The sequence below is a fragment of the Colias eurytheme genome, chromosome 12 (genome assembly GCF_061535395.1).
Source record: "Colias eurytheme isolate Ceu_HAF_F1 chromosome 12, ilColEury1 Martin Lab GWU primary, whole genome shotgun sequence".
NCBI lineage: Eukaryota > Metazoa > Arthropoda > Insecta > Lepidoptera > Pieridae > Colias > Colias eurytheme.
In genome coordinates this window covers 1,769,151-2,057,508 of record NC_142991.1, presented here as the reverse complement: position 1 = coordinate 2,057,508, position 288,358 = coordinate 1,769,151, and the positions used below count along the sequence as shown (strand labels likewise).

The 288,358-nt window shown below is 33.0% G+C and overlaps 15 protein-coding genes across 15 annotated transcripts in view; 10 read left to right on the top strand and 5 right to left on the bottom strand.

Moving 5' to 3' along the window:
• LOC149903823 (transcription elongation factor, mitochondrial) overlaps positions 1–3,402 on the top strand; it is a 4,330-nt gene extending 928 nt beyond the window's left edge. The window contains exons 4-7 of the mRNA XM_090107973.1: positions 700–852; positions 1,491–1,672; positions 2,013–2,099; positions 3,127–3,402. Of these exons, the coding sequence (XP_089964099.1) occupies positions 700–852; positions 1,491–1,672; positions 2,013–2,099; positions 3,127–3,388 (684 nt within the window). The 3' untranslated portion in view covers positions 3,389–3,402. The remainder of the gene's footprint in view (positions 1–699; positions 853–1,490; positions 1,673–2,012; positions 2,100–3,126) is intronic.
• Positions 3,403–15,098: 11,696 nt separating this feature from the next.
• Positions 15,099–56,977, bottom strand: LOC149903822 (uncharacterized). Its single transcript, XM_090108061.1, has 3 exons — positions 56,893–56,977; positions 16,325–17,257; positions 15,099–16,006 (listed from the first exon to the last, which is right to left on the bottom strand). Exons 1-3 carry the CDS (start codon positions 56,975–56,977, stop codon positions 15,099–15,101), a joined length of 1,926 nt encoding a protein of 641 aa, XP_089964187.1.
• Positions 56,978–129,906: 72,929 nt separating this feature from the next.
• Positions 129,907–133,621, top strand: ND-24 (NADH dehydrogenase ubiquinone). The gene is made up of 7 exons (XM_090107791.1): positions 129,907–130,059; positions 130,156–130,281; positions 130,471–130,661; positions 130,991–131,138; positions 132,011–132,070; positions 132,724–132,800; positions 133,477–133,621. The coding sequence occupies exons 1-7, from the start codon at positions 130,024–130,026 to the stop codon at positions 133,574–133,576; spliced, it is 738 nt and encodes a 245-aa protein (XP_089963917.1). The 5' UTR covers positions 129,907–130,023; the 3' UTR covers positions 133,577–133,621.
• Positions 133,622–136,489: 2,868 nt separating this feature from the next.
• On the top strand, positions 136,490–175,311 carry SPoCk (secretory pathway calcium atpase). The gene is made up of 19 exons (XM_090108261.1): positions 136,490–136,741; positions 141,644–141,754; positions 145,322–145,487; positions 160,613–160,769; positions 161,101–161,359; positions 161,728–161,965; positions 163,402–163,533; positions 163,967–164,133; positions 164,730–164,875; positions 165,789–165,991; positions 166,970–167,149; positions 167,697–167,794; positions 168,059–168,146; positions 170,260–170,389; positions 170,745–170,914; positions 171,870–172,033; positions 172,380–172,513; positions 172,947–173,050; positions 173,415–175,311. The coding sequence occupies exons 1-19, from the start codon at positions 136,643–136,645 to the stop codon at positions 173,549–173,551; spliced, it is 2,883 nt and encodes a 960-aa protein (XP_089964387.1). The 5' UTR covers positions 136,490–136,642; the 3' UTR covers positions 173,552–175,311.
• Positions 175,312–180,442: 5,131 nt separating this feature from the next.
• Positions 180,443–186,797, top strand: LOC149903819 (beta-1,3-glucan-binding protein-like). The gene is made up of 9 exons (XM_090108260.1): positions 180,443–180,566; positions 181,802–182,083; positions 182,632–182,792; positions 183,166–183,317; positions 183,523–183,677; positions 184,268–184,386; positions 185,526–185,649; positions 185,869–186,017; positions 186,519–186,797. Exons 1-9 carry the CDS (start codon positions 180,443–180,445, stop codon positions 186,717–186,719), a joined length of 1,467 nt encoding a protein of 488 aa, XP_089964386.1. The 3' UTR covers positions 186,720–186,797.
• A 3,908-nt stretch (positions 186,798–190,705) lies between these two features.
• On the bottom strand, positions 190,706–192,121 carry LOC149903818 (uncharacterized). Its single transcript, XM_090107669.1, has 3 exons — positions 191,945–192,121; positions 191,090–191,188; positions 190,706–191,002 (listed from the first exon to the last, which is right to left on the bottom strand). Exons 1-3 carry the CDS (start codon positions 192,119–192,121, stop codon positions 190,706–190,708), a joined length of 573 nt encoding a protein of 190 aa, XP_089963795.1.
• A 1,321-nt stretch (positions 192,122–193,442) lies between these two features.
• LOC149903817 (beta-1,3-glucan-binding protein-like) lies at positions 193,443–199,564 on the top strand. The gene is made up of 10 exons (XM_090107687.1): positions 193,443–193,578; positions 194,450–194,677; positions 194,813–194,839; positions 195,229–195,368; positions 195,763–195,914; positions 196,250–196,413; positions 196,805–196,929; positions 197,963–198,080; positions 198,539–198,684; positions 199,272–199,564. Exons 1-10 carry the CDS (start codon positions 193,449–193,451, stop codon positions 199,467–199,469), a joined length of 1,428 nt encoding a protein of 475 aa, XP_089963813.1. The 5' UTR covers positions 193,443–193,448; the 3' UTR covers positions 199,470–199,564.
• Positions 199,565–213,706: 14,142 nt separating this feature from the next.
• Positions 213,707–220,828, top strand: LOC149903816 (beta-1,3-glucan-binding protein-like). Its single transcript, XM_090107685.1, has 9 exons — positions 213,707–213,842; positions 215,047–215,274; positions 216,642–216,805; positions 217,396–217,547; positions 217,887–218,050; positions 218,450–218,574; positions 219,488–219,605; positions 220,032–220,177; positions 220,551–220,828. Exons 1-9 carry the CDS (start codon positions 213,713–213,715, stop codon positions 220,746–220,748), a joined length of 1,425 nt encoding a protein of 474 aa, XP_089963811.1. The 5' UTR covers positions 213,707–213,712; the 3' UTR covers positions 220,749–220,828.
• Positions 220,829–220,935: 107 nt separating this feature from the next.
• On the bottom strand, positions 220,936–222,277 carry LOC149903815 (uncharacterized). The gene is made up of 3 exons (XM_090107662.1): positions 221,797–222,277; positions 221,390–221,485; positions 220,936–221,288 (listed from the first exon to the last, which is right to left on the bottom strand). The coding sequence occupies exons 1-3, from the start codon at positions 221,974–221,976 to the stop codon at positions 220,998–221,000; spliced, it is 567 nt and encodes a 188-aa protein (XP_089963788.1). The 5' UTR covers positions 221,977–222,277; the 3' UTR covers positions 220,936–220,997.
• Positions 222,278–224,050: 1,773 nt separating this feature from the next.
• On the top strand, positions 224,051–226,483 carry LOC149903814 (uncharacterized). Its single transcript, XM_090107686.1, has 3 exons — positions 224,051–224,396; positions 225,154–225,252; positions 225,749–226,483. Exons 1-3 carry the CDS (start codon positions 224,220–224,222, stop codon positions 226,043–226,045), a joined length of 573 nt encoding a protein of 190 aa, XP_089963812.1. The 5' UTR covers positions 224,051–224,219; the 3' UTR covers positions 226,046–226,483.
• Positions 226,484–226,604: 121 nt separating this feature from the next.
• LOC149903813 (uncharacterized) lies at positions 226,605–228,222 on the top strand. Its single transcript, XM_090107658.1, has 3 exons — positions 226,605–226,778; positions 227,518–227,616; positions 227,749–228,222. The coding sequence occupies exons 1-3, from the start codon at positions 226,614–226,616 to the stop codon at positions 228,049–228,051; spliced, it is 567 nt and encodes a 188-aa protein (XP_089963784.1). The 5' UTR covers positions 226,605–226,613; the 3' UTR covers positions 228,052–228,222.
• A 460-nt stretch (positions 228,223–228,682) lies between these two features.
• LOC149903812 (uncharacterized) lies at positions 228,683–229,762 on the top strand. The gene is made up of 3 exons (XM_090107732.1): positions 228,683–228,847; positions 229,241–229,339; positions 229,443–229,762. The coding sequence occupies exons 1-3, from the start codon at positions 228,683–228,685 to the stop codon at positions 229,743–229,745; spliced, it is 567 nt and encodes a 188-aa protein (XP_089963858.1). The 3' UTR covers positions 229,746–229,762.
• Positions 229,763–232,320: 2,558 nt separating this feature from the next.
• On the top strand, positions 232,321–236,962 carry LOC149903811 (beta-1,3-glucan-binding protein-like). The gene is made up of 9 exons (XM_090107684.1): positions 232,321–232,441; positions 233,032–233,310; positions 233,769–233,932; positions 234,138–234,292; positions 234,632–234,780; positions 235,070–235,188; positions 235,445–235,571; positions 236,173–236,321; positions 236,667–236,962. The coding sequence occupies exons 1-9, from the start codon at positions 232,321–232,323 to the stop codon at positions 236,865–236,867; spliced, it is 1,464 nt and encodes a 487-aa protein (XP_089963810.1). The 3' UTR covers positions 236,868–236,962.
• Positions 236,963–239,115: 2,153 nt separating this feature from the next.
• LOC149903810 (beta-1,3-glucan-binding protein 1-like) lies at positions 239,116–248,649 on the bottom strand. The gene is made up of 9 exons (XM_090108298.1): positions 248,463–248,649; positions 244,455–244,679; positions 243,242–243,627; positions 242,848–242,981; positions 241,742–241,908; positions 241,172–241,316; positions 240,062–240,141; positions 239,717–239,859; positions 239,116–239,346 (listed from the first exon to the last, which is right to left on the bottom strand). Exons 1-9 carry the CDS (start codon positions 248,575–248,577, stop codon positions 239,158–239,160), a joined length of 1,584 nt encoding a protein of 527 aa, XP_089964424.1. The 5' UTR covers positions 248,578–248,649; the 3' UTR covers positions 239,116–239,157.
• A 1,673-nt stretch (positions 248,650–250,322) lies between these two features.
• LOC149903809 (beta-1,3-glucan-binding protein-like) lies at positions 250,323–264,375 on the bottom strand. Its single transcript, XM_090107691.1, has 8 exons — positions 264,212–264,375; positions 258,519–258,743; positions 257,913–258,175; positions 257,291–257,421; positions 256,789–256,955; positions 256,284–256,508; positions 255,811–255,953; positions 250,323–250,507 (listed from the first exon to the last, which is right to left on the bottom strand). The coding sequence occupies exons 1-8, from the start codon at positions 264,333–264,335 to the stop codon at positions 250,325–250,327; spliced, it is 1,461 nt and encodes a 486-aa protein (XP_089963817.1). The 5' UTR covers positions 264,336–264,375; the 3' UTR covers positions 250,323–250,324.
• Between the last annotated feature and the right edge of the window lie 23,983 nt (positions 264,376–288,358).

Here is a 288,358-nt window from a genome sequence, read left to right as displayed (position 1 = left end):
TTGCTGAATCCCTATTTTACGTCATCATGCATGATTGAACAGTGTAAAACCTGTGCAAAAAAAATTTCCACTTACCATTATACTCTACTTGAATATATTGTTTTAATTCCAAAATATACAATGAAGCATGATTTGTATCTACTTCTGAAACAGAACTACATCATCTTTCTAATCATTAGATCCGTTATTTGTCGAATTACAAGGTACTGTAGGGTGAAAACATTCGGACTATAGGGGAATCTCTAGGTAGCACTCTATAATCCGATATATTCAATACTTCAACAAGGCCCTGCAAAACGATTGTCGTTTAGCATATTATAACTTTTAAAATTTTTACATTATGAAAACTTTACTCAACATTGTAATGAATTATTTAAAAGTACTAAAATAACACTTCTTATAAAATAACACTTGACGACGCGGTTGGCGCAGTGGTAAAGTAACTGCCTACTGAGCCGACGGTCCCGGGTTCGATCCCCGGTCAGGGCAAATATTTGTGTGATGAACTCAATTATTTGTTCTTGGGTCTGGGTGTTATTATCTATATATGTATTTATAATATTATATTTATCGTCGCCTAGTACCCACAACACAAGCCTTAATTGAGCTTACTGTGGGACTAGGTCGATTTGTGTAATAATGTCCTATAATATTTATTTATTTATTATTATTATTTATTATTTATCCATGTTTTTTCAGGCGGCAAAGTCAGTATTAACAGTGTATGTAACAATAAACTCAGTGTCTTGGACGCTAATAGATCGCAGCAACTATGAAGTATTGGATTGGCAGTACCAAGGTATACACTACCCTGAGAACAAGAGATTTCAACTCAGTGATATTTTGGAAATTGTAAGTTTCGTTTTAAACAATACTTTTAGTACTTTTGTTTGCTTATAAACTTTAAACCAATTTAGTCATAATAATATGTCAGGAGCATTCGTTTTTTTTTCTCAAAAGTTTTGCATCATATTTACTATATTTAAATAATTTACTCCAGAAAATTTGCTTCAAATTATAATAATATATAAATAGTGAAATTTACTATGATAGAAAAATGCATAGATTTTGATTTTTTTTAAATTCTGTTATTACTTGTTATAATTTAACTAAAACAAAAGTTTATAATTACAAATATAGATTGATATATTAATCTATCCCTATGTATTAAATTCAAATTATTCATCTATTATATACAAATCTTAATACATATATATAAATCTCATGTCACAATGTTTGTCCTCAATGGACTCCTAAACTACTTAACCGATTATAATAAAATTCGCACACCATGTGCAGTTCAATCCAACTTGAGAGATAGGATAGTTTAAAGCACAAAGCGGGTGAAGCTGCGGTCTGAAAGCTAGTTATAATATAAGTATACATTGATATATTAATCTATCCCTATCTATTATATTCAAATTATTCATCTATTATATACAAATTATAACATATGCAATAAATAATTTTTATTCTATCTATTAACTTAGTCCTGGGAAATAGTAACGAAACTGCCAACAGCAGATCTCTACGTAATGAAGGCGGAAGCAACAAGCCTCCGAGCCTCTGGCAGTGACCCCAATAACCCAAAAGTGCTTGGCATTAACTTGCAGAAGTCACAAATGGTGGCCATGATGGTCGCTTTTATATCCGCTAGAGGGAATACTATCAGGTATGAATATACTAGCTGTTTGCTCTGGCTGTGCGTACTGTACTATTTTCAAAAATTAAAAATATTATTTTATAAAAATGGAGAAAAATCCGACTTGAGTTATAAGTGGTGAAATATGAAATGTAAGAATCATTTACATAAAAGCCCACACTTTTGTCTTTGAATGCATTAAAACTGAGTGAGAGAGTGTGTGTGTGAGCGAAATATTAATTAAGAAATGTTGTGCATTAATAATCCTATTGGGACCATTATGTACTCTGTTTTTTTAAATAAAAATGAAAATATTTGGAATGATACAATAAAATATTACTTATTATATTTTTTTATCACTATTTTTCAGTGTGGACATCGATGAGGACTCCAATAGTGAAATGGTAAACAAATTCAAGCAGAATGTGTTTTTCCTGCGCTCCTCATTACCTTTTAGGTGCGTATTAGCCTAATAGTTTTATTATAACGCTCATTCATTCATTTATTCGCAACATGTGACACAGAACACAGATCACGTGACACGGAACACGTGACACAGAGCACGTGACACGGAACACGTGACCTGCTTTTTACGCTGTACCGTGGTCCGTGACCGCTCACACATGATCCCAACTCAGCCAGCGAATTTCTTGTAGACTTATAATTTTTATGTGTTCAAGGCTTGACGTATATGGTCATCTTTATGAACCTATATTAGAATTTTTTACCGATAAAGGATTTTCGCCAAAATAATAGAATTCTATACTCATATTATACTCATATTATAAAGCTGAAGAGTTTCGTTGTTTGTTTGAACACGCTAATCTCAGGAACTACTGGTCCGATTTGAAAAATTCTTTCGGTGTTAGATAACCCATTTATCAAGGAAGGCCGAAGGTTATATATCATCACGCTAAGACCAACAGGAGAGGAGCAATGAGGGTGAAATCGCGGGGCAAAGCTAGTAAAAAATAAAAGTATTCGTTGTTGCCAACAACGACATCTGTTAATATAAATTAAAACTAGATTGTTTTAGTTTCGACATTTATAACTAGGTGGCTCTCAAACAACTGTCATTAAATAGTGTTTTTTTCTACAAGATTGTTTACTGTTTTGATTTTTTTTGTCGTCTATTTATTTTCATTTGTTTGCATTTTTGTGTTTGCATTTTTAAAATTGTGTCTGAAAACTTTAGTGGTCTATTAAATTTCTATAATTGCGTAATAGAGACAAATAATTTTGATTAAATTTTAATTCTTCACAAGCTGTGCCCCGTGATTTTATCCGCATTTGCTCCACACTCCTATAGGTCTTAGCGTGATGATATAATGTAGCCTTTAAATGGACGTAATCTTTAAATGGACCATCCAACAGGGAAATAATTTTTCAAATCGTATCCGTGGTTCCTGAGATAGTGCTATCAAGCAATCAAACAAACATACAAACTCTTCAGCTTTATTATATTTTAATATTTCTTTGTACAGGTTATACGGCACCCTCATAGGCAACGAAAGAGTGACGTCAGACCAAACGGTGGACATGCTTCTAAAGGAAAATAATCAAATTTCACCAAACCAAAATCACGTGTTTGTTCCAGAAAGATTACAAAATAAGTTTAGAGACCAAAATGACCTGGAAAGGGACATGATGGCCCAGTGCATGCTGTTTGCACTTACATTTATGGATCTATGTATATATAGGAATAAAGATAAAATTGATAGGTTGTTGTCGAAGAAGGGTGAATAAATTGTTATTGTATATGTTTTGTTTTATTTTTATTGTTTTGTAGATCTTGGCCCTACTTTGCTTAGTGACCCGGGGCATAGATATTATATAGCCTATATTATGTTATTCGGTAAAGATGTGGCTTTTCAATAGCCAAATATTTTTTGAAATCGGTACAGTAGTGAAAAAAATCGATTTTATATGTAAGCAAGTACTTGATAGTGTCGTTTTAAACTTGTAGTGGCAACTGGCATTACTACTTGACACCGATAAAAAAGCATACGATGTTCGTATTATTTGTCTTAAAAGTAAATTTAAGCAGTTTTTCCTTCAAAAATAAATTGTATTAGAAAATTTATTTTATCCGTTTATATTTTATAGACTTCTGAAGGTATATTTGAATTGAGTTGAATTAATAAAGGTTCAATTTACTAGATGGCGCTTAAATCAGAAGTGTACTTACATTTTTTTAATGCTGGCACATAATCCTTTCAATATTTCGATGCTCTCTGCATATGAATTATGCAATATATTTTTTATTGATTTTAGGTATTCTTGCATTTTTACCAAGTTTGGAATTATTCTTCACTGACGTTCGTAAATCAAAGAGGTGAGAGACACCAAAGATATTCCTTGATTTTCGTACAGTCAAGGATTCGAACCTGCGATCTTTTCAGCAGTAGATAATGAAATGTTTATAATGTAAATTAAAACTAATTTGATTATTCTACAAAAATAATTCATTAAAATAAAGTATTTAAAAGCAAGTGTTATGATGTGATTTTAAACTTATGTTTTTGAGCGCGCTATAAAAATCAAACCAAAAAGGATTAAACACACATTTAAATGAATATCCAAAAAAAAACTTAAAATGTCTAAGTTTAAAGTCGGCTAAAAATACATTATGAAGCGGGGTTCGAACCTGCACTCTTCGCTTTACCACGGCATCGTCATTCGGCACGCCATTTGACTTTGACCGCTTAGCTCTCCTTCATCTCAAACTTAATATGTAGTCATTAAAACATTATTAATTTTAACTAGATTATTAATTTAATGACAATAAAATATGTATATGTATAATATATAATATACTATACAAGATGGCTACAAAGGAGAATGGGCAAATTGGGCCTGAAACTTGGGCTAAGACCAATACACACGAAATATTGTTTTTGTGATAGATCATTACACATACCTTATGAAAAAAATAAAATAAAAAAATAAATCAACCGGGTTCTTGTACAGTCAAGGCAAAAAGTTTTATTTATTTGACTATTATTTTGCGCACAATAACGGTGTTTTTAATTCGAGTGAAGTAAATATAAATCTAAATGTCAGTGGAGTGACTGAGTTTAACCACAAAAAACGTCTAACTACGTTGAATTATAATAAACACGGTATAGCGTACCTGTTACAAAACATAATATTAGTGTATTTCGGTTATTAGAAGGCTTAAGATTAGTACGTATTTGTAAGTGAAAGTGAATTGGAGTAACATAAAGATATTATCATTGTCTTATAACAGTTATTTACTGCAAAAAATATTATACACAAAGAAATAAAACTTGATGTGACTGTACAAAAACCCGGTTGATTATTTTTTTATATATATTTTTCCCGTTATCTATGTGTTTTGATCTATTATAAAAACAATATCTCATGTGTATTGGTCCAACTCAAGGGTTCAGGCCCAGCTTCCATAGTAAAATGCCCATTCTCCTTTGAAATAGGTGTTACTTTTCATTGGTAATTGTGATTGACAGTCAAATTAAAGTGCTACTTCGCGTAGTAACAATCGGGGATTTCCCCGTTACGATTTTTAACAGTTATGTGAATACATCTTGCTTCAATATTATATTAGTTTTAAAACAGGTAAATGGTAAAAGGGGCATTAAAAGAAAAATAAATAAAACTGCGCTATATTGCTTCAGTTGGACTAAAAAGTGTTTATTTGATAAAATACAACGAGCTTACTTTTTACAACATTTTACTTCTATTAAATGACAAAAACAAACAAAACCCTTAATAGAATAATAATATACATAAATACGATGGTATCAACTTTAAACGCATAATATGTAACTAATATAAATGCAAATCTAGGCAAGAACGTTACAATTCAATTAAAATACAATAAATCTAAAATAATAAAAATTAATATAATTAAAAATAACTATACGAAAAAAGTTACATCCTGAAGAATCTAATACAAATTTTCTATAAGATCACACTTATACTTTTGACCTAACCGAATCGAATTTTGTATTTAATACTGATATCATTTTGGAAGAACTATAAAATATATTTACAAATTCGCTTTTTATATTAATTGCCAACGTTAAAATTTTTCGCCCGGATCTTTGTGACCGTATCGCAACCAACTGTTTCGAAAAAGAAAAACAAATAAAAGTCTATGGTGACAAGGAAATAAAACCTGTTTAATCTGTACTGTGTAAAAAGTTCGATCTTGTATTCTGGGATTGTATAAAATCAATCTCATATAGTCTATTTCGGTGTATTTGTATGTAAGAAAATATACTCTATTGTAACACTGTGAGCGGGGCTGTAGAGAGATGATCTGTAGGCCTATCAGAGATTGGTAACAACTACGCTATCTATGCAACTAGAAAATATTATACACAAATCATACACATAAAAATATGAAATAATATGTAGTTAATATGTAGGGGTCATTATTATCGGCAAAATTAATAAAATAACTAGAGATCTATGTTTATATCTATCGTTGTCAGTTTTCTGTAAGCATATTTTATTGTATATGCATTGGTTACATTTTGAGTGGGTTTCTGGTCATTTATTGCAAAACAAACATTGGTTTAACAATAAAATCTGGAAGACAGTGGGAACGACGCGAAGTCCACAACAAAGCGTCTAACATTTAAGAAAGTTTGAATCAATTCTCTGCAGCCCCGGAATAATTCTGTAGAAACCTAACAACATTGTAAAATTACCAGTCTATTGTTGTATATTATAATAAATATGTACAATTAATAATATAACAGCACCCATTTCACTGAAAACCAATATTATCTAACGAATAGCTACGCCGCCCACTATGCTTTAAAAAAATCTTTGTAATATGTATATCACGCCGTTATTGTATAAAAAATCTATTGTATATCTTGTAAAATCTGTATATCTATTGTACTATCCGGTATATGTAACTTTATTGTATTTAAATAAGTATTGTAGCAAAAATAAGCGGAATGGGCGCCGTAACTTCAACTGTCGCGTCTAATAAAATCTGTAAAAAAAAACTCAATCCAGACTACAAGATCATATATCTAATATGTTTTATCTTTTATAAAAAATTCAACAACTCTTATTTTATTGTGGAACTGTTTCAACAAGTCTCTATTGTGATAGAAATTAATTATTATTCATTTTAATAATATAAGTGACAGCGGTTGGCGAGTGTGGCAGTGTACACGATGGAGTTAACAACAAATGAAACGTAATGTAGGCCACCTATGTTGGCTACCAATTATTCGCTTATCTATACTATCCGTTACATTAATCTTACAGTAAAATAAGCACATTAAATTATAATACAAATTATTTATAACGCCAAAAAAAACGTGTATTGCACTAAATCCGCAATTATTGCTCGCATGTAGAGATAATTTTTGTGTTCTATACAATGAAATAATAATTCAATTCAAAAGATACAGGTTAAATACGAAGTACATGTAAATATATAATTATAAACTACAGCGTAAATGGAAGACGTAAAAATAATAATTCGTAGCCAACGGTTCAAAGAAAATACAAAATCCCGAAATTCTAATTTCCTTACTAGGCTGTCTAAAACAATGTGGAATCTAATATTTAATTTTGGAGTAATATAATGACAAATTCACACTCTTATTCTTATTTTAAAATTGTGCTGGCTAAAGATATTTTACAGATAAAAAATAGAACGTGTATATAAGACCGCGTGTACAGAAGAAATAATTCTATTGTAACACAATACTTAAAATATAATAAAATGGATCCAAGCAACAAGCATACGGATCAATATATTCATAGTAATATTAAAATATTTGAGGTTAAAAAAATATAAAAATTTAAATCAATAAATATAATTTGAATCTGTGTAGAGATATCGCGTACTAAATAGAATTTTAATTTGTTTGTAAAAAGCTTTGAAATAGATAAAGCGTGAAATACTACGATTTTTCAAATACATATTATTACTATGGTCTTAGAAGCCATTGTAAAAAATCTAGGCATAAAGTACTTTACATAGATATAAGACTAATTTGCCAAAACTTATAAATATGTAGATAATCTCATGACTAAGAGATCAGAAATAAATGCAACGAAAAGTGAATGATTGATAAGACCTAATGTTTACGCACTGTCTTTTATATATATGTAATTGTACTTTTAAATATTTTACCGGAGACTAAGTATTATAATATTTATTCAAAACGTTCCCATAATTTCAAAGAATCATTTATCGTAAACTCATTATGGGCATTAAGGAATTTATTAAATTAATTTTTAATCTAATCTGTGTGGATACATAATTGACAGTATGTCGTAATTTGGCGCCAAATTATTAATCCCTTTTTTTATAAAGAGGCAAGAAAATGCAAAATAATAGGTAATAGCGGAACTAGATAGGTCGAACCTCGTTCGAAATTGTTCTGTTGGAATAATGCGTTATTTTGACTCTACAATAAGGAAATAGCTCTATTATTGGAAAATATGGATTGGTTGGGTTGGATCGTAAAAACATCCATGAAAAATGATATATCTTGTGAAAGTCAAATATCACGCCACCATTGTATCATTCTTAAGATTCAAGCTATCGAGTTCCAGGGAATTCAACTTGACTAGTCGCCACAGATTAAATTTGTCTCTATAGTCTATTATTTTTGTTAACTTCTATAAGATATTTGACATTTCGGCAAGTTCGCGGCGTGTTTATTCCTTACTAATGCAAACCAAAGGGATTTTAACCTAAAACGTTTTCACCAAGCCTAGCAATGGATTTACTTAACTTATTGTATTTAATACAATTGACGCTCACGATAATATATGCAAAGTATACATTTACAATGCAATCTTATTCTCTCCTTTTGTTAAACTTAAAATAAGTATTACATTCGTTAAATGGATAGCGATCGATTAGAAGAAGATTACTTAAATGTTAAAATATAATAGCGTTAGTAAATCACATTAAAATAAATGCGAAATGTTAGTATATACGGTACATAAGTAGAGTTATATGAATGGAATTTTATTCCATATCCGAATATACATCGACAGACAAGGCAATAAAAAACTAATACAAAATTATGCTTCAACGGATTCGTTTGTCCTTCAATATTGACGGTTGCAGATATAAATAAACGTTACCAAAGCTAGGAACATAGTAAGAACCTAACTAAATGTCAGTGGAGTCTACAAAAAATCAGAGTACACAAATGTCTGGCTTGTAGAGAAATATACAAAGTTTTGGATGCTCAAATTAATTGGACGGCACAGATAATTTATAAAAAACAAAATTACAGTCTTAAAAAATGACACGTCCATTTTATATGCAAATCATAAGTACTCGCACTGACAAAACACGCACTTAAGTAATAAAAGAAAAGCGGACCGTGCTCTCTAGTACATTATACAATAATACAAGGACGCATAAAACTAACACAAGTAATATTATGTAAGGTATACACGAAAAATTGAGCAAAACGTAACGAACAATGAGCAATTAAAACAAAACAGCCCAAAATGCACCAAACTTTTAAAAACATGTCGGGCGTAAGAATTACGCGGGAAACCAGCTGTCAAATGAAATTAAAATAACTCGTTAAAATTATCTGTGATATGTATTAGGCTGATAATAATTTGTGAACGCTGTAAAATTATTTAAAACGTGCCCTTTCAGACATGAGGATATTGCGAAAAATTGACACACGATTATCCAATTTCCCATCACTCGCTTCACGCGTAACTTACAAAAAACCTGATTTCCTGACACTTAGGTACTTAGCACGTGGTATACTAAAAATGTTAAGTCTATTTCACATTTACGTTTAATAATATTGTATGTAATAAATGTATAAAATATCATCTTTAATCTCTGTATACTTAATCACCTTTGTTTATATTTAAAAATTAAATCCATTTGTATCGGTATAAAAATCTAATTATAAATCTGAGGTTAGTAGTCGGCTATGGCACTGCATGTGTTTGTATTCAAACTTGCGGCGCCGCGCTCTGCTCCCGGCGCCATAAACGGATATATTGTAAAATGTATAAAAATACTTATAACTATTATTGTATAAGGCTGCTGTATTGTGGTGGGTAAATATTTGGGTTCAAATTTCATTAAGTGACCGGTTGCGGCATAAAAATCCAACAAGTTTATAAAAGTCGTACGTGGACATAATGAATATGTGGTCAGGTAATAAAATTTGAGCACCGACAACTGATCTGTAAACTATTGCTTGTGCTGCGCCGGGAGCGGAGTGCCTCGCCTCTCAGGAGGATCACACTTTCAGGATAAATATAGTCACGGAAGAATATTATAAATCTTCGATAATGGTGTTTTTTTGCTTGTAAACCTCCAAAAGTTTGATAGGAAAAACAATCAGAAACATAAAGACAACGGATTCGCTTGCAATTCTGATATCGATCTGTTTTTATAGCTCTTTATTAAGCGCAAACGGTACCTACAGCTTCTTTTATCTAAATAACAGGTGTTTTTTCTAACAAAAACTTTTTAAACAGACTTTTAAAACTCAAAATTTGGTATTTATGATAACTCTCTGCAATTTACTGAAGAAGAAATAAATATGTTTCTAATCAAACATAACTTTCAACAAAATTAAAATTTGTAGAGCAGAAACTTAAATAAGTTACAAACAATGATAACAAAAGAAAGTCGATCGATCGTCAGAACTGCAAAGCTATAAATTTTCATAATAGTCCAATGGTTGATAATTTTTCATAAAACGAACAACACACATAAACAAGTAATCTCGGCCACCTGGTCGGCGACAAATAATAACTATGGTATCCAAGTTATGTGACAAGTACCTCCACAAATACATACTATTATCTACTATTAGTTAATACGTAACATCCCTTATGCGGTAGGAAAACGAAATCATCACAATAATATCGTAAAATAAGCTATATAAGTCGTCTATAGATACAAACAGATGACAAAACGTTAAAAACTCGCCCCAGTATCCCGAAGCGCGAAGTTTATAGTCACGGAGACTCGCGTGAGCGCTCTGACAACTACAACAAAGTCGATATATTTCATATATCATCCCTCTGTTCAAACCTATGCATATCTGTAATGTAATATGTAATTCTGGAGTTCTAAGTATATGTACCTGTAACTAGTGTGGACGCGATTACGGAGGCTCGGGCGACGACGGGATACTACTGCGCTTCTGAGACATATATATCTTTATTTTCCTAATACTAATTTATTTCGCGATGAATGATCGAATTGCTTGGTAATTCGAAATTCGATAGTCTAAGCTAAAATTAAGTAAAACATATCTCTGGCATAACCCTCTCTCCGTTCCTACACCGAAAAGCACTTTGCGACATCACACACGTTATCTAATTGGCAAAAATTCGCTATAGTTAGGGAGCCAGCAGCAGATTTTATGACCAAGTTCCTCTCAAGCGGTAATTTGTAAAATGCATCAAAGTATAGTATTATGAAGCCTCGTGAACGTCAGCTGGAGCTCGGTTGGGGGGATGAGCGGCTGTAGCCTCCCACGCACGTAGGAAAAAAAAATATATTCAGTCATTTCCTCTCAGCTAAAAATTTGTCAAATTGTAGCTAACCCAATATCTCAACGAAAAAAAATAATCAGCTGGTTACAACGTGGTGTATTGTACGTCAGCTGGTGTCTCGAACATGAAAAAAGAACAATTATTTTCCGTGATTTCCTCTCAAACAAAAATTTACCTGATGATAGCTTATATGTAACTGTGGATAAATATATAAGTCAGCTGGCTGTATCTTGGTGGAAAAACCGTCAGCTGATACTTTGAAAGTTATTACATAGGAGTTAGACAGAAGCATCTATTGCCAATTTATATGCATCAGCTGACTAGGTTTTCCTCAACTTATTGCTAGCTGATTTTTTTTATTTATCGCATCAGTATATTAACAATCAGCTCACAAATTTTCATCTGAGAGGAAATGACGTATCTTTAATTATTCGACATTGCGCTTCAATATAAGAGTTAAGTTGAAATAAACATTCAGTATCAATATTTTTGAAACGAATAAGTATGAAATCAAATAATTTTATATATTTAAATAATTAAATAATCAATTAGCAATAAATGAACTAGTTACTCGATAAATAATATTTATTATATAAACTTGATAAAACATGATAATGAGAACAATATGATTTATTCGTTTTCGCTCTGGCTTGAGTCACTTTCCTCTCTTTCCGATTAATTATCAGAGTCATTATATACCAACGATGTAAGTTTTGCAGGACGTCAACATAAAGTCAGATTGAAATAATTTCTCGTAAATGTTAATAAATGTTAAATGAAGAGTTTGTTTGCCATATGTACGGATTTAATCGTCTAAAAAAGATCAATGATTAACGTAGTTATTTTTATTTAATACTTTTTAGTGTATTTTTCAACACGAATCCAACGAGCCCAAACTCGATACCTAAAGTTGAGTCAATATATTACCGAGTTCCTATGGCCACCTTCCGATTCCATCATCAAATCAGCTCTATATCATGATAATGTTTCATCGCTATCCAATTTACATACGTATACAAAATTTCAGCTCAATCGGTTACCAGGAAGTGAATCAACTTTACTTGCTTCATTTCAATTAAGTCATCGAGATTAGACAAAAATGTTCATAAAATAAAAACTACTGGGCCTATCCGAATAAATCCGAATCCGAATTTTTATGGGACCAATTCGACACCATTCCGCATGAAACAAAAAAAAAAGAATCACGTCAATCGTTTCAGAAACCTCGGAGTAATCGGTGAACGGTTTGGACGAGAAACTACAGTGGGGAGCCCATGTCAACACCGCTGCAGGTAAGCTCAGTTCTGCTGCATATGCAGTCCGAAAAATAAGGCATCTCACCGATGAAGATACGGCTAGATTGGTTTATTTCAGCTACTTTCATAGCATTATGTCCTATGGAATTCTACTGTGGGGCAGGGCTGCAGATATAGAAACTATTTTTATCTTACAGAAAAGAGCCATTCGCTCTATATATAATTTACGTGCTCGGGACTCACTAAGAGATCATTTTAAGAATACTGGTATCCTTACTGTACCATCACAGTATATATTTAATAATATCTTGCATGTACACAAAAGCTCTGACTTACACACAAGAGTAGGAGATAGACACGATTATGGCACAAGGAACAGGAATAGAATTGAAATGCCATTTTTCCGATTAGCTAAAGTTAAAAATTCATTTATGGGTCAAGGTATACGCTTATACAATAGAATTCCTCACAATATTAAAGTTCTAAATATAAAACTTACATAAAAAATGTACTAGTTCAGAGAGCGTACTACAGTATTCAGGAATATATGGACGATAAAGACCCATGGAGGGTTGTCGCGTAAAAACCACAGGACAGTTCTTTGGCATATTATGTAGTAAGGTAGATATAAGTTACATATTATGTAAATTTATTGACATTATTTAAAAGAGCAACTATGGAGTTTCTTGCCGATTCTTCTCCATAGATACTGCTTTCCGAATCGGTGGTAAATGTTAAAAATACTATGTAATGACGATTCGAAAGTGCTACTAAATAGTAGTCTAATTGAATAAATGAATGTTTGAGTTTGAGTTTGTTTGTTTGAACATACATAAAAAAAACATACCGGCCGAATTGATAACCTCCTCCTTTTTTTTGAAGTCGGTTAAAAAATCAGCTAGCAATAAGTTGAGGAAAACCTAGTCAGCTGATGCATATAAATTGGCAATAGATGCTTCTGTCTAACTCCTATGTAATAACTTTCAAAGTATCAGCTGACGGTTTTTCCACCAAGATACAGCCAGCTGACTTATATATTTATCCACAGTTACATATAAGCTATCATCAGGTAAATTTTTGTTTGAGAGGAAATCACGGAAAATAATTGTTCTTTTTTCATGTTCGAGACACCAGCTGACGTACAATACACCACGTTGTATCCAGCTGATTATTTTTTTTCGTTGAGATATTGGGTTAGCTACAATTTGACAAATTTTTAGCTGAGAGGAAATGAATGAATGTATTTTTTTTTCCTACGTGCGTGGGAGGCTACAACCGCTCACCCCCCCAACCGAGCGCCAGCTGACGTTCACGAGGCTTTATAATACTATACTCTGATGCTTCTGACGAATTATCTCTTGAGAGGAAATAATGAACCCAATTTGCACCTGGCTCCCTAACCACTAATCTCACTCGTGACGGCTACATTTTTTAAATCAGTCGAGAAAAGGCAAGGGCTGGCGCCCGCGCGGCCTGTCAGCCTTAAACAAACACAATTTAGATTTAGGAACATAATCTTTAAATTAAAAAAAAAGTCACGAGTATATTTTTTTTAACAATCACACGACAATGCTCTCATCTTTTCGTACAATACACGAAATTTTAACGCTAAATGAGCGAAATAGACGCCTAACCTATCTATCACAGTCCTTTCTCAGTCTGACCTTTCCCACGTAAATGCATCCAAATTGTCGTATCGTTGAAAAAACTGGTAACAACCTAAACTAGGCCTATAAAAAAATAAACTGGCAGTTGCCAATGTCCATTTTCTCAGTATTTTATTGGCTCGTGTGAATCTTATTCCATTGTGTTTATAAAGTGATTAATATTGAGATTACGAAATGGACATTGACAGGAAATTACTACATTATTTGGCACCTACATAGTTAATGAGATAAATCTCGTCTAGATTAAATGCAATTCGTAAGTACTAACAAATAAATGTTTTGATGGCAAAAGGTAACCTACGTTTTTGGTTTGCTTACTTGCATGCTGTTCTTAAGAATTTCATACCAATAATTTTATAGCGTAATACGCGGAAAATTTTAAGTATCTTTAAATGTTGAGCATTATTTTTTCTTTCACCTTACCCTGCGTTTGCCAGATATTATAACCTTAACACTCGTAAATAAATTTAACATAATATATTTAAAAAATATTCATTTCTTGGGCACATTTTCATGCCGGAAGCATTCATCGCGAAATACCGTTACGTGGTAAAAGAGAATTTCTTACTTTTTAGATTTCAACGAAGAGTTTTAAATTCTAATCTCTGGTTCGATCCGCACGGATTCTGACGCAAGTTTCGACTGAAGAATCACAGAGAAACCTATCTCTTACGTGGTAACTTAATATTACGGGGCAAAAAACGCTATCTATACTCGCATTTTGACGGTAACACTATTCATGTGAACTCTCGAAAACTGTACATTCGCGACAGACGCCGGATAGAACGGTTATTTACAGATCGAAGCGTGTTTACAGCGATCCGATATCTCGATAAAAGCTCGCAAAAGCGAGTCGTATACTGGGTGACGCGACGCTCCTCTCGGTGTCGTCGTCGCAGGCCGGGAGCGGAGGGCTCAGTAGAGGCGGTCGACGTAGAGGTCGTGGTGAGAGGGCGCGTGCGGAGGCGCGTGGTGTGGCGCGGGAGGCCCGGGCGGCCACCGCGGGGGCGTGGGTCACTGCGCCGGCAGGCACGCCACCGCCGCGCCCGGCCCCACGGCCGGCTTGAACTCCGCGCCGGACGAGAACTGCTGGAACGGCGGCGCGTAGCACTGTGGGAAGTACAGCTCCGGCTTCACGACCGCCGATGCCGGCGGCAGCGGACGCGGCGTCTTGGCGTCAGCGCGTCGCGCTTTAGCCGCGTGCGGGTTCATGTGGTTATCTATATGCTTTTTGACCTCAGGCTCGGTAGCGAACCGCCGACGGCAGTTCGGCATGGGGCAGCAGAATGGCCTGTCGCCCTGATGGGTCCTTGTATGTTGGTCGAGAATAGCTTTTTGCCTGAAGTCTTTACCGCACTGTGTGCACTTGTAGGGTTTTTCCCCGGTGTGAATGCGCAGATGCTGGTTCAGAATAGTCCGCTGCCGGAAAAACCGGGGACAGTACACGCAACCGTACGGCTTTTCGTTGGTGTGAATGCGCAAGTGCTGAGTTAAGTGAGATTGTTGGCGGAAACGCTTACCGCACTCCGGGCACGGATATGGTCGAGATTCTATATGAATGCATCCATGTTGGAGCAAAGTTGACTTCTGTTTGAACTCTTTTTGGCAAATGGGACAGCGGACGTATAGCGGCATCGCGCGTCCGCCAAGCACGTCTGGGAGCTTACCACCCTTTAGATATTGAAGGGATAGTCCTGACCCGAATACTGTGTGATTGAGGCCCTTTGTATCTTTAAAGTAAGCGGGATACTGCGCCGTGTCTCCAGGAGAGAAACAGGACCCACGCTGCTCGCCGTTTTGTCCATCTGCGTCTCCAAAGGTGGATTGTATTTCTTCTTTGTTCTCATCGGGAGGGAAGGGCACATCTTGAGGCCACAGCGTCGGAGTGGTGCCATTCTTGAAGATCAGGTGCGGCGAAACGTCTGTAAAAATGGAATAATCGGTCATTTACATGTCTCGCTCAGCTCTAATGTACTGATCGATCGGGTTAATCGAACTGAGGACGGTTACGGGAGCGTCCGGCGATCGGTTCCGCGTCTCGCGAGCGCCCTCCGCAATGCGGGCGAAGATGGGAGCGAGAATTTGTTTGATAGGAAGGCCAATGGATGCGAGACCGAATCGAACGGGGGGAGGGCGGCGGGGATCGCAGGCGGCGCCGGCAGTGACGCGAGCTGCTCGGGTCATTGCGGGCGGCGCGCGCGGGGAGCGGACCGGGGCATATATGTGTGAATAGCGCTCGCCTTGGTGTGTTCGGACGTGCTGGTTGAGGATGGCCTTCTGGCGGAAATGTTTGCCGCATTCGCCGCACGTATAGGGCTTCTCACCGGAATGGATGCGCAGGTGTTGATTCAGGATGGCGCGCTGCCGGAACGAACGCGGGCAATACACGCAAGCGTATGGTTTCTCGTTCGCGTGGATGCGCAGATGCTGCGTGAGGTGAGACTGCTGGCGGAACCGCTTGCCGCACTCCGGGCACCCATACGGCCGCGAGTCTGTGTGGATTCTCTCGTGCTGCAACAGCGTCGACTTCTGCTTGAAGTCTTTGCCGCATGTGAGGCATTTGAATAAGCGCAACTCAGAGTTTGGATTGTGTTTCCGGGGCTTAGGTGGTTCAGGCTGCACGATGTCTGGTAGATGCCGCAAGTCTGGCGTTGTATACTGATCTAAAGGTCCCTCTAATGATAGGACGCCTCCATTTTGTTTCAGATAGTGTAATGGAAAGCCACCAGTTCCGAGCATGTGGCTAGTGGGTCTGGCTTCTTTGAAATACGGCGTCGCGTACTGCTGTTGTAAATCTGGTTGAGGGACGAAGCAAGGCGTGCGGTCTAGATGATCTTGTGACGGCTGTTGAGTCTGACTCTGCAGTTGCTGTTCTACTTGCATGTGTTCTGGAGAAGTTTGTTGTTGGGCTTGCTGTTGAGCCTGTTGTTGCGCTTGTTGCTGAGCAAGTTGCTGTGCGGCTTCGTCCGCTGACGGGTCTGGAGGCGGTGGTGCCGGCGGGTACGGTGAAGGCGCTGGAGAGGCCAGCTGCGGCTCTGGTTGGGGCGAAGGGCCGCCCGGGCTCTGGTGCTGCATGGTTTGGTAGCCTCCATCGAGCACGGCACCGCCCCACTGCGTGCCGGGGGGTGCTCGCTCGACGCCATCTTTGTAGAGTACGTAAGGTGCTGTCGTATCTGGAAAGAGATAAAAGAACATTTAATAAAAACTATATTTAACACTACTGATTTAACACAAAGTTTACATTCATTTCTGTATAGCGTTTTTGATAGAAGAACCTTTACTTTCTTATAAGACTTGTTTCTAAGCACTAATTATTCTATTTTGAACTGTTCATAATCACAGTTATTAATAGGACGTGCATAGAACCAATAATTAGAAATGTGACATGCAATTGATGAGGTGCAGACTGCAAGTCTCGCTATCGCGTGCCGGCGACGATTCGCTTGCCAAATATGAATTTAATAAAATGTCATATGCCGCCAAGGGTGAGACATTTTTGAAAGTTACATGGTTTTGTGATATACCATACCCGTGAATAACCAAAGCTTGTGTCACGAAACGGATTTGTATTTGTTTTATTTAAAGATTTTTATTTTCTCTCATTACTTGTCAATTTGTTAGCCTAATAAACATCTAAAGTTTACTTATTACAGTTTACGTTATTCAGCTGCCAATGAAATAAAATAAATCTCTACCTTTTAGCTCTAGAATTCAATAAATATTTGCATAACAAAATGCGTTTGAATTATGTAATTAAAGACTTACATAAAATTCACAAATGAAAACATTATACATTACATAGATACTATATATTCATGTAGTAAGTGAATGCAAGTTAATCGTTTATCGTATGATAGTATTGTTTTCTTAAGCGATTTTTAACCGTTTTCTTCCTATCCCCAGTAAATTATTATGAAATGCAGTTTCTAATGATTCACTTTCACGTTGGAATCCGTTATAAATAAAAAAGGCGGGAAATGCGTCCATTTTCTTTTCCCGCCTGAAGCGAAATGCAAATGGCGGATGCAGTACAACCATTATCGTTTTGACGCTGCCGCGTTACTCGATTAAATCTGAAAATATTATGTAAATTCGTGTATCTAAAGGAAATGAGCATAAGCTAACGTCTGTTTTCTTTTCACTGTTGTTTCTAAAGTGAACTTTTATTGAATTAAAGTTGAGCAAGTCGACATAACATTTTCGTGTTAGTTTTGATAAATAGATATGTACTAACAATTTCATCAACAACAATTTAAGAAATGAGATTACTGTCACATTTCAATAGAAAAAACATAATAACATTTCTTTTATATTAATAAAAATGTCACAATAATTAACGAAACCTTGGATAATCTAACTCTTTCATCAATCTCTCAATAAGACCGTTACAGTTTAAAAATGAACCAAAAAGTGGTTCCCTCATCATTCTTCAAGTTAAAAACTCCAGAAGATCGGCTGGGAGTTGATAAAATCGGGGCATTATAAAGATATTATTCATATCGTAGTCAGAATCGGTTTGTCGATATCTCTCAAATCGTGACCAAGCCTTTGCCACTATAGATACCCAATTAGTTGAAGATCTCTTTGATACTGGACAATGCATCGTGAAGGTTGAGTTTCTGATAATTTATTAACTATGAAAAATATATGGGAAGTGAAGTATTGTGGCAGTAATAGAGATTAAAACGATGATTATCTATGTCGCGTTTTTGAGAGAGATTTTTGATGATTTAAAATAATTTAATTAGAAACACATTATGTAGCCTTACATCATGGCTGTGAAATTATAAAATATATAGGCACCTCCGTTTAACAAGTAAACTACTTAGCAAGAATGTATTTTAATATTACTTTTATTTTTGTTTTAACAATATGGCTCTCCAAAAGCATTTTTCACAAACGGATAAGTTTCTTCATGCGGTGCTTCCAAATTGTAATAATTTCTATATTTGTAGTTTTAAATGTATGGCCGTTTTTCATTATAGGTAACGCAGTCGTTCGATAACATTATATTTTGAAAAATTTATTTTTAAATGAAATATTTAACAAGAAAACAGTAAAAGAACTGTATCCTATCGTATCCTTCGCATTTACGTAGCCATAAACAACGCAAACGCGATATTAAAGTACATCACTTGGTGTGTCAGACGCAAAGATTTATTACTGAATAACATCTGTTTATAATCTTCGTATAAATAAAGGAAATACGATTACTTCGTGCGGGGTGTAATGACGTTTTCAATTTTGTCCGGTTCACATGTGGGCGGGTTTTTTATACCCGCGCGTAGTAATGTATGGGAATGATGCACCCCTTTCTATGTGATTTTTTGTAATCAAAACGTTAATGACGCAATGACATATGCTTGAGAAGATGTGAAATGACAAAGTTGAATGTGGCTTTCGTTATATTTAATGCTCTGCATCAATGCTTGATATTTATGAAGGGAAGAAGTCGACTGTAATTTAAGACTCGTTATTAATATTGTACGCTACGGGCATGTGTATTTATTTTATATAAGAAACTTTATGTCGTGTACCGGAATACGAGGTATCATGTTTTAATCGAAGACATAAAGATCTTGTATGAATTTTTCATACTTTTACTAACCGATGTTACTTAATTGACTAATTAATCTTCACGCACAAAATACATACTAAATAAAAATAACGAAGTTGATTTTCGTCAACAATTAAGAATAAGAAACAAGTTTTGAAGTCATTTAACTTCAGAGTCTAATATTTACAGCCGAATAATAGATTTTGTATAAATATTGTGATCAATTCAATTTTAAATATAGCTAAATCCTCCCAAATTAAAGTTACACATAATACTCTATCATAATCTCTATATTATTCAAAAAACCCTAAAAACAAATTTCATTCTTACATCCTGCTTATTAAAAAAGCGAGTGATATAAATGGCACAAAAACTACAATACTCGTAGAATGTGAGGCAGTAGGCTGTAAGCCTGATCTCAAACTGGTCCCGCCGCCCCTGCGTACGCGCATACCGACAGCAAAATAACAAATACATATATATACTTTATTGTTTTTGTGATAAAGGATTGAGATGTTTGCTGGTGTAGTAGTTTGAATGGAACAAAAAATCTTGCTAGTTTTTACTATTATTACGTTTTATTGCATTCGTAATTTCAGTGAAACATAGAATCTATTTTCACTATTTCTAGTGAACGTCTATTTGTTATTCAAATTAAAACAGATTATTCATTGTAAAATTATTACGTTTATCATGTTTTACAAACTTTATCTGAGTCCATTAGTTATCCATAAAAAATTGTGTATTAAAGATGTTTAATTTTATAAATAGAACAAGATGGATCGAAAATTGAGTTCAATCTAAATTATTTATTAAATAAACTATGTCAAGCGTCATTAAAACGAACTTTGTTTTTCTTTGTTTTCTTTTGATCAAGTCAAGTAATATTTCTGACTTAAAAATAACCTATATTAAATTTTCTGTATATAACCTTAAAGCTTGAATACCTAATTATTATATACTAGCTGCGCTCTGCGGTTTCACCCGCGTGGCTCCGCTTCTGTTGTTCTTAGCGTGATGATACATAGCCTATAGCCTTCCTCGATAAATGGGCTTTTCAAATTGCGAAAGCGAAAGAATTTTTCAAATTGAAATTAGCGCGTTCAAACAAACAAAGAAACAAACTCTTCAACTATATAATATTAGTATAGATATTCCTATGATTGTTTTGCAGACCCTACAAGTTCACGGATGGTCGGGTCAGGCGACCACTGGTTTAAGCCAGCAGATCGCGCATAAATTATAACCATTATTATCTGTATCATAAAGCTTGCATTATCTGTGGTCAGGTAAAGGCGGGAATAGCATAATCTATACGCTCTTGCGGTCGCGCAGGTTCAATAATGTTTTTGATTACAAAAATTGTATGCTTGATGTGATGACAGGTATGACAGGCCTTGCCTTGAAGGATTTAATATGATCCTTTTTTAATTTCTATAATAACTACGTGTAATTTTGAGTATTAGGTACTTATTTTTAATTATAGTTATGTGTTGAAATGCTAAATGCTATTGAAATTAGTGTTCTAATTTGTGTTATGTTAAACTTAATAGACCGGGAGATACTGACACAAAATTTCGAGTCATTTGTAACAGGATGGCGGTTCTACAGGGGTCTTAGTACGCAATGACAAAAAGAAAAATGATGGTGTGAACGCTGGTACCGGTGGGTTAGTCGCGTGGGCGTTAGTCGAACTCGTCGGAAAAATAGCGAAAGTCAAACGATTTGTAACACAAAAATTTTAGAATTTACCGATAGCCCATAAAAAAGAAGTAGGCGGTAGTGTCATGCCATACTTTTCCGGTATGACTTACAGCCCGCCATACCGACGCGAATGTGTTGATTAAAAAAAAAACAATTATTCAACCATTTGTACCAAGCTAACTTTTGCACAGGTAACCATCGTCGTGCAGCCATTTACGAAAATCGCCATGCCATACTTTTCGGACGATTCCAAATGGTCGCCATACCGCCGAAAATCTGCAATTTTTTTTATTTCGCCTATCTTTTTGTACCAGTATTGCATTTGGCTTTTTGGAGAGTATTTGATAAAATGTGACCATTATTATATTTGCCATACTTCTAGTAGGGGGAATAAGTGCTGTCATACTTGAAAAATAAATTTATTATTAATTTATATAAGTGAAGATTTCCAACACCTAGATCTTTGAAATTTTGTATTTATATTCGTTGATCCTCAAACTTTCAGGAAAAATAAGTGCCATACTGTTACAAATCGTTTGACTTTCGCTATTTTCCGACGAGTTCGACTAACGCCCACGCGACTAAGCCGCCAGTACCAGCGTTCACACCATCATTTTTCTTTTTGTCATTGCGTACTAAGAACCCTGTAGAACCGCCATCCTGTTACAAATGACTCGAAATTTTGTGTCAGTATCTCCCGGTCTATAAGTGTCAATCGTGATATAAATTTTCTTACATCAACCAAGACTTTGATTATTATCTTTCCCCTGAATAATATTATTTACTCACTTATTTTATCCACGAATTATATTATATAAATTTAAAAGTAATATCCTTTATTTGAACAAAAAGCACAGACTAAATAATAGTCCATTAAAAGGAAAAGTGACAAACAAGAACACAGAATGTTTTGACTGGCTTTGGAACTGGTTATTTTGGTCTAGTGATTCACAAAATTCGATCGACATTACAGGATGGCAAGAATGGATTACTCATACCTTTGTGCTGTGTATTATTTGTTAGTTCATTAACATTTTGTGTCTTAATGTAAAATTATTTATTTGGCACAGTTAGGGATCTTTATAAGAGCAAGAGAAAGGTAGTGGAAATGATTTTCATTTGGGGAAATATACCTATCTATATTACGTATTTTTATAAATTCTATACTACAAATATTAATGTGTTACATGTGTTTTTTTTAATTATTCATATTATAGATGTTATTATTGAATAAAGGTTTCTGTAATGAATCTTCACATCTTCTATATTTTTAAATAATAGAACGACTGTACAAGTAGAATATAAATTATTATAATGAAAGGGACGTAATATTTTAAAATATTGTAAAAAGCTGTAGAGAACGTAATTACAAAATGATAAAACATGTTACATAGGATAATTATAAATTCACTACGGTCTATTATTTCTATCCACTGATAATTTTCCATTAAGAGACATATTTTTTACTAAAAAGTTAAAAACACTGCAAGATAAAAGGGGAAATATAACTTATATTAATCATAACATATAATAAATTGATTTAGAAAAAGCAATAGGTATATTAAATCATTAAAACAGAAACTCTATCTCAAAATTGGTAAGTGAAGTTTGGCTTACACTATATTCTCTATTCAATCAATTTTGAATTCGAGAACATAAAATTTATTTTTCAAGAAAATAATATCTAGTCCAAATTGTATATTTTTTAAATTGACTCTACACGTACACATCATATCCAAAGAATATATCAACTTTAATTATAAATCCACAATCTTTAGTGGACATTGTCCATCTATCTCGTATGTTCTGAAAGATCTCGAGTCTCCTCGGCCTAATTTTTCAAGATGCATTGCAAACGAAGAGCTCAGCACTTTTCCTTCATAGAGGCATTGTGACGTTCATTAGCACAGAGTATGTAAGATAATTTTTATACCTTCATAGTGGGAAAGATAAAACTTGTATGTACAGCTTTAGTTTTATATAGATAAGGATGTAGGATACAAACAAAGGGAAGGGGTTAAAAAATGAATTGGAAAACAAAAGAAAATTTTGTTTGAAGTATACTTACTGCAATTTTAGTTTTTCCTTATATTTATATTAAAAAAATACTGCAATGTTAATAAAACGCAGCCTTACATATATTTACGTAGTAACCATTTTGTAATCTGTGTTCATTCCAATATTTATTTCTGTGCAAATCATTCTGTAAAAAAAAATTTAAACTTTTTGCTTAGTTAAAGAATCTGACGCACTTATTGTAGACTGTGGTATCGAGAGTTTATTTAAAATTCTGATACTTATGTTTCCTTAAAATGCTTCCGAAAAATAAATAGACATGTTTATTTTTAAGAAGGGAACTCGCTTGTCAGTCTGTTCATGTCAGTCAGTTACCGCCAGCAGTTTTGAAATTGGGCATAGCGATGATTTCTTTCACACATATTATAGTATCTTTTTTTTCATATCATATGTTTGGTGTTATTCTAATGGGTGTAATAGACAGAGTTTTATAGTAAACGATAAAAATGATTAAAAGTAAACCACAGATCACTAAATATTGTTACTACGTAAGTTTAACTTTTTAGGATAAAAGTAGTTTATGTTTTATTGAAGGAACTATATTTTGTGGAAATAACTAAACAACATTGTTTATAATAGTTTATTATTAGTCAATAAGCTTCCTATTAAATAAAATAAGTCAATATTTAAAATCTTCAACACAATTTTTTATTAAGTACTAAAAATAATCATCTCACAAGCCGCCAAATTAATATTAATTAAAGCAATAAATTAACCAAATCATTCAAATCGGAATTATCGTTTTAATATGCGTTTTAGTGTTTCATACTCTGTGATGATCTCGGCAAAGTGCATTGCCCTGTACCGAAAATAAATTGTCGCAAGTCGTACGGTCGGTGTCACTGACTATACGTTTTTATATGTCCGTATGTCTACCGTAATCTTTGGACTGTTATGGAGTTTTGAAAATTAGGTTAGGAATAGGATGAATTATTACTAATAATTTTTTATTTGTTTAGGAGAACTGTTGAACTGAACTTTACTAATGTTTTTTATTTGTTTAGGAGAAAATGACTTAGGAATCGATCTTAAATTATTTTTTAATTTGTATTGATTTGGGGCACATGAAAGTTGGTCAAATGAGGTTTTTTCCTCATAATTTGTAACATTTTCCATTGGTCGTAGCTTCATATTTTAAACCCTCTAGTCTTTCTCTAAAAAATGTGTTATTTTTTTATATGATCCAGTATCAGTTGTTCTTGAAAAAAACAAACAGCAGATTTATACTATTCGTATATATTCACTTTAACGATCACGTGCAGACTGAATTGATAAATTACTGTGATTCAAAACGGTTAAGAGTGTCTCGAACCATTTGTTTGCGAATTTTGCATGTTTGTTTTGTCATTTTGTGGTACCTAATCATATACATATACAAAGTGATTGATTAATAAGGGACAAGCTACTGAGAGGAGAGATATATAAAGTTCGATTCTTCATGAAAAAAGCTTAAATATTTATTACTTTTAACAAAGTTTTTATTCCATTTTGTATGATATGATTTCCATTTTGTATTTAGTAAAATATATGCAAACGTATTACTATAAAATAATATTTATTATGCTTAGTTATTATTAAAGTTGTAGAAGCAATGTTTCTTATAAGTTTTATGAGTATTAATTGAATGCTACGCTAAAGAAAGCTACGCACAAAGAAAATTTTCATAAACACAGAACCCTAAAAACATGTCCGCCGGGCGTTCCCGCCAAATGATCTGTCACTTTCCATCGTTACGCATTAAGAACATAAGTTGCCGTCTTATTGCTGCACTTGTTGCGGTTAATGCATTCTGAACTGGCTCTTATGCAGCAATGAAAACGATCATGTTTATATTCTCGTGTAATTCGCTTGATGCGTTTATACGCATTGCATTTTTTACAGCGGCTACTTGGCTTTTTGCTAACTCCATTGAGTGATACAATTTACATTCACGCGAGATGTCTTTTGATCTTCTTTTGTTTTAATATCTATGTTTATGAAGATTTTGTAGGTAAGTATATTATTGAGAAGTTATTTTTTAGGCGCAATTTATGAAGACATATTGAATTATAAATTGCGTGAAATTTCGCGAGAAATTCTAGGCACAATGAACACAAAAAATCTGTTGGACAATTGACGCTCATGCTCTTTTGAAATAAACATAATAAATCTCGTAAATATGCTTGCTGTAATTAATGGTATGTCCACACAGGCCATAAAGAATGGCGTTGGATGCAATAAAAGTTTCAGCTGAATTTACATGGAAGTACTTTGTTATTCAGAATACAAATGAGTTTTATACTTAATTCCTATATAATATACATTCAACATGTAGATTGATGCTCCAATTATTTGCCATAACAAAAAATATATTATCACTAAACATCAATCAGTTTTTCGTTATAATTCGGTTCGTTTAAGATGCAAGCTACCACTACTTAACAACCACATATAACTGCTATAACCCTGTATAGAACAACAACACAAAAGTAAACCTGGCCATTGTCAAAAAAATTGACAAGCGATCTGTCAAGTTTCCCGCCAAATGTGACATTTCAAGATGGCGCCCGTAATTAAAGAGAGGCTCGCGATGAGTGGACACGAACGAGCGCTGGTGACGCGCCCGTGCTATTTCCGTGCGACGCCCCTCGACAAATGCTAATGTCCTCTGGGGTACTGCTGGTGATCGTGATTGCACATCGATCTCTGAATATTGTACATTTTATTAAGTGTTAACTGAAATAGTTGCTTGGTATAAAGGTTATGCCTTGAATCTTTCAGGTGGTGTGAGGAGGACTTTATCTTAGATTCTAGTTTCATTCGGTAATAAAGAGCTTATATTTCAGGCCTTCTACAATCTATGGTCTATACTCTATACCATGTTTTGGCCAGAGCCGTAGCAACTATCATTATTATTTAATCGAGATTTAAGTAAAGTAAGGTAAGTATCAAATTTTCATAAATTAAGTACGTAACATGATCTGATAGCATCGATTAGTGTAGAAACAAAATAATATTATGATTATGGTATCCAGTATGGACGGATGTTAACAAAAATTTATATTATGTATTGATAAGTATGTATAAATGTGGTGATTCTTGTAATTCCATGCCATTATACTGTCCTACACGTTTAGCATTGAGTTTTTTTTGCCGATTCCCCTCGGTAGAAGCGACATTCCGGTAGAGTAGTTTAAAAAAAATATTATTCGTTAAAGCTAATACATAACATACACGATTCAAAAGTTTTAAGTTTGTTGTAATATTAAATATAATATTTTCGAAATAAGAATAAGTAAAAGATATTATTCCAGACGAAACATACGTTTATAAAACTGTTAGAAATGTGTGTTCAACAATCAAAATTATAACCAAAACACCTTTCAATTCCACATTTACGGTGATGTAAGCTCCCTAAATATGTTATCAAAAGCTTTGTCAGTATTGATCTATTTGTCATAATCTAGTTAATAATTCACTGAATGGTCTAAAACAATAACTCAGAAACAAACAGAGTCATTAGTTGAATAATGGTTCATATTTATTGAAATCTATGAAAGTGATCAAAGCGTATGAGTCACGTCAGGGTCATGAACGAGTTTCGCAGAAGGACCCGTACTAATGGGTGCTGACAGCCCGATTTATATTTAGTTTTTGCAATATAATTTTGAGCATTAAATTCTTTTGATGCGATTAATAAGCGATTTTGGAATTAATTGGTGTTGAAATTTGAAGTAGATGCTTTTTTTGGTAGTTCTCCAAAGCTTAATGTATTTCGTACCTATCGGTTTAACTATTGTAGTAAGGATAATAGAAAAATAAGTATGTAAATAAAGCTTTTATTAATTTTAAACAGAATGTACTCGGTGGTGTGATTCTATAAATAGAAGATGATAGATAGATAGAAAATGCAATGCAAAATTATTAAAATTGAATAAACACTTGATTTACATTGTTTTAATTGGACAAACGACACTTCACATAAATAATTAGGAAACTCAGATACCAAGACGCACTAACTTCTTCACTCCTAGATTTATTATCTATAAAACGTATTAATATAATTGATACCCAGTTCCTGTTCAAAATCTAATTGGAGCTGACGTGCGAGCGGATAGGCGCGATGCAAATGTCGCAGGGTGGAGAGAGACGGGACTATTTTGGGCTAATTATGAGAGGAACGCACCATGGCGGACGTTCATGACACTACGTATTTATCACTAGCACTTCGAATCTTAGCTCGATAAAATAAATCTTGGTTGGACACATTGGTCCTTGTTGTAGGAAGGAATAAGATTTCCGAAGCAAACCGAGGCAATATCTTTTTGTTCCCAAACTTAAACAAGCTTTTAAAACAATATAATAATAAGTCACAAACGTCTAAACATTGAATAAATTTCGATAGACCCAAGTATAAAGTTTTTATTAATGTACTAGCGGTCCGCCCCGGCTTCGCCCGTGGTACATATTTACGTTTTCTCTACATAAAAACCATCTTCGTACTTCAAGGAATATATTAAAAAAAGAAGTATCGAAATCGGTTCAGCCGTTCTCGAGTTATGCGCTTACCAACACATTTTGCGATTCATTTTTATATATAAGATTATGGCATTAAAAAAATATATAGCTGTTTGATCTTTACAATATGGTACCTACAGTACCTATTCTTATACAGTTTCTACTGAGAAGAACTGTCAAGAAACTTTAATAGTTGCGGGTAGTCAAAAGCAAACCTCCTTTCTGTAAAGTTCGTCAGATTGCCGTTGAATAGTTCTGTTAATCATTACATTGTAAACGGCTAAAACTTATATCTAGCAGTGCTACTATGGTATGGTTAGGATGCAGTTATAAGTTTGGCAATTCCAAAACAGTTTTTTAACTTGAATAAATTGTTTATTGATAATCATGCTTTTGAATGAATACTAAGCATGTTATGTCAAATGTATTTATCTCCTATTTCACCCCCGTAAAACTTAGTTTTTAAGCCTAAAAGTATTTTTTATCCTTTTTTAAGGTAATCTATCTATGTACCAAATATCATATCATAGCCAAGTCTCAAAATCATAGCATACATATAGAGATCCTTTATTTTTTCAATAGTTCCACATATATGAAGTGTAGCAAATCCTATATCTTCCTTCATCTAGTACACATCGCTGGTACATAAAGCCTAGTCTACACCACAAGATTCACATCTAATTAGTCCAACTAAGTAGGTTGCAAAAAAGAGTACGAACACGCCTCGTCAGCGGCATGCATAATCTGTTAAAAATAGAGCCTCTTGTACTTGAGGGCCGTTGTCTGTGCCGCAAGCTTTTTATTTTCGTCTCAATGACCCTTTATTATGCTCGAACACGAGTGTGTGCATTGTATTGCTTTAATTAGATATTATTTTTGTGGTTTTTGCTTGGTTTTAGAGCGTTCGGCTGAATAAGTTGCTGTGTTGTAGTGTAACGATTGCAAATATTTTGGAAGTTAGTATATTTTTCCTACTAATACTTTTCGAGTAATATAAAAATAAAACTTTGTATGAAAGTGAATGTTCAAAAACTCTACAAATAATAACATTGACTTTTGGCTTAATATAGAGCTTTCTGTTTTAGATACATTTTTTATTTTTAGTTACTTTTTTCCAAAACAACTTGAGCAAACCGTAGGTTATTTAGAAATACTGTAATGTCTTTATTTATATAGCGTGCCTGCATAAATATTTGACCTTATGATGATAATAATTCAAATATGAATATCATAATATAGACTTTTCCCTTGACTTTTTTCTTTCCATTTTTTCTTCATACAGTGTTGCGCCTTAGCTTGACATTTAGAAAATGGTATTTCAAATAAATAGTATTAACTTAAAATTTTATTTAAACTATACATAAATATTTAAAAAGAGTGCTTGCAAAGCATAATATCATGCGATTTATATTCATAATATTAGCATTTTGTCTGTTTTTGATGTCGCAAATTGTTGCAGATTTGATAATTATATTCTTATAATTAGTTATAATGACACTTTCAGGACTGTGGAATCATTATTTGTGATGCGTTAGAAAATTATTTAGTGTACTTGTACTATTTGTATTTTAATTTGCAATAGAACTATTAAGTGGCGGGGAGCCACTGGAGTCACGCCACTGGTGATATGTCGTTATGGAAATCTTGGGGGAGGCCTGTGTCCTGCAGTGGACGTCCTGAAAGGCTGGAACGAAGAAGAAAAACGAAGAATAACTATTTTATCACCCAAAATTATGCAGTATTGCTAAGCAGTTACATAGAACGGTAACTTAGCCACCATATAGTCAGTAAATAGACACTCCATCACGCAACACCAAAATTTAAAAGCGCATTGCAGCGCAAACTTAGTCAAAGTACGACGTTGCATGTCCCGAAGCCGATAAATTAAGAGAAAAACTCATAAATATAGTGGGATCAACGATCCTTTTTGGCTGCACGCGATACATTTGGTACATAACTATATATCTATAGAAACTAGCCGTGTACTTCACAGTAAGTTCTGCAGTTTTCCCCTATTTAACTTTAACAGGAGTTAATTTTGGATTTGTTTGAAATGTTTGAATTTGGATCTTCGACTGTCTATATTTTCATTAAAATGGTTTAGCAACAATTTCACTTTTTTGAAGGCACGTTAAAGATAATAATTTTCTATGCCCCATTTAATTTCCCATGAAAAAATGAAAAGCTATGCGCATTTTCCAAAATATGTTCCTCTTATTAACTATCTAAGTAAATAGCAAAAAACGGAAGGATCTTTAGCTATCTTCATGCAATTTTCCATCAAAATCTGTGCAGTCAGTTCTAGTTTCACATAATTTTTTCCTCATTTTACTGGCGGAAAAGAAGATAGTGATAACTGTTAACTACTGTATGTTTCCTTGTATCATGAAAATCTATTGAGCAATTTCCTCGTGAAAGCAGACTTATTTAAAACATTAGTATTTATACTGAAAGGTCGAATTCGGAGAATATCATTTTTCTTATAAAGAATTTTAATTGTGATCTAAAAATATAAAATTAACTTTGAATAGAATTTTGTTAGATGTTTCCACGAATTAGGATTTATATTTTAGTCGTTTTTTTTTTGTTTGTCGCTAAGATTGTTGCGAAATTTCAATGGAAATAAAATAGGCTCGAATTGATATACAGATAGATTATGACCTGATATAATATTGGTTATTTTTATGTATGTTTCAAGGACTAAGCTTAGGGGTTTTTAAGTTAAATAATTATTAAAGTTTGAAAAAACTCATTAATGATAAGTTGTGATAAGTAAATTTACCTTTCATATTAATATAATTCAAATTTCAATTTTATAATTAAATACCTTTTCCACACACAATGATAAAGGATTTAAAAAAAAAACATCTTCAAATCTTTGACATAACTCTACGAATATGTCAGAACAATGCAGTAAAAGCAGACCTTATGCAATTATTCCTTGTAAATCTTAAATTTCAATTTGAAACAAAGACTTCATTTGTTCTAAGCGAGAATTTCCAAGTCTTATAAATTCTGGCTTTTAAAAGAAATCCGTCAAAAGAGCGATTTTGCTAAAACTTGGAAAATGAACTTTATATACGAAAGTATAAGATTGGCACACGGCGATTTGCATGTGCGGTAATGGATAATGTGCTTTATGTGTTTGGTAATAAGGATTATTGTGGTTGCACAGGGTTTTGTAAGAAGGTTGTCTGGGGTGAACGAACTCTGAAAGCGCGGGTTTGAAAAGTTTGAGACACGCCACCACTTCCTGCGGGTTGAGTGCTACAATTTTTGTTTTTACCTAAATCTAAACACTGTTTTTGGCTATGGAAAACTCTTTTGGGAATCATAAATGTTACAACTTTCAACTATACTTTAAAGAAATAATGTTTCTCTTGTCAAATTAAATTTTGTACCATTTTGTAGTATATTGTAACGGGTAATAATTTTTGTTTTAGATTTTAACTGTTCATAATAAATTGTTATTTTTAATAAAAAATTATATTACTCGAGATTCAATGTTCTCAAAACATTTTTAATTTGAATAGTAAATTGTTATCTACAGTCTACAATATTAGAAACAAAATAAATTACCTTTTTAAATTTTTAATTAAAATTTCTAACAAATAATATATACATTGTAAGATTGTAACAACTCTACATTATGAAATTTAAATCAAGGATGTCCCAAAAACTTTACCAAGTTAAGTTAAAACTGTAAAGTGGCAGCCCTGGGAACTAAGCCGACAACTTTCGTTTTCAGGATGCAAACTACTAGCAATGACAGTGTTACAATGTCAAACTGCGTGGAAACGGGACCAGCCTAGTATCCTAGTGATCGTTTGTGTGTTTGTTTGTTGGTAGCTCGCGAACAGTGGAGCGGTTTTGGATGGTTATTGTAAGAAGGACGCGGGATGCTTTGGAAAATCGCGATTAGTGATTTAAAGTTTTATACATAATATGATGAAACATGGATAAGGGGAAGATTGGATAATTTCATTCTAATATTCGTGCAAACATAAATTAAATTAGCTATACCTAGTTAGTAGTTCATAAGAGAAAAACACTCTTTACCGCATACGATGATTTTTGTAGAGTTTTCAGGATTGTCATTTTTCATATAGCTACGTCATCACGTAATACAAGTCTATAATAAAATAAAATACTGGTACTAGGTATAATTCAATTGTTTACTATAATCTTAAAAATAATTAAATACTAGTATGTATATTCATAAAATTTGCATGTAAAGAGCAAAAGTAAAACTTATAGGTTTCAGGCTATAAGTTTTACTTTTGTACGAACGACAGCTTAAACGAAACAGCCTATTCATCACCAAAACCCATTCAGTATCAATAAATCACAGTCATATTAAAAATTTCAGAAGTAAATTATCCTTAAACGAGCGAGAGAATTTATAGACGCGGCCCATCCATATTCATACGCGAAAAGCAAATTATTTGCTTTGTCCAACCGACATTAACTCACTCGCCATTTTTCAATTATGCCAAATGTATATGGCTATATAAATCATGTAGGCTCTGTACATAGTGCACACGTAGGGAGAGGGAGGCTGAATACACACAGCCTGTTTAATTTGTAAACGAATCGAAATATATAGGATTCAGCTTATCCAATATCAGTCTGGACAGGGGTGCATGGCAGTCGACATGAACAACAAAAAAAAAAAAAAATCGAAAAGATTTCATGCGTTCGAAAATTTTTATGAGTGTTGTTTTATGAAGATGGAAATTCGTTCGATCGGAAATTTTATGTCCAATGATGCGTTTTGATGTTAAATTGTAGACACACTACATTGTGTTAAACCTGTTCGGATGGAATAAACGGGTGGTTTATTTATATTTGCGATACCTACGTTTAATTTTATATGCTATAAGATTTCACTATGTTTGTACCTTGTATTTTATCCCTGCCAAATGCCTGCTTACTTGAATAAGAATGTAATAACAAACCTATTACTTAAGAATGATTTAATATAATAGTTTCAATTAATTAGGTACGTAAAACAAATTTATTTTATGCTTAAAACTGCACACATGGCGAGTACATGCGACGTTCTTAGCCGTATTCAGAGGCAGTCAGACTCACGTCTAAACAACGTCCGAGAAGAGAAAAAACTAGGAATTGTAGGGAATTCAAATCGGCTAGGTGGGCAGTAGCGCGCGTTAATACCATCGATCATTACCGACGTTGCAATCCGCCAATCGGGGAAAATAAAAACACTGGCAACCCCACCTGCATACCCCACCTCGTGGGGAGATAGAATTTTTCGAGCGTCAACCCCGATCGGTCTGCCTATTATTATAATGACAGCTTGTATAACGAGATACTTTATTTTATTTTATAGGCCGCCATTACGGAGATGCAAGCCAATGCGCGTAGTTCGTAATTAAAATTATTACGTTGTTAAAATAATTGGATCAATTTTTGTTGTAATTCATGTTGTGTCATGGCGGTGTTAACGGAATGAGTATTAAAGGCTGGCTTGAAGCTGCGTCTTTGCAATTTTATATTAATAACACAGATTATAAAGCAATTTTCCCGAACACTCTCATACGTATGATTTGCTCAATTAATCCTTAAAATTTTATACAGGCAATACTAATGATGGGATTTATATCATTATGACTATACGTACCTAATTCTAAAGCCATTCCAATAAGAATCATTAAAAGATTCTTATAAGAAAACAAGCTTTTACAGCTAATAGATATTCTATTCTTATTTACAAAAAAGTACATAAAATCTCTGTATAATGATGTGATGTTAATCCGTTCGTCTCCACACATTTGTGTCCGTGTCCGTACACGGGTTGTCAATGTGTGCGTGCCTGCAGAGTTGAGCTCGATTTAAGGCCACTGCGTGCAAAGCTCCATGCAAAAATGTGCATTATACACAAACAACCACCACGAGTGACCCACCCCGCCTACGTAAATATATAGGTAATACGGATTTTCGGTTTTTTAACAGAGCTCAAGTTACACTGGACGGGTGTTGCCAGGGGAACATTGAGCCCAGTTTGTCATATATCAGATAGGTAATCTGTTTTGCCGCTCCGCTATTGAATTATAATAAAATTAAGTATGCTTTGTTATCAGGTATAATGAGATGAAATTAAAATTACTGTGAACTTTTTCATTAAATGTATTAAAAGAAATGAATATCATTTTTTAAATGAAAATTATTTAGTTTTTTTAAGGAAATCGTTGTGAATTTAAAAGATTAGATATTAAAAATGAACTTAAATTAGCCGAGACGATTAAAAAAATTCCTTTTTAACTTATGAAAAGATTTATTCAAATGAAGATGTTTATTTTATTTCTCAAAATTATGTTTTAAGCGATTTAATTAGCGATGTACCTATAGAATTAGAATCAAAAGGTATTTACTTTTACATTCAAACATTTGATTTTAATAAAAAAAGTTAAAAGCCAAGTGTCCAATTAAGAAAATTAAGTATTAAAGAAGACGTCATATAAATATTTTTAATTCCCATTCAAGATCATATTGCGCTGAAAGTCAATTAAGAAACGTATTTTTAAACTCCGTTTTCAATTTTTAAACCATCTTTTCAAGACTCCTTTTACTCAGCAAAGTATAGAGTTTAACGAAGCCTTAATTATAATGCTCAAAAGAACTGCTTTTTTTAAAGAAATTTAATGAAACGCTTTCCTTGAGAATGAATAGAAACGTATACTTAAAACCCCAAGTAATTAATTGACAAAAAGTTTCTGAATAATCTGTGGCGTGTGTCTATAGTTTATGTTTTGAGAGCGTTCGAAGCACAGTTCGAAGTTTCGACTGTGGCCAGTCAGTGTAACACACGGCTAGAGAGAGGGGGATAAAAACGTAAAAAAGGAGAGAAAGACGCAAGAGAAACTGTGTTATGAGGTAAGAAGCAGTGAGGCCAGGGGCACGGTTGCAATAAAACGATACTGCGTAAGTAAGGTCGGCGACTGAACTTTTTGTTGAAACTTTTTTCTATATACTAAGTCGGCGGGAAAAGTGCCAGGAAATTTGCTCGGATAAATGGGCCCATTGATGTGGGGAAAGCTGGCCTGTGAACTGTTAACGCTTTATTATATTATCTGGAGAGTGTATACATGATAAATATGTTTTTTTGCTTTTGATGGAACTTTTGCTTCAATAGAGTTGAGACAGTTTGTAGATTGGTTAATTTAACATGGATATACAATATGCACCTAGTTATTTTTCAGTGATTTATAACTAACAAAATAATTATACATTAGGAAGATGTGTGATGTAGGTATGTGTACGTGCGTCAATTAAACACAAGAAACAAACCTTTAAATATGTTTTATTCAATCATTTTTCACACATTTTGTACGTATTAATATTCCGATAGAGACTAGAGTCAGCTATTAATAACATAAAATTTCATTTTCACACACAGATAAAGCAACTTAATATTATATCATAAAAAACACTTTAAAACATAATAATTTGCAATCTTAAAGGTCAATAGAAATAAATAATTTGGAAAATCCAAAAGTGCACGCCTCATAATTTTTTTTTAATAAATATTTATTAATTATTATTTTTGTTTATTTAATAACAATTAAACCACATCGAATCAGACCCTGAAAAATGAAAGGGTTCTATTCCTGAGCATACTCAAGCGTAAGAGAAAAAAAAAGACTCGATTAGTAAAGTATTTCGGTCGCTATCGTGTTAACAAGAAAAAGGATCCGCACATACAGACACACGGACGTCCAAGACAGAACTTTTTTAAACTGTTTTTTAACTAGTTTAAATAACAAAAATGACATCAAAAATATCATGAACGTTAAAAATAGTGTTTTTTCTTAATATGTGTGTGTATGTATTATCTTATAAGTGCAATGTATGATACATAAAGACATTTTAAGTTTGAAAAATCAGGTGTTTTGCGCGAATTGACAGTAGTACCCACCTCAACGCTTCGCTTATGAGGCGTGCAAAAGGACGCAAGATGTTTCTAGAAATAAGACAAGAAAAGTAAGACGCTTTGTCCCTAACCTATCCCAACACAAGATGTCTGTCGCGTTCACCAACCAGTTTTATTTATAATCATTAGTCGCTATAACATTTATTATTCAGAAATCGAAAGTCGTTGTAAAAAAATAATGGATGTTATCTATTTTAAAATAAATTCAGTGTGTTTACTCGCGTTTTTGTTTTTAATACTGGTGATAATATTTATGATTCATTTAATTCAAAAATTGAATGACAGAATTTTCATTTTCATGTAGGATATTGTGTTCGAATAATAATTGATGTTAGTTAAACTAAATCGAGTTGCCGCGTTTTGTTTTTAATTGTCAATATTTTTTTAATCTGTATTTGATTTGAAAATAGAATGTCAAAATAGCGTTGTTATTGTGTTGTACAATGACTGTAATTAGTTCTTTAGATTGATAGTGATTTATATATTAGACGTAAATTAAATAGACCAATTATTATGGTGAAAGCGAGGGAAAGGCTACTTTGTAAAATAACTTGTTGTTTTGGCAAGTGTCATTCGCTAGTAGGTACCTACTTTCATTTGAATAAGAGCTGGCTATGATTTATAAAGAGGCGAGTGTTTGCCATTTTCCGAAATTGTTCTTGTGTTGTGTTCTTGACTTTTACTGCTTGCGTTGGTATAGGTCTTATGGTTAGCGGTGTGAAAATGCTTATAAATCATAGAGTGTAATAAATAAATATTATTTAATTACTTTATCGTTTATTTCTATTACAATTTTAATTGGATTAATACAAAATCGAAGGAAGTACCCTTCAATTACTATACAAAATTATAAACATCCTCCCTTTTATTGTATTTAGCAATAGTTTTAAAATTTTAAAATAGCAATTGTCTTTATATTTGTGTTCCTTAAATGATACGAATAATGTACGTTTGTACCTTTTTCTACAAATAAGTATTTTATATAGACAAATGATCATTTAACCTTTCAAGTCCACAAAACTCATGAATATACTAGAACCATATCGTATCGGAACACCAGCAAAAATGATCACTGCATATAAATTTCATTGTATTGACCTATGATCGGCCGGCGCCCTAAACAACGATTATTGACGCACACCACTGCAGGCGGGCTATGGGGGCCACCCCGCCCGTTTCGGCGTTTTTATATTTTTGCACATTCAAAAAAAGCGCGCGTCAGACAAAGATGGACTGATGACGGGATCCGCGCCCGTGTATACCTCAACAATGGGGTGGAAACGGGACGGAAGCATTCCTGTCATGGACGATGCAAAATAAAAATGTGCAAAGCGTTCCTTTTATTTTTTTCAATGTGATGCTTTTTTACGTTAGTCTGCGTTCACAATTAGTGATGGGCGGCTGCCGTATTGAATATTTGAAATGTATGCAAATATATTTATTGTCTCTTAATTCGTTTATACGTATGGTTTTTGCGATAAAGGATTGCGGAAGTTCTTTCAATGTCCAAGGTCGTGTTGGTCCTTTGGCTGAGCGCTTAAACCCAAGTATATATACGTCATTCAGAGCGTTCAGTTCCTCATTTTACTGAGATCTTTAGAGAACCAGTTATGCGATCCTTTTCAAATTTTTTGAATAATATAATACCGAGTCAAAAATGCATTCATCGCGAACAAGTATATATTTTTTATATTTGCATTAATGTCGCTTTTAAATTGACGTAATTAAACAGAAATGGACTTTATTTTTGGCACAAACTTGATATTAAATTATTGTTTTGTTGCTCCGATTTTATTACGGTTTGAAAGAGAATGTATATTTAATTTATTACCAGTAATGCATTCAAATTAAATTAAATTCAATGCTCATAATGAAGATCTTATTGGAAAAAATGCATGGCAGAACAGAATATAAAAATCATTTAATGCTCATTTAGTTATAAATGGAAGTAATGAATAACGAATCTTAAGAATAAAAAAATCAAACCGCCTAACTTATAGACTCTTTTATACGACTGACTAAACAAAATCAAACTGTCTAATTTGAAGACTCTTTTATATGACTGACTATCCCGATAGAAATAGATATACACATAGGTTTATATAAGAGCTCGTTAAAATGTATAAATCTTTCTGTATTAAGGCAGGAAGGCGAAGGAGAAGTACGTGAATGTTTTTCTTTTGTTTTTTTCATCTCAGTCCGCCTGTTGCTTCTCACATGTGTCTTGGAATGGCCTTTTTATATTTTTTTTAGAAATGAAATTCTAAAGAAAACGTGGTAATGACGAAGATATATTTTTACGTTTTCCACGGTTGAATTTTCATATTTTAAAAGCATTTTATTGTGGGTGGCTGGTTTTTAATGAGCTAAGAAAAAATAGAAGTTGTTTATCGTTCAGTATTGAGTTTTTCATGGAGTATTCAAGAATACATATTTGGATGGATTAAAATCAGCATTTCCATTACGATAATATGTTTTAGGGTATAACTTTTAGAGTATAATTTATATTTTATATCACTACACAAAACTCTTACAACTATAGTTTCAACTACGTTCGTGCACATCACTAGTGGCTATACAGAATACGTAATATAGAGACAGTCACTTTTTTAGTTTGTAGTTTTTTCATTGGAATGTTACCTATAAAAGCAATCTTATGTTTGGGAATATAAAAAAAATATATATATTTAAAAGAGATTTCTGATGGATATTTGAAGTACATAGAAGAACATGCATTTCAAAGAACCTTGTTGAGTGACAAGTCTCAAGGAGAAACAAAAGTATGTAAAACGAAAAAGCCTTGCATCTGTAAAACCGTCATATCCTAATCAAAGGCACGATGGAGCGGCACGTAAAAAAATAAAGAGCTGGCAGCCCTAGCTATGTGTTTCACACACACATCTACACGCCGTGTCGGTGCATGCTTTACGCGCGGAAAAAACGGCTGCGTTATTGATTTTTCTACAGCGCTGGGAGGAGGGGGGGTCACCCGCGGCCTGAAAAAGAGTCTGTTGAAAAAATCGAGACGAAAACGCACCCCTCCCTTTTTAATTGGTAACGTAGTGTCAATAGGGCTAATCCTGGGCGACGTAATAGCAGGCTTTTGTCTCCCGAATGCATTTTTCAGTGTTGCCAGGCGACGGCTCTGAATGGGATGCCTTTTAGGCTTTTTAGAGATACTCGAAATTACTTTCGCATTGTCTTACTTTTGTTTACCTGCACTGATAAATTTTAATTATTTTAATTGCGACGTGTGTTTTTGTAAGTTTGTAATTACGCTGCCGCTTCTATTCAATATGTTTTTCTTTTAATTGTTCCACATGCGGTTTCAAAGGAGTTTTATTATAAGAGAAATGTATTTATATTTTAAATTGCAAGTACCGCTCACCGGTATAAATTTTAATTATTTTATATTATCTATGTTCCTACTCATGTTATTTTGTTTTGAAAAATATATGCAATTCCTTGAGGTTTTCAAGCACCTAAGTATCTGCATTCATCAACCTTTCTTTTGGTAAGGATCGGTACTGCGTCGAAGCCACGACGACAAGAGTTTAAAAATCTTTTCAACCGCATATTATAACTCATAGCAAACAATGAATTACAGTTAGATTCTTTTAACATTATTTTTTTAATTATGACTCTATCTTGAAACGTTTTACAGTTGCGAATCAATGAAAATGCGAAATATTTTTCAAATGCGAATATACATTTAAAAGAGTCTCCTTTTCTAAGAAAATCCAGCACCGCCAAGTTATATAAGATTTTTTAAAACTAGTCATGGTGTTTTTAATTAAATGATTAGCGAATTGAGAACTTCATTATTTTTAGAAGTCGGTTAACCGTCTTAATCTCTTAATTAAAATCTTATGTATGGTCTACAATTACCTTATTGCATCTTATTTATATAAGATTTTTTTAATCATACATCTATTATCATAAGATTTTATTATTTACAGTAGGTACGTAGTTAATGTCTATTTCAGTTGTTATAAAATAACTAGAGAAATATGGATCAACTGAAACACTGTACCAATTTGGATGCAACTGTTCCCCAGTAACTGATCAGCTGTTGATAATATGAAAATAATTTAGTCAATCAGGAGTATTTGTGAAACTCTTATACATTATAAAATGTGACTATGAATTTTAAGGAAAATTGCAACTATATTTGCAAATTACTAACAAATTGCAGAACAGTAGTTGCATATATTAGTTTTCTTACGTAAATTATTACACATATCTAATATAATATGTATGAATATCAAGATTTGCGACACTAGGTATCGTTCGTTACATACATATTTCATTAGTCAAATCTAATGTTCGCCGACTGTCTCGGCATCTGTCGGCGATATTTTTTTTTCCGGAAAAAATATTAATTATAGGCTAGGTAGTTAGATTTATTCCGAAAAATTTATTTTTAATATTGTTAATAGTTTTGTCCCAAAAATCTTTCCTCTTTATAGCATTAGTTAAGCATTTATTTATAGCATTATTTAATCCCTTTCGATAAAAATACAAAATTACATTATAAGCTGCATCAATTTTCTCTGACTGAAACAGATGTGAAATATCTGTTAACGACCCTTCAATATCAAGTTGAAATAATAATTTGTAGTACAGAAACAAATCTATATATCTAAATACAACTTTAGTAAAAAAATAATGTAGTTCAAAAAAAAGTTAAAGAGTCGGAGTATGAAGTCAGTATTTCATGGTTAATAGATAGTATGTCTGTTTAATAATAACTATATTAATAAGCACAAATGCTTAAGTTTTCTGTTATTAAAGCTTTAATAGGTATATTACAGAAACTATTTCCTCTCTGTAGTCAGCCATTTTGAATCTGACTAGACCAGATAAAATAATTAAAAAAGCTTACTATTTTCATTAGTTTTAAACACCCATATCCCACAAACAGTTATATTTAAAGATGATTAATTCGCAACCATGCGCGGGCGCAATTAGGGGAGGAAGTGCGATGACGTCACGTCCGCCAATTGAACCACTTGTGGACATTACGGAGGTCAGGGTTTGTCTGCGAGTGTGGAACGGGATTTATGGCTGGCTCATGGCTGTAGATTTTAAAAAGTTAATGTTGCCGCGCTTTTTAATGTCAGATTCATAGACTGTTCTAATTACAGATTCAATTAGAACATTCAATTGATCTGTATCACAGATGATATAAAACTATATGTAATTATTTGTCTATTTCTTAAATGCTTGTTGTGTTTCTTAAAACCTGTTTATGTTATTTACTTTTATAGAGGGCATAGGTACAATTTAATTCATTATGAATTTATTAGAATAAGGTTAGTTAGGCTATTCTTTTGTCTGACATGCAATAACTAGTGGATCATGGCATGGCTTATTTTGTTTCTAATAATCAGAGCGAGAGCTCAAAATATATCCCTTAATGATAAATGTTGTTTTATTTTCTTAGTTTTATTTTTTTTTAGTTTTATTTTTTCATAACTAAGAAAACATGAAAATAAACTTGTCACCGTTTCCGTTCCGTTCCCAGGGGCGTAGAGTTAACATTTTAATATTTCCTAATGCACCCTTCCTGTCATATTTAGTATTTATGTTTCACTAAAAAAATATGTACCAGCTTTTGCAAGTTTCTGCTTGTTAGATGAAGCTTACATTCAAAATCTAAAGGCTGATGTAGGTATACGTACGAAAAAACTGAAGAGTTTGTTTGTTTGTCTATTTGATCGTGCTAATCGCAGGAATTACTGGATCGATAAAAAATTCTGTCTCCCTTGGTGCGTTGCTACGTACGTGATATTTGAGTGCTAAAGGCTAAATATGTACCATGTGCATTTCCTGCGAGGACCACTATAAGATAAAGCATCAAACCAAACATGGTTTGCTGTTATAAAATCATTTCACGGCGATACAATTCCAAAATAATAATTTTCCTTACAAAGAATTAAACTAAACTAAACACTATCTTAATGTATGGATGTATGGATGTATGGATGTTTGTTACTCTTTCACGTAAAAACTACTGAACCGATTACAATGAAATTTAGCACACATACAGAGGGTAACTTGGATTAACACATAGGATAAGTTTTATCCCGGAAATACCACGGGAACGGGAACTATGCGGGTTTTCCTTTGAAAATGCGGGCGAAGCCGCGGGCGGAAATCTAGTATAGACATACAGTTTACTTTGCATATGACAATGAAATTGGCCTTTGTTTACATATGCTAAACAATTAGATGGCATCGACCGAGGTTATGTAATTGGCCGACGTTGGTCGAGACAAGTTCAATGTATGTCACATGATACGCATCTAACTGTATGCAGTATGTCTATTTATAAGGTAAGTTTATAAGCTTTTATTATATTGTTGTAATTTTGAAAGGTTAGTGTTTAGTGGTTATATATTAAGTTCAATAATTAAGTATATAGAAGGGGTTAAAATATAAGTAAGTTTGGCAATTAGTTGTAGTGGCATTCGGATTCTATAAGTTATCTTATTAATATCAATAGTTAATTATATCAGTCCAATGTTAAGAAGTTTTCAAAGCCGGTAAGTTCTGAAGCTCTTTCTCTCTTTTCTGTTTGGTCCTAAATTTATTAAATAGAAGTTACGAAGGGCACTAGCATATATTTGCATGCAGGTTACTGGACAAAGATTGTTTTCCTGTTCAGTCATCAATGTATTATCACTTATGGTATATCTAGTAATTTCATAGGTTTGAAGGAACTATAAAAACATAGATGCATATAAATATTTACGTCATTAGATAAAGAACGACTGTATTGCATTTATGAATAGGTATAAAAAGAATAAAGCTATTTGTGTAAATAATTTTCATGTTCATCCCTAAATACTTTCGCATTTAAAGTACATACTTTCCACTAAAATGCGCCGGCACCAAGCAGACTATATGCTGTTTACAAATTTCGTCTACATTGTATTTATGTGAGCACGTGATGTCGCGTGAACGAGGAAACCCGCGGTAAACACGCTAGTTACCAGCAAGTGAGAGGTTTTAGCGGAAAGCGTGTTATAGACAAAAGTTAAATTTAAAACCTTTTGTCTTTGATTAAAGGAAGGATTTGATGCGTTAATGTATCTATAAATTCAAAAATTACTCTACCGATTTTGATGATTATTTCTAACGTAGTCAACTACATTAATTGTCAATTAATTACGATAGTTTTTGTTTTAAACTTAGGTAATACTACGCAGACCCTGGGTGAGCGGCTAGTGTTAAACATAGCTGTTAGTTTTTCGTTTAAAAAAGTTCAATTCAATTCGAATTCTTTATAAAAATAGAGCTAAAATAGAAATTCACTAACTCGTATTCTATTGAAATGAAAATAAAATAAATTCGACAATCTAAATTCTCACAGCGATTTTGTTATTGAACACTCACTGATTGATAGTTTTAGTTTATGTGTTTTGAATACTATATAGAGGGACGATAATTAATTGAATATAAATGAAATATTTTAGTAATTGGACAGATTTTAATGTCAGAATAACTAAACAAACAAACTCTTCAGCTTTGTAATATTAGTATAGATAATAATGCAGACGTGTTCTCATTATTTTTATAATGGTAATGTTATTGAAATTTACGTACTTATATTTAAAAATAAAAAGAACATATTATACAATGCACTTTAGTTGCAATGTCTACGTAAAGTTTCATTCTTATTAGAAGGAGCCGCAAGCAATAAAGAAACGAGTAAAAATTGAAATTATTATGACACTTAAGATTAGTATTTTATTAGAAAAAATCATTAAAACCCGCTTACGCTTTTCACTTGCACCATAGTCGCAAGTTCTCGTGATAAAGCGCTTAAATTTGTGATACGACATCGACAGCTTTACGAGCGCAGACGCTTGATTTATAAATGTTAACACTTAATAAATTGATAACGATCTTTATGACGGGGCATTAGGATTGCTATTTGAATGGCTTGTTGATGTGTTAAAAACAATTAAAGTAGATGTTATGACAACTAATCTATTAGTTTAATATAAGGCCTGTGCAATTGTGCATATGCTATGCAGTGTTTTTGCTCAATTTCAGACACTTTTATGTCTCTATATGCTAAGAAACAAAGCCCTCCGCGTCTATATGTCTGTCTGCACGAGTGCACGCTTTAAATATCAAAAGCTCCTGCACTGATTTCAATTCTGTTTTCACCAATGGATAGAGTCATTCTCGAGTAAGGCTTAAGCATAATTTGTTTAGTTTCCACAAGCAGGTGGATAGATAGTTTACCATATTATTAGGATTACTTTTTAGCATTTTTTAAATTTAACTATAGCTTGAAAGTCAAACGGTTTATCATCACGACACATCACAGTAACAAAGGAACTAATACGAACCACCAATACTTAGTGACATTGATTCAAGAGGGAGGGTGGGGTTGATCAATCTGTATTGTCTATGGTCAGGAGGGTTGGTTAAGGCTGGTGCGAGACGGGAGTTTAAAACGCGACTGGAAGCTGCATGGTTATAATGTAGGAGGTCCTTATATTTTATTATACATATTTGCTTTGTAAAATAAAAATTTTAGCGTTACCTTTGATGTTTTCATTCTTTGCTGTGCCTCCTTGCATGTTTATTTGCTATTATAATATATTACACTAACTCTATGATTCAAGTAGCATTAATAAATCATTATGATATTAACTATCCACACGTGAAACACCCGTTAAAACATATTCACTTTTTTGGATATCACAACAGAAAATGAGTAATTAGATTTTATAATTTTTTTTTATAATATGTACCCTATACTTTCTCATAAATTATAACAAAAACCATATCTTTCTTAATACTATTATAAAGGCGAAAGTTTGTTTGGATGTATGGATGTATGGATGTATGGATGTATGGATGTTTGTTACTCTTTCACGTTAAAACTACTGAACCGATTACAATGAAATTTAGCACACATATAGAGGGTAACTTGGATTAACACATAGGATAGGTTTTATCCCGGAAATCCCACGGGAACGGGAACTATGCGGGTTTTCCTTTGAAAACGCGGGCGAAGCCGCGGGCGGAAATCTAGTCTATCAATAAACCCAACATTCAAAAAGATATTTATTTAACCTAACGTTTCGACGAAGCCTAACCATTTCATAGAACTATAAGTTTTATAACGATACGTGTGGAAGTGGCCTTATTACTATTTGTCTAGGCCCGTCTGTTGGTCAGCAAACATGCGGTTTAGACATATGTTATAGGGTTGTCCATTCTATGCCTAGTTGAGTCAGTAATTGATATAATTGTCTATGACTTTATAAACGGTTGTCAGCCCTATTGTTGGGATGAATAAGGTTACAATTATAGTATTAACATGGATAAAAGATGTGTTACGGTTACTAAAAAATTAAAGGTTTGTTTGCCTATTGTTCACGTTGAAACGGAGCGATTTTATGGTATTGATTTTTATTGATTGATTGTTTAGAGATAGTTCGGAGGCTAGAGAGTGTTAACTATATGGAACTTTTTAAAATTCTCTCTCTTTAACTTTGTATTTAGATTCAATCGTGATTTCAATTTTAACATTTTTTTTAAGTTCGACTACTATTTAAGGTAGGTATACTAAACTTATAATTATATATGAAAATACGAATTGACATTGAATTGAAAATATGAATTAGACAATTCGTATTTTCATATAAGTACTTAATATACAGTTGCATGAAAATTATATTTTGCATATTACTCATGCATATGCATCGAAATATTTTAAGTTTGAATCAAATGAATTAAATAGACCGTTAGTATACCTAGGCATATCTATAGTCTTCATCTAACAGTAACATCAAGACAAAACAAAATCAAACTTCCTCAAGGATGCCAGCGAACGCACCCCACCTGTAAGCACGCATAGGGTTGCCACCCCCGGCCTTGAACTTGGCTGACCTTGGCAGCCCTATCCGGGTCAATACGCACAAGAATGCTCATTGCTCAACCCTTGTTCAGTTTGATTCAATGATTTTTGTATTGTATTGTATTTGGTGAGAAATTTTTTGTGATGATTTTGGCAGTAACGAAATAAAAGAAAAACAATTACTAAAAATATTTTAGTTAGTAATAGCCTATAATTAACTATAGGGTCAACCGGGGCAAATGCAACTAAAAAATAACAAGTTTCAAGTTTGATCGGTTGCAGTTATCTCCTTTTATATTTGGTCATTTATTTGACCCATTTAGTGATTTTTGTATTTATTCAAGATTATTTTCAACCAATCAAGCAATACAGTAGTCTTATAAATAACTGGTAGTGACAATATTTCCTAAAATTGGTAGAAAAAGTTACATTAACCCCTAGTCGGGGGTAAATGCAACTAACTGCCATAGCTCTTCTTCTATTTCATATAAAACAACGAATATAGAATATATTTATGAGATTTCATGTTATTCATAGGATTTTGAACTGGATTACCGTGTAGCAAGGACGAGTTTTCAGGAAAAATCTTATTTTTCTGATTGTGGGGCAAATGCAACTATTTGTTAGAGAATTAGTGTGGGGAATGCAAAAAACTTATTCATCGATATATTTTTATTATTCTATATATATATACAATAACGTTATCTATACAATAACGTTGCGATCGTAGATGGCGCCGCATTATTTAGAGGAAAAACTCATGCACCTACTTTGATTTACCACTTTAAATCGCAACAAAAAAAAAAATAACAGTGTACTACCTACTAAGTCAATTTTAGTTTTTGGTCAGAACAAATAATATTCTTTGTGTTAAATATTGTTAAAAACGTAAACCAAACAAAATACGTTTATTAGTTAATCAACCGTTTACTAAAAATTACTTGAACAATCACAGAACTATCCTACCTATCGTTTTTAGTTACTTATATTCTTTAACCACGCTTTATCTAATTTGAATTTTACTTATGAACCCGTCTCTGGGTATAATATCGAAGAAATAATCGATGGTTCTTCTTTAATTAATCATAAAGAAAGTATATTTTGACTACCAAGAAGGATACATAATAAAAATATCGACACTGTCACATCACTAGTGTTTTTAGTTTCATACAAAAATATAAGGGGCTATTGTAACTAACCTCACAGTTGCAATAACCCCACAGTGAAATTTTCATGAGGCAATTGTAACTGCATCAATAACACAAAATAGAGTCAACTAACGCACTAAAAATATAAATGAAATAAGCTTAACGGCTTGTGATAATCGTGTCCAATCAAAAACACCTGCAAAAAATCACTCCTAAACAATTTTTTTGTCTGCAAAACTCGACACCTGTTTTTACGCACACCAACTTCAAAATAGCGGTTTGACACAATGGCCTATCAATCAAATAGTTTTCATCGTAGGGGCACCATCTAGTACTTGTAAGATTTATTAGTCGTTGAGTTATTGAATCATAGGTGGCGATTTATTACAACAACTCTAATAAATTAGTTATGATAACTAGTTGCCATAGCCCCATAGTTGCATTTGCCCCGGTTGACCCTATGTCTGTTTCTATTTTAGAATCAAAACATGAAACAAAAATCTAAGAAGCTTTCTATGAATTTAAACACTCATTTTAATATCTTTATTTCTTATCAAATAATAGTAGAATGGCATTTTCTAGGAAAATATAGACTCCAGGCCGCAATGTATCTACATTCTTAATTTCAGCCAAATTGATAGTTGCTTCACTAAGACACTAAACATCCTCAAATCTAAAATAGATTATCCCGTTTCTCATATGAAAACTAATCTTAATTCAATATTTAAAAGAAACACATCAACATACAGATATACCTAATCCCATACTAAAGAGGGCATTATATACTAATATTAGTAAATAAAACTTTATTTTACAAACGTGGCAACCAACGTGATGAAGTTTATAGTTCGATAAATTGTTTGTCCAATCACGTGCTCTGAAGAACACTTGGATATTTACAGACTATGATCCCTATGTCCCTATGTATGCTTAAATCTTTAAAACTACGCAACGGATTTTGATGCGTTTTTTTTAATAGATAGAGTGATTCAAGAGGAAGGTTTTAGTATATAATTTATTATGTTTTAGACCAAGCGGGCGAAGCCGCGGGCGGGAAGCTAGTTAATAATAAATGTTTAAATTACTCCCGCTATATAGTTTGGGACATATTCTTTGGTTAAAAGTATTTAAAGAACGTATGAACTGACGTCAAATTAGAAAACCTGTATTTCTAAATTTTTTTTATTAAGTATACCTACTTATATAATAAATGCCAAAGTTTTTGAGGAAGGAGGAGGATGTATGTGTATGTGTAGGTGTGTATATTTGTTACTCTTTCACGAAAAAACTACTGAACTACCGATGACGCACACCTATATAGGGTAATTACTAATTTGGATTAACACATAGGATAGGCTTTATCCCGGAACTTATCCCGGAACGGGAACTATGCGGGTTTTTCTTTGTAAACACGGGCGAAGCCGCGGGCGGAAAGCTAGGTGATAATAAATAGCCATTAGAAACTTATTGAAGGTGTTAAATTTTGCCACAGAGGTGAAAAACCGCGTAAAGTTCTTTGAAAATTTAGTAGGGCTTAAAACTTTGAGCCTATATTTGCTGCGACAATATTTTATTACAAGCGAGCCGATCCGGGATGAAAACTAATAAAAAATACAGCCTATGTCACTCAGGAATAATAAAGCTTTTGCAGGTGAAAGAATTTTCAAATTTCGATGCATAGTGCCAGTGGACTTTTTTTAACCGACTTCAAAAAAAGGAGGAGGTTATTACAAACTCAAAAACTGACAAACTCTATCTCAAATTTTTATTTTCACAAAGTGACTATCTCTTCCTTGAACTATACTTAAACAATATAAATATTTATCTGTGTTACGGTATTATAGATAACATAAAAAAAAACTTAATTATAGTAATAAAAAGCCATACATTTTCTTACCTTCCTAGTTTTTAATTTGTAATGGAATTAATGCAATATTTCGGCACCTACTTTTCTTGGCGCAATAGCTTTTCATACAAATCTTAGTTATCGCAGAAGTCATTACCAACATTGAAATCACGTGCCAGTACACATTATCAAAGTTTACAAACGTCCGGTCATGTGCTTCAGTTAATCAGTTATTACCTTATAGTTTACAAATAGTACCTTCAAGATACAAATCGTTTCATTTCATTCCAAGATATTTTATCTTTTGCTTGTTAATGGCCCGTGTTACTGTATCATGTGCGAATTATTATTATCTAGATAAAAATATGTCTATTTTTAAAACTGGTCACTGTCTATAGGCGTATTAATTTACAGGCGTAGTGTAGTCTTTGGGTGAACGTACAACAAATATTTAATAAAACTTTTGAAGACATATTTTTAGGCTTCGATGTACAACACATATTCACTTTAAAGTTAGTGTCCGACCGAACTTTCGGTTTCGGTTTCGGTTTCGGCCGAGTTTCGGCCAAAAATCAAGTTTCGGCCGCAGTTTCGGTTTCGGCCAAAATCGGCCGAAACTTTTGCCGAAACCGAAACTTATTTCGCAAGTTCAGTGATGTTCTAAGATCCGAATATAAGTTGAAATGCAACGGCGTGATAACAGAATGAGACCAATTTTATAATAAATTTAGTGTATTAAAAAATGTATTAAAAATGGGTTGACTGGGAAAATCCTGGACAGGATATTTTTTGTAATAAAACAGCGCTGACATAATTTTTTTTTCATCATCCTATCAAGTGAAAGTAACTGGTACTGACATACGTTTGTCCCGGTAAATATTAGAAAACGACTAGGTATGCCTGCACATTCTGTAGATTTCATACATAAGTCTATTATAATTTTTTTTTATTATGTTGATACTGCAATTATTTAAAAATAATGTTTTTTTTTTAAATTCATTAAAAATGTCCTGTCCAGGATTTTCCCAGTCAACCCATTTGTAATACATTTTTTAATACACTAAATTTATTATAAAATTGGTCTCATTCTATTATCACGCCGTTGCATTTCGACTTATATTCGGATCTTAGACCATGAACTTAGTTCACACACGTTCACGCTCGCCTAACTTCGTTTTCCTCGGCAACGCTTTGACGGACGCTGGTTGGTTGTCCCACGCTGGTGGAAACAATTTTTGATTATCTATGTTGATATTGGAACTGAGTGTAATAGTAATTAATAATTATTATTTTTATATAAGAGGTACCTAAAAGAGACTGATTATTCTTCTAAGTACAAATACCAATCCAAAGTATTAAAGTACTTATTTAAAGTAACAGTGACAATTACTGATTTGATTTAGATTACTGATTTTACTAAGAACTTAATTTAAAAAAAATAATAAAAATAAAAATTGTTATTATTAATATTTTAAAAATATTATTAAAGTGAAACTTTTATTACATCGTCTCAAACTTTTTGGTCTGTGTAGCGCATGTCGCGTGTATCGCGGCTGCCGAGTAGGTATACCTACTCGGCAGTCGACCGTCACGCGACATGCGCTACACAAAGCAGTGTTCGGAACCGTTCGAACAGTTTCACTTTTACCGTGGTTTCATAAAACCACACAACATTTTTTTTTATTTTATATTAAATAAATGATTACAACAAATTTAATTTACAACAAATTTAATTTAATTTAATTTACTGTGTTTTCATTTCATGCCCTAATTAAGGCAAAATAATAGGTAAAATGCACCAAAGTTCAGTATTTTTAGAAATTTCATACTTGACCACGTGAGTTTCGGTTTCGGTTTCGGTTTCGGCCGAAACTGAAGCCACGGCCGAACATTCGGTTTCGGTTTCGGTTTCGGCCTGGAAACCAGTTTCGGTCGGACACTATTTAAAGTAATTAAAAAGTAAAATTATAAATATATTCTCTCAAAGTCAAACAGAACTGCTCTATCATGAAGATTTTTATTTTACTCCATATAAATAACTTCAGGAAAATGACATTTATTACCTGATCGTCCTACTATAATAAAAGTTATTTCATCATTAAAATAGAGAAAATCAGTTCAATTGTTGTTTAAAAATATTTAACCCCTTTCTTGTAAGGTCAGTGTCATTTTGGCACCGAAAGCGGCTCAGTTACTAATTCGATACTCTAGTGGACTGGGTCATCAATACCTCTGTATTTAAGCTCTGAATATAATCGGACATCTTTTTATTTGGAACTAGAATAACCGAAGTAAATGTAGGTTTATTATAAGATACAATATTTATATTTTAAGATTTTACTAATGTTTTAAAAACGTCAAATCCATACTTAATATAATATTATAAATGCGAAAGTAACTCTGTCTGTCTGTCTGTTACTCAATCACGCCTTAACTACTGAACCAATTTGCATGAAATTTGGTATAGAGATATTTTGATACCCGAGAAAGGACATAGGATAGGTTTTATCCCGGAAATCCTACGGGAACGGGTTTTTCTTTAAAAACGCGGGCGAAGCCGCGGGCGGAAAGCTAGTATTGTATAAGTATTCTTTAACGATGATAAACCTAAATTATTACATTAGGAGTATGTAAAAAATTTATTTATTATTTATTTTACTCTTTAATACAACTAAGCAGTCTTAGAAACTAAAATATACCAAAATAAAAGCAATAAAATATACCAAAATAAAAGCAAGATAAATAATTCAAAGAAAGCGCTTAAATTAGCACTTTGAAAGTCTCACATACCCTTGGAAACAGTATTACTAGCATAGCATTATCTCTACTATCTGTGTTACTTTGTAACTTTTCGAATAGAGTTATAAAGCGTCTGAATCATAATTGCCACTATTTATAGCGACTAGCAAGCTAATAGATACAGTCGCACGCAAAAGTGCACTATCCCGACCTTGACCTTTAAGAGATGCACCGCATTTGCATATAAACGCGCCCCGATGCGATTACCCGACTGGTTTCAACGCGACGCTACACAACTGGTTTCTAAGTACAGTCGTGTATACAATTATGTTACGATATTCAATTTGTAACGTGTGTCGAGGTTTTGAGTTTTGTAAGGAATGATGGAGGCGTTGGTAAATTCTAATTGTAGTCTTAAGACCTAGGTTATTCAGAGAATTTGATGATCTCAGAGAAATCCAAACATAGAAGAAAAACATAGTGGACTACTTTATAATGCAGTATAACATTTATTTAAATCGAACTTTCGAATTCCGGCTTTTGTTTCTTTATGTTTTTGTACTTTTTAATATTTAATAATGTATTGATTTTTTGTATAGTACTATACTGGCAATGTCCTGTGTGGAAGGCGTCGGTCGCCTCTAGCACAGGTTTATACCTAGTTGAGGCGATCGTCGAGTTTAAATTTAGGTCAATGTATATCTACTAAATAAACGATTTTTATTTATTTTATAACTATACTTCACGCATTAGGCTAATTTTACATTCAAATATTTTAGCTTTAACGGCACAGTTTCAAAACTATATACTTAGTACATAATATTATCTCAGTGGTGAAACAGCTGTAATGATTATTAATACTGATGCAAGGACTTTTTATATCTTAATTAGTTTGATTGCAAACTTATTAATTTATTCATGTGTGTAAGAGAGTGCATAATGAATAAAGCACGTTGATGAATGCATTATTTCTGTATAATTAACACTCGTGAAATAAGCTTAAAATTAAATTAACGTTTTCTTAAAGATTTAACAAATTCGAGAGTTATAGAAAGTTTTGACGAATACATTGAACTGATAAAAAAAAAATTGATTATAGGTAAAACCACAGGTAAAACACTTTGTATGAGGCGATAGAGTTGTGTCCAAAAGTATAACTTATTTCTGTCCTTTATAAATATCTTAATTATTACGGAGGCTAAGCAAGTTTTTTAAATACAAAATAAACATATTTATAAATGTTGATTTTTCACATAATGGTAAATTAAAATTTGCATAAAAAAATTCAAGTAAAAAAAAATTGTATTTTTAAAAAGGATTGTCAGCGCGATTGTACCGGTTTCGACCAAAGGGCGTAATAAGAACAATTTATTGATTAAAGTGTTATTGATTTTAAGTGGTGATCAATTAATAATTTTGTCAACGAGTTTTTTCGACTTTTTTTATCAAGTTCAAGTTTAAGTGGCCATATTTAATCGTTGGTTTTGTAACTATTTACGTATGACCGGTTTTTATGTTTTTGAAAATTAAAATGATATTTTGAGCCTTAAAAATAAGTATTTTACGTCAATGAGCACTTGTTTATTTTAGTTATTGACGTTTTCATAGCGGAAAACAATGGACTGTTAACTTGATTTGGCAATTTCAATACTGAAGTCTAAGAGTAAAAATGACAAAGGAGAAGAAAAGAGAGCAAAAAATATAACTTTGATTCATAAGGAAAAGTTAAGATTATTTTATTTCACCATGTCTCAACTCTCAACTAAGCTTTTAATTCGGATATGTCTGATTTCAAAACTCTATTAATAAGATCCGCTATCAAGAAGGAATTAGTGTATTTAAATCCCTTCGTATATTCTACATAATATGGTGCAAATACTTGAAATTATTAAATAACGATTGTTCCAAGAAAAACAAAAACTTAAAGGTTACAATGGGTATTTCCACACTTTTACGCCTTACTGTCAACTGGTTATTAAAAGTAAATCAGTTTATTTTTTAATCTCTGTTTTATTATACAGAGTAATTAAATTATAATTAGTTTTAACGATAAATATAAAATTTGTTAAATATGACTGAACAGATTACTTAAAAAAACGTAGAAGATATTGTGTGACAGACTAGGACGGCCGGACTGAACGATCTTATAAGGGTTCCTTGTCGGACTATGGAACCCTAATTACCTACTGATTTTGTAATAATCATAGAAAAGTATTTGGGAGTGTGGATTCGGTTTAAAGAACTTTATTTATCTCATAAACAAGAACAATACAATTATAAATCATTTGATTCTAAGATGATGAAATATGAAAGTTTTGAGCTTTATCAAATGACTACTGCAGATGTTTAGTAGGAAATACCAGATTTATTTATGAATCTTTAGGACATGAAAAATTTAACATTATTTCCTTGTTCTTATTAGTTTCAGACTAGAACACGATCTTAAGGGAATTGTTTTTGTTCGACTAAGCGATCGCTGTCTTAGGATTAAGGACTAAGGAAAAAGAGCAGCAGTGTCAATTAGTATTTTATAGTCGATTGAAGTACACTATTGTAATGTAATTGTAGGTTTTAAATCGTAATTGCACGGATAATATTCTAGTAGTATTTGTATTGAACATGCAAGATATTTAGGTATGATAGTGTGTGTGAGCTTTCAAGCAAATATAAATAATAAGCCGTTTGTAAGGTTTAATTTGTTTGAAAGAAAGAATTAGAGCAAGATTATTGATGTTCTTTTTACTTGTATAATGTACTAGCTGTGCTCCGCGGTTTTACCCGTATTGCTCCGTTCCTATTAGTCTTAGCATAATGATATATAGCTTAATATAACCCTTCCACAATAAATGGGCTATCTAACACCGAAAGAATTTTTTAAATCGGACCAGTAGTTTCTGAGAATAGCGCGTTCAAACAAACAAACTCTTCAGTTTTATAATATAAAAAATTTACATATGTATATTATACGTATACTAATAGTTTGAAGGGTAATTTATCTTTTTCCAAAAACTACAGAAGGTTCTCATTGCGTTTTTTTTATTTTAATGTAATAACGCTTACTTATGTACTTATTTGTTTGTTTCAGATCGTAAAAGGTTTAAATATAAGCAGTCAACACAGTACCCGAAGTTAGAAGAAAACAGTCTAATTCTGATCCAGGTTCCTCATTCTGAAAGCTCACAGATTTGTTGAGGGCAGTTGTTTGATAGCATGCATTTAATAAATTGTTTAAAGTTAAAAGGAATTTTAGTTTTATTTAAGCCTCTATCATATCAACTTTAAAGAACTGGGAGCTTTTTGTATACTACTTATGAATAACACAACTCAGCTCTTCATTAGATGATAGAGTCGCGGTTAACTATATAATTCACAAAATATATTTCCAATCAAAAGCTTGTAGAGAATTTAAACTTATTAATTGTATTTTAAATTAAATTGTGTCTTAATTAGTTTAACACACATAATTTTAGATCATTTATTACATATTCGATATGATGAATATATAGCGCCAATAGCACAAATTTATACTACAAATTATATGTTAAATAATTCAGGAAACGCTCTTATTAGAAATTTTTATATGGGACTACTGACAAAGGTTTTTAAACATAAAATCCTTGATTAACAATTATTTACGTAACTAGATTTCCGCCCGCGGCTTCGCCCGCGTTTGCAAAGGAAAACCCGCATAGTTCCCGTTCCCGTGGGTTTTTCGGGATAAAAACTATCCTATGTGTTAATCCAAGTTACCCTCTATATGTGTGCTAAATTTCATTGTAATCGGTTCAGTAGTTTTTACGCGAAAGAGTAACAAACATCCATACATCCATACATCCTTACAAACTTTCGCCTTTATAATATATATTAGATATTAGATATGTTAGATTCATGTGGTTATTATAATTTTAGGAACAAAATAGTTCTAATACGAAGTATATAGGTACATTGATAGTATTAGCAAACATAATATTATAATATACCAGGTATAAGTACCGTAAGAAACAACACATTATAATCTAGTTAGTACTTAGATAGCACCTATCCAATACAAATCCTATCGCAAACAAGTCTAGACTTATAGCGTGCAAAATTTCCCTTAATATAATACAGTTTATTGTGAACATCGTCGCTATAAAAGTTCCGTGTTAACGCGCAAAAAAGTTGTAAAAAGACAATAAAAATTATATGACTATCATTATTGAATGGGTATTGAATTTAAAATGCTTTCGACCTTTTGATTTTTAAATTAATGTCAATCCGAGAATCATGTAGGTATGTATAGAAATAGAATTAGAAAAGGTAATGTTCTAGGTATATTCTTCTTTATTTCTTGGGTATAAAATTGTAAAACCCGGGACCACAGAATAAATTTATTAAGAATGAAAGTGTGGCAGTATATAAAAGTATAACTTGTAAAAATAATATAGTAGTTGAAAATGGATAATTCTTCGTTACATACAAACGGAGGACTATATATTTTTAATTTGTGGTATTTGAATGTCAATTTAGTTTATTATATAGTTGCAGGAGTCTGAAAGTGTATAATGTAGATAATAGAGCGAATTTAATAACTTTATTGTTTTATAAATAAATTATCATACATTATATGTCAAAGACTTGTTGTACAAACGACCCGTTTTATGACGTGAAAATGTAAATCATAATAATTTCATAGAATATAAAATATATAGAGCCCCCAAAAATTATTAATACGCCAATTTCTACTTTATTTATCATTAATCTTTGTAGACATATTATTATTATTAAAACATCCAAACAAAATTATTATCCCTTGAAGAAAAGTCTTTGTAAATGGTCGAAGAGCCGGTACTAATGCCAATTTGAGCGGCAAAGATTCAATATTTTTAAATAATGATTAAATATATTATAAGAAAATTTAATGACCATATAGTTATGGTAAGAGAAGTATCTCTATATTTTTTCTATAATAAACATGTTTTTAAATATTTATAGATGCAAGATATAATGTATATGAGATAAAATTAAATTTTAATCATTATTCATTATTAATAAAATCGAATAATTATTGAATTAAATTATGTAAATTAAAGTTAGCTTAATTATTAATTTAAGTTTTTATAGTTTTCAGTTTTTAGAGCTTTCAAAAAGTTCTCCTTTATTTAATAATTTATCATACTAATATACCTACTTTGACTCTATAGGTATGCATTAATAATAATTAGAAGATGAAATAATTAATTATGTACCTCTATTAGAAATAAGCTGTAGTAGAAGTTATGTATAGAGCTATTAAATATAGCTCTACCCGCGATTTTTTATGAACTTGAATTAAATTACTCTTAAATTCATATTAAATTTTCTTAATTCTTATTAACTGTATTTTATAAAATTAATTAACTTAAACACTAAAAAATCTTACCTGTGTGACAGTAATCTTCTAAGTAATGCCTCGCCGCTCGTTGTACTATCGAGTAGTATAAGCTCACGGAAGAAGCAAGCGCCATTTTCTCTTATCTTCTTTTTCTCTCTTTTCTCTATCCTTCTATCCGTTACAGTTTCTTCGAGTTACAGATTCATTGGAAACTAAAAAAACTAAACGATAATCGAACTTAAACTGTTGCCGTAAGAACTGAGTGTAATAATCAATAAAAGAAATTAAAAAAAAAATAATCTAGTTTGAACTGCGTTTAGTTGCGGTTAATAATTTTGCCGGGAAATTGTTTATTGTTTTTCTATCCGAATGTTCATTTTGTTCCATTTTAGGGTCCAAAAACACAATTTTGTTGCACAAATCGCGCCGCTATACTACCGCGGTCCAAAAGTCTACGCGAAACGAAATACGTAATGTAAAAATAAAAGGTTATCGTTTGGATGCGGCCGGCGCGCGCCGCACTTGCAGCGAGACTGGTCGACTGATGCGTTTTTTTGTTCCCCCTACAACCGGGAGGATCTCAATCGCCACGAACCTTTTCATAATTATGCATTACTTGATCAACTTTTCAATACAAATCGCAAACAGACGCACAACTGTACGTACACGAAAATATACTTTCATAAACGTTCTGTTATTATTTCGACTTTATTTCTATGCTAATTTATGCACAGCTACAGATGTGATCCGACGTTTTATCGCCGATAAATTGTTATGTGCGTCAAATAATTTATTCTAATTAGATTCGAGTAAGCAAATAATGGGAAATGGCGGCGCGAGAAAACGCGGGAAAATAAGTTTCCCGCCACTTACTCGAGACATGCGTACAAATACGCTGCGTCTGTTTATGTCGAGCAGACGTCTTATTCTTAATTCTAATTTATTCGAGATTGATAAGATATGGAGATTAACACTTATTGCCATGAATATTAAGTGTAATTTTAATGGCTACATAAGGTCCAGAGCAATCGAATGAGAATTTTATTTTTTATTTCAAGACATTCTTAAAAGGAAGTTGTCATACAGCCGCAGACAACTCATTTACGCAATGAGCTTTTACGATTAAGATGTGCGCTCTTATCGGGCATAACATAATCGGACGCTTTGCAATTATGACGAAACCCTTTAAAAACGATTCGCGTAAAAATAATGCAAAAAATGAGAAAAATGTTCATCAACGCGACACGACACCCCCCACCCCCCAATCGGCCCCCGCTCCGGGCGGTGGTGGTGCGAGCGAGATGGATATACTCATCTCATGTACTTATGGTCGTTGCATCTCGCGCCTCAACTTCTATATGAAAACTACCCGCGCTGCGCAGCCTCCAACCACTTACGAAAGGACTTAACTGCATGTGTTTGTAAAGAAAACAGAGCTTTAAAGTGAGGCTCAAAAGCTCTTAACTGGTTTGCAACTCGGATGCATGTCGGTGCCGTAGCTTGCTACTGAAGTTTTGGACTCTTGCAACTGTGAGCCACACACACGCGCGCGCTAAGTTTAGCCCTCGTAACGACGAGCTGCACTTACCAACACATCCACAACTTCCTTGTGGACTTTCGAAGTGTGCGTACGTTGCGGTAGTGTGCGTACAAAAGTTCGTATTGAAGTTTTTGGTAGACTTTCTTTGTGTCAGTGATTTTTTTCGCGGTATTTGCGCGTGTGTGCGCAGGTCAGTCGGATTTTTTTCAAGTTTTTCTGTACTCACACAGACGCGTTTGTTTGTATGGTGTTCGCTAGTGTGGGAGTGGACGCCCGTTCTTTGTGCCTGGGGATTGTAAAAAATGTCGTATTGGATTCTAGCTGTGCTAATGAATGATAGATACGAATGGTATTGGTCCTACACGCTGCCTCGAAAATCTGATGCGGAATATTCTAGTAATTTTTTGCTCATATTCTATTCCCGCATTTGTTTTAGGAATATAGATTTTAAAATGCGAAATTGGATTCATATTTCGCTGTTTTAATTGAATCGGGCTTTCGATATTCTATAGCTCTACGTTTCTTGAAAATAAAGAGATAAATAAAATCGCTCTTACATAGGATTCGGCATAATTATGAAATTCAATGATTCTGATATTGTTGTTATAACAACTTCGTTTTGCTTGTATTCATTGTATTCAGGTTTTTAATTTTAATAACCTTCTATTTTGGCAAATAAATATATAAATATAATAACGTAATAGGTACCTAGGATAGCTATTAGGTATCATTTTAGGAGTTATATTATATCGCTCTATCTTTAACAAGACTATAATGCTTATAATATAAACAGTAATTATTATTTTCACGCTAATTTCTTTAAATTACTTTCATCGGAAAAGCTAAAAATAAGAACACATTTATTTGTAGTACCCCGAACAAGTTTCTAACAACATAATTATTATGACCTACGAAATTTATTATTTAAAAAGATTTAAACTAGCCACCAAAGCTTTTCTTACATTCAAAGGGATAAAAAGCTTCGGAATCATTAGATGCTGAATGCTTATATTATATATTTAAATTAAATAATATAATAAATGGATATGTTTCTTTTATAATCCTTTAAGTTGCTTTTGAGTTACATTAAGCCAAATCTCTACAATATCATTATAGTTAAATTTAAATCCACATCCTATGCTGATTAACATTAGAGAAACCAACAATGGTAGCCAACCATACTAATTAGTAATTTTTTTTTATTTTATTTAAATGAAAATCTTGGGACAAATATTTATTTGTCGTCACTGATCTAGGAAATTACATTTTTACTTCATAATGGTAATTTATATAATCTAAGTCAATAATTCTAATAAATAAATATATAAAAAATGAGACAATTCATACGATTGTACCTCGTCAAATAAATCGTTAGGCAGGTCATAACTAAATCACGGAACACAAATACATTAGAATGAAAAAGCTTTTTAAAATTGCCGCTTTTTCGAGTTATTGACCCCAATCTTCAGGTTCTGCCTTAAGGTAGTATTTGTAAGATTAATACGCTACCTAATGCATATGATTATATGGAGTGCTTCCTCGTAAATGGTACATTTTAATCCATTGACCAGTTTAGAGTGACCCCTAGGTTTAAACATTAGCATTTGTTTATTATTTGATTGACTCTACTTTTAAAGTTGCGTATATTACTGTTTTAATGAATTATTTTTTGGTTTAATTTGATATTAAATAAGTTATTTGAAATATGTGTTATGTAACTATCCAAAATTGGCTTTAGTATAAGAACTCTGAAGATACAGATACCCTTTACATTATACCTTTACGGACCATCCCGTAATCCAGATTTATCAACAGTATTATTATTAATTACTAATGTTTTTATAATCGTAGGCGAAGAAGGAAAATAATTATGTGTTATATTGCGAGCTTTACCTTGATTAGAAGTTATTTATAACATTTGAGAAGGTTTAAGTTTGTGAAATAAACATTCATCTTTATTTGAAGAAGACGGATGCAAAATCTATATTATCTATATATAGCTCTTATAAATATAGCCAAATGATAATATACTAATATTATAAAGAGAAAAGGTTTGTAATTATGTATGTATGTATGGTTTTCACGCATAAACTACTGGACCGATTTCAATGAAATTTAGCACACATATTGAGGGTAAATTGGCTAACATAGGCTAGGTTTTATCCCGGAAATCCCACGGGAACGGGAGATACGCAGGTTTTTCTTTGAAAAGGCGGGCGAAGCCGTGGGCGGAAAGCTAGTTATTCTTATAAAGCTCGTCTGATACATGATACATGATAATATAATACTTAATAAAACCAATTTGCTCCGTCATTCATAATAAAGTAATCAATTAATTGACACAAGAAAATGCATTACGAAAGCAGTGCTTATGTCACTGTTAGACGAGGTTTCCATTTTAATTAAACAGTTCATGTTATGCGTACGTTTTATTAGCTTTTGTTATGACTGGCCTGTAATAATAAGAAAAAAAAATGTGACAGATAGTTCATCATGTTTCCCATAAAGTAGTCCAGCCCATAGGTAGTTTGGTTAGTCGGAACCTGTCTCCTTTGGTACATAGCAAATAGCATTTCACATTATTTTCAATGATTGATTTTTTTAGATGATAAACAATTAGTGTTAGAAGTAGATGATCATTATCACGGAGGATGAAAGATAACCACAAGGAGACGAACATTTCACAATTTATATTATGACTATTGTTGCTCGTTAGATTGAAAATGGAGCTTTAATTTAAGATTGATTTTTATAATTTAACAATCAATTGACTCGTGATGTAGGACTTATTGTAAAAGATTCATCAAATTAAAAGTTACTGTAAACTAAAAGCTTTACTTCTAAATTCAAAGATCATACAATTCTATTGTTATCTTCTTTATCTATAACAATTATGTTTTATATTTTTAACATAATATAAACACTAAATACATTTGTTTTGACATGACTATTAGACGAAGCGGATTTAGTGTTAGATAGGGGTCAACGTAAACTGGTTATCAAAGTGAAATGTAAATAATGTGGTCAAATGTAGAGCCATTCGTGATTCGTTTCCATTGTGGTAATAGCTATGGTTTATATAATGTCTTCGTTACATTTTGGTGAACGGTGAATTGAGGAAATCGTTCAGTTTTACCGCGAATCTAAACTTTATATCGTATTATGTATCTTGATGTAGTTGTATTAATATCTCATTCAAAATAAAGGAAAGTAAGCAGCTATTGCAAACTAATATTTAGCAATGAACAATTATAGATATCTATGAAAATATTACAGTAGGCCAGAGACAACTCATCGAAATTTAACATTTTGCAAAATGCTTTCTTCATGACGTTTATCGTTGTTGCTCCAAGCAAGAATTTTTGAAACTTTACGACGACGACGATAATTATTTTTATATTAAAACTAGCAGTCCGCCCCGGCTTCGCCCGTGGTACATATTTACGTTTTCTCTACGTAAGAACCATCCTCGTACTTCAAGGAATATAATAAAAAAAGAATTATCAAAATCGGTTCAGCCGTTCTCGAGTTATGCGCTTACCAACACATTTTGCGATTCATTTTTATATATAAGAGAAGAAGATGGAAGCTTGTATGCAACTTAGCCTGTTTTGATGTTAAATCGAACAAATTATAAAATGTTTGCCACTTAGCGAATAGGGTAATAATCTGCTGTAGTATAAACGTAAATTAAATAATTTTATGAATCAAAACAAAACTTCAACTAAATACTGTGCTTGTAGATGAATGTATTCATTGCTGATCTTTATAGTAACAAGATACATTATTTAATAAGAAGAAAAATAGTATTTATACAGTTGTATATTTGACACAGTTGTGTATATAAATACCCAGTGTTTTATCCAACGGTCTTATCAAAAACCAACATTAGAAAGCACAAAACAAGTGAAAATCGCGTTAATAGACACATAAGTATATTTATATCTACTATTACCTTGCAAGGCAATTTTAATTCTCGGGACTACTTTACATACGGAAGTGAGTTTCTATCAAACAATCAAGATAAAACCGTTGTCTTAGCGTGGATGTTCCATGGAATAAAAAGTTAATAAGAAAGTTTGTGATTTCTTTTACTTTAAGAACTTAAACGTTTTGTATCAATCGTGCTGTTCCTTTATTTTGATAGATTTTTAAGTATAACAGTTAATATTGATGTGTGACTACTGACTATGTTATGGTGATATAATAGATTATCAATTAAAATTATTATTTTTATTGATAATCTATTAAAAGAAGCGAAAGAAATATATAAAATTCTTTTCTAGATTTTCGCTTTATTGTCAATACTCAATAGTGAAAACATGCAAAAGTAAAATTGTTAAATGATTTTTATTTAGTTGTTCGCCAATTCTTCTCAGTGGAAGGTGAGTAGAAGAAGCATTCGGCCGGATTAAAAAAAAATATCTTTAACTTTTACTTATAACTTACACGCTTATCTTTACGTGAGCAGTAAAGTTTAGAGTTTGACTTTTAATTCCTAGTCTTATCCCTATATTCCTAGCACATGTAATTACACCTTCAGCGCCAAAAGCACAATTATTCTCGCCACAATTAGCCACGCGCTCTATTAGACGGTTCCTCATTTTAGCACTTGTCAATCATCTCTTCATTTCAACTATTTGATTTATGTTTGAATAGATTATAATAAACTGAATGCACATTAGCTTTTGTTATTTTTATATGTTTTTATTTCTGTTCTGTAAATTTTGTTTGTTTCAATGTGTCCTTGAAGTAAACGCTTATATCTAAACATGCTCTAATTTAAATAGATATTTTCAAAATGACGGAGGTGCTTAATTTCTTTATATGCTATTGGTTTCTTGATATTTTTAGGTAACCTATTTTATTAATAGGTACCTGAAATAGTTTGGTGTATCTTTGGTGTTTTATAACAGTCAAATTGGTGAATCGATACATTTTTTATTTATATGTTGTCTGTCAGGAAAAGGCTATAGTCTCAGCCTACGACAAAAGCTAACTAAGCCCATAAACTTTTGCGCTAATGTCTGAATTGTATTTTGAAATTTTATGGCATTGGAAACCGGTCTGTCCTGGTCCTGGACACTAAAGAATAAGCTAAAGATCTCCTTTTTAAGAAGCGGGAACTATGCTCCTTGTAGTGTTTAGGAAAGAGTCGGTATTAGGAACTAGGAAACTTAGCAATATTTTTAAAGTCCCTTTATGAGTAAACATCTATCCATGTTAGCCATCCATTAAGTTTTTTTTTGTAAAATTTCAAATCAAAATCCTGCTATTTCCACAATAAAATAAGCCCAATTAACATATTATATAATTATTATTTATACGACATTATTGGTGCAGCCGTTTAGTAACTTAGAACAATAAAAGAAATAATAATTACTCTATTTAATATCATGCATTTACAATATCGTATACTCAACTCACATATTATTATGCTAATATGCCTCAACTATAACTCAACACGCTAGCCTTTTATTCTTACAAATACTGAAAGTACTACGGGTAATTTACTTGTATGTATCCATTAATATCAGGTCGTACCGATAGTGTGGTCGTGAAACCGAGAGTGGACCCCGCAAGGACGACCGGTTTGTTGTTTGTGGTCCAAGGGTAAGTTATAAGCGATTTGGTACAGATAAAAAAGATGAGAAGATGAAAGGAATAAGAAGATTTTGTTAATTTACTTATCATCTTCTTATTTTATAGGTAAAAAGTGAAGAATGGAGGGGAATGAATAAGTTGGACTGGCGCATATTTACATATAATGTTTATGTCAATGAATTATCGTAAGATCATTAGCAAATCAAGATAATTACTAATCTGTAAAATACGAAATATATGAAGCATGCAAATGTGGCTACGTTAAAACTTTCTACGTCTACATGCAGGAGATGTATCAGAACTGTAAACATAATGACATCTTAAGGTGTCATAATATATCATGCATTTGTTAAATTAGGGCGTATTCAGAAAGAAAGCTTGAAACTTATAAGCGCTTATCGGCGCTTGTCATGTTCATATATTTTCCTGCGCGGGTTACCAGCACTGACAGGAAAATATATGAACATGACAAGCGCCGATAAGCGCTTATAAGTTTCAAGCTTTCTTTCTGAATACGCCCTTAAATTCTAAAGATTCTTTAAATGAAAACTTACAAAAAAGGGTGTCACAACACCTGTTGAAAAAAGAAATTCACATCAAAGTCGTCTTTCAGCTGAAAACAGAACTATTGATATAAATGGCTTTTAAAGCACTCAGGTTAATAATACTCAATATGAACACGGTAAGGCATTGACGGCGTGGTGTGAAATTTCGCAACGATTCGCGAAAAAACCTCATAACGAGGTGTTAAGTGGCCTCTGAGGGTTCCTACCACACGGTTAGTTTGTGCTTGTATTGCTTAGAGCACCACTTCTCGTGAATCGATGGAAAAACTGCGCTTTTTACATATTATATTTGCCTTTTTTGTAGTACTGCGAAAAGTGCTGGTAAAGGCCCTTCTTGCAAATGGGGATGATGGTTTTCTGAGATTTATTTGTCAATGTATTCCACTTGATCTTTTTGTCATATAAGACAATTTTACACACAAGAAATAAGCATTAATGCTATAGGATCATTTGTCATTGTTTCGTTATAACTTATTATGCACTTTAATAGGACACTAATAAAATGCCCAAATTGTAAGAGTGTGAATTTCTTCAGCCTTTGTAGAGCCTATTTATAACAATATTTATTAATGATACAATGAATATTTAAGTAGGCATATAAAATTTACTTTCTTAATACTTGGACCATATTGTATTTTGTAGAATGCTTTTTATCCCTTTGGAATGAGCTTCGGATATGTGTTAAATTATTGAGTTAAATTAACATTTAGTCGCTAATTATTTAATATAGGTTTTTGATTTCAGACATCACTTGGGTCGTTCTCAGTTAGGAATATGACAACAGTTTTTAATGAGATTAAGTTAAGATTGAGAAGTAAGTTGTTAGACAAACAGACACACATTAAATATCTTGTTATTTGACATAATGTTTACAGCTTTTTGGTTATATCTATTAAATTTTGATGTCTATGACTGTATTAACTCAAAATAGAATGGTATACTAGTAGCTAATTTGGAATAATGAAAAACAAATGAAGTAAAGGTGAGACGGCTACCGTCATGATGCTTTCCACTACCATAAATTATGTTGGATGTGTAAAGAACGTATGGTTTGGGCTTTCTTACTATTTTAATGTTTATTGGTGATGTGGTGACTTCCAATTGATTTGGCACAGCTTGGAAGGATAGGTTGCAAGAAAGTTTTTTGTGATAATGATACTAATAAATAGAACTGGAATGCTTGGTCATTTTTAAGGTGTATTTAAACAGTAAGTAAGGATAATATGTGAGTGACCCGAAGAGTGTTGAACTACAGAACGTTGGATCGTCGGGTCTTCAACCACTGATCCATATGTCTACCAACACATAATAATATGTTAACTTGCAAAGCAATTTCAGATTTAATGATTCAAAACTAAATCTGAGGTAATTAAGGATCTTTTATCCATTCTCATGGCTTGCATTCAACTGCTTAGGAGCGCCATCCATCTTCGTCAAAAGTCAGACTTCCAGACGTTTGACGGCGAACCTGCGAACATACATCTATCTCCTTTTTACGTATGCGAAAAAAGCATCTCTTAGTTCTTGCCTTGTCTATCACTGAAATGATTCAGCGTGGTAGTGCAGTTTCAGGCTGTTTTTTGTTTTGGAACGTATCCAATCGTGTTAGGGTTCCTATTTGTTTGAATGTTGAGTAATGAATTGAATTTTAGAAGCGAGTGTTAATGCAACAATCCTTTCTTGGTATTTTTGCGATGTTTAGTTTGACGGTAATATATTATTATCGTTGGGTGCTATTTTTAAAGGATAATTAAATGATCAATATGGGCATTGTATTCGTATAAATAATTAATTGTTCTGGCAACAGTTTTTGATTTGTATTATTTTTATATATAGCACAGAGAACTTAAATAGAAACTTTATACATTTTGCTTGTATGAATAGAATTAAATAAATCTATATAAACAAGAACAATGCTTATATTAATCACATATAAACTTACAAAAATATATATATTTCACTGGTATTGAAGAAAAAATTGTGTTAAACATATTTTTCTATTCATTAAAGGGTGCAATAGATGCAAAACAAAAGACGGAGCTATTCAATTATATTGTAATATAGTTATAGGAGCAACAATCGCTCAAGTCTGTCCATCCATCAAGATCTAGAAGGGTGAGAACTGGTGTGGTAAATGTCATAAGCGGTAGCGATTTATTGAAGCTACACTTGCTATTGCTAAGGTGTAGTCTGTACTCCGACAACTCAGGCATTTTATTAACTGCTGTTCTTCATACTTATAGCCATCCTTTGTTAAAGTTGCTTTGAATTTGGTTTTCTAGGCAATTTTTAGATACCTCTGTAGAGGTCATAGGTATACATATTATTATACTAACACATACATCCGGACAAGGTTAAAAGCACGCCTGTTCTTTCACAGAAGCAGGTAAGATTCGTTAGACTGAGCGTCGAATTTCGACTAGATGATCTTTCTGTAAGTATATAAACTTGTGGATATTATCATTTTAAATCTCTTTATCTTACGTCTTAAGCTATGACGATGAGATATAATCTAGGGTTGTTGAGGATTCCTCTTCCGCTTCCTCATAATGCGGAAGTTCCGCAATATTTTGGGTTCCTCTACCGTTAGTTACCGCATCCTCAAAAATGAAAATAAAAAAATCCTCTTCCGCTATCGCTTCCTCAAAATTTAGAGGAAATTTATGAGGATGCTGATCCGATCAGGCGGCGAATTTACAAAGCCTATTTAAACCAATATATATATGTATTATGTATGTATTTGAGTTACGAGTCGGACTCTACTAACGAACAAGAGTAGAGTCTTACCGCCATATTTATATCTGCGCCTAACACTTATCTGTAAACATAATTATATAACATTTTCTCTCATACTCAAAAGAAATGTATTTTACCAAAGATATCAAAATGATGAATCGAAGGTCAAAAGTCTTTTTAAATTAAAAAACAAACAAGTTGTTTAAGCTTAATTAATATCTACCAGTTAGTTTTTTTTTTGTGGAAATCGCCTAATGTCGCTTCTGGCACTGAGATAGATTAGGTTTTTTCGACTAAGGGCCGATTTTTCAATCCCGAGATAAACAGTCTAATAACTACCCCTCGAATTCAATTATTTATCTAACTCATAACGGCTCGCCTATTTTTCAATCGTGATTTATTTGATGAATAACTATCTGACCAAATATTTCCATATTGGCAGCTCTGCTCTCGGAGTGGCGAAACAAACATATTAAATTAGTCAGGTTAGAGCGGGATAGAGTCAACTCTTGCAATTTGTCAACAACCGTCATTATGACTCACGTCAGGAGTGCATTTTAAGTTTGTCTTGTATTGCTCTTGTCTTCTATGATTTTTGATTGTTGTTTTGATTCGAGTAAAGATTTTGGTTAAATTTGTGTTTCAATTTATATATTTTACGATGGAAACGACATACTTAAAGGCAGCGTTCGGCTAAGTGGCGCTATCTGGCCGTTGGAGCGGCAAATAGATTTATTCCTCAAATAACGTAGTTATTCGATAGATAAGTCCTATTCGTCTATTGAAAAATTGAATATTTTGTTAAATGAAGAATAAAGTATATCTAGCTGTTTATCTGGGCATTGAAAAATCGGCCCTAATATGCATAAACAAAAGCTCATCTGAGTCCGGCTCGTGACTCAAATAGTATAGTACTTAGAGGCTTTGTAAATTCGCGATCGGGCGAGCTAACCTCCCCATAACCTTAAAACATCAATAGTTATGTACAGACAGAAGAATGGCTTTTGTTTTAATTATTAATTTTAAAACTTTTTGTTTTTTAATTTTGATAATAATTTCCTATCATCCTCATCCTCATCCGCTTCCTCTTCCACTTCCTCATCCGCATCCTCTTCCTCAAAAAAATATCCTCTTCCTCATCCGCATCCCCTAAATTCGTGTGTGAAAATTCCTCTTCCTCCTCCTCTTCCTCATAATCACTTCCTCAACAACCCAAATATAATCCTACGTATGCCATTGCCCGGTATGTATGTATGATCGTGGGTTACTACTTTGTGTTTTAAACTTGATTATTGGTTTTATAATAAATAAATAAATATGTATAAATAAATATTATAGGACATTATTACACAAATCGACCTAGTCCCACAGTAAGCTCAATTAAGGCTTGTGTTGTGGGTACTAGGCCACGATAAATATAATATTTAATAAATACATATATAGATAATAACACCCAGACCCAAGAACAAATAATTGAGTTCATCACACAAATATTTGCCCTGACCGGGGATCGAACACGGGACCGTCGGCTCAGTAGGCAGTTACTTTACCACTGCGCCAACCGCGTCGTCAATAGCTAATCTTATATATAAAATTCTCGTGTCACAATGTTAGTCTGCATACTCCTCCGAAACGGGTGGACCGATTCTCATGAAATTTTCTGTGCATATCGGGTAAGTCTGAGAATCGGCCAACATCTATTTTTCATATGTACCACGGGCGAAGCCGGGGCGGACCGCTAGTATTATTATAAATAGGTTTGCATAATTTAAGTCCAGCATAATTTCAATATTATTGGTTATTGAAATTATGCTGGAATACATACAAATATAGGTACCTACTATCAAAAGTCTTAGCATGCACACAGAAGTATTATCTAGTGATCTCCAACAACAACGAAAAGGGTTCAAAACTAAATACGAATATAACCTTAATATTTATTTTACACCTATCAATGAATGATTAAATGTTAATCTACCTGACTTAGAAATTTTGAAAACATGTGATATCAACTTAGCGGACGTATAGGTTATGACCTAAACCCAAAAAGGAGGTCACTCTTCAGTCTAAAGACTAAAGAAAAGAAACAATCTATTAATCATGATATTTTGCTTAAATAGCATATATGTTTTGATAATAATTCAGATATATTTATTTATATATATTCTAACACACTGTCTTGTAAGTTGTAATGCTATTATAGAAAACCATTATTTAAAGAATATTGTTTATATTCTTTGTTAGAAATAAATAAATAAAAGTTTGTTTGCATGTCTTTTATAGAAACGCAAAACTAATTTTATTTTGTGATGATCTTCAGCAAAGTATTTTCTATGAGCCTACGAAGGGTTTCCTGGTACAAGCAATCTTCGACAATGTACCACAAGCGAAACCGGGATGCACAGATAGCTCTTAATAAATAAACGTAATGATTAAGAACTTATTACCATTGTAAATACCACTTATAACATACGAAATTTATCGTAAAAGCTAGTAAAAATATTGTCTGTAAAACTGAAACCAGTTTTGAATCAGGTATCCTAAGACTAGACATTACATTTCACCTTAGTGTGTCACATTTGTTATTGCGACCTTCCACTGTCCTTCCCAGCTTGATCTTTGTCGGTTCTGATTAATATGTATTTGGCATTAACAACTGATACTGTGGAGTTCATCGCTTTTTTTGTTTATTTTTGGGAGTGTATTGTTTATGAAATTTAGTAAGACCTTTTTTTCGTAAGTTAATTGTTATACGTTTGTAGAGCAAGAATCGTAGCGGACATGTAACTATAATTATTATAGACTTTGCTTTCATATCTGAAATGTAAAATTAAATAATTTTAAACAGACGCAAAGTTATAGTAACAAGTTACAAGTAATTAAATTATTTTTTAAATTAAGTATCTACTATCTCATTGTATTGTACAATACTAGTTCTGCCTCTAGAGTTCAAAGCCAAATCCTTCGTCTTAATTAATATCATCAATCAATATATTATATTGTACTTATTCATTCGATATATAAAGATATTAAAGAACCCTAAAGAAAAAATATTTTAAATAAAGAGATGCATATAAGTAAAACAAAACATGTGAACACGTGTGTAGATTATTTTCATTCGCACAAAATCGTCTCAAGTCTGAAGTCTAAGCGGTCGTCGTGGGTGTGATGACCTCACCCAAGTGTAATTGCATCATATTAGCAAAATGTCCCTTCTATTCGCGATGACAAAAAAGAATTAATTGATTTTCGTTTTTATAAACTGCGCTAAATTGGACGCAGATATAAATTATGTGCTAATTTTGTATAGTATAAATTATTTGTGGTGCTAATTTTGTACATTTCCAGTTAAGGGTTTTCCTTTAACCTTTCAACTTAGAACATCATATTATAGACTAAGGGCCGATTTTTCAAGGCTTGGTTAAAACTTATCCGTCCAATAAATTACACGATAATATTAAAATGTCACGTAAACTGTCAAATACGGGCAATTAGAATACGTTTTTAAAATGGTAGTTTTGTACATTATTCGACGAATAAGTTTTATCCAAGCATTGAAAAATCGGCCCTTAGTATAAAGTCAGTTAAACTTAGTCGTCTAATAATTTGATAGTTACTTTTTCAAACGCATCAATCCAAAATAATCCAATTCATGTTCTGTTTGAAGTTTAAACATTTTTGTAAGTTGAACGCACGTAAAGATTGGCCTCTACGAAATATACGGTAGTCTGTATTTTCGTACTATATTATATTTTTGATTTGTGTCCATATTGAAAAGACATCTACGATTAATTATGTAGCTTATGAACGTGTGTCACTTACCTGAGATGACATGACATATTATTTTCCGTCCATCATGAAAAATATTTTCAGTACTTAATTACCTTATTAATAACTAACAAAAATTATGTGATTTTCAAGAGCATGTTTTTTTTTTTAAATAAAAGCTATGTATTTGTATGAGATGTAGATAAAGTCTAGAAAACTATTTAACCAATTGTAAAGCTTCCTATTGAAAGCTATCTTATCAAGTGACGGAGGCTGTATTTGTTCAAAGTTTTAGACATATGCGGGCAGAACAGATCGGCGCAACTAGTTTAAAAATAAAACAATAAGAGAAGCAGAGAAAAAATAGTTGTTTTTTCTTATTTTGTTCAAAATATTTATGCCATTGATTTATCTTGTAGTTGACTAGACAATAGATTAAAAATATAATTTTATTTTTATTTCAAAAGAAGTAACCCTATTGTATAGTTCTTAAATAAGGAATTATAGTTTGTATAGTTTGATTTCAGACAAATTCACATCAAGCTTTCCTGTGTTCCACTGAGTGTCCCAAGAAATACTACATTATGTATATCATTTAGCATAGAGTCGTTTTGGTTTAGGCACTCTACAATACACATTTTACGACGAGTACGAATCAACTAAATTTGTATCTTCGATCTTGAACTTAATAATAATAGTTAAAAAAAAACTAAAAACACGAACTAAAAAATAGAAAATTTTTATCAAATTAGTGTATTGTCATCGGTACTCAATAAATCTACAAAGTTTGAACGAAATCTGGCCGTTTAAAGTGGGTCAAAATCGCGCCCAAAGAAGTCGGTTACAAACATACAGGTGAAGCTAATATAAAGCGTGTAATAAAAAATATAGTTTTATATCATTAAAATTGTTATAAATTCCAAAATAAAGTTAGAAACCCGCGTAGTGAAAGAATTTATTCTCTTCTTAAATCTATTCAAAATAAGGCATTTTCATTTTTTTAACTCTTTAATTAAAAAATAAATGATAATGATTAGTAACCATTTTGCTTGCATGAATATTTTCGATGACATCCAATATGTCGTGAGCACGTGGTTTTAAGCGCCAATTAATTTTAAGTATACGTTCATTTTTCAGAAATTGCGTGCACATACTTTTATTATGGCGATTTTTAATATTATGCAGAACCGATTTATTTAAAAGTCCTTAATTTTATGAATTTTAACACTGTGGCAATTTTATTCCATATACAATTCATTGTCAAAATATAATGCACAAATTATACTCTCAAACAAAATTTTTTGTTTTGTAAGCATAATCTTGAAACTCTATTTTTATTGCATACTAATTCTAACTCTACATTGATCTTAAATAATTTAATCGTATTAAAAGATATTATTAATATAATTAGATATGTTTGTATGTTTGTTCACTTGTAAAAATAACTGTAAAACTCAATCAAGTGCACAGATAGACGGACAATTGCATATATACATAGGTACATGTGGAATGGCGGAATCGATCCGCTCGTGTTGATTTTACAGATTAAACGTGGATTATTTGTTTGAGGATTCCGTATTTTATTATTTTTATATAACTTCTATCTTTCATACTCCAAGCTCTATTAGTATGATACTTTTAAAATAATATTTCACATCTATTAGTTTAAACTCTATTAGCTAAGAATTTTTGTAACCATTATTAAGACACAATAAATTGTTAGTTCTAATTTCATTATTTTTAGTCAATTAATTTCATATTTTATTTTAAACATTCCCATTTCAAGAGTAAACGTAAACTTAAAATTACTGTTTTTTTTTATTTTATACAAATAAACCTTAGATTATAAAGCATATTGCTGCTAAGCTTTCTAATAATATAACCTTTCCGATTTCTTCAAGTAGTTTTTTACTTAAATTGTATTGTAAATTTGATAACTATAAAATTCAGTACACCACGGATCCCTATTACAATATCTGCCATCTGCTTTACAATTTTTGTTCGGCAATTGATTGGCTCGCGCAATAAAGCAAATCAAGCGCAATTTAATTTGTGATGAGCTTTCAGCAATCTATCGTTTGCAATCAGATTTTGGGACAAAGGTTTAAAAGTTTATTGACTGCGTATGCACTTAATAGTAATTAGGGAATGTAAAACAATTTACTAAATTGTAGCTTTATAGTGTTAATTGTAAGGTTTGTGAGTATGTCTGTTTGTAAGTACTTTGTGTAATTGTGAATGTTTGTGAGAATGGTTGTTTGTTTGTACTTCTCTTGATAATTGCAGCTGATGACATTGGCAGAGATAGGGTGGATAAGCTCTTTACATAGTTACATGGGTTCTTCGCGTGAAGCTAATTCATAAGTCATACTCTTGTTTAAATTTTTTTTCGCTGAACGGCTGAAGCAGCATATATTGTATTGAATGAATTAAAATTAAATGAATGACATGAAATGATTTGATTTTCTGGTGTTTTTATATTTGTTAAATATTTATGCAAAAGTTATATGTATGAAATGCACTAAAATATACCTACCTATAAAATGTGCAACCAATTTCAAATCAATAGTTTTAGCTGTATTTTTAAAAATACTTGAGGGTAGACGCAGTTTTTTGAACTTCCGCAACTTACGTCATTCGTCTTACTACGAGGCATGGAAAGTTAGTAGGTACTTTGATCGTTACACTGCAGGCCATGTTAGTATGGAACATTTGAAGGCGCAACTAATATACAAGGTCGCTTTGACGACCAATGTGTTTCTAGACAAAGAATTAAGTAATTTTAAAGAGCAACAGTTTATTTATTATTATTTATTTCGACAACATTAAATCTGTGTTAGCATATTTATATTTAGATTGTAGAACATATATAATAAAAAATATAATGGTGTTATTAAATGTCAATTGAAAAATGCAAACTTCTAAATCAGTCTAAATTTTCTTTTTTTTTTCATCGAATGTGAGGCGGGATTTGAACCCACGTTTCGTCGCGTCTTTCGCCTTACCGCAGCAACGCCTTGATGTTTGTTATTTATAAAAACTTTTTACAGATTGTTTCTACATATTTGCCACGACGTACACACGTTTGGGGCCACGTCACGCAACCGACAGCTTCTAATTTATGGAAATTCCCGTCTGCCGCAACTTTACTAGTTCCTGCTTAGCTTTTGACTCTTTTACAAACCTATGCGATCTTTTGGGAGATCCTTGAGGTATCTTCATCATGTGGTCGAATAAAGATGATGACGATGATCATTGATAAGACTTTTAAACTTTATTTAATACTAGGTTTCCACCCGCGGCTTCGCCCGCGCAGTCAAAGAAAAACCCGCATAGTTCCCGTTCCCGTGGGATTTCCGGGATTGCGTCATTTTCCCGGGATAAAAAGTAGCCTATGTCCTTTCTCGGGTATCAAAATATCTCCATACCAAATTTCATGCAAATTGGTTCAGTAGTTTAGGCGTGATTGAGTAACAGACAGACAGACAGAGTTACTTTCGCATTTATAATATTAGTATGGATAAGTATGGATTAATGATGTCTGATCTTTCTTATATGTTCTGTCTAAAATAAAGTCAGTTTGAATGACAGATAATCAATGAAAATTTACGTAAAAAAAATCAAATAGGCTATATGGGCTATGTAGATAATAATCAGCAGGTGATATAATTAAATTAGATACCTACCTTAATTGGACGTTTAAGACTTACGTAATAATAATAATAACGTATACTTCTAAATATAAAAATAAATAACGAATACTTCTTTATTCTTATTTCAGATTCTGTTCCTCTTCTGAGTATTCGTTTTCAGTGTTTTAGTAACGATCGATGTTTAATAGTTTTTCCCCATCAATATATAAAATCGATTATTAATATGAAAAAAAGTCTTTAGTTACCGTGTAGTTTAATAAAAAATACTACCTTTATTCATTTTACCTCTACAGTTTCGTTTGCAAAGCAATAAGGCTCTATTTATACATAATGGCAATACCAGTTTCATTAAATGAAATGCATCAACATTTTTGGCAACACTCAAGCGTTAACAGCTGATCGGCTGACGTTTTAATTAAAATCTGCAATCAGCGCTACGAATAAATCAAATTTTGACCACTTGACGAGTCTTTGCCGGAATTACTGCTAAAAATAACTACTTTTTATAACTAAAGTGGACTGTAATGGGGTAGGCTATGGTATAATTGGAAGGCAGACAAGGAGGGTATTACTATATTTTAGTTTGATGATGTGTTTTGATATTAATGCTTTAACAGATAGAAAAACAAAATGAAAATGAAATAATCTAAAAAATATAGATTTTTGGGATCAATCTATTCAAGGCATCACTGCGATTATGCAGAGGAGGTTCTCATTCCGTGTCCAACCTTTATTCGTTTTTCTTTGGATTTTATTAATTTCTTACTTTAATCTGTGACCCAAATACCTGAAAAAATGTCTTCAGTAGTCTGATTTATTCCATGAAATAAATAAATAATAAATATATAAAGCTTAAAACGATCTACTACGCAGGATATTTCTGAACAAAAGGCACTTTGAAAAGAAAAGTACTGTAGTCGCGACTTTCACTGGCTGATGCAGAATAGTAGTGCAGAATAGTGATCACTTTGTCTTAATATTTTTAGTAAATTACATACTTACATATGAAATGCACCTGGTTAGTGGTTATGGAATCTGTGACTTCTGTAAATAATTATTAATGACAAAAGTATCATATTATATTAAGTAGTTAACTACAACTTCTTTTAATAATACAGAACATGTTGTATAGTACAGATATGTTTATTTGTTATTTATACACATAATTATGGGTAAGACAAAAACAATAATCTAAATCACTTAAAATCCATGAACTTTCAAGTCAACATTTTGGCCATTATCAAAAGTAAACACAGGAAAATGAAAATAATAATTCAAAAAGTCAGTTGATACATAACTCGTCTTAAGTGTTAAACTGCAGTAAGGGAATATGCACTCAATTTTTATTGCATCAAAGTTTAATTTTATGCTACAAATGTGATCTCAATGTCCCACCAAGGTCGGTGTATGAACTCTAGAAATCCCACAAAGTGATATTTACATGAATTATTTATTTCTTATGTAATGGAAAAGGAAAGTTGGATTTTTTGAAGAATACTCAAGGGGCCATCCATTAATCACGTGATGTTTTTTTTGGCATTTTTACCCCCCTCCTCCCCCTTGGTGATACGTGGTGAGGTTTAAGACTACCCCTCCCCCCTCTCCCCTATATCACGTGTATTTTTTCGTACCTGCAAAGAATCTATTTTTTATTTATAAAAAATTCTGGTATAAGTATCATCTAATTTTATTATAGAAAATTAAAGACTATAATAAACGATCAGAGGTAGACAGAAAGGTTGCAGTTTGTTTTTGACTGACATAAAAATAATGAAAGAAATGCGAAAAAGTTTGTTTGTACTAGTACATGAACATTATTTAATGTACAATATTTTCGGACCACGGATTAGCAAGACTTTCTTCAACGCGAGTAACTGGATAAGCATCTTATTAACTAAAGATAAATACCTACATGTAACGCCGCTTTTCGATTGAGTATCGCGCGCTTGCCGAAAAAATAAGTACACGTGATACTTGGCTTTACCCCCCCTCCCCCTGATGATATTTCGTGATTTTTTACGGACCCCTCCCCCCCCTTTCGAGCCTCACGTGATTAATGGACAGCCCCCAACCTATTATCATTGATCTAGTATATTTGCTTCATGGTTTTTCTATAATTTGTACATTTACAAGGCTTTGTATATTTATATGATTTGATAAATATTTTTAGGCCTTTCGACCATTTTTTCCTTGTAGCAGCAATGCTTTTGAGTTGCGATCCAGAGGTTCGATCTTATCTGTAATTAAAAAAAATAATGTTAAAAACGGCCATTCTTACTACCTATCCCAAAAGAAGAATATTTTGAGATTAAGTAATAAATGTACAACTGGAAAAATTGTCTACTCAGACGTATTTTCTATCCCAAACCCAATGTGATCCTACAAGTTTTATAAAAACTTATAAAATGGATGAGGTGGAACGGAGTACATTAAAACACAAAAAAGTTACCTTATTTTATGTTATTTTTGAAACAAATTTAAATGATAGGAACAACGTTTTTCTCGTTTTACTAGTGTCTTTTTCCCCAACTATGTATAAGGTAGAGTTCGACATAGCTTTTGAGGATATGTTGTAATAAATTACGTACCTACGTATTACATTTAATTTTAACATACGTAATCTTCTTATATATAAAAACCGGCCAAGTGCGAGTCGGGCTCGCGCACAAAGGGTTCCGTAGCAGCAAATATAATAAATTACAGTTAAATCAACCTATCTCAAAAACTATAAGAGATACTTTGATCAAACCAAAAATCGTTGAAAGAGTTAATTAGCATGCATCACCTCTATTTTTTTTAGAATTTTATACCCCGTAGTTATAAAAATAGAGGGGGGGGGACATACTTTTTACGACTTTGAGAGCTGATATCTCAAAAACCGTTCACTTTAAGAAAAATGTTTTTTAGAAAACTTTATATCATTTTAAAAGACCTTTCCATTGATACCCCACACGGGTATGTACATCGAAAAAAAAAATTTCATCCCTCAGTTACATGTATGGGGGGCCCCACCCCCAATTCTTTTTTTTACTATTTAGTGTCATATTTTTGTAGCGGTTCATACAACACATATTCCCATCAAATTTCATCACTGTAGTACTTATAGTTTCCGAGTAAATCGGCTGTGACAGACGGACAGACGGACAGACGGACAGACGGACATGACGAAACTATAAGGGTTCCGTTTTTGCCATTTTGGCTACGGAACCCTAAAAATGAATCGCAAAATGTGTTGGTAAGCGCATAACTCGAGAACGGCTGAACCGATTTCGATAATTCTTTTTTTAATATATTCCTTGAAGTACGAGGATGGTTTTTATGTAGAGAAAACGTAAATATGTACCACGGGCGAAGCCGGGGCGGACCGCTAGTATACGATATTATCTATGCAGTATCATGGTAGTATGTTTAATTTTGTTTAAATAGACGGAAGACATTCTTCTTATGAATAACAAACAACCAAAAGGATTTTAACTTATTAACCAAAACAACAAGATATTTCTCATTATACAATTAGTTAAAGCTGTCGTTGCTTCTATTAGAAAACGAATGCGTATGCAAATAGCGCCCGCGCAAGCTAGTATACTGTATACGTCACGTTGAGGCAGGTCGCGGACAAGGTTACGTTATGTGTGACAAGATGTTACGGTCAATGTATACAGTTTTTTTTCTTTTTACAAGCTTTTAGTAACTGGCAATATGTATGCTACTTTAATATGGAGTAGTAATGCCTTCGACATGCGACATATAAAATACGATTTTTTCAATTTATCTGTCGTGTCCATAGTCATCACTGATTGAAAGCATTGTCGTAATTTCAACTACATGTAAGCATAAAATACTTAATACGCAAAGGTAAAGTACGGTTACTGTATGTAACCGTACTTTACCTATAATATTGTAAATCGAGTGTTAACCTTTTCAATTTATCTCCACATTATCAATGGTGAAAACACACGAAGATATCTGGAGGTATCTGGCATGTTCCAAACCAAAAATTCGTCGACATGTCTCACACTTGGCCAGCATGGTGGATTATGGCCTCAACAATCAACCCTCATAGGAAAACTGTATCCTACAAAATATGCGACTTGATGATAGAAAAAATAATCACTTTTTTTCAATTTTCCATCATCATTTTATTTGATTTTGTTGTCTCTATCTCTTATGTCCCAATAATAAATTCTAAAACACAAACATGTTTCTAATTCTAGACATGAGTCATTTTAAATGTAAATTATGTATAAACATACTATTATTAAAACATTAACACTGATTTATTTGCCAAGATAACAAGATTTTTATTTCCAATATGAATTTAAATTACTAGACTTTATATTATTATTTTTTTAAAACTTAAGTAATGTTTATTAATATTAGTATAGAAGTATAGATTTAGATTTCCTACTAATACCATACCTACTTACACCATACTCAACACAACAAAGACATGTAACATATTATCAAATCCACCAACCGTTGCCTAGTGGCTCCGTAGCAATAACTCATGACTCACGTGATCCCAGGTCAAGCCAGCTCAGTTCATTACCAAGGGTATTCCACTGAAGAACCTGTTCTGCAAACATACAATAACTATATGACTACATGATTGTATTTTGCGTAAAAAATTTTATTCGAATGTGTGTAGCCTATGGGAAGGTTTCTTTGAAAAGATGTGGTAAAGGCTTTGGTGGCGTTAGATTAGTAGTAAATTGTGTGAAAAATATACTATCCGTTTTGTTTATAAAAATAAGGACAGTTTGTTTTAACGCGCTTATCTGAGAAACTACTGGACCCATTTTAAAAAGCTCTCTCACCACTAGATATGTACGTGATCCCTGACTGCTATGGAAGAAGGCGCGATGGATAAATATAAATTAATTAAAACATAAAATTCCTGTGGGCGTTAGTAAATAACTTACTGATAACTTCTTCTTCTGATAGGTTCATGATCATGAGACTCCTAAAATCCTTCTGTTTAAACAATAATCTGTAAATGATTAACGCTTGCGTGTAGGTAACAACTTTTAGGAATTATAAAACTACTTAACAAACTTTAGTACATTCTGGTGCATAGAAATGATTGAGATATTGAACGAAACTTGTCCGTTTTTAGTTAAATTTGTTGTTATTGTAATTAGAAAGATATTATTAAAAGAGATCATTTAAGTGTTTATTGAAGAAGTCTAGTGATAAAAAAATAAATGTTTGAGATCTATAGGGTATCATGATAACGTAAACAAAGCTATGAGCGTAAACTAGTTTAGGATGAAAGTGATAGTGAATACTAGACTACTTATAGATAAAAATACACTATAGAGTATTTTAAATGCGATTTATTACGCATTAAACCTTCTGTGGATTCTTACACTAAGAGAATTCTTTATGTAGGTTTTTAAGTCTTAACACGTTATTAATACATATTAACTAGGTACTCATTTACTAGTAAAGTAAAGTAGTATGCATTTTTTAGTTCATTTATTAAAAAGATAGAAGGTATTGTTGACAAAAAAAAAACAATATTAATTAGATGCCCTATGCCTTCGCATTAAGAACTTTGCTATAAAAGCTACTTTTAAAGATATATTTTCGCCCTCGCTAAATAATCTAAATGGTGAATAGAGAATAGAGATAAACAAAATAATATAATTATGTAATTTAAAAATGTATTTTTTATTAAGTTTTATACATATTGCACAGGTCTTAATAAGACAAAATTCCAAATAGCAACGTGTGCAATGCTGCAAAGGATATTGAGCCAGTGGCCTTGACTTTCAAATAATTAAAATAACATATACCTTTGCAAAAAATTAATAATATAAAACTCTTAAATACAGCTTTAATAACAGCTGCATCAATTGAAATTTACTTCCAAATATTAATTTACGAATGTGGATGATGGGAAAGATTGGAAAATTTTACTCGGGAAAAGGTAAAAACTTTATCTTGCGTTAGACAAAACATCTGTAGGGTCAGTACATTTAACTTTCGTAAATCAATTCGTAAAGAAAGTCATTAAATCGGTATCAGGAAGACACAAATTTTAAACAGACTCGTTGAAAAAATTATGAATATATTATTAGGGCATTTGATTCCTTATATCGAATCACTTGGAATCGTTCACAGCGTACTAACCGGTCCAACTGCTTTTTGTTGGATTCCACCCTCATCCGTTAAAGCCTCTCAACGATACGAACAAAAAACAACCTTACCTACATAATTTAAAACACATTTTACATCACCTGTACCGCTATGTCATAGTCACGACCCGCGGGCAGGATAATGTTAGGAGATCGAATTTTATTGCAATTCGATTTTTATTTTATTCAAAATACAGTCAGTTTTCGATTGGAACACGCGTGATGAATAAATCCTTTGATTTTTATCGTACACTTGACCCGTCATGTCGAATGTCCTGGGAATTTTCGGAAGGCCATTAAATAGTTGAGTTAAAATAAAAGAATGTTGATTTATGATTGCTAATATCAGGTGGTTACCATGGCAACAGTTTAAATTGACCCCAGCATTGATGATTCAAAAAAAAAAGTGGAAAACGGTTGCATTAAATTGTTTGTATCTAGAGAGGATCAAAAATTCTTCCACCGCTTAATATATTCTTTATTCTTGAGTGTTCTAAGCCACATAATAATATTATGCCCACAGGCGAAACCAGGATGGTAGTATCAATACAAACATATTTAAAATGCTACAATCAGATGAAAATTCCTCTTAAAACCCGTCCACCAATGAAACTTCCCAATATTCATCCAAATCCCGCATCCTATAAAACACTTATATAAATTTCATTAAATATAGTAGCAAATTACGCTGCAGAGCATCAGCCCGGCTGCATAAGATTGATGCGAGCGGGAGGGGCCGTGATGGATGATCCACATAAATGTATCGGGGTTTTAAAACTATTGTCTAGTTCGTAGTGTGGTCAAGCGGTGGAATGTTTCGTGTTTCTATGAAATATCTACATATCTTCATGCCTAAGTTTGTATGGATTTATGCCTAATAATATTTGGAAGTAAGTATTTACATACTGATAGGATGTGGTTGCTATTTTACGTGAATCTTTCTTGTTTTATTTATATTTTCAGCGCAAAAGAGGTATTGTGAAAGTATAGTATTAAATATAAAAGGTGGATAGGTAATTTGATTTATTTAATTCCCAGAATTTCTCTAAATATGAACGATGAACATTTGCAGAGGCGTAAGGCGTTTATACTTTATTTACATTTTCTTATAAAAATAATACATCAATAATTGTTGTATGTTTAGGTAATCTCAATTAATAAGTAACTATCTTTTATAACGTTCAGAATTGAGTTATTTAAGGGAATTAGGAAAGAAATGAATACCTGTTTTGTTTAAATATTGATTAAAACCATTAGATATTACATAAACCACTTTCAACTTGCTTTTTGATATTAAAGAGGATCAACAATTAGTGCATGAATTTCATTAATCTACAAATCTCGTCTCCGTTTCTGCAGGTACCGGAGTATTTTCAGAAAAGCATTGCGATTTAGCAACTTATAAATAAAGAGTTATTTCTATAATTTGTGTGGAAAATAAACATCACAGAAACTAATTTAAATCTTAATCATTACTTTATACTATCCCTTTTCTGATTAACAGAAGTAAATATATCTCGTTAATCAAGCATAATGAAGCTTTCTATTTACGAAAGAATTTTTAGAATCAATTCAATAGTTGAAGAGATTTCTCTGAAACAAATAAACAAATTTCATCTCATTTTAGTTTCTCTATAGACGAATCTTTATATTTTTCCGAACTCGTATTTTTCATGTTCAAAATAAGACCACATTAAAGTTCGCTTTGAATGCATTTTCCTCATAATTTGATGTATTATGAATGGATAGTTGAGCAAATTAGCATTTCAAATAATTAGAAATAAAACCCTTTTCATTGAGACTCCATTTAAAGCACCCGAAATTAAACTGAAACATATAAAAAGAAAAGTCAGGTGAACCTAAGAGGCTTTGCAGTTTGAATTAAATATTAAAATTACTAATTCCGTAGCTTAATCAAGTACTTTTCAAGCGCTCTCGTTTCAGTCCTTCAATTAATTTTGCTTTTTGTTTGTAAACCGCTTTCTCAATTGAGTAACAAAAATCTGTAAACAAAGTTAAAACGCACTAACAACCCTCAATAACTACAAGCTCGTAAAGAGATATAAAAAGCCTAAACATACTGGGAACGTACTAATTAGCATTGGAAAATTATATCTCAATTTTTAAACCGTCATTATGCATCATGAAAATAAACGTAAAAGAGCAATGTGGACTCTATTGCTTCGCTGAAAGGGTTTAAATTCATTTGCACAGTTGAATGGAACAAAATCGTATACGTCATCAGAAATGGTATTGTAAGCAAATGTTGATAGAGTTCAAATTATAATATGTAACACCGCATAGTTATGGCAATAGTCAACTAAAAGTGAACTCTATTGATAGAATGGTAGAATTTATTTAATAATGAAGATTTATTAGGTTGCTAGGGACGGATATTGTCAACGGAGATTGTTTTAGATGGCTCTCGTACTTACCTGGGATACACTTTACTTTTCCTAGATTAGTTAGCATTTTAGGGTTCCTTTTTAGACCTTAGTATTCAATCAACTAATATAAGATTTGTTTATAATTATTTCTTACGTTTCTCTACAAAAATAGGCAAAATAGTGTTTTTGTAGGTATTTGAAATTATGAAAAAATATAGGTAAGTCATTAACATCAATTGTTTATTTTTCCACGAACATGTTATTGTTTCGAACTCAAATAAACAATAATACCTAATATCCAAGGATAGCCGCATTAATACAACAATTCCTTTAACTTCCTTGTTTTAAAGTATTACGTAAATATAGTAAACTTCAATCCCAAATAAAGTTCGTTTTCCGCGTTGTATTAACGAAAAATACTTATAAATTGTCCTTTGACGTCATTCAATGTGGCAACCCTAGGATTTTAGATTTATGCTAAAGCGCAGAAGTATTATATTTTTTTTTAATTTGTAATGAAAGAACCTTAAAACTACAGGCGAAGAAATAAAATTAGGTCTATAATAAATAATAATAATTGTTACTCCTTAACTTTTTACTACATTTACCCATATCCTAACACTACATTTAGAAGTAACGTATACGCCAAAATAATATAAGGATTTAAAGAATATTCATAACGCAGAAAATTTCGATATTATATAACCAGTTACTAGGTACATATTCCATAGACCGTGTACATACTAAATTTGTAACCAACAAAAACGTTGCCAACCCTATTTAACGTACACAGCGTACGAGAGTACAAAAATTAAAAAAAAAACTTTAGCCTGTCAAAAAATAGTAACAGGAATAATTATCGTGAACATTGCATTAATCAAATTCCGCGCACGGTGCTATCGGGGGTGGGGGAGGGGGTGAAAAAATGGATGGGGTACATACGAGGGTATGGTCACAAGATATGGGGATTTAAAATGCTTTCTGTATTTAAGTTATATTTATGAGAGAAATGAACAAATAACATATTTAATGAGTAGGTAATTATTACTGATATTAAAACTTATGATTAAAAAATATACAACCAAGCAGAGAGCTTTTTCATCATGCAGAATATTACTAGGAATTTTTAGGAAGATACCAAGAAATTGTACTAAAAGTTAAATCTAATCTTTTATCCATCTTTTACCATGCAAGAACAGAAAGTTTATTTAGGTTTTGATTGATTTCAATAAAATGTAAAAAAACTTACTTTAAATAACATACGTTGTATACGTCTTATGTAGCTTTATAATAATTATTCTTCCGTGCACGCTTACGTAAACGAATTATTAAAAATAATAAAAGTATTAATTACCTTATACTTTTCAATAATAATTAAAATAACTGAAAATAGGGCTCTGATGTAATACAACTAATACGAGTCCTCTATATTTTTAAGAATTATTCAATTTGCATTTAGAACATTTAGTTAGATTAGACATAGTAGATCTACATGTTGTAGTAAAAAAAATATGCAATTTATTCTTACTGTAGTATACGCATAATTTTTAGAAAATTCATTAGATTAGGGATATTAAGCTCTTCGTATATTGTAAGGTTTTTAGAATAACTATAGCAGTTAACTACGAGCGTAGCCTTAAAACTTCGTAGATACATTGACAGATACGTTTTCCACGACATTTAAACATATACATAATATGTTGTTCTATATTCAAATTAATTTTCATAGAGAATATCCTCGAAGACGTAAGAAAAAATATCTTGAGATATATCTCAGGTTATGTTGTAAGCTCATCCCATGTGTACCGGACGTGCTACGATCTCCATGCCAGTAAAAATGCGAGCGTCAGTGGCGTAGCGCATTCATTAATTGCTAATTTACGGATCGGATGTATGTATGTGACCCCCGACGTGTGTTACATTACATTTTTATTATACATTTATATTACTGGAATATTTTTTTATCTGTATGAAATTATGGTTATAAGTTATAACCATGTTCTAACCAACATTTTAGATGGCGTAGGCCGTAGCCTCTATTTTCTATAAGTATTTGAAATAATAGTATAAGAAATTCATTTGTGGTTAGGAAGTATAGATAGCCAAGCGACGATGAATTAAAAAACATAGTCAAATATATTAAAAGTTAGCAGAATTTTACTACTAATAATATAAAGAAAGTTTGATCTACGTGACGATATCTACGAAGAAGTTTATCTTTCACGCGAAAATTACTAAGCCGATTCCACTGAAATTCAATATACACTTATATTATCATCTCTAATTACCATTACACTTATCCTAGTACCAAGCGAGTCGCGAACCAGCGGTTCACAACTAGTGTTTCATCCCAGCTAACAAACGCAAATCAAGTACAAACATGAACCAAAACAACATTAGGTTTTTGAAGGTTTCCTCATTTCCCCGTCACTTGACACACTTATGAAGTACCTGCATAAGTGCTCTAAAATAAGCAGCCCTGCAGTTTTGACCTATTTCCGTGAATAGCACCTATGATATGGTATCTTTACAAAATCCTATACGATTTGAGACGGTTACTTTTAAAAGCGTTGGTTTTTGGGTGCATTTTCGTTATGAGGAATACGTATAGTAAATGTGAGATCGCATTTTGATAAGATACAGTAAAATATAGATTGGAATCTCTACTTTGATGAAGAATATAGAACCTGTTTAAAATATGTCTTCGCAAGAATAATTCCTAGAAAAGTTCTTTGATTAGCCTTGTTAATTTAGGTACTATTTATAATAAATAAGAGAAAATGTGTATTGAATTATTACGTTTTAACATCCAAAATCACCAATTCAATATCGTGCCCAAATAAAAATGAAAATTCATATTCCGTTCAACCAATCAGCTCTTCGGAAATTCGAAAATTTGAAGTGGAATGAGGAATTATCGTCATATATGCAACTGATGGACGGATCTATCGACCCGTCTGATCGGGTGCATGTGTGGCAAATAAACGAAACACAGGCCCGCCCGGGAAAAAATCGACACGTCAAAATGGACCCGGAGTATAGTCGGAGCGCTGTGGAGTGGCCAGTGCCAGGTATTTTTAAATGATTGTTTTGAGTAGGAACTATTTAGTTATATGTGCTTGTATGTAGTGCGTATTTATTAGAAGTAGACTGAGAGGTATGAATGGTGTGATATAGCTTTAAAATTACAAGGTTGAAAAAAGTGGGCTGTTATATAATAACCGAAATATTGCATCTTAACACAAATTGCTAAAATATGTGAGAGTGATTTTTATTTTTCGGCTAAATTGTTTCCTATTTTAATTATTTCATCAATGTGTAATTTGATTTTCCGGATTAAATTGCTGCTTCAATCTACACAAGGTAGAAGGAACTATTAGAGTGTTTTTCTTGCGTTGCTTAAATAATGACTAGATTAAGTTTGGCCGTAAATACGAAATGTCCTGTATTGTATATTAGAAGAAGAAGAATAATTTCAAGATATAGACCAACGTTTAGTTTACCTGAAGTTTGAAACTTACGCAGATAATGTCTATAACTACTATTATAAAGACCCTCTCTTAAACATAGCGAAGATAAACGTATACAATATATTAAATTCATATAAAAAGCCATTTCACATGAAGCGTACTAGGCATTGCAAGCGTCACCGCAGCGTGTGGGGGTGGCGGGCTGAAAAAATAGGGGTGAGACATCAACTCTGACGGCATTTCGGCTCAGTTTGCCCCTAATTGATGTGTGCGCTTTAGAATTAGTCCTGTGTGAGATAAAATGCGGATTTTGCAGTAATACTGATAAGCAAAGCATTACTGCAAAATCCAAGCAAAAGTCTATGTAGTGACGAAAGTTGCTTAAATATTTATTTATTATTTATTTTATCATTACATCAAATTACCATTACAGGCTTGCGGTATTGACTTACACTAAAAACTTTACACAGAAAAACTAAAACTAATAATAAAACAACTTAAACTTATATGGACTAGTTCGTGTAAAAATTCGGTTAGATTCTGGTTTTAGAATGTTATTCTGTTTCAGAGTTTGATCCGTATTTTAAATTGTGTAATTGATTTTAGTAAGTACATTTTAACTTTTGTGATATGTAATGGTGGATTTTATCTTTGCTATTATCCACCAGCCTGTTGTATATTATATTGATTATAATCTTCTGAAACAAATATTAAAAATCGATATTCTTCTTTCTATGGAAATATAATGAGCTTATCAATATTTTGAATATATAATATATAATAGCCTTTGGTAAATGAGGTAGAAAGAGCATAATGGTTGGCCATATTATCGGTTGAATAATAATGATTGAGATTATGTTAATATATTTTATAATGACAAGACTATACAGTGGTTTATAAAAAGTGTTTAAAGAATTGTAAGAGTAATAGACATAATTTGTGAGCAAAGGAAAAACAATAAAACTCAATTTTGCAGGATTAGTCTTTTCAGGTTCTTATTACAGAGTCTCATAATATCACGATTGTCCATCAATTTTCCTGATCTTAATAAAGTAATACTCACAACGATCAATTATTTTTTAAATTTTCATTATTAATCCTTATCGAATCTTCCACTTTGGAATAGTATGTAGTCGAACCACTAAGCCACTACATACGCACTATAATAAAGAACTAAAATAGGACAATCGGCGATGAAAGAAGTGACAAAAGGACGACATCGCTAACACACAAAACATACTGTACCGTGCGAGTTGTTGGGGAGACTGTACATGTTGTTATACCGACTGCACAACGGAGTGTAATGTTTTCATGTGTTATTTCAATGAGGATTTCCACAGCTATAGGTTTAGGTGTTGTATTATCTTAGTTGTAAAAATGATGTCTTTTACAAAATTACTGCTGTTTATGTGTGTAAACGTAAGCAGATAACTTTCATACGTCACTATGTCTTCAGGTTTTCAGTCGATCATTCATAATATTTAGTATGAAAGTAGTAAAAGTAAAAAGAATCACGTTTGGTTTAAACAGAAGAGGAACGACGAACATTGACTTTGATTAAAATGTAAAAAAGCCTAAAGAAAAATCACGAACCGTCCATTTATGGTCAACCTTTTACAACCCATATTATTAAATGTTATTATAATTATTAATTACCACATGTGCATGCTCCCTAACCGAATCAACCGGTCAGACCTAAGACGCTAAGTGTGGCGAGCTGGCGTGACGCCAGCGTGCGACGGATTTATGTGGCCACGCTATGACTTAGTGCTACTGCTATTAGTGGACTTTATTGCAATTATTAATATTGTCTTTTTTGATACTTTATTGACTGTTCAGAGAAGCGTAGGTATATTTACCGTGTCGTGGGTGTTTGGATAGTGTTTTTTGTGTTTAGTGATTGTTTTATGATTAGTTATATGAATAGAATGGGATTTAACTTAGCCCTTTCGAATTTTACATTATAGATAATGTAGACATTAACATTTTAGTATTGAGTTTTTTCTGTGTAAGATAGTGGTACGATTTATTTCGTTAAAAAAAACCTTTAGATATTAATTTTCATTTACTACGACTAGATAAATTAATAAACAAAAAAGATTAAATTTATATTTTTGGTTTTATGGCATTCAAATGCTTTATAAATATAAATTTATAAAGAATAGAAAAAATTCGATCACGAGGCGGGACTCGAACCCGCATCCTTCGCGCCATTCCGGGGCGGATGCCTCACCAACTCAGCCACTCGTGACCCGCCCGAGTGATCGAATTTATTCTATTCTTTCAGTTTTATGTGTCTGAAGGGACACACCGCACGCCATCTATTGAGATGATTAACAACCATTTCAACCAATATGAAGCACTTTTCAGTGAATACAATATTGTAACGATGGAACACGACCTTTTTTGTTGAATTTATATTTTTGGTTTTATGGCATTCAAATGCTTTATAAATATAAATTTATAAAGAATAGAAAGGGTCACGAGTGGCTGAGTTGGTGAGGCATCCGCCCCGGAATGGCGCGAAGGATGCGGGTTCGAGTCCCGCCTCGTGATCGAATTTTTTCTATTCTTTATAAATTTATATTTATAAAGCATTTGAATGCCATAAAACCAAAAATATAAATTCAACAAAAAAGGTCGTGTTCCATCGTTACAATATTGTATTCACTGAAAAGTGCTTCATATTGGTTGAAATGGTTGTTAATCATCTCAATAGATGGCGTGCGGTGTGTCCCTTCAGACACATAAAACTGAAAGAATAGAATAAATTCGATCACTCGGGCGGGTCACGAGTGGCTGAGTTGGTGAGGCATCCGCCCCGGAATGGCGCGAAGGATGCGGGTTCGAGTCCCGCCTCGTGATCGAATTTTTTCTATTCTTTATAAATTTATAAAAAAGATTAAAAACAAAAATATATACAGGGTGGAAGGTTAAGATGGGGCATGAAGGGCAGGTACCTTAACCGTTGTAGCTACATGAAAACGTTCTTAGGAGACTATCCTTAAATTCTTGAGAAATTTTAATCTACATTCACAGATTTTTGAAAAAATGTACGGTCAGCAAGGAAATCGGCAGTTTTCAAAAAATTTTTTTTTGATGCCAATCGATTCAGTTTCTCATGGGGATCAAAACACTCTAAAAGACCAACTGAGGTATGAGTACTAGAAAAGTCAGAAATCGCGAAAAACTATTTTCATTCATGAACAAGTAAAAAGACAAAGGCACAGCAACTTAACATGCCAGCGACGCGGGGCGTAAGCGGGCGGTGGCTGGCAGCTCGTGCACGAGATGAAAAATTATGTAAATTTGAATATCGAACGAACACGTCACATTTTTATGGCTTATGTAAACAATAACACATAGAAAACAAAAGTTACCAGAAGTCACTCTGTCTTCACTAAAAATGTCCTTAAATAATTTAGAACGTTTAGATCTGTTAGAGGCTTACTTTTTAAATAATAAAAACCCAACAGTTGCATTGGAATGGTACAGGAATAAATACCCAATGCGACATGTACCGACGCGAAAGGTAGGTAATTGCGAATCTTGTAAAAAATCTAGCAGAAAGTGGCTCATTTAAGAAAAGCTTGACACGTCCGCGTCGTTCACGCGTATTGAATGAGAATACGGTGATAGCAATTTTAGCACTAATTGTGGAAGCATATATCCCGAAATTTCTTCAAAACAAGTTGCCGTCGAAGTTGGTTGTTCGCACTGGATAGTTTTAAAAACATGGAAGAAATACGGCTACAAATGCTACCGCCATGGGCGATTAGTCCAAGCATTCCAATCTGGGGACTATGCACGCAGAGTTGCATTTTGCAGATGGTTACGGGGCAAATTTAGTAGAGATAATGATTTTATGAGTTTTCTATTAGCGCATCTTTTGTTGAATCACTTATTTTCTTAGTGAATGTGTGGAAATAGTTTTTCGCGATTTCTGACTTTTCTAGTACTCATACCTCAGTTGGTCTTTTAGAGTGTTTTGATCCCCATGAGAAACTGGATCGATTGGCATCAAAAAAATTTTTTTTGAAAACTGCCGATTTCCTTGCTGACCGTACATTTTTTCAAAAATCTGTGAATGCAGATTAAAATTTCTCAAGAATTTAAGGATAGTCTCCTAAGAACGTTTTCATATAGCTACAACGGTTAAGGTACCTGCCCTTCATGCCCCATCTTAACCTTCCACCCTGTATATAATACTTACAATAATTCCTGGAACACGTCAAATAAATGCAATAACACCAATGTCATCCAAAGAAACTAAGAACACTTGCAAGCTAACAAGGAGTCAAAGAACACTTAAAAATAAATCCAACAGCCATCCTTTTATTGTAATAGAAACACGAAAGCCAAAATATATTTAGTACATGAATCGTAAGAGGTACGCACATAAATTCGTCACGCACTTGGCTTCGTGCCAAAACCGGGATGGAACGTGCCAATAAAGAAATTAAGCAAAACTGAATCAAGTTGAAACTTCTTGGATTGTGGTGGATGATGGTGATGAAGATGATGACGATGATGATGGCGATGATGTGGTTTTGGTTAACTCGTAGTTACTTATGAAAATGAAGTGGCTTTTATTAAAAATCATTTAATGAGGATCTTCTGTTCTTCTCCAACTAAATTAAAGGCTATTTCTTTAAAAAAATCCTCTCCGAATTGATTTAATTGAAGTAAAATTTAGGATAAGAATACAATATAAATTATTGATTTTAATGTTTTATCTAGAGTAGGCATCTGGTTAGTTAAATCCGAGTTAAAAATTAAACAGTACCTATCCACACAGCATAAAAATAGTCCCATAAAAAAACCTTAAAGATGACTGAATCTTCCCGATAAGAAAAGCGATAAATTACATAAAATAAAACATATAAAATGCGATAAAATAAAAAAACAATACCTGTCACACTTGAACGACTACACTATACAATCAATAAAATTATACAAAAAAAACACACAACTTCATAATTAAAATTCATAGCTTATTGACAATGTCAAATTAAGTTGTTAAAAAATAAAAAGCAACGTGTCACAACAGTAAAACAAGAACACATAAAAGGAAAGCGATGGTACATTTTTTATCAAAATAGAAGTGTAGCTGAACGAATTTGTGAATAGAAAACATCTAAAAAGTGGTAACTAAGTAACGGTGGTCTCTCAACACTAAGTTTGAGGTTATTTTTTGTAACATTTTTATTTGTGCTCCGATAATTTGTTTGATAGATGAAAGTTACAATTCATTATCGATAAAATACTTTTTCGTTACACCCAAAACATGAGACGGAACCGTTTGGCGCCAATTTTCGATCAGCACAGATTCAAAAGAAAGAGTAGATACGGTCTTTGTTTATAAACTGTGCCATGAAAAGGTTCGTTTATTTACATTTGATATGTCAACGGTCAAAAATTTGACATTTACCTTGCACCGAATGAAATACCTATTTTTAATTTACAAGTTCTTCAAAATATGTAAATATTATGTTGTAATAAAAATGCCCTTTATCGTTTATCTATACATATAATAAAATCGTAGGAAAGTCAAAACTGTACATTGAATATTTTTTTAAAAGAATACATAATCCATGATCTATAATCGATATAGAAGCCAAAAATATAGTTTTTAGAATTTTTGTCTGTTTGTCTGTTTGTCTGTTTGTCTGTATGTTTGACCGAGCTAATCTCGAAAAGTACTGCATAGATTTACTTCAAATTTTGCATGAATATTCCTAAGAGGTCGGGTGAGGATAGTTTAAACATATTATCATGATATCACCTTCGGGAGAGGAGCTGTGAACCTTTATTTTTCTTACATATTCCGTGTACTACGACAGCGTACAATCTAAAGACTCATGTTTAAATGTTGGTTTCGAGTAAGCCATGCTATTATCTAGCTTTACAAAATAAAAACTATGTCATTTACGTAATTTGGGCAGAGAAACAGTTTAATGAATTTAGTAGTATAAAGACAAATCTGAAACAGCCATCTATGAGATTTCGTAAAAATCAAATCAATTTACATGTTAACACTACTGAAAATACTGTTGAAAATTAATAATTTAAATATAATCATGTTATTTATTTAACTCTTTAACCCATATCTTCCCTTCCCTATAAGGTGCGCTTATATTTCGTGTGAATATACTACATTTTTAAAAGTGAGGGTAGATGTTTATTATTTTATAAGTCAAACTAGACACCATTACAATCTCAGAGCAATATTACAATTAATCTAATATTGATTGTGTTCATTGGTTACATTTTTAAAATCTTCGTGTTTTATAAATTTATAAAGAATAGAAAAAATTCGATCACGAGGCGGGACTCGAACCCACATAATTTCGTGATCGAATGTTTCTATTCTTTATAAATTTATATTTATAAAGCATTTGAATGTCATAAAATCAAAAATATCAAATTCAATCTTTGTGTTTTGTGAATTTTCACCATGCGTTCCCACAAAAGGTAAGTTGTTACTTTTATAGGTATTTATTATTTATAATGATAGCAATTCATGTTTTTTAAAGTGAAACTTTTATTACATCGTCTCAAACTTTTTGGTCTGTGTAGCGCATGTCGCGTGACGGTCGAACCGTACGATCATAGAGAGTAGTATATTCTTTGCGTACGATAATTATCGTACAAATACGATAATTTTGTGCCTAAGTTTCACTTTTACCGTGGTTTCATAAAACCACACAACATTTTTATTGGTTTTATAAAGGTTTTATATTACACTTTTAGAATGAAATAATAAAATGATGAATTCTTTTTGACTTTTACAAGATTTTGAGGTGCGTACACCGAACAACCGAACAGTAGTTTGTTGATAAAATTTTATTTGTAAGTAGCTTTTTTTATAGATTTACAGTTAACTTTTGATTTTTTATTTACAGATTCAATGTTCATAAAATTATATCGCCTTTGGAAGACGATTTCTGCTGAGAATTTTACAACACCACTTGAAAATTGATGATTTGATGATGAAGATAGTGGCAGCGAGGATTAAGTGGAAATTAGTAATCATCCGCTTCGTCAATTTTTGACTGAAGTTAATGTCCAACGTATGGTTCAATCATTGGAAGTATCTCGGGTAATTTTGGAGGATATTTTTAGGAAGGAGAGAAGGGGCAGCCAACCACATATCAAAGTACTACGTTTTAGTACTTACCGAAAAAAATGTTATTGCCAAATGAAACATAAATTTTGCACTCACAACTGTACAAGTTATGATTTTTATTCTGACTTTGCTGTTATCTGATTATAATATTTATCGTTATGGCTATCGACCGTACTGGGATGAGAGTACATGATATACTCATCATCAAGGATTGCATAGAGCATTTTCACACTGAAAAAGATGTTTTCTTTGAATCGTAGTTGCTTCATTTATTTATTTTTAATCATTTTACATAATATGTTTTATATTTGCCCATTTTCATTATATTTTATAAATAAAATGGAACCAACATAACTTTGTTGTGTATCATTTCTCTATTAATAACCCGTAGGCATATTTTCCAAGCGCCCCATTTAAGGTGCGGTCCTGAAATTTTAATGTATCCTTTTGCCTAATATAAGCTCAAGCTCATTTTTAGATGAAAATAACAAAGAGAACTTATTTATTAAAATTTAGTAGATAAAAGAAATTATGTTACGATTTTATAAGAAAACACAGTATATTTATTAGGCGGCGGTGATTTTCCAGGCAAAAGATATTCATCAGCTCAATAAAATTGAATAGTATGTTGTTAGTTATTCTTTAAATTCACAGATTGTAATGAGCATTTCCGCATGCAAGTTGTATCGTAGTTTAGATATATCATAGTTTTGACACATTAAAGTTCCAACAAAACCCTCAAATTTTTGAGCAGAGTTGAGCAAGATAATTTAAAAAATGTGCTGTGTTAAGTATTATAGAAAAGGTTAGTTCGTTGATAATTATTATTTCTTCATCATTTACATGTTGTTAAATGTTAGTAAAAATAAACTTTGACTGTTAATACTTTTGTTCAGTATTTACCTGTATGATTATTGCTTGGTAATTAATATGTATATTTTCATGTCGTATAGCTAATTATAAACATAAGTGTGATGTGAAACTAGCTGGATTTATTTTTACACACTCACAGCCATATATTTTATATTAAAATAGTGTTAATAGTGTAAATCATAATATTTTTTCACAATTCAAAATATTTCCTTTTTTCTGATGGTATTGGCATCGAATTAAACCGCGCTGTCGTTTCGTTCACTAAAAGTGATGTTATGAGGACCGAATATGTAGCCGCCTCAACTTACGGAAACGAGAGTATAACCTGCATTGTCTGTTAGTTATTGTATAGTCGAATTTAACGTTACATGGAAATTGGAATCTAAATATGTATATTATGTATACTTATATTAAATCTGTACATGAAATATATTTCCTAAATAACTATCACGGGGTGATTAGGGATCGACACTGATGCCAACGAAGCAAACAGTAAAATTTTTGTCCGTCTGTCTGTCCGTATAACCGTTATAGAAACAAAAACTACTCGACGGATTTAAACGAAACTTGGTACAATTATTTTACATATTCCTGAGCAGAGGAGTAAAAGTAGAGTTAAAGCTACACAGAAATCATATTGTATGAAAGAAATGTTCTCCTTATTATATAAAAAATATCTCCCGACATCATAAATGTATATATCTTTTATGGTTGACTCACAATAACACGTGTAACTTCCGATAGCTTAGGAGTTCGAAGCTTTCTGATTGTATTTGTCTATAACACTCTCAGTCCGTTTCAACTCAATTTTTATTTTCATGCATCAGTGCCACCTAAAAAATCTTTATCTCGAAAATCGAGCAAAGCTGAGAAAATGAGAAATAAGAGTTCTCAAGAATCGTTAGAGGTAAGAGGCTTACTATAGGCCGAAAACAACATGTGTTATGCCGAGAACCTGAAACCGCTTCACAACGAGAATTGCGGCTCACAGCTGACCGCGAACGGCATGTACTATCCCGTGAGACCGAAACCTTCACTGAGAGGGTATAATGTCTCACAGCTGATCACGGCCGTCATATTTTATCTCGAGAATCTGAAACTTTTACTCAATATGAAGACCGTTTGACAAATGATAGGGTGCACCATAATATTATTCGATCTCTTGAAGATGAACATGAGCATAAGCAATGACTAGAGTAAGGACGCGAATATTACAATTAATTGAGACAAAAACGATTAATAAGTTTGTTTAATGAAAGATTAAGAATTGAAACTATTCGGTCTCTGGAAACGGACGAATAGCGAGAGGCCCCTCTTACTGCAGACAGATTTCGACATAGTCTTAATGACTTAGATTAGAGGTAAACATAGAAGATCAATCTACGAATTCGGTGGTGGGGTCCGACAAATATAAAAGTGGGTTTGCTTATAACCTCACAATTGATTACAGATCATCTTCTGTATAGGCGATATTAACGTAGTATGTTATTTTTGTAATGCTTTAAAGTGGAGTAAGGACAATTTTAGAACATGTTTCATCAGATTAATTCGTATGTATGCAGTTTTAAATCGACATTAGAAGCTTTTCCTCAAGATGGTGAATGGTGATATTAATATAAAATTGTTATAAATGCCGATAGACGGACGTCTATCGGCACTCAGGAACTTCCTGGGCGTGTTATAACGCCCAGGCCACAGTATTACAATTTTTTCTACAGCAGGGCGACGAATGTATTTTCGCATAGCAACGGAGGGGAACTCGCGGGGGTCAAGTGACGCGGGCCACGTACCATTAACATGCTTAGTTTGTGGTACCGAGCGCGAAAGAAAGTCATCGTGTTTTTGTTTTGTTACTATGTAAACTAACGTAATTTAATACTTAGGTACAATATATTCTATAACGGTGCGCTCAAACTGTTAATCTACATTTAATTTAGATTATTATTTGAAATACTAAGTAATGTAGAATTTAAATCACATTCATTCATGTTTTCCTCAGATTTTCGATTTCCTCCGATTTTAAGATTTTCTTATCAGTGGTCAATTTTAATTTAGTTAAATTTTATAAGAGACAATTAAGAACATTCAAAAATAAAGTGTCACGTATTTTTTTAAACGACGAATGACGAAAAACGACGTAATCGCGGACGAAGTCGCGGGCAACAGCTAGTAAATGATAAACATGTTTATTAATACAAATTAAGAATTTAATGAACATATTATATATAACTATAATTAAAAAGAAGTAAAGTACTGGCATGATCAAAATGTCACAAGCCTAACAACAACATTATTATTTACTTTTATTTTTAATAATTAATTACCATAGAGCCATTTTACTTTTCGAAAAATTAAATGAAAACAGAGAAATAAGTTTGTACTACTTATTTGTTTAAACAATAAAATTTGGTAGCACACGTAGCTTATAACAACCCTGATAAATAAAAAAAAATAGTTCACGCCTAATATTTAATCGTATCATTGTGTAAAATTCTTGACATAATAAAATTGGTATTATACACTATTTTCTTTTACTCAGCAAAAATAATTGTTTATTTTATAAAATGTCTGAAGGACACAAATATTCGAGAGGAACAACAGGTTATTAACAAGGAAATAATATTATGTTGGCAATCTTTTGCGTATGTAACAATCAATTACCATATAAAAATGAACCTGTTTCTTGTAAATATAGTTATTTTTATTTATTTGTTATTTTATTATGTTATTAATCAATTATTGATAATAAAATTTAGATATTAAATATTCTCCTCATAAAAAAAGCAAAATTTTATTTACGGAGATGTCTGAGAAATAGGAATATAAAATTGTATAATACACAGGTGGTGTAAGCAACATTAAAAAATGTTAAAAATTAATTATCCCTGTAAATAAAATTAACAGTAAGATTTACTCAATTATTTAAATAGCAGAAAATTCAAATAAAGACAACGCCATTAATTACAAAGGCCTTTGAATAAAACATTCAACCATAATACGCAATAAAGCCATCAGCTGCATCTGATAAGATAAATAATTGGGATATTTACAAACCCATGTAAAAACCTGTAATTACATAGAAAACATTTATCTTAACAGAAATAGAAATGAATTAATAACCAATCAAAGAACAGCGTTGAATCTATTGACCAATAGGAAAGCACTTTGATTGATTCTGACCAATAAGACATTTGCGCGGCAAAGCTGAATTTTACCGTGACAAGTAATTTTGAAGCTTACTCGGTGTAATTGGTAATAGTGGCGTAGTATTAATTTGTTGCATTGATTAACGTTTAAAATCCAGTAATTGCCGGGAAGGAAAATAAGTTATTAATCTAAATCATTCACTCTTCAACTTTATTTCTTGTTACACTTCTTCGCAATTACAATATAATTATGTATGTCACAAATCACAATTCTTAAGAAAAAACTAGGCGTTGCTTTGCGAAGAAATTTTTTAAAACAGAATAATTTTTGTTTTCTCTGGACAGATAAAAAATACCACTATTTGTTACATTGGTCAACTATAAATTAAAAAATCATTACCATTCGAAAATAATGCATTATAAATATCATGTATTATAATAGCCACAATAAGTCATCAGTCTAGAAATCTAAGACCCCATTCGAGTCTAGATAAGCGAAATAATTTTGACAGTTAAGTTTTTAGCCTGCGCAGGCGCGTGAAACATATTCATATGTAACCGTACTTTAATGCTTTCTGTAGTATTCGACTAAGGGTATGTATATAATGGTTGTTTGTTTGTGTTATTAATCGACTAATTAGATCTTGGTAAAGTCTATGTGCTAATCCAGGCTATAAACTCCCTCTACAAAGTTTCATGCAGCTCATCCGTTTTTACCAAACATATTTTTAAAACTTTCGTGTTTATAATATTAGCAGGATAGAAGGAATAGTTTCAAGCTTCAACTTCACTCGCGAGGTAAGTACGTTGATCAAAGTAGCGAATTAGAGTTTTTGAATTAACTAATGTAGCGTAGCGGTAATGTAGAGCCTATCAAAATACTAATTAATTGAATTAACTTAACTTTTACTAATTAATCATCATCATCATCATCAGCAGGAGCCCATATACGTTCCCACTGCTGGGACACGAGCCTCCTATGAGGGTACTTACTTATACCACTAGATTTATTACTTATTCACTATGTATACACCCCACACGAGTCTCGCTTCTGCACATAATCGCAAATTAATGACTGTACATCTAAGAGAAAAAATATTTACAAATACTTAGAGACGGCAGCCTTGGGGTATTCCGTCGAGATGTCACGTGGTAAGAACTCGAGCTTGACGGGATAACTGCATGTGTATTAAATTCTTTAAGTATTACAGCTTTTATTATCCCACAGTAATATTTTTAAAGTAGGGTAAGTCCCATTATAGCAATCTAAATAACAAGACACGTAAGGCCTTACGTGATATATCGGTCGTAATATTTGTGAATCTACATTTAGATCAAAAACTACAATACTATGCTTACAGAGATCAAAAAAGATCAAAAACTACCAACGCGTCATACGCTTTAAGTTTTTACCCAGGTTCAACATAGGCGTAGCAGAAGCGAGTGGAGATTCTTCATATAATTACATTCGATACAATACACAAGAAAATATTTGCTACACAATACAGAAGACTACAGATAAGAGACATTACTACAAAAAAATTACAGCAACTAAACAGCAGGATTTTCATTTTGAACCGATGTTTTCCATTGAAATATAACTTACGTGAGAGTTAACTAAATTTAAGATTGATCACACAGTCCACAGAAAAATACATTTCTCACAAATGGAAGGAAAGAAGAACATGCATATTTTCTTGTACACTACTACATCTAAAGTAGATTACACACATTAATATAATAGGTATAATTTAGTCCACCTATCACCACGTATTATATTATATAGTAGCCAAGTTTGAGTGCTACAATGTATTCCTCCCTATCGGAGCATCTATAACTGTATAGCGGTAATTATTGTATTCTGTTTGATGGAATAGATTCGCCAAATATAGATGGCCACTTATGTTCGGTAGCGACAGCAGATTAAGTGGTTCACAGTTTTAAAGTGAAACTTTTATTACATCGTCTCAAACTTTTTGGTCTGTGTAGCGCATGTCGCGTGACGGTCGAACCGTACGATAATTATCGTATAAATACGATAATTTTGTTGTGGTTCACTTTTACTGTGGTTTCATAAAACCACACAACATTTTTTTGTTACTAATAATTATTGGCATTGAAAATTAAGAAGATTTCCAGTGTAATTTTTCGGTATCAAAAAATGTTAAATGAATCTATCTAGATTTTTGGTTGAATATTTTTTATTAGGTACTTCTAATCATATCTTATAATATGCGTATCTTACAGATAAAGTAGTTTAATAATAAAATATTATTCTTAACGATGAAGCGAATAATGATGGATGAATTGTATAATCTATAAAGGTTGAGGTAAAGGAAAATAAAACAAAAAATTCTCCATGTAAATAATCATTATATTAGATTTTGTTGCTGACCGTAGCTGCATGCACACGTAAGATGGGCATGACATGCACATCTCGCCGGACCTGACATTTCTTCATTAAAATTCTATTAACGGAAGCATTCTCCACTTTAACAGGCTGAAACTGACCGCATACAATCAACACCTAAAACCAACTCTATCATCACATCCTAAAAGTCAAATTTGATTGACGTCACCTCGGATACATTTATTTCAAATTCGTAGTACCTTATATGTAATGTGATCGGTGGTAATGGAATCGCGACTTAAACGTAAGGAAATAAAGTTGAATTTCGAATGGTATTTTGTAAATTTGACAATAAGATCGGGCTTTCCTCGTTGAATCGGAAGTCAATTATTTTAGCAAAGAAAAAATGTAAGCGGGAAAAGGTTTCGTTAGAGAATGTAAACACATTTAAAGTGCATATTTCTGGTATATTACTTTAAAATCTCTTAAAGTAAAAGTCAAATAATATATATTGTGCTTTTGTTTTTTGGTGTGGTTGTACCTAAGAACGCCTTCAATGATATAATGAAGACGAAAGTTTTGATTTATTGTTTGTTTGTTGTTTTGGATAAAATCCAAAACTACTTAAAGTTAATATATTCTGCAGCGGCTTTCGTTGCGTACCTGAACCTAAGATAAAATAAAAATTTGACCAAAACAGTTCAGTTGTTTCTACGAAAACAACATGAAATCTACCATCACTACCTTACCGAGTTATCCGAGTTCCACAGAAATTAAATGCCATTAAAAACAACACATAAACAGTGCATAAATCAGCAAAATATTCAGTATTGTTGAGTGGCCGGCACCAAACCGGCGACCGGCGGGAACAAGACTTGGCATCGCACTTGGCACCGCCTGAAGATTTACGAGCACTACACTGAGATTTGTGAAATATTTAAACTTTTACACGAGATCTCAATTGATACTACGCAATATATTTGAATAAGGACTTGCAAGTAGGTATGCAGTGTAAGCCAAGTGGAAATTTTAGGGTATATAAGTTTTTTATAAAACTCTAAATGTTTTGAGGTCCGTGAAATGTCACTAAAATTCATCATCATAGGTCGAGCTATCCTATACAGTAAACATACGTTATTTTTCCTTTTTGCGTTTCACAACAATCTTCACAATGTAACGTTTCTAATGCTTTAGATGATATTATACAATGAATTGTCATGTGTATAAACATGATGATTTTGATAGGAAGTTTGATTCCGAATTCATTTCGTTGTAACCTTTTTTTTTTTTTTTAAGTGGGGAAATCTTGCATAGATACCCACGGCCTCCGGGGAAAGGGCCGTGGGTTATGTCGGATTCCTACCGACCAAAACCCCACTGTGTTCCGTCAAGCCGCATCAACGACGGGGCCACGGGTATAGGTAGAATTCTTCCGTGACCCCATCAGCAGCTGCCCGTCTCCAGGCCAACACAAACTATTTCGTTGTAACCTGCTAAATTGTACAGAAGAGACAAGTTATATTTTTATACAGCAACAGCGTATGCACTTGTCTCTAAAGAGTTTATACTTATATTCATGCAACAATGTTTCAGAAGGGGGTTAATAACTAAATTCGACTTCTTACAACCTGTATAGCCCTGGAGAAAGTTGGTACAGCTCGTTTCCACATTTTGGCCGCACTGAAGTTACATTTTTCGCCTTCTTTATCGCCTTTTGACATGTAAAATTGCATCTTTACTACTAAGTAACCAATTTCAGAGTGGTGAAGGTATTTTAAAGAGCTGTTCTTCCTAAGTGCAACTGTATTCATCTCGTTTTTAGCCAGGCCAAGTGCCCAAGCAAAATCTGTTACATAAAACCCTATGTACTTATCCCAACGAAGGTTGTTTTCAAAATATTTCATAATAGCTTGTATAAAAGACACACTTGTCCATATTTTTGTAACACCTGACCCACATTCATAGGGCATATCGTGACCAAAAATCGATTTTAAGCATCGAGATGTCAGGAATCGATTAGATGGACGAGTGCAAGTAGCTATTCATTTGACGGTAAGTGGCGTCATAATTTTCGTGTAAGGTCAGTCGTGTAGCGATAGAAATATAATATTTACTAGATTTTAAGGCTATAGTCGAGACTAATATTTCTTTTGATAATGATGTAAAATAATGATTAGGCTTATTCGCTTTTAGATTTTTTAATTTGGACACTACCTATTACATTTTTACGGTACTGGACGGTTTTAAAAATATGGCTGTATATGTGCTAGGGACGAAGCCGCTCGTTATTTATAGTGTGACTAGCTTTCCGCTCGCGGCTTCGCCCGCGTTTTCAAAGAAAATCCGCATAGTTCCCGTTCCCGTGGGATTTCCTGGATAAAACCTACCTACGACTCTATATCTGTGCTAAATTTAATTTTAATCGGTTCGGTAGTATTTGCGTGAAAAGTAACAAACATCCATCCTCACAAACTTTCGCATTTATAATATTAGTAGGATCGTTACAATTTCTATATACCTCGAACACTTTGGTGCATAGAAAATTATCTAGTTTATATTGTATATCTTGCACTACCACACTAGCTTTGGTACAGTCACGACTTTTTGGACAGAAGCTAGAGGGAATCATTAAGTGCCTTCCATCAATTTCTTCGTGAAAACATTCACGTCAAATTGTATGTAATGTGTTTATATAATTATAATTTATTATTCTGAGAATACGCTCGTTTGTTAACAGCTCTTTTAGTTTTTGGTTCTGTAAAAATGTAGTTTTTTTAAGCTAAAAAGTTATCTAAATTGATCTATCTATAAGTAAGAGGTGATTACTAGAACAAAAACATAAATTATAATTTAATAGTGACAAAAAATTAACACTGCTAGACAAGCACATTACACACATATAATTTATCTACATGTATTTTATAGTAAAATATTAATAACATTTTAAGCTCTTTAAACTTACGGAATCTTCTTTTTACTTTGCTTTATATCCGATATCTAGAGATAAAGGGTTATTCATTTCTTCTCGAAACATGGCAATAGTGCTATTTTCTGTGACCCATTATAACTTCTCAAGCAAGGTACCTAATTGTTCGATTTACGGTAAAAACTCTCAAATACTTTAAGGCGTCATTTACTTGGAACTTCGATATAATTGACCACAATCATTACTTAGAAATCATTTAATTTACTGCTTGGTCATAAGTCCAAAATTTTTTATACTTTTAAGAGATAGTTTGAAATTTTCACATTTGAGATGCTTTGCTAAAACATTTGTAGATAATTTTACTACTATATTAATTAAAAGGAGTATCTAGTTCGTTTATATTTGCAAGAGAATACCCAATGCTTCGCAAAAGCTGCTTTTAGTAATATTCTTAGATTGTTATTTTTGGGAATGCACCTTCTCATTACAGCAGCAGTTATAATTAATGCGTGTCAATCGAATTGCACTAGAAAATCGATTGTAACGTTGCATCTTATTTGTAGAAAACGTAGTAAATTATAAACGCAGAAGCACCAAAAATCGATTTCGCATCGAGTACCACGCGATCGAGTTATCGTGTCACGCTTCCGATGCGACGATCATTCGATCCGATATCGATTTTTTTGGCGTGGTATCGATTTTTTGTTGCGCCGATCTCGTTTTTTTTACGGCGCCCGTTTTTTGGTAAGTTTTTGATCGTTTTTGCTCCATTGTTGGAAACTGGCTCGGATTTATATGAACTGTTGATTCTGTCCGTTATCAAGCATGAAAACTTCGTAGAATTAACGGTGTTTATGTGTTATCTTCCACGCCTTTATCAAACAATGTTAAAAAATACCAATAGTAAAATGAAATAATATCTATAGAAATCAAAGATACCTTACGTATTATCTACGTTTAATTTTAACATCTATGGTCTTTATAATGGTCTTTATACTACCTACGTCATTAGCTCCCAGCTTAGTTTCTAAATATTTTCCTATGTTATACATTACAGTGTTTGTATAAAACATAATATAACTCTTATTTTCTCCAATTTCACAGTTCAATAAGTAAAAAATAAAGTACAAACTGAGAATCTCCATCGTTTTCATGATCATCGTTTTAAAATACTACGTGACACTTTAAGTACCTACGTCAGACACTACGTGACTCTTTAAATTAATTCAAGATTAATTTACTTTATATTAAAACTAGAGATCCGCCCCGGCTTCGCCCGTGGTACATATTTCGCAATAAAAGGTAGCCTATGTCCTTTCTCGGGTATCAAAATATCTCCATACCAAATTTCATGCAAATTGGTTCAGTTGTTTAGGCGTGATTGAGTAATAGACAGACAGACAGAGTTACTTTCGCATTTATAATATTAGTATGGATTTTAAACTACATCAGGTAAATATAAAAATGTTATTGCTAATGTTGATTAACAAACTCTTCATCATCTCATAATGCTACGAAATATAGAGCAATATAGAGCACCCGAATTTCGCTACCAAAATCTGAACCTTACTGATACCTTGATACATTGGCACAAATTGCTAAGGAGACACTGAAACTCAAAAATTTATAAAAAATAATTTATTCAAAGAAATAAATAACATACCTATGCAAAATATTTGTAAATTTCGAATAAAGCTAAATACAGCCATTAATTAAAGAAGACTATTAGAGCAACATTACATATAATATAGTCTCATATTATAGCATTAGTTTTACAATACATGGATACCAAACAACTTATAAATACACTAGTGGTCCGCCCCGGCCTCGCCCGTGGTACATATTTCGCAATAAAAGGTAGCCTATGTCCTTTCTCGGGTATCAAAATATCTCCATACCAAATTTCATGCCAATTGGTTCAGTAGTTTAGGCGTGATTGAGTAACAGACAGACAGACAGAGTTACTTTCGCATTTATAATATTAGTATGGATGTCAATCAATCGTCAAATTTAATCAGCACAAAGTCAGCATCGCAAAAACTGAATTCAATGATTCCCCTGCAATTTGTTACTTTTTTTGACAGAATCTCAAATTCTCTTTGTAAAAACCGGTGCACGGAATTTGGCCATATTAACTTTTTGTCATCACTGTAACGGTGTACTATTGTCGCGTCCTAAGTCCTTTTAAAAAATGAATTTGAAAGTGTCTGGGAAGTGGTATCAATTAAAAAAGACGTGTGGCACTCGGGGACTGCCGCGGTAAAGCTATTACATAGCATGCCTTAAAGCCACACCTCCGTGCAGGTCGGAGTGGGGAGCGTGAGGTTTTTCGTTACGGAATTTCTGGATTCGGTCCCCGCGCTCAAGGCCCGCGATAGAAGCTATGCAATAGCTTAAAACTATTGTTATGTTTCTGGCCATCTTAAGCATTATGATCATACTATAAAAAATTTCAGTATCACTTTCCAAAATTTCTAGGTGATAAAACAAATCAATCCATGATATGGTGTGACGTTGTGTTATCTATATTGGAATTGAAAAATACTCTGCTTCGAGTGGACTACAAATACAATTACATATTTATGTGCCTACTTCATGTGAACTGAAGATTTTTTTCTTTTCAATCAATAGTGAAATTCTCTAAAAGCTTTTAATACCAGCTTAAAACGTACATTAAGACATACATTATTGAATCAATAAAACAATATCTACCTAATTGTAACAAAAGCTTATTGGATCTAAGTATACGTTCTTGCGTTCTTGTTGCAGAAGATGTATCAATTTGACTTGATGTTTCTCCATTTAATTTATTTCTATATCTAACACTATCAAAAAATCAACCTAACTAATCATATATAAATCACACAGCCTATCGGTTATCTTATTTCTATTTTAAACTAGCTGTGTACAGCGGCTTCGCTTGTCAACTCAGGAAGCTTCATGGGCTTATGCTAATACTTCTCTGATCATCACATAATGAAAAGCATGGTTTACGATAAAGGACATTCAGGAAAACTTCATTTTTTATATGTAAAGATTTATATGAAGCTGCTCTCAATTTACCGATGATCAGCAATCAATCTTCTCCTAGGTACCTACTGTACCGTATCTTCAATCAAGTACTTGAATATTTTTTAAGGCTACTTGCAAACCGTTACAGTAACCAAAGTTGGGCGATTAGTGGCAAAGCGTGACGTCACGGGCGAGTGGCGCGGGCGCATTCGTCGCGCACCATAGACAAATCGATCGAGATTTTATTGTTTATTAACAGGTTGATCAGATTCATATTTTTTTTTGTGTTTTGGAAAGGAAGATAATTGGAGTTATGTTTAACTAGATTTCCACCCGCGGCTTCGCCCGCGTTTGCAAAGGAAAACCCGCATAGTTCCCGTTCCCGTGGGATTTCCGGGATAAAAACTATCCTATGTGTTAATCCAAGTTACCCTCTATATGTGTGCTAAATTTCATTGTAATCGGTTCAGTAGTTTTTACGTGAAAGAGTAACAAACATCCATACATCCATACATCCATACATCCTTACAAACTTTCGCCTTTAAAATATATATTAGAAATATTAGAAATTAGAATATTAGATATTAGATGTGTATAATTTAAGTGCTTTTAATGGTAAAAGATATAAATTTTAAGTTTAAATGAAGTTTTGCTACGGCTAATGTGTAAAGTAGCTCTACATTTGAAACCTTTTTTATTTTTTATTTATTGCAACCCCGGCAATGGAGCAGGCGTCCCACACGCACACCCACAAAAGAAAACTCATCTAGATATGAAAAGATATATTTTTAATAACTTTATGCATAATTAAAATTTAAATTTAAATAGGCATTACACATATTGAACTCTAAAACTATTTAACCGATTTTAAAAATCTTTTCGCCATTAGAAGCTAGAAAGCTACATTACCTACTAATAACTAGGCTACATATACATTTTTAGCTTTTAGAGAAGACCTTACCTACGAAGAATATACCTAAGTATTTAATCGTAGCTGATGAACTAATAAAACTACAATACGCTTAGCTATATTAGGCATAAATTAGGACTCATAAAACTTCATACAAATCCATCCTGACATTTTTCAGTAGAAATTAAACAAACACACTCCAAATAGCATACACTAGCGGTCCGCCCCGGCTTCGCCCGTGGTACATATTTCGCAATAAAAGGTAGCCTATGTTCTTTCTCAGGGTCTAAAGATTATCTGTGCCAAATTTCATCAAAATCGGTCCAGTAGTTTATGCGTGAAAACCATACATACATACATACAAACCTTTCCTCTTTATAATATTAGTATAGATTAATATTACACAATATTCCCATATTACGTTGTAATAACTGAAATATTTAAAACGTCACTGCGAAGGAAAAATGGAAAAAAAATATAGATACATTTGATGGAGTGTAGTTTATCTTACAACTGGGAAAACACGTTGAAAAAATATCGTGTGCCAAGGAAAATATTCGTAAATGAAAAAACAGCACCGTCCTATCCACTTAGGGTTGGCACCGCGGGATAAATTGTTTTATATGTTGAATGTTATTTTTGTGTTAACAGGGATAATTTTGATAAATGCATTAGCTTTGGAGAGGAAAACATCTTTGTAATGTTTGGATTACGACATGTATTGATTTGAAATGGAATTAAGGTCTATTTGGGAGTAAAGAATGTTATTGTTTAAAAGTTCTTAATTACCTACATGTTCTTAATGATTTAAATACTGAATAAATATTGATATATTATAATAAACCTGAGGCAAAGAAATCCTGGATATAAAACACCTAACTAGACAAGAACTGGTGTAACTAAACCAAACTAAAATCCTCTTCAAATTTTCTAATGAGGTATAGATAAAAATGTTTATTGACATGCTCAATCTTCATACTCAGAGCATATTTTATCAAATCGATTACGAACCTTATATTGTCACCATAAATCATAATATTGTACCAATGAAAAACTAATAATTGAGTTATTTTTTTGATTTGTATATATGTATTCATTTTTATCATAAGAAATTCCGATAACATATTCTTCACATTATACTACACGTGTACACATGTACGGCTTCTTAAAATATCAAAGAGGCAACCCTAGTATATTATTTCATTTCTCGGCATAGCAACCAGAGGCTTCGTCCTGAATGAGCGTAAGCATATTTTAAATTAATTATATTCCTAAATTTTAAGACTTATCATGTGATCGTGCCTCGTGGATATTCTGTTTAGGCGTCAAATCTTTCTGGAGAATCATAATATACATAAAACTAAATTTCCGCGCGTCTTTGTCCGCTTTTATGTAATTAACTCTTTTTTCGCAACACGCTATGTAGTGGTGAAAACAGAATGAAAATTGGTGATGCAGTTGTGAGTTTATCACGAATAGACAAACAGATTGCGGAGTTTGTTTCATAAGTAATAATATGTGAAGTAATAATATGTAATGAAGTAACTTTTAACATAAATAATAATTTACTATGTGAGTTTTGATTAATAAAAAAATGTACATACGTACTTTAGTATATATCTATTAAGTATTCTTCTTCCTTTATCGATGTCGAAAATTGATTTTCAGTATCAAAATAGTTTATTGGCTTCCAGTAGCTTTGTACAAAGGGATTTGTATTGCCTTAAAAATTTCATTTCATACAACGTCGCTAGTGTTGATGATAATTAATTGATATAAACAATTAGTTCTAACCTGCTTCACCTATTATTGAAAAAAACTGTTCACGTAAACGCAAAAACATATATTATTTTTCGCTTTCATCCAACATTTTTCTAGTCCTAAAAAAATATAAGGTTGACGCTTATTCCTGGGACCTATTATCTTTGTTTTCCTAACGTAAAAGGGAAAGTAATTATTAGGAAAGTATGACACAAGTTATTTGTAGACTAAAATAGGAATCGAATTGGGAATTGAAGGATTTTCAATACTTTTTCGTTCACAAAAGCTTCAATGTTTCACCAAAATAAGCTTTTGCAGCACGGATAGTGTAAATTCTTAGGTAGGTAACTTGAAAGTTCAAATTATTTATCACATACAGGGTGTCCCAAGAAGTATGGATGAACTGAAGCCAGGAGGTAGAGGACCTAGAGGGCTATCCGAATCACCCCCATGTGTGTTATGCGATTTTTCGTAGTTTCAGAGTTATGACTCTTTTTTCAATTTTTCACCTATCGCCGAGCACGATGATATTTTCACTCATGGTGACGTCAACTATTGCGCTAGATGCTTGATTTTTTTTGTGTGCTAAGCTGAAAGATAGGCCAATTCAGTATGGTAACACTTACTATCGTTAGATCTTCGAATGGAATAAAAAAAAGAATTAAATGCCAAGAAAGATAAAATTACCCAGTATGTTCACAACTTCAAGGGCCCATAAAAAAATAAAATCACATAAAAAATGTTTTCCGTTTGGCTTTTAAAAACTTGCTCTATCTATCAGGTAGCTACCCTGAAAATTTCATTTTATTATTCAGAAGGCTTCAATCGAAAAATTGAAATCTAAATGTGGTAAGTGTAAAAATTTTATTAACATGATGATCATTAAAAACAATACAAAGGTGTTTAGTTACCAGAATTTTTTTTAAAATAACCCCGCTGTTGCTCAATGCAAGTGCGACATCACCGTAAAAAGTTGTCTATTAAATGTCTTTATGCCCTTTTATAATTTTAAATGGTTTCTTCTGCTTCTATGAATTTCCGGGCTATTTCGTCCAAATTGTGGCATTCTCTCAAGTAGCCGAGGTCTATTTAGTATCCCCATTGAAACAAATCAATTGGGTTTAGGTCGAGGGACCGTGGAGGCCAGGTTTTAAGGCAAGCGTCACCGGCGCATGCGCAGGCTGCAACGACCAATCCATCTTTCAGGGTATCTTTACCCTTTAGCCTGGCCTGAACGGTCTCCGGACATAAACCATATTGATTTTTTTCCGGGGGATACTACAAAGACGAGAGACTGCTACAATTTGGACGAAATAACCCGGAAATTCATAGTAGCAGAAGAAACCATTAAAAATGATAAAAGGGCATTCAGACATTTAAAAGACAACTTTTTACGGTGATGTCGCACTTGCACTGAGCAACAGCGGGGTCATTTTAAAAAATTCTGGTAATTAAACACCTATTTATTGGTTTTAATGATCATCATGTTAATAAAATTTTTACACTTACCACATTTAGATTTCAATTTTTCGATTGAAGCCTTCTGAATAATAAAATGAAATTTTCAGGGTAGCTACCTGATAGATAGAGCAAGTTTTTAAAAGCCAAACGGAAAACATTTTTTATGTGATTTTATTTTTTTAAGGGCCCTTGAAGTGGTGAACATACCGGGAAATTTTACCTTTCTTGGCATTTCATCCTTTTTTTTATTCCATTCAAAGATCTAACGATAGTAAATATTACCATACTGAATTGGCCTATCTTTCAGCGTAGCACACAAAAAAACATCAAGCATCTTCCGCAATAATTGATGTCACCATGAGTGAAAATATCATCGTACTCGGCGATAGGCGAAAAATTGAAAAAAGAGTCATAACTCCGAAAATACGAAAAATCGCATAACACACATGGGGGTGATTCGGATAGCCCTCTTGGTCCTCTACCTCCCAGCTTCCGTTTATCACTACTTTTTGGGACACCCTGTATATTAAAAAGACTTATTTTAAAACATTCCATACCGTATATTTATTAAAATCATCAAAATATTGTACGCATTTAAAAAAAATCTTCATTTCTCAATTAAATAATATCTATTAAACTGTACCACTACGGTACATAACATGCCAAGAAAGTAAACGTACATACATACAAACTAAAAATATAACCCTTCCTCTAGCGAACTACATTATTTTATCGTGACACAAAGTGGGGTAACAAACATGTGCAAGTGAATCCATGGGATAAAGACTGTATTATGCTCTGAGCACTGATACAAAAACCTAACATTCTTTATTACGGTTGGTCCAGGTGATTTATATGTTATAGAATGAATTAACCGTCTTGATATTTGGTTCATTTAATAAGATTTTTCAATGAAGCTTTTCAAAGCTTAGCAAATAATTGGATAATGTAAAATACGTCATCAGTGCCTTTAATAGTAATCATTAAAACAAAAGATATTTCCATTGCTACTTGAAGAGTTTAAAAGTGCGTATGTAGTGTATTGGTAGCTTAAAAAATATATTACGCATGAATTAAACACGTAAAATTTAATTAAATATACCTTACGGCTTACATGATTTAAAACACGTATTAACAACTACCCGCGAAAAATTAAACACCAAGAAGATTACGTCGGCAATATTGATAGCACTATTGTATCTTTTCATTTCTATTGTTATATATTTATTGTTCTCTTACATAATTTAAGTATTTACTGTGTCAAACAAATATTTAACATCTATATTTTATTCGATTAGACTTCTTTTAGAAGCACTTTTGAAACGTCATTAACTACATATTTTAACATTTACCATTGTCGTTCTTTGGTGCCAAATAATAGTATGTAATGTTGCAAAATGCTTGATAAGGTACAAGTACATGCCTATAAATTGCTTAAACACAAAATTTATACTCCTCTACACACAACAGAAGAAAAGACCCTCTATCAAAAAACGATCAAATCTCTTATAAAGTACCAAGACGCATAGTTCCACGCACAGCAGCGTCCGGTAAGATGGATAGAACACCTGTTAGCGCCCTCTCCATACTTGCTACGTAATTATATGCATTGAGACATTGGGTTGAGAACGAAATGCAACTTTGTTGAACATATAATATTTAGGATATATAAAACTGGACCAGTATTAAATGTATCTACCTATACGGTATACCCCATAATTAAAATTATATTATGTAACTGATGACTTCCTCTTTTATTTTACACGCAATAATCTGATGAACTGTGTTTGTTAATTATTTGTTTATTGTTATTGTTCAAAAGTTTATTTAAAGTTCCTGTAGTTCTTAAAGAGCTTCAAGTATAATCTGGGCGACTGGGCTTTACAACTGTTGTCTATAGCAATAGGTCCAGTTTTCGTGATTACCGGAGCATGAAGCGTCTTGAATACAACCAATATGCGGTCACCCATCAATAGATTGACTGCGCTTTCGTGTACTTAACCCACAGATCATTTTGCGGGTGTAGTTGTGATCTTTCAAGCGTGATCGATTTTGTTTATATGTAATTTACTTTAATATATTTATTTATTTGTTAACATTCTTAATTTAACTTTATCTCTATATCTATCCCTAGTCCCTACATTGAGTATAAAAAACTCGCTAAAATTATAAAATAGACCTAAAATATACTAGCATGGAATAAGTATCTTAAATATGACTAAAATATCAATAGCTATACGAAAAACGATACGCGGCAAAACTTAAGAACACTCATATTATAGTAAGATCAAAGATGTGCACAAAAAAGAAATTTCTACAAAGTACAAACCACAAAGTCGTTACTGTCACCATGGCAACAGAGATCAATTAAAAGTGAAAATCTAACTCTATTCTTCTGTCCGTTTAATAAAATATCTGCATTTCGATATAAATGACTCCGCCATGGAATTCCTGACCGCGATGCAACCCCAAAATATATGTCACGTGTGTATATGGGGTGTTTCGTTTTATCTGCATTAAAAAAAAGCTTAAAAAGGTTGAATGATTATAATTTTTATATAATATGTGTGTGTGTGTGTGTTTATGTGATGTTTTTTTACAGGTTTTTATTGTGATGATCATAAGTATATACTTATTTAATTAAAATATTAATATTAATATTTAGGTCTCCTAATCAAAATCGTCTAACTGTGTTAAAAATCATTTAATCAAAAAACATACGCCACCGCATAATGGTCTCCAAATCGAGACGAATGATCTTTAAATGGGAAAAATTACACCGTTTTATGTATCGGAATGTTGCTTGTGATCGAAAGTTGCAATTTATTTTAAGAGAACGAGTACAACATTGTTGTTAACTATAGCTGTTATACGAAACTTTGTTTTTCTGTCCGTAAAATTGTGTATTGCTCCTTGCTAATAACAGGAAAAATAGTGTGCTATGCTGGTGTTAAACATTATTGTTGGGAAACAATTTAAACTAGTGTTATTTTTTCTAGTCTATAATATAAAAATGAATCCCAAAATGTGTTGGTAAGCGCATAACTTGAGAACGGCTGAACCGATTTCGATAATTCTTTTTTTATTATATTCCTTGAAGTACGAGGATGGTTCTTATGTAGAGAAAACGTAAATATGTACCACGGGCGAAGCCGGGGCGGACCGCTAGTTATAAATCAATGTTTTACATGTTTTAACTATAACAATCTAACGGCGAAGCGAGAGAATACCGAAAAATATAAACCTACTACAAATTAAATTATTTAATACATTAAAAATAATTCAATATGTATAAATAAATATTATTAATCTAATATATATAATCAAAGTATAACTACGTGATTTATAGGTATGTTCAAGTTAAATAATCTAAATTTAAACTAAATCTTATAACAACACGCTGTATACACCGAACCCTTTCTTCGAAGTTCCTTTTTTACCTTTTTTATTCAATCCTTTTTCCTTTTCTTGGCCATTAGATTTTTTTATCGGCTATCTTCGTTTTTTGTGGGGATCCCAAATTAATATAATGTTTTTGTTGGATATGAAACAGGTTGGGGACTTGGTGGGAAAGATTTAATGAAAGTGTTTTTATAGATTGATCTTACTCTCGATTTTGTTTCAACGTTATTTATATAGACTTAGATACTAGTATGTGCATGGGGCTTCGCTCGCGTGATGATCTGATAAACTTTATCTTGCCTTCTTACTGTTGTATAAATTAATCGGTTTTTAATTAATTTCTTATTTATAAATCATAGAGTTATTAGGTTTTAATTCCGTATTTGTATTTTCTAATATAATTCAAATACTTATTAGAATTTTATTATTAGGTAATTGCGATAAATGTGGTCTTCTCTATCTCAAACTTACAAGTTGTATATATTTCACTACAAACATGATAGGTACTAAGATAATATAAATTTGGAACTTTGTAAAACACGATATACGAAATATTTCTTTTAATCTGCTGCTCCCGCCATTTTGCAATATCACAGCTAATAATTTAGTCTATGGTTAGCACAGATAATACATTAAAAACAATGTACGAAGCTGTATTTTAGATATACGGAAAGATGATACTCGCCCATTGTGTATCCCAAATCGGAGATCTCCAGTTTTTAATCCTTTACAAATCTTTATCCACGTATTTCGCCAAAACACCAGACACAACGCATAAATCCTTATTTAAATATACCAACCCTCGCCAGTTCTATTAGGTCATAGGTTATTTTGATTACGCAAACAAAATCACACTGTAACATATGTTAATAGCGTTCAAATTATGTTGTTGTCGTTTTAAATTGTGTGTCAATTATAAGGACTTAAGTGGATAATTTGGCGATCGATTTAGGATTTTACGAAATAGACGTTAGTGTTCAAAATCAAATGGCGGTTGGTAAAGGGTTTTTATAGCAATAAATAAAGGAATATCAAACTTGGCTGTGTCAACAACGCGTTGCATTCTTGTGCAGTGTACGCACACATGCAAACTGTGCGTGTGTGTGTATGCAAATATTTATTGGTAAATGTTGACTTGGGTACAGAGTGCCTTCTTCAGTGATACGTTAATTATTCTAGATGTGGAAGTCTTACAGGAATCTGTGAAGATCTATAATTTAATTTCGTTGAAAAATATTTAATTTTTTTACCTCCATGACTATTTTCAAAAGTCTTTGAAAAATTCAAGAGGAAAATGTTTTTAAAAGTTTTATCCAATAATAGGTTTAATGTGAGTTAAAGTTGATTGTTTTTTATTAATAAAATTACATAAGTAAATATTAAATAATTAACTTGTTTTATTTTGAAGTTTCATTTCATCTGATAATAATAGGCTTTCAAAAATCAGGACTTGTTAAGATTTACTTTTAGGGTTAGACATAAGTATAATAATTTCAATTTTGGTGTGCGTGCTTTCCTTCTTGGGGTTGTAGAATCGACGGTCGTTTCTAGTACAAGCGGAGTACCTACAAGTTGAATAATCTCATACTCTCCCTACCTCAACATATAAAAGTGTGTTACATAGATGATTACATGGCGTGCATCATGAAATATGCAAATATCTTGCAAATTGTATATAAAATCTTCTTACCTATGTGTGTATACCTATATATACAATATACATGTATGTTACAGCAAACTACAATACAAGCTTTGTTGAAATTGATATTTTTGGTTTTATGGCATTCAAATGCTTTATAAATATACAATACAAGCTGCTTACCTACTAAACTTTTGCTAAACCTCTTAGTTTTTGTGTGGAATGATAAATATTTTATAGAAAGAGTTGAGCGTTATAGAACTGCTTCACGTAGTATCCAAATACAGGAAGCTTTTTCTAGACCATAATGCCAATATCTATCTACGTACTGAATTTCATGAAGATCCGTTCAGTCGTTCTGGGCTGCAACACGATTGAGTAGCAAGGAGTCTTTCTAGACATTCGCATAATATATAAAGACCGTAAGATACATTGATATTTCTATTCATGATTTTAATAATTGTTCAGTAATTTTTTTGGTACATGTTTTTAAGATATATCTATTATACATTTAAGAATATCGTAACATTATTTAGCACCTTATTTTTTTTTATAAATTCATCAATATTTAGATCAATAAACAAGTACCCACTTATTTATTGATCTCATAATAATTTTACTCACAAACAAAGCCATATCAACAAATCTACGAAATAAGATACTTTTGGGTTTCATCTATCAACAGAAAAGGTTTTTTTTCGGTCTATGAAATATTGTAATCCTTTACACCCTAATAAACAGGCTCATGATAGATTGACTCTTTCCAAAAGAAAACGCAAGCGAAGTCGCAAAATAAGTTTTCAACTCCGACTTAACCCCATAAAGTTTACCAATACTTTTTCTTTCACTTTGCAAAACCTGTATTCAAAAACAAATAAACAGCCTACAGTTGTAAGCCACTACGAAAGTAAAAACAAACTTACAACTCTATTAGAAACGTTTTTTCCACTAGAAATAGTACGTCAATATAAATCAACATAATAAAGAAAATCATCTGTAGCTGCACGCAGCATCGTGGACCAAGCGAGCCCTTTAAAATTAACCGGTTTTTGTTAACCATCTCTTTTACACCTATAGCTGAATAATATCTCCGTCCCGTTTCGCCCTTCGGACATTTTTTCATCCCACTCTCGCTTAAGCTCTGACTACCACTTTCCCTTTTCAAAGGATGAAGACACTAAAGCGTCTATCCTTTTTCCGCCCGTGGTATCTTGTATGTTCGTCTCTATTGTTCAAGTCAGGATTTGGCCTTGAGACTGAGATGCAGACGAAGTTATTTTTACTTTTTACTGAGAACGATGACTAAATGCGTTAAGCCAGTGGCGATGTTATATCTATGCTATGTTGTGTGTATCGATGACCAAGTAATTTCATCGTCCTTTGTAAAAACTAGTTTTAAGACAATACATTTTTTATGAGTAATTGGTATTTAAAAATAATAAGAGCATCACATATTCTTATTAGTATAGAGGATATAAGGTATCAAAACAACAGTTTCCAATTAAAATGGAGACGAAAATTATTTTTTTTAATGGCAGGAAAATATACTTAATCTGGGGAAAATAAAAAAAAAGTTCTTTCCATTTTTAAATGTTTCGAATTCATTTTTTTTTATTCTTGTAGTCAGAAGACTAAATTGTAATTTTAATTAAATACAATATATTAAAGTTAATGGCTTTTTTAATAGGTTATTGCTATTATAGGTGTCAATATAATAATTAAAGCTGTTTTATTACAAACGGAAACTATTTTTATTTATGTAGGTACAGACAAAGTCATAGACTGATATTTAAATAAGTAATTACTTAAATGAACAGCTACCTATACAATTATCATATCCTGATGAATAATAAATGTTCGTCGCTTTTATTTGTTTATATTTTAAGCTTTTGACCTCTACATAGGTTGTCATTTTGTATTGTAATAGTAGTCATTTTATTACATTGTTTCAAGTGTATATATTGAACTAGCTGTGCCCCGCGGTCTCACCCGCATTGCTGCGCTCCTGTTGGTCTTAGCGTGATGAAACTGATGATATATAAGCCTTATAGCCTTCCTCGATAAATGGGCTATCTAACACTGAAAGAATTTTTCTAATCGGACCAGTAGTTCCTGATTAGCGCGTTCAAACAAACTCTTCAGCTTTATAATAGTACTAGTGGTCCGCCCCGGCTTCGCCCGTGGTACCTACATGTTTAAACTATCCTATCTCTCAAGTTGGATCGAACTGCACATGGTGTGCGAATTTTATTATAATCGGTTAAGTGGTTTAGGAGTCCATTGAGGACAAACATTGTGACACGAGATTTATATATATATATTAAGATAGAATTATAGATTATAATTAAATACGAAGTAAATAAGTAACTAGGTAGTTTACTAATAAGTAAAACAATACATGCAAGATGAAAGTTGTTGATAAAATATATTTTTGCGATATTTATTTACGATACAGATAGACATTTACTTGCACAGGAAAACATTGAAGTATAAAATAGTCAAAACTGAAACTATAATAAATAGCTAAACTGATTTAAAAAGCATTAAAAACAAAGCACCTTTACTTGTTGACTAAGTATTTTACTTGAGACATAACTATTCATAGAATATAATAGTTATATACTGCAGTTACAAAAGGGCCGAAGGGTTCTGCATAATACTATTAAAATAATTACCAATATTTATAAAATAATGTAGAGCCTCTAAAAAATATGCAAAACAGCATGGCATATAGTAACAAGGAAATCATTCAAATTTTTATCATACTGGACATCCATACCATTATTGACTACTAGCGGTCCGCCCCGGCTTCGCCCGTGGTACATATTTCGCAATAAAACGTAGCCTATGTTTTTTCTCAGGGTCTAAAGATTATCTGTGCCAAATTTCATCAAAATCGGTCCAGTAGTTTATGCGTGAAAACCATACATACATACATACATACAAACCTTTCCTCTTTATAATGTTAGTATAGATATAGATAAGCTATTTTCAGTCGTATTTTTTTCAGTAATTATACCCACTAGCCCCAGTAGACGAGAATCCAGCTAACGAAGAAATCATTAAATCCGTTCAGCCGATATTGAGCAAAATGTGGTGTAACTAGCACGACTTTGTTTTATACACATAGTACAGGGGCCTTAGACAAAGTAACAATTACAAAACGATAACGAAGTTAGAAATCGCAAAAATGTATGGGATTGACATTAGATAGACCACGTGATCTAACGCGGCGTATGTCAATCCCATACATTTTTGCGATTTCTAACTTCGTTATCGTTTTGTAATTGTTACTTTGTCTACTGGGCCAGGAATATATACCTAAATATACGTGTTTTACAGTTAATAGTACATTCATAAAAAAGTATTATATCCCTTATAAGTAATAGCCCAATCGAAAGGAAAACTACCACCACCCACAAGGAAAGAGAAAGATCACACGCAGGACCGATAGCTTAACGTGACCAGTAGATCTTCCACAACCCACTTCATCCTCATCTTTATGAAACAGTAACATAACATAAGTAGTAAAAAACATAAATCTACTAGCGGTCCGCCCATGCTTCGCCCGTGGACCGTGGTACCTACATGTTTAAACTATCCTATCTCTCAAGTTGGATCGAACTGCACATGGTGTGCGAATTTTATTATAATCGGTTTAGTGGTTTAGGAGTCCATTGAGGACAAACATTGTGACACGTCACACGAGATTATGTTACAGTCTAACCACTTTTACTGTAAAAATCAGTCATATTTTCGACTAACGGAGTCGGTGAAAAATATTTGCAGTCAAAAGCGGTTTTGACCAGCAATGAGTTGATGTAATTAAGGACCTACATTTGATAATTCGACAATTTATTAATTATTAATCCGGTTTCGTATGCCTACTTCTGTGATGTCCATAATGCTGGCCATACACCATACTTCCTATCGTCCATTCGCCATGACGCTACCGATTGGATCAGTTAGAACTGACCATGTGTGGGAGTGGATTGGCATTATTTGGCATGATAGTTATACTTGACGGAACAATCGAATTTCGATTCTTTTGGCTTGATCATGGCGATTGGATCATGTCGATTGGACCGTGTATGGCGGTATGCGATCGTCACTTCAGTCTGGTCAATTTTCTGGTCATTTTTCGTCCAAGCTGAAGCATAGGCGCTTCGCTCGCTTGGTCGATAAATATGAAAGTATATGGATGTGTAGATGTCAACGGTTACGGATTTGAATAAGATTTGTTTGGGAGATATATGAAGTACCAGATTACTTAACACATTGGGTACTTCTCATTAAATAGGTACATATATATAACAACAATCTTCCCGGCATATAATCCTTTTTTTGTTTCATTTTTACGAATAAAACGCCCAAAACGGCTAAAACATCGTCGTCTGTCACCGGTGACGCCATGGCTTCAACTGAACGTTGCTGCCGATTGGACAATTCAAACGTTGTGTGTGTGGTCTCTATGGACAAACTGCAGATTGGATCAAGCTACAGCGTCATGCCGATTGGACGATAGAATGTATGGTGTATGGCCAGCATAAGATTGAACGTCATTAAATCAAATACATATTCTCAAACTAAAAAAAAACCTTTTAAATGTGTACCTAAATCATGTGCGGTGTGACGGACTGATGCTTCAGAATACCCGTGTTTTTCATCCATCATTCTGGCATCAGTCTAATGCTGGCCATACACCATACATTCTATCGTCCAATCGGCATGACGCTGTAGCTTGATCCAATCTGCAGTTGTAGAGAGTAGACACCTTTAACGCTTGTGTATTTACTTTCCTATTTTATCTGCTTTGATGAATTATTTTACCAAATTCAAATTACTGATTACCTAGTTTTCCGGAAAACATTTAGTTTATAAAAAGTTCGAAAACAGGAGTATTAATAATTATAGATATTATTTTATTTATAAAGAAAAACACATTAATGGCTTATATTAAATGGAAAATATATCTTCCTGGCTACGGCTACTTGTACGTAATAAGGAAAAGGATTTTTTTGTTGGTAAAAGTTATTGTAACTCGCTATAAGTTATTACAATTTTTGCAAATAAACAATGCGGTGTATTTTATTTATTTTTGTTCCCCGTATTATTTACAACATAAGATTTTTTAAAAAGATTAGTTACCTAGATTACAAAGTAATAGGAAAATGAAAGACGAAGACATACGCTTTTCCGACTACAAAATTATAATATTTTATATTCCTTCGTAACAATTTGCTCTACTTTTCAAAATGTTATTGTTTAATTTGAATTTTCATGCATTTAACAAAATAGTCAACGTGAAATATGTATAAATTTTTAATATATGAAATAAAACTTCTTGAAAAATGGAAAAACTTCATGGAATTAGCATGTCGGTGAGGCGAAGCCAAATGATTTTCCCGTACCATAAATAAATGCTTAAAATACGAATAAAGAAGTTTTTAATTCATTAAAGTAGTATTCTGGGGAAATATTCTACCAAACAGCTCCCTACACTGGAGTAATGGTAGCAAAAAACTGCACAAAAAAGCATGTTTAAAATTAGTTCAGTAATCTAAGCAATGACTCAGTGTGGTTAACAATGCTGACTGTTAATTGCTGGCCAAGTTTTTGCCGCCATTTCGAGGTCAATGGCACGTATATTATATTCGCATTAGGTTGAAAACAGCAGGCTTTGTATTTCTAAAGAATTTTTGTATATGCCAAATGAGGCGACTTGTTTTGAAGCTTGAAGCCTGCGCATATTGGTAGTTTTGTTGAGTTTTTAATGAAAAATAAGGTTTTTAATTTGTTGTTGTTTGTGAAATAAACGTACATGTAGGAGATGTAAACAAATTTTTTGTTGGCGCAAATGAAATATTTTTTCAAAATGCCTTTTCAGATTATTAAAAATGTTATTGCTATTATAAATAAACAAAGCAAAATGAAGTAAAAATTATATGAAGAATAGTATATAGTAATATATAAAGAAACATATATTGTTATTATACGATAAGCTTTTTTAGTATTAAGAGTTTATAAATTATGTTTTCTTTGTTGGAAATTCTTAATAAAAATAAAATAAAATAAAATAAAAACCTAAATCATATTTCGTTTTCTATAATCTGGTGGTAAGAATAATAGAACCAATATCAAAAGCTGTAAAAGAACCATTGAAAAAGAACATACGTTTTCACTTTACTGAAAACCAAACTCGCCAACCTGCATGTTAGATTTTTAATCTCTCATTCGCAAATTGCAATCGTACATTTCCGATCCGAACAAGAAACAATCATGAATAGTTCGCTTATCCGAAGAAAGCTCTCGATACCGGTTCAATCTTACAATAATTACACCTGACGTGGGATCCTCTACAAAACATCGACCTTGCCGCGAAAAACCAAAAAGTCCACTCCTGACCTACATTCGACGCACGCTACAAAAATAATAAGAATTAACAAAATAAAAAAGCGAGTACACAAGACGGAAAATAAAAATAATAATCACAAGATTACGGTTACGCGGGTCGCAGCGCTGCGTTTTCATTCACGCTTCGCCGGCGTACTCCTCTTTTTAATACTACCCGGTACGTGCCGTGGCGCGTCTTGCTCGTTTTCTTTCTGTATCTTTCTTTTTTAATCATTTCTCGAATATGGAGCGTCTTTTTATCGTTTTCCCGGTGGATTCGGTTCGTCCCATTCATGGAGTCGTATGAGTTTTTGTTTCCGACAATTACGTTGTCTTGTTTGAATGTGATGTTTATGCTTTTTTAACAAGTTATGAGGTAAGGAATGGTGTAGCCGATTACGTCGAGACTTCTCGTTTTGTGTAGCGCCTGTGTTTGTTATTCGTGGTTTGGATATGCTTACTTTTTAATCGAATTTCAATGGCGGTTTTTATCGTATGCCCGTTTATATAATATTTTAATACTTTGTTTTATGGCTTCGATAATTCCTTGTTGTTTATTTATAAGCCTGTGTATTGAATCGATATACCTAAGAAATTGATGTTTGTGGTCAGGAGTAACCTTTTGCAACTGAGCTGATGTAATTTTCCAAATTCAATCAATGTGAATTTGACGCCGTGTAGTTCCAAAACATTATAATCAATTTTAATTGAATTGCCTGTCTCTGTAACTCTTTTATTTTGTCCCGTGTCATGTGTGACACCTGTGAGAATAATTCTGCGTACTCTTAATGAAAATAAATAATAATAATATTTAAGCAGACTTACGAAAGCTGTTCTAATTAGTAATTTGGTGTTCTGGTTCGATTTTCTCCTTTTGTCCCCATGTAATTAAAATCTGGATAGAAGATAATATGTCCTGCCTTAGCAGGAGAAGAGATTAGAGCTTTCCATCACATGAAAATTCCTAATAAGTAGATAGGTACGTATAAAAAATGACTCAAGTTCAAAAGACTTATTGATGTCCTGCTCTTTGAATGAGTGTCTTCTTTACACACATACAAGGATACTACTCTTTTTCGGACTTCGACTGTCCAAAAAGCAGGAGACTACCGACTTGGTCGCGGAAGAATTCCAACCAATACCCGCGGCCCCATCATTAAAGCGGCTCGACGGAACACAGTGGGGTTTTAGTCGGTAAGAATCCGACATAACCCATGGCTCCTTCCCCGGGGGCCGTGGGTATATTTGGAAGGTTTCCCCACTTAAAAAAAGGAGACTACCGACTTAACTATAAAGTATACTGTCCATCTGGCCGTTTTAAGTGGTATGATTAATGGGTATTGTTTATAATTCATCCTTCATTCTTCTGGTACCTCGGTTAATACCATTCAAATGGGTAATATCTTATATAAGTTTCCGCTACCTGAATATTCGCGCATCATTAGCAAAGAATTAAACTGTAAACCCTAATAAGCCTAGTTACAACCGCGGACCGCAATAGAAAGTGTTAGACCTCAGAGCGACGCCATTACGCCGGGGTTTTTTGCTTTTTTTACCCGTCTCATTTCATCTAACACTTGTTCCGCGACCAAATTGCATTGCACTAGTTATTTGGTCATTGACTCTGATATCTGTATGATGATTATTGAGATCAATTAGCTAAAATACTGCAGACGTATCCATTTACAGACGCATGGTTAACAAGTATTGGGTTCATCATCATCATCATCATCATTCCAGCCTTTCACGACGTCCACTGCAGGACATAGGCCTCCCCCAAAGATTTCCACAGCGACCGATCACCAGCGGCCTGACTCCAGCGGCAGTATTGGGTTACGATAAAATAATTATCGGATTGTAATTGCCATGGAAGATAAGGTCCTGGGCAGTAAGAACTTATAAAGAAGTAACTAGAAGTTACAAAGAAGTAGCACAAAATAATAGAGAAGCATAAATAATAAAGAAACCAGAAGAAAAATCAAATTAAACGTTATGAAAATTGACTATTGAAAGAGATGTGAAATGCATCTAGGTACTTATCCTTACCTCGCATATGCGAGGATATGTTCATATGAACATCACATAATTATCATCATCACATCAGGCTAGTCCCGTCCACTGCTGGACTTAGGCCTCTCCCAGACCTCGCCACCTTCAAGCTTACCTCGCAAAGGAACAGGATATTTTAATTCACAGAACACTGATGTCTGATATTAAGAATATAACATACTATGTATTTAACGTGGTTAGGTAAGGTAATCATGTCTCTATTCTCGTTTTTTGATAATAAGAATTTGGTCTTATGTATTCTACATTAAAAACCTCTTTTCATGGAATGCAATCTTTCATCAATTCTGAAAAATTCTGTTATTCATACTATACACCTACATTATTATCTGTGCTTATAGCATTCTTCAAATTTGCTTATCATTTTTCCACCTTGAGCTTTCCTGTGAGTTTTAGAATGTTTACGATTCTATCTAATGAAGTGAAAACTCTTTCTCTTCTAGACTAGAAAATAAATGGTTCGATAATATAACCGATTTAGAATTTTGAGTAGATCACTGCTGTAAACGTATTTATTTTTGTTTGTTTTAATTTGTATCAAATTATAAATGCAACGTGATATTTATATATCTATTAATCTTCAATTTTAGTTTATACGACCTGTTCGTAGTGATTAAGACTGCTAAAACCGCTACTTGTATTTTTTCTTTAAAATTTCTCAACTTGTAAAGTCATATTAATTTAATAAATTATTCCTACATTTTTTTTATCGGTACAGAGCAGAAAATTATTACGATTACAATAATAATTATTTAATGTAGAGAATAATCTAATAGTTATTATAGGATTGTGTTGAATTATTTACTTATTTATTATAATAGAAATGTTTTTAATATTAGTCTATATTTAAAACTTTTGGAACGTTTTATATTATTTATCTGTGTTTTTGGGATGCGACTAACGCCATCTATGGCTCATACATCGAACTAAAAATAAGTTAAGTATCTTAAATTTTAATACAAGTACCTACATGTTACCAATAAAATCTTTATTTAATTGTTCAAAGATAAGGTTTCTATTCTTTGCGTTTTATATGTATATGTTATAATGTTTGAGCCTTTTACTATCTCCATTAGATAGTAAAAGGCTTGTAGAGCCAAAAAGCTTTGAAATCATGATTGTTTTACTACTACTGATAAAAATTTTCTTTTATTTTATAATGATATTAATTGAAACAACTTTTTTTAGAGATGAAATCAATTACTAGCGGAAGTTAGTAGTAATTTTATAGTTATAATAATATTTGACTCTACAAATGTGCAGATTGCGTGTAAGAATTAAAATGATCGAGTAAATAATATGTTATTATTGAATAAGTAGCCGATGTCCGCAACGACGATGCCTAAACTAATGTAAATTATTATCTACGTTATTATTATTATTTATAATACTAAGAGAAGAGATTTGTTTGAGTTTGATTGTTTATTAAAGTCTAACCCAAAATTCAAAAAAAAGTTTGACCTTGTTATGTGTTAACTGTTAACAGCTCGGTGATAATAAAATGTAATTTATCAAATCAACCAACTTCTACGAAGTATAGGAGCATTATAGGTTTCTAAAAAGGTGATTTTTTTGCGTAAATTACCCTTCTAATATTAAAGAAATGAAAGTTTAAATCTGTGTTTTTTATGTTAACTCATAACTGCTCACCACAAGCGACAATTAAATTTAAATAAAGGATGATCACAATCAATCATTTCAGATTTATTTCCTTACGTTTATTAAATTATTAGTGCTTCTTAGTAAGTTTTCATAGAAATTGTAATTTATTTTAATTACTAGAGGTCCGCCCCGGCTTCGCCCGTGGTACATATTTCGCAATAAAAGGTAGGTAGCCTATGTCCTTTCTCGGGTATCAAAATATCTCCATACCAAATTTCATGCAAATTGGTTCAGTAGTTCAGGCGTGATTGAGTAACAGACAGACAGACAGAGTTACTTTCGCATTTATAATATTAGTATGGATTACAAGGAAGGTGCTTTTTATATCGATGAGTTGCTCGTAGTGATGTAGGTGTAGGATAGAGATGTAGTCATTTCAAAATATAAGTATGTAGTTAAATCTAAAATATAATAAAACCGGCCAAGTGCGAGTCGGGCTCGCGCACAAAGGGTTCCGTAGCAGCAAATATAATAAATTACAGTTAAATCAACCTATCTCAAAAACTATAAGAGATACTTTGATCAAACCAAAAATCGTTGAAAGAGTTAATTAGCATGCATCACCTCTATTTTTTTTAGAATTTTATACCCCGTAGTTATAAAAATAGAGGGGGGGGGACATACTTTTTACGACTTTGAGAGCTGATATCTCAAAAACCGTTCACTTTAAGAAAAATGTTTTTTAGAAAACTTTATATCATTTTAAAAGACCTTTCCATTGATACCCCACACGGGTATGTACATCGAAAAAAAAAATTTCATCCCTCAGTTACATGTATGGGGGGCCCCACCCCCAATTCTTTTTTTTACTATTTAGTGTCATATTTTTGTAGCGGTTCATACAACACATATTCCCATCAAATTTCATCACTGTAGTACTTATAGTTTCCGAGTAAATCGGCTGTGACAGACGGACAGACGGACAGACGGACAGACGGACATGACGAAACTATAAGGGTTCCGTTTTTGCCATTTTGGCTACGGAACCCTAAAAATCAGCGTACAGGTAAGAACAATTTAACATGTCCTTCTTACAAAATTTTATGCAAACTTGAATCTAGACCCTTTGTTATAATCTAGACGAGATTGCCTTGAATTTGAAAATCATTATCTTAATGTCCGACAGAAAGCCATTCGAAATATTTATAAAATATAAATCAGAATTTATGTAGCGCTTAACAAAAATAACTATCCGTTTCTTGGAACGTCTGTAGGTCGAATGTTTAGCATAATCTTAAAGCCCAGAGAGGTCAAAACGACCGGCGACCCTATGATTGCGTCAGATGTTAGCGAATGACATAATGAAATATTGTCTTGGTAACATATACGCAGAAAAAAAGAATGTCTATGGTTTGGTATTACATTCTTCTTTTGAAAATGCGCGGGTTTCAGATTACTGATTATAATAATTATACATATAGCGGCTCTGCGATAGAGATACTTACTAAAATAATTGTTTTTTAGAAATTCTCCAATAATTATTCTTATTTCTTATATTAAATGTTGCATTTGTTGTATGAATATACTATATAGTTTTATAACATAATAATTTCCATAGGGACAAATAATTCATTCAAATTTCAAAATTATGAATACCAAAATACAAACCAGGGAGTAACAAAAAAATCGTAAAACCATAACATCCATACCAATGGCTTCCCATAAAGCTCGTGCTTCTGGAATCGAAGCACCAGCGAATTCTTTTTAAAAAAATAACATATTGTCGTGAGGTCTTAATGGCGGTGCACATAGACGCTAACTCCGTGCTCATAAAAGGTATTTTCGCGTACACAGTACGGCGGTTCCGCGAAAAAGTTAAAAAAAGCGAATGGGGGATCGGCAAAACAACGATGTTGTTATGGAAACGGCCGCATACGACTGCAGTTTTAGAAATGGCGGCCGAACTTAGTATTTATCGAGTTGAAATAATTGGCACTGAAAGGATTCGTGTATGGTTGAGGGCTAACGAGCGAGTTCACCGGTTCTATAGGTGCCTTGCTGAATTTTAAGACTCATAACTATAGATAGAAGTGAAGACCTATTCAATAGGGCATTCAGTATTGTATGACGAAACTGGCCTGCTGAGTTAAATAAAACAAAATTTTGATTTTTCACCCCCGTTTGGTCACCATTCATGTGTCTTTATTGCTCTGAATTCAATTCGAAAATATTTTAATATTTCACCTATTGTGGAAATTATATATTAAACTCAACCAAGAAAATAAATTGTGAGGGCGAGTGCCTATTATAGGAAAAACAATAGAAAAATTTAATTAGTACCAGTATATCTAATACCTAACCTAACCTAATTAATAGGTACCAAATACCTGTTCAGTCCGCTCATTCCCGAAATACAAAAAATCATGGAATAATTTGCAAAAATAAAAGTCACTCTATTGCTCACCATTTATTCACCATACTCCAAATTTGTTTATAATTATTATAGCTACATCAAAAACGGTAGCACGTGTGCCGCAAAGCTACATGTTGTGGGTTATGCTCTAGTTACTTCTGGCCGACAAATTATGTTTCTATTTAAGATGATTGAGGACATTCTGATAAAGAAGAACAATAAAAAAAAATGGCGGGGAAAACGGTTAGTTTTATTAAATATTTCGTCATAGATTTGATTATCACGTCCAAAATATAAGAACTTGATCTATTGGGATATGGATTTTGAGTTTTTTTTTAGTTTTCAGTAGATCACATTGTATTGAACTATGATTAATAATATATATATTGAGGGTGTGCCCTGTACATCCGGATTAAATATTATACAATACTAGCTTTCCGCCCACGGCTTCGCCCACGTTTTCAAAAAAAAACCTGCGTATCTCCCGTTCCCGTGGGATTTCTGGGATAAAACCTAGCCTATGTGTTAATCCAAGTTACCCTCTATATGTGTGCTTAATTTCATTGAAATCGGTCCAGTAGTTTAGCGTGAAAACCATACATACATACAAACATTATTACAAACCTAGGAAACCTTTTTAACCCATTGACCACCGAGCGGCCCGATCGGGCCGAGACACAATAGATTTTCTATTGTGTCTGTGATCCGAGGACTGACGGAATAATATTAGTATAGAAGTATAGATTAGTATAGATGATTCTTATAAGAATTAAACCAAGGCTTTTATATACAGCTAGTCGCTATTATAGTAATTAAAATATTATGGTACCGTCAGCAACATAAGTCAGTAAACGTTCCTTAATTATTAATAATCTTTAGATAAACGATAAAAATTCTTATTACTCTACTTTTACTAGTTTTGAAATTCAATTCAATAAAAAAAGACAACTAAAACAAGGAGTTTGTTTTTTGTTTGATATTAATTTTTACTACTCCACTAACCTGCAATAAATACGGACCTTCTAATAAGACACTATTAAGACTTTCAATACGCTTTCAATGCTTTCAATCTCTTAAAGTACCTACATTTCCTATTGTGAATCAATTGCCTTTCCTTTTCCGTTGCTGTCTGTACAAATCACCAATCGCCAAAAAAATCGGTTACGCAGATCCGATCAACGAAATTAAATAACGGAACCTAGGTGCCTTTGATAAGAAAATAATCAGAATAGGCGTTGCGACAACGTATTGTAATAATTAAAAATAAAGATACCTAGGTACCTACATTTATTTCCAAAACACACTAAATAAAAATAAGAACAATACTTAAGTTTAAACTTAAGTTTACCGTAGGTATATTAGGTATATTTATTATCTCTGCTGATGTGAAAAAAATGGCGAATAATTTTTTTTATTGTACAGTGTAATTTAGGCTTTGGAATACGAAGGATGCTTGATAACGAGATGTTTGTAAAACTAGATTTTTCGGCACGTGCTCGCATGCGTGTTGTTGTGCTAATACAGTAACTGTGTACATAATACGTTGATACCGTGGGAATGGATTATTGATACACAAACTGGCTATAAACCGTTGTAATTACAATTCATTTCTACCTACTTTGTAAGACCTAAAATATACGACTGCTGCCTAATTAATGTGCTTTGTTTACGGCTAAAATTATATATTAGTTCATGCAAAATATTGTATGATTTAATTCTTACCAGTGAGCTATACTGCTTTGGAATTGTCTTGTTATGATTAAGTTAACTATAGACATTAAATTTCGTATATTTTGATTATCAACTTTAAAATTAAATTAACGACTTTAGAAACATTTTCATTATACTACACACTTTATTAATTCGATACCTACTATAAACAGCTATTAGAATGTCCCCGTGGTGAAGTTTGCTCTTACATGGTTACAGGCACACAATAAGATATTTAGAAATTACAAATGAAGAAGAAAGCAATGTTAACAAGATTATGTTACTTATCTTATAATTTTTATTTATCTATACATAAAAATTGAATAAGTTGAGAAATAGATAATCTGTTTTGTTTAAATATAACGTTCCTACGTTTATCTGTAACCTTAATTTCTGAACGAACACCATTACGTCAAATGTCAACATTGTACATCTTGTTTTCGATTTTTGAACGAACCAAAATCGAGTAGGTTTGTTCGCGGACAGGGTTTCGCAATAATAAATTAAATTATACTATAATCATGTTGTCCAGCCTAAGGTCTGGAGTTAGCAACTTGGTACGTGTAGAAAAATTACCATAAAGTTCATCCAACTAAGTGTATTACATAATAATAGTGTGACAGTTCATATCTTCAATACTTGTTTTGTTGTAGTGGAGAGTGTCCTCCAGAGCTCTGCAGACATCATCTACCCTTCAACATGATAGCTTGTTCGTGCACAGAGATACCCCCGAGGACAACCCTAATATTCCATTCGAATTCACATCGGAAAACAAACAGGTGATTTTGACATTTGTAGTTTGTATTTAGAATGTTCACAGAATTCTTATTTCCTTCCAATTTTAAAATAGAAAACAGTAGGTAATTGCTTTTTAATTTAATACCATAGATAAATAAAAATAATTTTGCCGCAACAAAATAAAAAAAAAACTTTGTTGTTATAATTATTTTGTTGGTTATATTTTTCAGCGAATTGATGCTCTCTTAGCAATTTACCCTGAAGGCCACAAGCGTGGTGCGATGATTCCTCTATTGGATTTGGCTCAACGTCAAAATGGTGGTTGGCTACCTATATCTGCTATGCACAAGGTTGCTGAAATACTGAACCTACCTCGCATGAGAGTGTATGAAGTCGCTACCTTCTATACAATGTTTATCAGGTAAAGTAAAACCCATATTCTCTTTATTTACACTAAAATATAACTTCGTTTATTAGAAATGCTTATGAGTGCTAGAAGAACTGCTTAATCTGAACATAATATAACCTGTGTTTTTAATATGGCCAATAAATACAGGCTCGTTGCTGTTTCTATTCCTACAAAATTTAACATAGAACTATGTACACTTATATGAAACAATATTTAATAATCATTTTGGAATTTTTGCATTTTATAATTGAAACTTCAATATGAGTTTGTGTAAATATAAGTTTAAAACTCAAGAACAAAAAAGACACGTAATTTATGCACATTTTTTCGATAATTTCAAGGAGGCCAATCGGCAAGTACCATGTGCAAGTCTGTACTACCACTCCCTGCTGGTTGAGGGGTTCTGATGCTGTTTTAAATGCAATTAAAGAAGCTACAGGCTGCGAGGTTGGTGGAAACAGCCCTTGCGGAAAGTTCTCACTGTCTGAGGTTTGTACACTATATCTATATTCTATACTAATATTATAAAGCTGAAGAGTTTGTTTGTGGTGTTAGATAGCCCATTTATCGAGGAAGGTTATAGGCTATATATCATAATGCTAAGACCAACAGGAGCGGAGACAGGCGGGTGAAACCGTGGGGCGCAGCTAGTGTAGGATAGAGAAGAAATAGGTTGATGGTAAACTACAAAGTTAGATTATTTTTTACTAGCTTACTGCCCGCGGCTTCGCCTACTTTGTCTAAAATATAATAAATTATATACTAAAACCTTCCTCTTGAATCACTCTTATAAAACTTATAAAACTTATATATAAAAATTATAAAAATTATACCTACATATATAAAACTTATAAAAAAAACACAACTTATAAAAAAAAGTTTTATTGAAAAATATAAACATCTCTAATTTCAGAACATTTTCGCTTATAACTTTTTTGTTTATTGTTCTACGACAAAAAGTAACTTAACCTAAGTTGTAGAGAATTTAATTTGCAACAAATAATGTTAACATTGTTTTATTATCAGATAAATAGTATAAGAAATATATCGTAAAAACCATTTCAACCGCTATTTTCAAGACATGGCGGCCGTGGGACAAGGGTGGCGACCCCACAAACTTGGTGATAGCTTCACACTGACCCCCAATACACATCAAAAAAATAAAATTGCGTCCTCTAAAAAACGCAACCCCAAATGCAACTTTTCAATGGACTAGTTGATAATTTTAATGTTGGTGGTAAAAAAATGAAAATCGCTCTATTTATGACTGTTGTACATGTTGATTTTAATATAAATAAATAAATCTCATTTTAAATGCATTACAATATGGCTAAATAGAAAACACTCAACTCTTATTTCAGGTGGAGTGCTTAGGAGCATGTGTGAATGCTCCAATGGTACAAATCAATGATGATTACTATGTAAGTATATTTATTTATTATTGTCAATTAAACTTGCTAAGTATATACTTCAACTTAATAGTTATGAAAATTTAACAACAAAACTATAATGATATTGTAGACATTTGTAAATCCTATTAATATTATAAATGGGAAAGTTTGTATGGATGTATGGATGTTTGTTACTCTTTCACGTAAAAACTACTGAACCGATTACAATGAAAAGCACACATATAGAGGGTAACTTGGATTAACACATAGGATAGGTTTTATCCCGGAAATCCCACGGGAACGGGAACTATGCGGGTTTTCCTTTGAAAACGCGGGCGAAGCCGCGGGCGGAAATCTAGTGTGCTATAAAAATTATATTATCAAATTAAAATTAAAATAAAATTATCAAATTCAAATAATCCATACTAATATTATAAATGCGAAAGGAACTCTGTCTGTCTGTCTGTTACTCAATCACGCCTTAACTACTGAACCAATTTGCATAAAATTTGGTATAGAGATATTTTGATACCCGAGAAAGGACATAGGCTACTTTTTACCCCGGGCAATAGGATAGGTTTTATCCCAGAAATCCCACGGGAACGGGAACTATGCGGGTTTTTCTAAGACTTCGCGGGCGAAGCTGCAGGTGGAAAGCTAGTAACACAATGTTCTATTTACAGGAGGATCTCTCAATCGACGATACTAAAGAAATTATCGAAAAACTGAAAAAGGATGAAAAACCAAAACCTGGACCGAGGTAATCATCAGGTTTTTCACTGTTTAGTATAAGATTTTTACTTTGTATTAAAAATCTTATCAAGGACTTAACGTCGCTTTGGTCTTCGCTAGCCTTTTTTTACTTTAAAACCTATGTATACGGTCATTGCAATGTAGGAATTGAGCCTATTATAATTTACATATTTCACACATTTCCAGGCGACTCTAGAAATTATATTTCAATGTAAGATTATAAGTACCGTTAGCTTATAAATTATTTTATATAACTCGCGAGATTATAAACTGTCGGAAAATTGTGAACTGTAAACTGTTTAACATATTGTTTTTCGTTTGTTATTACTTAATAATTTGTCTGATTATGATTAGCTGTAATATTGTGAAATGTCCCTGATTGGTCGGTTCAGCAATACCACATAACATTTGGCCAATCAGCGCGCTAGATGCGTTCCGCCGCTTGAATATTTAAATCAAGAAGCTTATATTTGGTTTGTTTGTCTTTACATTCACATAATTGTGAATGTCTTTACATTCACAATTAAACGGATTGTTTAGGACAGATTATAACTAATCAAAAATAAAACGTTAAAATTTTATAATCTCATAAATAATACATTGCCTAGGCGGATTTCATATATTATAACGTTGATATATTATGCACACTAAAATTAAAATTAATGATTCATTTATTCATACAGGAGCGGTAGATTCGCATCAGAACCTCTTGGAGGACTCACATCCTTAACTGAAGAACCGACTGGGCCTGGCTTCGGAGTACAGGACGCGTTGAAGGCGTAAACTATTGTAAAATGAAGATATTTAAATAAATCATGTTAGATTATATTTTGGTTTGTTTTATTTTCTACATAATATTACTACGATCTATTTTAAAGTGTACTTACATATTATTGAAGCAAATAATTTGAACCTTTTTACGAAAATAGCGCGGACGGAGTACCTAGCCTGAAATATCGCACTTTATTGCAGGCTCCTAATATATTTATATGAAGAAAACCCTAGTATTGCCAACTCGTTTATAATTATGCATTTTTCTTAATAACCTAGCGATTCGAAAAATATATTTCAATTGACTTTAATTTAAAGAAATAACCTATAGTTACCTAGCTTCAAGCTTATGTATTCTATATATAGATAATCTACACTATTATAAAGCTGATTGCTGAAGAGTTTGTTTGTTTGAACGCGCTAATCTCAGAAGCGGAGCCACGCGGGTGAAACCGCGGAGCGCAGTTAGTAATTTAATAATTACAACAATAGCAATTAAAAAGTTAATAACGTGTTTAAGTATTATTATTTATGTAACTGCCGCGGCCGGTTCGAACATTTTCAAAATGAGCAATCTCGAGTTGGGAAAAATGAGGAAACAAGTGAATAGATACCTACTAACATGGACGTATAAAAAAAGACGGACGGTATATCGCCTAAGGCGCGGGACATATACAAGCGGCGCGGCGCGCCGCGGGCGCGCTGCCGGCGTCCATCGGGTGCGCTATTGGCATTTTGTATGAAATAATTTTGGAAAGGCGCAACCTTGGCACAACCGTGGCGTGCCGTCTCGACGCCTGTCCAAAATTCTTTCATACAAAATTTATTCAAGAGGTGCGCTTATGGCACGCCCGCGCCCGCGCCGCTTGTGTTTGACCCGCGCCTAAACATTGAGTGAAGCCTAGTAATGGCGGCGAAACATCCATGTGTGTGTGCCATGTTGCCATGGCAACAGCTGTCCTGTTGACAATGGCGGCTGTATTTTTTTCTATAAATTTTGCCGTAATAATTTTGGCATTAAAACATAAAAGAAATAACTTGCTTCCCTGTGGAATGTAATCCCTCGTGTTTTGTTATTTAAAATTGTACTATTGCGACACCATTTAACCACGCAAGACGGCATTTTAAATATTTTTTGTGAAACAGTGACGCAGTTAATCAGTCGGTAGTTCACGACGTAATGGCGGCCGACTAGCTTACTATGGTGAGAGTGTGTGCGTGTTTATTGTCTTTACACGATCGCTAGCTTACTATGGTGGCTTCACGTTGTTTGTTCGTAATACGGCGTCCGTCTTTTTTTATACGTCCATGCCTACTAATAATAATAGAGACTCCTTTGCGGAAAGGTCATGTTAGAATCATGTTAGAATATTATTATGAATAGTCAATATGCCATACTAGCAATACTAGTTACTTTGAATTAATTTTTGTATGTGTAAAAATAATATTTAAATAAAACTAGATTCTGATGCGGACGAGTAATGCAAGTCAGCTAGTTTATAAGAATAATAAAGTGCTTATTGTTTTTTTATTACCTACTATCACATTTCAAGAACTGAATAAATTTTATTTTAATTAGGTAAGCTGTGCTCCGCTCCTGTTGGTCAATAGCTAGTTACTAATTATTATTCTGTGGTCTTAGCGAGATGATATTATATAGCATATTATTGATGATTTAATGATCTAGATAGATGAATGGGCTATCTAACACCAAAATAATTTTTCAAATCGGACCAGTAGTTCCCGAGATTAGCGCGTTCAAACAAACAAACTCTTTAGCTTTATAATATCAGTGTAAATATATACGAAATTGGAATTTAAGAAATCATTGCATCGACCCCCTTCTCCTTGATCAATGAAAATTAAAAAGTACGGTCTATTCAAGCATATCGATCCATACCACAGAGCAAGTAATATACCCACCTAGGTACGTAAAAGTGATGTCTCTAAATTAATATATAATCATCTATTCTATTACCCGGCAAATTATTGTTCAAAATAATTTGATAAGCGGTTTAAATAGTAATTACAAAAACCCGGTAGTTATACTATATTTAACACTATCAAAATATTATGTTTTAATTAAAACCACGCATTAACAACATTTGTACTAATTGTACCTATACTAATAAATAATAATTAGTATCCGGTCTTTTTTATAAAACGTGCCCAAAGTTATGCGTGTGCGTTTGATAAGAGAAATAAATCTCAGATTAAAATTACATAACTAATACAAACTTATGAAACCATCACATATCAGTATAACGTTAGTTGAATTCTGATAATTTAAAGACAACTCGATAGTATAATGATAACGTTAGTAGTGTAAACGAGAACCAGTGACGTTTGCATCATGAAAAGTTTTTATTACGTTAAAAATCGACTGTTTATTTTATAAAACAGTCGATTAGAATGTGGCAGTGCGTTTGTGTTTGTTGCGGAAAATGGATTTAAATGATAATTAATCAAGTTTCAAATTACAAAGTGTTAATACGTGTGCTTGTGGCAAAATTATGTCCAAATGTTTCGTCGAAATAAAAATGAAAGTATTCAGGACTACGTACAAATCCCGATAAGGGACACAGAACCACAAAATGCAACAAACAATATAAACGTGAGTATATTATAAATTAACTACTTTATATTATAATTAAACAATAATTAAAGTTTAAGTTTATTTAGGTTATATTTTAGTTGAGAAATATACATTCTTAGAAGTTATTAAATATTTTAGAGTACTATCAAATAAATTCCTTAGACTCCAAGTAGGTATGGTAACTAAAAAAAAATGCATTTATTACTTAGTGCCATATAAATAATTTGTTTTATTTTTGAGTTATTTCCATGTGTTGGAAAATATTTTAATTTTGCTGAGACTTTTGCGATGAATGTTGTGACCTGAGTGCATTTCTGTGTCAAAGTCAAGTTGACTGATCTGTCAACTGTCAAGTCATGTTCCGACGGTCGACATTCCGGCATTCTCGTGCGTCAGTGGCTTTGTGAATCTCGGTGTTCAGTGTTGCGTTTTCTATGTGAAAATGTCTTTTGTGGCTTAAAGCTTTTGAACATTTTGCGAAGATGAAAAGCAGCCCCACTCGTAAATATGAGAATTTCTCAGACCATCGAGGGAAGGAGAGCGATAAGTACTCTCTAGACAGCCAGGATACAGCGAGTTTGGTAAGCAACTGCACTTGTTACAATTATTGATTTTGTTTGTGTACCGCTCAGATGTTATTGATTTGCGTAGTCATTACTTGGGGGTTTCTGGGATAGTTCAAAATAGCTCATTAAACAGATGTGTAGTAGAAGCTGTCTAGACGGAGGCTTTAAAATATTTTTATTACGAGAGAGCGACCTAATTTTTTTAATTGCAGGCTGAATTCTAGATCATACTAGGTCGTGTTCCAGGCTTTTTCGTAAATGAAAAACCATACAGGTGTATATAGGGCGCGCGTATATATTTATAGTGAGATCACAGTTTATACTTTGTACTTTCACTGTACGTACTTACTTTCTTTTTACCGTAAAAATCATTAATTATTAAGTCTAGAATGCTTTTGCTTTCTACCTGCATTGTATGACTTAAAAATTTAAATAATGAACAAATTGAGGAAATATTTGTGAAGATAAGTGAAGGAATTGTACATTAAATTACTAAAATAACATAAGTGCAGCTCAATCTTTATTTTATGTACCTTGTAATAAAACTATTGATTGCTGTTAAACTATATTTAGAATATTATAATACCTAACTGTTAGGTAAACAATAAATTTTAAAATAGTTTTTCAATAGGATGTATTTTAATTGGTTCTTTTTACAATCACCTCATAATTCATTCATGCTATTCTAGATATTATTTATTAATCAATATATTATGTACTAAATAAAAATAAAAATGTTTTGATTATGAATAAAAGAATATTATTAATTATTATAGTACTGATTTGTTTTATAATGTTAATTCCATAAGAAATATATAATTTACATCTGGTATAAAAAAAACATCATAATCAGTTCAGTTGTTTTGGAGGAGATTTTGTGCAATAACAGTAAAACAGAAATTTTATAATCTAGCCAACTGGTTTAAAAAATATTTAACCAGAGCTTTTTATATTTTATAACAATGGTTGAAACTGGAAACTATAAGTATGTATAAATATAGATGTGATAGAGAATAGATGAATTAATTACTACCACCACTACAGTTCAATTCAAACTTAATGGCGGTTCAGAAGATTGGTGCGGGTCCCTTAAGTCCTGCTAATACCTAAAATTGTTTTCTGTGCATCAGATTGTATGATGTTGCGAGCCGCCATTAAGTTTGAATCATACTGTAATTATTAATAGATAAAAATAGGAAAACATTTTAGCAAGGAGGAGTGTGAACTCTACTCAATTTTTTTTAAAGTATAAAGAAAACCAAAGAGAAATAGAGCAGAATAAACATATTTATTTACTCTATGACAAGCTAAACAACATTGCCTGACTACTAATGACTGACTATAAATGACTACAGAGTCATTTCAGTTTAAAATAGAAATTGGAAATTTGAGCTGATCAAGGCGACAAACAAAGACAGATTAATGTGCGATAAACAAAGAAAGATTTTAAAATGAGAATCTGCTGTAGCTTTTTACATAAGCTATGAACAATAGGCAATGTAGAAATGAAGCTCTCAATTACAAAGCAGCCATATAAATTAACTTTCAACGAGTTTTCATCACCGCTGACAATGCTCTTTATTAAAGACTAAATAAGAGCTACAAATTTATGTTGAAATAAGCAATCTTTGGGTTATTTTATTTGTTTTTTAAACAGAAAATCTTTGTAAGGATTGAAATATTTTCTCTAATATTTTCTTATTACTTGCTGCTTCTACTGTTGTATTTATTTCAGATCTGTTTTAATAATCTTATCTTGTTTCTTATTACCTTTTAATATAATTGTTGTTTGTGCGGATGATTGTTTTTCTTTCATGGGAAAACCACTGAACGCATTTTGACAATACTTGAAATCAATGTAGCTTTTGTACCAGTATAACACATAATCTATAGAAATACTTGCTTTTGCCCGTGGGTTCATCCGCGGAAAAAAGCAGCACAGCCACTAGGTTATTTATTAAAGGCTATTTATTAAAAATTACGATTTTACGCGTTATTTACATATTCAATTTATCTTACTAGATTTCCGCCCGCGGCTTCGCCCGCATTTTCAAAGGAAAACCCGCATAGTTCCCGTTCCCGTGGGATTTCCGGGATAAAACCTATCCTATGTGTTAATCCAAGTTACCCTCTATATGTGTGCTAAATTTCATTGTAATCGGTTCAGTAGTATTTGCGTGAAAGAGTAACAAACACACACACACACACATCCTCACAAACTTTCGCATTTATAATATTAGTAGGATTCCACGTAATCGATAATCTAACTCAATTACCCATAAATCAATTAATAAGCAAGTGTTGATTTTAAATTCAATAATGCTGCAAAAAGTGCGTGACATTAAATTCGCTATTATTCGCGAATGTTTGATTTGTTTATTCATAAAATCGTTGTCGGCAAGATTTTGCTTTACCGAAGTAGGTAGTATTAGGTGTAAAATCCCGCGGTTTCACTCGCGTCTGATTAACATTTCACGTGTGAAATTCGTTCACTATAATAAATATACACAATTACAATAGCTTTTCGCCTGCGACTTCGCCCGCGTTATCAAAGAAAACCCGCATAGTTCCCGATCCTGTGGGATTTCCGGAATAAAAAATATCCTATGTTTTAATCCATGTTACCATCTATGTTCGTGGCAAATTTCATTGTACTTATACAGTTCAGTAGTATATTTGCGTGAAAGAGTAACAAACACCCTTACATATACACACTCACAAACTTTCGCATGTATCATCACTACATAGTATAAAACAAAGTCGCTTTCCCTGTCCCTATGTCCCTATGTCACCAACAGGAGCGGAGCAATGCAGGTGAAACCGCGGAGCACAGCTAGTTATTAATAGTAGGCATTAATTAGGAATTCATAAAATAATGAAATGGATATTTGAAATCGTTGAATGTGTTTTTTATGTATATGTATTGAAATTGGAAGCCTTTAATGATGAATTTTAATGATTTTATGCCTTTCTCCAGTTGATAGATAAGTGTGATACCAAAAGTAGCCTTAATATTATAAATTATTCCTGACAACAACTTTTTTTATTTATCAAATTCCAGCCGAATTTGTTCAGTCATTTTTGATCAAATCTTAAAATAGTGTTGAAACGACATTCCCAAAAAAACGCAGGTTATTTTTCCGAATTCGTCATCATGTACCTACCTATGTTTGGAATTTCGATTTTAGTTGCTGACTGTTCTTATTACATATAATACTAGCGGTCCGCCCCGGCTTCGCCCGTGGTACATGTTTACGTTTTCTCTACATAAGAACCATCCTCGTACTTCCAGGAATATAATAAAAAAAGAATTATCGAAATCGGTTCAGCCGTTCTCGAGTTATGCGCTTACCAAAACATTTTGCGATTCATTTTTATATATAAGAAGATATGTATATAGACTATATAATATGTAATATATTACATATTTATTACGTAAGGATATTTCCATAAATTCGTATTGTGTATAGTTTCTCTCTAAATAGAGTAGGTATAAAAAATTCTATAAAATTTTCTTCGTGTTGAGTTGTTTTTAAATCCATAAACCGAGTGGTTTTTCCAATTGCGTAAATTTTCTCGAGAAAAAGTATAATATTTACTTGATAAATCTATTATGTATAATTTGCTTAAGTGATAGATAAATTAAAGGTAAGACAAGACTTGCGATTTTAACTCAATTTATTCTAATAAAAAAGACGATTTAATTTGACTTTGTATTCGTGTTATTTTTGTAAGGCTTTTAATTTTTATTAATATTGAGCAGGTTAATTTCCATACGATAATAAAACTATAATTATGTAATTAACATTTATTTGAAGATACATATTTTTATCTATTGGCGGCAATATTTTCTATCAATAACTACTTCTACAGCAGATAGCAATTATAGAAACCGGTTCCAATTTTATTACAAAGATGTTTTTTTACGTTCTTAAACGACTATTAAATGTTTATTTTGAATAATTTATTTCCATTTTAATGAATACGAAAAAATAACAAATAAGCTACAACAATAGGAAAAAACCAGAGAAAAAAGTAGACGTCGCAAAAACATTGAAATAGTTACAAAGGGAACAATACCTAGTATTGAATACTTTGCTTTCAGGTTTATTAGCATCAATGTCGTTTAATAAGATAAAAATAACACGATCTGATTTATATTATTCATTATACTGATTGCATCTTATCGCTTCACATTCTAAGGTACGATATTACGTCTATTAGTAAATAGAAATAACTTATATTAAAAAAAAACGTAATCTACTATATAAAAATAAGTCGGGTTATCCTTCCTGACGCTATAACTCCAGAACGCATGAACCGATTTCCACGGTTTTGCATTCGTTGGAAAGGTCTCGGGCTCCGTGAGGTTTATAGCAAAGAAAAGGTGTCTCTGGTGGCGAAACGGAGTTCGCCCGGTTTGCTAGTCGGTAATAACATTGTCATGTGAAGCATAAGTATTTAGTTATCTGTGTTTAAAATTTAAATTCTGTGTCAGGAGGTGCGTCATTTGTGTTCTAAATAGTTTTAGTTAATTAAATCTTAGGAGGTCTTGTAGGATAGCAAGCGCTTAAATCTGTTAGTGATCTTATTACGCTTATGTTTTGCTAAACTTTCTAAGCGCTAGCAGATTTTGTTTGGCTTATTCAAAGAAGATCTATCTTCTATCTGGACTTATGGTGTTAAACAGATTCTAGATTCAATCTAAATGACGGTGACGATCTTCTTAGGTACTTCTTTTCGATTATGTGATCAAATAATTCCAAAATCAGTCTCTGTTGTAATCAACAAGTGAGAAGATGGATATTAGACACTGCCAAGTTAATGAAAACATCTTTAGTACCTAAAATAATTATCTAATATTAATTGTTTATATCTTTAGTGCAACAATTTTTAATACAAATTGTATTGTTCCAGCATTCGAGCCCTGAAGGTGGCGGGGGCAGGCGTGGCCTGAACGACGTGGGTCCTGGTGCAGGAGACATGTGGATCAGCGCTGTCGAGAGCTCCATACTGGGATGGGAGGAGGTGGGTCATAGATTATGGTGAGAGAAGAATCGAGAAATTAGTAATTTGACGATGAGCCAAAGACGTATTAGGGATGGTCAACTTATTATCGTATTGATGGCAAATATTCATATGTTGAGCAACAGTTGATCAATAATAACAGAAACAATCTATTAAATTTTTGTAGTAGGTCCTGTTTCTTTGTACCCTTATATGGACAGAAATACAATATGTATATCCGCTCTGTCTGGGAAAACGCTTCTACGGTAGCAAATAGCAATTATAAAAGCATAAATTCCATGCCTGTAAACATTTATTACTTATTCAAAATTTTAAATCTTTTGAAATTGAAATATACTTTGATTTGGAAAACTTGATACGAAAGCACGATTGAGAATAAGGAAACAGCATAAAATGATTAGTTATTACCTATGTCAACTTTCTTTTTCGAAAATATATCCTTCCAAACCAATGAACCATTATTAAAATCGCCTAATATCATACATATTGTACAATTCATTTTCATCTAATGTTGTCTAGACATACTTGACTTGACTAGTTATTAGACTACCTATAGAAATATACAGACATCGTGATGTATTTCGTCGTACATAACGCGCAATCTCACTACATATTGATTTTTATATTCTATAATTATATCTCCCTCGATCTAGTGGAACTTGACGCTACAATGTCGTAGAATAAATGATTTACCGTGAACACGTAGTTGGCAAAATCGATATCGTTATTATTACTATGCTTGATATTTAAAACGGGTTGTGGAGTTTTATGAGCAGATGGAGGGTCAGTGGAACTTCAGGTTCAATGTTAATAAGTTATAATGAAAGGGCGTTTATTTGAGTTTCGGGCAGTTTATAAATTAACGTGCTCAAATAAAAAATTTGTAATGTTAGGTACACTTACTTTAACTGGACGAGGTTCTATGTAATATGTATATGTAGTAATAGAATATAATAAAAATATTGTTTATCTTTACCTGTAGTCATGCAGGATGAAGACATTAGTAAGATTCAAATTATCATTTGAAGTTAAAGACCCTTGTTAAGTTTTTCATGTACCAGGATTAATCTTTACTAATATTGTAAAGCTGAAGAGTTTGTTTGTTTGTTTGAACGCGCTAATCTCAGAAACTACTGGTCCGATTTGAAAAATTATTTCAGTGTTAGATAGCCCATTTATCGAGGAAGGCGCTATATATCATCACGCTAATACCAACAGGAGCGGAGTAATGCGGGTGAAAACGCGGGGAACAGCTAGTAATAAATAATAAATAAATGAGATTAATTAAGGATACTTGCTTACTCATTGAACATTGAATTAGGTTTAATTATAATATCAGGTTATTATTAGATTTATTTTTATCTGTGTATAAAAAATGACCTTCAAAATATCGATGTAAAGGCTGTACACAATATCAGTTTTTTAACTCAATTTATTGCTACCTAACCAACCAGCTAGAAAACCATCTCGAGAATGAAAGGACAACATGTGCCTTCGTTTTTATATTTAATACTACAAAAATAGAAACTTGTTCAGGGGACAAGAAAACTAATTTTCTAAAAGAATTCTTCTATAACGAGTGTAATTTTGTTGTACGACGGAGGAGGTGGCTTACTTTGTTATTTATTGGAGCAAAATTCAATTAGGAATTACCGTGGAAAATAACTGTTTTAAAAAGCGTTGTGTATTTTGTTGATGTACATAAAAGACTTGCTGTGCCCCACTGTTTCACTCGCGTTTATTTGCGTATCTTGAGCGACTTTTGTTGGCCGTAGTGTTATGTTATCTCCTTTCTAGATCACTGTGGAACACAAAATAAATTTTTTATACGAACTAGTAGTTCCTGAGATAGTGGCATTCCACCAAAAAAACAGAAAAATCTTTCAGCGTTATAATATTAGTGTAGATATAGTATTGCGTTTATAATACTGGTGGTAAAATGCTGCTCCTTTCAATGTTTCTGAATTTGGCATTTTGAAAGTTCAAAGGAAAATGTAAAACAGCACTTGACGGTATTCGTACAAAAAGCTGATGTTTGCTTTAGTAAATATAAACTGAACTAGAAAATATTAACGGCCAATTGTTCGTAATTTTTAATCTTTTACTTCAACCTTAACCTTTTGATTAGGTACTCAGATACTCTAACAGGAGTAGGCAATCGTTATACATTTCACATATTCTAAATTACTTACAAAACATGTGTCCTTTGCTTATCATATACTCTATTGACTATTTCTCCATAATAAATAATATGAATACATAATGCTTTATGTTGGTAAATAGTAAATACTGAGAACATTGACCGTGACCTTGCATTAGACACGTGCGTCACGTATATTGACTTCTGTTTTAAATTGAGTAAAAAACACGCATTGTCTGTTTTTATTTATATTGTGAAAAAAGCCAATAGTATCTAGCTTTATATTAAAAAAAAAAACTTTAGGTTGCTGCCAGGTAGTGGCCAGGCCTGGTACTGCTGTCACAAAATCTCGATATTTCACTAAAAACTAACCAAACCAAATTTTGATCATAGAGTTGTTATGTTTCAATAAATATTAATTGTTAGCCTTGATCACGTATTAAAACGCAATTGCTTAGTTAACTTCTATCAAACTATTTAACACGAGAACAACCGTTAATGTAATGGAGTACTTAAAATTGCCATCTCGATTCTTGAGGTCATCGATCTTGACATATACGCAAGATTTATTATTTCTAGTTTTTATTTCTATTGATATTCTATACTCGAGATAGCGGCATTTTTAAGGAGAAAGGAAAGTATGAGAAATGTCGAAACGAAAAGATAGTTACAATGTAAGAATTTCGCGTCATATCTGGTAAAAAGTAAAGCAACAATTCTTTGAAATTAAAATACTATTTTATGTAAAGACGTCCTTCGTCTTTCGTCCTTCTCTAAGACTGGACTCCTTGGTACAGAGGTTAAGGCATGAGCGTAAAACGGTCTAGCAAGACACAGAAGGCTGATCACCTATTTAGTATTTATCCCTAAAAAGAAAATCAATCAGTGAAACATGTATGCATAATGCATCTTCCCCTTACCCCCACAGGACATACTGGCTTACATATCCTTCTCTAAAACACTTCCATATCCTTATATTACAACAATACCTAAATAATCAAGGTAACCAAGGTATACGCTTTTACAACAGAATTCCTCATAATATTAAAGAGTGTAGTAGTTCTAAATTTAAAACTTATATAAAAAATGTACTTGTCCAGAGAGCCTATTACAGTATTAAGGAATATATGGAAGATAAAAACCCATGGAGGGTTGTCGCGTAAAAACCACAGGACAGTTCTTTGGCATATTATGATAATATATTATGATATAACATATGTAATTTGTAAAATTGTAAATCTGACATGATTAAAAAGAGCAACTATGGAGTTTCTTGCCGATTCTTCTCCGTAGATACTGCTTTCCGAATAGGTGGTAAATGTTAAAAATATGTACTTAATGACGTTTCAAAAGTGCTTCTAGAAGAAGTCTAATTGAATAAATAAATGTTTGAGTTTGAGTTTTGAAAAAAAAAATCTTCTGTGCAGGTGGCTGAACGCCTACAAGTGGACGTCAGGCGCGGTCTAACATGGCGCGAGGCGAACGATCGCATGAACTTCGTGGGCGCGAACGAGTTCCAGGTGAAAGAACAGGATCCGCTCTGGAAGAAGTATATAGAGCAGTTCCAGAATCCGCTGATACTGCTTCTGTTAGGTATGTACACGATTATAGACGTTAGGTGAACGAATTAAGACGTAGAATCGTCTGACACCAATGATATTGAGAATGCAGTGTTTTGTAAGGGGGTAGAAATGATAGGTGCAGAAAATTGCCCTTTTGATGAATTTCTATATGAGTAAATTCGACGTTGTCTTCGAATTGCATAGGTTGCCTCTTCATATGATTGGTCCCTTCAGAATAAATAGATATATAGGAAAGGAGTACACGTAGAAAAACTAATAAAAGGCAGTAAAGAATTAGTTTGTTTATTCCAAGATTTATATGAATCCAAAGTTATTCTGTCGCATAAATTATTCAAAGTTATGGAAAATGTAGCAAAAATATTCCTACCTACGCGACCGTGATCTAATATGGTTTAATGAGCGCAACATAAAAAACTATCTACGTTTAGGTTGCTAAATGAAAATCATAAGAAAAGTTTGTTTATTCGTCAATCAAATTAAATATTTAGAATTTATCTTAATTAACTGAGCTTGAATGAAAATGTTTCATTACATTGTAAATTCTAAAAGTTAATTTCTTTATTATTTAGTTATCTATTCAATCATCGATAGGAATAAAAAGACCTATTTTTATTTATGGTATCGTAAAATTAAGCCATTTCATTATTTTATAAAGTATAAACGTTTATAATGACTCTTAACTTCTCTTTCATGTAAAAACTAAACCCCTTAAACCTAGTTTGAAAATAATCCTAATTATTAAACACTAGATAAAAAAAAACAGTTTTTTATTCCACACTATTTTGACAGAACAGTTACTTTAACACTGCAATATAACAAAGTTTTTAAGCTATTGCATAGCTTCTATCGCGGACCTTGAGCGCGGGGACCGAATCCAGAAATTGCGTAACGAAAAACCTCACGCTCCCCACTCCGACGGGCGCGGAGGTGTGGCTTGAAGGCATAGCATGCAATAGCTTTACCGCGGCAGTCCCCGAGTGCCACACGTCTTTTTAAGCTATTGCATAGCTTCTATCGCGGGCCTTGAGCGCGGGGACCGAATCGAGAAATTCCGTAACGAAAAAACCTCACGCTCCCCACTCCGACGGATTCGGAGGTGTGGCTTGAAGGCATAGCATGCAAAAGCTTTACCGCGGCAGTCCCCGAGTGCCACACGTCTTTTTTTTTTCACGCTATTTATGGCCCATTTCTAAAGCCTAAGGGCGTTTGTCCACTACAAGGAATTTTACGGTCCGGCATTCCGATTTTTTACGGTCCGGTATGGCACGCAATTAATCTAAATACTAGCTTGTGCACTATACGTAATTTTACTGTCCGACATTTTACTTTTCCCTATTCCGGATGGTTTTTTGAGTTTACGAGTCGCTGTAGGTATAATTGTTTTCGAGTGCCCACTTGCTTGGATTTTACTCTTTTTATTGCATATGCCAATTGAAAGCAAGCTCTTGTTTTACTTTCTTTTAGCTGGCAATGAGATTTGAGAAGTCGGTATTGTTATTTTATATACATTGACCAAGCATTGACCTATAATTATTATCTAAGTAAGTGTTGGTAAGTTAAAGTTCAAGTGGGAATAGATTTAGCTCCTCGTCACCGATTAAAATAAATAAGTGAAACACGCATTTTAAATCTCTTACGGAACTTTACTTTTTATTATGTATAACGAAGTAATATAATATTTCACCTTCTATATTTTTACTCGTTTCTTGTAAAATGCGAAAACAATCATTTATGATAGCATTATACCGCCATACTTCCTTGAACTGTACCGCACTGATCCGAGAAAAGACGGACAGGTGCACAAGCAATTCATCGGTTTTTTCATGCCACACCGGACCGTAAAAAATCGGAATGCCGGACAGTAAAATTCCTTGTAGTGCACAAGCGCCCTAAAATCCCACGAAAAGGCGTAGTTATATTTGACACATAATTAAAATTTACCTACGTATAAAACATTATACTATGTTTTTGTACCATGTGATTGATGATTCATGCCGAATACAGCACGTTCGTGTAGTTTAAATGAAAACATAATTTTCACGGATATAAATTAAATGTATTGTGTCTCTAACTAAACGATTTGTTTCACTTTTATTTGTTTAGCTGTTGTGTATTATTTTGTGATTTTTCCTGTAAAATCATTAATGAATAATGAAAATGTTACTGTGAAATCTTTTCTCTGATATATTAATATTACTGTAATGGTGCATATTTTTACTGATTTCATGGGCTTCATTTTGCGCCAGTAATTTAAATTTTTATACTTACTTTTTTGTTTGAGTATTTTTTTACTGATCACATTGTCATCGACAATTCCCTATATATTTTTTTGCTGCTATGAAAACATGACTGAACACAAATGTATATTTAAATTGCATAGTGATACGGTGTTGTCTTGTTTATATTATGATTATTATGGTCCTTACTGCCTATTGGTCGCTGACAATTTCTCTTAAAACTGCAAATATGATTTACTCAAACACTTCTAAGTTCTAGGGGTCAGCCATTCCTTGTTCTTGTATCACATACATAATAATTACTCAGAAAACTGACATGTCCTCTGCGTGCATTTAAACCAGTTTTGTGTGCGGTTTTTTTCTATCCAGGCACCGTTGCCCAGACACTGTTAACCTTACGGTACATTTTTATGTAAGTACGTCCGAGTAATTTGGTTTTGCATATTTTTAAATTAAAGTATTTGTTTTAAACCATATTTTGGGTGAACCGGTAATTGATTTTCAATCGCTATGATAAGTGGTATCATTGGTGAAAGGGCGCCGCGCTGTCACCGGAAATTGCTTCTGGAAAATTCTAGAATTAATGTTGAATTGAATTTCTACCCGTTTAACACGCTATTATTACCTTCTATATCTATATACTACCTTAACCTGTGTTTTTGTAAGTTTGTATGTAAACTACTCCTTTAGACTCGATTTTGACTCACTTTTAACAGATTTCTTACAAGACATGACATTCATGCTTACAAGGATCGGTGACAATACAATAATTTCATGAGTTTATCTTATAAAATCATTTTTTTTTAAATAGCTATTATTATTTGGAAGTGGATTGATATTTTATATTCTGCTATTTAAAATATAAAGGATGTGTTCTCAATATTCTTATTTGGATGATAGGCATGTAGTTCAAAATACATATTAGTATTTAGATTTTCTCGATTACGTTATCGTATTTGTACTGTAAAGTAAATGTAGCTAGTTTAAATAGTTCCCTAATTCATTATCATAATACGTGATAGAATAACGTAAACAAAATAAAGCTAAATAAGGGCGCGGGCACACGATGCGTTGCGGCGCCGCACCGCAAAGATTTCACCGTGTCAGTGGGCACACGAGTGGTGCGGCGCCGTAACGTTGTTCTGTCGCAGCGGCGTCGTAGCAGCGTTGCACAGCGTGTCCTTCCTTGTGATGCAAAACAACTGAGCGGTGCCGTTCCGACGTCGCACTGCATTCACCCCTCCCCGCCTCGTCTTGGTGGTTACAAGGCCGGTGCGGCGCCGGAGCGCATCGTGTGACATGCCACAGATATTTCTATGTAAGACGACGCAGCGACACCGCTCCGGCGCCGCACCGCCGCCGCAACGCATCGTGTGCCCCCGCTCTAAGAAGCACCGTACATTTCAGAAGTATTTTTAGAAGTGAAATTTCTTAAGAAATATCGCCCTTTCTTTCTCTCCCTTTCTGAGTCGTATTTTTCCTCTCTTTCGTTTAACGGAATATCACCAACCTGTGTCCTTAAAATGTTATCGATTTTCGTACACATGTCACGGTGGAATATCTTAATTTCGACCGCTTTTATCGACTGCGAAGTATGCCATTAGGGCGCTTGTACACTACAAGGAATTTTACTGTCCGGCATTCCGATTTTTTACGGTCCGGTTTGGCATGAAAAATCCGATGAATTGGCTTGTGCACCTGTCCGTCTTTACTCGGATCAGTGCGGTACAGTTCAAGGAAGTTTGGCGGTAGAATGCTATCATATTTTTTTTGCATTTTACAAGAAACGAGTAAAAAATATAGAAGATGAAATATTATATTACTTCGTAAGATATATTATTCTATAAAAAGTAAAGTTCCGTTAAAATGCGTGTTTCACTTATTTATTTTAATCGGTGACGAGGAGCTAAAGCTATTCCCACTTGAACTTTAACTTACCAACACTTACTTAGATAATAATTATAGGTCAATGTATATAAAAATAACAATACCGACTTTTCAAATCACATTGCCAGCTAAAAAGAAGTAAAACAAGAGCTTGCTTTCAATTGGCATATGCTGTAAAAAGAGTAAAATCCAAGCAAGTGGGCATTCGAAAACAATTATATGTACAGCGACTCGTAGACACAAAAAACCATCCGGAATAGGGAAAAGTGAAATGTCGGACAGTAAAATTACGTATAGTGGACAAGCTAGCATTTAGATTAATGGCGTGCCATACCGGACCGTAAAAAATCGGAATGCCGGACAGTAAAATTCCTTGTAGTGCACAAGCGCCCTTATAGTTAATAATTATTATAAGTATCATATTTTGTTAGATTATTGAAGTCGCGAAGGTCGCGCAATACCGTCACGTCATGGAGTAAGGCGACGATTTCGCTATCATAAATCTTGCCAAAGAAGTTTCAGTTCTGACACTTGTGCTCGGCACACACGCTCTTTATTTAGCCATCTGGTTTTTAAACTAGTGATGCAATGCAGATAAAATTATATTGTTTAAAACACGATTCTACGTAATGATAAAATTGCGGAAGGAACGCGCGTAAAACAAGCAAAATCGATTATTAAAATAATCGATAAGTGAAATATCGATGTTATTCGATACGTATCTTTCTTTGAATTTGTTGCTACAATCATGTATACAACTAATGCAATTTAATGTACTTCCTTTTGAAAAGTATCAATAACTAGCGGTCTGCCCCGGCTTCGCCCGTGGTACATATTTACGTTTTCTCTACATAAAAACCATCCTCGTACTTCAAGGAATATAATAAAAAAAGAATTATCGAAATCGGTCCACCCGTTCTCGAGTTATGCGCTTACCAACACATTTTGCGATTCATTTTTATATATAAGAAGAAGATTACAAATAGATACATAAGTAAACTATCTACCCATACTATAATTTTAAACGATTTATGTGCTATTACTTAATATTTTATTATTTTTGTACACGGTTTGGGTAAAAAGATCCTACTATCAGGATAACCGTGACAGTTTTTGAGATAGTGGAGCGCCGTAAGGTTTATACCTCGGAATCCAGGGCCAGTCAATGAATCTTAATATAAACCTTGAAAATATGTTTTTAATAGTATATAGAAAAATGTTAAAAAAAATTTTTTTCGCGCTCTCAATTTTTTAAAAATTATTATAAACAATTATTAATTTTTTGGAGTTTTCATTGATTTATATTAGTCAAAAGTCATATTTTAAAAAGAACAACTATTACAAACTTGAAAACTTGATCTTGGATCTTTAAGGACTGCAGATATACCAATGTAGGTCGGGTTGGAGAATAGAGGGGATAACAGCAGCTGTTCGGTATTGTTCATGGCGGGCCCTCACAGGATAGTACACGACGTTATAACTTGCTAGACTTAATACGTAGCTGTTGTTTTCGTTCCGAAAAATATTTATTTCAGATTTTTGTTTATTAAAAATTAATGTTTATATTATTGTGCAGTGAGTGTGATAAAAGTTCATTACTGAACATTACTGAGTTTTAAAAACTTTGAAAATAGTGGCATAAATTGTAAGTATTTGTTTTTCATTTATATTACATGCTTTTGAAAACAGTTATAAATATTTTGTAATAAATCGATGTTAAAAGTTAGAATAAAATAGTAGAATTTAATAATATAAATTATAAATCATTAATTATGTAAAAGTTAGTTATTAATATTACTAATATTTGTTGTTGCAGCCACGTGTCGCAATGGGTGAACCATCCAGTATTGATGTACAAGCAATGATGAAGCTCATTTGTGATAAAATCGGATCTAGTTCTGAATTAAGCTCTGAACTAGGAGATATTATAAAAGTCACTAGAGGCATATCATCATTAAAAGCTGCATCTGCGAAAAGAGGGGATGGACTTTCTCAGTATATAAATACTCGCGACTTTGTCTACGTGCATTCGGTATGCAGACAAAAATATATTAATAAAGGATGCATTGATTCTTAATTAAAAAAAAAGAACACCACATCTGCATGCTCTCCACCTGAAAAAAAGCTTCGAACAGCTACTTCAATTGATTTTGATTGGAAAACTAGGTGCTTCTTTTGTGAAAAAGAAGCACCAAGCTCATGCAAAACAGGATGTGGAGCATCTTGTGGGTGCAGGAAAAGTGGATTAAACTGCACTGCAGCTTGCTTGGAATGCAATGGTGACAGCTGCACTAATCCTTCACCTACAATCTATATTCTATATCAACGAGATCGACGACGACGACAATAATGTACAATGATGTAACAATGTGTATAGTTTTTTAACTTTTTTTTTTTAACTTTTTTATTTGAGGTTTTAATAATGCAGTCTCATACTTGATATACAGATTCATTGACTGGCCCTGGGTTCCGAGGTTTGACCATTTTTATGCTTTACGGCACTCTACTAAGATCAATTTTTAAACGCAAAAGCGACGGATCAAATTGGTATGAAATTTCAAATTTAGCAGAGATGAATAGTCTAAAATTAGCGCGTTAATTTGCAATATAAAGCTGAAGAGTTTGTTTGTTTGAACGCGCTAATCTTAGGAACTACTACTGGTCTGATTTGAAAAATTCTTTCGGTGTTGGATAGCCCATTTATTGTGGAGCTATATATAATATCATCACTAAGACCAACAGGAGCAGAGCCACGCGGGTGAAACCGCGGGGCGCTAGTAATAGAATAATTTAAATGTATAAAATAAATTCTATTTGTCTACAAACCACGCAGAACAACACGTGCTCGCGGTAAACACACATTATCTATTAAATATTAATGCTTTTTAATTACGAAATGTTATTTTATTATATTATCCTTATTCTGTTGAAATTAGCGAAGTGGAACGTGTTTTTGTTCAGAAACCTTTTGTTAGGTTTTCGAATAAATGTTTTAGTATAAATCTATTTTAAGATACAAGGTCCTTGTGTTTCTCTGGAAGGTTTATAGTATAACTAGCGGTCCGCCCCGGTTTCGCCCGTGGTACCTACATGTTTAAACTATCCTATCTCTCAAGTTGGATCGAACTGCACATGGTGTGCGAATTTTATTATAATCGGTTAAGTGGTTTAGGAGTCCATTGAGGACAAACATTGTGACACGAGATTTATATATATATTCAGATTACTATGGAATATTTTAACGTAACTAGATCAATTTAGTAGTTTTTTTAGAACGTGTAGATCTGGACATGCGCAGATGTTAGCCATGTTGGTAACTCTTATAAAATTAATAATGTGTGAACTGATTATTTATTTATTTCTTTTTAAGTAAAATATCTTGCCATACTACCACAATCATGATTGAATTGATCAATGTATTAGTTTTAAAGGACAAAGTAATTTCACGATATGTACAATATAATTCGTAGGTTTTAAGCCTGAACTAAATATCTTATAAAATAAAGAAAGAGGACTATATCTACTTACTTGTATAAAAACTTTGTGTATAAATTGTACTTTTGTAGTAAATGATGAAAACAATGCCTACATTATCCTTTTAAAGTTTATATTTATTATTTTATTTAGCTTGAATAATTCATCATCACGATTGGAATATGACCTCTATCTAACACCTAATATTTTAAATTACTTACATTTTTTATCTTCTGAACTGAGAGGTAAATTTTTTACCGTATCAGGTATCTATAGTTAAGTAAATATACAATTTTTTGTTAGAATAATATAGAATAAAACAATGATATTATACATGAACTAGAGGTGTTGAAAACTACTTATACATATTTTATTATGTAGATGTGAATTTTAATGGATGGATATTAATTATCACTCTTTCAGTATAAAGATCTAATTGGGTCTATATGAAATTAGGTACTTATCCTAATTTCATTTCAAGTTCATTCAATGACGACATTTAATTGAATGACTAGAGGACAACTCGTTACGTTTAATGTAACTAGGGATGTAACGATACCGATACCGATACCGATATATCGGTATCGCCGATAATAAATCAACCGATACCGATATTTTTTATTAAATTCTTTCTTTTCTTTTATGTTTTTGCATTGTATTCATTCATATTGTTTTATTTCTGTTTCTGTAATAGTGTTAAGGAAGAGCGGAACCTCCTGACACAAGCATTTTATTTGCTTACTAGGAGTGTTCCAATCACAAATTTGTTTATGTAAAGGAAAGAAAGAAATAATTTTGAATTTTTTTAATTTTTAACGTGATAACGTTTTTAAAATCGTTTTAGTCGGGTGACATGTTCATAAACTTGTGTCACACCAAAACCTCACGAGCGCGATCGCAGGTATAACGAGAGAGAGACGGACCGATCTCCCGTTTCATCTCGAGCGCTGCCACTGCATTATGTTATCACGTAAACATCTCGATCGTAAACCTACTTTACAAACAACCAATTTTTTTTGATATCAAATAATTCAAAAATCCGCGCCCAATGAACGATGCGGGAGGCCGCCCGCGCGTGGTCGCGGAAGAATTCCAACAAATACCCGCGGCCCCATCATTAAAGCGGCTCGACGGAACACAGTGGGGTTTTAGTCGGTAAGAATCCGACATAACCCACGGCTCCTTCCCCGGGGGCCGTGGGTATCTTTGGAAGATTTCCCCACTATAAAAAAAAAAAAAAAAAAAAAAAAAAAAAAAGGCCGCCCGCGCGTGCGCACTTTGTTTTCTGAAAAAACTCTACCAATTATAGTAAACTTTTATTAGGTACTGATTGTATGTGTATTACTTAAAGTTTAACTGACTTCGTAAAATAATAATACTAAAATAAATGGTTTTGTTGTTTTTTGATTTGAAAGAAAGAAAGAAAGAAAGAAAATACATTTAATCACAAATACTTAATTACAATTTTTCACTTATAACTAAATACACTTTTGAGAACAATACACATTAATAAATTTTAAACCTTAAAATACAATAAATATATTCAAATATTAGTCGGTATTCGTGATTAGGTGGACTACTCAGCATTTGCCTCTCCGTGCTAGAGGAGAGGCGCCGGTTTTCAGTAGTCCCCTCGACTTGCTACGCTTGGAGCACCAGAACGGTCTTTTGTGATGTAAAATAAAAAGCTGATAAAATAAATATTTCAAATTTAAAAAAATAGGAGAATATAAATATATTGAAGTGTTTAAATAAAATTGTCAATACATAATATAAACTTACTTGTACATACTTGTTATTTAAATATAAAGGGTTAAGGAATAGATGTAATGAAGTAATTTATACGTATAGATAAGTATAAGAGTGAATATATACATAATAAAATAAAATAGATACGGCTATACATTCAACGCTACTAGGGCTGGTTAAGAAATTCAGCAAGTATAACTTTTTTGTACTGATGTTTAAAACTGTGCAGTGTTTTGGCATTTTTATTTAAAAGAATACGATTAACAGTTGTCTCTGTTAAATGTTGGTAACTTTTTACGCATAATTCACTATTTATTTTTCTACCAAGCCATCAATATCGGTATCGGTATCGGTATCGCCGATACATTACTACAAATATCGGTATCGGTATCGTATCGGCAAAATCATGTATCGTTACATCCCTAAATGTAACGTTCTAAGTCTCGACTGAACGTAAGTCGTTACTTTGGATAAGGGGGTGGGTAAGGTTAAGTTCGTGTTTTTTTTAACTACACAGAAATATGAGCCATGTATAGCTTTGATCATATATCGTTGGTTTTATATTACTATGCGGATTGCGGAACGCGGGTGAGAGGCGATAGAACGAAGAGGTCTAATTTCCTGTATGTTCTAGATCTTACTAAGATATATTTCATAGCATCATTATAAAGATAATTTGAATTTTGTTGTGATAAGACAGATAATGAGTAATCTTCTGATAATATTTATTAAGGCTATATGACTGTGAAGAGAGGATAACAAACTTTAAGCATTGATTTGGCGAAATTTTGTATGTAACTTACTATACTGTGTAAATTTACTGTGTAGTTATTTTACTGTATATTAAGTTGGGGGCCGGAATTTTTATAAGCTTCTTATTCTACAACACGATTGAGATAGCGTTAAAATTCAGAATGAGTTAAAATAATATTGGTAAAAAGGCAGAGGTTCATATTATTACTTCTTCTAAAACTAGTTTAAGTAATTATTATTTCGTATTTACTACACAGTTTTTCCTTTAATTAAATATTATACATATACTACTATTTAAATTGCACATCCTTTCAATCGAGCTAACTAAATAACTAGCGTTAAAAATATTACAAGTGCTAATAGACACATTGCGAAACATTTTGGCATATCTTCGCGTGTTTTCATTACATTGCCCTTTCGGTAAGATATTTTTGGTGACACTTAGCCTGTAAACGATCGACGGAATTATCTCAGGCACAGGTAACTAAATGTCTCAGGTGCGAATAGACTGTACTTCTAGTGAAAGCTATAAATAAGATTTGGTTTTACGTCTGGTAAGGTTTATTCTGATAGGATATTTTCAAGTTTCAAGTAGGTTGGAATCAATTGATAGTATCCTCTTTTTATGACTAAATAATAAAAAAATCACAATAAAATAAATATAGGTAGTTACTTGTTTATCGATGTGGTTGATTTTGTTTAATATTTCTAAAATGTTTATTTTACATAAGGGTAACAATTTTGATTAAATTTTAATTTGCGGGGTAATATTTTCATCAAAAGGCCCTTAGGAATCGCGAAAATATAACTACGCGCGCTACACTAACGCGAAAATTAAGGAAGGAAATGAGGGACGGAAATCTACATATTCCTCAAGGAACAAAGTACCTAAGTACATTGTTCGCAAGCGAAGCCGCGGGTGAAAACAAGTGTAGCCATAATAAATGATTATCTAATGACATAGGAAATGGATTAAAGGAAACATCACGATAACGTCTATTGTCATTATTTATACACGCTATAAAATCGATTGTTATCAAAATAACTATACAATCAAATTCATATCATGGAAAGTAATTGCTATTGTTGTCTGTGTTATATGGTATACTAGCGACCCGCCCCGGCTTCGCACGGGTGCAATGCTGATACTAAATACACTACAGAAAAACTGTGAACGTTGTATATAAAAACATAGCGGCCCGCTCCGGCTTCGCACGGGTACATAAAATAGATAGCCGGCCGGCCGGCCGGTACCGCCGCAAACGCTACGTCCCGCAATTTTTAAATCTGTAATATCTTCGAAAATATTCACTTAAATCATACGGTGTAAAGGGCAATATAGATCTACATATATTAAATGAACAATGTATTCAAGGTATTTAATTGGTTAAGGATTAATGCTGTATTGGTTAAAATCGCTTCGAAAATTAGCCATTATTCGTCGTAAAAAGTAAATGACAAAAAAAAGTTATTGTGGGTTATCCATAAGAGATAGATATATACCATCGCGGACTTTTCTGTAGACCTTTTCAATGTGTATAATACTTAGTACATTATTTTGATAAAACTCGTAGGGTTCAGCCTGCGTTTGCAATGTAAGCGGAAAAAATGTAATTTTTTACGACATCACATTAGAAACCTCAAAAATAACAGTACATCTCCACTATTTAATGGGTGTTATTATACATATAAACCTTCCTCTTGAATCACTCTATCTATTAAAAAAAAACCGCATCAAAATCCGTTGCGTAGTTTCAAAGATTTAAGCGTACAAAGGGACATAGGGACATAGGGACAGGGAAAGCGACTTTGTTTTATACTATGTAGTGATAACGTAATAATTTATGCATATTTCAAGATATTATGTACATAATATTATGTTTTATATATTACCTATATGTTTGTAGGTTACATATGAAAAGTCCTATGAATTTCGTCAGAAAAATGTCTTTACCCTACTACATATTATAAATGCGAAATTTTGTGAGGATGGCTAGGAGATCTCTTTCACGCAAATAGTACTGAACCGATTACAATGAAATTTGGTATGTTGCTGAAGACCCAGAATAAGAGATAGGCTACAACTTCGACATAGGTTTTTATCCTGAAAATCCCACAGGAACGGGAACTATGCGGGATTTTCTTTGAAAACGCGGGCGTAGCCGCGGATGGAAATCTAGTATTTTTCAATATCTCAAAGTAATAAACTTGGTGGTCACTCATATTATAAAAGTTTGAAGGGATATTTTGTTAGTTTATAAACAACCACATCAGACTGGAACTGTCTTCGTCGGTTGCCGAATTCTCCGAGTACTTTACCAGCAAACGACTTGATAACCACTGAAGCAAAGAGTAAAAGTTAAAACAATTCAATTCTTTCATAAACGAGAACAATGATATGACGCAAATACTTAAAACCTTAATACAAATATATAACACATAATATGTTGGCTATATTCGTTCAGTAGGTAATCCTTTCTGTAGCCCTGCTTGCGTACTATAAATAAGTATTATAATAGAATTTACGTATTATGTACCGTTAGCAAGGAATGTAGATAGTTTTATCGTGTAATTTATTGACATATACAATGACAGAAAGAAACATTACAAAAATATTACTCGATTTTAAAATTTAACGAAAAAGAGCCTTCTATATGCAGACGATTGGACCTTAGAAATTTCCCACCGACTCTTCATCGACTTACATACATTAGTGTAATTGTAAAAATCTTTAAAATAAATTTTCCATTAGCATTTAATATTTTATATTAGCAGAGGTTGCTATAAATTAAAATATAGGTAGGTTTGATGACTCTTCTTTTTGTTTTACTCTATGGCAGTAGGACTTTAACTCTGTGTCTGTTGTTTATGTCAATTTCTTTGCTGACTGTACCAGTCGTATGCGTGTATTTGTAATAAATTCGATCAATGATAGAGATAAAGTAGAGCAATTTTGACGTGACAACGTCGTATAATTCGATAGAGCCGGCTGCACGCACGAAAAAACATGACTCATGCGGCGTTACCTCGCTCTGAGGCGTTACATTTAAGGTTAAAGTGCAAGCGAGAGCGCGTAACGAGCGACAAAGAAGCACAATCGGACGTTGTCACGTTTAACTATTGTCAGTAAACTGACTTTTCAGACAACCAATTTTTTTAGAATAAATTCTTTAGGGCGTATTCAGAAAGAAAGCTTGAAACTTATAAGCGCTTATCGGCGCTTATAAGCGCTGGTAACCCGCGCAGGAAAATATATGAACATGCGCTTATAAGCGCTGATCGGCGCCGACAAGTTCCAACAAGTTTCAACAAACTTGTCGGCGCCGATCAGCGCTTATAAGCGCATGTTCATATATTTTCCTGCGCGGGTTACCAGCGTTTATAAGCGCCGATAAGCGCTTATAAGCGCTTATAAGTTTCAAGCTTTCTTTCTGAATACGCCCTTAGAATCAGTTGACGAGAAACACAACTTTACTTAGTACGTCAGTACAAGTGATAAGACACGTACGGAAATACGAATTAAGTGTGGAAAATTAATGAAAATACTATTATTTTGCAATTAATTTTAACGGTATTCTAGAGTTCAATAGTTTTTATGAACGGGTTTATTAATTTATGTATAGGCTGCTATCTATGAATACTTTATACTTTTGATTCAGTTCAGATAATGTTTTCACTATCAATGAAAATTTCTGATATTCTTCATTGTCCTTGAAGTAGGGTACCTATATTATTTAAAATACAGTCTATTAAATTAAAACTAAGAATGAATCAGAAAACAAAATTCCTATGGCTTTGTATCAATTTTGGTAAAATTGTATGTTTCTTCTAAAGTAAGACTGAACAAACATAAAAATATTCATCGAAATTTATTTAAAATTGCCCGAATGTCTGCGTTAAAAAAGTTGCAAATATAAATTTAAAATTATTTGCAAGCAGATGTGGTCTAGAAATTTCGGGCAACAACCTAGTAATAAAACCTGAACAAAATATCGCGTGATCCAAAATGTTTAAAGGGTATATACATGATACTAATATGGTAAAATCAACTTAATGATTATGTAAATAATGCACTAAATCGCAGATCAGATGCGTTGCCACGATGTTATGGCTTGTTAAAGTCTCTGATTGTACGTAATTAGAAAACCAAGGACGATGTTTCCAGTGTGTTCTTTAGAAATTTCTTCGTGTTCTATGCTTTAATAAAACATGTTTAAAAATGATAGTTTTCCGAATAAAGGTCAATGATAGCGTAATTGAATATTATCTTAGAGAAAATCAAATCTATTCCCATTTTTAGAGCTGTATGATTTTCAGAGCTTTTATCTGACCTTAAACCATTTTCTACAATGCTCTCTATTTTACTTAAATTCGATAGAAATTCTAGATTAATTTGCATATCACGCTTCACTCTTCACTACAATGCAGTCTAATCCTCATTTTTCCAACTTACCGAAGAATGAATTTCATTTTACTTTTCACTTCGAATGTGATGAATGACAGAAAACCACATTCACGGATAAAATTGGCTACTTTAGATATTGGAGAGCCCATTAAAGCGTTGAATGGCTCAATTCTCCTATTTTACGAAATGCATAGTCTAGCATTTTTGTATTCCAACGTCTATGAAGTTATGTCTGATTAAGTTTTTTTCATATTAAGGAAGAAGGAAGCCAACCGAAACCGCTTGCACTTTGTACTCATAAAAATGATAATACACATTTGTTTAAGATACAAATTACGTTATTTTAGTAATCATCAAAGTATCTTAATCAAAAAGGAATATAATTGAATAAGTATAACAACCTGGCTACGTGTATAGCGTGATAAGCTCTATTCACGTAAACCCACTTGGCCCGGCTTGGCGCGCACTGACCCGGGATAAGAAAAATATCTGTCACTCTTGAGTAGTGTAACTTTCTGTTAGCGATATAATTTTCATGATCGTAAAGTACTTCAGCAGATAACCTACTATAAACAAATGATACTTTACCTTGTAATATAAGTAAAGATTAAAATGATCACCACTTTCCAGGTTCCGCCGTGGTCAGCATTTGTATGAAGCAGTTTGATGATGCCGTGTCGATAACAGTGGCCATAATGATAGTAGTGACGGTGGCCTTCGTGCAGGAGTACCGGTCGGAGAAGTCGCTGGAGGAGCTGAACAAACTCGTACCACCTTCTTGTAACTGGTAAGGGTGATTTGGTATAGTTACGGAAAGAAAGAGTGGAATAAGTTCTATTTGCGTATGGGAAGTCGATGATAAAGTGCTTAAATTTGGTGTAGAAATCGGTTCCATTGATGTTTATTAGGATTTTATAAACTTGGAATTGAAATTAAACTACAAATTGAAGATCATATTTGCCTACTAAAGATTGTTATATTTTTTATCCTTATTGGAACGCTTGGTTAAAAGAAGAAATTTTGTAAAATAAATTATTAATTTGTATGAATTTAAACAACTTAATTATTACGAATTACTGTATCTAAAAGCGCCAAACATAATTTTTCTTGTATTGCAGTCTTCGCGAGGGAAGCCTAGAACATTTCTTAGCCAGGAACTTAGTGCCAGGCGACATTGTTCACCTCAACGTAGGAGATAGAGTTCCAGCTGATTTGCGTCTCTATGAATCTGCAGATTTGGCTATAGATGAATCTTCCTTCACTGGAGAAACAGAACCGGCGGTTAAAAGTGTTCTGCCCAATAAAGCGTCAGCGGGCAGGGTGAATAAGGATAATATTGCCTTTATGGGAACTTTAGTGAGGTGTGGCAATGCTAAGGTGAGTGGTAGAAATAAGAAATGTGGTTTTGGTAAATGAATGATTTTGTTGGATATCTATTTTTGATAATAATGTAATTGTGATTATAATGTTAACTGCTAATGATTTTTGTTGGAAAATAATGTAATTTTGTGAAGATATAATGTTAAATTGGGGTGTGGTGTGGAATAGTCTATAACATCCACCTAAAGAATTTTATTTCGTTTAAAAATATTGCGTCTGCAACAAATTTTAACTCAGTAACTGCATTTTTTAACAATTCTGTTTCATAGCTAACAATACCTAATGATCTTTTTTGCCATTTTCCCTTACAGTATGAATTAAATGAAATGGGTAAAAGATTTTAATGATTTTATTCTTCTTTCTAGGGTATAGTAGTCAGCACGGGCGAACGCTCCGAGTTCGGTGATATATTCCGCATGATGCAAGCGGAGGAAGCTCCCAAAACTCCCCTCCAGAGGTCTATGGATACCCTCGGAGCTCAATTATCGCTGTACAGCTTCTGCATCATCGGCTTCATCATGGTGGCTGGCTGGTTGCAGGGCAAGGCCATACAGGAGATGTTCACTATTGGTGTTAGTTTGGCGGTCGCTGCGATACCTGAAGGTATGGAAGTTTCTAGAATGTTCTTTAGATATTTTATCGCAGACACTTCTGTCACAGAATACATAATAGTAGCTAAACGCTACAGATCGGACACTCTCCGCCTCCCGCCAAAATTAAACGCTTACCTCACACCGCACGATCAGACTAAAAATGGTCCACATTTTTCTACAGGGACGATACGCAACGAAGATTGACAACTTGTTATTGCTCAGCACCCCTTTCCATCATTCTAAATTTTTTAATAATTCTTTCACTGTCCGGGCTATTCAACTATGGAATGCATTACCAGAAAATATTAGACGTGCTCAAACGCTCTGCTCTTTTAAATTGTTGCTTAAAGACCACTTCTTTTCCTTACTATAGATTTGCTTTGCTTGCTGACGTCACCAACTATTGTTTTTATATATTATATATATATATATCTTTTTTTTGCGTTTGTACTATAGTATGTGTATGTATATGTATTCTATTTATATAATAATATGTATGTATATGTTTATTACAAAGCATATGTATGTATTTATATGTATTTTATTTATTTGTACTATTATGTAGTAGTATGTATTTATGTAGTAGGTATCTTTGATACTTACATAATTTTATTTATTTATTATTATTGTTTTTTTTTTCTTCTTTTTGCACTATCCCATTAACTTCATACATTTCCTTTCCATCAGGTTGCCTGGTAGAGATTGCTGCTTAGCAATAAGGCCGCCTCTTGCACAAACTATGTCTTTCTTATGTATTAATGGTATTTTTGTCATATTTTAGTTTGTGCAATAAAGAGTTATAAATAAAATAATTATAAATAAAACATTAATCAAATTGACTTAAAGTAATTTTATTATTTTGGATTTGTGATTATTGTTTTTCGTAGAAAATGGTTAGATTTTGTGCTGTTTACGGATGTATTTCATCAGAAAAACGCGAATTTTTTTTTATGCTAGTCAAAAATGTGCAAACCATAAAGGTTAACACACACATTTGCAGTCTCTACAGTATGACTGTCAAAACGTTAATTTTGTATGGAGTGTCCGGGGTGTGCTTCTGTAGTGAGTGACCACCGGCTACACGTATGCGGTGCGTCTATACAAAATATATGAAAAATGTGTCTAGTGGCTGGCGCTGGCGACCAGTCGCTATGGTCGGTGGCCCATTTGTACCGACCTATATACTTAACACTTTTGTCACATCAGTGTCAAAAGTGTTCAGTGTTAAGTGCCTTGTGTAATATTATTTTATTTATGTTTGTTGGTTCTAAGTTTTTGATCTTAAAAACAATTTTTCCTATTCATTTATTGATAAAAAAAAACAGATGAAGAGATGAAGTAAATTGTGAAATTAAGGAGAAAAAATCTTACGAACATTTTATTTGAATAGATAAATTGTTTATCAATTTTATTGAACTATCTCTAAATAACATATTTCTTCCACAGGTCTGCCCATAGTAGTCACTGTGACATTGGCACTAGGTGTTATGCGAATGGCCAAACGAAACGCGATAGTGAAGAAACTGCCCACTGTAGAGACTCTGGGCTGTGTCAACGTTATATGCAGTGATAAGACCGGTAATATATTATTGTGCGTTTGAAAAAAAGGACGGTGTGTCCCTTAGACACATAAAACTGAAAGAATAGAATAAATTCGATTGCTCTGGCGGGTCACGAGTGGCTGAGTTGGTCAGGCATCCGCCCCGGAATGGCGCGAAAGGATGCGGGTTTGAGTCTATAAAAGAATTTATAAAAGGAATGATTTTTTTTTGTTTTGTGATGACTTTAATTAAAAAAATTAGACTACTTGATCATCTTAAAAATTTGCTAATATTGGATCTTTATGGATTCACAAAGTCTAAATTAATTTGTCTATTTTTTGGACGGTTTCGAATATACTAAAATATCAGAAAACTTAATCTAAAAATATGCAACGTATATTATTGCACTACCGTGTTCTAAATCACACAACCATAATGGGTGCAAATATTAAAACAAAAATAATTTCCAGGTACGCTAACAAAGAACGAGATGACAGTCACAACTCTGTCCACTTCCGGCGGCCATATTGCGGAAGTGACCGGATCCGGATACAGTCCGAAAGGAGATGTGCAATTGCGCGCGTACAAGGGTCGGGATTTGGATATAGCTAGGATGGGTGTTAATAGCATGCTTGAGGTGAGATATTTTTATTATAATGTTTAGAGACTTCTAATTTTATGACATTTTAAAATTATTAATGTAATATTATAATCTAAATAATATATAATATACATGATATTTTTACGAGCATGCGTAAGATACGCTATAACGTGTGCCTACCATTTATTTACCTACATTCATCAAATGAAGCAATTTTGGATTTGAAAATGTTGATTAGGAAATAAATTTTTGTGTATAAAGTAAACTGGCCCAATTTTGACTTACCATTGACGTAAAATAGACACCTAGAATTAAAAACACGCTAGAAATTGTACGTAGCGAAACTCTGCCTCCGCGGGTATTTGGCAGAGTTTTTTTAATACAGTCTACTTTGTACGTCTAATTGTTAATAGTAACAACTAGACATGAATATTTTTTTTGAAGGATAGAAAAAATTCGATCACGAGGTGGAATTCGAACGCCTAGCTTCTCGGCCACACGTTCGTGATCGAATTATCTTTTATCAAAAAAATCGTTTAAAAAGCAATTGAATACTACAAAACGAAATATCAAATGAATACTTTCGTTTAAAACTTTGTTATTTATTATGTGATTTATATTATTATTCTCAGGTGGGTATCCTCTGCAACAACGCACACATAAGAGACGACATGCTCTACGGGCAGCCGACAGATGGCGCTCTACTTGCGTGCGCTATGAAAAACAACATGGACGACATACGGGAACAATATAATCGGCTCAATGAGATTCCTTATAGGTAAGAATTATTTTTTTGGCCACGTGGGTTCTTAAATTATTATTTTATTTAATACTAGCTTTCCGCCTGCGGCTTCGCCCGCGTTTTCAAAGAAAAACCCGCATAGTTCCCGTTCCCGTGGGATTTCCGGGATAAAACCTAGCCTATGTTACTCGTGGATAATGTAGCTTTCGAATGGTGAAAGAATTTTTAAAATCGGTCCAGTAGTTTATGAGCCTATTCGTTACAATCAAACAAACAAACAAACAAACAAAGTTTTCCTCTTTATAATATTAGTGTAGATTTGTAAGAGCTAGCGCGCACGAGCAACTTTGTCTCCGCAACTATTTTGTCTCTCCCATCAATTTGTATGGGGAGTTGCGTCGCTACGTGCGCGCACTTTCATACTAGCCCTTGGGTGGAGAGACAAAATAGTTGCGGAGACAAAATAGTTGCGGAGACAAAATAGTTGCGGAGACAAAGTTGCTCGTGCGCGCTAGCTCTTAGGTAGTAATGGTAATTAAGAAAAGAAAGAGAAATTTTTTAATGTTAACTAAATGTTATTGGATGTTAGATTAGTTTGTGTTTGTTGGTTTTCGTGTTTCCTTGTGTGTGTGGTACTTGAATAAATGTTATTTTACTCTCCAGCACTTAAACTATTTTGGTAATTTCTTGTTACGAGATAGAAAGAGACATTATACGAATTAAAACTATAATTCTATATTTACTAAAAGTTTTTACGTTTATAAACGTTGTTTGTGTGTTGGAAAACTATGTTTTATTCATTTAACGACATTATTTATTTATCTTTTTTGACAAATATTACCACATTTAAATGATGATAACGTCAATGTTCGATGTTGCTTTGAAAATAGTCCTAAAACTCATTTTTAAAATTTCCCAAGTTGACTGCTCAATTTTTTGTTACCAACAGTTCGGAAACAAAAATGATGGTTGTGAAGTGCGCGCCAAAATTCAACGACGGCAAACACAAGGAAGAGGTTTTCGTTAAAGGTGCAATCGAGAAGATTCTACCCCTATGTACTCAGTATATAGACAGCGCGGGGAACTATGCGCCGATGACAAGAGAGAAACAGGCAGACTTTCTCAACGAGGCCTATAATATCGCCAGGATGGGTGAGTTTTGGCTTATTATTGTGTTTAGTGGGTATTAATTACTAGGAAATGCTCGATAAATGGTCTATTGAGAAGATTCTACCCCTAAGTACTTAGTATAATATAGACAGCGCGGGGAACTATGCGCCGAAAACGCGAGAGAAACGGGCAGACTTTCTCAACGAGGCGTATAATATCGCCAGGATGGGTGAGTTTTGGCTTATTATTGAGTTTTATAGCCACTAAATACAAGGAAATGCCCGATAAATGGTCTATAGAGAAGATTCCGCTATGTACTCAGTATATAGACAGCGCGGGGAACTATGCGCCGATGACAAGAGAGAAACAGGCAGACTTTCTCAACGAAGCGTATAATATCGCTAGGATGGGTGAGTTTTGGCTTATTATTGTGTTTAGTGGGTATTAATTACTAGGAAATGCCCGATAAATGCTGTATAGAGAAGATTCTACCACTGTGAACGCAGTACGTTCATTATATGTAAGTGTCTCTATTTTTTTTGCTGGTAATATAATCCCGTTCAAAATGAACAGTCATTTCAAGTTATTATCATTGACGTACAATACGCAACTTGTCGCAATCACGCTCAAAAATTGTCTAAAGCAAAGTGCTTACGTGTAGACAGATGTTTCAAATATGCTATGCGTCTTTGGACGAACGTAACTGCCTCGAAATACAACGTTAATTTCGATAGTGGATGTTTTATTTTAACGCCGCTCGCACATTTTTACGAATTTTTAATGTGCGAGTAGTTGTTTGTACGTATAGTTATGATCATAATGTTTATATATTTAAACTAGCGGTCCACCCCGGCTTCGCCCGTGGTACCTACATGTTTAAACTATCCTATCTCTCAAGTTGGATCGTGCACATGGTGTGCGAATTTTATTATAATCGGTTAAGTGGTTTAGGAGTCCATTGAGGACAAACATTGTGACACGAGATTTATATATAGTAAGATGTGTCTTCTCAATTCCCAGGTCTGCGCATAATAGCCCTCTGCCGGGGCAACAGCCTAGAATCTCTGACATACACCGGCGTGTGCGGAGTGTGTGACCCGCCGAGAGAGTCCGCTCGCACTGCGATAGCGGCGCTGAAGCGGGCGCAGGTGCAGGTGAAGATGGTCACCGGGGATGCTAGACCCACGGCACTGGCTGTAGGTGAGTAAAATAATAAATAATCTACTATACATATAAAAATAAGTCGGGTTTTTAACTCCAGAACGCACGAACCGATTTCCACGGTTTTGCATTCGTTGGAAAGGTCTCGGGCTCCGTGAGGTTATAGCAAAGAAAAGGTGTCTCTGGTGGCGAAACGGAGTTCGCCCGGTTTGCTAGTAGTTAAATAAATAAATATAGGACAATTTCACACACAGCACGATCTGATCCCATACTAAGCTTTTGGCTTGTGTTATGGAAACCAGATGGCTGATAAACATACACATATATAATCCTACTACTATTATAAAGGCGAAAGTTTGTAAGTATAGATGTATGGATGTAAATACTACTGAACCGATTACAATGAAATTTAGCACACATATAGAGGGTAACTTGGATTAACACATAGAATAGGTTTTATCCCGGAAATCCCACGGGAACGGGAACTATGCGGGTTTTTCTTTGAAAACGCGGGCGAAGCCGCGGGCGGAAAGCTAGTTTTAAATAAATACTTATATAGATAATTGCAATCTTTATATTTTTTTAGCACAAATGGTCGGCTTGGACGTGTTACACTCGCAGTCGCTGTCCGGAGAACAACTTGACTCGATGTCTGATGACGAACTTGATGGAATTATTGATACTGTAAGTTGAACTACATAATTATAAGTTACTATTGTATCTTTATACCTATGCTTAAAATTATCATACATTTTACTTAACTTGAAAACTTTTCATAGAGAAGAAAATATGTTTGCTAACATACATAATATAACTATATTTTTCAATGTTTGATTGTTCACATCCCTCAGTATATTATAAATTTATACAATATATATTATGTTTTATGACTTCATTATTTTTTTGAAGGACCAAATTGCCCAATTATTGAATAATTGTCGTTTTCAGGTAAGCGTGTTCTATCGCGTGACGCCGAAACATAAATTGGCGATTGTGAAATCATTGCAGAGGCTTGGAAATATTGTTGGAATGACAGGTAATAATAACCATGTACCCTAATCTATGTATATTAAAAAAAACTTTTTTCCATAAAATTTTTACAATCACAGATATTAATGTCTGCGTGTCTTTAAATTTTTGTTCGATAAAGTGTAATTTTTTAAGTGAAACTTCTTTAGGCGCTTTTAGAGTAAAATTTCATGGCTATACCGCTTAGATCATTAAGTAATGGATGGAGCACGCTGGCAAATGTTCTAACTAAACTTTCTGCCGGTTTTGGTGCGGGGAGGGTAACTCACACTTTGAAACACAATCACACATTCACAAAAATAATTTGTGTCTTTACAAACTCAAACTATTACAAAATGGACAGACTAGCATGTTTTTGCACACATACATCGATTACACAGAAAAATCTTTATACATATACGTAATAATACAATCGCTCTAAAGGGATGTAACCATATCGATATTACAAAAATAATAATTTTGTTGAAATTAGAAATAACATTAATATTATATTCATAAAAAATACTACACAGGTCATTTGTAACGTTTTCATCATTATTAAATGCATACGAAAAAACAATAAAACGCCATTTTATGTGTATTTGAATATGTATTTATTCAACACAACACATATTATATTCAATAAAATAAATATCGGTCCAGAAATTTTTATTATTTCTGTACCGAGGTGTCCATTCTGATTTTCTCCCACAGCATTCAATCCACCTTAGCCTTAAAGCAGGATTTTTTGTAAATCTGAAATATACGCAATATTCGTACATACATATAAACAAAGAGTTGCTCCGGTTTCACCCCCGTGGCTCCACTCCTGTTGGTCGTAGCGTGATGATATATACCTTCCTCGATAAATGGGCTATCTAACACCGAAAGAATTTTTCAAATCGGACCAGTTGTTCCCGAGAATAGCGCGTTCAAACAAACAAACAAACAAACAAACTCTTCAGCTTTATAATATTAGTATAGATTACATAATAGAAAGGTTACAAGATTAACATTACAAAAAAAACGGCTAAATGCGAGTCGGACTCGCGCACGAAGGGTTCCGTACCATTAAAATGTTCTGCCAGTTAAAAGTAACCGAGCGTAAATTTTAATAAATATATACAAGACTTACAAAATAAACATTATACCTACTCCTTTTTATGCAGTTGTGTAAAATTTTAATATAATAAAGATTAATTCTCATCTCATTTCAAATTATACTTAGAAAAATATTTTTTTATCGACGTTCAAGTTAAAAGCAGTCCGTCACTAAGAAAGTCGTAAAAATTTACGACCTTTTAAGGGACGAGTTTTTAAATTCAACTCTATCAGTAAGTTCATAAAGATTAAATTTGAATTTCTCTTCAAGATAGTCTCGCTACATCACTTTATAGTCTCGTGGGGAGTGCGGTTCAATATCGCGTTCTAAATTCAACTTTATCGCTTAGTTCATAAAGATTAAATTTGTATATTTTCTCTTCAAGATAGTCTCGCTACATCGCTTTATAGTCTCGTGGGGAATGCGGTTCAATATCGCGTTTTAAATTCAACTTTATCTCTTAGTTCATAAAGATTAAATTTGTATATTTTCTTTCCATGATAGTCTCGTGAGGCCGCATCAATGATTGAGTACACACATGACTCGATTATTTGTCTTGATCATATCGCTAAACGATACATCGACGATTATTAGAAATTGCATTTAATTAGAAATGTACGTTAAAAAAATAAAAAAATATACACAAATGAAAGGTTATTCCATCTTTTTTAATATTCGACATGTTTGAATTGCTTCTGCAAGACTTGACAGTGCAAAACGGCATTTTTAGCGGAGCACTCGCAGACGTCCTTTCGATGTTTTACGAATACGCAGAGTGTTCGTAATCGATTACGCAAGTAGTTTTTATGAAAGCATAAGATTTTTCGATTCGAATAATCTTATACCTCGGCAAAAGGGGAAACGCCTGCGTGTGTTATCCATTACTTAATGATCTAAGCTATACCGTCAAGACATGGAGTAAGGCGACGATTTTGGTATCTTTGAAATCTTGCCAAAGAAGTTTTACTTGTGACACGTGTGCTTGTCACACACGCTCTTTTTTATACTGTTTCAATATTAAATATTAACCCTATAATAGGTGACGGTGTAAACGACGGCGTGGCGCTAAAACGAGCGGATATCGGTATAGCGATGGGTCGTAACGGTACTGACGTTTGCAAGGAAGCCGCCGATATGATACTCGTTGATGACGACTTCGCTACTATAATGTGAGTTTCTTTTGTTCATTTTAATGATACATTTTTGTCAAGTTACTAGGTAGGGATTTTAAAAATAGGAATTATTAGTTCTTCAGATGAGATCGATATATTAGTAGCATAGAGTTTCTTTGTTTGGTATAATAGACAATAAAATACATATTTAGAATATTTGGTATTTAATAAGCTGTAGAATAGTAATAAATTCTATGAAACATCTAGAAAGATGGATATAAATAGCACGGTATATATTTTAAGTATTAAAAGAGGCTCGTGACCTATCAATTGACAACGTTATGAACTACTTTATATCACAGTTTTCTTTACCAAATATAATGAAAATAAATAATTTATCATTTCTTCTTAGATCGGCGATCGAAGAGGGCAAGTGCATATTCTACAACATACGCAACTTTGTCCGCTTCCAACTATCGACATCTATAGCGGCGCTGTCGCTTATCGCTCTCGCTACTCTCATGGGCATACCCAACCCACTGAACGCTATGCAAATACTGTGGATCAATATTATTATGGACGGTAAGTTTGTTTGAGATATTTCATCTTTATAATTATCCCACAAACGAGATTTCCGGTTGTGGCAAGCATAATTAACAAAAAAAATCAGTTTTCTATCTCTAGGCTGTTTCCTTTGAGTAAAAATTTATATCTTCAGTATTAAGAGTACTTTCCCTCCACGTGCTATTACAAAACTCCATTCTGTATATCGCATAGGAGAACAAAAATCTGTTATAAATCGCGTTATATTTATCGATTTCAAATCACGCGTGGTAAGAAAAATATTACATCGTCTAAGTATAGGAAGCATTTTTCATAGGATACAGATGAGGAAACAACTGCCGATACTACACCGCTAAAACAGCTTGGGCTTGTATTTACTTGTCAGTAATCTTTTCATCTAATACTATCCAATGTTACTAGTAAAATGCGGTATAGGACTCAATATTTTTAAGCTAAAGCTACCTGATAATAAGCTTGATGTAGATCCAAACGTAAAAAGTACGTAAATGGACCTGGCATGGAATGGGTAAGGTAGCTTTGAATCAACTGGTTGATTCGATTATTATTTTTTATTGCTGCGCAATGATTTTTTATAATTTTACAGGCTATATTGTTTTTTTTTTCAAAATTTAACAGTATATACTAATCTCAGTAGAAATGAATTCAAGTATAGAAATACTTGAAAGAACCAACCAACTTTTAAATAAATATAAAGACAAATAAGTTTTTGATGCCTTTTACAGTTTTTTTACTTTGTGGAGATCACTCTGAAGTAAAAAGGCCGCCCAATGGGGCGTATATGTATAACGATACATATATAGCTGTATGAGATTTGTTATTTTCCTTTCAATTTTATAAATATATGTATAATAAAGTGTTAAACAAATAAAGACACTAATCTAATTTGTAGGAAAATTAAAAATCGAATTTAATTTTTCTCGATCGTATGCAACATGCAACTTATTCTCCACAGGCCCACCAGCCCAGTCCCTAGGCGTGGAGCCGGTGGACCACGAAGTGTTGCGTCGCAAGCCACGGGACACGTCGCGGCGGATCATATCGCGGGGTGTTCTACTTTCCGTGCTTATATCCGCCGCTATTATTATTGCGGGTACTCTGTGGGTGTTTAATCGTGAGGTGGGTTTGGGGTAATTGATTTCAATTGGAAAATGTTTGTTGGTGGTTAAATTACCGTCAGCCTATGTGTTGATAGTTAATACACACTAATCTGTCTAAATTTCATATAGCTGGTTTGCTGTTTTTGCGTGAAAGAGTAACAAACATTCATACAAACTGACATATTATCTGTTCATCGACTAAAAAGTTACTTTGAAAAAAAAACCGTTTCATCCTTGTAATGAAACTTTAATAATCATAAGACTATATTAGTTTTTTTGTGCTCATAATAAACGGTACTAATCGTGAGTCTTTATTTTTTTCTCATTATTATTTCCAAAATAATGTATTGTTATGTTATTCCCAGATGTCGGATAACAAAATAACCCCCCGCGACACAACAATGACGTTCACGTGTTTCGTGCTGTTCGACATGTTCAACGCGCTGTCGTGCCGATCGCAGACCAAGTCGATATTCCAAGTGGGACTGTTTTCTAACAAGTGAGTTGTCAAAAAGTTTATTTTCTTCTTCTAGAAGCACTTTTGAATCTGAAATAAGAAGGTTATAACATTTATAACCGATTCGGACGGAAAAACCGGCAAGAAACATCGTAGTTGCTATATTAAATAATGTAAATTTTACATTTTAATTTAACATAATATGTACCTGTAATAATGATGCCACGGAACTTGTTTTGCTAATAAGTTGTAAATGTGTATTTTTAAGCTATTGCATAGCTTGTATCGCGGGCCTCGAGCGCGGGGACCGAATCCAGAAATTGCGTAACGAAAAACCTCACGCTCCCCACGGGGACGGGCGCGGAGGTGTGGCTTGAAGGCATAGCATGCAGTGCCACACGTCTTTTTTATTTCATTTCAAGAAAACCACGTGATTTGTAGCGAATTACCAATCTAAAGTGTAATTTATTTCCAGAATGTTCTTGATCGCCGTATCGCTAAGTCTGGTCGGGCAAATGTTGGTGATATATTTCCCGCCGCTGCAGAGGGTGTTCCAAACTGAAGCGCTCACTGGACATGGTATGTGTTTCTTTATGATATTTATTTACTTTTGATAGTATTGAGATAATGGTTAGCTATTTTATTCTCTTTGATAAACCGCAGAAATTAGGTTTATTAACATTTGAATGCTACCCGAATATACAAATTGGCTATAATATGTATATTATGATATTGGAAAGAAACAGTGTGTGTGAATAGATAACGTTTTAAATTTACAAAATTACTACAGTAAGTTGGTTTGGGCGCGTGGAGTGCGGGTAAAAGAACGCACGCATTCTTGTTTATAATTTATTTCAGCTAAATCGGTTTATTTCTATAAGAACCAGAATTTATAACACCAAGAAGACAGTCTCCTAAAATTACATAATATAATCTATTTCAGATCTCATATTCCTAGTCTGCTTGACGTCGAGCGTGTTTATCGTCAGCGAAATAAAGAAGGTAGTAGAGCGAACACTGAAGAAGCGCGCCTTCCCAAAGTTCTCGACGAAGGCGCACGACGCGATGGACTTTGTATGACAGCAGCCCGAGACGAAGGCGGAGTAAGCGTGCTGGACGCGTGTCGGCGTGACACCTGTCGGACTGACACCTGTCGGACTGACGGCTGTCACCGCGGCGGCCGCGCGCGACGCCTCGACACGTGTCAGAGTGACAGCTGTCAGAGTGGCACCTGTCAAACTGGCGGCTGTCAAACTGGTAGCTGTCAAACTGACATGTCTCAAACTGTTAGCTGTCAAACAGACATGTGTCAGGGGAATGCGCGCGTGGCCACGTGTCTTGCTGACGCTCCGAGGGGCTGTGTTGTACTCGATCTGAGGGATGTTAACGTTAGCGATACGCGGCAGAGCGTTAGATTGTGCAAGCATTTTCCGTTCCGCCGCTCGGCGGATACAGATGGGCGTAGAATGAATATTGATGACGGTTGTCATATGACGGCGACGGGTGAGGCGGTGAGCGCGGTATATGACAGCTGTCATGCGAACGTGACAGATGGAATGAAGGGGGAAGTGACATTTGACAATTTTCATATGAACGTGACGGATGAGCAGGTGGTAGGCGTCTTTAATGACGAATTTCAGGGTAACGTGACGAATGAACCAATAGCGAATGCGTCATATGACAACTGTCATACCGTTTCAACGAGAAACTGTCATGCGGGCGTGACAGACGGTCAGGTGGCGAGAGGTTTTTCACATGACAGGTGTCATACTGAGTTGACGGATATACGAGTGACAGATGACGCGTCACTTACAAGGCAACGGGCGGTTAATGACGCGTGTCTCTTCAATGACAATTGTCAGTGTGACGGTGTGACGGACCAAATGCCATTCGCTATATACGATGGCAAGATTGATATCCCGATGCGTTTTTGATTTGAGGCCTATTTTATAGGGTTTTATGGTGGGTTTTAATGTAATAGACAATTTTATTGACTTGACTTTAGGCGACAAAGGTTTAATTGTACAACAATAAAAACCGAGTAAACGATAATGTTCTCAAATAAGTTATTTTTTTACTAGCCCAGATTGTGTATGAAGTATATAAATATAATTCACCATTAAAATTATTTTCACAGAGAAGAACATCGCAGTATTTATACCGGAATGCTTGTTTAATTTATTTTTGTATCGCGTTTATGTGATTTAAGTGAAATTAAATGAATTTAGTTTGTATTTTTTACGCTTATATTGATATTAAGTTTTTGTAAGGTCGCGTTGAAAGCTAGAATAGTTATGGGAAGAGCTTGTTGGAAATATTTTTGGGGGTAGTTTTGATTATAGTAAAAAATTGCAAGTACCCTCAATTTTAAAATTATAAAACACATGAGTAGAAACTTGCTTAAATGTTGTCTCAAAAATATAAGGAATATTGTCTCAATCTGTATTCCATACAAAGCCTAAGTTATAGAATTATATTTTTTTTTATATTTTAAATACCTTTGAAATCATTTTATTAAAAACACATTCCGATAAATATAGGTTTGTTTTAAATAGTGTTTGTTTGGTTGTATTCCCCGCAAGTTCTATTCATATACAAAAATGTGTCATTTTAGTCTTTTTTAATAAATTACCAAGTACAGTTTTGCATTTTCGAACGTTACGGTAAAAATTGCCAGTGTTGAAGAAAAATGCCCAGTATGTATATTTTTGTGTTTTTTTTTTTGTAATAATACATGACATTTTTTTGTTTCGTATATTTTTTATTTATTGTATCGTTGTGATTGTAAATATATTTCGTAAAATAGTCATCAAATGTCCATAAATATAGTTTTAAAGTTATTTTTTTAGTTTTTATTTTTTACCCTTTTCTATTTTGTTTTAAGTATATAAGTAGTTTATTTATTATTCATAAATGAAACGGTTAGTATGAGTAGGCTGTGATAGATTTTTTTGAATATTTTAAAGCTTTTTACTTGTTACATAATTTGTATTATTATTAATTGCTTTGCTTTTTCTTATGCTTTTATTCTTTATTTTATGAAGTACTATTAACTAAAGAGTATTCGTTTTTCATACGAGGATATAATATATTATTTACGTTTATTATTAAAAATATCTCGTTAATTTTAATTCAGTAACTCTATTTTTAAATCGCTGAAAATCACATAATATTTTACTTCATTTAATTTATTAATTAATAAATAATTGTCAACCAACACATTTCATTATTTTAATGGTTTTGAGGGAATGTTCTCTTAATCATCAAATAAATAGTTTCTTTCAGAAATATTATGCGGTTTGACTTGATATAGCTAATGATCAAAGACGACAAAAAAATATTGTATCGTATACTTCAAAGAAAATGACAAGAATTACAAAGACCCAAAATATCAAAAATAATCTTCGAAACAAGGTAACTTTTATATAGTGTAACATTATATCATGTACATATATAAAACTAACGAAGGCCTAAAAACCCAAAATATATATCAAAATTGTGATTAGAACCATATCTTATATAAAATACTAGGAAATATTGGAAAATCATAAATTATTTTGATTAAAATTATAATCCCACATAGAAATTGAAAACTTCAATTACCTAATACTTAATTCAATTTTAAACATACAGTAATCACTATGATAAAATATATGATAATATCATAATATGTATAAAAAGTCAATTTTCTCAAGAAAATTGACAAAAACTTCAAACAAGACATGGTTTCTTTATTAGATAAATGAACCAAATTAACTTAAATTAGTACATTATTAAAAAATGCACATTATATAATAAGCCCTTATACGAAAATCTCACAAATATTTCTATCCCACTATCCCATAAAGTAATTGCTCATTGAAACTTAAATTGACAAGTGACAATCTTGCACTTGCTATATTTAGCCTAATATATGAATAATTAATGTACTTAGAAAATATATATCCCAATCATTTAAACTATACTAATATATTAATATAATTATACATTTGCGTCGGACAACAAAAGCAGGGCAAGGTAGATAAACGGAGGTTGTATGTTCATGATGCGGTAAGACCGTTGGTGTTTGAGGAGATGTAGAAAGTATTAAAAAAACCTTTTTAGTTATTTTTTTGCTTTATTAATGAACGTAAATTTCATATAAAATGGAATGGGATTTACATTAGTGTTCAGATGGGATGTGTGAGCAGGATAACAACGTTGGAGCGAGAGGAAAGATCGATTACGACATTGCTTCAATCTACTTTTAATGTTTTGATGTTTGTAGCATAATTATAAAATGTTTAATATTATTAGACGTTTTTATTAAATAGTTTGTACTAGTCTCGTTTGTTTCTGATTATTGTCTTACTGTTCTATGCTGTTTTACATCTCTTCAAATTAATTGAAGCCATCTTTTGTATTTAATATTGTAGATAATAGTGCGTAGCGTTTGTCTCTCTATAGAACGTAAGATATATAATATCTTTAGTGTTTAATAAATTTGATGTTCATGATTATACAGATTTTATAAGTAGCGACTTGTAGTGTTTTATAATTTGCCTGGTGTGCGATGGTTTCTTTGACCATAGATTAAAAATAAAAAATCGACAGATTGTCATAAAGACACATGTCACTGTCAATGTCAATTTTTGACAATTATAGTGATATGTTGCCAGATATATACGATGTTAATTCCTTTATATGAATAATCACATCCTTCACGCTTATTTATTCCTGAAATTTAACACTAGCAAATAGAATATAACTATTTAATAATAATTATTAATTAGTAGAAAATGTTAAGGAAACTATCGTATCTTCAGTCAATATTTTATATCCTGTTTTATCTACAATTCTTCTTACTATTTTTCATGCCTGTAAATTATAATATTGATATACAAATAACTATTTAATCAATGTAATTCGATGTACGAATGTAATATTGTAGCAAAAAAAAGTAAATCACATTCTAATTTCACACGCTTGCTTATTGTATGCTACAAAAATAATAAAATTAAAATAGTCACTAGTTATGTGTCTTTGAGTAGGTGAAATATATAATTTCCAAAATGAATGGAATTATTTACTCTATTGGAAATATTTCTTCATATAAAATTGATCAGTCAAATTGACTATTAAAAACAACAGTATTAACATTGTAGGTACGTCTGCCCGTCAATAATAATCTTTTAAAAATAATATAATACAATAACCTAGGCGTTGGTACTCGTATGTAGGTACATGGTTTTTTGTTTGTCATACCTAACCGGCTAACCATAATATTCTAATAAACACTTATAATGTTGAGGTACCAGTAATTATTCTTTTACTCCAAATGTTTATTTTTATTTGGCTTTTAACTATAATGCAGTTTGAAAACTTAGTTTGCATTGACTGTAATAGGGCATAGCTCGCCATAAAATATTAATATTCCTACAATCTTTCTTTTATTATATTATTATAGTATAGTATATTGTTAACCATTCCTTCAAATATTTAAGACAAACTGTTATGCTTCAACATATTTATCCAATAAATATGTTTCAGATAATAAAACTTAATATATTATATAAAAATTAAAATAAAATATTGCATGAAATCAAAAGAAACTATCAAAATATAAAAGTTTGTTTTTACAGTGTTCACTTTTCTAAGGCTCTTTCCTATCAAGATTTTTCATATAACGTTTATGTAACTAGTTACGTTACTTTATATTTAAGTAAAAAATATGTGTATAAATAACGGCGCTATGTTTTTTAATATTAATTTTATTCCTGTCTTTCGAAAGTGACTATTACCTATACGCTATATATTATGTACTATTGCTGTTTTATTATGCAAATAAAATAGTTATCAATGTGATTGTTTGTTTTATTATTTACCTTAGTTTTTCCCACGTAAGTATCAGAATTTCAGATAATGGTGGAAAGTATTTAAGAAATCCCTTAATATATTTTCAATATCTACGGGATACTTCATATTCATGCATAATTTCTAAATACAGTATAACCTCTATAAGTCGAACATCAAGGGAGACGCCAAAAAATTCGAGTTAAAGAGTTTTTAACTTATGGAGGATTTCGACTTAGGCGGATTTTGATTCGACATAAAGATAGTTTGAGATTTATTTTAATAAATTTTGATAAGTAAGAAATTTTGATTTGAATAAATTCCTAATGATCAAGTTGTAAAGGTTGTAAAATAAAACGTCGCTATTTTCGAGATACATAGGTCAAATTTAATTTTTCGAGTTATAGAGTGAAAATATGTACCAAAATGGCTTGGATGGACTCAGTGAATATTTCGACTAACAGAGGGTAGAGATTTCAAGTAATGGAGGTATTGGTGATTGAAGGGACCCTTCCCTTTTTCGAGATTAAACATTTTTTCGAGATTTGGAGGTTTTTGACTTATCGAGGTTCGACTTAACGGGGTTCTACTCGTAAATTGGTATGGTCGTTTAAGTAATAAGTCGTTTAAGATTTAAATCTCCGAGCCATCACTGCTCATTTTTAAATGTTTTGGTAGATTAGAGATACATATTATGTACCTAAAAGTTCGGTCTGACTTAACTTTTTTGATATATTGTAAGTAGGTTCTGTTTTGATGTGTTAAACAAGTTTACTGAACAGTGCTTTTAAGGTCATGGAGTAAAAAACTGACGGGTTTTTATTTATGAATAGATAATGTTATGAAAAATAAAAAAATAGTTGTTAATACTGAAACTTAGAGGATGCATTAAGGAATGGGAATTATTGTTCTCTATAATATTATTACTTTAATTAAGTGCATATTAAAAGACTAAATACCTAGAGGTAGATACATAAGATACTCGTATCTAGGATAAAGGTAGTAAGTATCTACCTAATGCTAATCATTAATGTATAAAATTTTATACAGTTAGGCTGATGAACACAATATATATTGAACCATTGTTTAACTAAATAGATTGTACCTAAAAACCGTAAGATCTTACTAGCAAGATTGCAAACTGTAGAGAAATTCAACCTATACAGTATATAAACATATTGTCGCAGTTGTGTTATGCCGACTATTTATTTTTCCCAAAGGCCTATCAGATGCAGTTTGCGTACGAATGTACCACGCTTCGTGAGGATCCTATTTATGTGTAGGTAGTTTTTAAATAAACCAAATCAAACTAATAACTTAACCCATCATATCGACATCATAATATATCAAGAGCCCCTCAAAATCGTATTATTTTCTGCTTATAAAATAGAAGACGTCCACATGTTTTTAATGTGTGTAATATAATTGATTTTGCAATAATGTCCAATGCAGTTATTGTTAAATAATAATCTCTTGCCTTTCTCCACAAGGATAAGCCGTCACGTCTTATGAAATAAATTTCAATTGCACGATGAATGAATAGGATCACTACAATGGTAGTTACCACCCATCTGCTTACATCAAGCTTTCAAACCAATGTAAGGAGAATTTTACAGTAAAATGTTGTCGAAAATTTTCTATATAAATATCACCAGAATTATTGCACGGTAATATTAAGGTGCATTTAGTTTTTTTCACAATTTGCCCAGTTTTTCTTTCAGCTAAGAAAGAAACAACACTTTTACAAAACTTCTATTATTCGTAGCTGTATGTACCTATATTTTTAAATTATTTTCAATGTGTATCGAAAAAGCTTAAATATCATTCAATTTTATAATATCAGAAATTAAAATTAAAAATCCACAACAGATTTATACCTATTTATAGTCCTCCTGTGTATAATAGAGCTCATTAAATCTGCTTACCAATACCATCGGGATATTATAATTCGAACTTTGTATTTTAAATAAAAAAAATTATGAGGTATATTTGACCACAATTCCTAATAGCATGCAGAATTTATAAATATAAAACTAAACTTAATACCTATATGTAATATAAATGTTTGTTTACTAGTTTTATTATGACCATGACCTTAGATGCAGATTCTCTCGACTTGTCTGATTTGTCAGTCACAAAATGTATCTCAAACGGACTGGTGTTATTTTGTTTTCCTTATTATGTCAGATATTTGCAGAATTTGAGTTCCCTAAAGTTACTCTACAAGCTCTAACTCCTAAAGGATTTAGAGCTATTATTCCAGGTAAATTATTTATAGAATTTTACGTGAGATTTTAATTACCCTAATTAATTTAAATTAGTAGATAATTAATTAACGTTTTTGAAATATTTTTGATGATATTAAGATCTTATATAATTCGAAGGTTTATTTTTATGATTACATACTTACTAATATTATTTTGTAGATGATAATGATGTAGGTAATCACATCTACACATTTTTAATAACCTAAGGTACTAGTTACCTAAGTATTTTGTATTTTATAACCTAAATAATTTTAACAATTAAAAATAGAAATTGGTCATTCATCATTGAGAAACCCACGAGAAACCCTTTTCAAAATGATTCATGTAATTTCTATAGTGTAATAATAATATTGGACGAAAATTTTGCTAGAAGTCGACAGGAAATATCTACTTTAATATTCAAAAGGCATGCGTGTTATTGTGTTATAATCCAAGATATGAGATATAAATTGATGTATTTAATTGTGTTTACTATCATAATTTTGTAAGCTATAGATTATAAGGTCAAAAGTATTAATTCTAAGTGTAGAATATAGTTTGAAATTTTGTATAATACCTTATCCATTAAAATATGTTTGTCAATTATCATTACTTCTGGGTTTTCCAAAACACCAGGGTTGTCTCTTGGTTTTTCCGCTTTAATAAAATAATAATCATTCTTATTAAGCATTCATCCACACTTATATTATTGTAAAGAGAAAAGATTTATAAAATATTATTGCGTATCATCTTTCTACGTACATTACCTATTGCTATATTTGTTGCTGTATACTGCTAAATTATACCAAAAAAAATGAGGCTCCGAAACTACAGAATCGATTTGAAACATTCCTTCACCAAGAAAGCATTATTCTGACTATTTATAACATAGGTAAAAGTCAACATTAGGTATTAGTAAATGCATTGACCCCATCACATGTCGTCACGGGATTTCCACTCTGACTCAAACTCAAAGATTTATGTATTCAACTAGACTTTTAGGCGAAGCTCAACTTTATTATTTTAACGGAGGTCCTTACCCTTACAATTTCTCTGGAATTTGTAAACTGTAAAAGATACGATTTCTTTAACAATTAGTAAGCTTTATCACTAACAATATGAGTTAGAACGCGAGTTCGAATCGCGCCTCGTTTATATTTATAAAGTACCTAATTAATGCCATAAAATCAAAATATCAAATTCAATATAAGTTTACTATTTAATCTATTCTCATACATACTATTCTCTTTAGCTGATCCGCAAATAACAGCGTTCTACATAGAGGCTGCATTCTACCGTGAGGCGACATTCGCTGACGAATATGTAGAACAACGCGTGAGTGGTTTCGGTACGAAGCAAGTTCATGGCTGGGTGTTCGAGGACCCAGATATAACAGTCAAATTGAACAAGTACATCCAGTATAAAGTGTTCGTGTCCACCGGACATGGGACCATCGGACCTAAAGACGAGGATGGCCTTTCCAGCTTATCTATGCGTGGATATGCTAGTCCTAAATTTACGCAAATGTTAACAGGTGATTCTTTTTTCTTTTAAAATTGTGATAATAGACTTCGAACAGTTGACCATTTTGCTGTCGTAAGATAGGTAGTGATTTAAATCCATCTAAAAATGCGTTAAATTGTGAACAAAATGTGCCAATGGATCACAATTTTTTGACAGTTTGAATTTCACGAGTTAAATTATTATAAAGCAAGCCTTTAATTATTAAAAGCACATATCCACTCTTATAAAAAAGCAAGCTTTTAATTATTAAAAGCTTGCTTTTTTATAAGAGTGGATAATATGTGCTTGTGGATAAGTGATAAGAGAATCGTCGAATAGACGTAGCAAATATCTGTAGAGATGTGAGGATTGACCCAAATTGCTCTGATCCTATTGGTTTGTTAAAATTCTAAAAACAGCATTTTACTTCGATATCCATATAAATTGAAAATAATACTCAGGGCGTGATCTCCCCAAGTATTATTTAAAAAAAATAGTCAATGTACAGATTTGATTTTACTACGATTTTATTACACCTAAAGACTGCTTGTTATTACTAAATGATTTATTATATTTCAGCGTATGTAGACCCAATGGCCCACGGTATCTTGTGTCCCGAGTCGTTAACGAAGGTCCGGGGCCGCCGCGTGTGCGCAGGAGAAACAATATTTGAGGATGACTTCAATAGCTTCCAAGAAGACAATTGGCAGATCTCTCATTACATACCTATAGATCACCCGGTAAAGATAAATTATGAGTTGAGATATTTTATTATATAGAAAATAGAAAATATTTCAACTATTATAATGATTGTGCCACATTATAAACATAAAATAACATATATTTTTTAGTTTATTCCAATTAGTTATTTATTATTTATCATCTCCATAATACTCGGGTACCACCAGAAGGACGGTACCCGGTCTTTTGGAAGGCTTACGTGGGGACACGGATCCAACACGCAGAGGCCCTTTTGAGAGTTTTAATGCGTTATGGGACACCAACCGCAGCCTGCCCATGACTGCACTATATAGAGATACAGCCCTGGGCAGTCCGCGGCCGATGTAGGACAATTCTTCCTTCAACTCTGATTCTTCATTTTGATTTTTACAGGAACATCCATTCGTATCTTACCAACGACTTCAGAATAACCCAACAGTTTCAGTTGAAAACGGAACTCTCCGAATTTCTCCCAAACTCCAACAAGATTTATTTGTGAATACAAACCAATCGATTTTCTCGGGCACTTTGGACTTGACCAGCGGGTACGTGGTGTTATAGTTCAATTTTATTAATCTCATTTTGTGTCTTTTGCCTTTTTTGCACTTTCAAGACAAAATCTTGCAATTTGAAAAAAAATTACTTACAAGGAGTACTAGGAGTAGTAGGATATTATATTGCTCTTTTCCTTATTTATTTGGATAGCGTGTCTTATGTTGAAGCTAAGAACACACTGTATGATATTTTCAGGTGCACGGAGCTACGAATATGCTCAATGTCGTCTATCGGAGTGGACATAGTCCCTCCGGTGGTCAGCGGCCGCGTCACTAGCGCTCGCTTTGCGTTCACCTATGGGACTGTGTATATCCGGGCTAAGATGCCACAAGGAGACTGGTTGTACCCAGGTAAACATAATAATATAGCTTATAAGCACGAGGGATCAATTACAAATCGAACAGTGTTAGATTTATTTTAAATAGGTCCAGTAATTCGTGAGATTGACACGTTCACTATTCAGACAAATTAGCATTATACCTATCTGTCCCGCCAAACGTTGCCTTTCTCTTATCACTAGGGGTAAGAAAAATAGATGAAGTTTGTTTAACTTCAAACTGGTGTAGATGAGCTACCTTTGTACCTGGGTGTACCTTATTTTGATTTGTTTTTAATGTGTAAAGCGCGTCACACACGGTGAAGATACTATAATATTTTATCTTAAGATACTGTAATATTTTATATTACAGTATCTTAAGGTATCCGGTATCGAATGACCCACAAAATTTCGGGTCATTTGTCGACGGATGTTGTAGGATGGCGGTTCTATAGGGTCTTAGTACGCTATGACAAAAAGAAAAATGATGGTCAGAACGCTGATACCGGATACCTTAAGATACTGTAATATAAAATAGTACAGTATCTTAAGATAAAATATTATAGTATCTTCACCGTGTGTGACGCGCTTTATACGACTTAATAATGATCAAAAACGTTACAGAGATTCTTCTCGAGCCGCTTTCCAAGAAATACGGCAACCTGAATTATGCTTCTGGAGTTTTGAAAGTAGCCATGGTGCATGGCAACACTGACATCAATAACGAGAGATATAGCAATAATGTACGTAGAAAGATGATACGCAATGATAATTTATAAATTTTTTGTGCTTTTTGACATTGATTACATACCAAGTCATACTTTCGTAAAAAATTGCAGTTGTGTTAGACTTATGTCGATGTTTAACACTAGAGCGCACGCGCGGGGGACATAGGTCACCCAGTGCTATATATTGCTAAATATTTTTTTAAACAATCGTGCTTGAGTGTTGTTGTCTCAGGTATTCCCCGACTACCAATCACCGGACATTTTAGCAGCGTGTCAGCTTCCTTGGTGCAACGAAGTGTACTCTGCGAAAATATAAAAGTACATGGGTGACGCATGTCCCCCGCGCGAGCGTTCTAGGAAGTTTTTGAAATCATACAATTACGAGTGAAAATCAAGTATACCGCTTTTATTTTTAGTGCTCTTATGATCAATTTATACTTTTAAGAAATTATTAATATATGGGTAACTAAAATCGAAATAAAATACTCATATTCGAGTGCTAGGACATACTTATTTTTTATCCATACTAATATTATAAATGCGAAAGTAACTCTGTCTGTTACTCAATCACGCCTAAACTACTGAACCAATTTTTATGAAATTTGGTATGGAGATATTTTGATACCCGAGGAAGGACATAGGCTACTTTTTATCCCGGGAAAATTACGCAATCCCGGAAATCCCACGGGAGCGGGAACTATGCGGGTTTTCTTTGACTGCGCGAGCGAAGCCGCGGGCGGAAACCTAGTTGAAAATAAAATTTTATTGGATAAGAACAACTTATTCTTAAACTTTATAATTAGATGATTATTTTTACCAAATTTGTAGTTTCTAAAGTAAAAAAAACTGATTGATCACAATAAGTAATAAATTAGTTACTTTTCACAGAGGTTTATGTTTAGCTCATAATTTAAGTAAAATGAGAAAATATTGATATTTTTTTTGTTTCATCACTTAAAAATAAAGTTGATTCATAAATAAGTACTTCTTTTACTTTTTTAACTACGATTTTTATGAAAAAAAACGTGCGTCGTATTGGGTGACATATGTGACCCACGCGTGCACTCAAGGAAAATTTTAGGCGCGAGCGCTCTAGTGTTAATATTTTTTTGTACACGCGATAAAACTGGTTTTAATTGCATTTGAAATTTCAGTGGCTAACTGGTGGTCCAATTATAAATTCAAGATGTCGCACTGCACTTGAGTTTTATCACAAAAAGTTAGAAGGCAAATTCTGGGGAGATGACTTCCATGAATACGCTTTGAAATGGTCACCAGGTATGTGTACTCTTCATAAACTTTACAGTTCTGTCATTGAATAAGTAATTTAATTATGTGTTTAGAAATAACAAGAAGGGACATGATAGAGCATTAAAAAAAAGAATGCGTTGTCTAATATAAATAAGTGAAGCTTGATCTATTGCTTTATTTGGAACTGTATTTTAGAGCTTTAGATTTTTAAAATAATTTAACGTATAACTTTAACATCGTTTACAGATGAAATAGTTCTATCAGTGGATGGGGAGGAATATGGTCGTTTTCAGCCAGGTTCTACGGGACTCAGGTCCTGGCTGCCGTCTTCCTGCAGAGGTGACTGGTACGACCTTCTCAATAGTGGTGGTATCATGGCACCGTTTGATGATCATGTAAGTATTTGTACTTTATATTTTTATTCACATAAAATTAATAAAAAATAACTGTACTTTATAACACTTCTAGTTATTTTATATCCTTGTAAACACGTAAGAAACTGTGTGGAACGATTTGTCAATCATATATTTAGAATGTTATATATTCTCAATGTCATCATAGATAAGAGTTCTAACATACGAACGGCAAGTTGTGAACGGCAGAGGCTACTTCAGCCGTCGCCACGTCGACGGCAGTCGTCGGCGCATCGACGGCAGCAGTCAATATGTCGACGGCTGCAAAATAATAAAAAAAAAATAGTAACTATTATAACCACAGAATAAATTAAAATTAACAAAAAACGATCGTGTGCACACGTGTCCGAGATAAAACTCCTTTGGCAATATTCAAAGATACCAAATCGTGGCCTTACTCCATGAAGTGACCTTGAAATTTTACTCCCAACGCGCCTAAAGAAGTTTCACTTCGAAAACACTTAATGTTCAATATACTTTCAGTTCTACCTAACCCTTGGTGTAGCGGTCGGAGGTATCATAGAGTTTCCCGACGGCCTGACCATCGGGGAACAAATAGCGAAGCCATGGCGCAATCGCGGCAGGAAGGCCAGTTTCTCCTTTTGGCAGGATAAGGACAATTGGCACCCATCATGGACCCAGCCTGATTTGATTATAGACTACGTGAAAGTCGTCGCTTTGTGAATGTTTCAACTATAGCCCTATATCGTATCTATATGATATTCATTTTATGTAAAGTAATGAAATAAATGGTTATGTAATCATTTGATGTTTTATTTCTTTTATTAAACAACTCTTTTACATAATATAACTATCAGCTAAGGCTAGAAGAATCGTAACAACTTTATCAAATCGTAACTACATGAATGATTTGTCAATTTAAATGTATCACCGTTAAATTTTACAAACGAATCACTACATAGTATAAAACAAAGTCACTTTCTCTGTCCCTATGTCCCTACTCCTTTCAAACTACGCAACGGATTTTGATGCGGTTTTTTTGAATAGATAGAGTGATTCAAGAGGAAGGTTTTAGTATATAATTTATGGTTTAAGTCAAAGCGGGCGAAGCCGCGGGTGGTAAGCTAGTATAATATAAGGATATAGGATCCTAGATATAAGATAGGATTGTATTCCGGCACTAACAAAACGACATAAAAATAAAATCTTTTATTATCCTACAAATCTATACATATAATAAAATCGTAGGAAAGTCAAAACTGTACATTGAATATTTTTTTAAAAGAATACATAATCCATGATCTATAATCGATATAGAAGCCAAAAACATAGTTTTTAGAATTTTTGTCTGTTTGTCTGTTTGTCGGTTTGTCTGTTTGTCTGTATGTTTGTCCAGGCTAATCTCAGAAAGTACTGCACGGATTTACTTCAAATTTTGCATGAATATTACTAACAGGTCGGGTCAGGCTGTTATATACATATTATCATGATATCACCTTCGGGGGAGGAGCTGTGAACCTTTATTTTTCTTACGTATTCCGTGTACTACGACAGCGTACAATATAAAGACTCATGTTTAAATGTTGTTTTTGAGTAAGCCATGCTATTGTCTACCTTTACACTATAAAAACTACATCATTTAAGTAATTTTGGCAGAGAAACAGTATAATGAATCTTAGTAGTATAAAGACAAATTTAAAACAGCGCCATCTACGAGATTTCATTAAAATAAAATCAATTTACATAATATTAACGCTTCTTGGAAATTCATAATTTAAATATTATGATGTTGGTGAGGTTGTTTTTTTTTTAAGTTAAATAAATAATTCATATCTTCCCAGAGTCCATTTCAGGTGAGCTTATATTTCATGTGAATATACTAAAATTTTATAAGTGAGGGTAGATGTTTATTATTTGATGTATTACAGTTAATATAGGTAATAGTAGATAACAGTGATTGTGTTCATTCATTACATTTTTATAAATCTTCGGCTTTTTTTTAATTTTCGCATTCTTGCGTTCCCACAAAAGGTAAGTTGTAGCTTTTATATTTATTCTTTATAATTATAATTATATAGTTAGACTCATCTTTATAATTAGTTAAAGTATGACAAAATAAGAAAATGATAAAATTTTATTTTTATGTATAACTTTTACAAGACTATAATATTAAACGCCCAAAGAAGGTCACTTTAGTTCTTGATAAAACTTTATTTGTTAAGTAGTAGCTTTTTAATAAACTAAGGTACAGTTATCTTTTGATTTTTTTTATTAACAGATTCAATGTTAATAAAAATTGACGATTTGCGTGAGGATGTAGTGGCAATTAGTAACCTTGCGCGTGGTCAATCATCAATCATCAATACATATAATAAAATTCTAGAAAAGTGATGTCTGTACAATGAAAATATGTAAAAAAAATTAGCAGGGGTTAAATTATTAAATCGATCCCAAACCCAAAACTGTAGTTAAAAATTTAACTTAAGCTGAGGTAGAAGGGGGAGGGGTCAAATTAAAATTATGCTTACTTCTAGGTAAATTTTCTACATAAATTAATGTCCTTTAAATTATGTCGTATTATATTTTTAACCCCCGACGCAAAAAGATGGGTGATAACTGATAAGTGTTTGACCGCTATGTGTGTGTGTGTGTCTATTTGTGTGTGTAATCCGAATTAGATGCGGTTTTGATGTTAGGCAGCATATTTTCCGACGCTGGTTCTTAGATAAAGTTTATCAAAATCGGTCCATCCATTTATTATACCTTTATAGGGGTAAAAGTGGGAATGTGGGAAAAAATATTAGTAATATTTCTATCCAATTCGGTTTATCCATTACAGCTTCTATTAGATTACAGCTGCAGCGGTAAAAGTGGGAATGAACAATATTGGAATTTTGTCAAATAATATACTCAAGCGGTAAGTATATCAAAATATGAAAGAGTAACGTGTGAATTACAATTAGTAATGTTTTATCGAAATCGGTTCATCCGTTTATTACATATAGGGCACTTTAGGGGTGACAGTGGTTAGATAAATAAACCAAATGGAGCATCAAACGACAGGCTATGACGTGTACATATAGGTACAATTAGATAATATGGTTTACATAAAAATCGGTTATCCCATTTACTAGGGGTGGAAAGGGAAGGGTTGAAAGTCTGTTAAAGAAGAGGGGGATATGGGAGCGAGAGGATAGCCACACCCTGGAAATTTTGAACTCTACTCAAAGCCACATAGGCCTGGCCCTTGGCAATTTTTTTTCCTAAATATACCACTTCTTTTGTCACTGTGGTCCATTACAATTTGTGCACGGTTACGGGCACCTTAACCGTGCACAAATTGAAAGATGTCAAGGAGCAACAAACTTATAGATATCAATATGATGATGGAATGTAATATGGAGGTAGGTCTCGCTTACTTGAAAATAAGAAACCGAAGTTAAATATTTAAAAATTAAAAAAAAACCAACGCAACGAATGTAAAGGAATAAATAATAATTTTACAAACTTCCCGACGATCTTTAAAATTAAGTACCATTATAAAAAAAATATAATATATGATATGATAATGATGGTATGGCAGCCGCGACGACTTTGTTTTTTTATTTTTATAAATATTTAAAATGGTATTTATTAATTTTATTGCACGGTCTAAACGGTTTAGTTCACAGGTTTAGTTACTACAGGCGTGAGACAGGAAAGATGAGCGCTGAGACAAACGTCAAAACGCAAAGGAATAGAATCCGCTATCGATACTAATTGTCATAAGCGTATGATGTTTTGCTAAGGATTTGTTCACCCTACCAACGACGTCGACGACCACGAACAAAATTTTCACCCAGTTGTAATTTAACAAAATTGTGCAAAACACAATTAAAAATAAAATATTAAAATTTCCTGTCGTTCTGGTGATTGGAATTTTTATATTTGAGATCAACGAATGAAAAAATAGATTATTCGTAGTCATGGTGGCTCCTAGAAAAAAAAATATTTGAAGTTTTTTATAGATAATTTTATTATCTACAATTTTGGTAGAAGGTAATTATATGATTAACTTACCGTCTCGGCGAAAATGCAAAGAACCTATTTCTTCTTTATATATTAATTGTCCTCGAATTTTTTTTATTTCCGAGTAGGTACCAAAACTAAACTTCAAATAAATTTTTTCTAGGAGCTACCGTTTCTACGAAAAATCTATTTTTTCATTCATTGATCTCAAAAAAAAAAAAATTCCAAGCACCAGAACGACAGGAAATTTTAATATTTTATTCTAATTGTGTTTAGCACAATTTTGTTAAATTGCGACTGGATGAAAATTTTGTTCGTGGTCGTCGTCGTCGTTGGTAGGGTGAACAAATCCTTAGCAAAACATCATACGCTTATGTCAATTATTAGTATCGATAGCGGATTCTATTCCTTTGCGTTTTGACGTTTGTCTCGGCGCTCAGTTGCTTCACGATTTATTATCAAAAACATCCATACAAGGAAAGAAGAAAAATAAATTTGCTCCCTTCCCCTCTGGTGCCTAAAAATAAATTTTACGTAGAAAATTATTTAAGCATTTATTTTTTTATTTTTTAGCTCAGTTTAGTAATAAATTTTACTAACAGTTCTTTTAATTATTTATGGTAGTACGTGTTTATTCAATAAAAATTAAGTAGTAACTACTATGCAGTCACTATTCCACGCGGACGAAGTCGCGGGCACAGCTAGTAAGAGTTATAAACATAAGTCTCGGGCATATCCGATGTTGTTTTATTAGTAATGATCGTAGCTTGACAAGAATCAGTGGTCCTTTGAGCCAGCATCACATAGTTAGTTTCAGTAATAAGTTTAAGTCGCTTCGGTTCTGACATAGGGCCGATTTCGTCTCCTCTATACGCCATAACTCGCACCTCATATAGTTGGTATCGCTTTACAGATTTTATCTTAGCATAGTTGATGAAGCCTCCCTTCACTGTAATATCACTAATGTTTTGGTGTGATAAATGATCAGGCGTGAATGGCTGAAAACAGAGTTGAAAGTTTTATGTGCTACGGATATTTTATTACGTTCAATGTTACAAATAATTTAATAAGAACATTCAACATACCTCTGCAGCGAAATTATTTTTTTCTAAACCAGGATATTGTTCGCCGTTAATCAATTTGTAATTTCTTGTAGTTTCTTCTTTTATTTCCCATAATTTGACCTGTTAAAAGATCATCATTTGATTAACATACAACAAAAATATTTATGGATAAATCCAAATGTTTACGTAAATATTTATTTTAATATGTTAACCTAGTGCTGTTTCAAAAACCATAACTAAAGCACTTATTTAGAAAATTATTAAATTCTAGGTAGGTACTACACATATAAGCTTTGAAAATATAAATTATGGTTTTAGGCTATGCTATAAAAATTATAATAAGTAAGAACATTAAAATAAGGAAACTAACATTATAAAAAAGAAGAAAAATCAGTTAGATGTTTACAGCACTACAACTGTACAACATGACCTCTTTAATTGTTATTCAACCTGCTAAGCTCAGGTAGGTAGTTGTATATTACTAGCGGTCCGCCACGGCTTCGCCCGTGGTATATATTTCGCAATAAAAGGTAGCCTATGTTCTTTCTCAGGGTCTAAAGATTGTCTGTGCCAAATTTCATCAAAATCGGTCCAGTAGTTTATGCGTGAAAACCATACATACATACATACATAATTACAAACCTTTCCTCTTTATAATATTAGTATAGATAAGAATATATCGACAGTTTAATTCTGCATTCTATCATACATAACCTAGAATTGATTATGAACCAACAATCATACCTCTATTAGAATCGTAAAATCTCATCCTAAAAAAACATAACAAACGAAATACTGATCCCAGAATTCGACATACCAAAACTTTTATTTATAAAAAGGTTATAAAAAGGTTTATATTATCGATAGTTTACTTACAATAAATCCTATGTTTGGTTCATGGATAGTATACCGTACTTCGTCCCACTCCACATAAAGTCCAGAAGGTTCTAAAAATGTAACTTTTACACCCGTAGGCGCTTTTAGCGGATCAGCATAAATCAAACAGATTAAAAATATACAAAGAAAACTCAATCCTGTCTGAATGCTCGCCATGTTTAAGTGAATATAATATTATCTTGAAACTGAATGATAACCCGTAAGTATAGTTATTGGTATTGAGATAATTTAGTTGTGTTTTTAATGTCGATTTGATAAAATTTCATTTAGGTTTAGTAAATTTGTAAGTCTTATTTTAGAATTTTGGTACTTTGGAAAAAGAAAGGGGTTGTAAGGGGGAAATCTATATTTATATTTTGCCGAATGGCCGGCACGCCATAGCAAACGTTAATTTAATTTCCGCATAAATGAAGAAGCGGACCATACGCGTTAGAATATATGTATATTATATTCTATGCTATAACTATATATATCCTGTATTTTTATACGAAATGATCCCATCATCATATTTTGCATTACGCCTGCAAATTTATAAATTTATATTATACAACTTTGCATGGGTAATTATCATCAGTCGACCCACCAGACCCTTTGGCGAATAAATTAACCTACCTATGTAGAGATTCCGGAATGAACAAATTTATAAAAAAATACGCTACAAATTGAGTCTCTTTTTTTAAAAGTCGGTTAAAATACTACGTGTTATTTAATATATTATCAACAGGTTTTTATTTATGTAACTTTTACAGCGAAAGGTCATTGTCTCTTGGTTTGCGGGTTCTTCCCCTTTACTTTAGTATCAGTTACTCGAGCAGTTCTTAAGAAAAATGACTAATGGGGAGAACCCTTTTTAGTGGATTTGTAAAATTTATAATGTACTAGCGGTCCGCCCCGGCTTCGCCCGTGGTACATATTTCGCAATAAAAGGTAGCCTATGTTCTATCTCAGGGTCTAAAGATTATCTGTGCCAAATTTCATCAAAATCGGTCCAGTAGTTTATGCGTGAAAACCATACATACATACATACAAAACTTTCCTCTTTATAATATTAGTATAGATAAAACATTTTTCTTAAAAATAATAAATTTTGTCAATTGACATTATAGAATTGGAATCTGTATAATAAGGATGGATGGATGTTTGTTACTCTTTCACGCAAATACTACTAAACCGATTACAATGAAATTTGGTATTTAGCTAGATGAAGACCCAGAATAAGACATAGGCTACTTTTTATCCCGGAAATCCCACCGCAGGAATAGGAACTAAGCGAGTTTTTCTTTGAAAACGCGATCGAAGCCGCGGGTGGAAATTTAGTAAAATGTAAATGTAATAGAACAAAAAAAAATCCTTTTAGAGCCCACCATTGGATTTACCTACATCTAAGTAAGATACCGATGGAAACAAATAGTCATATTTTAATATCAACAATTGCATACACAAATATAATCTTTGCTTACTCATCTTTGACCTCAGTGGGAAAATGGCGCTTAAGCTGTTCGGTCGCGTCTTAATTCTATTTTTAGTGTCAGCTGATGCATCCGGTCAGTTCAACATACCTGATGTGACGATACAGGCCTTAAAACCCAAGGGCATACGGGTGTCAATACCAGGTTAGTTATCTATAACTCAAACATTTATTTATTAAGGACTTCTTCCAGGTGTCAATACCGGGTCAATAATTTTAAATATTTATTAAATCAATTAGACTTCCTCAATTAAATATAATATTTGACAAAAATACACTAATTAATATGAGCACCTTGATGCTCTAATTTATCATACCTTTAAATTAACTATTTTTGTTAATATACATACATATAATCTGAATCTCGCAAACGGGTTCAACGATTTGCATGAAATGCATGCAGGTTTCAGAGGCAATAAATCGATTTAGCTAAAATTCGTTTAAAAAAACAGCTCTATTACATTACACAGCTACAATTTGTCTGTTTGGTTGAACGTGCACGAATGTTTCCACATGATATCACAGTTTTTTTTTTTAATTTAGTAACCTAATGAAATCTAGAAAAAGTAACTAGAAAAAATCTAGTTAATAAATAAATACTTATTTGTAAGTACAATTGACTCCAAGGTGAATCCAATTTATTTTGTATTATGTTCATATAATAATCAATATAATAATAATCTATTTGATTTCATATACTGATGGTGGCGACATTATTGTCTAATACATATTATATACAATTCTATTAGTCATATTATATTAACCGATTAAAATAGCACCTTGAAGCAGACGAGTTAATCAAATACGCATAATTAAGGATTAACCCATTAATTTTTAGACCACACAGCCTATTTCCATCTGGTATTGAGAATAAACAAAAAATTTCGTCGGATCTTGAAATGGAATCACTTTAGAAGTACCAACTCACATTAGTGAACATAGGATTTGAAAAGTTCTTCCTTTTATCACAGCTTTTATGAAAGTGTTTAAAATACTAATAATAAAACTCTTTTTAGATGATTCCTCACTATCACTATTTGTATTCCAAGGGAATGTAAATAGAGGTATAAAAAACACCGATGTTGGCCAAATATCGGGAGAAATCACAGCGCCAAAACGTGGAAAATGGGTGTTTGAAGACCTCAATATAGACCTTAAACCTAATGACGTCATCAACTATTACGTTTATGTGGTCAGCAATAGAAAGGGCTATTTTAAAGATAACCTTTCATTTACTGTTAAAGGTGAGTTTATTTTAATACTAGTAATAGCTACAGCTGACGAAGAATTACACATGACGCAAAAACTAAGACATCATAAATACATTGATTTGACTGACCGGTTGGCTTGGTTGGTAGTGGCCCTTCCTTCCAAGCCAGAGGTCGTGGCTTCGATTCCCACCCGGGGCAAATATTTGTGTGATGAACATAGATGTTTGCTCTGTGTCTGGGTGTTAATTATCTATATAAGTATTTATTTAAAATTATATATGTATGTTTATTAGCCATCTGGTTACCATAACACAAGCGAAAGCTTAGTATGGGATCAGATCGTGCCGTGTGTGAAAATTGTCCTGTAATATTTATTTATCGATTTATTATCTTTCTTTGTCCTTAAGGATAGTGAAAATAAATACAGAAAAAAAGTTCCTACAAAAACCAAGTAACTAGTCTATCGTCATTGTCATAAACTAAAAAAGGAAAAATAAAAGACGACACTCTCCAATATGACCTTTTTAATTTACCAGCATATAGCATTCTTGTCTTTTAGAACTGGTGGAACTCATCAGCTCCAGCATCATCCCCAGAATGCCGCAGTACTCTGACACAAGTGAGAGATGGCAAAGCGTGTGCCGGACAAGTTATATTTGAAGACAACTTTGATAGACTTAACGAAGATTTGTGGTACATCGAACAGTATGTGCCAGAACAACCAGTAAGTATATTTTATTCTGATTTTTGATGAGATTAAATGTTCTGATAATAATTAGGGCATTAGTGGCAAAAGAAGCTCAAGCAGATTCCTGAATAATATAACGACAAATAATCAAGAAGTAGACGTAGATATTATTGATCAATAAAAAATGTCTTGATCAATAAAAATCGCCTTATTTAGTGGAGTATAGAATGTTGCAACGACATAAAATATTTCCCTAGATAGCTTTACTATAATTATCCTGCAAAATTCAAGCCTGAAGTTTCAATAGTAATAAATTAAAATGAAATAAAACGATCCACGAAAAACGGTGGATAAAATTTTTGAAAATTGTGTTCTTTTTTATCTCGAAATTACCTTACCTTAGAGACCTTACTCTGTTGTTATTTTTCAGGATTATCCGTTTGTATCCTACCAACGTCCACCGAAAAGTCAAACAGTATCAGTTAAGAATGGAAATTTGGAAATAGCTCCTCAACTTCTTCAAAACTTTCCGGGATTTTCGAATAATTCGATATACTCTGGTACTCTAGATTTAATAAGTGGGTGAGTTTTAGTATTTTTTATCCTTATTTCATGATCAAATTTCGTTGAAAGTATAAAAAAAACCCTTAAAACTAATCTTATAAAGTTTATCCATATTTTATCGTAGCCTTCAGTATCTCTATACTAATGAGTATTCTTAGTTTTTTATTCACATTCAATATTCATTCTTTTACCAAAATGTACTTTTCCGTTTGAATCCCATTCCCACGTAGAAAAAGGCGTCACTATTAATTCTGTGATAATTTCATTATCATTTCTTCCGCATTTAAATCTTCAATTATTATTTGTATGACAAGTTCCCTTGACTGTTATTAATCCTTTATTATTTATTCTAGCTGCACAACTAGATCAACATATTCATCGAAATGTAGTACAAGTGCTTGGGGAGCAAATATACTGCCTCCAGTTGTCAGCGGAAGATTGACTTCAAAGCTGTCCTTTAAATACGGTCTCGTGGAAGTCCGGGCGAAATTACCTCGAGGCGATTGGATCTTTCCAGGTGACCGTTTTAATACAAGTCTTTCATACTATAGAAAATATTAGAATTTTATAGGTACTTACCTATATTGTGTAGAGTTAAATGAAGAAAGTGTCTTTCTTCCGGTATAGACCGAATGATGAGATAGAATGTTTTTTTTTCAATCATTTGTTTCTGGCGAGATAGAATGTTGAAATATAAAATGCCCATATATTTACCCATACGGACAAGGGACTAAACTTACTGATATTATACATTACATACCTTCTTTATTTCTTGGTTTTATTACAGTATAAGTAAAAATATGAAACGCGAGTACGAAACGAGATACTTTCATAATAATTCCTAAAAAGTCGTTTCAAATCTTAACAGTTTTTATGTATGTTTTTATTTTATATATTGAATCTTTCAGATATCCTGTTAGAGCCTTTATTGAACAAATACGGGTTCATGAACTATGCATCGGGAATAATAAGGATCGCTGGTGCCCGGGGGAACAGTGAATTGATGTTTGGCAATGATAATATTGGAAATCAGGTATTATATGCTATTAAGGGCCGATTTTTCAATGCTTGGATAAAACTTATTCGTCGAATAATGTATAAAACTACCATTTTAAAAACGTATTCTAATTGCCCGTAGGTATTTGACAGTTTACGTGACATTTTAATATTATCGTGTAATACTTTATTGGACGGATAAGTTTTATCCAAGCATTGAAAAATCGGCCCTTAATGGAAATAATTATTATCGTGACAATGTACTAAGATAATGCAAGTTGTGTGGCTAGTTTAATAGGCACGCTATCACACCACGCAAGTACTTCTTTCAAATCCTTTTCTGTAAATATTTCAGATTTGAATCTCTTCTTCTCTTCTCTGTAATATATATAAAATTCTAGTGTATTATGTAAGTAAGTTATTAAATGTAAGTTAGTTATCATACTCCTCCGAAACAGTTGGACCGATTCTCACGAGACTTTGTGTGTCTGAGAATCGGCCAACATCAATTTTTCAAGTTATAAGAGAAAGGCAGAATAACGTTTGCTGGGACAGCTAGTAAACTTATATAAGTAACAACAGAAAATATGAATAACATTGTATTTAAACAGTTGTAACAATAACAGTTGTTATGTTTTCAAATCTATTATCTTGATTAGCATTCATAGCATCATCGTAGTAAAAGACTATAAATTAATATTCAACGTGAATACTATATTGTCAATGTCTTGGCACTTCCTTAAGTAAAATAATAATATTTTTATTAATTTTTTATTGTATTATCATTTTAATGTTAAGTCCATATTTTACTGTTTAATCGTAAGTTAATCTTTTTCTGTTGTAGGGAAGCCCTCTTTGTTTTAAATTGATCTTAAAGTGAAACTTCTTTAGGCACGTTGGGAGTAAAATCTCAAGGTCGCGTCATGGCAATACCGTCACGTCTTGGAGTAAGGCGATGATTTTGGTATGTTTGAATTCTGCTAAAGAAGTTTCACTTCTGACACGTGTGCTCGGCACACACGCTCTTGTTTGTTCTTGATAACTAAAAACATGCATGACAATAATTTCAGATTCTATATGGAGGACCAATTATGGATTTCAACTGCCGTCAATACCTCATCAGAACCAAATATTCTGGGAATCCTTGGTCTGACGACTTTCATCTTTATGCTGTACTGTGGGAACCCAGTAAGTTTCTTTAAAATAATGGTTCAGTTATGTTTTCCCTTTTTTCAGACATATTCTACACATAAAAAAATATGTACAGTAACGTTATTTACATAAATAGAAAAAATAATTTTTACTTATCACGCATAATCATAATATGATAAAGTACAAACTTTAAACACAGACATAAGAATGAAAGGTTTTGAATAAGGGAAGACTTGGTTTATTTAAAAAAAATTAATCTATAATTTTCATCGTTTATTAATGAGACTCATAATCATTAGCTCTGAATTAAGTACCTTAGACGTTCCACTTTCAGTCTCATTTTGTGTATGGTGCATTCCTCTGTAAATATTCATGGGTTATGTCCGCACAATTATTTTATTGGTTGTGTGTATGTATGGGTTAACAAAGTAGCTCAGTTGCCCACCCAAGAAAATGTTTTGACCCCAAAATGATTTCAATCTAATCCATTGCAGCTCGGATAACCTTAACAGTGGATGGTATAGAATGGGCTCGTGTGGAGCCCACAACAAATGGACTGCAGGGACAGCTGCCCCGGGACTGTCCGCTACCACGAGACCTCCTCAACACTGGGACCAGCATGGCTCCGTTTGATGATTATGTAAATCTCTAAATATAATAATTTATTTCTATTTATTTATTTCATTTATTTCAGATAATTGCAATATCCATATAATTGTTAGTACCTTGTTACCTTAAAACTATGTTAGTATTAAAATTACAACGCCATGACCAAGGGAAATAATGAATCCCTATTTCCCTTAGAGCGTATACGCACTATGCGGGTAGCCGCATTGCGGGTAGCCGTCCGGCTGACCGCAATCACAATTATGTACGTAATATTCATTTCTATGTGCGGTCTGCGGTAGCCGCATCGCAGTGCGCATATAAATGAATATTACGCACATAATTGTGCTTGCGGTCAGCCGGACGGCTACCCGCAATGCGGCTACCCGCATAGTGCGTATGCGCTCTTAGTCACGGCGTCACGCGTGAACAGCTACATCGATTTCGATAATTCTTATTTTGACGTGTTCGTTATTGTCAGGTGACGGATCTCATGAAATAGCTTTATATCGCCAGAATTCTTATATTATAATAAAATAGTTATAAGAATATAATTACATAAAAAAATATGCAAATTACTATAAATAGACCTAAACCAACCAATACCAATTTCCATTTCAGTTCTATACAACATTAGGGGTGTCAGCTGGTGGAATATCCGAGTTTCCAGATGGCATCTACACATCCGGGTCTCGTTTGAAGCCCTGGAGGAATCGAGGTCGGAAGGCGATGCTCAATTTCTGGCAAGATATGGACGCCTGGTGGCCGACCTGGTCACAACCATTGGTCATCGACTACGTACGAATTAAAGCTCTTTAGATTTACGTTAGGATTAAGTCGAATACTTATTGTTTATCATCTGTAAAGGACTTTTTATGAATGAAAAAACATGCAAAAAATCTTTTTCATTTTATATGCTTTATATTTTTACAAATTAATTGTTATCAATAAAACATTTTGAAAAAGATGATAAAACCTATTATTATTTTTATTGTAACGGACCAGTATCACACACTTCCTGTCCTTGTGTAATAAACAAAACTTTAAATATTTAAGAGTTCAGGTATTAAAAGTAAGAATTGTAAATTAACGGGAAAACATCTTCTTGTATTTGTACGTTTTCTGTTTGCATTGAAAACTGGCACCCATTCACGGTCCTCGTTACAACAGCATCATAATCTTTCAATACTTTTATTCTTATTGGTTCTGATAGTGGACCATCCATATCACTTTTAAAGGCGAGAACTCTTACTTCATAAAGAGTATTGTATTTAAGGTCAGTAACAGTAGCTTTAAACCTTACTCCCGTTATAATCTCGATAGTCGGATCTAATTTGCTTGAATTGAATATCTGGAAAATGAAATATTTATAAGTAGGTATAAATCGGAGGTAAAATTTTACGGACATATCAATTTATTGTATCACTAGCTTTCCGCCCGCGGCTTCGCCCGCGTTCTCAAAGAAAAACCCGCATAGTTCCCGTTCCCGTGGGATTTCCGGGATAAAACTTATGCTTTGTGTTTATCCAAGTTACCCTCTATATGTGTGCTAAATTTCATGCAAATACATCCAAGGAATAAAAAGTTTCATACAAACTTCTATCCCCTATTTTACCCCTTTAGGGGATGAATTTTCTAAAATCCTTTCTTAGGGGACGCCTACGTTATGACATCTACCTGCATGCCAAATTTCAGCCCGATACGTCGAGCGGTTTGGGCTGTGCGTTAATAGATCACTATATCAGTCACCTTTGAGTTTTACCTCTATATAGATTAAAAAAAATGTATAGAGAGAGTTTTCACCTGTAAAGGTATGTCATTCTTCACAATTTCCTTTCTTACGTGTTTACACGGATATAAAATAATATACTAATATTATAAAGCTGAAGAGTTTGTTTGTTTGAACGCGCTAATCTCGGGAACTACTAGTTCGATTTCAAAAATTCTTTCGGTGTTAGATAGCCCATTTATCGAGGAAGGCTATATATATTGCACGCCTCATAAGCGAAGCGTTGAGGTGGGTACTACTGTCGCTTCGCGCAAAACATCTGATTTTTCAAACTTAAAATGTCTTTATGTATCATACATTGCACTTCACTACATAGTATAAAACAAAGTCGCTTTCCCTGTCCCTATGTCCCTATGTCCCTTTGTACGCTTAAATCTTCTAAACTACGCAACGGATTTTGATGCGGTTTTTTTTAATAGATAGAGTGATTCAAGAGGAAGGTTTATATGTATAATAACATCCATTAAATAGTGGAGAAGTACTGTTATTTTTGAGGTTTCTAATGTGATGTCGTAAAAAATTACATTCTTTCCGCTTAAATTGCAAACGCAGGCTGAAACCTACGAGTTTTATCATAATAATGTACTAAGTATTATACACATTGAAAAGGTCTACAGAAAAGTCCGCGATGGTATATGTCTATCTCTTATGGATAACCCACAATACCTTTTTTTTGTCATTTACTTTTTACGACAAATAATGGCTAATTTTCGAAGCGATTTTAACCAATACAGCATTAATCCTTAACCAATTAAATACCTTGAATACATTGTTCATTTAATATAGATCTATATGGCCCTTTACACCGTATGATTTTAGTGAATAATTTAGAAGATATTACAGATTTAAAAATTGCGGGACGTAGCGTTTGCGGCGGTACCGGCCGGCCGCCCGGCTATATATTTTATACCCGTGCGAACTGCGAAGCCGGAGCGGGGCCGCTTTGTTTTTAATTTTTATATACAACGTTCACAGTTTTTCTGTAGTATCAGCATTGCACCCGTGCGAAGCCGGGGCGGGTCGCTAGTGTAAGATAATACATACACACACATATTAAGAAAAAACACTATTTTTAACGTTCATGATATTTTTGATGTCATTTTTGTTATTTAAACTAGTTAAAAAACAGTTTAAAAAAGTTCTGTCTTGGACGTCCGTGTGTCTGTATGTGCGGATCCTTTTTCTTGTTAACACGATAGCGACCGAAATACTTTACTAATCGAGTCTTTTTTTTTCTCTTACGCTTGAGTATGCTCAGGAATAGAACCCTTTCATTTTTCAGGGTCTGATTCGATGTGGTTTAATTGTTATTAAATAAACAAAAATAATAATTAATAAATAATTATTAAAAAAAAATTATGAGGCGTGCACTTTTGGATTTTCCAAACTATATAAGGCAGAAGGCTATATATCATCTCGCTCAAACCAACAGGAGCGAAGCACTGCGGTTAAAACACAGAAGCACAGCTAGTCTATACATATAATAAATCTGTAGAAGGGTCAATTCTGTACATTGAAAATATTGTAAAAATAATTTGGAAAATCCAAAAGTGCACGCCTCATAATTTTTTAAATATTTATTAATTATTATTTTTGTTTATTTAATAACAATTAAACCACATCGAATCAGACCCTGAAAAATGAAAGGGTTCTATTCCTGAGCATACTCAAGCGTAAGAGAAAAAAAAAGACTCGATTAGTAAAGTATTTCGGTCGCTATCGTGTTAACAAGAAAAAGGATCCGCACATACAGACACACGGACGTCCAAGACAGAACTTTTTTAAACTGTTTTTTAACTAGTTTAAATAACAAAAATGACATCAAAAATATCATGAACGTTAAAAATAGTGTTTTTTCTTAATATGTGTGTGTATGTATTATCTTACAAGTGCAATATATGATACATAAAGACATTTTAAGTTTGAAAAATCAGATGTTTTGCGCGAAGTGACAGTAGTATACCCACCTCAACGCTTCGCTTATGAGGCGTGCAATAAATAGCAGGGGGTGTTACTGGATCGATACCAAACCCAAATATGTGATTAAAAAAATTTTTGTCTGTCTGTCTGTCTGTCTTCGTGAAGACATCACGTGAAAACTAACGGTTCGATTTCGATGAAACTTGGTATAATTATACCTTATTATCCTGGGCGTAAAATAGGATACTTTTTATCCTGAAAAAATACGTAGAAAAAAAATTAATCTTAATTTTTCAGTTTTATCCCATTAACACACGTTGCGTATTATTATAGGCCTAGCCGTATTTGGGTCCAATAGATATTTATAAGATGTCATTGTTAGAGTTACTCAAAATGGAGAAATAAACCACCCACGCCAAGACCGACATCCGCGCGGACGGAGTCGCGGGCGGAAGCTAGTCTTAAATAAAATTGTCAACGTGATTAAAACTCAGGTTTAAAACGATAAGTGTACAGAGTGAATACTCCAATATAGAAGCGACCTACAGCTGTATATTTAATTAATTAACAGCTATATAATTTCTTACTTAGATTAGACGTAAAATACGTTGCAAAAAGGTTATCACAGCATACAATTTTATTCTCTTATCGAAGCGGAAAAAGTATAGTAGGTATAATTTTAAAACTATATTATACTCAATGACGTTTTGTTTTTACATTTTGCACGCCTCATAAGCGAAGCGTTGAGGTGGGTACTACTGTCACTTCGCGCAAAACATCTGATTTTTCAAACTTAAAATGTCTTTATGTATCATACATTGCACTTGTAAGATAATACATACACACACATATTAAGAAAAAACACTATTTTTAACATTCATGACATTTTTGATGTCATTTTTGTTATTTAAACTAGTTAAAAAACAGTTTAAAAAAGTTCTGTCTTGGACGTCCGTGTGTCTGTATGTGCGGAGGATTGTCTTGTTAACACGATAGCGACCGAAATACTTTACTAATCGAGTCTTTTTTTTTCTCTTACGCTTGTGCTCAGGAATAGAACCCTTTCATTTTTCAGGGTCTGATTCGATGTGGTTTAATTGTTATTAAATAAACAAAAATAATAATTAATAAATAATTATTAAAAAAATTATGAGGCGTGCACTTTTGGATTTTCCAAATTATTTATAAATATTACCACTCTCTTTCTCATTTATCAGTTTGTTCCCTTAATTTCGTCATTTGTTATTTAATTAAGGACTGAATGAGGGTTTCTCAGTTGTAAAAAAATATTTTAGCGTACTTTTTTATTGATAGAACTAAAAGCATACGTATAGGTTTTTGTCTGGCACGTCACAGATGACCACCATTTAAAACATATAGAGGAGCTCAAAATTAAAATCGAACGAAAACATCAAAGAAGCATGGATATATGGTTATAGTGACCGACTATAGTGATTAATATCTTTGGAGGAGATAAATAGAAAACAAAAGATCGCGCAAATCTAAATAAAAAAGTAAAATTACACGTATGTAAGTAAAAATCATCTAATCACTAGTGACTTGTGATAACAGAGCACGATTCTTCAATATTCCCATCAATTTCACGGCAAGTTGTAATTCTCTGGCACATAAGTATTTATTTCTGACTAAGATATTCATCTTCTGTTAGTGTATACCTATTCTATTCTTCTGTTTGTGTCCGTGTGTCTTCTCTAAAGTTGTTAAAATAGAAACAATGATGAGTAAATGCTTATGGATCGTAATGATTCTATCGTGCTCAAATGCAGCTGAAGACGTAAGTTATAATTTGGAAGCCCCCCGTCTGATCAGCGTGACGTCAGTCGAGCCACGAGGGCTATACATCCATTGGAGTAATGTTAGACAGCTAATGCGTGATTCTGTCTTGGGTTTTAAGGTAAGAATTGCTACAGGTTATTCGTACTTTCAATGGTTGAACACTGTAAGGGGGAGTTTTTGGGTAAAAGATAAGATATGAGATTGGGATAAAGAGATATATTTATTATTAACTTTAATGGGATGAGATTGGGATGGGGTTTTATTACGCACCGCCCGGTACGGAGTCCGAATGCGAACTGAACTGTGTGTTAAAACTTAAAATAATAATTAATACAATATAATAAAATATGCACCATCGACGCATTGCATTCCGGGAACATGTACCTATTGTCTGTACGATTAGGTAATCGTACAAACACTGAATTTAAAATATAAAATGAATCGCAAAATGTGTTGGTAATCGCATAACTAGAGAACGGCTGAACCGATTTTGTTAATTCTTTTTTTATAATGAAGACGTAAACAGATTACGTAAACATGTTCCACGGGCGAAGCCGGGGCGTACCGCCAGTACTGAATATATCACCTTTGAAAATTAATAGTAAAGCGAAACTCACAAATTCATACATTTGAGTTTTAAGTGTTAAATTACACTTTTAAATAAACTTCTTTTTTTTTTAATTTAGATACATATTTTCGAGATATCTGAGTCATCTGCGACAGAAGTAAAATTACCCGAGGCGTGCAAAATGTAAAAACAAAACGTCATTGAGTATAATATAGTTTTAAAATTATACCTACTATACTTTTTCCGCTTCGATAAGAGAATAAAATTGTATGCTGTGATAACCTTTTTGCAACGTATTTTACGTCTAATCTAAGTAAGAAATTATATAGCTGTTAATTAATTAAATATACAGCTGTAGGTCGCTTCTATATTGGAGTATTCACTCTGTACACTTATCGTTTTAAACCTGAGTTTTAAACACGTTGACAATTTTATTTAAGACTAGCTTCCGCCCGCGACTCCCTCCGCGCGGATGTCGGTCTTGGCGTGGGTGGTTTATTTCTCCATTTTGAGTAACTCTAACAATATAAACAAAAATAATAATTAATAAATATTTAAAAAATTATGAGGCGTGCACTTTTGGATTTTCCAAATTATTTTTACAATATTTTCAATGTACAGAATTGACCCTTCTACAGATTTATTATATGTATAGACTAGCTGTGCTTCTGTGTTTTAACCGCAGTGCTTCGCTCCTGTTGGTTTGAGCGAGATGATATAATATAGCCTTCTGCCTTATATAGTTTGGAAAATCCAAAAGTGCACGCCTCATAATTTTTTTTTAATAATTATTTATTAATTATTATTTTTGTTTATTTAATAACAATTAAACCACATCGAATCAGACCCTGAAAAATGAAAGGGTTCTATTCCTGAGCATACTCAAGCGTAAGAGAAAAAAAAAGACTCGATTAGTAAAGTATTTCGGTCGCTATCGTGTTAACAAGAAAAAGGATCCGCACATACAGACACACGGACGTCCAAGACAGAACTTTTTTAAACTGTTTTTTAACTAGTTTAAATAACAAAAATGACATCAAAAATATCATGAACGTTAAAAATAGTGTTTTTTCTTAATATGTGTGTGTATGTATTATCTTACAAGTGCAATGTATGATACATAAAGACATTTTAAGTTTGAAAAATCAGATGTTTTGCGCGAAGCGACAGTAGTACCCACCTCAACGCTTCGCTTATGAGGCGTGCAATATATATGTATAGCCTTCCTCGATAAATGGGCTATCTAACACCGAAAGAATTTTTGAAATCGAACCAGTAGTTCCCGAGATTAGCGCGTTCAAACAAACAAACAAACAAACTCTTCAGCTTTATAATATTAGTATATTATTTTATATCCGTGTAAACACGTAAGAAAGGAACTGTGTGGAACGATTTGTCAATCATATATTGAGAATGTTAAATTACTATCCTCAATGTCATGATCAAGATGATAGATAAGAAGGAAAAAAAAACAATTGAATAAATTATGTCACTTTCAAAAACTTTTTTTTAATCCTATTGAGTTAATGACTGAGTATTTATTATTAGTAGTGTAAGGTTGCGAACGTGATGTGTTTCGATATCAACTTTTTTCTCAGCAAAAATAGCTTTCAAATTAATCATAAAAAACAATAGTACATATTATGACCACAGAGTAAATTATATAAAAAAGAGCGTGTGTTCCGAGCTCACGTGTCAGAAGTGAAACTTCTCTGGTAAGATTTAAAGATACCAAAATCGTCGCCTTACTCCATGACGTGACGGTATTGCCATGACGCGACTTGAAATTTTACTCTCTTAAAACACTTAATGTTCAATATACTTTCAGTTCTACCTAACCCTCGGTGTCGCCGTGGGGGGTATCGTAGAGTTTCCTGACGGCATGACCGTCAGGGAAAAAAATATACCGAAGCCGTGGCGCAATCGCGGCAGGCAGGCCAGCTTCTCCTTTTGGCAGGATAAGGACAATTGGTACCCATCGTGGACTCAGCCTGATTTGATTATAGACTACGTGAAAGTCGTCGCTTTGTGAATGTTAACTATAGCCCTATATCGTATCTATATTATGATATCATTAGAAGTAAAGTAATGAAATAAATTTGATGTTTTATTTCTCTTTCTTCATGCAAAAGTAATCTTGGTCAACATACACCCTTATTTCGAATGTGCACCTATACAAATAATATCCGATCAGAATTTGACATATTTAGTGGTTCTCTGGTCTCAATTAGAAATAAATTAATTAATGTTAGCAAATAGTTAAATTATAAGTAGTTATCAGAGTTATTGTTACATAAGTAAGGTAACCAAATTATAATTGTAAATTTGCATGTTGTGTCTAGATCCTGTATCCAGATGGTTGCGAATCAACTAGAAGTTAGCATAATTAGTAAAATACATGAAAAGCATTTGTGACCTGTTTTGTAGACCAATAAAAAAAATAGCTATAAGATTATATTTGGTGATTTTTAGCAAAATATAGGACAGTCACAATGCTCTTTTAAAATATAGAGAGCTACATGAATGATTTTTCATTTTAAATTGTAAATACCGTTACATACTAATCTATAGGACAACATGTATTCCTGCAGTTTTATTATAGTAAGGGCCGATTTTTCAATCCTTGGTAGTTTAATACGTTATTCGATGAATAAGTTTCAACCAAGGATTGAAAAATCAGCCCTAAACAAATCACGTCAAGCATAAAACAAACAACTTTAAAAATAAAATCATTTATTATCCTACAAATAAGAGTTATAAACATAAGTCTCGGGCATATCCGATGTTGTTTTATTAGTAATGATCGTAGCTTGACAAGAATCTGTGGTCCTTTGAGCCAGCATTACATAGTTAGTTTCAGTAATAAGTTTAAGTCGCTTCGGTTCTGACATAGGGCCGATTTCGTCTCCTCTATACCTCATTTAGTTGGTATGGCTTTACAGATTGTATCTTAGCATAGTTGAAGCCTTCTTTCACTGTAATAACACTAATGTTTTGGTGTGATAACTGTTATGTGATCAGGCGTCAGTGGCTGAAAACAGAGTTTAAAGTTTTACGTGCTAGGGATATTTTATTATGTTCAATGTTACAAATAATTTAATAAAAACAAACCTCTGCAGCAAAATTATTTTCTTCTAAACCAGGATATTGTTCGCCGTTAATCAATTTGTAATTTCTTGTAGTTTCTTCTTTAATTTCCCATAAACCTGTTAAAAGATCATCATTTGATTAACGTACAACAAAAAATATTTATGGATAAGTTACGGCCCTGCCTTCATACGAAACTGATGAATGCGCCGTTCGCACGGGAATAGAATGTGGGTCCTATTTCCCTGAGTTAGCATCCAAGCTTACGTCTTAATAATTATTAAAATGTATAAATTCATTCTTTGACTCCGGTCTGCATCGTGCAGACATGGGTGTAAAAGTCTCATTTTAGTCATTAAATGTAGTTTCTAAGTATATCTGAGTTTCTTTTGGGGCCTCCGGCTGCGGGAAATGTAATTGGCGCAGTCGGTAGGATCCTTAAAAAACGTGGCATAGATAGAGTAACCTTGCTATCGCTACGAGGATCCAGAATCTACGATTTCTGCGGCCTGGAGGCTATATCAAAACATCGATCCCAAAAAGTAACCAGATTTGGTAAGTACATAGAATAGTTCTGTGTTGCTTCCTTTTAATATAGTTTATATATTTTTTATTCCTAATTTCCTTTCCATGATTTTCCATCCGTGAAAGTCAAATTCCCAAGAGCACTACATTGAGTAAGGCTGCTCGTAGACTAGTTTTAGAAAATAGTAGAGATTTATTTTAAAATTAATTAGATTAACTAGATTGTAAAGTTATATTATAAAGTTAATGCTGGTAGTGAATAGCCTAATTTCTTAATTAACGATAAATTAAATAAAATTACATACCCAAAATTGAGTAAGCATTCAAAATCCATTATTAAATAATTTCAGGGTCAAAAAGACAAAACCACTCTATATAATGATTTGGCATCGGTTGTAACCATCACAGAGGCAAAAAGTACACTTTATATAAAAAAAAAATTTACAAGCTTTTATCCGTGGTTTATAGGAGGCCTTAGGTTCAAGAATTCAATGTATGCGGCCGATTTCAATTGAAAAAACGTTTAAAAATTGTGACAATAAATTTTTCATTTCATTCAATTTAATTTAATCATTAGAATTTTTCTACGGAGAATTAAATGCATCTTATTTACAGAATAAAAATAATTTTAATAATTAGTAAAAATGATATATAAAAGCATTTAAGTAATTCGAAACCCGTTAGAGGTTTACCTTTAACACAAAATTATTAGAAAATGCGTGAAATGAATATGCACGAATTATATCCAACTGAGTACGGCCCTGACTTTTATTCCGAGAATTATTCGTATTACAATTAGGTATAGTGAATCGCCTTATCGGTATACATATGATCCGAACTTTACACACTATGCTTGTAATAGCTTTACTGACTGTGAAGATTAAGATCGATCTTCATAGGTATAAATTACCGGTATTAATTTGGACTACAAGATTCTAAAAAATATGACAATTTCATTAAAGCTTTTCATAAAAATAGCATTCAGTTTATATCATCAACTATTGTAGTTAACGATATAAAACAGCCATCTATTCTTTCTCAGATAGTGGAAAATCAAAAGGAAATTAATTTCACATTAATTCACGTCTAAAAAAAAATTAAATGACAATAATCTTAATAAATACATTAAGTTAGTTAATCATCATTCAATGTTAGTTATGGAAACAGTTAGGAAGATGATTAAGAAATTAGGTAAGATTTATAATAAGGATCAAATATAAGAATTAAAAGATAGGGAATATTATAATATACTTAAGCCTGGATACTACTTTTCGAATAAGCAAATTGTAATAATTTTTAAATTTCCATTAGTTTCTACTAGTATATTCTTGATTTATTTCATTTAGTTATTTTTCCAAATAAGAATAGGCAGGCCCTCATCCCTTCCTATCCCTATATAGCAACTAACAGTAGCTCATTCTTGTACATAGAGGCTGAATGCCCGAAGTATAATATCTGGTATCTCTATGAATCGAAAAACAATCAAATTCAGACGAAGCCGGACTGTATTCAGGACTTCATTCAGATTAAGAATCAAACCTCAAATAGTTCCTGCAGCTGCGAGACGACAGTTATTTCACTCTCAAAAAAAAAACGACGCAAGTATTAGATGAACGACACATACTTAAGGGGGCGCATAAAGCAAAATAACCAATCTTCTATTAGATGATACGTGTAATATGCAAGACCAAATCTAAAAAATAAAATATATATCAAACTAGATGATATGTTCAACGATTCTGTTTAATCAAAAACATAAAATATTAAAGTTTACTCGATAAAAAAAAATCACTAAGTTAGCTCTAATTTTCACACTTTTACGTTTTCTACTTGACATGGTCATACTTATTATGATTTTTTTTTTCATAAACAATTATATTAAAACATTTGCAAGATATTTGTCAGAGCATTTTGTATAATTACTTTTAGTTTTGGTTTTATCTGCGATAAACCACTTTTATCGTGACAAAATCAAACGTTTATCTCGAGAAAAAAAGAGCGCCAAAAGTGGTTTATCGCAGATAAAACCAAAACTAAAAGTAATTACACAAAATGCTCTGTAACACAATTTTATCGAGTAAATTTTAATATTTTATGTTTTTGATTAAACAGAATCGTTGAACATATCATCTAGTTTGATATATATTTTATTTTTTAGATTTGGTCTTGCATATTACACGTATCATCTAATAGAAGATTGGTTATTTTGCTTTATGCGCCCCCTTAACTACCTTTACCACGCTCATCTAAAATCTTACTATAAATGCAACAGGAGGACTTCGTGATACTCCAAGGTACATTCTTATTAACTATACCTACTGGATGTATCTACGAGTCGGAGAATTTCAAGACCTATAATGTAAATGACAAAATTAAGGAACAGCCACTGACTGAAGATAAGCAGTACAGATATCAAGGACATTAGAAATAAATATACAAGATACGAAATTCTCAACTCAGTTAATTTGGAAGATTTGCACAAAATCCAATAGCAAGTTTGAATGCAAACCCCTCGCTATAGAAAATGATCCTGTAATATATCAAACAACTATCCCTATATATATAATTCTGGTTGGTGCAGTCTTAATTTTGGCCATTTGGTACACGATGTGACGCAGATCGACACATACTTTATAGAGGACGGAGGACCACAGATGAGCAGATGAGCCCCGGCTTCCAGCAACATTTTTCCACAAAATTCAAAAATGGTCGCTGAACTTCGGCGGGAGGAGTTACGGCCCTGCCTTCATACGAAACTGATGAATACGCCGTTCGCACGGGAATAGAATGTGGGTCCTATTTCCCTGAGTTAGCATCCAAGCTTACGTCTTTATAATTATTAAAATGTATAAATTCATTCTTTGACTCCGGTCTGTATCGTGCAGACATGGGTGTAAAAGTCTCATTTTAGTCATTAAATGTAGTTTCTAAGTATATCTGAGTTTCTTTTGGGGCCTCCGGCTGCGGGAAATGTAATTGATAAATCCAAACGTTTACGTAAATATTTATTTTAATATGTTAACCTATTGCTGTTTCAAAATCAATAACTAATGCACTTATTTAGAAAATTATTAAATTCTAGGTAGGTATATAAATTGAAATTATAAATTATGGTTTTAGGCTATGCTATAAAAATTAAATTATGTAAGAACATTTAAATAAGGAAACTAACATTATAAAAAAGAAAAAAAAATCTGTTAGATGTTTACAGCATTCAACTGTACAACATGACCTCTTTAATTGTTATTCAACCGGCTAAGTTTAAAATATTATAAAAATATATCGACAGATAAACATTCGAAAGTTTAATTCTGCATTCAATCATACATAACCTAGAATTGATTATGAACCAAATGCATAATATATACATCCAATTATATTGAAATCGTAAAGTCTCATCCTAAAAAAACATAACAAATGAAATACTGATCCCAGAATTCGCCATACCAAAACTTTTATTTACATCCATAAAAAGGTTTATATTATAGATAGTTTACTTACAATAAAGCGCGTCACACACGGTGAAGATACTATACTATTTTATCTTAAGATACTGTTATATTTTATATTACAGTATCTTAACGCATCCGGTATCAGCGTTCGGACCATCATTTTTCTTTTTGTCATTGCGTACTAAGACCCCTGTAGACCCGCCATCCTGTTACAAATGACGCGAAATTTTGTGGGTCATTTGTAACAGGATGGCGGTTCTACAGGAGTCTTAGTACGCAATGACAAAAAGAAAAATGATGGTCCGAACGCTGATACCGGATGCGTTAAGATACTGTAATATAAAATATAACAGTATCTTAAGATAAAATCTTCACCGTGTGTGACGCGCTTAAATCCTATGTTTGGTTCGTGGATAGTATGACGTACTTCGTCCCACTCCACATAAAGTCAAGAAGGTTCTAAAAATGTAACCCTTACACCCGTTGCGCTTTTAGCGGATCAGCATAAATCAAACAGATTAAAAAATATATACAAGGAAAACTCAATCCTGTCTGAATGCTCGCCATGTTTAAGTGAATATAATATTATCTTGAAACTGAATGATAACCCGTAAGTATAGTTATTGGTATTGAGATAATTTAGTTGTGTTTTTAATGTCGATTTGATAAAATTTTATTTAGGTTTAGTAAATTTGTAAGTCTTATTTTAGAATTTTGGTACTTTGGAAAAAGAAAGGGGTTGTGAGGGAGAAATCTATATTTATATTTAGTTAATTTAAATTCTGCACAAATGAAGAGACGGACTGTACGCGTTAGAATATATTATACTAGCTTCCCACCCGCGGCTTCGCCCGCTTTGTCTAAAACATAATAAATTATATACTAAAATCTTCCTCTTGAATCACACTATCTATTAAAAAAAATCGCATCAAAATCCGTTGCGTACGGTACTTTTAAAGATTTAAGCATACATAGAGACAGGGACATAGGGACAGAGAAAGCGACTTTGTTTTATACTATGTAGTGATATTCTATGCTATAACTCTATATTCTGTATTTTTATACGAAATGATCCCATCATCATATTTTGCATTACGCCTGCAAATTAATATTATACAACTTTGCATGGGTAATTATCATCAGTCGACCCACCAGACCCTTTGGCGAATAAATTAACCTACCTATGTAGAGTTTCCCGAATGAACAAATTTATAAAAAAAATACGCTACAAATTGAGTCTCTTTTTTTAAAAGTCGGTTAAAATACTACGTGTTATTTAATATATTATCAACAGGTTTTTATTTATGTAACTTTTACAGCGAAAGGTCATTGTCTCTTGGTTTGCGGGTTCTTCCCCTTTACTTTACTATCAGTTACTCGAGCAGTTCTTAAGAAAAATGACTAATGGGGAGAACCCTTTTTAGTGGATTTGTAAAATTTATAATGTATAAAATATTTTCATTTAAAATGATACATTTTGTCAATTCACCTTATATCAAAAAGCTTTGAAAAAGATAATAAACGGAATCCGTGTTAGTGCGAAAGTTTGTGAGGATGGATGGATGTTTGTTACTCTTTCAGGCAAATACTACTGAACCGATTACAATGAAATTTGGTATGTAGCTAGACGAAGACCCAGAATAAGACATAGGCTACTTTTTATCCCGGAAATCCCACCGCAGGAATAGGAACTATGCGAGTTTTTCTTTGAAAACGCGATCGAAGCTGCGGGTGGAAATTTAGTAAAATGTAAATGTAATAGAACAAAAAAAAAATCCTTTTAGAGCCCACCATTGGATTTACCTACATCTAAGTAAAATACCGATGGAAACAACAAAACAAATAGTAAAATTTTATAAATTGGTGATTCAATTGCATACACAAATATAATCTTTGCTTACTCATCTTTGACCTCAGTGGGAAAATGGCGCTTAAGCTGTTCGGTCGCGTCTTAATTCTATTTTTAGTGTCAGCTGGTGCATCCGGTCAGTTCAACATACCTGATGTGACGATACAGGCCTTAAAACCCAAGGGCATACGGGTGTCAATACCAGGTTAGTTATCTATAACTCAAACATTTATTTATTAAGGACTTCTTCAATCAATTAGACTTCCTCAATTAAATATAATATTTGACAAAAATACACTAATTAATATGAGCACCTTGATGCTCTAATTTATCATACCTTTAAATTAACTATTTTTGTTAATCTATACTAATATTATAAAGCTGAAGAGTTTGTTTGTTTGTTTGTTTGTTTGTTTGAACGCACTAATCTCGGGAACTACTGATCCGATTTGAAAAATTCTTTCGGTGTTAGATAGCCCATTTATCGAGGAAGGTTATAGGCCATATTTCATCACGCTACGGGCAACAGGAGTGGAGCCACGGGGGTGAAACCGCGCGGAGCAGCTAGTATACATATAATCTGAATCTCGCAAACGGGTTCAACGATTTTCATGAAATGCATGCAGGTTTCAGAGGCAATAAATCGATTTAGCTAAAATTCGTTTAAAAAAACAGCTCTATTACACAGCTACAATTTGTCTGTTTGGTTGAACGTGCACGAATGTTTCCACATGATATCACAGTTTTTTTTTAATTTAGTAACATAATGAAATCTAGAAAAAGTATGTAACTAGAAAAAATCTAGTTAGTAAATAAATACTTATTTGTAAGTACAATTGACTGCAAGGTGAATCCAATTTATTTTGTACTAGCGGTCCGCCCCGGCTTCGCCCGTGGTACATAATATTTACGTTTTCTCTACATAAAAACCATCCTCGTACTTCAAGGAATATAATAAAAAAAGAATGATCGAAATCGGTTCAGCCGTTCTCGAGTTATGCGCTTACCAACACATTTTGCGATTCATTTTTATATATAAGATTATGTTCATATAATAATCAATATAATAATCTATTTGATTTCATATACTGATGGTGGCGACATTATTGTCTCATACATATTATATACAAATCTATTAGTCATATTATATTAACCGATTAAAATAGCACCTTGAAGCAGACGAGTTAATCAAATACGCATAATTAAGGATTAACCCTGCATTAATTTTTAGACCACACAGCCTATTTCCATCTGGTATTGAGAATAAACAAAAAATTTCGTCGGTTCTTGAAATGGAATCACTTTAGAAGTACCAACTCACATTAGTGAACATAGGATTTGAAAAGTTCTTCCTTTTATCACAGCTTTTATGAAAGTGTTTAAAATACTAATAATAAAACTCTTTTTAGATGATTCCTCACTATCACTATTTGTATTCCAAGGGAATGTAAATAGAGGTATAAAAAACACCGATGTTGGCCAAATATCGGGAGAAATCACAGCGCCAAAACGCGGAAAATGGGTGTTTGAAGACCTCAATATAGACCTTAAACCTAATGACGTCATCAACTATTACGTTTATGTGGTCAGCAATAGAAAGGGCTATTTTAAAGATAACCTTTCATTTACTGTTAAAGGTGAGTTTATTTAATACTAGTAATAGCTACAGCTGACGAAGAATTACACATGACGCAAAAACTAAGACATCATAAATACATTGATTTGACTGGCCGGTTGGCTTGGTTGGTAGTCAGTAGTGGCCCTTCCTTCCAAGCCAGAGGTCGTGGCTAGGGATGGCGATTCTTTACGAAAAAGATCGATTTTTAAATCGATTCGAATCGTAGTCTAATGAATCGATTCACGAAAAAATCGAGGCCTACAAAATCGATTCTTAAAAAATCGATCTTTTTTTCAAGTTTGCATTTACAATGTAAATTTGTATCAATTTTACTAAAAACAAGATTAATATTGCAATTAACGAAATCTTATCAATAAAATCAGGGAATTCAAAAATAACAATTATTTTGATTACCGTATCAAACTATAAGGATATCAAACAATAACAGAACAAACTGAAAATAATAGCGTCAAAGTGAAAAATAAGAAGCGCTTTACTTATTTACTTACCTTACCTACTCTCAATTAGTTATTATTTCGCAACAAACACTACATGAAAATCTGATGAAAATCAATTATCAATCATGAAAATACTTATAATATTATGCTAATAACAGTATTCAATAAACGACAACAACAAATGAATAATGCAAATTGCAATATCAATCGTCACAGATTATAGACACATAAAGTCAAAGACTACTAACGTAACTTTTTTATTAAAGAGAGGCGAGTAAAGGATACCAAACATACAGCCATCTCGCGAGTTTATGAGTAGTTAACTCTTTAACCGGCAGCACTCTTATAATTCAGGCACATTCAACTAAATGCAAATAATTGTATGGTTTATACCAAAACAGAAAAAATCGAATGTCGATTTTCAAGGGTGATATATCGATTCAGTGAATCGATACAGTACTTCATATCGATTTAAAAAATCGATATTTTCTGCTCGAAAAATCGATTCTTCGATTAATCGATCTCAGATCGCCATCCCTAGTCGTGGCTTCGATTCGCACCTGGGGCAAATATTTGTGTGATGAACATAGATGTTTGCTCTGTGTCTGGGTGTTAATTATCTATATAAGTATTTATTTAAAATTATATATGTATGTTTATCTGCCATCTGGTTACCATAACACAAGCGAAAGCTTAGTATGGGATCAGATCGTGCCGTGTGTGAAAATTGTCCTGTAATATTTATTTATTGATTTATTATCTTTCTTTGTCCGGAAGGATAGTGAAAATAAATACAGAAAAAAAGTTCCTACAAAAACCAAGTAACTAGTCTATCGTCATTGTCATAAACTAAAAAAGGAAAAATAAAAGACGACACTCTCCAATATGACCTTTTTAATTTACCGCACATAGCATTCTTGTCTTTTAGAACTGGTGGACCCATCAGCTCCAGTATCATCCCCAGAATGTCGCAGTACTCTGACACAAGTGAGAGATGGCAAAGCGTGTGCCGGACAAGTTATATTTGAAGACAACTTTGATAGACTTAACGAAGATTTGTGGTACATCGAACAGTATGTGCCAGAACAACCAGTAAGTATATTTTATTCTGATTTTTGATGAGATTAAATGTTCTGATAATAATTAGGGCATTAGTGGCAAAGAAGCTCAAGCAGATTCCTGAATAATATTACGAGAAGTAGACGTAGATATTATTGATCAATAAAAATCGCCTTATTTAGTGGAGTATAGAATGTTGCAACGACATAAAATATTTCCCTAGATAGCTTTGCTATAATTGTCCTGCAAAATTCAAGCCTGAAGTTTCAATAGTAATAAATTAAAATGAAATAAAACGATCCACGAAAAGCGGTGGATAAAATTTTTGAAAATTGTGTTCTTTTTACACGCTTTATATTAGCTTCACCTGTATGTTTGTATGTTTGTAACCGACTTCTTTGGGCGCGATTTTGACCCACTTTAAACGGCCAGATTTCGTTCTAACTTTGTAGATTTATTGAGGACCGATGACAATACACTAATTTGATAAAATTTTCTATTTTTTAGTTTGGTTTTCTATATCTTTCTATCTTTTATAAAAAGCGTGTTTTTTTAGTTTTTTTAAACTAATATTATTTATCTCGAAATCACAGTAGAAGACCTTACTCTGTATTATTTATCAGGATTATCCATTTGTATCCTACCAACGTCCACCGAAAAGTCAAACAGTATCAGTTAAGAATGGAAATTTGGAAATAGCTCCTCAACTTCTTCAAAACTTTCCGGGATTTTCGAAAAATTCGATATACTCTGGTACTCTAGATTTAATAAGTGGGTGAGTTTTAGTAATATTTTTTATCCTTATTTCATGATCAAGTTTCGTTGAAAGTATAAAAAAAAACCCTTAAAACTAATCTTACAAAGTTTATCCATATTTTATCGTAGCCTTCAGTATCTCTATACTAATGAGTATTCTTAGTTTTTTATACACATTCAATATTCATTCTTTTACCAAAATGTACTTTTCCGTTTGCATCCCATTCCCACGTAGAAAAAGGCGTCACTATTAATTCTATGATAATTTCATTATCATTTCTTCCGCATTAAAATCTTCAATTATTATTTGTATGACAAGTTCCCTTGACTGTTGTTAATCCTTTATTATTTATTCTAGCTGCACAAGTAGATCAACATATTCATCGAAATGTAGTACAAGTGCTTGGGGAGCAAATATACTGCCTCCAGTTGTCAGCGGAAGATTGACTTCAAAACTGTCCTTTAAATACGGTCTCGTGGAAGTCCGGGCGAAATTACCTCGAGGCGATTGGATCTTTCCAGGTGACCTTTTTAATACAAGTCTTTCATACTATAGAAAATATTAGAATTTTATATGTACTTACCTATATTCGTCGTCGTCGTCGTCGAGTAGTAGAAGTAGACCGAATAGAATAGAATAGATAGATTTTTTTTTCAATGATTTGTTTCTGGCGAGATAGAATGTTGAAATATAAAATGCCCATATATTTACCCATACGGACAAGGGACTAAACTTACTGATATTATACATTACATACACTTCTTTATTTCTTGGTTTTATTACAGTATAAGTAAAAATATGAAACGCGAGTACGAAACGAGATACTTTCATAATAATTCCTAAAAAGTCGTTTCAAAACTTCACAGTTTTTATGCATCGATTTTTATGTATGTTTTTATTTTATATATTGAATCTTTCAGATATCCTGTTAGAGCCTTTATTGAACAAATACGGGTTCATGAACTATGCATCGGGAATAATAAGGATCGCTGGTGCTCGGGGGAACAGTGAACTGATGTTTGGCAATGATAATATTGGAAATCAGGTATTATATGCTATTAAGGGCCGATTTTTCAATGCTTGGATAAAACTTATTCGTCGAATAATGTATAAAACTACCATTTTAAAAACGTATTCTAATTGCCCGTATTTGACAGTTTACGTGACATTTTAATATTATCGTGTAATACTTTATTGGGCGGATAAGTTTTATCCAAGCATTGAAAAATCGGCCCTTAATGGAAATAATTATTATCGTGACAATGTACTAAGATAATGCAAGTTGTGTGGCTAGTTTAATAGGCACGCTATCACACCACGCAAGTACTTCTTTCAAATCCTTTTCTGTAAATATTTCAGATTTGAATCTCTTCTTCTCTTCTCTGTAATATATATATAAAATTCTCGTGTATTAACTATTATGTGTTATTCGTGTGTATGTTAGTTACCATACTCCTCCGAAACAGTTGGACCGATTCTCACGAGACTTTGTGTGTCTGAGAATCGGCCAACATCAATTTTTCAAGTTATAAGAGAAAGGCAGAATAACGTTTGCTGGGACACCTAGTAAACTTATATAAGTAACAACAGAACATAATATGAATAACATTGTAAAATAAATTATTAAAACAGTTGTAACAATAACAGTTGTTATGTTTCAAATCTATTATCTTGATTAGCATTCATAGCATCATCGTAGTAAAAGACTATAAATTATTATTCAACATGAATACTATATGGTCAATGTCTTAGCACTTCCTAAAGTAAAATAATAATACATATTTTTATTGTATTATCATTTTAATGTGAACTCCATATTTTACTGTTAGTCGTAAGTTAATCTTTTTCTGTTGTTTATTTGAATCCTGCTAAAGAAGTTTCACTTCTGACACGTGTGCTCGGCACGCACGCTCTTGTTTGTTCTTGATAACTAAAAACATGCATGACAATAATTTCAGGTTCTATATGGAGGACCAATTATGGATTTCAACTGCCGTCAATACCTCATCAGAACCAAATATTCTGGGAATCCTTGGTCTAACGACTTCCATCTTTATGCTGTACTGTGGGAACCCAGTAAGTTATGTTTTCCCTTTTTTTCAGACATATTCTACACATAAAAAATGTACAGTAACGTTATTTACATAAATAGAAAAAATTAATTTGTCACGCATAATCATAATAATTATGATAAAGTACAAACTTTAAACATAAGAATGAAAGGTTTGAATAAGGGAAGACTTGGTTTATTTAAAAAAAAATAATCTATAATTTTCACCGTTTATTAATGAGACTCGTAATCATTAGCTCTGAATTAAGTAACTTAGACATTCCACTTTCAGTCACATTTTGAGTATGGTGCATTCCTCTGTAAATATTCATGGGTTATGTCCGCACAATTATTTTATTGGTTGTGTGTATGTATGGGTTAACAAACTAGCTCAGTTGCCCACCCAAGAAAATGTTTTGACCCCAAAATGATTTCGATCTAATCCATTGCAGCTCGGATAACCTTAACAGTGGATGGTATAGAATGGGCTCGTGTGGAGCCCACAACAAATGGACTGCAGGAACAGCTGCCCCGGGACTGTCCGCTACCACGAGACCTCCTCAACACTGGGACCAGCATGGCTCCGTTTGATGATTATGTAAATCTCTAAATATAATAATTTATTTCTATTTATTTATTTGATTTATTTCAGATAATTGCAATATCCATATAATTGTTAGTATCTTGTTACCTTAAAACTATGTTAGTATTAAAATTACAACGCCATGACCAAGGGAAATAATGAATCCCTATTTCCCTTTGTCACGGCGTCACGCGTGAACAGCTACATCGATTTCGATAATTCTTATTTTGACGTGTTCGTTATTGTCAGGAGACGGATCTCATGAAATAGCTTTATATCGCCAGAATTCTTATATTATAATAAAATAGTTATAAGAATATAATTACATAAAAAATATGCAAATTACTATAAATAGACCTAAACCAACCAATACCAATTTCCATTTCAGTTCTATACAACATTAGGGGTGTCAGCTGGTGGAATATCCGAGTTCCCAGATGGCATCTATACATCAGGGTCTCGTTTGAAGCCCTGGAGGAATCGAGGTCGGAAGGCGATGCTCAATTTCTGGCAAGATATGGACGCCTGGTGGCCGACCTGGTCACAACCATTGGTCATCGACTACGTACGAATTAAAGCTCTTTAGATTTACGTTAGGATTAAGTCGAATACTTGTTGTTTATCATCTGTAAAGGATTTTTTATGAATGAAAAAACATGCAAAAATCTTTTTATTCATATAAAATTCTTTATAGTTTTAAAAATTAATTGTTATCAATAAAACATTTTGAAAAAGATGATAAAACCTATTATTATTTTTATTGTAACCGACCAGTATCACACACTTCCTGTCCTTGTGTAATAAACAAAACTTTAAATATTTAAGAGTTCAGGTATTAAAAGTAAGAATTGTAAATAAACGGGAAGACATCTTCTTGTATTTGTACGTTTTCTGTTTGCATTGAAAACTGACACCCATTCACGGTCCTCGTTACAACAGCATCATAATTTGTATCTTTCAAAACTTTTATTCTTATTGGTGCTGATAGTGGACCATCCATATCACTTTTAAAGGCGAGAACTCTTACTTCATAAAGAGTATTGTATTTAAGGTCAGTAACAGTAGCTTTAAACCTTACTCCCGTTATAATCTCGATAGTCGGATCTATTTTGCTTGAATTGAATTTCTGGAAAATGAAATATTTATAAGTAAAAATCTGAGGTAAAATTTTACGGATATATCAATTTATTGTATCATTAAAAAAAAATGTATAGAGAGAGTTTTCACCTGTAAAGGTATGTCATTCTTCACAATTTCTGGGTGATTGTTTGTTAGTAATTTTACTTCTGTCGCAGATGACTCAGATATCTCGAAAATATGTATCTAAATTGAAAAAAAAAGAAGTTTATATAAAAGTGTAATTTAACACTTAAAACTCAAATGTATGAATTTGTGAGTTTCGCTTTACTATTAATTTTCAAAGGCGATATATTCAGTACTAGCGGTACGCCCCGGCTTCGCCCGTGGAACATGTTTACGTAATCTGTTTACGTCTTCATTATAAAAAAAGAATTAACAAAATCGGTTCAGCCGTTCTCTAGTTATGCGATTACCAACACATTTTGCGATTCATTTTATATTATAAATTCAGTGTTCAACCATTGAAAGTACGAATAACCTGTAGCAATTCTTACCTTAAAGCCCAAGACAGGATCACGCATTAACTGTCCAACATTACTCCAATGGATGTATAGCCCTCGTGGCTCGACTGACGTCACGCTGATCAGCCGGGGGGCTTCCAAATTATAACTTACGTCTTCAGCTGCATTTGAGCACGATAGAATCATTACGATCCATAAGCATTTAATCATCATTGTTTCTATTTTAACAACTTTAGAGAAGACACACGGACACAAACAGAAGAATAGAATATACACTAACAGAAGATTGAATATCTTAGTCAGAAATAAAATATGTGTGACAGAGAATTACAACTTGCCGTGAACTTGATGGGAATATTGAAGAATCATGCTCTGTTATCACAAGTCACTAGTGATTAGATGATTTTTGCTAGCATACATCCTACGTGTAATTTTAGTTTTTTATTTAGTTTTGCGCGATCTTTTGTTTTCTATTTATCTCCTCCAAAGATATTAATCACTATAGTCGGTCACTATAACCATATTATATCCATGCTTCTTTGATGTTTTCGTTCGATTTTAATTATGAGCTCCTCTCATATTATATGTTTTAATTTGTTTTTATGTGTGACCTGCCAGACAAAAACCTATACCTATGCTTTTAGTTCTATCAATAAAAAAAGTACGCTAAAATATTTTTTTACAACTGAGAAACCCGATTCAGTCCTAAATTAAATAACAAATGACGAAATTAAGGGAACAAACTAATAAATGAGAATTTATAAAAATGTATAAACAAAACGTCATTGAGTATAATATAGTTTTAAAATGATACCTACTATACTTTTTCCGCTTCGATAAGAGAATAAAATTGTATGCTGTGATAACCTTTTTGCAACGTATTTTACGTCTACATATAGATACGTAAGTAAGAAATTAATAGAGCTGTTAATTATTAATAATAGAAATATACAGCTGTAGGTCGCTTCTATATTGGAGTATTCACTTTGTACACTTCTTGTTTTAAACACGTTGACAATTTAATTTAAGACTAGCTGTGCCTCGCGGTTTTACCCGCAGTGCTCCGCTCCCGTTGATCTTAGCGAGATGAAATAGCCTTCCTCGATAAATGGGTTATCTAACACTGATAGAATTTTTCAAATCGGACCAGTAGTTCCCGAGATTAGCGCGTTCAAATAAACAAACAAACTCTTCAGCTTTATAATATTAGTGTAGATAGATTCGTGGCTTTTATTGTCTAATTTTATTTTATTTCTCATAAACATTAAAATGTTACTCGATATTATGTTTATCTAACATTTTAGCTCATTTTCTAGAATGGTCTTACAACTTCAACGAATCCTTTTATAACCAAACTATGTCTTGAAATGTACTAAAGACGCGAAGTTGATGCAATATACCGACTTCACCAACGTTTTTGATTAAGTCAGTTACATTTCGCTACTTGAAAAGACAACAAATTATGATATTATAGAACAATATTATTAATATGGCTAGAGTCATATCTTCACAAACAGCCTGAGTCGGAGGAGTTGTTGGTCTCTTCTTCTGTAACGTACGTTGCACATACCGGTGTGCCGCAGGGCTCTCATCTAGTGCCCCTACCTTTTCTTATATCATAAAATATAATCTTTTACATCTGTCTGCATAATGCATCTGCCCCTTACCCCACTTGGGGACATGGGACTTCACTTATATAATCGTTTATATACTATTCATATTCAAAAGTATCGACGAGAATTTTAGTAAATTTAATAATATAATGTTGTTATGATATAAATGATGATGCGTTGCTGATATTTTGTTTCTTGCCCTCGAATCCACATAACAAAAATGAAAATCCAGGGCACGAATCAACAAAATCTTTCACAATACTTTTGATCGATTAAAATCAGGTAAGGATACGGATGAAGAGAGTTAATATGATACCACAGATGATAATTAAGATTCTAGATGTTTATATTATTATCAAATATCACATTTGTCAAGTCAAATTTATATTGGTTTGTTTTTACTTGTCTGAGTTAAAATGCTCGTAGGTGATTTAGTTGTAAATTTTTAATGCTCTCGAAGCAACTATACAATTACATATAGCATTTTTGTTTACGTGTTATTAGAATTTTTTTTCGGAAAGAAATTAAAGACAAAATCATTATTTGTTTCGTTGTACAAAGGTTATCTATGTTTTAGTCTGTATGTTCTTATCAATTTATAAATACTTGCTATATTGTTTAACTGCAGTCAATTGAGTGTGATTTTATCAATTTTGTGCCAAAATCTGAATCAAAGGGTGTCATTAATTGAACCTTGATAATACGGAAATTGAGGATTTATGAAATTACACAAGAAAATTGACATTGGGGCGCCTATCATTTACAACACAATTTACAATTTGCTTATCTCTTGAAATACCCAATCTAGTAGTATCTTTAGTAGAATTTGCATTAATTGCTAACATGTTGAGAGTATTCCTTAGTCTTATTTTGGTATCAAGTACGAAAGGTTTAGCGGAAAGTGAGAGATATTTAGATGCCCCCGAGAAAGTTTCTGTCACTGCGATGCAGCCTTCACGCGTGTTTGTGCAATGGAGCTCAGTGTGCCAGAGGGACGATGATCCTGTTATTGGTTATAAGGTAGGCTAAATCAAGTAATTATTAAGCTTATAAAATCCGTAAGAAATTGGTCTGTGCGTTTGTCCATCTAATAGACATTGTCACTGATACGTTTGCAAATCAAAGATTTTGCATTATGCTGTTGGAAACGCTTTTGTACCATAATATCATGTCTTTGGAAACCTTGTTTACTTTTTAGCACACCCCGGACACTCCGTACAAAATAATCGTTTTGACATTCACACTGTAGAGACTGCAAATGTGTGTGTTAACGCTTTATGGTTGGCACATTTGTGACTAGCGTAAAAAAATTCGCGTTTTTCTGATGAAATACATCCGTAAACAGCACAATATCTAACCATTTTCTACAAAAAACGATAATCACAAATCCAAAATAATAAAATTATTTTTATTCCATTTGATTAATGTTGTCAATCTTCGTTGCGTATCGTCCCTGTAGAAAAATGTGGACCATTTTAGGCTGATCGTGCGGGGTGAGGTATTTAATTTTGGCGGGAGGCGGAGAGTGTCCGTTCTGTAGCGTTTAGCTACTATTATGTATTCTGTGCTTTTACAGTGGTTTCTAAATTTCATTTGATCATAGATTAACCTGACACCCTAACGACAATCTGAGAAGAAATAAAAGACAGATAAGAATCTTGGGATTCCATTTTACCTTCAATAACCTTTAGATACCTTTAGTCCATAATTCTATTATTAACATACACAAACCGTATTACAAACACAAACCTCAACATACCCAATTGTGGTATTTCAGATAATACTATCTAAGGTACCAGAGTCATCGGAGACTCAAGCAGAGCTGATAAACGCAGATGAGTTTCCGGCATTAGTAAGGAACGATAAAGCGTTACAGGTAATAATATCTGAATAACCACTTATCCTACTGAAATTAATAAACTTGAGAGCCTCTATCACAGGGCTATATATACGGCTTAGAGCTATATAGAGCTTATTATTTTATAGCATACTGTGATGAAACTCAGAAGCAAGTAAAACATAAATTATTCACGATTGCTATTGACTGTGATGTTTTGTTCTAGTTTCCGTTAATGTTATCAAAAAGTGCATTATTATCAATACTTACACAGTATGTTCACTGAGTTGCAAAGTAAAAAAAATTTACAATTATATGTTATTTTTAGTTAAATATATCTGGATCTCTATCAAACTTTGTTGAAGAAAACTAAAACAGAGTCAGAGCTATGACTGTTCCTATGAGAGACTTTACTAGTTTACCTAAGATCTCTTAAATGCAATATACTCAATGATTGATAAAGAAGTACCTAAAAAAATACAATCACTACCAATTTACCTATATAGTATATTAAAAAATCATCATCTTTTTTCAGGATTTCAGAATAAACAATACTAATGCAGACATGAGAGAAATTATCGTCGACGCTGATTCAAAGAACGCCATCGTTGATGTTAAATATAACACGCTTTACGAAATACGAGTTCTTGCCTTTAAAATTGACGTTAACGGACCTCTGTCAGAACCTATGAGGATTAAATTGTTAGATTATGCAGATTATTTCAGTTCAGTAACAAGGACTCTGACTGGATGTCAAATATCAGTACGTACAGATGCAGTGGCAGGGAAAGAAAAAGAAACATATCCATTCATCTATAATTCGTTTTTTTAAAAGAAACAAAATTTACTCGAACGAAAAAACTCGGATGAAATGGAAAAGAAACGACGGTTAATTATATTTTTAATTTAAGAATAATGAATAGAAAGAAAAATAATTATATTCAGAATATATTGAATGTTTGTAAGCGATGCTATTCTGTTTATTAAAGAGGATATTGAACTCAATAATTTTATTTTTCACTATATGTATATTGGTACTTGGAATATGGTATCCGAAATAAAGAATTTGTTTATGAGATACTAGGGCAACGTTTACACACGAGGCGTGTCGTGTCTAAGCACATACATGTCCGCAGGCTAATCGAAGGAAAAATTTCATATTTACGTATTCATTTCTATCTTACGATACGACTACCCTAACACCTCGAATGCGAAGGGTCTCGATCCGATTAGCTATTTGATGTGTAAAAACCAAATTGACATAATATTGTAAATTATGTTATGCCTATATATAAACGGGTTTCAATGCTTTATATGTTATAAATATTGGCGGTCACCGGAAATTGGTAGGAAATATTAATCCTGCTCATTATCACACCGACAGTTCTAGACATTACATCATGAAACGCGTATTATTAATTTTATATTTAAGTAGGATAATCGTTAGTGCTTATGAAATAGGAGTACCGAAGATAATCAGTGTGTCAGCCTTGGATCCAGTAGGATTCTTTATAAAGTGGACAGTTGTGAGCAGCATCAACAGAGACCCAGTTCTTGGTTATAAGGTGAGCTAATTAATTAAGGTTCTCTATTACCAAAGAAAGAAATCGCATAAAGTGCCAGTTCTATTTAGTTTTAAGAATAGTTTCATATTTTTGCTTTAAAGTGCAAAATATCTTATATTTTCCTACTAATATTATAAATGTGAAAGTTTGTGAGGATGTGTGTGTGTTTGTTAATCTTTCACGCAAATACTACTGAACCGATTACAATGAAAATGAGCACACATATAGAGGGTAACTTGGATTAACACATAGAATAGGTTTTATCCTGGAAATCCCACGGGAACGGGAACTATGCAGGGTTTTCTTTAAAAACGTGGGCGAAGCCGCGGGCGGAAAGCTCTAGTATATAATTAATACATAAGGATGTATTTTAACCAAATATGGCGTTCGTTGAATTGAATGAACTGAATTCATTTTCATAAAATTTAAAATCTTCTTTGGAGATTTTTATTTAATTCAATGACAGTGTAAAATTTGATATTAAAGTAAACTAGCGGTTCGCCCCGGCTTCGCCCGTGGTACCTACATGTTTACGTTTTTTTTCTTAAAAAACTATCCTATCTCTCAAGTTGCATCGAACTGCACATGGTGTGCGAATATTATTATAATCGGTTAAGTGGTTTAGGAGTCCATTGAGGACAAACATTGTGACACGAGATTTATATGTGTATATTAAGATTTGATCATGTTGAAGACGTTGTGAAATTAAAAAATTCTGTAAAAAAATATTTTGTTTTAGATCAGACTGTGGGAAGTCAAAGTGGACAGTCAAGGGTATTTAAAATTGGTGAATGGGGAAGAGATGCCAGGATTACTTTTAGAGGACAGGCCGTTAGAGGTAACTTTTGCATGATTGACCACAATAAAGAAGGGAATTAGGGATTATGGGGTTCAACATTTCAATAAGTCTAATAATCGAAATCAATTGAATTTTAATGTAATAACGTTTATTAAAAATTATTTTTTACAGCCGGTGGATAAAGTTAAACCGCCCAAAGGACAACCACGTGAGGTGATAATAAACGATGTATCTACTGAAAAGGCTAAAATCTATAATGTGAAATACAACACACTATACGAGATACGTATATTAGCGTATAAAAATGACCAAGAAGGTCCGATGTCAGAACCAGCCAGGGTAAAAATAATGAAAGGCGACAAATATTTTGTTCTTATTCACAAGAGGCCGGACGAAGACTGCGTGGTGTCCATCGCTACAAATACAACTATTTCTGATGAATCGTATTATCACTTGGAGACTATGTATTTTTAGTTGCTTTCAGTTGGATAGCTTACAGTTGACGGCATAGTGCTGAGTGTTATTATTTTATGGGCCTCTATCGTTTCTATCGGTCTCCTAGTGTTGTATCTACGTGAAATTGGAATCTGTCAAAATTTTAGCCAGGTTGGCGAAAAAGACATTACATTAAAAACAAAAATTGTGTCGAGTCACTCTACGTTGGTAAATATACGTATAATAAGAAATACTGGTGGTTTGAATGAATCTAAAAAAGTAACTTCGCCCAAACCCAACCCTAACCCTCAAAGAGGCGGCCATATCGCGTTTAAGCAATCATAAATTTTCTTAACTAAATGTTATTTTAAAAATCTAATATCCTACAGCTGAATCATCAGTATTATTAAAGCTTAGAGGAATTTAAAAGTAAATTACGTTATCATCACAAGGTACCATTTTTGAAGCACCGTTCGTCCGCCTGACGAACAGGGCGATGCAATTAACTATTTGATGTTTAATAACCAAATTGAACTTTTTTAAATTGTCTTACGTTTATATATAAACGGGTTTCAATGCTTTATATGTTATAAATATTGGCGGTCACCGGAAATTGGTAGGAAATATTAATCCTGCTCATTATCATACCGACAGTTCTAGACATTACATCATGAAACGCGTATTATTTATTTTATATTTAAGTAGGATAATCGTTAGTGCTTATGAAATAGGAGTACCGAAGATATTCAGCGTGTCAGCCTTGAATCCAGTTGGTTTCTTTATAAAATGGACAGGAGTGAACAGCGTCGACAGTGATCCAATTCTTGGCTATAAGGTGAGCTTCGATCAGTTATTACCAAAGGTTGTCGGGAAGAAATTGCTCAAAAGCGATAAGACCACTGTTGTATTTGGTCTTGAGTTAAGGTTGTTTGTTTCCTTTGTCTTTCAAAATATAATATATAAATAGGGATGTATTTTTTAAACCAAATATCATTCATTATCTACTTAAATTGTAATGTAATGCAAGTTCTGCCTTTTGCCACGTTTATGTTAATGAGCAAACATTTTCAACGATCAATATAATATAGCTGAACTGATTTTGATAAAATTTGGAATAGAGGTTTCTTTTTGCTTCAATGTCATTGTAAAATTTGATATTCTAAAAAACTTGAACATGTTAATGTTGCAGCGTAAAATTTCATTGTATTAAAAAATTATTATGTTATAGATCAGACTGTGGAAAGTCGAAGAGGATAGTCAAGGGTATTTAAATTTGTTGAATGGGGAAGAGACGCCAGGATTGCTTTATGAGAGTAAACCTTTAGAGGTAAATACTTTATTACTATATTGTATTATAAACCATACTAAAAAAGAGAGATTAACCATAGCAAGTATGTCTTTATTTTTTAATTAAAAACTAATTTTTTCAGCCTATGGATAAAGTTAAAGCGCCCAAAGGAGAACCGCGGGAGAAGATAGTCTATAATGTAGATACTCGAAAGGCTAAAATCTATAACGTGAAATACAACACACTTTACGAGATACGAATATTAGCGTATAAAAAAGACCTAGAAGGTCCAATATCGGAACCAGCCAGGGTGAAAATAATGAAAGGTGACAGCTATTTTGTTGTTATTCACAAGAGGCCAGAAGAAACCTGCGTGGTGACCATCGCTACAAATACCACTATTTCTGATGAATCCTATAACCACCTGGAGTCTATGTATTTTTAGCAACTTGAGAAACTTGAAAAGCGTCATAGTCGTTTTCACTCGCGATTTAATTCATGTGAATTCCATGATGAATATGATGAAAATAAAATGTCCCGCATTCTCGACTAAAAACTACCGCTATTCGCATTCATATGTTTTGAAAAATAAATACTTTTTTTAATCCAATTTATTTAAAAATGTAATAAAATTATTTTGTCCATATATAACTTTAGTAGATAGGTGCTTTATGTAACAAAATAATTTTTACAAGATTATAAAATAATATCATAAACCCGAATTTATATTAAAATAAAAATTAAAACATGATTGCTAATTGATGTAGCCTACGCAAGGGCTTTTCCATCAGCCATTTTCCATTTGTCTTTTGGAACACAATGTCACTTGTGTATCTGTCGTGGCCATATCGTAGATTTGCTCATTTCATGATATGATCGATCATTTCACGAAATGGTCGCATTTCATGAAATGGCCAACATAGTTTGATCAGATCGTTAAATCGTCAACGTTTCACGATATGGCCATCCACATTTGGCCAGATCGTATAAAATTTAAAGAGTCCATAAAATATTAAAATTCAGAATATTCTAAAAACTTGTTTAATGTCATTTAAGTTAGTGCCGCGACAGCGGCCGGCGAATGCTAGAAGCGAATCGTTTTTGCAATAAAAACAGGTTAGGTTAGGTTAGACTTTGATAAACAACGCACGAGCCGAGCGAGCAAAGCGAGCGTGCCGCGGCAGCGGCTGGCGAGTGCCAGAAGTGGATCGCTTTTTAAAAAACAAACAATTATAATAATATATGTAGTAGGATATATAAATATATATCATAAAAGAAAAAATGCGTCTTAAATTATTTTATTTAAAACGCATTTTTTCTTCAATACATAATATATAAGATATCCACATTTTCCATAGTACTCGAACCGTCGTAAATTCTTTGCTATGACTTTCTTCATATTGTTATTAAACGAATTATGAAGTTTTTAACTGCGAATAATTAAATTTTCGCAAGCGGCCGCCATCTTATCACATAAACACAGAGCTTGCAGCGCCTCTACCAATGATTAATGTAACTATTTTACGATATGATCAAATAATTTTGATCATTTCATGAAAAAACCGCGCGTTTAGTTGGCCATATCGTGAAACGATTTCTTATCATTGATATGCTCAAGCCACATCATGATGTGGCCAAACTAAATTGGCTACTAAATGGCCAGCCATATCATGAAATGAGCAAATTTACGATATGGCCACGACATATCCATCGTAGTCTAACTTTTTGTCGTAAATCGCAGCTTGATACTGGACAAACTCTATTCTTGGGTCATCTGAAATATAAGCAAGAAAGAAAAAATATTTTTTTGCCACATATACACTTACAACTACTTTTATCAACTTCAATTAATAATGTTGTTATAAAAGGGAGAAGATAATAAGAGCTCTTAGACTCTCCGAAAAAGAGCTCGATTGGCTCATAAGGAATGAAGAAAAATTGGTTGATTACACTCTCTTTTCTACCTACATTTAGTAAACTATAAAACAAAAAAGAAATGAATAATGATCACAGAACTGTTAAGACTTTAACCATTAAGAGTTGGTAATTTTTAGGCTTAATCCGAAAATTTTAGGATTCCAGCTATTGATAACAGGATCCTGAATTATTTACTATAACGTAATATTATGTTCTTGTAATTAATAGCCAAAATGCAATCGGTGCAGCCCCTTTTTGAATTTACAGTCAGACGCAGTGGAAGACTTTATGCAGTGAAAAAAAAAGATTACATTTTTTATAACCATCTTTTTTAATTAGATTAATTGAATTAATCAATTAGGTAATTAAATCATAGATGTATATTCATAATGTTCGGTTTGTCAACAAAATAATTTAGTATTATAGTATATACATTGCGATAACTGATTTAATAATGCTATAATGGTAATGTAGAGGTACAAAACTATAAGAAGGAAAACACGTTTCAAATACGGATACATAACAAGTGTACTTTAGTATGCGGATTGGGTACTATTCATTGAGATAAATAAATGAAAAGTCGTATTTTCTTATAATTTTGCTTATTTTATATGATTGGGCAGTAACATAAACAAAAAATATACTTTAATTTTATTAGTAAAAGCATCAAATACCTGGTACAGAAATTTTCAATCCCTTAGGTTTAAAGGCTTGTATACTTATATTAAATTCAAAAGGTTCGTCTGCTAGAGCTAAAGACAGCACAAAAAACAACCACAGTGGTTTCACTGCCATTTTTCGACTGAGGTCAAAAGACAGATAGCGAGATATCGAGCATTTAAATAAGTGATAATGACCTTTTACTCTTTACCTTTATGACCTACTACCTTTGATGACCTTTTACTATATTTATACAAGCTTACTACTACTACAGTCTGCCATAAAAAAACCTTTTTCATCATCATCATCATTATTCCTGCATATACTTGTCAAGACTCATTTAGCACAAGGACTATAAATATAAAATAGGTTATATTTAGCTTTAAAATTACGTATTTGATAGCCACATAGCTCGCTATCTGCCTTTTGACCTCAGTCGCAAAATGGCAGTGAAACCACTGTGGTTGTTGTTTGTGCTATCTTTAGCTCTTGCAGACGAACCTTTTGAATTTAATATAACTGTACAAGCCTTTAAACCTAAGGGATTGAAAATTTCTGTACCAGGTATGTGTTGCTTAGAGATATTAAGGTATTTTTTTTATTTATGTTACCTACTGGCCACGCATAGAAAATAAACAAAATGATCGCTATTCTTTATTCAAAATACGATTTTTTATTTATTTATCTCAATGAATAGTAGCCAATACGCATACTATATTACGCTTGTTATGTATCCATATTTGAAACGTGTTTTCCTTGTATTTTTCGATTTCTACATGATAATAATATAGAAGATACGTATCCATAATAGCATTATTAAATCAGTTATCTTACACATCACTACATAGTATAAAACAAAGTCGCTTTCTCTGTCCCTATGTCCCTATGTCCCTATGTATGTTTAAATCTTTAAAACTACGCAACGGATTTTGATGCGGTTTTTTTAATAGATAGAGTGATTCAAGAGAAAGGTTTCCGTATATAATTTATTATGTTTTAGACAAAGCGGGCGAAGCCACGGGCGGAAAGCTAGTATTCTATAATGATAACTTTTATTGTCAACAAATAGAAGATTATGATTATTCATTCTTCATTCTATGATTAAATTAAAAGTATATATGGCAAAAAAATCTTTCTTCTTGCTTATATTTCAGATGACCCAAGAATAGAGTTTGTCCAGTATGAAGCTGTGTTTTACGACAAAAACTTAGACTACGATGGATACACAAGGGACATTGTGTTCCAAAAGACAAATGGAAAATGGCTGATGGATAAGCCCAACCTTATTGTGAACATAAACGACACCATCATGTGTACATACTTTGTGGCTCAAAAGTTCCACATCGTCTTCGATGATAATATAACAGATGCTTCGTATATAACAAAGATCCTGGGCAAAGGATATAGTGATATGGTCAGCGTAAAGATACGTGGTAAGTTTCTAAAGAGAATTTCACGATAATCTTTGTGGGATAAAAAATATCCAACATCATATTGGCCCTCTTCACAATGGGTGGCGTTGACCCAACAAATGATTTTCGATGTATGCCGTCATTACAACGATTATGAATAAACATCTACAATGACGGACGATAATAGACATTTAGGGCCTCAACACTGTCGTGATTGCCTCTACTCGCCCAACACTGCACATTGTGAAGAGGGCCCATAAATGTATAACCAGGTTTCACACTATTTGTGTGTTTAGACATTTATTATTATCTCATGCACCTCGCCAAGAAATGGAAGATTATTTGAAGTTAGCTGAAATTATTTTTTTCTTAGCAGCAGATAATTGAAGTGAATTGTGAAACAGTGAGTTGTGATCAATCCAAACAAAAGCATTGCTTTAATTTTTTGATTATTATTAAAAAACATCATATTTCTTCAGCATTGGAAGAAATTAAACCAGTGGTTAAGAAAAATGAATGTTTCGTCATATCCAAAGTTCCTGGGAGAGATGTATGTTCTGATGACGTAATTTTTGAGGAGAACTTTGACACATTACGCGAAGATTTCTGGAATATTGATCAGTATATTCCCTATGATCATCCGGTAAGTGATATTTTATAACTGCTTAAAATAAATATATAGGGATACCTAATGGAGTTCATCGTTTATTATCACATAAAACAATTCTGGAATAGCAATTTAATTCTTTTTAAGAAGCAATATCTTTCAGTTTGATAACAGTCTTCATCTTATACTGTTTATACTTTTTGCCTTCTGATTTGTATATTATTTTTGTTTATTATTACAGGAACATCCCTTCATATCGTATCAGAAGTTGGAAGGTGCTAACTCAACAGTTTTTGTAGAAAATGGTTCACTCCATATTCGGCCAAAATTCCAGCAAAACTTACCCGGGTTTGACGAAAGTAGTTTGTACAAGGGGACTTTGGACCTGACCAGTGAGTATGTATTTATAATAGCAGATTTATAAATGGTTCTAAATTAATCACTACATACTAATTCTATTTCAAAAAATAATATACCGACCGAATCAAGAACCTCCTATTATTTTTGAAGTCGGTAAAAAAATGCTCGTCGGCGTCTGTCTGTTTGTTAGGGATAAAAACAAAAACTAATTGGCACAGCCAATTTTATTCCCGATTTCACCGATAGGTAGCGTGCATAGTAGCGTGGTTCTAGTATAGGTAATATTTAAGCTTTGGTGCATTGCTTTTTTAGAAAATATGGAGACTTTTCAATGCAATACAATGAAGGTGAATGATGATAGTGCTATTATTTCAGCTGTACGGGTCGTGTTTGTAAAGCTAAAGCCATGGGGTCAAATATTCTACCACCGATAGTGAGTGGACGGATAAGATCTAAATTTGCATTCAAATATGGTACAATACATATTAGAGCAAAACTACCTATCGGCGATTGGCTCTACCCAGGTACATATTTGTAATAAATTATTATGTAATACATTTGCTTTTTTAACTGCTCTTCTTACGAGAAATTTAAAAACTGTGCTGAAAATAAATGCATTTTTGTAGATTTGTATGTATAAAATTAATTTCCTTTTGTTTTAAAGTTATTCTTATGTACATAGAGTTATAAATTTATAAAGAATAGAAAAAGTTCGATCACGAGGCGGGACTCGAATCGAATTTTTTCTATTATTTATAAAGCATTTGAATACCATAAAACCAAAAATATCAATTTCTATACAAAATATTTCAGAAATCCTTTTAGAACCGCTATCCAATAAATATGGAAGTTTACATTACTCTTCTGGAATATTAAAAATAGCCATGGTCAGAGGTAATACTGAGCTAAATAAACCAAAGTTTAATAGTCAGGTACGTATTGTACGTAATAGCTAAAAAGAAACCAATTTATCGTTATAATAATATTATCTTCTGCATGTCTTTACCACACCTCAATTTAAGTTTTTTTACTTTTTATAATTTACCTTGTATTAATTTATAGTGTTACTGTTTTATATTTGTATTAAAAAAAATGCTTTCTTTCTTTCTGCCTATCTATTACGTATTAAATGGACTAAAACAGTTTTCTTCAGAATTTTGATGAATTAAGATACCTATTATTTTACAGGTATTAAAAGGAGGTCCCGTTTTAAACTCACATTGTAGGGGTGCGTTTGATTTTTACTCTAAAGAAACATCCGATGGACGATCGTGGGGCGATGACTTTCACAACTATTCAGTAACATGGTCACCAGGTATTTAATAACTTTTGTTATCTAGTTGTAGTTTCTGTGGTATAGTGGTCTATGTTATGTGGTTATTCGCCGGTACGTTAATATGATCTTATGGAATCCTAATTGTTCCAAAAAAATTAATGCATTAACACAATTTATGTATTTGAAAGCATGTTGTAGAATGTCAATAACTCCCGTGATATGCTTAAATACTTGTAGTAGTTGAAAAACCTATTCCTCATCTTACAAATAATTTTGTTTAACAAAAAGGTTACAGGCAAATGAATCAAAATGTCTTGCCGTTTATTCTTAATACATTATGTCATCGTTTATTTGAAATTTAATTATTTCGATACCTATTTACTTGTAAGAACCAAATCGTAATAAGATAAGTGTTGTGATGATCATAAATAATTATTTCTTTACAAAAACTAAACCGTCTTCCAATGTTCATAACTATACAACATTTGGGACCAATCAGAAGGTAGTTTCTAATAAAAAAATAATAATTTAAATCGGTTCTACCAGTCGAAAGTTCTGAAGCAATTAACGCTAACAATACAGTCGAATTAAGAACCTCCTCTTTTTATTAAACTAAGTTAAATATGTACATGGGTTTCAGCATCAATAGAACTGGCTGTGGATGGAAAAACTTGGGTCACATATAAACCTGGCTCTGGAGGTCTCAGGTCTTGGCTACCGAGAAACTGCAGAGGGGACTGGTACAAACTGCTGGACGATGCTCCGAAACTTGCACCTTTTGATGATTACGTAATTATTTTTACATTCCCTTTAACTCTCCAGACAAATGTTTTCTATATCTATGTCTCACTCAGTTGTAGAATATGATTAATTCTAAACCCTGTCTATTTTATAACGAAACGATTTATAGCCTAGTATTTTACTTACATGAGCCATGTTATTGACTACAGTTACTGCGTTATCTTCAAAAAAAGATCAGTGATATTTTTATGTCATTACAACAGACACCTTTTGCTTTAACCACAATCAAATAATGCAACAAATTCAAATAATTGTTTTAATAGCTACATTTTATAAGTTTTAGATCAATAAAGATGTTCTATTCACTTCATTCAATCTATACTCTTCTTCCAGTTTTACATTACCTTCGGAGTGGCTGCTGGCGGCTTCTTCGAATTCCCAGACGATCTGGTGACTGGTGATGGAACACCTAAACCGTGGAAGAATGGCGATCCCAAAGCGGTCTATAACTTCTGGGATAAAAGAGATGAATGGATCGACTCGTGGGATGATCCTGAACTAGTTGTAGATTATGTTAAAGTTATAGCTTTATAAGTAGAAGAAATAAATAGCTAGAATAGTTCAGTTTAATACAGATATTATAAGATAAATATATATTGAAATAAAGTTACGTGAATTTGTGTTTCTTTTTTGTCGTATCCTTGATTTTTTTTCCCGTTTTAATCGGTTGTTCGTGCGATTGATCTTCCGTTCATGATACCTAATTGGTTAAATTGTATCCTTTTTATTTGTTAATAACTTTTATGGCAAAAACCTTTATGACGTTTTATGTTTTGAAAAAGGAAGTCCATCGGTGAATCGGTCCAAAAAGATGTTCATTAATTCGTATGAATTGGCATTTAAACAATACGCGACTAATCCTATTAAAATGCATAAATTGGATATCTTACTTATAAATTACTAGCTGTGCTCTGCGGTTTCACCCGCATTGCTCCGCTCCTGTTGGTATGGCCTATAGCCTTCCTCGATAAATGGGCACCGAAATACTTTTTCAAATCGGACCAGTAGTTCCCGAGATTAGCGCGTGCAAACAAACAAATAAACGCTCTTCAGCTTTATATAGTATAGATAGAACTTAGATAGAATATAGCCAGTATAAAAACACGTCAATAAATGTGAGATGTCATAAAACGTTAAGCAATTGTTAACGGTTAACATAATCTACTTTACATGATTTGACGTTGGAAAATTAAAATTACGCGGGAAAAACGGAGCGAATATTAAAAATGATTTCCTAGGTTTCTAATGCGTACGCTAATTATTTTCTCAATGGAGGATTAATTATATGGCCTTTTATATTTATTTACGAGCAATATTTTCAACTTCATGTAAAGCCTGTTTTATTTAAAAAATGGATTATTTTTTTATCCGCTTATTTTTCTTCAATAATTGGACTGCTTCTTTCTGCAATCAAGTTTTTTTTATAACCTTCAATATTTTAAATTAAATTAGCGCGTCCAAACAAACAAACAAACTCTTCAGCTTTATAATATTAGTATAGATTATTAATCATTATATCTATAAGTAATGATGAAGAAGAAGTATGATTCTTTCAAAGATGATAAATCTTATTTAAATAACAAGCTTTTACACTTCATCAGTATTATTGTATACTAGCTTTCCGCCCGCGGCTTCGCCCGCATTTTCAAAGATAAACCGCATAGTTCCCGTTCCCGTGGGATTTCCGGGATAAAACCTATCCTATGTGTTAATCCAAGTTACCCTCTATATGTGTGTTAAAATTTATTGTAATCGGTTCAGTAGTTTTTGCGTGAAAGAGTAACAAACATCCATACATCCATACAAACTTTCACATTTATAATATTAATAGGATAAAAAGGTCATTATCATTTTCATCTTTAACTTTTCAAAGTGTGATACATGATTATTTATTTATTACTAGAGGTCCGCCCCGGCTTCGCCCGTGGTAGGTTCATATTTCGCAATAAAAGGTAGCCTATGTCCTTTCTCGGGTATCAAAATATCTCCATACCAAATTTCATGCAAATTGGTTCAGTAGTTTAGGCGTGATTGAGTAACAGACAGAGTTACTTTCGCATTTATAATATTAGTAAGTATGGATTTATATGTAGGCGATCCTCCTATTTATATATCAAAAGGTTTATGGTCTAATTTTTGAAATATCAATTCATTCTTAGGGCAATTCATACTATGTTTATGGAAGAGATCACTCTTTAGTGATAAGGCCGCCCTCTGTGCTAGTTTAGCTATAAGTTTTAGTTTTAAGTAATTTATGTATAACTAGCATAGTAAAGTGTTATAAATAAAATAAATAAATAAAATATGTTCTAGTATTTTTATTTCCTTCTGCAACGGTGCATTTACATCATGTGGCATTTAAATCAAACGAACGAATGCTCATTGTAATGTAACATAATCAATTATGTATGTTAATTATGTTTAATTATGTATGTCAAATTATTTTAGTCCTAGATTTAAGTGTAAACACTAAACAGGCAAAGAGCATTCATTCGTTGTTCTTAGTGCGTTCGAAAAGATTCTATGCAATGTTCTAATACTGAACAACGAGCTTTCGTTTACAGTAAAAGATCACGAAATAATGCTCTTGCTCTAGCTCTAGCTCCATAGTCGTTTTATGCTAATGCACGGCAATACAAAAAACTAAAGGTTTTTTTCACAAAAGTTTTTATGAAATTTAATTATTGTATTGATCGAAAGATCAATCCGATGAACAAACCATAAAATTTTAGTACTCATTTTAACTTCGGAGAAAAAATTCAAGGGTACAACAAAAAACAAATAAAAATTCACATAACTTTATTTCAATATAAATATATCACATTTATAAAGCGTATACTCTAACAGAATCTACTCTCAAAGCGCTCGTATCCGTGAACCAAGTCGGGAACCACTGGTCCCTGGCCTTCCAGAATTTGAACATGGCTCTGGTAGACCTGTTCCTCCAGGGCTTGTTTGGAGTGTCTGCGAAGTCGTGGATACCGCCTACTCGTAACCCGAGGGAGATGTAGAACTGAAAAATAAAAAAAAAAATTGTATTGTAAATGAAAAAATGATCTACATTGTACATAGATAATGATGTACTTACATACTAAAATATGCTAGTCTGTTTGGATTTTTTTACTTTTATATTTGTTACTTAATGTTAAATGTTTGTTTATCAAATAATATTTGTTTTTATCTATAGCAAATTTTATCGAAAATATGATGAGTTGAATTTAAGTTAAAACATAAAGCTAATAGAAATTAAGGAAAATGTAATTAAAACTAGGCAGAAATTGGTCTGTTGACAATATTACCGCCTTTTTTACCGTATTTTATTACGTTTGTAAACCAAAGACGATGAAAAGCAATTATTAATTCACATTCTACCTAAAAATTACCATTTCATCAAAAGGTGCCATAGCAGATCCCTGCAGCCAATGATTGGCAGCCTCCACGTGATGTTTAGCTGCTTCTTGGTAGAAACCCTCCCCTGCATCAACTTGCCCGTACTTATCACCATCCACGTATAGTTCGATTGAATCTAAAAATGTATCATGAAAATTGAAGTAAAGCAGAATTCTACAAAAACTGTATCGGTAGTCATTGTAAACAATGTCGTTTTCATAAATACGTTTGAGATATTCGTCTCAAGAACTACTGCGCCGATTTCAAAATTCTTACACCGTTCAAGGCAATATAAAATTAGTTTATAATTATAATTTAATCACAAGCTGGAACAATACCTGGTTTCCAAACTAAGGTGTAGTTGTGATATGCCTTGTTCCAATTATCGTATCCAATCTTTTCTTTTAAATACATGCTCCTGTAAAATAATTTAAAATTTAAATTAGTGGCTACAATATCAAAACGTTTATACACATTAGATTAAAACTTATTAAATTATTTTCTTGTCACCGATCCTTAAAAAGCATATTGTTAAAACTTTAAACAAATTGTATAAAAAGTTTTTACTTTTTAGTTTCAATTTATAATTTAACTTTTCTGAAAAATTGTTAAAGCGGTGCGTGCCTACCTGTAATTTAGATACGTAAATACTAATGTTTATTTTAAGTTAATTTTGAATTGTTTGAACAAAAAAATATGTATCTAACTAGTTGGTAAGCCTTTTTTTAAATAAATATACAAAAGTTCAATTAAATCCGTCCAATTAAAGGGCGTCTAAGCAGAGTCTAAAACAGTGTAAAAAGTAAAAACGTACAAGACGTGAAGGTGATAAAAGCGTGTTAAATCAGTTCAACATTGAAATAAGAGAGCAAATGTTAACTATCATAATTGAATAAGATATATTAACCCTATAACTACAGATAATTCACTATTCAAAAAGGTATTCAATTAAGGATAATTAAGAGTGAAAAAATTCATCCGAGCTGCACTTTTTCTTCCTAATGAGAGTTCCAGTGAAGGAAGCGTTGGTAAAAATGCGACTCAAATTTTTACGTTACGTGAAAATATTCTAGCTAATACTAGTTTTAACCGACTTGACAAAAAAAAAGATTATGGCTCTGGCCTGTATGTCAAAAAGTTTACTATTTCCTTCAGTAATTAACTATACAATTTTTAGTTATTTCGCTAATAGAAATCGTTTTTCCTGAGTGACATACCTACTATTATAAAATTTTTATCCCGAGCTAAACGGTTAGCGAGCAAAATTTTATAATTTATCGTTGAAAAAGGATTTGTCAACTGATTTTTGGCGTTAAGTGTAATCTGAACCAAAAAATACATTTTTTGCAACATTTAATCGTCGCAATTTATTTCTTGGATTTGATAAGTCCAAGAAATAAATTGCGATGTATGTTAAAAGAAAAATTAATTGTCATTCTAAAAATTACCTAAACGGATCTTCGTCCGACATAATAGGGCCTCCAGTGAGTTTCTTGGCAAACTCAACGTTCCCTTTAACCATGGCTATTCTCAAAAGGCCAGAAGCATACTGCTGTCTTCCATAGTCATTGTATAATGGCTCCAGTTGGATCTCTGTAATGCGAAATTGCAATGGATTTCGTGATTTGAATAATAAATCCTGAGACTTCGAATTAAAGGTGTTAGGAAAATCTCTCCTGTGTCTGGGAATGCTGGTTGAATAGAATAAAGGCATAGACTAAATGCAGAGAAAGATAAAAATTAAGACTGTCTCACACAAAATGCTAACTGAGCATTAAATAGGATATCATTTACTTTTTATTCAGACCGCATTTTTCTACTCGTAACAAAATCATAAATGAGGAAATATGAGATAGACATAGAAGTAAATAATTTGAGAATAAAGAACTAGTAATAAGTTTATATAGTACGGTACGATATTACATACATGGATACAGGACATGATACATATTGTAATTAAAATGATGCCAACTTAGTAATTGGAGTCTCGTAAAAATCCAACAATCAAAGAAACTTACCCGGTATGAGCCAATCTCCAAGAGGTACTTTAGCTACGACTTCCACTTTACCATACTTGAAGCCGAATCGTTTTTTACTGTTAATTTTTCCGGTTATTATCGGCGGGAGGATCTCAGGACCAAATGCTTCCCGATAGCACTCCGTTGATCCAATTTTACCAGTGCATCTGAAATTATTCAAAATCTTAGATAACCATATTGTTATGTACAATGTAGGTATGTACCAATGGGATTGGTAATTGACAGATTCGTATGAGGTTGCGTAACAACTGTATTGGACATTTGCATTTCAACATTCAGTTTGGGACTATTTTGAGTTGGAAATTAGGAAGTTGGAAGCTGTATTTGCTAGATGAAAAGTTTAATCAAAATTAATATACAAATGTGAACGAATTTCTTATTTGAAAATGATTTTTTGCTTCGTTGGCAACAACTAGTTATAATTTCCGAAAATTTAAAAAAATATTCGGTTGATCTTATTGTATGATCAATAGACTTAGCTATAAAATGTACCTATGGTTCAAATGACGTAAGTTGCAATATGCTAAAATAAATGTGCGAAAAAGAATATACAAATACAATAATTGTTTTTAATTTGATATATTAATTATGTATTGTTAATGAAGTATCTATTACTGGTGCAAAAACTGTGTAATTAAGGACAGCAAATATGTAATTAATTAGCCTTTGTACAAAAGCCCAATTTTCCTAACTTGTTCATAATAATTAATTACCATTGATGGATTATAATGAATAATCCATAAGCGAATTAGTCGCTAATTAATCACTAATTCTCGTTAATTATTTGTTATAAGAAAAATTCGTAAGATACGACTATAGATATTTTTCTTGCCAAACTTGGTACCATTGTTTTTTATTTGTTTTTAGAAGAAGAAAAATACAGTGAAGACAATGTAATCAACATAAGACTAGAGTATAAAAATTTAAATGTGATTCTTATTATTATATTTCTGCTTCAATTAATTTTAAGAGACATTTTGTATGTAGGTAAGTATGTTTTTAGCAATAAAATAAAAAAGAAATGTACAGACAAGGTTTCAATACGTATGTATAAAATTATAAAAGAGGCAAATTGTATTTCTTACTTTTGAGTAAGGTCCAGAGATCCCCAGATAAATCCATCACCATACTTCGATTCCAAGGTCATTGGTTCTATAATTAATTTACCGCTGTCTGTGCGAACGTTTCTATCATATAAATAGACATTGAATGGGTAATCCTGAAAATTTTGTAAAATTAAATAAGATGTTTGATAGTAATTGGGAGCTCACTAGTAAAGAGTCAGCTAAATAAATAAATAATAAAGCATTTAAGATATGACAGAATAATCATTAGAAAAGAAACACATTCTTTAAACGTAATGTTAAGGTGCATTAACCTAATGAGGTTCAAGCATTTTTTAAATAAGAAACTTGAATCAAAAAGATAGACCAATGATATTATTTTATGGCCTCATTTATCGCCTCAAAAAATACATACAGGTGCTCCAGGCATTTTGATTTCCGGAGTCCAAACTCTTCCCTTATCCAGATCCCCATCGAAAGTATCTTCGAACAGTAGCTGTCCTTGACAAACGAAGCCGGGAGTCGTCACTTTACTCAAGGATATCTTACAAGGGTATTTGTACGGGTCTGTGTTGAATTCTGTAGTTGGTGCTGGAGGTGCCACCGTGGTAGTGGTAGTAGTAGTGGTGGTAGGAGGTTCAGTAGGGGGTTCGGTAGGAGGTTCGGTAGGAACTTCGGTAGATGCGTCGGTAGGAACATCGGTAGGTGCGTCGGTAGGCGCGTCGGTAGGAGGGTCTGTGAACGGAGCCTCTGTTGGTGGTTCGTTTATTCTAATGGGATTGCCATTTTCGTCGACGTATCCTGGAAGAAATAGTAATTTAAGTTATAAAAATCGTGTCATACCCTCTTAAGACGCCCGTGTCCCAGCAGTGGGAACGCATATGGGCTGTTGATGATGATTAACATCGTCTTGATTTGGTTCGCTTAAGTATGTTACGTTAGAAGTTATCAATAAAATCGCATAATGAGATAATTCAATTACATATTATGTAGGTATTAAAAAATTCAGTCATTTAATTAATGCTCATAGAAGGAAGCTTTGCATTAGGTAATGGAAATTAAACAATTGATGATTTAATGTAAACTTTACGATTTTAACTGTGTTTTATTTAATGTACACATTATGAACAACGGAAAAAACTATTTTTTTTATTACCGGAACATTGCTAATTGAATCATCGGAGATATGTCAATAGTGATTTTATGTTTTTTAATAGAATTTTATGTTTGTACACCGTAATTCGCGTAATTGTAATGTTTTTGCTAAACTCTCCATATGCAACTTCCCGAAAATATTCGCCAGGGCCTATACACCAATCGAGTACATACATAGTTAACTTTATCGTTAGAGGAATGCAGTAATAGCGTATTATATCTATATGTTACTAGCCGTCCGCCCCGGCTTCGCCCGTAGTACATGTTTACGTTTTCTCTACATTAGAACCATCCTCGTACTTCAAGGAATATAATAAAAAAAGAATTATCTAAATCGGTTCAGCCGTTCTCGAGTTATGCGCTTACCAACACATTTTGCGATTCATTTTTATATATAAGAAGAAGATTACTCTTCTAAGTACGTCTTCACACTTAAAAAGACAAAAAAACATGTTGTTCATTTAAATTCTTACCGTCAACAGTCCATTCACCATCATCCTGTCTGTAACCCAGGCCATTCTTGATAGCATACGTCCAGAAGTATATTTTATCACCAATCTTTAACTCAACATTATTATCTCTAAACACCCATTGACCGTTTTCTGGTTTGCTAAGATCAGCAGACCATGTACCACCTTCCAGACCATCCATTTCTTCGTTGAGTTTGCCATGGAAGGCAACAAGCGAGAAACCATCATCTGGAATTCGTGATTTTACGTGTTAGAATGTTTTAGAGTTTTCAACAAATTATATTTTTAACCCCAATAATAGATTTTCTAATGTGTCTGTGATTCCGGGGGCTGAGGCATTAAAGTGAAACTTTTATTACATCGTCTCAAACTTTTTGGTCTGTGTAGCGCATGTCGCGTGACGGTCGGCTGCCGAGTAGGTATAAAGCAGTGTTCAGAACCGTACGATAATTATCGTACAAATACGTTTTGTGCCTAAGTTTCACTTTTACCGTGGTTTCATAAAACCACACAACATTTTTTAATACTCCTTCTAATCTATAGAGTACTTGATCGCGTTAATCTCAGTTCACTCACTCCTTTTTATTGAGTGAGTTTAGGAAAAAAAGACGGGCTGCACTCCGGGAGTGCCGGCAGAAGTGAAAACTTGATTATTAACATTGAGCTTGTTTGATATCCATCCGTCTTAAGCGCGTCACACACGGTGAAGATACTATAATATTTTATCTTAAGATACTGTTATATTTTATATTACAGTATCTTAACGCATCCGGTATCAGCGTTCGGACCATCATTTTTCTTTTTGTCATTGCGTACTAAGACTCCTGTAGAACCGCCATCCTGTTACAAATGACGCGAAATTTTGTGGGTCATTTGTAACAGGATTGCGGTTCTACAGGAGTACGCAATGACAAAAAGAAAAATGATGGTCCGAACGCTGATACCGGATGCGTTAAGATACTGTAATATAAAATATAACAGTATCTTAAGATAAAATATTATAGTATCTTCACCGTGTGTGACGCGCTTTACGCTTTTTCGATCAGGTCACGTGTCCTGGCGCGAGTTTAAGATTTTATACCCATTACAGAAAAAGTGCTCAACGCCGCTAAAGAAGTTTTCACTTCAAAATATATCATGACGCTAAGAACGATTAAAGCAAAGAAGAGCTGGTTAGAACGCGGGGCTCAGCTACAGGTAAATTAGCTTGGAGAAATTTTTGCATATGTAGTGGTGTGTATATTACTCAGATCTTAGAGCGCGTTTCCACTATATCGTTCTGGCCTATACAAAAATGTTTCGATATCCTAACATTACTATTTAATTTTATACTTATTCCTAGCAACACTTTTGTTTTCAATAAAAACAAGTTTTTATTTGAAAGAAAATGGTTTTGACTTTATAAAAAAAAATATATCATTCAATTTTACGTCCTTGAGCAAACGACAAGGCGACTACCGTGAAACAATAAAATATCGTGTCCATAATAATTTGTTTCATAATTAATATTTGACCATAATAATTACGAAACAAAACAAATAAATAAATCGTCACTTGATAGTGGAAAGTGGAAACACGCACAAAACCAGAATAAACCAGTTTACGCTGTCCGCAGGTGCCACGTGCAGTCGTTTGGTAGCGTTAGAACATAAAGCACATTTCATTCAAAAATTATAATTATTATGTACGTAGTTTAATTGATAAATTTTGTATTTGTTGATTGTTGTTATTATTTGTTATTATTGTTATAATATTTGTTGAAGTGAATTACATGTCCCGCAGCCGGAGGCCCCAAATGAAAACTCAGATGTACTTAAAAACTACATTTAATAGCTAAAATGAGACTTTTACACCCATGTCTGCACGATGCAGACCGGAGTTAAAGAATGAATTTATACAGTTTAATAATTATAAAGACGTAAGCTTGGATGCTAACTAAGGGAAATCGCATCCACATTCTATTCCCGTGCGAACGGCGTATTCAGCAGTTTTGTATGAAGGCAGGGCCATAACTAGTGTTTAATTTGTGTGTAAGTGTTGTAACTTTATATTGTTAATTCAATATGGCTCCAGTGTTAAAACATGGTCGAGGCAAGCCTTTGACTTCTCAAACTAAAGAATTAAACTTTAAATGTCGTTTCTTTTTCAGGTTAGTAAATTTTTCATTTTAGTAACATTGTTAATGTAAAAGTTATATGTATGTTAAATGAGCAAATATTCAAATAAAGTCTCATCTTTTTCAGAGGAGAAACACATATAGTTTAATTTAAAATCCCTTATATATACAGGGTTACTTGTAAAACACCGGCAACCTCGCAGGACAAGATAGCTAACATCATAAGTAACAACATTTCGACTTTTGATAATTTGTTAGATTTTATTTTCATACAAAAACAAATATTCATTTAATTTTCCGTCTGAATATTATAAACTCTACGCCTCCCAAAAATTACGTAAACAAAAAGCGAACGAGAGGGGGAAGGGGGCGTCGCGTCGTCCATCCGATAATTATTAGAACATAGACTTACAAATGTAAGGAGAGTACAATAAAAGTTTAAAAAATCATTTAAAAATAATTTATTGCGTTATGCCAAAAGTCGTAGAACAAATGTTGTTACTTATGATGTTAGCTATCTTGTCCTGCGAGGTTGCTGGTGTTTTACAAGTAACCCTGTATAAAATAAAAACTAAAAATAAAATGTTGTTTTATTTTATTTGCTGACCATACACTACTACAAACGCAAAAATTTCTCCAAGCTAATTTACCTGTAGTTCCATCAATCGTTAAAATCTATTTCTTATAACTTATTTCTTTAATTTGTATAAAATATAGATTAAGTTTAATCTGACTAGTCATATTTATATTTTGCCTTTAATAAACTCGAAAACATAAACATGTTATGACAAACATAATATGGTTTTCAGAAAAAAAAAATATAGTGGAAGTATTTAAAATATTTCGATTCGATTCGACCATGGAAATATTGAAATGTTAAATTTAATGTAGACTTTAGTTTTTTGTCAGTTATTAAAACCTTATGTTCATATTATGCTTATATTAACAAATAAGTTAATTTTTTAGGCGTTTTTAAACCGAAATGTTTTATTTCTAAATGTTTATTATTTATTTTAAATTAATAGATACCAATTACTGATGTTATTATCATACCGCTATGTTAATTGCGTTCTGTGGTTTTGAGCATTAATTGATTTTGTATAAAGTAAAGCTACATAAATCGAATTTAATTTGATAACTATTTTATTTAATATTCGAATCATGTAATACACTCGTGTTTTCAATTTATATATAGCAACTAGCTGTGTCCTGCGGTTTTACCCGCTTTACTCTGCTCCTCCCCCCTAGTCAAGTGGCCTTCTGTTAGCGTAGCGTTCAATAGAATAGACTACGAATGTATGAGATTGACGTAAGCTGTAGATACGTTATCTACAGCTTACGTCAATCTCATACATTCGTAGTCTATTCTATTGAACGCTACGCTAACAGAAAGCCACTTGACTAGGGGGGCCTGTTGGTCTTTGCTTGATGATATTATATTCCTCTATTCCTCGATAAATGGGCTATTTAACACCTAAAGAATTTTTCAAATCGCACCAGTAATTCCTGAGATTAGCGCGTTCAAAGAAAGAAACAAACTCTTCACCTTTATAATATTAAGTATATTTTTGTGTTGCGATACATCTAACATACAACTTACATTGAATGCAGGTTTATAGCGTAGTACATAATATATGTAATACATAACATACTATAAATTGTGCAATATCATTCTACACATATTACAGTGTATATTATAATTACTTCTCTGTTTTTTATATTGTTTGTCTTTTATTATTGTTTTTTTTTTGTTCTTTAATAGCTAGTTATTATCAATACCGACTTAATGTCAGTATAGTGTATACTATATATTAAAACATAAAATAAGCCTTAATTAACATTGCATTTATTTTAATCCTTAATTGAGAGAGCAAAGAAAGTTCAAAATACATTACCGGGAATAGAAACTTTTAATCCTTTAGGGTAAATGGCCTCAAACTGAGCCCGAGGCACTTCATAGCAGAACACGTAATTAAAACTCAGATACACTAATAAAAAACTTATTTTCATCTTTTTTTGATAAATTATACGATTTATTTATACGTAGACGTCGTGACTCGTGACCGATCTCTGTTATAATGACTAAAGCGTATGTATTCAAATATTTGTTATGGTAATACCGGATTTCAATGGCTTTTTTAATTGGTCCTGTATTCTAAAACACGGTTCGATGGTCATGCTAATATCAAGGACAAGCCAGGTTTTACGGGGAAAAACGGAGTAACGGGATATTTTAATATGCTTAAAATTTAAATGTTTAAGTGTATTAGAAAAACCATTTTTTTTGTCGTAATTAAATCTGGTTGTGATAAAGTTTGCATAATAATCAAAAGTAATATCCTTTTTTTGACATGAAGATTTAAATTTCAATGGTCAACTCATATTTAAATATCATGTTTAATCCAACCTCTTGTTAAGCTATTGCATAGCTTCTATCGCGGGCGTTGAGCGCGGGGACCAAATCGAGAAATTCCGTAACGAAAAAACCTCACGCTCCCCACTCCGACGGACACGGAGGTGTGGCTTGAAGGCATGCTATGCAATTGCTTTACCGCGGCAGTCCCCGAGTGCCACACGTCTTTTTTTTTGTTTCTTTTACCTCACTTTGTTACAATATCAGTGTTTGCCTATAAATGGCAAAATATATTTTTCAGCCAGATTAAAGTGACGTTAGAAACTAGCATCATTTGTTTACGCCATATTTTCGCGAGGAATTCTAAGAACCCATTTCAGCGATATTATTCTTTAAATAATGATATTTAGACACTAATATAATATATATATTCTAATTATGTATCTACAAGTAATGTGGAACTATAATTATTTATTTCTTAAAAAAAGTTATCGTATAAACTAACTAATTATTCAATTAGAAATAGGAGATTCAATGACCTTTGTGTGTTTTATGCTTTGTATTATTATATCAAATAATAATTGTCATTTGAAAAATATGAATTATAAACCTTTTTGCATAGCGATGTCGCGCTGTTTATTTTGTTTTGCTCTCTTACACCAAAATTATTATTAAGTAATTCGTCTGAATTAACAGCTACCTATGATGCCATATATGGCACCTATTCTTATGGATGGCATTGTAAATAACTTAGCATTGACCATGAATAGGTATCTTGTTTGTTTCAGAATGTACTATTCTTTACGTCAAGAGATATAAAATGTTTGAACTTGTATCATATTAATTAGACTTTTTATACCAGCTGTACCCTGCGGTTTTAACCGAAAAAAGAATCCCCTTTTTCAACCATTTAGCGGCCAATTTATTTAATTCTCATTTAATTTATAATGTTAGTATGGATTCTGCAGGCTTAGGTAATGTGTATTATAACACAATACAAGCATTATAAGTAAGTAAGTAAGACTTAAATATCGTGTCAATTTTTTCAAAAAAAAAGATAATGGTAAAATGTTATTGCCTGTATTCAACGTGTTAATTTTACATATGTAATAACATATGTAAAATTAACACATTTAATCCAACGAATTAATGTACATGGGGACTACCATGACGTCTTAAAGCAGTTCTAATTCCAGTGTAGGAAAAAGACAGAGATAGGTCGACTAGTGTCATCACCTAGCGGTATAGGTACCTAATTAAAATTTAAAGGATGGATTTCAATACATTTTTCGTTATTGTGAAAAAACATAATATGTAAGAATAAATTACTTCACCTTCCCACTTTAGAATTAGTACCGCTTTAAAACGAAACAGAAACATTTGCTTGAAATAAAACACAAAATATCACAGAGCGTATATTCTAACATAATCGACATTCATCTGTGTTTGGTACCACGACTGGTACCAGGTGTCCTTCGACGTCCAGAAGTTATACATGGCTTTGCTGGCCCGATTCTTCCAAGGCTTTTCTGGTGCGTCTGCAAAATCGTGAACGCCTCCCACGCGAAGGCCGAGACTCACGTAAAACTGGAAGAGAAACGAGTAATTTTATTTCCTTCGAGGAACTGGTATATTGTGGTACGTTATAAATACGGACGTTTATTTTTATTATCCAAACTTAATGTGAAATGTCCACATTAGATATTTTTTTCCTTGTGCGTTCAAACAAACGAACAAACTCTTCAGCTTTATAATTGTAATAACGGTAGTATAGAATAAGTAACAAATTAATTATTATGGTTGAGGGTAAATCTGTTTCTTCGTAATAAATCAGTCTGTCGTTGAAGCCCGCCTTTCATTTACGTATCATTGGCGACGAGGCAGGATTTTTTTTTCTTTGTGTTTAAACTGTTTGTTCTTCGCGAAATCCAAGATGCCTATCGGTAAAATAGAACCTTTCAATTTGAGTTCGAAGCAGTGGCCTGCGTATATACGACGAGTAAATCAGTACATTAAATTGAACGAAATAGGTGACGATTTAAAGGTGTCCATGTTGATAACGGTCGTGGGCGAAGAAACATACGCGTTGATGTGCGATCTATGTGCTCCGAGTTTTCCTGAAAATAAAACTTATGAACAATTAATACAAATCGTGACGGAACATTTGGAACCTCAGCGCTCCGAAATCGCCGAGAGACACGTGTTTCGATTGCGGCGTCAGCGTGCCGGCGAATCGCTCACTGAGTACCTACAAGCGTTAAAGCATCTCGCGGCTACTTGCAATTTTGGTAAATGCAGTTCGTGTTCAACTCTGGAGGAGAACCTGCGCGATCAATTCGTGTCGGGACTATCGAACGATGCGATGCGCTCCAGAATATTCGCCGAGAAGAAAATCCAGTACAGGGAGGCCGTGGAACTCGCGCTAGCTTTAGAGGCTGCGGAGAAGCACGCAGAAGTGAGCGGCTCCACCGGGGCGGGGACGACGGATTCAACGGCAGCGGCGAGCAGCGAGGCGGGCGAGGGCCTGCACTACGCGCGCGGCGGCGGCGGCTCGGCCGGGCAGCGCGCGCGGCCGCTGCGGGCTGCCGGCGCGCGGGGCGCGGGCCGCACGCTCGAGGCGCGGCCGGCCGCCGGCGCGGAGGCGCTCCCACACCGCGGGCGCAACTGTTGGCGCTGCGGCAAGGCGCATGCGGCAGAAAAGTGTCGGTTTAAGCATTACAACTGTGATGAGTGCGGCCAGCGGGGCCATATTAAAGTGATGTGCAAACGAGTGTCAGGTCGGCAAAATTTCGTAAGTGACGAGTCGGACGACGGTTTGTACAACATCGACATTACGACACGAGGTAACCAACCATTCTTTGTTGACTTGTTAATTGACAATAAACTTATTCAATGTGAAGTGGACACGGGCAGTCGTATTTCGGCAATAAGCGAGGATATGTATAGTCGTTTGTTTTCGCATAAATTAATAAAAACTGATAATTTAATTTTACGTTGTTATTCGGGTTCACGAATTCAGTCTCTGGGTTTCATCGAGGTGGATGTACGTCTGGGCAGAGTGTATAAAAAAGAATTACGATTATATGTTATTAAACAGGGCGCACGGCCTTTATTAGGAAGAGAGTGGATGCGCGCGTTAAACATTACAGAAATCCGCCTCAATGAAATCAGTGAGGATGAATTCGTGAACCAGTTATGTAAAGAATTCCCAGAAGTATTTTGTGATAAGTTAGGCACTTGTAAACAAACAATTCGATTACGACTCGCGGATAGCGAACCGGTTTACGTGCGAGCGAGACCGGTGCCGCTAGCGCTGCGCGAGAGGGTTGAGAAGGAGCTAGCTCGTCTCGAGGCTGACGGCTCGATCTATCGCGTTGAATATTCAGACTACGGGACCCCGATCGTACCCGTTGTAAAAAAGAATGGGGAAATTCGAATCTGTGGTGATTACAAAATTACAATTAATCCAAAATTAAAGAGGGATTTTTATCCGTTACCGCGTATTGAAGAATTGTTTGCTAACTTAAGGGGAGGTGAGAAATTTACAAAGATTGATTTAACACACGCTTATGAACAGTGTATTCTTTCGGATGATTCACAACCGTACACCGCTATCACTACGCATATGGGCACGTTTGCATACCGGCGCACCCCGTACGGTTTATCTTGTATACCCGAAAAATTTCAAAAATTAATGGAAGAAACCCTCCGGGGAGTGACGGGATGTGTCGTATTTTTAGATGATATCTGTATAACGGGTTCTAATAATTCGGAACATATGAAAAATTTGAAATTAGTGCTCGAACGGTTACGAGAAATGGGGCTCACTGTTAAATTAAGTAAATGTAAATTTTTGCAAGATTATGTGAAATATTTAGGGTTTATTATAAATAAGGAGGGATTACGGCCGGATCCAGAAAAGTTGGAAGCTATTTCCAGTGCACCCACACCTAATAATGTTTCGCAACTTAAGAGTTTCCTAGGCATGCTTAACTATTACGGCCGATTTATTCCTAATTTAAGTACTATATTACAACCTTTACATAATTTATTAAAGAAGGACGTGAACTGGAAATGGGATTCAAACTGTAAGGAAGCGTTTAATGAGGCAAAGCGATCACTCTTAAATGAACGGTGTTTGGCCCATTATGAGGAAGGACGCGAGTTAGTATTAGCGGTGGATAGTAGCGCGTACGGGCTGGGCGCTGTGCTGGCGCATCGCTACGCGGACGGCAGCGAGCGGCCGGTGAGCTGTGTGTCGCGCACGCTTAACTCGGCTGAACGTAATTACAGCCAACTTGACAAAGAAGCGCTCGCTATTTTGTTCGGTGTAACGAAACACCACCAGTATTTATTCGGTAGACGATTCACATTACGCACAGATCACCAACCACTAACATATATTCTTGGCAGTAAGGGCGGTATTCCGCAGACGGCAGCGAGCCGTTTGCAGCGATGGGCAGCGCGTCTGGCTGCATACGATTTTAAGATTGAATTTGTTAGGTCAGCGGACAACGGGCCGGCTGATGCGTTATCGAGGTTACCGTTAACACGAGAGGGTCGCATTACAGATTCAGTAGATTATTTAAATTTAGTTGCGGACGCATTACCTGTTTGTTACAGCGATGTCGCCGCGGAAACGGAACGTGACAACTTATTGTGTAAAATTAAGCGGTATATTCTTTTTGGCTGGCCGCTTAGTCCGAGTTGCGATGAGGAGAAACCCTATTTTGCTAGAAAACAGGATTTTGTAGTTGAACAGGGGTGCGTTATATATAAATATAGAATAGTCATTCCGTACGTTTTACAAAACAAAATTTTAGAGGAGATTCATGAGGGGCACCTTGGTATGAATAAAATGAAAACCTTATCACGAAATTATGTATACTGGGCGAGTTTAGATAAGGATATTGAAGAAACATGTAGGTCGTGTTCGGCGTGCCGCTCGGTGCTGGACGCGCCGGCGCGCGCACCCGTGGCAGCGCGTTCACGCAGATTTTGCAGATTGTGGGGGTGTACGCTATTTAATTTTAGTGGACGCACATTCTAAGTGGATTGAAGCTTATTCAATGCGGTATACGAATGCAGATTTCACTATAAAAGTTTTGAGAGGCATATTCGCAAGGTTCGGTCTACCATCGCAACTTGTAACTGATAACGGTCCACCCTTTTCTTCGTATGAGTTTAAGACTTATTGTAAAAATAATTGTATTAGGCACACGACTTCGGCCCCTTATCGGCCACAAGGGAACGGGGCGGCGGAAAACGCCGTCAAAATAATTAAAAAAACAATTAAAAGAGCGTTATTTGAAGGCGAGGACGTGAGCACAGCACTAAATAAATTTCTTTTTAAATATCGCAATTGTGAGCACGCCACGACGGGTATATCACCAGCATTAGCACTACAAGGACGACGCCTACGCAGTCGCCTGGACGCATTGCGACCCGACGTGGCGGCTGCGGTTCGCGATAAACAGGAAAAGCAAATCGCGCGCAGTTCGGTGACGCTACGGGAGTTTAGCGTGGGGGATGCTGTGCTCGCGAGGGATTATAGGTCTAAGGAAGATAAGTGGGTAGAGGGCACTGTTTCTAAAAAGACAGGACCGGTTTCATATAAGGTCGAGTTAGGTAACGGCATCGAGTGGCGAAGGCACGTCGATCAAATAGTATCCGCGAAAAATAGGTTCTCGTTAACACGCACAAATGCCACCGGTACAGACGACGCGGGTGACCTTGAGGCCGGTAAAAAACTCGAGGGGGAGGCGTGGGAAGACGCAGCCAGTGGTGACGAAACAAATCACCAGTCAGAGACTGCAGGGCTGTCTCCACCGGCCCGCGTAGAGGCGGCACCAAAAGCGTCGCAGGTTAGCCCTGAGACATCACAAATGTCCGCTCGTGCACTGCGTGCTATTAATCGAGCAAAAAAATTATTGTAACGAATTATATGTAATTTAGGTTCTAGTAGTATTTATATAATATTAATTATTAAGTATATGTAATTTGGGTTATGGTATTTATATGTATAATTGTGCAATTAAGGCGTTTCCTTATGTTTATTATGTTCCAAGCTGTCTTTTAAGTTTGTATGTTAATTACTGTTGTATCTTTTAAGTTTGTGTGTTAATTACTTGTCCTGTATTATGTTATTGTGATCTTGTTGCGGAGGAGTGTAATAACGGTAGTATAGAATAAGTAACAAATTAATTATTATGGTTGAGGGTAAATCTGTTTCTTCGTAATAAATCAGTCTGTCGTTGAAGCCCGCCTTTCATTTACGTATCAATAATATTAGTCTATACTATATTCACCATGAATTGTATCACTCAATTTAATATAAATAAAATTATACAGTGCAAATTATACTGATGAATTGCACCCGATAAAAGCGTACCATTGAAATAATGTATTAATATGGTTCTAGAAAATGTTGTTAAAGACGTGTTTATCGGATCTCGACGTGACTTATTTGTTACCAATGTGATAATAATACATGTTCTTTGCCTCGGTAACCACGTAAGCAATTATTTCTGCGCCGAATCAAAACAAATCCTAACGGCTGATTTTTTAATTCTGTATTAAGATAAGGTTCGAATTCGATTCGAATCCTGCCTCATGATCGAATATATTTCTATTATTTAAAACTAGCGGTCCGCCCCGGCTTCGCCCGTGGTACATATTTCGCCCGTGGTACATATTTCGCAATAAAAGGTAGCCTATGTTCTTTCTCAGGGTCTAAAGATTATCTGTGCCAAATTTCATCAAAATCGGACCAGTAGTTTATGCGTGAAAACCATACATACATACATACATACAAACCTTTCCTCTTTATAATATTAGTATAGATTATAATAAGCCTTTTATGCTATAAAACTAACAATTTATATACATACCATCTGATCAAGTGGAGCCATAACAGACCCCTTTAACCACGCAGCCGCATGGGGCACTGCATTTGCTTTGGCACTTGCAAAGAAACCTTCACCAGCGTCTATTGTACCGTATTGTTCACCATCTACTGATAGCTCGATGCCATCTGTGGAGAAAATGTTTAAATTGATTTTTGTTTCTGTTTCTAGTAAAATTTTGTTTTTATTTTCTACGGTTTCTTAAAATACATGACGTAATATGTGTATAGATTTTGTTATTTTTCATATGTACTTATCAATAAGATTGTGTGCAATGGATTGTTTTTTCCATTATGAACATCATTTAACTCTATGTCTTATAATATTATATTTAATTAACCAATAATATGTGTTGTCATTTGTCATTCATAATTATAGACAAAAAAAACATTGAAGGCATAGAAACTTAAAAATTTCGACAAACTGTACTTTTATCAAAAAAATCAGATCTTTCTTACCTGGTTTCCAAACTAAAGTATAAATATGATAATCCTTATTCCAGTTTTCGATACCAATCTTTTCTCTCATTAAATAGGACCGGTACGGTTCAGAATCTGAGAGGATTGGTCCTCCGTATAATTTCTTAGCAAATATCGGATTTCCTTTCGCAAAAGCAACTCTCATAAGGCCAGATTCATATCTAGGAATGCCGTAAACTTTGTCACGGGGCTCGAGATTCAATTCTGAAAAATGAATTATTTCGGATATTTACCAAAAGAATGAAATCACTTCGCTTTCTTGGAAATAGGCTATTGTAGATTATTTAAGTGTTTGTGATAATTATTTCATACAATAGATACTATTAAATACTCTGAGCAGCTTTTTAATCAATAAATAGCTTGAAATTTTTTAAGACAAACATTAAACATTAGCTTAATGAAAATTTTATGATTCAATTTTTACAATATTTTACAGGGATCGTTCATTTTTGCATGATAAGAGATGGTTAAGAAATAAAAATACCTGGTATCAACCAATTGCCACTGGGCAATTTGGCACGTATTTCAATTTTGCCAAATTTGAAACTGAACTTGTTTTTAGTAGTCATTTTGCCAGTTATTATGGGTGGTAGGATTTGCGCCCCGGAAGCCTGTCGACTACATTCTGTAGTCCCAATTATACCCGTGCACCTATAAAATAATAAATATAAAATAACCACATCAGGATTAAATACAAAAAATAAGTTGGAAAAAATGTTCTAGAAATTCCTAGACTGTATGTATTCGTTTAAAACTGATAGCCAGTTTCAAAACATTACCCAAATTTTCTGGTTACGAAAAAATATGTAGAATGGTTTGAAATATGTAGAATGAAAATACGTAGATAATTTTAAATATTTGTCATCGATGATCGAATTCAATGTGTAAAGCAGATATTATTGTTCCCAAAAAGCAAGATTATAAGAATGTTTACTCATTTAATAAGTAATCAAAGCATGGTATTCTAATAGATAATGTTTCCTTACGTGCTTGATAAATCCAAGGACTGCATGAGGAATCCTTCCTGGTATTTATCTTCAGTAAGAATGGGAGAAATTGCCAAAGCACCATCTTCAATTTTCAAACTGTCTGGCATGTACAAGTTGAATGGATAGTCCTGAAATAAAACATTTTAATTCATTGACTAATTATAAAAACTTATGGCAGTTGAAAGACGATATTAATTAAAATGTTGTCAAATTCGTCACTGATAATAAATATTAGATAAGATTTAGTCATGGAGACTTCAGACTAATAAAAAACTGAAATACTTATAATTCATAAGAATAAACGTTTTATATGTAGAAGCTTTCAAAGTATTTTTTTACATCCTGCAAAATCTACGATTATGTTTACAGTCAGAGGTTTAGAACATTCTATGTTAAGTACTTAATTAAAATATTGTTGTATCGTCAAATTCTTTACAGATGAGAAATATTTATTAAGTAATGGAGATCAATAAAAAAACTGAAAGCTCTACAATCCTCAAGAAGACTTAAAAATAATAAGGATCTTATGAACAGGCTTTTACATCATTCAAAATCTACAATTATATTTACTATAGACACTCAAGTATCAAGTTTAAAACAGTCTATTTTAAGTACTCACGGGTCCCTCCGGAAATTTGACTTCCACCTCCCAATTAGCAAGATCCTTAAGACTGGGCTTATCGAACTCTTCGTTGAACAGCAGTTGGCCAGTACAGATGTTGGTACGACCGTGGACAATGCTGGCCGAACGTTTGCAAGATGGCGGCTGGGTGGGAGGTGGTTGCGTTGGTCTGGATGCTGGTATAACTGTTGGGCCAGGCGTTGGTGATGGCAGTGGTACTGTGTTCGGATCTACTGGTGTGCCGTCTTCTGTGACGTATTCTGTAAAGATGGTATAAAAATGAATGTGGTGTCGAATTCGTTTTAATTATTCGTTTTGTTTTATTTGTTAAAAATGGTACAATTTTTTAATCATGTATATTATATACTTGCTTCCTTTTAACTATACGAATCTGAGTCGGATTTTATATAAGCTTTCCCTTACAAAAAGGGGTAGCTTCTTTAATTTAATTGCAACACCTGTAAAGATTTTCGTAAATACTTCAATAGATCAAAGTATGAAAATTGTAATCTAAACAAAATACCAACGGTTAACATATTATTATACAAATTTATTTTCTTTCGATCCACACGCTTATTGACGTGTTTTCACATGAAAACTTACCTGTAACAGTCCATTCTCCATTATCCTGCCTGTAACCCAGACCATCCTTGATAACATAAGTCCAGAAGTAGATCTTATCACCAATATTTAGCTTTGCGCTTCTATCTCTGAATATCCATTTTCCATTTTTGGGTTTTAATATGTCTCTTGACCACTGTCCAGCTTCTAGCCCTTCCATTTCTTCATTGAGCTTACCGTGAAATGCGAATAGGGAAAATCCATCGTCTGAAAGCAATTAATCTGGTTAAATCTTTTTATGAGACACATTTATATCATCTATATTAGGTAATAATAAGAGGACTTTTTGCTAGGAGAAATAAAAGAAAATGTAATTACTTCTACTAATCAATCACAAGACTTAAATATAGCATGATTATTTTTCAGCAAATTGATATATTGAATTTAACTTAATGTAATGTTGTATTTTCCTGTTATTGAAGGTGCAGTAGACCATATTGTATTCAATTGTAAGCTATGTAAAATAATATAGACTGTATCCTTTGTTGGAAAATCATAAATATAAATAAATAAATAAATGATTGGTTCGAACTTCGAAGAGTGCGTGTATACCTAACCATTTTACGTTACCTTATTTTAAAGGCAAAAAATTAAACAATAAGAACTGATGAATTTCACTTCAGTGCTTCTGTTAGATAACAGCGACGAAGCTTTTGTTCTAAAAATCCAGGATTTAAAATAGTCTTGGATTTTAAGTATCTGTCTTAAAAAGGGTTTAGATTATTTTACAAGGATTCATTCATGAACATTACTTAAATAAATTTCACTATTCAACTCTTCTGATATAAATATGAAGCAGATTATAAAATATAAATAAAAGTGACCTATCAACCTATTTTTTGCATCAAAGAAATAAAACATCGGTGTTCCACGTCGATAATTTTTCATTGAACAGCTTGTTAATAAACTTGAGAGAGAGTTGTAAGATTTCTAGTAAAAGTTCATCAGCAAAGTCTTTTTTTGTATTTTTAGTGTTGGATTATTGTTCATTCTAAAAGAATTATTTATAATTCTAACGATACTAATGTAATATATGTAATATATAATATAATTATGTCTATGTTGCCTGGAAGAGATCACTCTTAAGTGATAAGGCCGCCTTCTGTGCTGGACTAGTTTTAAGTTTTAATTTTAAGAATTTATTTGTATGCCAGCACAATAAAGTGTTAATAAATAAATAAATAAATAATATTTTTATGACTTGGTAGAATTAACAAAAACTGAAAAGTCTATTTTAAGTACTCACGAGAGAAAGAAATGATTAAATCGTGTACAAAACCCGTCTAGACTTTAATTCCTAAATGTACTCGCAAAAATAAAATAACCAACTTCACATTTATACGAACAAAAGTGAACTTTTAAAGCAACTCATTTTTGGCCCGCCGTTGAGTGGTCCCGAAATTTTCTCGACATTTTTCAGCATTCGTTCGCCTGTTTCATAAACTACTGACTTCGCAATCAACAAACATTGAACAAAATTGCATTCCAAAACTTTGATTAGATCTCACGTAGGTGAAACGTGTTTAAAACTCGTTATTTTTTGTCCATCATTCGAACCAGTTATTTAAAGATATATTTGCTTTTTAGGGTTCCGTACCCAAAGGGTAAAACGGGACCCTATTTTACTAAGGCTCCGCTGTCTGTCCGTATGTCTGTCGTCTCCAGGCTGTATCTCATAAACCGTGATAGCTAGAAAGCTGAAATTTTCGTATTTCCGTTGCTTCTATAACAAATAAAAAAATATTAAGGGTTATCCCATAAATTATTTTCTATTATGGATGATAGTACGGAACCCTTCGCGCGCGAGTCCGACTCACATAATATATAGTTTGTCTACTATTGCTTGTCGTAATTTGGGATCAATATCCTCTTTATCAATAATAATAAGATCCATCATTTTTATGGGCGTGTCGACTCATGATTTAATACGATACTTCAAGTTATACTATTATATCTGACTGATTTAGACGTCAATGACCCAAATGACTACCAAAAAAACATTACCTGTGGGCTTTCTTCTTAATCTATACTAATATTATAAATGCGAAAGTAACTCTGTCTGTCTGTCTGTTACTCAATCACGCCTAAACTACTGAACCAATTTGCATGAAATTTGGTATGGAGATATTTTGATACCCGAGAAAGGACATAGGCTACCTTTTATTGCGAAATATGTACCACGGGCGAAGCCGGGGCGGACCACTAGTATTTCCATACATTGATAGTATGTTCATCTGAATATAAAGCGTGATCGTGGTTGACTCTACATTTAGCATGAAGTAAAAATTCTAACGAAATGTTTTAGTTTCAATCATACCAAAAAGCCTTAAAAAATTATAATTCGCTACAACATGAACATCCTTTTGACGCAATAAGTATTTCTTATACTAATTTCATACTTTACAATGAATCATAAAGGATAGTATAAATCGCAAACAACTGAAGAGATTTGTAATACCTATTTTCTATTTATGTAAATAAGTTGTTTTCCAAAGATTTGTTGTATTAAATAGCACGAAAAGTGACGTCAAATAATTATACAATAGCACAATTGAAAACCAATTAGCACAAACACACACAATACACAGTAAGTACCTTAATAATCCGAGTATATGCTTTCAACTTTTATCTCGTATTTACCACTATTACTGATTAATTTGACTTTACAACATTTTTCGCGGTTCTACGGTTGAAAGATGGCAGGCCTATTATTTTCTTAATAAACTTAGAATAGATTTGAAAAATTAATTCGTTAGATAGTCCATTCATCGAGGAAGGCTGTAGGCTATATATCATCAAGCTAAGACCAATAAGAGTGCTGGGGAAACCCGCGGGAAAGCTAGTAGGAATATAAAGTTAGAAATGTCGACACTTTTTCGAATCTATACCGTCTTTTAATCTTTCTCATTACTATTTGTTGCACTTATTTGATAGCAACTCCGCAACATATAGGTACATATTTGTAATTAGCTGTGCCGCGCGGTTTTACCTGCATTTCTCCGCTCCTGCTGGTCTTAGTTTGTGATATATATAGCTATAGCCTTCCTCGATAAATGGGTTATCTAACACTGAAGAATTTTTCAAATCCAACTAGTATTGCCTGAGATTAGCGCGTTCAAACAAACAAACTCTTCAGCTTTATAATATTACTAGCGGTCCGCCCCGGCTTCGCCCGTGGTACATATTTACGTTTTCTCTGCGTAAAAACCATCCTCGTACTTCAAGGAATATAATAAAAAAAGAATTATCGAAATCGGTTCAGCCGTTCTCAAGTTATGCGCTTATCAACACATTTTGGGATTCATTTTTATATTATAGACTAGCGGTCCGCCCCGGCTTCGCCCGTGGTACCTACATATTTACGTTTTCTCTACATAAAAACCATCCTCGTACTTCAAGGAATATAATAAAAAAAGAATTATCGAAATCGGTTCAGCCGTTCTCGAGTTATGCGCTTACCAACACATTTTGCGATTCATTTTTATATTATAGAAGATTAGCAATTAGTATAGATTAGTAATTGTTAAACAAATGTCTATCATGATTATGAGGCTCGTCCGGGTAATTAGGTATAATTGCATTTAGATGTCATATTAAAGACATACTTTTAGTCTAATAATAGTATCAATCATTTATCGGATTTGATTCAACAGATCTTAATGTATATTTTGACCTAACCTTTTGGATTTTATCGATTCTAAAGTAATAATTCGATTTTCCTCATATTTGTTATCCAGAGCTTTAACCTGTTTATAAGGCAATGAATATTGGTGTCATTAATTATATTATAACAGAGGTCCATCCTGACATTTTTTCTCAAAAAAGAAGAAAACATAGGTTCTCAAAAAAGAAGAAAACATAGGTATGTTTTCTTAGTAGGTACCTTCTTGGTAGGTACCAATATGTTCAAAATGTTTTTAGTTTTATCATGTTTTAAGGTACCTAATGTCCTCCAGGTTGGGTTCGGTAAGTTAGAATTTATTTCTGGATTTGATACTTTTGCAGCGGAATTATATTCTTATTATAGTCCATTGAAATGTTTAAAAGGTTGCTCTTTTCAGTGGACTTAAATTTATTACATTTCTCAAGTTATTACCTACCTTTTGTATTTTTGTATGTTTCGAATAAATTTAGTATCTACTAGAGCGACTTCAATAATTCTTTCGTCATTAAGAAAGCATTATCAATCAAAATAGGCTAGGTATATTTTTTATTTTTGCTATACCGGATCAAATCGGGCGAAGCCGGGTCAATTAGCTAGTATATTATACGAGACCATTAAATACGAATAAGCATTACAGTCTAGTCGAGAAAGTTAATGTTGAAATTGTAAAAATATTAAACTAACCATGAAAAGTGAATTAAAACTTCACCAGGTAGTTTTGAAGGAGCAAAATTTAAATTTAAACGGGGTGCTTGTCTTTTACAGGGAGCTTCGTAACTTTTTCAATTAACTTTTTGGCAAGTTGACAATTTTTGTCTCATTGAAATTTTTCACTTTTATGAACAATTGCTTTGTTAAACTTTTAATTAATTAAAAAGTTTGATAATTTGGTTATTAAATTAGGTCTGTTTGCATGGCATACATTTTTGTAAGACTCGTAAATAGGGAAGTTTTCATAAAAATATTATTTTAAGCTGCCGATTCGCTCGTTCACATAGAAAACCTATAGAAAATAAGCTTTTCTTTAAGTAAAAATACCTACTTCATTGAAAAAATAAACAGCCAAATGGTTTCGATAGTATTTGCGTAATTGACCAAATTTTGCGATTAATTGCGATTTAAAACATTTTAGGAGTATGCGAACGGACAATCTTGTTGAGAGTATCAAAGTTTGCACAATACAAATATCAAAAGCTTATAAACATTATTTGCTAAGAACATAAAGAATTTTTGCTACTACAATGTCATAACTACTTAGCGTCTATTTTATACAATAATTTCTTAGAAAGACGGCATGTGCGAATTTACAATAGGTATTTACTTTTAATACGTGTTATGGAATTTTATAACACACCTGTATTAAGTACCTACTTCTAACATGTTGGATATCATAGATTTCATCATGGCAGATTATTAGAAATCGATCTCAATAAAATTTACCAAGATTTACTTAGAATAATTATGTTTATCGAATTCGACTCCGAATACGAATTGCTTATACCTATCTAAATGCATATGGAATTCAGGGAATAAATACTGATGTAAGAATGCGGGGGAATCATTTAGTCCTTATTTTATCGAAATAGGTATCGGAACTTAAAACTATTTTTATAAATCATAAATCTCTATTAAAATCATTCAAAAACGAATATCTACCTAAATATGAAGCAAATATTAATTAAAATTCAAGGGATTTCTTTTACAAAGCATGGATAGTGTCGTTTCTTGCAATATTTTTATAAATTGTAGGTAAGTAGGTAGGTACCTAAAATTAAATAAAGTTGACAATTCACAGGGAATTTCATAAATAGAAAAATAATTGAAAAGTTATTATTAAGTATTAAAAAAACTTTATCCCACTAATACATTGTAACCAGAAGTGAATTTATAATCGATTACTTTATATCCGAGTAAATCAACAAAAACAAAAAATGCAAAAAAATCCTTCAAAAAACAAACAATAAAATCCTTGTAATGTTAGCGTAGAAGTGTAATAAATAAAAAGACATACCTGGTACCGTGACTCTGAGTCCTCTAGGATAAATAGCTTCTAATGTAGCAGGAGGAACTGTATATTGAGCTGCTTGGACATAGTATAGAAATGTTGAAACTAATAATAACGTAATTCTCCCCATTGTGACGTCCGTTCACTCTGACGCCTGTTGACGGACTGAGGAAAACATCTTGGTATTATGCGCCTGAGCATCTTGTGGATAATGGAATGAATGGACCTGGTAAAATAATAGTTTGAATCTATTAATTCTATTCAATAGTTTGTAGTGTAGTAAACTTACATTTATGATCCCTATAATTTGCGTAAATATACCATGATATATATTTTAGTTGTATTAGAAAAAATAAATTTTAAGTACCAAGTAATTTTTAATCATGAATATAATACTAATAGAAACTAATAATTAATGAAATTAAATAGTTAAATTCAGCACTTGTCAGAAAAAAATGGAAAATGAAAGCAAAATGTTCGCAATTCCTAGTCAGAACAAAAATGAGTATTCTATTATGTTGCGAATGTCGTGTCAATAGATTTTTTGTTCTCAACTTTGCGCTAATGACCTCTGGTTTTACTGGTTTATGTCATCGGTCTAATGTTTGTTTTCGTACCTTTTCATTCATAATAATACATTACAAAGTTTGAATGTAGTTAAATTAAAAAATGTTATTTAATTATGTAAGTAACCTTAGAAGAATTTTCAGTGTGATACGAGGTTTTAAAAATAGAAGAAAGCAAAAAGACAGAAGATTCTTAGCGTTGGTATAAAAAAGGATCGGCTATTTTTAATAAAAATATAAGTACCTGATTGAATTTAACGATCCTCAGGAAGGAATAAATATTATTTAAACATACTAATGAGTTACCATATTTTATGTTAATTAGATAAATATCACATTGTAGGATTTAATAAATTACCTAATATTTTACTAGGATATTATTATATTACCTGATATTATAATTTTATACGCTTTCAATTTGTTTATAACGCCATCTATCGAGTTAAGCACGAACTTGAGAAATTGTAGAGTACCTAGTGTAAGGAAATGTCTAAATCTTGTCCAAATTTTTGCAAGACGCACGCATGGAACCTATACCACAGAAACCCTAACTATTATAATTATATCTGCGGTTTATGTATTTGTACATTTGGCAAAAAAAGGGAGAAAAAGGAACATAATATAGGTAATTTTCAGCGTATTTTATGAGTTTATCCATAATCAATAAAAAAAATACTTATAAGTTTTTCCTTTTAAAAAAGCCATGAAGGACAAAACGAACATTACAAACAAAAATTAAAGCTCTTCTTTTTACTGTAGTTGAGTAGAAATTAAATCACTGGAATCATTATTTACGAGTACAAAACACAGTAGCTTCCCGCAGTTTATGTCTGTCTCTAGATATTATGTATCTTTTAAACTTCGAAATAGATTTTGCGTTAGGAAGTGAAACTTCATTAGGCGCGTTGAGAGTAAAATTTCAAGGTCGCGTCATGGCAATTCAAAAGTAGGGCGACGATTTTGGAATCGTTGAATCTTGTCAAAGAAGTTTCACTTCTGACACGTGTGATCGGCACACACGCTGTTTTTTAATAGGTAGAGCAGTTTCCAGTGGCAGGATTTTATTGTATTTTTAGACAAAGCGGCAAAGCTACGGGCGAAAGTTAGTTAACAATAAACGATTTATATTTATATTAATTGAAACATTAACATAGAAATTAATGTTAATACTAGGAATCATTTTTGGCAGTGCACATGAGTTATTTGGCAGGTGAACATCTTCATGTAATATCTATTAATAGACAAATTACCTGAAGTAGTTGTAAAATTTATTATTAATATATGTATATACAGGGTTACTTGTAAAACACCGGCAACCTCGTAGGACAAGATCATCATAAGTAACAACATTTGTTCTACGACTTTTGATAATTTGTTAGATTTTATTTTCATACAAAAATAAATATTCATTTAATTTTCCGTTTGAATATTATAAACTCTACGCCTTCCAAAAATTACGTTAACAAAAAGCGAACGAGAGGGGGAAGGGGGCATCCGATAATGAATAGAACATAGACCTACAAATGTTAGGAGAGTACAATAAAAGTTTAAAAAATCATTTAAAAATAATTTATTGCGTTATGCCAAAAGTCGTAGAAGAAATGTTGTTACTTATGATGTTAGCTATCTTGTCCTGCGAGGTTGCTGGTGTTTTACAAGTAACCCTGTATACATATTTATTATGTACCATTCCATTGAAAACGAAACCTTAAAAAAATTCATATTGTAACACTGTGTAGGTTGAAATAAAAAAATAAATAAGGCCACGCTGGATGTTGGCGCCAAACTTATTTCTTAATTTAGAAGACGCGACTATATCCCGAGTTGAAAATAAAAGATCTTATCTGTAGATAATATTTTTACTTTTGATAATTATTAACTACTAGTTTTAAAATAATAAAACGTGACACAAAAGTAATTTGTTGATCATCTCCTTTTTTCAGTAGATGACGCATACATGTGCATTGTGCAACTTTTAAAGATATATCGTACCGCGCGGTTTCACCCGCAGACGAACCCGCGTGCAAAATCAAGTACGTAATATTTCTATAGTGCACGTGTTATCCTGATGTACATAACCCATATCCCTGTAAAGTTTTATCCAAATCCGTCGAGTCGTTTTTATGTGAAAAAGTTACAATCATCCATACATACATTCTTACAAACTTTCGCGTTTATAATATGTATTAGTATGATAATTTTAATATAGTTTTCCATTATTGAGAAAGATGGTTCTTTTTTTTGTTAACTTTAAAGTATTTTAGTACGAGAGCAATATAGCGATAGAGCTCCAGCTCTACATTGTATATACATTCAAACTTTTGTCAATACGAAGTAGCAAATTTATACGATTATCGTAAAAGTTTTTTACAATATTTTCATTCATAATAATCAGTCGTCTGGAATAAAATGAAGCTTTTACATTATACATGAAAATTGAATCTATTCCTGTCTCTAGAAAATCTATTTCTCATGTTCATATTATCATAAACAATTTTTGAATTTACAGATGTTTTAATTTTGATGGTAGTCTCGGTCTTAAGAAATAATAATAATAATAATAGTTAAAAAAAACTAAAAATCACGCTTTTTATAGAAAACCGAACTAAAAAATAGAAAATTTTTATCAAATTAGTGTATTGTCATCGGTCCTCAATAAATCTACAAAGTTTGAACGAAATCCGGCCGTTTAAAGTGGGTCAAAATCGCGCCCAAAAAGTCGGTTACAAACATACAAACATACAGGTGAAGCTAATATAAAGCGTGTAAAAAAATAGGATAATTTACCAAAAAAATTAATAAATCGAAAACTTGGGTGTTTGTGTGTAAAGCTTTCTTGAATAGAGCTTTTAAAGTCGCTTTACCGCGGATTAATTTTATTATATTCAAAACCAATCCTCAGTCGAAAATTTATGGAAGTAATTAATAACATCTAGTTCGTAGTCACCATAAATAACATTTACGAAAATTTATGACACTAACCATTTCCTGAAATAATTTATACTTTTGAAAAGCTTCGTATCGTATATATTTTTTCAATCTAAATTGTATATGATTAATTACATACATTTCACAGTTCATAATAAAGAAACGGATGACTTATAATAATATTATGTTTTTCTAGATTCCATTAGCATACACGATTCTTTTTTAAGTATCTACATAGGTAGTATCTACATAGTATGATCGAATTTTCAGTACGAAACACGAGCGTATAAATAACACAAAAATGATATAAGGCAAAAACTATCTCCCCCATATGATAGACAACATGCACGTCACGTCATATTCCGTTTTATCTACCTACGTTGTAAAAACAAAAGCTCATTCAGAACAAACGTTGACACGAATTAGTGGGCAGTTGAATCGTTCTAATCTCTAGATGCAACAAGTGTGCGGGCGGCGGGGGACGGGTTTCAGTTTCAGCTTCAGTAACGTCGCGACCATGGCTACGGACGGACGTACGAAGCGCTCGCAATCCATCTGCGCGCCCGCTTCCGCGAGTATGGAAGCGCTGGCCGCGCCGATAGAGACCACACCGGCACCGAGGCGGCGGCCGGCCGCCCGCTCGCAGTCCGCCAGAATCACCGGCGGACGCTCTGTGAGGCACCGTCGCCAGCAACAACAGCAGCAGCTCGACAGAGATACGAGAGCGCGGTACAGCTCCGAACCGCGGCTGGCCGAAGCAGAAACTCCACCGCAAGTTCGACGACAAGCTTCCGCGAGACGCAGGCCCCCCGCCGGACAGCACAGCCAGCCGAGACGCTCTAATGCATTCCTGGACGTCCCCAAACAACACCAACCCGAAGAAGAACCCGACGAAGATTCGTACAGGCTACGCACATTCAACATAACGCAGAAAGGAGGTCAGTGCCGTAGCAACGTAGTAACGTTCATTCACCCTGCTCTATATATAAATGTAAAATTTGGACTTTTACTAATCGAGTTGGCAAATGGCCTGCATTAATTCAGTGATTCCCTTATGGACGGTTCCCGTTAAACGTTCGTGCGTCTAAAACTCGGCTCGTTAAATCTGTGCTATCGTGAATCATGCACAAGTAGCGTTTATGAGTTTGCATAAATCAATATACGAGATCGTGCGTTTACTTTTGAGGTAAAAATAATTCGGCAACGAACAAAAAGGTACTGACGTACTTGGTCAATAACCGGCGTAAAAATATACAATAACCCAGATAAATTTCGAAAAATTAGATGTTAAACAGTCGTCGGCTGTCATAAAGTTTTATACGAGACGTAAATTATACGCAGTTTGACACTTCTACACGACGTTTCGTTGGATAGTTTGAACTGTAAACTTTAGTAATATAAAACTTATTTTTCTCTACTTCCAAACTAAATTACACTACTCATTGAAACAACGATAAAATATACTTTCTGTATAATATCACCAGTGCAAAGAATAAAATAAAATGTATTTGAATATTTGTAGAGATAGATAGAATTTTCAATTCAATTACAAATGGCAAAACATTCTTAATGCACCTTAAGATCAAATCAATCAATTTCATCATAACTGCGAAAACTTAGGTACCTACGGAAATTTTTATTCATCACATTCGAACTTTTCAAAGTCCATTCCATAATAGACTTAACTAATAGACCATCATGCCATAGAAATAGATGCAGTATAATAATCCTAATACGTTTTTCCTCACCAATACGCCTACAACGGAGAGCCCTCGAAAAATTGCTGAACCATGTCGATATTTTTGCACCGCACTCTTAAAGGTCACGTGTTTAGGAAATGCCATCGATATGCCAACAAATTAATTGCCTATACCCACGTCAATTATGAGTCAAACACCTGGACGAAAGACAGGTATTTTTGTAGGTGTAGATGGAGATGAAAGTATATAAAGAAAAAAATAAATTAATATCTCTGAAAGAAATAAATAAAAATAAATATATATAGATGTAGATGGAGGTGAAAATCTGGTTCAATGTTTCGTATTTGTTTTATGATTTGTTATTGTTTTCAATACAGCGATACTTAATATTTTTTCGTGCTAATCAATCATAATCAACTATCCTACTATCTCTGAAATAAACCCTTTACTGAGAAAATATCAGACTTTCAGGTTTGGGTCTTTACATTGTATTTTTAATGATATCAATCCTAAAAAATATATTATGTACAATAATAGAGCTATGTAGAGATTTGTGTATAAAAGTATTCAATTAAATCAAAATTAAGCGAAAAATTAAATGGAAAAAATATATCTACTTTATTTATTTCTGCTCTATTCGATTCTCTTTTTAACCTACTAAATTAATCAATGTCAAATTATAAGCACTTTTATTGGCACTACTTGTATACAATGATGATTCATTCTATTTTTCTACAAAAGAAAATTCAAACCTTAACACAAGTATAGTAAATTATGCCTAATCATCTAAACAGAATTGGAATTTGTAATTTCAATGATTTCGACATTTTGATAAAACTTGGTATTTTAAAGGGTATAAGTGCGTCTAATGTATTGTTAACTCTGTCATTTCACTTTTTAAGACAGAACTTTCCATTTTTATGCTTACTGTAAGTATCAACGTATTAACCTTTTCATCTTTTACGACGTCTAGACTCAGGATGTAGGTACCTACAAGAAAATGGCTGCAAATTTTATTTCATATTAAAGTACTTTGTAGCGTAGTTAGTGTGATATAAAGTATCGGATTTTACGATTAACTCCTCATCAAAGATGGCGTCTTGAACTTTCGACGAGGTCACAGGGCTCATATTTCCACGAAAATATGTCAAAGTTCTTGCTAAATTTGAGCGGGAACGAAACTTATTTGTTATTGATGTATACCTATATCAAAACAGAGCTTGAGTTTAGTATTTATTTAGCTACTAGCTTGAAACTGAGTCAGATTAGTTTCTGAATAGTTTTACATATTGGCAATCGTGCAATCGACCGGTTCAAATAGTTTAATTGTAAGGCGGTATGCTTTCTTATTTTGTGGTCTCCAACGCATGATTGATTTTCAAACTGATCTCATTTTATCACAATACCCAAATCAAATACTTAATATTATATTATTTGCTATTGTTTACATTTCTGTTGCAGTGATTATATTTTATTCTAGCTATTGCTTGAGCGTGATATTCCACGTTAATTGCAAAGCTTTTAAAATTGGACAAAATTTGAAGCTTTAATTATGATTTTTACTTTACTTTGCTACGGCAAACCTTGATTAAAACTGCGCTTCCTATTATAGGATTCAGATGTACGTATACGCTTACATAATAACATTTTCAGTGAGTGTTTTAGTTTAAGATTTTAAGATAAATTGAAATTTTATTGTTTAGGCCGGTTGCAGAGTTTCACCGACCGACCGACCGACGCGTATTTCCATACATATGACAAGCGCGACTGACGTACTCACTGATGGTCGGTGAAGCTCTGCAACCGGCCAGCCTCACAGTACTACATTATCTGTGATTTGACAAATAAACATAATCTATACTACAAGTGCTATGTTATATTAGTGCAAATTTTAAACCACCCATCAACAGAATATATTGTAAATACAAATCTCTTTAACCCATTGACCACCGAGCGCCCCGATCGGGGCGCGACACAATAGATTATCTATTGTGTCTGTGATTCCGGGGACTGATGGATTTCGACCTTCCTTTAAGAATTGCATCCTGAAGAAAATATAACTTAGGTAGAATATAATATGAAGATTCTAAGCGTTAACCTAAGTTATATTTGAGCCTATAAATTAATGTTTGAGTTAGAAATTAGAATCCAGTCTGCTACGACCCTTGACCCGTCTGCTCTAAAGAAAAGTGGGATTAAACAATAGAAAATAAATCGTACTGTAAGTTTCATTTCATAAATTACCTAGCATTTTGAATTCTTTCAACGAATTTTCTGCTCATTGTTTGCGGAGTATGAGCCGGGAAATGAAATAAGCAAATTCTATGAGGGCGTTTAAATGCTACGAGGTCGATGCACTATGTTGTTTTCTTTGCAAAATAGATGAAAAGAGCTTGCTGAGTTAGCGCGTAATTAAACAGTTGAGACATTTATTTGCTTGTGTGGAAATTCCCTTACATATGATTTCAAAGTCATGTTTTTTTTTTTATAGTGGAGAATGCATTTAGGCATACCCAGGGCACTCGGGGGAAGAGCCCTGGGTTATGTCGGACTCACCCTGCTGAGTGCAGGGTCCTACCGACTAAACTCCACTGTGTTCCGCCGTGCCGCTTTATTGACGGGGCCGCGGGTATTCGGTAGAACCGCGTCCGCAGACCCGTCAGCGGCAGCCTATCTCCAGGCCCAACGCGAATGTGGCGGGAGGCCGCCAGGTCTACCTTCCTGGGGGGGCGGCGAGAGTGGAACACTTCTCACGCCGCCTCTCCGCACCGGATGATGGATTAAATCCCCGTTCCATCATCCGGTGCCCATCATCAGGGAGGCAGGTCGCGACCGTGTAAAGCGGCCGCGACACGGCGACGACGACGACAATAGGACGACGACGCCGAATCGGATCCGCGGAAGGGTTTCTCTCGCGGACCCGTTCTGCCTCCTCCTTCTGCAAAGTCATGTAGCTTATATCACTCTATAGCCTCCTAAGTGTCTCCAGAAACAAAAATTATGCAATTAAATCCCTCGATGCGATACTATTTAGTTTAGCTATTGAGAAACTGTAGAGACATAAAGAAAAAGATAAATAATATAATACGTTTTTGCGTCTAATGTTTTACGTTCGTCTTTTTGTAGAAGGTTTGTGAACGTCTAAAACAGGTAAATATTTTAATTTTCGATCATTATCGAAATAAAGTAATAATAAGTAATGGAGATTTTTTTTAATCATTACTGTGTTGTAAGTCCTAATCTGTAACTCATTTTCGGCATACTAAGTTTACTAAAAAGGGATATAAACCTACAAGTACGGTAATAGCGTGAGACACAAAAATTTACGATGTTCGCTAAAACTTAATTACTACTTCGACCTTCGCCTTGTTAAATGCCCACGGAATTAGAAACCCAAATGTTCACTTAAGTTTGTGTTAAATTGTGAAACTTTTGTAATAAATGATGTGATTATTTATACTAAAAGATGTTTTGAATTATGAAGCATATACTTACATATAAATAACTAAATTATTACTGTATGTCTGTGTGTTCCTTCCTACCCCTTCGTGTTTATTTTCACAAAGAAAAGAAACCTATTCTCTAAGTTCACCTTCTTATAAAAAATAATAATCATACAAATCCGACGATTAAAATCATTACGTCATGCAAAATAATTTAATTTTCTACTGAATACGATTCCTAATTATAAAAACACAATCTGTAATTACCTATTTTATTCTTAACTAGCAATCTGCGCGCTGCTTTGCGCGCGCTTTTCCCAAAAGTTAACAAATTATAATAATACCAAAACCTTCCTCAAGAACCACGTATAAAAAACTGCATCAAAATCCAAATGTAGTTTTTAAGATCTAAGCATACATACACACATTAAGACATACGATGTTTTCGCATTCGTAGCTTAGATAGAACTCCTAACTAACAGTTATTTATGGAAAATATGTAAACAATTAGGTGCAAAAGTCACTTAAAATAGCGCACTAGATATATAGTCCAAGATAGCTTAGCATCACACAAGCTAAATAAACTTTTACGATATGAGATAATAAACTGTCTCATAAACAAACCCTCTTATTTTAGGTCATACTACCCCGCATAGTGGTCAATATAGATAGTAGTACTAGTATAGTATTATATTTTCTATGATAGTAGTTAATGGTAGATTTTTGTGAATTATATAACAGCTTTCCGCACACGTCTTCGTCCGCTTTGTAGACAGCAAATTATATACTAATAACTTCCTTGTGAACCACTCTATCTATTTTTGACGTGACAACGTCTTATAATTCGATAGAGCCGGCTGCACGCACGAAAAAACATGACTCATGCGGCGTTACCTCGCTCTGAGGCGTTCCGTGTAAGGCTTGAAGTGTAAGCGAGAGCTCGGAACGAGCGAACAAGAAGCACAATCGGCCTTAAGACGTTGTCACGTTCAACTATCGTCAGTAAACCGACTTTACAGACAACCAATTTTTTTTTATCAAAATCCATTGGGCAGTTTTATCGATTTAAGCATACTGTATAAGGACGGACAGACAATGACGGCGACTTTGTTTTATAGGTACTATGTAGTGAAGATAACTTCTAAAGAAAGATTATTTTCCGCGAAAAAGGAAAATCATCTCACGCAAGATATTAACAATAAACAACATAAATTTCTTGGAACTTGAAGCTGACTGTAAAGACTGAAAAGATACCATAGTCGGAAAATATTTATGAATAAAACAAAGGTACATAAGGTCGAAATAAAAAAGAATAAACAATAAAATATTATGTATCCTTTATAATGACAACATTAAAATACATAAATAGATGTTTATTTCGGACACATCATACTATCTATATTTATATTAATACAATTACAATTACAAATGTACGAGACAGGTAACAATTTCAATGCAAAAGAAAAAAAGCTAAGTTCTGTAAGTCTTTCTATTCGTTAACTAGAAAACAAAGGAAAATTTATCGTAAAAAGTTCTGTAATTAATAGAATGTTAGATATTATCGAAAAAGTGCGAGAGTCGTTTTGTTTCCAACTTGTGATTATCTTGCTATCTGATAGTTTGCTAAATCGCTTAAATGTGTTTGTTTGTATTATGTTGTTAAGGACTAGATTCGAAGATTAGGACTTAGGCTTATCTTTGTGGAGTAATTTCCTACGTAATACTAGATTTGTTAAGTTTTTTACTCTACGATATTCTGTTGAAGTCTCAAATTGCTGTGTTTAATATGTAAATAATCATTGTATTTTTTATTCAGATTGTAAATATCAAAATAGATTACTTAATTTCGTTTAGAAATGATACGCTCAAAAATAATGATTACAAACATTTTTAAATTTCAACACTTCCCTTGTTTTATCATATTTTTCGCCTCAGAACCTAATTAGTTGTATGAATAAATATCGTTCAGAAAAAATACGCACTATAACAATATAATACAACATTTATATACATTAAATACTTGCTTTGATTCATAAGTTGTTTCTTACAAACATTTATTTGACCCTACACGATATGAGATTGAGCACGTGCAGACTAGTATATTAGCAAAATAAACCAATATTTGTTTTTCTTGACCGCATATGAATTTGTCGTTTTCATAAAAGCTTAATAAACAACGTACGTCCAGTTTTATTAAATATAGTTCAATTTCTAGGTTTTCCTTGTGCAATATGACAAAATGAAGGTACGGTTATATCTCATACGTTATATTGTTTTAATTACGTACCTTGTTCCAGGATTTTTCTCAATATGTCTTAGGTACTTCGTCCTTTATACACTGGGTTAAAATGTGCACTTTGTTGTCCATGTTAGATATATAGTCCATTGAATAAAAAGTTCTAGAGTGCGTGAGTTAGTAACGTAAGATGTTTCTTCGGAAACATGTCAAGAGTCCCTAGGTAATAAACATACTAAAACCCCGGGCCACTAGGAGGAGCCCCGGAGTGGGGGGAGGGGGAAAATGGGTCCATTTTTTCATTTTTCGCTTAAATCTCAAAAACGGTACATGTTAGAGAAAAACTTTCATGGAAAAGTTGAAAGGCCATAAAATTATCTACAAGTTGTACCGGAATCATTTTTTCCTATATCCTACCGTTTCTGAGTTATACGCAGTAAAACATGATTTTGGCTTAAACAATTTCCACATCAATCGATCAAAAAATATTTCTTTCTTCCAAAAAACTCAAATGTGCAACTTGTGACCGGTTCTGATAGATTGCTCTCAATTAGGTCTATAATTGGTAAAATAAACACATTCCTCCATGGAAGCCTTTAGGAGGAATCGATTGTCAAAATATTATATTATGGTAGTTTGAGTTACTGAACTTGATCTTTTTATTTTTTTCTTCCAAAAAACTCATAAGTGCAACTTGTGACTGGTACAGATAGATTGCTCATAATTGGGTCTATCATTGATAAAAATACCAGATTCCAACACGGAGGCGTTTACGGGGAATTGAATTTTATTAGGGTAGTTACGATACTTGAACTTTTTATTTTTTTTCTCCAAAAAAACTCAAAAGTGCAACTTGTGACCGATACTGATAGATTGCTCTTAATTAGGTCTATAATTAGTAAAATAAACACATTCCTCCATGGAATCCTTTAGGAGGAATCGATTTTCAAAATACTATATTAGGGTAGTTTGAGTTACTGAACTTGATCTTTTTATTTTTTTCTTCCAAAAAACTCAAAAGTGCAACTTGTGACTGGTACTGTTAGATTGCTCTTAATTAGGTCTATAATTGGTAAAATAAACACATTCCTCCATGGAAGCCCTTAGGAGGAATCGATTGTCAAAATACTATATTAGGGTAGTTTGAGTTACTGAACTTGATCTTTTTATTTTTTTCTTCCAAAAAACTCAAAAGTGCAACTTGTGACCGGTACAGATAGATTGCTCATAATTAGGTCTATCATTGATAAAAATACTAGATTCCACCATGGAGGCGTTTACGGGGAATTGAATTTTATTAGGGTAGATACGATACTTGAACTTTTTATTTTTTTTCTTCCAAAAAAACTCAAAAGTGCAACTTGTGACCGGTACCGATAGATTGCTCATAATTAGGTCTATCATTGATAAAAAAACCAGATTCCACCATGGAGGCCTTTAGGAGGTATTGAATTTTATTAGGGTAGTTACGATACATGAACTTTTTAACTAACTACCCTAATAAAATTCAATTCCCCGTAAACGCCTCCATGGTGGAATCTGGTATTTTTATCAATGATAGACCTAATTATGAGCAATCTATCTGTACCGGTCACAAGTTGCACTTTTGAGCTTTTTGGAAGAAAAAAAATAAAAAGTTCATGTATCGTAACTACCCTGATAAAATTCAATTCCCCGTAAACGCCTCCGTGGTGGAATCTGGTATTTTTAGCAATGATAGACCTAATTATGAGCAATCTATCTGTACCGGTCACAAGTTGCACTTTTGAGTTTTTTGGAAGAAAAAAATAAAAAGATCAAGTTCAGTAACTCAAACTGCCCTAATATAATATTTTGACAATCGATTCCACCTAAAGGCTTCCATGGAGGAATGTGTTTATTTTACCAATTATAGAACTAATTAAGAGCAATCTAACAGTACTGGTCACAAGTTGCACATTTGAGTTTTTTGGAAGAAAGAAATATTTTTTGATCGATTGATGTTGAAATTGTTTGAGCCAAAATCATGTTTTACTGCGTATAACTCAGAAACGGTAGGATATAGGAAAAAATGATTCAGGTACAACTTGTAGATAATTTTATGGCCTTTCAATTTTTCCTTGAAAGTTTTTCTCTAACATGTACCGTTTTTGAGATTTAAGCGAAAAATGAAAAAATGGACCCATTTCCCCCCTCCCCCCACTCCGGGGCTCCTCCTAGTGGCCCGGGGTTTTAGTATGTTTATTACCTAGGGACTCTTGACATGTTTCCGAAGAAACATCTTACGTTACTAACTCACGCACTCTAGACCCCCCTTGGAGGGACTCATTCAATGGACTAATAGGTGCTCGTTGTTTTCGCATTTGCAGAAAAAAACGTTGTAAAAAGAGGTATCATAATTATTTCTTATACCAAATGTTGATCGCAGAATCGTAAGGAAAGTGTGATATATATATCTATGAATAAATACTTACTATGATATTTCAAAAATTACTGAATTAACTTTACTGAAACCTAATACGTATAAAAATCTTAGTTAGAAAATATTGGATAGTAAAAGCAGAAGCTTTCACAATTATTGATTGATATCATTATTTACTGATTCGTTAGATAGTTGAGCACAGATAAGATAGCGGGATTTATTTATTATCTGTGGATAGTATTTTGCATTTAAAATATTCAAGGTTATCAAAAACTTATGCAATGAAAGAAGCCGCTCATATATCATTAAAATAAAAGGACTTATAAATACATAAAAAAAATATAAATAAACCATTTAAGATTAAATTTTCATGCATTTTTAATAAATCGGTCTTTACATGAAGTAAAGTCGAAAGCATTGATCGTAAATAAATATAAAAGGCAATATAACTATTAATCCTCCATTGAGAAAAATATTAGCGTACGCATCAGAAAACTAGGAAATAACTTTTAATATTCGCTCCGTTTTTCCCGCGCAAAATTATTTATCTAACGTCAGAAGATGTAAAGCGGATTATGTTAACCGATAACAATTGCTTAAGCCTTAACGTTTTATGACATCGCATTTATCGACGAATATTTATATTTTATATTCTAGTATATAAAATTTGCGTGTCGCGGTATTTGAAGTTAAATTCCTCCTCGGCTAAACCGATTCTCATGAAATTTGACAATCTATGTGAACACAGTGGTATGAAACATAGATGATTTGCCTGCCCTTAATCATACGAGTAAGGCAGAACAACGTTTATCGGGGCAGCGGCCGGAACAAATTTGTTCTTTTGTTTGAGCTCCTGACAAAATCACAGGATTTATTTCTTGCTATTGGAATATAAGCTTATATAAGCTTCGTTTCCACCAGTGATGTGCGAGGATGTGTGGCGAGGGATATGTTTGTAAAGAACTATAGAGGGAGGTATCGCTTCAACCGCTAAACGAATAACGAATCGATTTTTAAAAAAGGTAACTTTTATTTGACGATCTTTAACTATTTTCAAAACAGAATTTCATCCTAATCGGTAGGTAGGTATTGCAGTTTAGCAGTGAAAGCGTAACATACGTACAGACGCATTTATAATGTAACTATGGTTTTTTTATTATTTAATGATACAGAGGTCATACAACCAATGTTTGCTTGGTGCTATGCCAAATGGAGAGCCATTACGGTTTTTGTGAGATATTGATTTATTTTTGCTGTCTAGTTCTTATTTTATTATAGTTATTTGTTACAGTTTTACATGTTTCTGTTACATGAGTTATTATTATGCAATAAAGTGTTATTTTGTTTGTATTTTGAAGATTTTTATTTATTATTTTATTTTAAACACTTTATTGTGCTGCCAGCATAACAATAGTAGGTACAATATAAACTAAAACTAGAATACCGCACAGAAGGCGGTCTTATTACTAACAAGTAATCTCTTCCATGCAACCAACAGATTGTGTGAAAAACAATAATTGCCTACAGCGGAGGTAGGTAAAAAAGACTGTGAGGCTTAAAATCGTATTGAAAGATATTTATTTAGTTTGATAGAATATATTTATTTATGCGAAAGTGTGCTAAAATGGAAATCTAATTAAATATTTTATACTTATCCTTGTTATTTTTTATAGTCTTTATGAGTGTATCTTGATTTTGTTATTTTTTTCTGTGATGGATTTAATTGATCAAAATTGACCGGTCAAAAAACTATAAAGAAAATACTAAAGAGTAAAGAGCTTATAGGTATGTTTGGCCAATAACTGCTCATTGTATATCCTTACACTAATCCAACGTTAGGCCGGATGATAAACTATCTGAACCCCAAATTTCCATTATCCTTTATGCAAATCGGTCTAGCCGTTTTTATTAAAACAAACATTGAAGTGACATTTATAATATACGACCTCGTCTCCGCCCGGATCCAGTTAAAATAGAAAAATATGCTTGCTAAAAAATTATTTCGGGAATAATTTGAAAAAATATGTTGATAATAATTAGGTTTTGAGTGTTTTAGATTTTATTTTATTAAGTAGAAAAGCTTTAGTTTAGCTAGCGTTAGAGTTTTGGCGAATTAGTCCCGATGTATTATTAATTATTATCAACACATTTTGTATCTAAACATTCAATGTATCAATGAAATTTTAGGAAAAACATTATGATTAACGATTCACTTTTCTCTTTTTTGGAAATTGCTCATTTATAAAGCATTTTAATGCTTTAAGATTAAATGTCAATATCATGATATTAAAAAAAAATTTGTGACGAGCACTCGTGTCAGAAGTGAAACTTCTTTGGCAATATTCCAAAATTCCAAAATCGTCGCTTTTACTCCATGACGCGACCTTGAAATTTTACTCTCAACGCTCCTAAAGAAGTTTCACTTCAATAATGATTAATATTATTACTTTTTTAATACCGTTTTAACGTAATAACGAATGTTTTACGTGCATTACTGGTTCGATTCACAATAGCAGATATATTGCCTTCTGTAAGGGATATTGGAAGATAAATGATAGGGTTTAGCTCACGAATGAGCTCCGTATTATCCAGAATTCAGATCCGAATTGAATAATGCAGACGTGGTGACTTATAGCTGAAAATTGAGAATGAAAATATTGTTTTTACCTATATTTTAATAATATGAGCGTTTTTTCGTAACCATAATGGATTCGTTACATTGTAATCAATTTTGTATAGGTATAAGAGCCTCTTAGTAAGAGAAGAGGTCATAATCAGTGAAAAAGTTTTATTCCGCTTCATCACTACATAGTATAAAACAAAGTCGCCTTTTCTGTCCCTATGTTCCTATGTATGCTTAAATCTTTAAAACTACGCAACGGATTTTGATGCGGTTTTTTTGAAGTGAAATTTCTTTATCGGGGTTGGAAAAAAAATTAGTGTAACATTTTTTCGTTACGCGTGACATTTTTCCGTTACGCGCCATCTTTTTCTTATCCCTACCACGCGTGATTCGACGTATTTCTGTAAAGTTGCATATAGTATATTATTTTTTGAAAAATAAGGTCATAAAGAAGTTTCACTTCTTACGTGTGCACACTAGTACACGCACACATTTTTTTAATAGATAGAGCGATTCAAGAGCAAGGTTTTAGTATATATTTTATTAGGTTTTAGACAAAGCGGGCGAAGCCGCGGGCGGTAAGGTAGTTAAATATAAAGAAAGCAATCATATAAAACAATAGTTTAAATAGGTAGACAATGCCACATAAAATATAATAAAAAATTTAAATAAAGATTAAAACAAACTAAACTTAAGCTCTGTTAATAATATCTACATATTCTAAGAATTTGATACAATTTAGAATATACCTACTTTAAAATTGCATATTATTCAATTCTAATAATATTACAAACAGAAACTACAAAAAATATAATTTCACTTCAACAAAGATTTTTATATCTCACATCTATGTGGCTATATTGTTGCTCTTAACTACATATTAAAAAAACTTTCAAAGGAATTTTTATTCATATGAAAAGGACCAAAGCAACAATATTTCAATAAACGCAGCTGCAAAAGCACTGACTAAATTTTAGACTGAAAAAATGTCATTTCGCCCTATGTTTTTGCTCTGCTATTTGCTTTAACCATAAACTTTCTGAATATGGTACTTTTATTAACAATTCGCTGTGTCCCTCTGTTTTACCACATTGCTCCGTTCCTATCAGTCTTACCGTGATGAAATATCATCACGCTAATATGATGCTGCCATAATAATATAGCAGCTAAAAAAGACTTCCTTGGTAAATGGACTATCTAACAATGAAATAATTTTTCCAAATTGGACCCGTGGTTCCTGAGATTAGCGCGTTCAAGCAAACAAACAAAATTCAGCTTTATTATATATACTTTATGTGTCTCCCTGCTGTGTGTCTGTCTGTTAATATTAAAATAACGTGTATTTTGGAAAATAAAATTATGGTTTATTTATTCTTATTATAGTTCTTAAACATAATATTTCGGGCACACACTGTTCGAATTCCTCAACTCATATTATTCCTTTCGTGTCGAAAATCTAAATAAGGCCGTAACCATAAATTCATATTATATCATCTCTAGTTTATCAATTATAAAAGTGTAGGTTGTATATTTTACCCCTTTAGGGGATGAATTTTCTAAAATCCTTTCTTAGGGGACGCCTACGTTATGACATCTACCTGCATGCCAAATTTCAGCCCGATACGTCCAGTGGTTTGGGCTGTGCGTTGAAAGATCACTATATCAATCACCTTTGAGTTATATATATATATATATATATATAGATTGATTCCCCTCTTGGAAAATTACAAGAACGTTTTATTCATAGTTTTATCCCTTTACAACCGGGAGCAAAAATTTTGTCAAAACAAGTTAAAATCTTATTCTGTCCTTTCCTTATGGTCCTTATAATGTAAGAAAAATATTAAAAAAAATCCTGTTCATGCTGGTCTCCAGCAATCAGACCCTCACGAACGTGAGTCTCAGGAATAATTTGTAAGTCGCATGATCGTGAGTGTTTTTTCTCATCGATATATTAACTTTTATTTATAGATTAATAAAAGAAAATTTCATATTTTAATATATTTATTTTAATAAAAAAACACAAATTCAACATTCTTTTATAATTTTTAATCAGTCTTCAAGACTCAATAACGATAAAATCAAACTTAATGGTAAATATTAACTTTCAAGAGATCAAAGTATGTAATTGTAAATTGTAATGTCATGTACAATAGGATTTATAGCAATAATCAGCCTTAGTAGATACTAATAAAGATAAAGACTACATATTTTTAACATGATAGGACATAAAACAATTTTTGTCACGAGACAAACATAAATAGCCATCACATTTGGCACATTTAATTTTAGAGCGACTTCCACAACCTTCCATTCGACAGCATCTGGGTGCTTTAATGTCATCAAAGACAGGATAGTGTTCATATCCGTCATACCTCTGTTTCTGATGGAGCATTAGCTGGTCTGAATATTTTATAATATCGACGAGGAACTGATGGTAAATCATCCTCATTTTCTTCTCTACGAAGACGATCTGGTATGCAGGATAAGCTATCAGCAACATTCAAACGAAAATCAAGCAGAGCCAGTGATTCTTTTCTAGGTAACTTATTGGCTAAACAATCGTTTCGGTAAAGTCTCCAAGAGTTGACCAGCGTAAGATCCAAGAAGTGTATGAGAACTTTCAACGTTGTACCTTCCATAGCGGATTACCTGTATCTTTTGCAGCCGGAGTATCAGAATCAATAACATGGAGTGCATTACGAAGGACAAGGAACCTGTCTCGTGACATAAGACGAGAGCTCTAACTTAGTACCAGCTCTCCAATACATCGGCAGTCAAGGAAAGGAAATGCAGCCCATGATGATATGTGCTGCAAATAATTAAGCGATCTCTGCACTTGTACATTTGAGTTCACGGCCTGTAGTGCGTAGGAAATATACGTTTGTGCAACGCGATACCTCTTCTAGAAACTCAGTGTCAAAATAGTCGTTAAAATAATCAATTGGACGCCTTGCCGGCTTTATTTGCAGAGCAGGATCGTCGTGCGCTTTCTCTGCGAATGTAGTTTGCTTCCATACTCTCTTTCTCGTTGCCCTGGGTGCTGATGCTGAAACTCTTCCTCGAACAGCTTCCAGAACAACTTCTGATAAGCTGGATCTACCATGTGTAGCAGAAGTTGAATTGCCTTGGCGTGATCTTCTGGATGCCCGAACAGTGTTTCTTGGTGTCGGCGGGATTTGTATCTCAATCAACGGAGAAAGTTGTGGCACTACTGGAGTAGATGACGTCGAAGGAGCCATAAAGGAGCTCTCAGGGACAACTTCATCGACCTGCTCCCCTTCAAAATGATTTTCATCATTAGTTTGCCTAAATAAGACATCTTGATCGAATAATTCCAGGTTGTCTTCGTCAAAATCTTCTAGCTCTGAATTATTTCCATCATTTAATAGGTCTGCTATCATGTCATCAGTAAGCTTAAGCCCTAAAATAAAAAATAAAACCATATTTAGGAAGCATAATACTCAAAACCAGCTTAAAAATGCACCACAACAAAACAAATTAACTGTACGTACTACGACCGGTATCCCACGACCGTGAGTGTTTAAATTTCGAAGAAGATTCTAATAAAACTATCGATGTAAAGTACAAAAAACACTTGTTATACTTTAAAGCAACTCATAAACATACGATACACATAGAAAGTTGTTTAAATATCTGTTTAAATTACGTAAATATTAGGTACTTATGCGAGCGGGAATCGTTGTCGAAGAACGCAGCCATCCTTCCTGCGGCTTCTGGGCTACTGACAAGTTATGATTTGTGTCTACACTAATAAACCAGTTTTTCGCGCGTTCTCAGATAGACTCACTAACGATCGGCACAGGTTGCGTTCGCAAAAGTTGATTTGATTTTGGTCTAGATTTTTTTAAAGTCAAGACTCACGATCTTATCAGACCGGTTGTAAAGGGTTATTAAAAGTTCAAAATTAAATTAAATCGGATAAAATCAAAATCAAGATCTTCAAAGGGAAAAAAAGACTTTTTTTGTATAGTTTATCGTTTCGGGTGTTTTAAGTTTTCTGACAATTAATTTTAGAGAAAAAAATAATGTTTATTTTTCCTTTGTCTATTATAAATAAATATTTAGATTTATAAGATTAAAGTAGGAAAAATTCTATCAAAAGGCGGGATTCGAACCCGGTTGTCCCGGTTCGGAAAAAGCGGGTTCGAATCCAACCTCGTGATCGAATTTTTCCTATTCTTAAAAAAATTCTCAGTAAATATCACTGATATTTTTACATACATTTGCAGGAAAAGCCGGGGGAACAGCTAGTTAACAAAATTTCCACTAATTGCCCAATCTATGTCGTCACTCCCATACATCACGAAATGAAACCGAATATTTTAGCGATATTTAGCTTACTAAAAGCGGCATGATATTTATTTTGTAAATTGATACTTGAGTGTTCGGAGATTTCCTTTTTTGGAACGAACGAGTTATATGTACATATTATCTGATGTAGGACAAAATATGCTGTTTATTTTGTAAATATGTAATTACTAGGTTTCCGCCTATTGGCTATATGTACCATGGGTGAAGCCGGGGTGTACTACTAGTCTTCACTAAGTTTTATTTTCACTGAGGTTTTATCATACCTCGTGACTTCAAAGGACGGACAAATACGGTACCTATGAATAGAGTGGCGAGTTATCCACAAATCCTTGAAAATTGTATCAACAAAACAAATTGTACTATTTCGCAAATGTAACGAATTTATTCAATGCGTCAAGCGTGCTTTGGCATGGTTTGTTTGGGGTTAGTATAGAAAAGTTTTAAAGGCATTTTTGTGCAGCAATATATATGTGTAGATAGTTATTGGCGTCGCATGACACCTCGGTGACGGGTTTCTGCAATCTGTTATTATTTCTAGAAAAATTCCAATTTATAAAGAATTTGAATGCTATAAAACTAAATATTGAAGAAGTGATAGACTATGTATATAGCTCTATAATAATATCATCACGCTTTACAACCACGACACGACCACGACCAATAGGAGCGGAGAAATCCATGTAAAACCGCGGCGCATAGCTAGTTTAAAACAAATAACGTATAGTAACATATTATGTAGTATCAAACATACGATCTAGTCCACAGCTTATAGCGATTGGAGGCTTAGATATCAGTTCGCAATTTCCGGAGACTACCTACGATAAAATTCAATATCTGATTCCAGTCGTTATTTATAAATCACCCTATTTTCTATTATTAATGGTTTATTTAATTGCGTTTGCAAATATGTTACAAAATATGGTAGAAGTTGTTCATCAAAATGAAATTATTAAATTATTAACCAGCATTCCGCCCACGGAATAAATTATATACATACTAAAACCTTCCTCGAGAGTCACTCTATCTTTTAAAAAACTGGAACAAAATCCATTGCGTAGTTTTAAAGATTTAAGCATACATACTTAGGGACAGAGAAAGCGACTTTGTTTTATACTTTGTAGTGATGATACATTACAAGCAAATTTTTTAGTACTCAAAGCTTTCCTAATCCCATACTTTAACTTGAAATGATCCCATAATCCCACTAATTGTGATTGTGACGTATTAAGCGAATCAGACGATCTCATTAAAAATAATTACATCCGTTGAAATAGGAATGGTTTTCGAGACAAGTGCGTTTCATAGAAAGATGGGATTCATACTTTAATTTTATTTTAATTGTATTCTACGTTTAGTACCTAGGTGTTTAGTAATAAAGATGATAAAATGTAAAAATATGCGCTTTTGGAATTTATACTCTACTAGTTTGCGGACGCGGCTTCGGCGGCAGTTTAAATACCATCAACTTATGTTTAAAACAACTTTGGGATGATGGATGTAACAGCTTTTTTAATTGCCTGCAACATACAGCGTAATTTTAACGCCCGTAATTTTCCATTAGACTCGTGTTAAATTTTTATCATGTAAAATATAACGGGTTACACGTTTGAGTTTCAGATTAAATAAGACTATCTGGAGTCCCCGGCTTTGATCACGTTGTTAGTAAACGGGATAGTTTTTATCTTACATAGATCGCAGGCAATAGTTAGAAAGGCTAATCTAGACTATAAAAAAATATCTCTACGAATATTACGAAGAATACGAGTCAGCTATTTTCGGAAGGCAAACTATAGTATTTTAAAAACATTCCTCCTCCTATATTACATAGAGTAACTTCGCAATTTTTTGTACAATCGCGAATACCTTGCGTAATTTTACATTAAAGATAAAATCCATTTTATTTTAAATATAAAAGTAGGTACGAAATGATACAAACGTCATAGTTACTTAGTAATAAATTACTTATAAAAAATATTTTTTATTGAAAAAAAAGTCAGTAAAGAAGAGTTTTACACAAATTCTGAATGTATGAATGTGTTTATGGGCGGTGGTGACCACTTACCATCAGGTGGCCCACCTGCCCCTTTGCTTGCTCTGACATAAAAAAAAAAAAATGTATTTAAGTGGTATTTAAATTGAAATGGTAATTTCATGTTTTATCTGTGACTGAGTAGGCTCGTCATTTTGAATGATTGACAGTCATTCGGCATTTTACCGCCAAAATTCTCAATTATGTCAATTATGTGGAGCGTTAATATCGTTTTGCTCGAACAGAATTCGATATTATCGAAATACGTTTTCTAATTTCCGGTTTAAAATTATGTTATGATGAATATTGGTACAGTTAGTATTACAAATGACTTCAATAAATTCGATTAACTCTTATAAACATTAATTCTTACATACTATAAGCCTATCCTATCCTTCCTAAAGGTACGTATACTTGTCTTTTATGTCCTTAGCATACTGTATTTTTTTCGATTAAAGTATTTTTAGCGTTCCGTACCCAAAGGGTAAAACGGGACCCTATTAATAAGCCTCCGCTGTCTGTCTGTCTCCGCGTTCTCATAAACCGTGATAGCTACTAGCTAGAAAGCTGAAATTTTTACAAATGATGCACATATTTCCGTTGCCGCTATAACATCAAATACTAAAAATTAAAAAAAAATATATAATATTAATATCTATACATATAATAAAATCGTAGGAAAGTCAAAACTGTACATTGAATATTTTTTTAAAAGAATACATAATCCATGATCTATAATCGATATAGAAGCCAAAAATATAGTTTTTAGAATTTTTGTCTGTTTGTCTGTTTGTCTGTTTGTCTGTATGTTTGACCGAGCTAATCTCGAAAAGTACTGCATAGATTTACTTCAAATTTTGCATGAATATTCCTAAGAGGTCGGGTGAGGATAGTTTAAACATATTATCATGATATCACCTTCGGGGGCGGAGCTGTGAGCCTTTATTTTTCTTACATATTCCGTGTACTACGACAGCGTACAATCTAAAGACTCATGTTTAAATATTGGTTTCGAGTAAGCCATGCTATTATCTAGCTTTACAAAATAAAAACTATGTCATTTACGTAATTTGGGCAGAGAAACAGTTAAATGAATCTTAGCAGTATAAAGACAAATTTGAAACAGCGCCATCTATGAAGTGTTAGAAAAATCAAATACACGTTAACTATTGGAAATTAATAATCAAATGATGCATATAATATAAATGTTGTTTGACAATATCTAGATTGACACTATAAAAAATTATGCTATTTAAGTAACTTGGGAAGAGAAACATAGTTTAAAGAATGTAAGTTGTATAATGTTAATTTTGTAACAGCGCCATCTATGAGATTTCGTAAAAATCAAATCAATTTAGATGTTAACACTACTGAATACACAGTTGGAAATTAATAATTTCAATATAATTATGTTATTTATTTATCCCTTTCCCTATAAGGTATATTTCGTGTAAATAATAAATATACTACATTTTTTAAAGTGAGGGTAGATGTTTATTATTTTAAGTAAAACTAGACACCATTATCTACAGTTAAATCTAATATTGATTGCGTTAGTCATTAGTTACAATTTTAAAAAACTTCGTATTTTATAAATTTACTAGCTTACCGCCCGCGGGTTCGTCCGCTTTGTCTAAAACCTAATAAATTATATACTTAAACCTTCCTCTTGAATCAGTCTATCTATTAAAAAAACCGCATCAAAATCCGTTGCGAAGTTTTAAAGATTTAAGCATACAAAGGGACATAGGGACAGAGAAAGCGACTGTAGTGATATTTATAAAGCAATTGAATGCCATAAAACCAAAAATATCAAATGCAATCTTCGTGTTTTGTGAATTTTCACCATCATGCGTTCCCACAAAAAGTAAGTTGTTACTTATAGGTATTTA

Excerpts from the sequence above, each read along its gene's own strand:
- LOC149903809 (XM_090107691.1), bottom strand. The coding sequence starts at position 264,335 with ATGGGGAGAATTACGTTATTATTAGTTTCAACATTTCTATACTATGTC. Across the intron at positions 258,744-264,211 it reads ACTCAGAGTCACGGTACCAG|ACGATGGATTTTCCCTATTC; the intron begins GTATGTCTTTTT and ends AATTGCTTTCAG. Across the intron at positions 256,509-256,788 it reads TGGCAATTGGTTGATACCAG|AATTGAATCTCGAGCCCCGT; the intron begins GTATTTTTATTT and ends TTCATTTTTCAG.
- LOC149903812 (XM_090107732.1), top strand. The coding sequence starts at position 228,683 with ATGAAACGCGTATTATTTATTTTATATTTAAGTAGGATAATCGTTAGT. Across the intron at positions 228,848-229,240 it reads ATCCAATTCTTGGCTATAAG|ATCAGACTGTGGAAAGTCGA; the intron begins GTGAGCTTCGAT and ends ATTATGTTATAG. Across the intron at positions 229,340-229,442 it reads ATGAGAGTAAACCTTTAGAG|CCTATGGATAAAGTTAAAGC; the intron begins GTAAATACTTTA and ends TAATTTTTTCAG.
- LOC149903822 (XM_090108061.1), bottom strand. The coding sequence starts at position 56,977 with ATGGCGCTTGCTTCTTCCGTGAGCTTATACTACTCGATAGTACAACGA. Across the intron at positions 17,258-56,892 it reads AGAAGATTACTGTCACACAG|ATACGACAGCACCTTACGTA; the intron begins GTAAGATTTTTT and ends ATCTCTTTCCAG. Across the intron at positions 16,007-16,324 it reads GCACGTCCGAACACACCAAG|ACGTTTCGCCGCACCTGATC; the intron begins GCGAGCGCTATT and ends CCATTTTTACAG.
- ND-24 (XM_090107791.1), top strand. The coding sequence starts at position 130,024 with ATGTTGTCCAGCCTAAGGTCTGGAGTTAGCAACTTG. Across the intron at positions 131,139-132,010 it reads GAAAGTTCTCACTGTCTGAG|GTGGAGTGCTTAGGAGCATG; the intron begins GTTTGTACACTA and ends CTCTTATTTCAG. Across the intron at positions 132,071-132,723 it reads AAATCAATGATGATTACTAT|GAGGATCTCTCAATCGACGA; the intron begins GTAAGTATATTT and ends TTCTATTTACAG.
- SPoCk (XM_090108261.1), top strand. The coding sequence starts at position 136,643 with ATGAAAAGCAGCCCCACTCGTAAATATGAGAATTTCTCAGACCATCGA. Across the intron at positions 160,770-161,100 it reads GTACCACCTTCTTGTAACTG|TCTTCGCGAGGGAAGCCTAG; the intron begins GTAAGGGTGATT and ends CTTGTATTGCAG. Across the intron at positions 161,966-163,401 it reads GGTCGCTGCGATACCTGAAG|GTCTGCCCATAGTAGTCACT; the intron begins GTATGGAAGTTT and ends TTTCTTCCACAG.
- LOC149903811 (XM_090107684.1), top strand. The coding sequence starts at position 232,321 with ATGGCAGTGAAACCACTGTGGTTGTTGTTTGTGCTATCTTTAGCTCTT. Across the intron at positions 232,442-233,031 it reads ATTGAAAATTTCTGTACCAG|ATGACCCAAGAATAGAGTTT; the intron begins GTATGTGTTGCT and ends CTTATATTTCAG. Across the intron at positions 235,189-235,444 it reads AACCAAAGTTTAATAGTCAG|GTATTAAAAGGAGGTCCCGT; the intron begins GTACGTATTGTA and ends ATTATTTTACAG.
- LOC149903815 (XM_090107662.1), bottom strand. The coding sequence starts at position 221,976 with ATGATGATTAAATGCTTATGGATCGTAATGATTCTATCGTGCTCAAAT. Across the intron at positions 221,486-221,796 it reads ATCCTGTCTTGGGCTTTAAG|ATACATATTTTCGAGATATC; the intron begins GTAAGAATTGCT and ends TTTTCAATTTAG. Across the intron at positions 221,289-221,389 it reads AGAATGACATACCTTTACAG|AAATTCAATTCAAGCAAAAT; the intron begins GTGAAAACTCTC and ends TTCATTTTCCAG.
- LOC149903818 (XM_090107669.1), bottom strand. The coding sequence starts at position 192,121 with ATGGCGAGCATTCAGACAGGATTGAGTTTTCTTTGTATATTTTTAATC. Across the intron at positions 191,189-191,944 it reads AACCAAACATAGGATTTATT|GTCAAATTATGGGAAATAAA; the intron begins GTAAGTAAACTA and ends ATCTTTTAACAG. Across the intron at positions 191,003-191,089 it reads AAAATAATTTCGCTGCAGAG|CCATTCACGCCTGATCATTT; the intron begins GTATGTTGAATG and ends CTCTGTTTTCAG.
- LOC149903817 (XM_090107687.1), top strand. The coding sequence starts at position 193,449 with ATGGCGCTTAAGCTGTTCGGTCGCGTCTTAATTCTATTTTTAGTGTCA. Across the intron at positions 193,579-194,449 it reads CATACGGGTGTCAATACCAG|ATGATTCCTCACTATCACTA; the intron begins GTTAGTTATCTA and ends AACTCTTTTTAG. Across the intron at positions 194,678-194,812 it reads CCTTTCATTTACTGTTAAAG|AGGTCGTGGCTTCGATTCCC; the intron begins GTGAGTTTATTT and ends CTTCCAAGCCAG.
- LOC149903810 (XM_090108298.1), bottom strand. The coding sequence starts at position 248,577 with ATGAAAATAAGTTTTTTATTAGTGTATCTGAGTTTTAATTACGTGTTC. Across the intron at positions 244,680-248,462 it reads ATTAAAAGTTTCTATTCCCG|ATGATGGTTTCTCGCTTGTT; the intron begins GTAATGTATTTT and ends CACGAATTCCAG. Across the intron at positions 241,909-242,847 it reads TCTCTGGACCTTACTCAAAA|ATGCACTGGTAAAATTGGAT; the intron begins GTAAGAAATACA and ends GAATAATTTCAG.
- LOC149903814 (XM_090107686.1), top strand. The coding sequence starts at position 224,220 with ATGTTGAGAGTATTCCTTAGTCTTATTTTGGTATCAAGTACGAAAGGT. Across the intron at positions 224,397-225,153 it reads ATCCTGTTATTGGTTATAAG|ATAATACTATCTAAGGTACC; the intron begins GTAGGCTAAATC and ends GTGGTATTTCAG. Across the intron at positions 225,253-225,748 it reads GGAACGATAAAGCGTTACAG|GATTTCAGAATAAACAATAC; the intron begins GTAATAATATCT and ends ATCTTTTTTCAG.
- LOC149903816 (XM_090107685.1), top strand. The coding sequence starts at position 213,713 with ATGGCGCTTAAGCTGTTCGGTCGCGTCTTAATTCTATTTTTAGTGTCA. Across the intron at positions 216,806-217,395 it reads AGTATGTGCCAGAACAACCA|GATTATCCATTTGTATCCTA; the intron begins GTAAGTATATTT and ends ATTATTTATCAG. Across the intron at positions 217,548-217,886 it reads ACTCTAGATTTAATAAGTGG|CTGCACAAGTAGATCAACAT; the intron begins GTGAGTTTTAGT and ends TATTTATTCTAG.
- LOC149903813 (XM_090107658.1), top strand. The coding sequence starts at position 226,614 with ATGAAACGCGTATTATTAATTTTATATTTAAGTAGGATAATCGTTAGT. Across the intron at positions 226,779-227,517 it reads ACCCAGTTCTTGGTTATAAG|ATCAGACTGTGGGAAGTCAA; the intron begins GTGAGCTAATTA and ends ATTTTGTTTTAG. Across the intron at positions 227,617-227,748 it reads TAGAGGACAGGCCGTTAGAG|CCGGTGGATAAAGTTAAACC; the intron begins GTAACTTTTGCA and ends TATTTTTTACAG.
- LOC149903819 (XM_090108260.1), top strand. The coding sequence starts at position 180,443 with ATGTATCTCAAACGGACTGGTGTTATTTTGTTTTCCTTATTATGTCAG. Across the intron at positions 182,084-182,631 it reads ATTTACGCAAATGTTAACAG|CGTATGTAGACCCAATGGCC; the intron begins GTGATTCTTTTT and ends ATTATATTTCAG. Across the intron at positions 183,678-184,267 it reads AGGAGACTGGTTGTACCCAG|AGATTCTTCTCGAGCCGCTT; the intron begins GTAAACATAATA and ends AAAACGTTACAG.